At 42.8% G+C, this 288,358-nt stretch overlaps 5 protein-coding genes and 1 long non-coding RNA gene across 18 annotated transcripts; 3 read left to right on the top strand and 3 right to left on the bottom strand.

Annotated features, from left to right (window-relative positions):
- Positions 1–79,456: 79,456 nt before the first annotated feature.
- Positions 79,457–86,009, bottom strand: cyp19a1a (cytochrome P450, family 19, subfamily A, polypeptide 1a). Of its 2 annotated transcripts, none has more exons than XM_076993692.1 (10): positions 85,874–86,009; positions 83,999–84,389; positions 83,657–83,807; positions 83,281–83,435; positions 82,937–83,113; positions 82,585–82,699; positions 81,912–82,023; positions 81,312–81,474; positions 80,844–81,103; positions 79,457–80,065 (listed from the first exon to the last, which is right to left on the bottom strand). In XM_076993692.1, exons 2-10 carry the CDS (start codon positions 84,228–84,230, stop codon positions 79,820–79,822), a joined length of 1,611 nt encoding a protein of 536 aa, XP_076849807.1. In that variant the 5' UTR covers positions 84,231–84,389; positions 85,874–86,009; the 3' UTR covers positions 79,457–79,819. The 2 variants fall into 2 exon arrangements, with proteins under 2 accessions (XP_076849807.1, XP_076849808.1); XM_076993693.1 differs by having other exon boundaries at positions 80,844–81,085.
- Positions 86,010–93,069: 7,060 nt separating this feature from the next.
- Positions 93,070–134,842, top strand: gldn (gliomedin). Its single transcript, XM_076993703.1, has 10 exons — positions 93,070–93,813; positions 94,631–94,682; positions 94,805–94,822; positions 94,932–95,030; positions 97,005–97,178; positions 97,381–97,509; positions 132,780–132,854; positions 133,466–133,591; positions 133,972–134,122; positions 134,207–134,842. The coding sequence occupies exons 1-10, from the start codon at positions 93,301–93,303 to the stop codon at positions 134,697–134,699; spliced, it is 1,830 nt and encodes a 609-aa protein (XP_076849818.1). The 5' UTR covers positions 93,070–93,300; the 3' UTR covers positions 134,700–134,842.
- On the bottom strand, positions 118,304–123,278 carry LOC143498434 (uncharacterized). Of its 5 annotated transcripts, none has more exons than XR_013125959.1 (5): positions 123,139–123,278; positions 122,358–122,947; positions 121,958–122,068; positions 121,754–121,885; positions 118,304–120,794 (listed from the first exon to the last, which is right to left on the bottom strand). XR_013125959.1 is itself a non-coding variant. In XM_076993705.1 (5 exons), the coding sequence occupies exons 1-5, from the start codon at positions 123,226–123,228 to the stop codon at positions 121,673–121,675; spliced, it is 651 nt and encodes a 216-aa protein (XP_076849820.1). In that variant the 5' UTR covers positions 123,229–123,272. The 5 variants fall into 5 exon arrangements, 1 of the variants encoding a protein (XP_076849820.1); XR_013125960.1 differs by having other exon boundaries at positions 121,958–122,477; positions 122,831–122,947; XR_013125957.1 differs by having other exon boundaries at positions 121,754–122,068; positions 122,358–122,477; positions 122,831–122,947; positions 123,139–123,272.
- On the top strand, positions 123,446–131,166 carry LOC143498418 (BEN domain-containing protein 6-like). The gene is made up of 7 exons (XM_076993704.1): positions 123,446–123,662; positions 124,630–124,772; positions 128,006–128,104; positions 129,056–129,200; positions 129,644–129,795; positions 130,176–130,392; positions 130,893–131,166. Exons 1-7 carry the CDS (start codon positions 123,446–123,448, stop codon positions 131,006–131,008), a joined length of 1,089 nt encoding a protein of 362 aa, XP_076849819.1. The 3' UTR covers positions 131,009–131,166.
- Positions 134,843–135,307: 465 nt separating the features above from the next.
- On the bottom strand, positions 135,308–217,008 carry dmxl2 (Dmx-like 2). Of its 8 annotated transcripts, XM_076993694.1 has the most exons (48): positions 216,566–217,008; positions 211,427–211,552; positions 209,831–209,902; positions 209,338–209,416; positions 197,323–197,467; positions 191,771–191,837; positions 186,662–186,834; positions 185,047–185,224; positions 181,383–181,557; positions 181,046–181,252; positions 180,425–180,687; positions 177,449–178,151; positions 176,693–176,814; positions 176,047–176,136; positions 174,751–174,862; positions 174,437–174,556; positions 173,485–173,712; positions 171,681–173,357; positions 169,558–169,668; positions 168,970–169,139; positions 168,728–168,825; positions 168,331–168,496; positions 167,132–167,396; positions 164,243–165,012; positions 163,814–164,101; positions 163,214–163,405; positions 162,668–162,744; positions 162,207–162,337; positions 161,218–161,466; positions 151,326–151,478; positions 150,654–150,719; positions 147,294–147,314; positions 146,468–146,661; positions 145,664–145,794; positions 145,473–145,558; positions 145,030–145,231; positions 144,797–144,914; positions 144,091–144,156; positions 143,424–143,510; positions 142,606–142,727; positions 142,208–142,343; positions 139,473–139,533; positions 139,062–139,189; positions 138,459–138,536; positions 138,038–138,129; positions 137,896–137,948; positions 137,288–137,505; positions 135,308–137,106 (listed from the first exon to the last, which is right to left on the bottom strand). In XM_076993694.1, exons 1-48 carry the CDS (start codon positions 216,650–216,652, stop codon positions 136,897–136,899), a joined length of 9,363 nt encoding a protein of 3,120 aa, XP_076849809.1. In that variant the 5' UTR covers positions 216,653–217,008; the 3' UTR covers positions 135,308–136,896. The 8 variants fall into 8 exon arrangements, with proteins under 8 accessions (XP_076849809.1, XP_076849810.1, XP_076849811.1 ...); XM_076993695.1 differs by lacking the exon at positions 144,091–144,156 and having other exon boundaries at positions 216,566–217,007; XM_076993696.1 differs by lacking the exons at positions 150,654–150,719; positions 151,326–151,478 and having other exon boundaries at positions 216,566–217,007.
- LOC143498470 (uncharacterized) lies at positions 146,576–149,922 on the top strand. The gene is made up of 2 exons (XR_013125961.1): positions 146,576–146,723; positions 147,473–149,922. It is a non-coding gene; the product is annotated as an uncharacterized LOC143498470 (long non-coding RNA).
- Positions 217,009–288,358: the final 71,350 nt, after the last annotated feature.

The following is a 288,358-nucleotide window of genomic DNA, read 5'->3' as shown; positions in this document are numbered from 1 at the left end:
CATATGAATTCATGCAACGCAAACATGTCTTAAAAGCATTTGACACCGTTTTACACTTATTCAGTGTGGGCATATCTTTTGCTAATATTACTTTTATATTTTTTTACACTTACTGTAGTCATGCTTAAATTGCAAAGCTTTTATTTATCATTTATAAGTTTTAAAATCTGTAATTTTACTTGTTTTGAGTGCTTTTTAAAACATGTTGAACCACAGCATAGAAGCTACAAATTCAAACTACTGTGCAGCCTTTCAACACACCTTTAACCTAAATATCTAAAATGCTATGATAGCCTAAAATGGACACTTGCTGCTTATCCAACACTTCTCAGTCTTGACCATTTGCTATTTTATCAGAATAAGGGCGTGTAGCTGCCAGATTTTGGGAAGTATGCAAATACCAATTAATACTAATCAATCGCCATTGCTCATCATTCTCATGTAATAAAGTCTGTGTTATCCTAACATTACTACCTGCTTACGTACTACACTTTCCCTCTCAGTCTGTCCCTCGGTTTCTCTTTCACAAGCCTGCATCTCTGGCTGCTGCTCTCCCTGTCTGCTGCTGCTGTCTTCACCTACAGAGGACGCGGAGGCTACAGCAGCGAACATGTCCGTGATTTTTACACATTTTGTAGCATCTACATCACATATGTCAAAGTCAAGGCCCGCGGGCCAGATCCGGCCCGTGAATTGATTATCTATGGCCCCCTGGATGATATTTAATTACTATTAGAACCGGCCCGCAGGCCACAGCTGCCCGCTGGTGTTTTGCACGCACAAGCACTACATTCCCCACAATGCAACGGTAGCCCGCGAAGTCACTGCAGCGCGCACAAGCGGCGAGGGTCAGCGCGGCGAAAATAACGTAATCGCAGTGGTTTAGCTCGTGCGAGACCGTCTCGCGCGCTGTCGATTCACGAGGTCGTGCATCTCTCGAATTTTGTACTTTGCGCGCGCCGCGCCTCAGCGCAATGAACAAAGTCATGTTTGCAGGGTTCATGCACCTTTACAAGGTGGAATTCGAGCACTTGTACGTCACCTCCAAGGTCCATTTCAATATTTCCCAGCACGTTAAACTTAATTAAGTTAAATATTTATACATATACTCGAAATGATTCGAAATAATTCGCTTTTTATTCACATTATTTAATGGTGGTTTATTTTCAAAACGCCCAATCTTAACGTCTTCACGTTCTCTCATGTTTCGTCCTGGAATTACAAGAGGCTCGTATTTGTTAACGTAATAAGAGAACTGTTCAGTCAGATAGCTATTTGTTGTGAAATTAAGTAGTTACAATTTCAAGCATTTTCAAGTACTTTAGCTTAAATTCCAGCACTTTTCAAACCTTTATTACTTTATTCATGTTTGCTTGTTGAAAAATATTTTCACTTGAAATTACTGACAGATGCATAAGAAAATATTGCTTTATTCATTTAAGCATTAAATAATATACACTGTGTTAGGTCTTGATTCAGTAGGCTATGTGCAATCATTTTAATATGTTTTAATAAACATTGAACCAGTCCGGCCCTCGGCTTGTAACAAATTAGTTTTTTTGGCCCTCGGTGTATTTGACTTTGACATCCCTGATCTACATTGAGACTCTTCAATTTCTTTGCACGTAACTTCTCCGCATCCCCTTTCTGCCACTTCTGTTGCTCCATGCTGCCTCTCCTTTAACAACGTGCTCAACACTGAACGTAGCGGGAGTTACAGCGGACCACGCAGATAAAGGGTGGGGCCGCTTTCGTCCTATAGTCTGATTGGTTCAGTCCACTGTCTATATTGAAGATGGGCCAATGGGCCGCCCTCTCTAACTTGTGGGCCGGTCTATTAGAAAAAACGGAAGAAAAAAATCCATCGGCCCCTGAGGACTGTCGGCCTACCAGGCAAATGCCCGGTATGCCAGATTACCAGTCCAGCCCTGATTCCTGGTGTAAACAAATTTGTAGGTATTTGTTTTGTTTGCCAGAAATGAGAATTTGCACATTTTGGCACTTTTGCTGATACTGTCTTAAAGTAATTGAAGAAAGAATTCCGAATATGCGAATGTGAAACCAACTTTACTGCAGTCAAACCAGTCAAACAAAGCCCATGATAAATAAACAAATCAGTAACTTCCGGGGCACACAAATGGATCAAGTTAAAAAATCTAAATCAAGTTCGGCTCTTTAGCTCTGTATGGAATTATATGCAGGACAGAGGAAATTTTAACATTTCTGGAGTGTGGCAGCAACTCTGGCATTACAGTTTTGTGCAGACATCTCTTTTTGTCAAAACTTAACACACAGCAGCCAATTATCTTAAGTACATCACTGATAAGTGCTGTACTTAACACAGTTATACTTGAGTTTACTCAAGTATGCTTGGCTTATACTGACAAATATACAGAATAGTGTAAGTGTATGTGGCCTTTACTTGTACTTAAACTTTTGATCAATATAAACTTCAAGTATAATAAGTTCAAGTATAATTAAGACCCCTACTGGTCATCCCCGTCCACAGCGGCAGTTGTTTTGTTGTGTTCGTCCCTCAGGTGGGCGGGGTCTATGATCTGCCTCACCTGATGGTCATTTGTTTGTCTATATATGTCTTGTCTTTGTACCAGTTGACTGCTGGTCATTGTATCCTTCATTTGGATTGTGTCACGGGTTTTTGGTTTGCGCATTCATTAAAATCTCCCTTTTCCCTGAGACTTAGCGTTATCGCTTCCATTTTATATTGCACTTCCTGCCATACGGCAAATATGTATTTGTTTTTGAAAATATATTGAACTTGTTTTCAACATTCTGACTTGTGATTTTGTAAATGCATCACAATCTTGTGTACATACAGTAAACTTTAGGAATACTTTAAGGAGTATATTTCAAGTACATAAATAGTAAGCTACAAGTAATATGCCAAGCAAACTTAAAGTAAATTAGTGAAATAACCAATGTTTATAACAGTATTGTCACGTTGAGGACCCCGGCCCCTCCCTTTTGGGCGTGTGTAAACGTTGTTCACGTGCTCTGTCTGCGTTTTCGGAACTCCGTGGTGATAGCTTTGTTGTGTGAATAATGTGTCTCACCTGTGAATCGTCTCGTAATCACATGGGGCTAATGTGGTCTGTCTATTTAATGTGCGCTCGCGCAGTGTCCTGTGCTCGTCGTTGTCTAAAGTCTACACGTCTCAGTGTGTGTGTGTACGTGTTCCGTGTGCGCTATTGCGCAATTACTATTTGAAATAAAAGTGACGTCAGTCTAAAGGAGGATTCAGTGTCTCATCCTTCGCCACGACCCCATCGTCACATAACGACGAGCCGTGTGAGACACCATGCCGGGCTATGCCACTCGACCGAAGAGGGGCAATCGAGCCAGCAAGCGGCGCCATCGCGCCTCTTCTCCTGGCCAGCGCTGCCAAGCCACCGCCAACCCCGAGCTCATGGAGCAGGACCCGCTATGCGCCTATATGCTGCGCATGGCTCGGGAATCCTCCGTCCCCGAGATAGCGGACAACTTCCACGAGCAGGCACGGCGGATATGGCGAGAGCGACACCCCTCTCCTTCCCGCGAACCCTCGCCTCTGAGGATGGGGGCGTTCGTGCTTTGCTCGACGGAGAGCACTCCAGAGAGCGAGTTTGGGGAGGAGGATTCGCCAAGCGAGGAGGAGGAGGAAGAGGACTATCCTCCGTCTCTAGGCGAAGCCTCCACCGTCGACTACGGTGGGGAGGGGGAGGAAGCCTACCCTCCGTCGCTAGACGATGTCTCCACCGTCGACTACGGTGAAGAGGAGGAGGAGGAGTCAGAGGAAGAGGACTACCTCCCTCCGCCCGTAGTTCCCTCTCCCCCCGTCGAGGAGGGCGAGGAAGAGGGCGAGGAGCAGGAGTGTGACGAGGAGAAGTACCCCTCCCCGTCGGACTGCTCCGCATGCCCCGAGGAAGACGGTGGGGAGGAGGAGGAGAATGGGGAGTACCCTCCGTCCGAGGGCTCCTACACGGAGGAGGAGGAGAGCCCTACCGCGCTGCACCTGCCGCGTCGGCCAACCGCGCTGCGCCCGGTGGAGGGTTTGCAGCAAGGGCAGGAGGAGCACCGCCCACCGCAGCGCCTGCAGCACCAGTGGCTCCCGATCTCACTCCCCTCATCGCTATCCTTCTGGCGCGCAGCCTGGCGCCTGTTTCATGTGTGTGTGTGCCTGTGTTCGTCAGTCTTCCCGTCTGTATTCCTAACCCATTTTTCCCATTCGTTCCTCTATGTGTCAATGTGCCTGTGTGCGTGTTTGTGAATGTCCCGTGTAACGTGTCTAACGTCTTTTCCCCTATGTTCCCAGGGAGGGTATTCTAGGCGGTCCGTGGCGGACGCTTCCCCGAGGGCAGTCACCTCCCAGACGCAGGACTGAGCGCGTCGGATCCGCCCATCGTCGTGGGTTCGGGGCACTCGGTCCTGTTGGCACCCCGGGACGGGTAGTGCCCTTGGAGGGGGCGTCTGTCACGTTGAGGACCCCGGCCCCTCCCTTTTGGGCGTGTGTAAACGTTGTCCACGTGCTCTGTCTGCGTTTTCGGAACTCCGTGGTGATAGCTTTGTTGTGTGAATAATGTGTCTCACCTGTGAATCGTCTCGTAATCACATGGGGCTAATGTGGTCTGTCTATTTAATGTGCGCTCGCGCAGTGTCCTGTGCTCGTCGTTGTCTAAAGTCTACACGTCTCAGTGTGTGTGTGTACGTGTTCCGTGTGCGCTATTGCGCAATTACTATTTGAAATAAAAGTGACGTCAGTCTAAAGGAGGATTCAGTGTCTCATCCTTCGCCACGACCCCATCGTCACAAGTATACTTAAAGTATACAATAAAAATAGACTCAAAGTATATAACTAGTACAATGGCAGTATATTGATAAGTGTACTTGTGGTATACTTTAAGCATACGAGAGGGATATACCAAGTACATTGATAGCATATAGATGAGTATTGTTATGTGCATGTGCACATCTGCCAGTGTTTTTTTTTTTTAGGAGATGGTCTGTGGGCAGAGCCTTGCCTTTTTAAGATGCCACTAGAGGGCGAAAGAGAGGAGAAGACTTGAGGGAGAGAACACAGAGGAAGAAAAGCTTGGGCCATGCTGCTCTAGCCTGTAAATGTTTGCTCTAACAACCTGGAGTAAGAGTTGAGCTATGAGCCTTGTACTATAATTTCTAGCTCTATGGAATTGAGTTAGGAATTGAGTTGAAATTGATGTTCCTTTGGGATTATGTTGATTTGATGTTTTGGGGGCTGGACAGGTAAGGTTGAGCGCGCTCCTATTTTCATGTCTCACAGATACATGAAAATTCAATATTGAGGTTATTTCTGTATATTCAGCATGTTTACACCATAAAGTAAAATGCAATTACAAGGGGAAGGTTTTTTTTTTTTTGGTACAACACATGCTATATATTCTGTAAACACATGGACAACAAAAAAAAGACAAAATTATCTCAAGTTTCTTCCATCTGAGTGGATCTGCATTGGTGGGGTTGGCGACCACCTCCATGCCAAAAAGAACTCAACAGCAATAGAGAGTTTGGTGGAGGTGAAGCACAACAAATTATGTGCTGTTGTAGTTGTCGGAAACGTATGCAGTTGTTTGCTCTGACCATATTGACAAAGAATATGAATACCATTACTAAAGAAAACTGAACAAAACACAGCTGAAAAGAATAACAAGGGGCATTAACAAAACATACCACAACAAACCTAACCAACAAACAAACAAAACATAAACATAATTGACAAGGAGGGCAGAGGCAACCGTTACAGTACCCTCTTTCTATGCGTGGAACACCATGGCATGCAAAACAAAACCATCCACAGAAAGAAAATCCAAAGACAAAGGAAAATTGTCAGACACCATGAAACGCAGTAAGAAGACTAGAAATAAACACCAGTGGTACCAGAACCAAATGATTCCAACAGCGGAACAAACAGGGGGCCAAACCAAGCCCATAGATAAACAATGTCTGATGAATCAGATTCGACTATGAAAATCCTTAGTTGAATACACCCCTACTTCTAACTTAGAATTTCACCATTTATGCTCCAGGATTTGCATCGCTTATTTGAAACTAAGCATGTGCTTGTTGTACCAAGGCGTTATTCTTCTCTCACTGACTTGCTTATATTACAATGGTGCAACCTTGTCTAAAGCTGTATGAAGAGTTTCGACGTGTATGAAGTCTCGACATGCTCTGTAAAATGCTCTAGTCCTTCTGGAGCTACAGGTGGATAATTTTTAGTCAGATCTGGTAAAGTATCATTGAGCGCAGTATCAATGGCCTCGCTCTGAGGAAGTACTGCTAAACTGAATATGTTGATACCAAACGATAAGACCAAGTCTAAAGTATGACTACAATTATGCATAGGACACATCACTTTCTGAGTGATACCCATTGAATCAAGAATTGCTTTAACCTTATACTGCAGATTCGCACGCCCGGTGGCCATTTTTAACATTTTTGACATAGTTCACATTAAAACTAGATATCTCAAGTTGTACATATAGGAAAATTATCATTCATGGCTCAAACTGAAGTAGGCAGTTGGGGGAACATATTAATACACTTCAGTATCATATTCACATAATTTGGTTTATTTTAGAGCCTCTATTGCAGATGCTAATATGCCAGGAATGTCACAAATGCTGACTTGAACTTGAACATGACTGGAATGTATATTCACATAGTTATTCAAATGTGGTATCAGAAATTACAATAAATTTCGCTAGGGTCTTTTCTAACAACACAGAAAAAATGGAGCAAATCCATGCAAGCATTGAAAAGTTATTCAGCTTTATCCAAGGTATGTCAAGTGCACCACACCCATGTCTAAATATGCCACGCCCGACACACACCATTAGCCAACTAAGCTAACATGCCAACAAATTCCTTACACGAAACCGAGGAGCTACGACAAACAACAATGCTGCACATATTACAGCAAGACCAGAAAATTCCAATGACTAAATTTCATGTCCAAATATGAACGTTATGATATCATATTTATGTCCAATATAGTCCGACAGCATAAGCTAGGTTACCGTAGCCAACTCCGGTAGCATCCGACACGATACAGAGTGCTGCAGCACTCAAACGCTCTAAAACTGTTTATAATCTAACGCTTAGTTAATGTTTAGTATTAGAATATATATTTTGTACAATATCGCTTATGAAAAATTATCCATTGTTACTCACAGTACGTAGAATCGCGTCGTAGCCGGTGTACCGTCTCACTTCCGGGTTGGCGAAAATTCCGAAAATTGCTCATATATTCCACACAAAGTAATCCGTTTATGTTCAAAAGTATCCACAATCCGCATAAAAACGAACAAAATAATCCATGGCTGCTTCAGTTTCGCCGAACAGTGTGTTCTGGGGAGCTTAGCTTAGGTTAGCAAAGGGTTAGCTTATGTTGCTATGCTAGCGGCCGAAATTGGAAATGAAGCGCCAGTTTCCGAGGGCTCAATTTAAAAATATACTTGACCAATCATGTCATATGAGGGCTGGTTAGCTTCGGAAGGATGTACACCATTGGTTAGAACAGCTTTCAATCACTTCTGAGGCTCCAGCTTGTCTCTGTGGGCTTATTGGTTCACCCTCCCCCCCTCCCCTTCGCACCTCGCCGTGGGAGAGGTTGTAAAACCTGTCATTCAAAGTCACTACCCCACTTTAGACCAATAAAAACCACTCAAATCAAAGCAGAACCGCTGCAGCTTTGTAATGAGGGGTCAAATCAGCGTTAAGAATGCTTCTGTGACGCTTAGGGGGCAGATTTGTCGGAGTGTCTCATTCAGGAAGCGGATTTTGGAAAATTTTGCAGTGAGGTGAGCAAGCTTTTTAAGGTACTTAACCACAACGGATCTACGCTGTTAAGGTCTTAAATTAAAGCCTTATTAGTAAACGATTTTTAGGTGACAAAACATTAAGACATTTCACAACATAAATATGTTTTGTAAACGGATATGTCGGGAGACCCCCTCGCGGGGTGCACTTTTGTGGTCAACTTCAAAGCCGGATATCTCGCGATCGGCTGCACGTAGACGGCTGAAACTCGGTAGGCATGTAGATGGGATAGGAAATTTTGATTTAAGCGCTTTTGTTCGGAGATTCATTAATGTTTAATATGTTTTATATCGCCGTAAAGGAGCTGGGCCCGCCGGCGGGCCCACTAGGGGGCGCTTCTGCATAATAGGGTAGTTTATGCTAAAAGAGTCATGTAGATTTTCGAAATCTATGTTAAAATCACCAACTATAATCACCTTATCAGCTGATAGCACGACATAAGACAGGAAGTCCAGGGAGTATGAACCAGGGGGGTGGTAAATAGTAATTAACGTAAATGACTGCGTTGCCTTGTTGTAGAGGTCTGCACTCCCGCGGTAATCCCGCGGGTCCCACGGGACCCGACAGAATATCTTGCGGCGCGGGACAGAATTGAATTGTTATTGGCGGGAGCGGGAGTTGAATTAGTCCAGGCGATGCGGGAGCGGGACCACATATACATGTAGAAAAATCCCGCAAATTAATAGTCTAGAAAATTATAATAATAACAACGCAATGATTTCCATGCATAAGGAACGGGACGAAAACAACTAATCATTCAGTACGTAAGCAATAAACTAATTCAAAATATTGGCTAAGCAACTGATCACGTGAACATGAAGTGTGCGTCATTTTGTCATTTTGATACAGAAATGGCAGAGACTGTAGACCAGGGGTCGGCAACCTTTGAGACATGGAGTGCCAACTTTAACATGTCCAGTCAATGAGTGTGCCACTATGGCGGCAAGTTTAAATTGTTGACCGAGGAGGGGGGGGTGTAAATCGACACAAAGTATTATATCGCGATCGATCGCCAAGTTTAAACGCCTCCGCCGTTCGCGCGAGGTGTGCGTGCGGAGTCGCGCGCTACGGTCACTCGCGAAAGTATAATCCATTAATATAATAATTTATATTAAAAAATATATTTTTGCTGATGCTGGTCCAGCGTGTCGCGTGCCGGTGACTATGCCTCGATGTGCCAATGGTGGCACGCGTGCCATAGGTTGCCGACCCCTGCTGTAGACGGTCAACCAGTTTCAGCTGTGGAAAATTCTATTAAAACAGGCAAATACACCACAATTAAGCCAACTACAGGAAAGTCTGATGTATGGAAGTCATATTCCATTGTAATTAATGGAGATGGAAATCGGCTTGTTGTGATACATGTCAGAAAGTGTTGGTGTACGTCACCTAAAGGGATGTGTTTGGACTGTGATAAGAAATGGGACAGCGCGATCAATCGCTATATTGCTGTTTTAATAAATACATAAGAAAATTTCAAGTACTAAATCTAATTAATTCAATTCATATTAGGATTGTGGGCGGGGGCGACAGAAATGTGTATGTGGTGGGCGGGTGCGGGATTAAAACAAGCGATTTTTTGGCCGGTGCGGGCGGGAGCGGGATTAAAACAAGCAGGTGCGGGCGGGAGCGGGATTAAAACAAGCGATTTTTTGGCGGGAGCGGGTCTAAAACAAGCGGGAGCGGGCGGGAGCGGGATTAAAAAAGCAGTCCCGCGCAGACCTCTACCTTGTTGGTTGATAAATTTGATACAGTGAGGATGAGATGTTCAAAAGAATTAAACTTGAGGCCGAATTTTTGAGAGACACCTATATCATATATTGTGGCGACACCACCTCCGCGACCATTTGGATGGGGGTTATGAACATATCTATTGCCTGAGGAAGACACTTCCGAGTCCAGTTTTCTGTCAAGCAAAGCATGCATAGATTATGGGTGGTAATCATTTGATTAACAAGTAATGCCTTAGATGACAGGGATCTTTAGCCGTCCTAATTTCCGATTTAAATGATTCTCAGAGCATAATTAAATTTAACATTGATTAAATTTTGATACTCGAGGAACAGACACAGTTTCAATCCAGGATGACCTAGGTGACGTTTCCCTGCAGTTCGCAGACAGTTGGTTTAGCCTGTTTATCTGCTGCCTGGCCTCAGTTCTGGTTTGTCAATCCCCATTAGCTACTCCTATACTACCACTATTAAGCTTAGCAGATATGCTACTAGAAATGAGCAGGGGTGCACCCAAGAGGGGTGAATGCCATCCCGCTTCAAAAGGCCAGGCTTGCCCTCAAAACGCGTCCAGTTGTCTATATAACCCACTTTGTTTTCTGAGCACCATTTAGACATCCAGCACTGTAGCGCCCATAACCTGCTGTAGGTTTCGGCGCCACACCAAACTGGAATGGGGCCAGAGCATATTACAGCATCTGACATCATCCCCCCTAACTCACACACCTCTTTAACATTATCTTTCGTAATCTCTGACTGCCTTAACCCCACATCATTGCTGCTGATGTGTATGACTATCTTGGAGTATTTAGTCCACGGGATACACTTGACTATGGCTGCTGGTGTCTCTACAGGGGTTGCTACATTCACGTGTCGAAGTTGTGAGTCTCCTATAACAAGAGCTCTTTTAACAGGTCACTCAGCCGATGTTTCACTGAGTGGGGCAAACCTGTTTGACACATGAACCTGAGTCGAACGATGCCCAGCCCTACAGCTATGCTGCCGAGACGTCAATAATTTGCCCCATTGCGAGAAAACTCAGCTCAAGGGAGGCTCTGATCTCATCCATTATGGTTGCCCATCCTCTTCCTCATTCTCATCCTCTTCATCTTCATCTCTATGCAGTATTTGACTTAATTGATGCACAAACCAAAATTGTGGCCTCTTTTTAGGGATTAGGCTCTGATGTCTAAAGATTTGTAAAAATTAGCTACAAATGTTTTCACCTGTGAGGACTGGGTTTGGATTTTCATATGTATTTCCCAAAAGATGCACATGGTTTTCAGTTTTGAATGTTGTGTTTTATGTAAAAGACTGTGTTTAATGTTTTGTAAAATAGTGTTTTAGAATTTTCTAAATGACTGTAAGGTAGGTTTAGTGTGCCAGGTCAATAGATAGGCTACATGGGTTAGTGGTATCCAAAATGGTGCTAGTACCACAAAAAGTACCACAAGCAACTGCATACTTACGCATATTCAAAATGCAGTTGTTTTACACAGACCCAATGCGCACAGGCTCACTTGAATACAATCAATCAATCAAATTTTATTTATATAGCGCTTTTTGCAACACTTGTTGTCACAAAGCAGCTTTACAAGTGTTCGAGTCCTAGCCCCCAGTGAGCAAGCCAAGGGCGACAGTGGCAAGGAAAAACTCCCTAAGGGCACAAGGAAGAAACCTTGAGAAGAACCAAGACTCAGGGGGGGAACCCATCCTCCTCTGGCTGACACCGGTCACCATGACAACAACAACAATTTAGACAGAAAGAAAAAAAAACGAAAGGGAAAAGATGCAAGGGATATGTCCATCTTGGTGTAGGCATATCCGGTTAGGCAGGAGGTGGCCGGCCCAGGATGGATCGCTTGTCTCTCCTCATCTCATTGTTCCTCGAGTAGGCAGGCAGCCATGTGGAGAAAATAAAACATGGAAAATTAGCTCTGTATAAGGACATACAGGACAGATGAGATTATAAACATTTCTGGAGTGTGGCAGCAACTCTGGCATTAAGTTAAATTATTACAGCCTAGTAGAAAAAAGCAGAACCAGAAGATAACATAGACTTGGGAGCATTCTGAGACAATGGCATCCATCCACTGCACCGTCAACAAACTTGAGTGACCACGAGCAGTGACAGGATGACAGCACCAGCACCATCCGGACCCTTCACTGCCTTTCGTTGTTGAGGTGGATGCCTCCAGTGTTGGCGTGGGAGCCGTTCTGTCACAGAGGGATGTCCACTCCAGGCTCCGCCCCGTAGCTTTTTTTTCTCATAAGTTGTCTCTAGCGGAGCGAAATTACGGCATTGGAGAGAGGGAATTACTAGCCATTAAGTTGGCATTGGAGGAGTGGAGACATTGGCAGCAGGGGGCCAATCATCCGTTTTTAGTACTATCCGATCACAAGAACCTAGAATATTTAAAGACAGCCAAACGTCTCAATGCACGACAGTCAAGGTGGTCATTGTTTTTCTCACGTTTTCAATTTAAAATCAGTTATCTTCCAGGCTGACGTAATGCTAAGGCTGACGCTCTGTGCCGCCTATCCCAGGAGATTGGTGAGGAGGAGGAGACCATTGAAGAATTGATTCTTCCTCCGCACGTGCACTTGTCATCCATCAGGTGGGAGATAGATTAAAAAATTGAGCGACTACTCCAGGAGGTGGAGGTTCCACCTGAGTGTCCCGCAGACAGGACATTCGTCCCCATCTCCTGTAGGGTGCAGCTTATCACATGGGCTCACTCATCTCCTACGACAGGTCACCCCGGGGAGACACGAACATGACAACTGTTGTCCAGCCGGTATTGGTGAGAGTCATTGGTCACAGATGTGCACTGGTTTGTTGCATCTTGTTCTACCTGCAGTCAGAGTAAAGTCCCTAAAACCTTACCTGCAGGCAAACTCATGCCTCTCCCAGTTCCAGAGAGACCTTGGTCACACATTGCTGTGGATTTTGTGGCTGACCTGCCTTGTTCCTTAGGCAACACGGCAGTCCTAACTGTTGTGGATCGCTTTTCACGTGCTGTACGTTTTATTCCATTCGCTACTCTACCCACTGCTTTCCAGACTGCTGAAGCAGTGTTTAACCATGTCTTTCGTGTCTTTGGGATTCCAGAGGATATTCTTTCCTACAGGGGCCCCCAATTCATCTCCAGAGTATGGTCTGCATTTTTTGAACGCATAGGGGTGGCTGTCAGCTTGACTTCAGGTTACCATCCACAATCCAATGGCCAATGCGAGTGGATGAACCAGGAGCTGGGCAAATTTTTGAGATGTTTTTGTATGAACAACCCTACTGATTGGTCCAGATTTTTGCCGTGGGCGGAGATGGCACAAAACTCTCTTACCAATTCTGCTACTAGTGTTACCCCATTTGAGTGTGTTCTAGGGTTCCAACCACCCATGGCCCCCTGGTCCCCTGATATGTCCAACATACCTGCAGTGGATGACTGGATGGGACGCAGTGAAAGGGTGTAGGAGAAGACACACAAGCGGATAGAGCAGGTATTGCAACGACAGAAGAGGCCAGGCCGACTGGCGCAGAGGAGAGACCTGTATACAATCCTGGTGATCGGGTATGGGTATCTACACGCAACTTCCGCTAAACAGACTTCTGTCGGAAGTTAGGACCCAAATATACGGGCCCTTTTGAAATCGACAAACATATTAATGTCTCAAGTACCTACCGTCTCAAGTTACCTAGGCACTGTCGTATGTCACGTTCATTCCACGTGTCTCTATTGAAGCCAGTCATTCCAGGGCCCTTGGGAGTGAACCTATCTCCAGATGTTCCTTCCCTTCCCATAATGAGCGAAGAGGATCCCATCTACAGTGGGGAAAATAAGTATTTAGTCAGTCACCAACTGTGCAAGTTCTCCCACTTAAAAAGATGAGAGAGGCCTGTAATTGACATCATAGGTAGACCTCAACTATGAGAGACAAAATGTGAAAAAAATTGAGAAAATAATTTTGTCTGACTTTTAAAGAATTTATTTGCAAATAATGGTGGAAAATAAGTATTTGGTCACCTACAAACAAGCAAGATTTCTGGCTGTCACAGACCTGTAACTTCTTTTTTAAGAGGCTCCTCTTTCCCCCACTCATTACCTGTATTAATGGCACCTGTTTGAAGTCGATAACAGTATAAAAGACACCTGCCCACAACCTCAAACAGTCACACTCCAAACTCCACTATGGTGAAGATGAAAGAGCTGTCGGAGGACACCAGAAACCGAATTGTAGACCTGCACCAGGCTGGGAAGACTGAATCTGCAATAGGCAAGCAGCTTGGTGTGAAGAAATCTACTGTGGGAGCAATAATCAGAAAATGGAAGACCTACAAGACCACTACTAATCTCCCTCGATCTGGGGCTCTACGCAAGATCTCAGCCCGTGGGGTCAAAATGATCACAAGAACGGTGAGGAAAAATCCCAGAACCACAAGGGGGGATCTAGTAAATGACCTGCAGAAAGCTGGGACCAACGTTACAAAGGCTACCATCAGCAACACACTACGACGCCAGGGACTCAGATCTTGCAGTGCCAGACGTGTCCCCCTGCTTAAGCCAGTCCATATCCAGGCACGTCTGAAGTTTGCTAGAGAGCATTTGGATGTTCCAGAAGAGTATTGGGAGAATGTCATATGGTCAGATGAAACCAAACTAGAACTATTTGGTAAAAACACAACTCGTCGTGTTTGGAGGACAGTGAATGCTGAGTTGCATCCAAAGAACACCATACCAACTGTCAAGCATGGGGGTGGCAACATCATGCTTTGGGGCTGTTTCTCTGCAAAGGGACCAGGACGACTGGTCCGTGTACATGAAAGAATGAATGGGGCCATGTATTGTGAGATTTTGGGTGCACACCTCCTTCCATCAGCAAGGGCAATGAAGATGAAATGTGGTTGGGTCTTTCAGCATGACAATGATCCCAAGCACACTGCCAGGGCAACAAAAGAGTGGCTTCGTAAGAAACATTTCAAAGTCCTGGAGTGGCCTAGCCAGTCTCCCGATCTCAACCCCATCGAAAACCTTTGGAGGGAGTTAAAAGTCCGTGTTGCCCGCCGACAGCCCCAAAACATCACTGCTCTAGAGGAGATCTGCATGGAGGAATGGGCCAACATACCAGCAACAGTGTGTGCCAACCTTGTGAAGACTTACAGAAAACATTTGACCTCTGTCATTGCCAACAGAGGATATTGAGTATTGAGATGAACTTTTGTTATTGACCAAATACTTATTTTCCACCATTATTTGCAAATAAATTCTTTAAAAGTCAGACAAAATGATTTTCTCAATTTTTTTTTCACATTTTGTTTCTCATAGTTGAGGTCTACCTATGATGTCAATTACCGGCCTCTCTCATCTTTTTAAGTGGGAGAACTTGCACAATTCGTGACTGACTAAATACTTATTTTCCCCACTGTATGCTATTAACCTCATTCTGGATTCCAGAAGACGAGGGGGTAACCTGGAGTACCTCATTGATTGAGAGGGATATGGCCCAGAGGAGAGGAGGTGGGTCCGTCGGAAGGATGTACTGGCCCCGGGTCTCCTGGCGGACTTTCATGCCCGCTATCCACACAAGCCAGCCCCTCATCCCCGGGGCCGCCCCCACAAAAGATTCGTTAGTGGTGCTGTAGGAAGTGGTCGGCGTCCAGGCCGCTCTCGTTCTACTACCGTCCCGGACGCCTCGGGGGGTGGTACTGTCACATCACACATCCAACCGGACTCTAATACCCAGAATTCCTCACTCTCTCCAGCCCGAAAAGCCATAATAAGATCATAATCACCGGATTATTGATTTCACCCTTTTTGTTAGTTGCGAAGTATTGCCTCATTATTATGTGTGCATACCAAGCGTTTCCACGACTACAGTTCTGGTTCCGACTTCTGCTTCTGTCCTGGTTTTTCGTCTCTAGCCTGCTCCCACGGATTTGGTTGCCTGATTACACCTGCCTTTACTCCTGCCTGCTCCCGGAGTTCTCTGTCTTCAGCCCTTCTCTACATTTCTGTGTTCCGATTAAAGACCTTTTGATCTGCACGTGTCTCTCCGACTTTGTATTGTTACACAAGTTCTCCAACTTAGAATTCATCTTAGGTGCATGTCGACTGTGAGAGACATAAACAAAAAAAATAAAATCCAATGTATGATTTTTTAATAATTTATGTGTGCAAATAACAATTTGAACACCTGTGAATATCAATTTTAATATTTGGTACAGTAGCCTTTGTTTACATTTACAACAATTTTGGATTTTGGCCCAGTCCTCCACACAGATCTTCTCCAGATAAGCCAGATTTCTGGGCTGTCTCTGAGAAACACAGAGTTTGAGCTCCCTTCATAGATTTTATATAGGGTTTAGGTCTGGTGACTGGTTAGGCCACGCCAGAACATTGATTTGCTTCTTACGGAGCCACTGTCATGTTGAAAGACCCAGCCACGACCCATCTTCAATGCTCTAAATTAGGGAAGGTGGTTTTTCCTCAAAATCTCGCAATACATGGCCATAGTCATCCTCTTCTTATTACTGTTCAGTCGTCCTGTCTCATGTGCAGAAAAACACTCCCAAAGCATGATGCTTCCATCCCCATTCTTCACAGTAGGGATGGTGTTTTTGAGTATCATACTCATCATTTTTGTCCTCCAAACACAGCGAGTGGAATTAAGACCAAAAAGTTCTAGTTTGGTCTCATCTGAAAATGAGACCGTATCATCTCATTTCTCCCTTGACTCCTCTGGATCATCCAATGGTCATGGGCAAACTTAAGACAGGCCTGGACATGTGCTGATTTAAGCAGCGGAACCTTCCGTGCCATTCTTGACTTTAAACTAAGACGTCTTAGTGTATTACCCACAGTAACTTTAGAAACAGTGGTGCCAGCTCTCTTCAGGTCATTAACCAGCGCCTCCCATGTAGTTCTGAGCTGAACCCTCACCTTTCTTAGGATCATTGGTATGCCACGAGGTGAGATCTTGCATGGAGCCCCAGTCCGAGGGAGATTGACAGTCATGTTTAGTTTCTTCCATTTTCTAATAATTGCTCCAATAGTTTTTTTACCAAGCTGCTTGGCAAATGTCCCATCCCATAGCCCTTTCCAGCCTTGTGGAGGTCTATAATTTTGTCTCTGGTGTCTTTGGACAGCTCTTTGGTCTTAGCCATGTTAGTAGTTGGAGTCTTACTGATTATGTGGAGTGGTCAACCTCAAACAGGTGCTTCTAATTTAGATCAATAAGTGGGGTGGAGGTGGACGTTTAGAGGTGGACTAACAGGTCTTTTAGGGCACAAATAAATGATTTTTAAAATCATACATTGTGATTTCCAGATTATTTTTTTTTAGATTATGTCTCTTACAGTGGGCATGCACCTAATGCATCTTTCAGACCCCTCCATGATTTCTAATTGGGAGAACTTAGTCACATGGTGTTCAAATACTTGTTTTCCTCACTGTAGAATCAGTGGATCTAATCCAGTCTAGTGTGAAGGTGAAGCTCCCAGACCCCAGTAGGAGATGAACGTGTGTGTGGACGTGTGAATGTGTGTGTAAGAGTGTATGTGTGCATTTGTGTGTGTGTGTGTGTTATTTCATTGGGACAGGAGACTCGGATGCAGTAGATGATGAAAAATGTTTTTATCTGTTAAATTTAAACAAGCTCTGTGTGTGTGGGGGAGAGAGTTGAAGTCTTTCTCTGCTGTGTAAGTTTTGTTTTTACATGTTGTGGATTCTCTCTGCTGTAGAAGTCTTGTTTTGTGTGTTGAGGTGTTCTCTCTGTTGTGGAAGTCTTGTTTTGGCATGTTGTGGTGTTCTCTCTACTGTAGAAGACTTGTTGTGTATGTTGTGGTGTTTTCTCTCCTGTGGAAGCCTTATTTTGTGTGTTGAGATGTTTTCTCTGCTGTGAAAGTTTTGTTTTGTGTATTGTGGTGTTCTCTCTGCTGTAGAAGTCTTGTTTTTGTGTGTTGTGGTGTTCTCTCTGACACAAACTCAGGGATTATTATTAGGCCTATAGCTCGCTGATGGCACATATTTCCATGGTAACCAGAAACAAAAATTTTCCATGCTGCTTTGGAGACTGTAAAGCATCATGTTGATGCAGTGAGGTGTCAAGATGTGTGAGTGTGAAGAGGTGTGTGTGTGTGTGTGTGTTTGTGTGAGTGTATGAGTGTGAAGAGGTGTGTGAGTGTGAGTGTATGAGTGTGAAGAGGTGTGTGTGTGTGTGTGTGTCTGCATGTGTGACTTTTGTGGAAAATGAAGAATGGAGAGCCTTTGAAGTCTTGTGGGGGTCTACCTGAACATTGATATGTGTGTGCATGCATGCGTCTGTATGTGTGTGTGTGTGTGTGTGTGTGTGTGTGTGTGTGTGTGTGTGCTCCTTTTTTTCTTATATCTGCTGGCTGAGGAAGCAGAAATTCTATGCTTTGTACCTCATGCAGAAAACCTTCTAATCATTTGTAGCTTTCCTAAAGACATGCCAGTCTCTGAAAAGTCATTACTGTCACATGGCAGACGGAAGGACAGCAGCAGCAAGCACAAATGCAGCTCCACTACATTTCTTTTTCATTTTCCTTTCCTGGGAACTGATCACAAACAGGAGAGAAAAATCTTAGTGGGCCCTTTCAGCCCACATATGCTATTAGTAGCTTCAGACAGGAGTATTAAAAAGTCTATTAAAAGATTTAAAGTTAGCAACTCCATTTTGAAGCTAATGTTTGAGATAGCATTGATGAAAGCAGGATGATGTTTTGGTGGACAGTGTGTCATTAGAGTGATGACCTCACAGGTCCTGGTTCCCTTTAAGCCCCCCGCACACAGCGAGCAACTACTGAGCAAACAGGCTCAGCTAGTTGCTCGCCATTTGCGGACGCTTGAGACAAAATTCTCTGCCTCTTGTGCCTCTGAGACATTTATCTAACGTGTTTGATATTTTCAGGCACGCGTGCCCGAAATCTCACCGTGTGCGCTCGGCTGAGCAATTTGGCTCAGTAACTTTTCGTCACCAGCCAATTGGAAGCTTGCTTGAAGTCACATGACACCTCGGCGTTTACGCCGTTAACGGCCACCACTACTCAAAAGTAAAGAAAGAAGTTGAACAGAATAAATGAGATATAAGATGAGACAACAACCATGAGATATAAGATAGTTAAAATGGCTTATTACATCGAATTTGGCGATAGAATAAAAAAATAATAATTTAATCAATTCGGTGTAGGGTTGCCACCTGTCCCGGTTTTCCCGGACTGTCCCGGTTTTCCTTCTTTTTAATATTCGGTCCTGGCAAAAACATGGCTTATTACATCGAATTTGGCGATAGAATAAAAAAATAATAATTTAATCAATTTGGTGTAGGGTTGCCACCTGTCCCGGTTTTCCTTCTTTTTAATATTCGGTCCCGACAAAAAAAAATAATTTAATGTCCTGGCTTTCACTAGGTTAGTTCAAACGACTATTTAGACCAGGGGTGCTCAAATAGAAATTATGACGGGCCACGTTTTATTTTTTCAATCACTGAGGGGGCCTTCTTCATTATCCCTCAAGCAAAAGTCAGATTGGGTTCCCATGAATCAGTACACATCAGGACGTATTCACACCCTACAACCGAATTCATGAAGTGGACGGAAGGCGGGAAGACGGACAACAACCTGTGCAGAGCATATGGAGGGAGATGAGGATTGGACGGAGTATGAGGAAAGGTTGGGACATTTTTTCGATGCTAACGGAATTACTGAAGAGGCTAAGAAACGCTCGATTCTCCTGAGTATGTGCGGGATGAAGACGTATAAGCTCATACGGAACTTGGCTACGCCACGGAGACCAGGTGAAATTCCATATGCAGACTTAGTCAAACTCGTAAGTGACCACCACAATCCAAAGCCGTCTGTAATCGTTCAACGTTTTAAGTTCCACAGCCACTTCAGGAAGTCCAGTCAGACAGTAGCTAATTTTGTAGCAGAGCTTAGACCAGACCTGGGCAAACGACGGCCCGCGGGCCACATCCGGCCCGTTGTGCGTCCCTGTCCGGCCCGCGAGAGGCCAATCACAAATGAAACAAATATCTATGTCGTGCGTGCAATACAACTGTGACGCTTTTATTTAGAAAGCGCTACGTTTGTGTTAATTCCGTGTGGACGTACCCGCATGTGTGTGTGTGAGCTGTGCGAGAAACACTGTAGGTGATCAGCGACAAGGCTGAATTTATACTTTCGGGAGTGAACGTTGCACCTTGCGCGAACCTCCGCAAACGGCGGAAAATTTACGTGACGAATTTTAATAGTGCATTGTGTTTTAGGTTTGAAAAGTGCTGTAATTTAGGCTAAAGTACTTGAAAATGCTTGAAATTGTAACTGTATTTCGATTCACAACAAATAGCTGACTGAACAGGGGGGTATTCCAGAAAGTGGGTAAGTAAACTCAGAGTTAACGAAAGCTCAGGTTTTCCGTTCCAGAAACCGAGCTTAGAGAGAACCTGAGTCAGCTGGGAAATATTGAAAAGGACATTGAAAGTGCCGTAGAAGTGATTTAAAGCTAGGTTTAAGCCAAATGTTAGAGCCATAAATAAGAATTTGTATTTGTTTTATTGTTTATGAGTGTTTTTTGTAATTTTTGTATTATTTCATGAAAGACAATAATGTCAGTTTAGTTGAACAGCAAATTTACGATGGGACTCTTATTTTGATAGCCTAGAGGGGATGCTGTGGAGCTGGGGGAGTGCTAGTGGTAGGAAGAACGATCTAGAAGCACGGACACACACAGTTTTTTGACCGTGCTTACCTGTGTTGAGATTTATTGGAAGAAAACTGTAAAAAGAAGAGTTTGGAATTGCATTTTTCTTATATAAAGATTTTTTTTTTGTTAAACACACGGTTTCACGCGTCCGTTACTTACCAGAGTGCTTCTTAAATCCTGAATGACGCAGATATTGGATCTGCCGCCATAACATCAAGTTTATACTTGACGCGGCGCGAGGGTCCGCGTGGCGAAAATTATGTAATCGCGGTGGCGGAGGGCCTCAGGCGCTGTTGATTCGCAAGGTCGTGCACCTCTCGAATTTTGTAACTTCGCGCGCGCGCTGCGTTTCAGCGCAATGAACAGTCATGTTTGCAGGGTTCATACACCTTTATAAGGTGGAATTCAATCACTTGTACGTCACTTTCAAGGTCCATTTCAATATTTCCCAGCACGTTAAGCTTAATTAAGTTAAATATTTATACATATATTCGAAATGATCCGAAATAATTCGCTTTTATTATGTCACGTAGGGCAATGCCCCCTCTCGTAGCTGTCACTCTGGGTTCCCTCATGTCTGTGTTCCCTGCCTGTTTGTCCCGCCCTGCTCGTTTATTTTGATATTCCTCGTTTGTTACCACGCCCCTGTGTCATTGTCATCACCTGTCCCTAGTTTGGTTCTATGTATATAAGTCCCATCATTCCCCAGTCGTGTCATCCGTGATTTTGTCTATCAGTTGGTTTGTTCATCCTGTCGGTTCGTGCATTCGTGAGTTTACGCTGTGTTTCTGTTTTCCGTGTTTGTTCTGCCTGCTCCGTGTCTCCCGTCGTGTTTAAGTTCCCTGTCCCATTATGCCCGTGTACCTTACCTGTTCTGGCTGCCCTCCCGGTTTGACCCACGCCTGTCCTTTCGACTCTGATTTTGGTATTCCCTTTAATAAATCTCGCTCCTCTCAGCGATTGTGTCCGTCTCCTCGCTCCGTGGCGCAAGCCACGTTACATAATCACGGATCTAACGAGGACACAGTGAGAGAGCGAGACTCCGGTGAGTTTAGTCGCTGTAACGAGTTGTTGGCTGCTTCCGTGCAGTTTAACTCTCATGTGTTACAGCGCGAACGAGCCGGAGACAGGAATACCCCTGGCGCTGTGGGAACAAGGTAGTCTCGTCGCAGACCGAAGAAAGCGCAGTCTCTCACTACTGGCTTTCGCGGCGAGACTCCTTTTGAGCGCTGTGAGTCTGCCCTGCTTGACGAACGCCACAGGGGTGAGCAACCTGTGGTACAAGCAGCGGGCAGACGGAGGGAATGCACAGACGAGCTTTGGCTTACCCCTCGGTCGGCTCTCAATGGCTGCTGCGAGCTCCCGACACCTCAGAGGAGGCGGAGCCATCGCAGAGAGAGCCACCGAGGGGCGTGTGTGTCTGTGTGTTCTTCCAGGCTCAACCCGGACACTGAGGAGGAGGACCTAACACCGCTGATCCCGCCGGCTACTCCACAGGACACCCCCATGTATTTTTTGGGGGGGAGTATAAGCCACGTCGGCTTGGCGGACACGCCCCCCGATGACGTCAGTATGGTGGCTCCGCCCCCCGAGGACGTCGGCTTGGCGGACACGCCCCCCGATGACGTCAGTATGGTGGCTCCGCCCCCCGAGGACGTCGGCTTGGCGGACACGCCCCCCGATGACGTCAGTATGGTGGCTCCGCCCCCCGAGGACGTCGGCTTAGTGGCTCCGCCCCCCGAGGACGTCAGTATGGCGGTTCCGCCCCCCGAGGACGTCGGCTTGGTGGCTCCGCCCCCCGAGGACGTCGGCTTGGTGGCTCCGCCCCCCAAGTGCATCTCCTCACCTCAGATTCCTGTCCCCGCTGCCCGTAGGCAGTCCGTGCCTGTTCCTGTCCCCGCTGCCCGTAGGCAGTCCGTGCCTGTTCCTGTCCACGCTGCCCGTAGGCAGTCCGTGCCTGTTCCTGTCCCCGCTGCCCGTAGGCAGTCCATGCCTGTTCCTGTCCCCGCTGCCCGTAGGCAGTCCATGCCGGTTCCTGTCCCTGCGACCCAGGAGAGGTCGTTCACGCCGGTTCCTGTCCCCGCGACCCAGGAGAGGTCGTTCACGCCGGTTCCTGTCCCCGCTGCCCGTCGGCAGTTCGTGCCTGTTCCTGTCCCCGCGACCCTGGAGGGGTCGTCCACGCCGGTTCTTGTCCCCACGACCCTGGAGGGGTCGTCCACGCCGGTTCTTGTCCCCGCGACCCTGGAGGGGTCGTCCACGCCGGTTCCTGTCCCCGCGACCCTGGAGGGGTCGTCCACGCCGGTTCCTGTCCCCGCGACCCTGGAGGGGTCATCCACGCCGGTTCCTGTCCCCGCGACCCTGGAGAGGTCGTCCACGCCGGCTCCTGTTCCCGCTGCCCGCCAGCAGACCCTGCCTGTTCCCGCTGCCCGCCGCCCGGCCGCGCCTGTTCCCGCTGCCCGCCGCCCGGCCGCGCCTGTTCCCGCTGCCCGCCGCCCGGCCGCGCCTGTTCCCGCTGCCCGCCGCCCGGCCGCGCCTGTGTCCCCAGAGACTGTGCTGCCCTCTATTGGGCCTGGACGTTTTGTGCCCTGTGCCCCCGTCTCTTTGCCCATGTTCCCCTTGCTCCCTTGTTCTGTCCCCGGTTTTGTGTTGGTCCCAGTCCCTGTGTGTGTACCTGTTCGTGTCCTTGTGCCCGTCCCTGTGTCTGTGTCTGGTCGGTCCCTCCAGGTCCCTGTCCCTGTGTCTGTTCCCCAAGTAATCACCCACTTTGTTCCTGTCGCAGTCTCGGTTGTCCAAGCCGTGTTTGCCTCCGTGTGTGCCTCTGCCCTGTCCCCTGGCCCCACTCCCGTGTCTGTCCCCGGTCCTGTCCTGTCCAGTCCTGCTCCCGTGCCTTGCCCAGTCCCTGCCTGTATCGCCATGCCCCGGCCCAGCTCCTGGCCCGTCTCTGGTTCCCCTGTCTTTGTCCCTGCCATGCCCCAGGCCCCATGTCCTGTTCGGCCCGGTCCTGTCCCTCTGGTCTGTCCTGTGTCTGCTGTTCCTGTCCCTCGCCGTGTGCCGTAGTTCCCTGTCCTGTCCTAGTCTGTGTCCCTGTCCTGTCTGCCCTTGCGTGCCCCGGAGTGGCACGCTTTGAGGGGGGGTTCTGTCACGTAGGGCAACGCCCCCTCTCGTAGCTGTCACTCTGGGTTCCCTCATGTCTGTGTTCCCTGCCTGTTTGTCCCGCCCTGCTCGTTTATTTTGATATTCCTCGTTTGTTACCACGCCCCTGTGTCATTGTCATCACCTGTCCCTAGTTTGGTTCTATGTATATAAGTCCCATCATTCCCCAGTCGTGTCATCCGTGATTTTGTCTATCAGTTGGTTTGTTCATCCTGTCGGTTCGTGCATTCGTGAGTTTACGCTGTGTTTCTGTTTTCCGTGTTTGTTCTGCCTGCTCCGTGTCTCCCGTCGTGTTTAAGTTCCCTGTCCCATTATGCCCGTGTACCTTACCTGTTCTGGCTGCCCTCCCGGTTTGACCCACGCCTGTCCTTTCGACTCTGATTTTGGTATTCCCTTTAATAAATCTCGCTCCTCTCAGCGATTGTGTCCGTCTCCTCGCTCCGTGGCGCAAGCCACGTTACATATTAATTGTTGTTTATTTTCAAAACGCCCAATCTTAACGTCTTCACGTTCTCTCATGTTTCGTCCTGGAATTTAACGTAATACAAGAAAACTGTTCATTCAGATGGTTATTTGTTGTGAAATGAAGTAGTTACAATTTCAAACATTTTCAAGTATTTAGCCTAAATTCCAACACTTTTCAAATCTGAAACAAAAAGCAACATTAAAATTGGTCAGGTAAATGTTACTTCCCCTGTTTTTGAGGGATGTTTCTTTATATCAACACACATCGTTTCGGAGAATACTGCACAGAATGTGACGCGGCAAGTATAAAGTTTGCGTGAGGTGGGCGGAGCCACTGTGATGATGTCATTATTGTTTGTGTGGCCCTCTGACACAATTCAGGTTTCTCATGTGGCCCCTTGTAAAAATTAATTGCCCACCCCTGGCTTAGACAGATGTCAGAGCACTGTGGTTTCGGAGCGGTGCTAGATGATATGCTACGTGACCGGCTGGTATGTGGCATAAATGATGAGGCGATTCAGCGCCGTTTGCTGAGTGAGACAGCACCAACATTGACTTTCAAAAAAGCATTAGAGATTTCGCAGGGCATGGAGATGGCTGCTAGAAATGCAAAGGACATTCAAAAAGGGCATGCTGGGCCGCAACCTGTGGCAGTGCATCAGGTAAAGGAAGTTAGTTCGAGAGCAGGCAAGCCAGTTGAATGTTTTCGGTGTGGAGGGGCACACTATGCAAACGAATGCAAATTCAAGGAGTCCGTCTGCCACGGCTGCAAGAAAAAAGAACATTTAGAAAGGAAATGCCAAGGTGTTAACACTAGAAGCGCCAAAGCTCCGGTCATTTGACCGCTGTGACGTCTACTAGAAGCGCCGCCTCTGGTCGACCTAATTATACCTAGAAGCGCCGAGCACCGGTCACTTGACCGCAGTAGCACAAAAAATAATAATATCTTTGCACTGGATCCAATTTCAGAACCCTCCTTTCATGACTTTTCCCAGAATTGTCCTTTTAATAAACTAGTATTTTTACATTGTTAAAAGAAACCCTGCACATGCTAGTTTCAATCGATTTCGCTCGTATCTCTGTAATATTGTCGTCGTCGCCTACACTTCAAGACTGTGATTCTCTTTTCTGCCAGCGGGTGTCGCAAAGATTCGTATGTCATTTAATATTTAGTATAACTAAATAAAGATCAATAGTTTTCAAAACTAAATTATTCAAAGTTCAAACTGATTATTGTGTAAAGACAAAACGGAATTCGTCCGTTGAACGAAAGTGAAAGTGTTTCACTTTCCAAAGTCTTAAAATATATACTTTATTTATTAATATTATTTAATATATACTATATATAAGTTTACATCAATGGTTTTCAAACCGTGAGAGCGTCTTGCTTTGCCTAATAAATGCTTTAGTAGTTTGCAGGAATTCTGCGAATGGTAATTAGCCTACTTATCAAGTCAATATCTCAAAGAAATGATCTCTCGGGTATAATCCCTCTTCGCCAGGGCTAGCTGTTAGATACATACATTATGTATGGCTGCTTTTGACACACTGGCATTACAAAAGAATTAAGCAGAATGCAAGTTACGTATGTAAATGCATACCTTTGCGAGCGAAACTGAGATGATGGCATGGGCGGTGCTGTTATGAACACTTTATTCACAATAGCATTCATGAGGCAACGTGAGCTATAAATTCGTCAAGACGCGGCTACACAGTTTGAGTGAAAACTCTGCTTGGGCGATCGAACAGCAACACAGTTTGCTTGAAAGCTCGGTTTTGGCGTTTGAACAGCAACATAGTTTGCGTGACTCCTCGGTTTGGGCGTTTGAACAGCAACACAGTTTGCTTGAAAGCTCGGTTTGGGCGATCGAACAGCAACACAGTTTGCTTGAAAGCTCGGTTTTGGCGTTTGAACAGCAACATAGTTTGCGTGACTCCTCGGTTTGGGCGTTTGAACAGCAACACAGTTTGCTTGAAAGCTCGGTTTGGGTGATTGAACAGCAACACAGTTTGCTTGAAAGCTCGGTTTGGGTGATCGAACAGCAACACAGTTTGCGTGACTCCTCGGTTTGGGCGTTTGAAAGGTTGCATAGTGCATTATAAAAATGGCACAGAGAATCATGTACACCCCAAAGCAAGTGCTGGACATGCTGTGCAATATTGATGAGATGGAATCGGAGGGCGAACAATGTGAGGTGTCGGATGGAGAGGGCGAAAGTGAAATGGATCTGAATCTTGAATCTGATTCAGAATCGGACTCTGAAACTGAGTGTGGTGGTGACTCATTTCAGGCCAAAGACGGTACGGTGTGGTTTGAAACTGCTGGCAAACCTCGGGGTAGAGCACAAGAGTGCAATATTGTGAGAGAAACCCCAGGGCCTACGTGTTATGCCAAGGACAAAATTAAAAGTCCACTGACCAGCTTACTGTGTTTGATTGACACAGAAATGTGGGGCGCAATTCTGAAATACACAGAGGCAGAGGCTGAACGAAATAATGCTCAGTTCAAACTAACAGCTGACGAACTGAAAGCATTTGTGGGTCTCGTTTATTTGAGAGGTATTACAGCCGGTAAAAGCATGAAACTTGATGAATACTGGTCTGCTGACTTAGGAAATCCCATTTTCAAAGAGACAATGTCTAGACAGACATTCAGAGATATCATGCGCTATCTGCGCTTTGATGACAAGAGCACAAGGGCTGCCCGCCTTGCGACTGATAAATTTGCTATGATCTCGGAGATATTTGATAAATTTGTGAAAAACAGCATTGCTTCTTACACGCCCGGTGAGAACATAACTGTTGATGAGCAACTGTTCCCAACTAAAGCTCGCTGTCGTTTCACTCAGTACATGGCCAATAAACCCGATAAATTTGGGATTAAGTTCTGGGTGGCCGCTGATGTTGAAACAAAATATATGTTGAACGCCATTCCCTATCTAGGGAAAGATGAAAGCAGGCCGGCTGGTCAACGGTTGTCTGAAAATATTGTGTTGCGTTTGATGGAGCCTTTCATGGGTAAAGGAAGAAATGTAACGACTGACAATTTCTTCACTTCATTGGCACTTGCAAACACCCTTTTGGCGAACAAAACCACTATTGTTGGTACGATGAATAAAATGAGACGTGAGATGCCCCCATGTACACAGGCACAGTCTGAAAGATTTTCCACCAAGGTGTTGCGGGCTGGAAAAATAACTCTAACGATTTACCAGGCAAAACCTAAAAAAAATGTATGCATCCTGAGCTCAATGCATCAGACAGTTTCAATTGATAATGGCGCAAAGAAACTGCCTGAAACTGTTTCATATTACAACACGACTAAATGTGGCGTTGATGTTATGGATCAAATGGCACGACTGTATTCGGTGAAGGGAGGCACCCGTCGTTGGCCTGTCGCGGTTTTCTACAACCTCCTAGACCTGGCTGCAATAAATGCACATATATTGTTCAAACAGTGCATGAACGTTAACCTGAGCAGACGAAGGTTTATTCTCGAGTTGGTAAAGGAGCTGTGTGCACAGCAGAAAATGGCGAAAGCGGCTAGGGAAGTGGCACAAAAGCGAATTTTACCTGAAGCTCCTTGCCCGCCCTCAAAAAGAAAACAATGCCAAGTCGGCAGATGTTCAGGGAACAAAACGTATGACATCTGCCAGACATGTAAGCGACTGGTCTGTGGCAAATGTGCAAAGACTGCACCTAAGCTGTGTTTTGAATGTTGAGTTGTGTGAAGCTGACACACAAATCAAAACAAAGGGAACTTAATTTGAGGTGGTGAACGAAACTTATGCAATATACGCTAAAGAGAGACGGGATGCACCCGTTGTTGGCCTGTAGCTGTGTTCTACAACCTCCAAAACCTGGCTGTAATTAATAAATATTGTTCAAACAGTGCATGAACATTAACCACAGCGGTGGAGGTTTATTCTCAAGTTCACAATTCACTACATAAATGGAACTTAATTTGAGGTGGGGAACGAAACTTATGCAATATACGCTAAAGAGAGACGGGATGCACCCGTTGTTGGCCTGTAGCTGTGTTCTACAACCTCCAAAACCTGGCTGTAATTAATAAATATTGTTCAAACAGTGCATGAACATTAACCACAGCGGTGGAGGTTTATTCTCAAGTTCACAATTCACTACATAAATGTAACTTAATTTGAGGTGGGGAACGAAACTTATGCAATATACGCTAAAGAGAGACGGGATGCACCCGTTGTTGGCCTGTAGCTGTGTTCTACAACCTCCAAAACCTGGCTGTAATTAATAAATATTGTTCAAACAGTGCATGAACATTAACCACAGCGGCGGAGGTTTATTCTCAAGTTCACAATTCACTACATAAATGGAACTTAATTTGAGGTGGGGAACGAAACTTATGCAATATACGCTAAAGAGAGACGGGATGCACCCGTTGTTGGCCTGTAGCTGTGTTCTACAACCTCCAAAACCTGGCTGTAATTAATAAATATTGTTCAAACAGTGCATGAACATTAACCACAGCGGTGGAGGTTTATTCTCAAGTTCACAATTCACTACATAAATGGAACTTAATTTGAGGTGGTGAACGAAACTTATGCAATATACGCTAAAGAGAGACGGGATGCACCCGTTGTTGGCCTGTAGCTGTGTTCTACAACCTCCAAAACCTGGCTGTAATTAATAAATATTGTTCAAACAGTGCATGAACATTAACCACAGCGGCGGAGGTTTATTCTCAAGTTCACAATTCACTACATAAATGGAACTTAATTTGAGGTGGGGAACGAAACTTATGCAATATACGATACATGTAAATCACCGAATGGTGATAACGCTCGGTGATAACACGGTCGTTAGGACGTGGGATCACACATCGGCTATTCACCGATCAAACACCTCATTTGAAACGGCAACACAATACGGCAAGATAAAAAAGTGAACATTAGAGAGGACAGAGGCAACTATATTCGTGAAGCCATCCGTATCATTTTAATAATTTTGCGTTTTGTTACGCAAAGGTACATAGCCTACCTTTTATAATGATATTTTTGTAATTATTTTGCCTATTTATGCTTTTTGTTCTTTGTCTAACACAAAACATTATAGACATTTATTTGTAGATTTGTTATGTTCACCATAGCCTACAATTCACTAACATACACAACTTTTAGACATTAAAACTTGAAATGGCGTAACATTGAGTATACAAACAAACTTGCTTTAGCTCGGTCTACGGGCTTCACTTTGCTACTCTGAGTATCGAACAAGCTTTTTGTGGATGTGGGGGTGGAAGGCTGCAGCGCAGTCTGTAGCATTAGCAAGACAAAAGACGTGAACGCTTCACAGTGGGGGTGCGGGCCAGTGGGTTAGTGGTGTGGCGAACGTACATGATAATATAGTGACATATATGCCAACAGAATAACACACAGACAAATAAGCAAACTATTACACTAACCAAGCAAACTATTACACTAACCAAGAAACAAAACTGAAACTATATTTTGCATTTACGTTTTCGCACAAACCAGGAAATGCAATATGAAACTAAACAAAACTGACAATGGGAAAGCTACTGAGAACAAGGTCACAAGGCACTGATTCTAAAAGGTTTAGTCACATTAATTTGTTAACATATTGACGTTACGTGCAAATGTCACCATTACGAATATTTTGTTTGGGCGGCTCATTCTTCCTTTTGTGCAAAACGCCATCTAGCGTTAATTATGTGTCAGTACCAGCTTCCCTGTGTAAAGACTCAGCGGTCTTTTGACCGCCCGAGGCGCGCTTTAAGTAGGTGAAAACAACACGGCGCTAGTAGGAGGTGGTGAAATCGGTCAGATGACCGGCCCTCCGCGCTTCTAGGTATAAGTATGTAAATGAGGCGCGGCGCTTCTAGTGTTAAAAACAAAAAAGACTGAGAAATGGCAAGGAAAGCAAAAGCAGGCTGACACACACCATGTAGAGGAAGCAAATGAAGAGGCCATGTGCTCTTTTAACATGTTTGCAGTCAACACTGATGAGGAGCCACCTATACCATACTATGTCACAGTACAGGGACAGGATGTCAAATTTGAGATCGATTCAGGAGCGACAGCGTCAGTCATCAGTGAGGAGACCTACAAGAGGACATGGAGGTCAAACCCACCGCCCCTAACTCCATCAAAGCTCCAGCTGAGGACATATACTGGGCAAGCCATTCCCCATCTGGGAGTGCTAAAAGTAAGCATTGAAGTGGGAAATCAGACGTTGGAGGGACGGCTAGTGGTGGCCAAAGGTAGTGGGCCCAGTCTTTTGGGCCGTGACTGGCTCAGGAAAATCAGGCTGAACTGGCATGAGGTGAAGTATACAGGAACAACAGGACGTTCTGAGGTGGTACAGTGAGGTGTTCAGAGAAGAGCTGGGCACACTCAAGGGAATGACAGTGAAACTCCATATTGACCCCAATGCCACACCACATTTCTACAAGCCCAGAGTGGTACCCTATGCCATGAAACAGAAAGTGGAGCAGGAGCTGGAGTGCATACAGGCCCTGGGCATCATTGAACCTGTCCAGTTCTCAAAATGGGCAGCTCCCATTGTACCAGTCATGAAACCTGACCAAACAGTGCGGATATGTGGGGACTATAAACTTACCGTTAACCAGGTCTCAAAGCTGGAGGAGTACCCGTTGCCATGCGTAGATTACCTGTTTGCAACCCTGGCTGGAGGCGAGTCATTCACCAAATTGGACATGAGCCATGCCTATCAGCAATTGCTGCTAGACGAGGAGTCCAAGGAGCTCGTCACTATTAACACGCACAAGGGATTGTTCAAATTCATCCGCTTAGTATTTGGAGTGGCATCCAGCCTTGCCATTTTCCAGAGGACAATGGACAGTTTGTTGCAGGGCATCCCACACGTAGTCTGCTACCTGGATGACCTGCTCATTACCGGCGCTACAGAGGCCGAACATCTTAGCAATTTGGAGCAGGTGCTACAGAGACTCTCAGATGCAGGGTTGAGACTAAAAAGGGACAAATGCGTGTTCATGGCTCCAAGTGTCACATACCTAGGACACAAAATCATGGTCGAGGGCATTTGCCCGGTGGAAGACAAAGTGCAGGATGTCAAGGGAGCTCCGAGCCCCAAGAATGTCACTGAACTCAAATCCTTTCTGGGGTTGGTGAATTATTACGGCAAATTCCTGCAGGACCTCTCAAAAGTCTTGGTGCCGTTATACAAACTACTGCACAATGACATAAAATGGCAGTTGGGTGCGGAGCAAGAAAAGGCGTTCCAGAAGGTGAAAGAAAAGCTCCAGTCCGCAAAACTGCTGGTGCATTTTGATCCAGACAAGGAGGTGACCCTCTCCTGTGATGCCTCGCCATATGGGGTGGGGGCAGTGTTGTCCCATGTGATGGAAGATGGATCAGAGAAACCTATTGGCTTTGCTTCACGCACGTTGATGGCTGCAGAGAAGGGGTACTCGCAGTTAGACAAGGAAGGTCTGGCAGTCGTGTTTGCAGTTAAGCATTTCCATCAATACCTCTATGGCCGTCCTTTCAAAATTCACACAGACCATAAACCACTGATGAGTTTTTTTGGGGAGACACGCTGCATCCCACCACTTGCCTCAGCTAGACTCCAACGTTGGGCACTAATATTGTCAGCCTACCAATATACCATTGAGTACAGGGCAGGAAAAGACAATGCAAATGCCGATGTTCTCAGTCGCCTGCCATTACCTGAGACACCAGTCACCACTTATATGCCTCTGGAGACTGTGTTTTCATTGGGGAAGTTGTCAGAAACTCCAGTGACTGCAGTGCAGGTCAGGAAATGGACAGAGCGAGACCCTGTCCTGTCTAAGATAAAAACCTGCTACAAGGCTGGCCTGAGGTGATTGAGAGTGTGGAGTTGAAGCCTTATGTAATGAGGAAGTCGGAACTGAGCTTACAAGATGGGTGCATTTTCTGGGGGACGAGAGTCGTCGTGCCACCCCAAGGCAAATTGTGGAGGAAGTGCACGAGACACATCCCGGAGTGTCCAGGATAAAAAGTCTAGCAAGATCTTACATTTGGTGGCCGAGAATGGATCTAGACCTGGAAGACAAGGTAAAATTATGCTCAGTGTCAGGCCAATCAGAAAGTGTTGCCACCCGCTCCTTTGCATCCATGGGAGTGGCCAGACCATCCCTGGTCTAGATTACATCTGGACTTTGCAGGGCCTTTCATGGGCCAGATGTATCTTGTCATGATAGACGCGCACTCTAAGTGGATAGAATGCCACATTATGGGCAACATAAGAGCTCCTGCAACCATTGAGAAACTCAGACAAGTGTTTGCGGTTCATGGTCTACCTGATACCTTAGTGACTGATAATGGGACAACTTTCACAAGTGAGCTGTTTAGTGACTTTATGCAGCAGAATGGAATACGTCACATTCGTACGGCTCCTTTCCACCCAGCCTCGAATGGACTGGATGAACGTGCAGTACAGATGGTGAAGGAGGGGTTGAAGCACATGATACGTGATTCGCTGAGTAGTAGACTTTCCCGTTTCCTGTTCAAGTACCGCCTCACTCCTCAAACCAACACTGCACGTACACCAGCAGAGATGTTGATGGGCCGTAGGCCTAAATCAAGGCTGGATCTGCTTCGCCCGGACCTCAATGACAGCTACGAGAGGGGCCGGACATGAAATCCCCCTCTCGTAGCTGTCACTCTGGGTTCCCTCATGTCCGTGTTCCCTGCCTGTTTGTCCCGCCCTGCTCGTTGGTTTTGATGATTCCTCGTTTGTTACCACGCCCCTGTGTCATTGTCATCACCTGTCCCTAGTTTAGTTCTGTGTATAAAAGTCCCTGTGTCTCCCATGTCCGTATCGGTCTTTTTGTCAAACCTGTTCATTGTGAGTATTGTTTCCGCTGCAAGTATTTCTGCCTGTTCCATGTTTTCCCGTCGTGTTTGGTTTATTTGTCCGAGTATGTCTGTTGTCATTTCATGTCCTGATTGCCCACCTGTTATGACCCGTGCCTGTTATATCGACGCTGCTTCTGGAATTTCCTGTAATAAATCTCGCTCTCCTCAGCGTTTGTGTCCGCCTCCCTGTTCTGCCCCGCGCAGAACGGTACAGTTAGAGAACATTAACAAAAATATGTCACCGTCAGTGCGCACTGCGCATATCCAACTGTTAGACAGGCACTGTGCAAAATGTCAAAAATATTTTAAATAAAATATGCCTGCTTGAAAATATAAAAACAATTTGCCACACCAGAGCAAACAAATTATAAGTAAATGTTCAAGTAACGGGGTCTAAAAAGCAAACAACAACAAAAAATGTTTATAGGCCTACTTGCCGAAATGCACCGCGACGAGACGACACGACCGAAACAACAAATGGCTGAACTAGTTTTTTTTTCCGCCTTGCATGTTAAATGGTATGCCATGTTGGTTGTTGTCGTGTGAAATTAATGACGTTGATGACATAACTTGCACTTTACTTTTTTATTCATCTTTATCTTTTTCAAAATACTCCCACACGTTTGAAGTTTTTTTTAGTAGCCATTATTATCTCGGCAGATGCTGTCTATCCTGTAGCGTGTTCAGCTCCGCTCATTTGGATTGTGCAACTGGAGGGTGTGATTTATTAATGTGTAGTAAGGAAGATGCCTATTGTTAATGCGCACACATCATTATAAGATCCCAGACCCAGATCACCTTAATGGAAAATTATGTGGGATTGAAAACAGACTGAATGGACCACAAGGAACACATTTCTGAATTTGTTTTTGAGATTTTACCTTTTAGTATCAAAGATCTGTAATGTTACAAATATGTCACATCGGGTCTTTGTGGTATATTTATTCCTAGTCTGAAAATACATCAAGTTGATTTGTTGAGTTGAGTTTTTTCTTAGTAAATCAGATTTTCCCTTTAATTTGCATTTATACCAACACTGCTGGTTAAAACTAACAATATTCTTTTTCAAATGTATTTGTTAACATATAAAAACTGTGCAAACCGTATAAAATTACATCATATTGTGTGTGTGTGTGTATGTGTGTGTGTCTGACTGTGTGTGTGTGTAACTGTGTGTGTTTGTGTGCGACTGTGTATGTGTGTGTGTGTGTGTGCCTGTGTGTGAGAGAGAGAGATGCTGTGTCTGTGTGTGTGACTGTGTCTGTGTGTGGGACTGTGTGTGTGTATGACTGTGTCTGTGTGTGTGACTGTGTCTGTGTGACTGTGTGTATGTGTGACTGTCTGTGCGTGGGACTGTGTGTGTGTGACTGTGTGTGTGACTGAGTCTGTGTGTGTGTGTAACTGTGTCTGTGTGTGTGTGTGACTGTGTCTGTGAGACTGTGTGTGTGTGTGTGTGTGTGTGTGTGTGTGTGTGATGTAATTGTGGTTGTGGTTCTTCAGGGTCTTCATCTGAGCTCTCTTCACATCCCTCAAACTCACTGTCATCTCCAGTGATGATATTGAGTAAATCCTGAACACTGTATCGCTTATTGGAATTCATACTACAAATCATTAAAATTATGTTGAAATACGGTCAACATACAGTAAAAGTCTTATTTGTGTTAAATGTCACATAAAACCATGGAGCGATATACTGTTATGCAATAATTGTTTAATAATACATTTTAATACTAAATTTATCTGAAATTAATTTTATTTTAGGTTTATATTTGTTTAAATATGCCTTGAATTGAACATCAGAAAATATTGATTGAAAACAATTGAATTAATTGATTATCTTATTAGCATTTTTCTTATTGTGACATATATGTCACATGGCATTTTACATAACTCTCTGAAGGTTAAAATCCCCATGTGACATATATGTCACAAGAACCTTTTCCTAACTTCTTTTTCATAATTTTGTTCAAGAAATTGGGTCAAAACAGAATATATGTAATATAGGACATGTTATTAAAAAGATAGAATAGTTAAATGGGCTGGAACATACCTTTATAAACAAAATCAGGCATTTTTAAAATGAGCAGATTTTGTGTATTGTGCCAATCAAGCACACCATCATTTTGGAAATGAGGTCACATGTACAAACAAATTCACAACTGTCACATGACTGCATCCAGGAAGTGTCCTGTGTGTCACTTAGGGATAGTATGAGTTAAAATGAAGGATTAACTTATATAAGGAACACACCGACCATTTAAAGTGTTTGTAACATATTTGTCACCGTGGTATCTTATGGGTTAAAATATTTATTAACAGAAATTAGGATGATGTTATTTGAAAAAATGGCTATATATAATGAAAACAAAGATATTTCATGTAACATCTAATGCTTAGCAGCATCTTTGGGCACCCCCATGCAGTTAGAATGGTACATTCGACTAAGACGTTCATAAGCCCTATCCGGACGGGATTAGTTTTTCAGGGGGACGTCTGTGAAAAATATTTCACCCTTGTACTCAGTGATAAAACTCTTGCATCCGGACAGCAATTGAAAAAACAGGAGGACCCGTGAGTTTTTGGCTTTCTCGGTCACATGACATCGCCTTGTCACGTGATAGCATGTTTAATAATGTCACACTGCCAACTCTGATGATTCCTTTTTAACTTTTAACTTTACTACTGTTCAGTTCAGCATTTAAGATCTCCGTTTAAGTTAAGCTATTTTGTTAAACCAATACAGAAAACACATTATAAAAAATCGCTAATGAATGTAAATAGCTAAATAAATCCGTTAAATAAAATAAAATAAATCCATTAAAAAATCCAGTAAATCCATTTTCGCTCGCCGCTGTCTTTACGTGGATCTCCGTGAAAACGCGCGCCCAACGTGTAACTACGGTGCGTGGCAGTGGACATATAGCTGTTTTATTAAACGCGAGGTGATGTCTGCATGTATAAACTCAGACATGTGGATCCGGACGGGACTAAAATTACCAGACGACCACGGAGTACAGCGAAAAACAGTAGGTAATTCCGCCTGTAATTTTCTCTGAGGACGTCTGAGAAAAACACGGACATGCTCGTTCCGGACGGGATTAAAATCACAGAGGACCCCCCGTAAAAGAGAAAATTACCCCAGGACCCCCTGAGAAACTAATCCCGTCCGGATAGGGCTATAGTCGACTATGGGGTATAGTCGACTATAGTCGAATCAGCGACTATTGCAGGTCACCCCTAGTAAAAACCATTCGATTCGAATAATTGTAGCCCGTTTTCAGTTAATACTGCTGAGGAAGTAGATCATGTCATCAAGCTGTCAGGGCATCCAGTCGAGAGTGAAGATATCTGACATAACAGGAAGCAGGACAAAACTACCAGGTCATTTTATGTCTTACAGCCCAAACACCTCCCAACTAAGCCAAAACTTGGAAAGTTAGCCCTGGCTTAGGATTGGAAGATGCTTGTTGACACTGGCCGCAACTGATCTTCCCACCAGAGATAGCAGCCACAACACTCAGACCAGACTTGGTACACTGGTCTCCCTCACTCAAAGCTGTTAACATCATTGAGCTTACGGTCCCATGGGAGGACTCAACAGAAAAGGCCTACAAGTGCAAGAGGCTGCGCTACACAGAGCTGGCTGCAGACGCAAGACAACGAAAGTGGAATGCGCAAGTCTACTCAGTGGAAGTAGGATGCCGAGGTTTTATGGCCACTTCTACCATCAGGCTTTTGAAAGACCTTGGTATTCAAGGACAGGCACTGTGACAGACAATCAAATCCATGTCTGAAGTAGCCAAAAGAAGCAGCCGTTGGATCTGGGTGAAGCGGAAGGACCCCTGCTGGGCTCAGAAAACTACTGGACCCAATCACTAGCGAATAGCCACCCCACACCCTTTCTCCAAATCCAGGAGTTGGGGGACCAAGGTATGCGGTCAGTTCCAAGCCTGACTTAGGGGAGTGGACGCCCCTGCCGTGCATAGTCCCTTGGACTTGTGATTGGGTATGGGACACAAGCTCATGCTTGATCACCCTGTAGCTGGCCACCTTTGATGAGGGTGTCTAGTGTTGAAAGGCCGAAACACCCCCTGTTGCAAAGGAACACTACTGATGATGTGTCTTATATACCATCTCGTCCAGTGTTTATGAATCTACTATGTTATCAAAACTATTATTATAAATGTCAGTTACGGAAGCAGTGGTGGATAAGGTAATTGTAATGACAATATAGCCATTATTTTACTTTATTATTATAATTTACTATTTTATTATATTTTACCATTGCATGTACCCTATGCGTTGGCAATATAAATGTACATATTTCTCATGCCAATAAAGCACCATTGAATGAAATTGAGAATGAGAATGAATGAGAATGAGAGAGTGGGTTGCTTTTGGTAACACGTGTTTTCCTTCCCACTAGCTGCCCCAAATCTGCCCCATCCATTTAAATGTCTGGTAGTGTTGAAAGGCCGAAACACCCCTTGTTGCAAAGGAACACTACTGATGATGTGTCCTAAATTGACAGAGACAATCCCCACGTCTCTCTTACCATCAAGGAAACTCATGTGGCACAATGGATAGTAATACCATCTCCTCCCGTGTTTATGAATCTTAAATCACCTTCGCTTATGGATGAGAAAGCAAGGCAGGTAACTTAACTCTGTTAAATATAGTTTAAATATAAACTTAAATATAGTTTAGCTAGGCATAGAGAGCTTCTGGGGTCTCCTAGAGAAACAAGTAGTTCACTGCTTGATTTGAGGGTCCCAAGAGAGGGACATGAATAAACATCCTAGCCAGTTTTGTTTGAGCACTTGTCTTCATATTCACATCATTCCTACAGTTGTCCTACTCAGCTGCCTGTTTACAGACTTCACAGATTAGATTTTTCAGACTGATGTATGCTAGACCACCCACCCTCCCCTCTATGCCTAGAAGCACCAGCCATTAATAAAGTGTGAAGCGGAAGATCTCTAACTGCGTCCACCGTCTAGCACAAGATGGATGCTTGTATCACCATGGCCAAAGGCAGGTTAGATAGAGTCCTTGTTGTCTCACAGCAATGCAGTACAGATCAAAACAGCTACATGTAGCCACTCTCCTCTCCTCATAAGACCCATTTGTTTGCTGAAAAACACAAGTATTGTACAGAGGTATTTTTATCTGCCACTATGCCCTGATATGGAAATTATCTGTTACCCAGGTTCCAAGCACCTGTAACAAGTGAAGCCCGTGCCTGGCTACGAGTGGGTTGTGAGTCTTGACAGCAACCGTAGTCAAGGTGATGTGTTGTCCCCCTTCCTTTCCCCTCTCCCCCCTCCCTTTACATAAGCGCCAGGTGGATACAATTAAGAGTGAGCGTTAGCTTTAGCATATATATAGGCACGGTGGTGCTGGGGGTAGGCATATCCTCACTCTGTTGTGGTCTGTTGTGACTGGGCTGACAGTTATTGAACGGTAGGTTGCTCCTAAAGGTGGTGTTACTTTGGGGTTGCGGTTTAACATTAATGGGTTATGTCCCTGTGAAGGTGTGCTGGTCTATGCAAGCTTCTGTCCTCCACTCTGTGTCGACGGTCCGTGCAGTGCAGAGTGCAGAGCTCTCTAAAACAGCTTACGCATTGTAGCCGTTTGTTGTGGCTTCACTGCGGTTTATCACTTCTGTAACCTGGTTGTGCTGGAGAAGCACCTATACATAGGTAGGTACGCGGTATTCCGCATAGTCTGGTGGTTATTGGTGGTTTATGTAGCTAATGCCTGTTCATTGTAGGTGTAACGTGGATTGGTGCAACAGCTAACAAGGTGTGAGCTGTGTATAGCCAGTCCCACCAGGATTTCGCGAGCCTTTTTTGTGATGCGGGCTAAAATGTTTGATGTTGCGGGTGTTTTTCAAAAAAATTGTGATGGAAGTTGCGGTGTGTTTTTGCTTTTTTGTGAGTACATTGCAATAGGGAGTAAATGTTGTATGGTTTCCTCTATTTAGTAGTCCATTTTAATTATCTATTTACCTATTTATTCAGGGTTGCCAACTTTTCAAGATCGCTTGGAGTGAGATTTGAGTCCTGGAGAGGGTGGAGAACATTAATTGTTGACGGGGGGGGGGGGGGGGGGGGGCGGGGTTAGCGAACGTAAGTTGTTACCGGACGGCCTGTAAAATGGACACAAATTAAGTATTATATCGAGATCGATCGCCAGTGGTTGGCGCCAGAGCGAACTAGTAACTCATAGATATGGATCAGAGATAAATAAACTTTATCTCTGACTTTAAACTTTATCTCAGTTTAAAGTTTAAACTTATAAACTTTATCTCAGACCCTCGCCGCTTGCGTACGCTGCAGTGACTTTGCGGGCTAATGTTGCATTGTAGGGAATGTAGTGTTTGTGCGTGCAAAACTCCATCGGGCGGCTATGGCCTGCGGGCCGGTTCTAATAGTAATTAAATATCATCCAGGGGCCATAGATAATCAATTCGCGGGTCGGATCTGGCCCGCGGGCCTTAACTTTGACATATGTACTCTATAGTTTGGACAGGAATGATCCCTCTCAAGATTTTGAATGCCCCGCCCCCTGAAACACAGGTCTTGGGACAGAGAATGCACAATGATCCCTCTCACTTTCTTGAAATGATCCCTCGAAGTGCAACAGCTCGGTGGCAGAAATAGACTTTCCGTCTCTTAAAAGACTATGAAAAATCACTTGGAGTGGATGGGCTGGTGCTAGAAATGTTAAACTTGTTGGAAACACAAGTATGAACCCATCGTTGTGAAACAATACAACACTGAAAACAAAAAAAAAAAAACAGTTTATCCCCACTTTCATGTAGTGTACCGGGATAATGCTTTTCCCGATCTTTTTGCCGTTACTTTCGTCGGTCATGCTGCTTTTAGTCTGGTCCTCTTGAATGTATATACGGAAGTAAGGCGGGAGTTTGTCGACGTCACATCAAGACGACATCAGCGATTGGTCAAATTTGCAGGAAAGTTGCAGTGATTGGCTGAAGTTGCAACACTGCCCTGAATTCGCGGGGTTTGCTTGAAGTTGCGTTGAAGTTGCAAATCGCAACATCGCGACTCTCTGGAGGGTCTGTATAGCAGCGGCCGAAGGTCCTGTGTGAGCGTCGCCAGTGACTAGTCTGGGTTGCGCCTGGCGATTGGAACGTGCAGGCCTGGAAGCAGCTATTCACCAATTCTTGTTTTAATAAGAAATATTGGTAACACTTTCTATGAATCTGGTATCTATAATGCATTATATGGGCATTTATAAACATCTATAAAGCATTCATAAGGCTTTATAATGTTTGACATAAGCAGTTGTAACTGTACATAAGTGTTCATAATTACACACATAACATGTTATAAGAGTATATTATAAGGCTTTATAGCACTATGTTATTAAGTGCTATAATCCCCTATAATATATGTATGTTCCTGTTCTCTTAAATATTGGTGAAACCAGCATCATAAAGCTTAATAATAAATGCTGTTTATTCTCACAATTCTTTATAAAGATTCACAATGATAATCCCATTCTTACTGGCATACTCTATAATTTTCATCAGTATATTTAAAATAAAAATGACTCTGTAAGTGCACATAACATTTAATGAACATTTATAAGCACTCCTTACAGACTGTAGGTAAAGTGATGTTATTGATCAGCTCTATATTAATTTCTAACTACTTATGAATCACTATAAGTGCTCTTCACAGACTTTAAGTAAAGTAGGATTGCCATATGTATAAGAATGCCTAAACAGAGGAGTACAGGAATCACAAGTTTGGGCATTGAACATGGGTTTATTTATTGTCAAATGTACAGTTAATAAAAAACAGCATGTATGTATAAACATGCAACTTTGATGAAGCAACTTAAAAAACATACTACATGCCAATATCAAGACATGTGAATATACACAGTGAATATACAGTTTCTCTACATTTTATTTTATCAGTAAAAAAAGCTAAACAGACGTCAGGTGTCCAGTACTGCAAAATTCTGAATGCTGAAATCTATTTATCTGTCACGCCCAGCTCCGCCCTCCTCCCTTGTCCCGCCTTGTTTCCTTAGTCCTTTCTGTCTGTCACACCCACGTCTTTAGGATTTCCACCTGTGACTCGTTTCTCCTCCCTGTTTTCTGTGTATTTAGGTTCCCCTGCCCCATTCCTCCTTGTCGGTCATTGTTTGTATGTTCTCCAGGTCTCTTTGCTTCTTTGCCTTGCTCTCCCCCCGTTGCTACTTTATGTTCCATGTGCTTTGCAGTCCCGGTTGTTTTGTTTTTTGGTGGTATGTTTTCTGTGTGTTTTAGCTCCTTTGTTTCTCTGTGTTCAAGCATTGTGTTCCGCTATTTCTTGTCTAGTTAATACCCTAGTTCCTGTCTTGGTTTGTGTTTTACATTGTAGCCTGCTCATGTCCTTAGCTCTGTAGCCCTCCTTGTTACGTATGTGTGCACTGGGTTCGTTTTCCATTGTTTATCTATTGTAGTATTGGTTCTTGTTAGGTATTCCCCGTATGAGTCTGGTTGGCTATGGTTTGGTTCCTTCTGTTTTGCATTTCTAGTTCTCTCCCTGGGTTCTGTGTATTGTAGGTAGTTTTGGTTATCTTTTGAATAAATTAGTTAAATTCCTGCGTTTGCGTCATGCCTGCCCGTCGAAATCATTACATTATCAAAACTATTTCATTACCTTTGACTTTTATACCGTTTTCTAATGTCATGGAGCAGTCTTCCGAGTATGCCCCATTTGTGCTTTTTGGCCAACCAGTGTTCCCACTCTATAATTTTTAGGTATTCTTTCAAAAGTTTTGTGTTTCGGTTTGCTCGGTGTCACCACACATCAACCTTGAATTTTTGCCAAGCCTGCTCCAGGTGCTGGGTGTGGGCCCTGGTAAGTGGATTCACAAAATGTCTCTTGTGGCAAACTGTATGGTGATCATAGCCTAAATCTGACAGACCTCTATAAGCTCGTCAGTAATAATACTGGTTCCTCTTCTCACATAGCACCTCACAATAGGTAGCAGCTGCTCGCTTGACCTGCTGGAGATGATTTTCAGTATGGGCTTCCTGGTGGTAGCACTCACTTTCAGAATTCCTAGTACCCACTTCTTGCTCCGTCGCCAGGCAGGGCCTACACGTCCACGGTTATACTTTAAAAAGTATGGAAAATAAATGGTAAACATGTTTAATATGCACTGCTATGAGTTGTTATCCTGCATTACACAATACCACACTTTGAACAAAGGATGAATATTAATGGTGTCAACTGAGTAAAAAAGAATCTGATTAACAACATTCATACATTAATCGCTATTAATCACAACTATCATCATCTCTGATGATCATCTCTGACTCTGACAAGCAAGGTAAAAGTGGTTAGAGTGAACTTTGAGTGTATGCAGTTTTTAAATATTCCAGCAACACTGGTATATCTGATCCATTGGGCCCTGTGGGGGTCCTGAACATTGAACAACAAGGTAATACAGAAAATCAGATGTACAGTCTGTAATTGTACATCTAAAAAGTACACCTATACGATAAGCAGAACTAATGAAATAGACACTGAGTGTAGAAACAAGGAGGTGTACACACAAGGTGGGTGTAACTACATTCTTTGTAGAGAATGTGTTAATTTTATTTGGGAAATCAATATGACCAAGTTGATCAAACATTACACACAGAAATATTTAAGGTTACAAACCTTTCTTTTGTGTGAGAATTTACTTTCATCTATCATCACAAAATGGTGTGGGCCACCAACACACAGTCTTCCACGCTGACGAAGTTTTGTCATCCCTGAGATGCACACCTTGAGCACAGACATGTTGCCATGGTAAGAACATTGTTATTATTACTACTTAATTCAACTTTAATTGGAAAATCATTTGAAGTGAGTGTCGGACTGTAAACATTCTTACTTTTCTCAGTGTGGATGTCATCTTGGTGAGAGTTCTGCTACTGCCTGCAACTCCATCCTCAATAAGATCCATCTGTCTCAGTCTTAGTCCCTGAGAAAATCTTTACATTTTATATTGTTATTTGTAGCCATACTGTAATTATAGCTGCTGTTCACTAAATAATTTCTTAGTGACCCTTAAATTACAAAATATATTTTCTATATTTTATACAAAGGAAATACAGTAGCTTACCTGTAGATGAACTCTAAGTGCTGTCGAAGAGATAACCGGGAACGAAAAAACATAGACCCTTTTCGGACAGAAGAGGTAACATCGGTACGATGATGCACATTTCTTGTGCAGCACCTAACCATACCTGTCAAGTGTCCCGTTTTGGCCGGGACAGTCCCGTATTTTACGGCTCTGTCCCGGCGTCGTCCCATATTTTTATTTTCCCGTATTTGTCCCGTATTTTCAGTTTTCAATTTTTTTTTTTTAAAGCATTCATGTGCCGCTCCAAACAGAATTCTGTCACTAGCCTCGCGAGAACTGCCACCCAGACTACTGCAGATGACAGTTCTCGCGAGGCTAGTGACAGAATTCTGTTTGGAGCGACACATGAATGCTTTAAAAAAAATAAAAAATTAAAACTCGCGGGTTTAGTGTCGACAGTGGGAGCAAACCTGGAACAACAAATCAGAGATGGATTTAACGAGAGAAGGCAGTCCTGCCTAAAAAGCTAAGCGTACATGTGAGTACCTTGACGAATGGGACAGGGAATTTACTTTCCTAAAGTGGAGCATGAAGGGGCATAGCTACTCATTCTGTAAGATATGTAGCTGTGATTTTAGTGCCTCTCATGGGGGAAGGAACGATGTCCGTCAGCACGAACAATCTGCCAAACACAAACGCGAGATGTCCCCATTTGTAGCTAGAAATACCACTAGAAAATTATTATTTTTTATTCATTTGTAGTGCAAAACATATTTGGGGTGTTTTTTCTTCAATTTTTGCCACTCCAAAGATGTTTTCGTTTCTCCTACAGCCTCGATTGCAGCTATATGCAAATAACTGATTATGCAAATTATATGACGTCATATACGAGAAATGTCCCGTATTTTTAAATACAAAACTTGACAGGTATGCACCTAACAATATTTGTTTGGATAACCAAAGCAACAAATCTTATGTGAAGTAGTTTACATTGAATGCATCTAACACACTGCAACGCATTTAACGGCCATGTTTTAAAAACAACCATCATAATCTCACCATTGATATCCGTCTCCCTGGGACCGTTTGTGTAATTTCATTTTTTTCTTGCATGATTTGCATCTCATTGCTCTGTGCAAAATCTCTTTTTTCTGCATCCATCGCACAATTTTGCATCTGTTTCGAAGGTTATCCTGCCCTCGTATCAACCCAAGAATTTTTCTTTGAATTAATGACATCTTCCAAGCCACTATGAGCTGTTCAGAAAGCCTGTTCAAATTTTATCCGGAAATCGCTCCGTTCCCACGTTTGACCTGAACGGACGATCTGGAGTCACGTGATACAGCGACGTACTGTACAAAATAATTTCAGACAGGGAGAGTAAAGAAGACCTTTTCGCTGATACAAAGGGGTAAGTACAGGTAACAATGTTAACGAGGTAACACTATAACGATGTTTGGCATTTTATTGTGGCATGTAAACTATGTAAACGTAAAAATCTTGTTCTTTAATCTTAACTGTAGCCGAGAAAACATTAGCAGCTGTAAGTGCTAGTTCATTAGCATACACCATTGCGCTGCTAGTTCAACGATTAGCATAGCCAGAACGCACTGATCTTAGCTAGGCAGATAGCAATAGGTAGCATAACTTTGGTTAGTTGAATACATGGAAATGTAGCTGTCTATAAAATAGACCAACACAACATGCATCGAAATGTATTTAATAATGGAACAACCAAAACAGCCGTTTTATTACCTACTAATTGCAGAGTTTAGTGTTACCTTATGATTTAACTTTATTCTCATAGATGGATACTCGTGGACGGAAATTAAAAAAAGCCTATCTCTGAAACATGTGATACAAAGTCATTTACTTCTGACGTGAGTTCATGCAAAGGATCTGGTATTCAGCCACCACAGCAGTGTAAAGCAGGTAATGTCGATTATATTATATCATAAGCTCATTAAGATGTGTGCTCACCTTGATACATATCTGTTCCTTTTTGACCTCATCTTGAAATGCTATGTGATGTGATTTTCAGTTAAACCATATAAACCAGTGTAGTGGTAAGTTATCTGTAATATGACATTTTTTAACCACACACAACGTTTCAGGTTCTAATAAAATAACTAATAAACATGTGTTTCCATACTGCAGTTAGTATCTGTAATATTATTGATTGTAACTGTATATTGCAAGCCAGTAGCTGTTGTTGCAGTGCCTGTCATAACATGTACATTTGCTGTTTTTACAAAACTGAAAATGACACAATGTAATTGGGTAAACCATGTAATATAGATAGGGTGCTAAAATAAGCATAGGTCTAACAAATCCTTTGTCTTGGTGTAATCCACTGGATTACTATGCAGTAAGTACATACTTTGCATGATACAGTACAGTACATAAAAATCAACAGATGTTATACATTAACATATAGATTATTTTGTTGAACAAATAACAGGTTGTGGTGAATGCTTAAAACTTTATTATTGTTTGTCATTTATTATAGTATCACCAACTGGTTTGCATGATTTACAAGTTGCAAAGATGCTTCTTGAAGCTGAAAAGGAGAAAGTTAAAAGTCTTCAGGAAACAATAAAACATCTTCAAGCAGACAAAGAATTCCTAAAGGATCAACTTTCCCAAATGACAGGTAAATGGAACGGTTAGTTAAACAAGTTAAGGGACATTTGATCATAAAGTGTAATGTGTTAAAAATCAGTTTCCATATAATCATGATGTTCACATAACTGAATATGCTTAACTGCATGGCATCAAATGTGTATTTACTGTGTAAATGTGTATTTTTTTTCTGTTCTTTCATAGCTTCATCTTCAAGCCATTCAAGGTCCTCAAGCATTTCAGGATCATATAAAGGTGTTCCAAAAGGAAAAGGTAACTAGTTAACCCATTTCCTCCAAAATCTTTACCTTTTGCATTCATTAACGTGTGTATAATACACCGAACAAGTCACTTGACAGTCATAAAACTGTTGATTCCCATGAGCACCCTGGCCAGTGTTCAGCCTCACTTATAACATAATACCTTAGAGTTTTTATAAAGGTATGGGCCTTCCCAAGCTGTCACCTGATACCACTGCAGTATAACTTTCAGTTTTTCAATGTATTCCAGAAAAATGACACAAATGTACTACCAGTTTTAATGTGATGTTCAGTTTTGCCAAAGATCTGACTGTGACGGGCAGGGGTGAGCAACAAAAAGGAAGCGATCACGCCAAGTCTCAGGGAAAAAGGATGGTTTAATAGAAAGTGTGCAAACCAAAAACCCGTGCAATATCTCCAAATTAAGGATATAATGACCAGCGGTCAACTAGTACAAAGACAAGACATATATAGGCAAAAAAACGACCCTCAGGTGAGACGGATCACGGGCTCCGCCCACCTGAGGGACGCACATGACGTCACCAAACAACAACAACAGCCGCTGTGGACAGAGGCGGCCGGTAGGGGGCCGCCTCACCGTGACAGACCCCCCCCACCAAGCCGCACTCCCCTCCACTGGGTGTGTGGCACACAGCGGCTGAACACAAAACACGAAGGGGCAGGAAGGCAGGGACAGGCAGGAACACAACTCCTGCAGTCCAGGAGCTGGAACATAAAACACACATTAAACAGCTCACCTCCCTGGGCGGGACCCTGGACCGACCGGGCCGTTAACAACACAAAACCACGCCCCAGTTGGTCACAGGGCCCTCACGCCCTAACCGGCGTTTAGCCAGAGAGCCCCAAGGGTGTGCGGACGAGGAGCTACGACTCCTCAGGTGTAGCACTGAGGTGAAAAAGGGTACAGCAGTAAAAACATTCAGATGTTTGTACTTTTGGAATGTTCGTTTGATCTTTTTGCAGTTTTTCTAGATTTGCTTAAATTCTTGAAAACCTTTTCTTTAAGTAAGTGGCACTGAGCTTGTTTAATATTGATTTGAATGACAAAGCTTTTGTTGTATTACAGTGTAAGAAAATATTTGCATTAAGAAAATATTACATATCAGAAATTGTTATATTTATTTATATACTTGAAAACCTGAATTTAATTTGGTAAACAAAATTGATGGATAAAAGCTATTATATCCATGTATAAAAGTCAGTGCCTGTTTGATGTAAATCATGTTTAATGTAAATCTTCAATAAATGATGACCTGTTCAACGTACAAACTTGTGATTCTTGTACTCTTCTGTTCAGAAGAGTAAAGACGTAGTCTGTGAAGAGCACTTATAGTGATTCATAAGTAGTTAGAAGTTAATATAGAGCTGATCAATAACATCACTTTACTTACAGTCTGTAAGGAGTGCTTATAAATGTTCATTAAATGTTATGTGCACTTACAAAGTCATTTTTATTTTAAAAATACTGATGAACATTATAGACAGGGATGCACATAACTGGTACGCAGATATGCATGCGTGACAAAAATTAGCAACGCGTACTGCCACGTGGGTCACTACCGCGCTCTTGCGTACTGACGATCCCTCCTGAAATATTTCACATGACTGCTCAAGTCACCAGTGTACATCGGTAAATGTTGGTAATTATAGTCAAACATGTCTAAGAAGAAACAGACAACAGTAAGCAGCTTCTTTGGAGTTTCGCCCCCAACTAAGAAACAGCAACTGGAGCCAGAAAAAGAAAAGACTTTTTTCTGAGAAGTGGCTGCAAGAAGTGCCGTGGCTTGAGGCTAATGATGAGCGAACAGAAATGTGGTGCAAGATTTGCCGTGCCCATCCACAGCTAGCAGACAAAACAGGTGCATTTTATAAAGGGTCGAAGAATTTCAATCATCCGTTATTTAACAAACACGAAAAGAGCAAGGAACATGCCACTGTGGCGCAAGCCATTGCTAATAAACAAGCTAGCCGAGAAGACATAGCAAGTCGTCCACTTTGCAGATGGCGAGACAAGCTTACTGATCAACAAAGGCAACCCCTTTTAAACGTTTTTCTCCTTGCTTTCCATAAAGCGAAACACACCCGTCCCATGTCGTCATTTGCAGAGGATATTCCGTTGCTGAAGCGGCTAGGAGTTAATGTTGGGACTGCTTATCATTCACGTGAAGGGGGCACAAGGATTATGCAGAGCATAGCGCATACCATCAGCAGGGAGCTACGAGCAAAGTTGCAGGCTGCTCAGTTTTGGGGACTGCTTTTTGACGGGTCCGAAGACATCACAAAAACTGAGCAGGAAATTGTGTACATTGTGTCAGTATCCACCAATGGAGAGTTTTCGTCAGACTTTCTCGGATTGGCCGAATTGGGTGCCGACCGCACCGCACAGGCAATAACAGTCGGGCTTGTAAAACTTTTTCAGGACGCATGCTTGGACGACTGGAGAACAAAGTTGGTCGCTGTGTGCACAGACGGCGCAGCTGTTAATGTCGGGGTGTACAACGGCGTTGTGCCAAAACTAAAGGGACTAGTTGCGATTGGAGACAATCTTGTGCACATTCTGTGCACTGCACACACGCTGGAGAATTGCGCAAAATCAGCTGACCGCAAGGTTCCGTACTGCAACACCTTCAATCAGTCTGTGGTCAGGCTGCTGCAGTTTTATTTACAGAAAGGTGGTGCGAAAAAAACGGCTGCATTGCAGAAGCTATGTGAAGAAAATGGGATCTCCTTTGTGAAATTGGGAAAGCAGTCCCACCAGGATTTCGCAGGCCTTTTTTGTGATTGTTGTGGGCTAAAATGTTTGATGTTGCGGGTGTTTTTCAAAAAAATTGCGATGGAAGTTGCGGTGTGTTTTTGCTTTTTTGTGAGTACATTACAATAGGGAGTAAATGTTGTATGGTTTCCTCTATTTAGTAGTCCATTTTAATTATCTATTTACCTATTTATTCAGGGTTGCCAACTTTTCAAGATCGCTTGAAGTGAGATTTGAACCTGGGGGGGAGGGAGGGGTGGGGTTAGCGAACGTAAGTTGTTACCGGGCGGCCTGTAAAATGGACACAAATTAAGTATTATATCGAGATTGATCGCCAGTGGTTGGCGCCAGAGCGAACTAGTAACTCATAGATATGGATCAGAGATAAATAAACTTTATCTCTGACTTTAAACTTTATCTCAGTTCAAAGTTTAAACTTCTAAACTTTATCTCAGACCCTCGCCGCTTGTGTGAGCTGCAGTGACTTTGCGGGCTACCGTTGCATTGTGGGGAATGTAGTGTTTGTGCGTGCAAAACACCATCGGGCGGCTGTGGCCTGCGGGCCAGTTCTAATAGTAATTAAATATCATCCAGGGGGCCATAGATAATCAATTCGCGGGTCGGATCTGGACAGTTTATCCCCGCTTTCATGTAGTGTACCGGGATACTGCTTTTGCCTTTTTTTCGTCGCTCATGCTGCTTTCAGTCTGCTCCTCTTGAACGTATATACGGAGGTAAGGCGGGAGTTTGTCGACGTCACATCAAGACGACATCAGTGATTGGTCAAATTTGCGGGAAAGTTGCGGTGATTGGCTGAAGTCGCCCTGAATTCGCGGGGTTTTCTTGAAATTGCGTTGAAGTTGCAAATCGCAACATCGCGACTTTCTGGAGGGTCTGGGAAAGTTTCATAATATTAGGTGGTCTGCATGGCGGCACGAAGTACTGTTAAAAATATAAAGACTATTGCCAGCCATTAAAATGCAATTGGCTACAAGTGATAACCCTGACTTGCAGCATATCTGCACAGAGCGTTTTCAATGCTTTCTAACACACTTGGTTGACATTGGTAACATTTTGAAGACCACATCAATCAGATTTCAGAAAGAAAAGCTGACCATAGGGGAATGTAAGGACGAACTCATGGTGGCCATTGGGCAATTCAAACTTATGCTTGATGCTGGAGACCATAGTGCACAGACTGTTTCTAATGCTGAGGCTGACATAGACAAGACAGACTTACTCAGTGTGTTAATTGAAGAGTTTGAAACTAGATATGACTCCCTTAAGTCATGTGATCACTTCTTAGTATTTGACCCTTCAACCTGGCCTCAGGAAATGCAAGGCCTCCACAGTTTTGGAAACACAACAATTTGCAACATTCTCCAAAAATACGAGGCCATCTTGCAGCTCAATAAAGACATCACTCTGACAGAATGGATGCGCTTAAAGCAGGCAGCAAAATGGCTGGGAGCATCTTCTGTGTATGACCTAGTCCAAATAGTAAATAATCCAAGTAACCCGGATGCTTACTCCTACATCAAAGAGCTGGTTAAGCTGTCTCTTGCACTGCCTTTGAGCAGTGCAGCTTGTGAGAGAGGTTTTTCACATCTTAACATAATCAAAAACAAATACAGATCCCGCCTGTCACATCCTCGTCTCTCAGCCCATATGCACATCCACCTGTCAAAGGAGACCACAGAGACATTTAACCCAAAGCCAGCTGTTGACCTGTGGATGGAGACAGCCAACCGGAGGCTCAACCAACGGCAAGGAAGTACATCTACAGCAGCAGCATCATCTGCCACACAGGATGCTGAAGCAGAGGACAATGAGGGCGACACTGAGGAGGACAATGGGGGCGACAGTGCGGTGGATAGTGAGGAGGACTTTTAAGACTTATCATGGATGAGGTGAGTACCAAACACTATTTGCTGGTACTCACATGAGTAACTCACTAAAAAAGTTATGTGCACCCCTGATTATAGAGTATGCCAGTGAGAATGGGATTATCACTGAATCTTTATAAAGAATTGTGAGAATAAACAGCTTTTGTTATTAAGCTTTATGTTGCTGGTTTCACCAATATTCAAGAGAACAGGAACATACATATATTATAGGGGTTTATAGCACTTAATAACATTATAGTGCAATAAAGCCTTATAATATACTCTTATAACATGTTATGTATGTAATTATGAACACTTATTGTAACGTTTCAACCAGGAAGACACGGATCCAGATGCGGAGTACTGATGTTTTTATTTCTTGAATGAATACGGAGTACTCGCACAGGTGAATAACTCCGTGTGGTGTGTGCAGTGTGTGAGTGCGGTTGTCGTGGTCAGGACGGTCCGAGTTCACGCCGGGTAGACAGATGGCTGGAGGTACAAAAGGGCTAGGCTGGGGACGAGGTCTGGAATGAGAGCAGAGGTCAAAACACAGGAGAGCAATCAGGAGATAACGCTTGGTAGATGGCATGCCAACAATACTTCGCAACCCGGAAGATAGAGGAGGAAGCTTAAATAGTGCGAAAGGGGAGGGGCGATGAGCGGCAGGTGAAACGCATCACACGGCGATCATGTGCTGTTCCTGACAGTACCCCCCCCTCCGACGAGCGGCTCCAGCCGCAACAGACCGGTTAGAAGGGGGCCGGCCACGACGCCTGGGAGCAGGGAAGTGAGGATGAGCAGCGTGGAATTCGGCGAGAAGAGGGGGGTCCAACACATCCCGCGCGGGGATCCATGCACGCTCCTCGGGACCGTAGCCCTCCCACTCGATAAGATACTGAAGCCCACCCCAACGCCGACGGGACTCCAGAATGGCATGGATAAGGTAAGCGGGGTGCCCGTCGAGCTCCAGCGATTCAGGTGGCTTGGCAAGACCAATCAATCAATCAATCAAAGTTTATTTGTTTAGCGCTTTTCACAACACATGTTGTCACAAAGCGCCTTACAGGATTTAAAAGGTTAACAATACTACGGGTCCAGAACCCTAATGAGCAAGCCAAGGGCGACAGTGGCGAGGAAAAACTCCCTAAGATAGTGGGGAATAGGAAGAAACCTCGGGAGAACCAAGACTCAAAAGGGAACCCATCCTCCATTGGGCGGCCCGTTAACACACAGATTACACAAAATACAGACAAATACACAAGTCACACACAAATCACACAATCAGACTAAGTAAAGGTAAAAATGAAAGTTCTGGGTTATGATATTGTCACTGTAAATGTCTGTTGATGAACGCCAGGCTTTCATTCCGTGTCGGAGCAGCGATGCTGGTATTGTAGGCTCCGACTGCAATGTTACTCTCCAGGTGAACCTCGGAGAAAAGATACGAGATGTAGTAAATATGTAACAGATTAATCAAAGGACAAACTAAACAGATGAGTCTTTAATCGAGTTTTAAACATTGAGACTGTGTCTGAGTCCCGAATAGAGGCAGGAAGATTATTCCACAATTGTGGAGCTTTAAAAGAAAAGGCTCTTCCACCTGCTGTGATCTTTTTGATCCTAGGAACAGTTAATAACCCTGCGTCCTGCGAGCGAAGTGAACGCGCTGGGTTATATTGTTCAATAAGTTCACTAAGATAGTCTGGAGCTAAGCCATGCAGCGTTTTATATGTTAATAAAAGTATTTTATAGTCAATACGGAATCTAATTGGCAGCCAGTGTAATGACGATAGTACGGGACTAATGTGATCAAACTTTTTAGTTTTTGTTAAAACTCGTGCTGCTGCGTTCTGAACCAGCTGGAGTTTGTTTATCGATTTACCAGAACATCCAGCTAGGAGACTGTTGCAATAATCTAAACGAGAGGATATGAATGCATGGATTAGTTTTTCTGCATCACTAATATTTAATATGTTTCTAATTTTGGCAATGTTGCGCAAGTGAAAGAACGCTACCCTAGTTATATTATTAATATGTGTATCGAACGAGAGATCTGGGTCTATTGTGACGCCCAAGTTCTTTACCTCTGCGCTGGGGGTTATAGTAAAAGAATGTAGATTCAATGCTGCATTATGTATCTTGTCTCTCGCAGCCCTAGACCCAACTATTATCAATTCTGTTTTATCGGCATTTAGTGCTAGAAAGTTACAAGGCAAGAGACGGCGCCGCAGACATAGGACTGTAGAACACTGGTTTTAAGCAGAGAAACGTGGAAAACCGGATGGACGCGATACTGAGGGGGCAGTTGAAGTTCATACGAGACGGCGTTGACTCGCCGCAGGACCTTGAATGGACCGACGTATTTAGGGCTGAGTTTCTTGCATCGTTGCCGCAGGTTCAAGTCTCGCGCGGACAGCCACACCCTCTGCCCCGGGTGGTAGACCAGTGTGGGTAACCGGCGACGGTCTGCGTGGAGTCTCCGGGTGTGAAGAGCGCGTCGCAGGTGTACGTGGGCCCGTTCCCAAGTGCGCGCACTGTTCTCGAACCAGTTGTCCAGCGCCGGAATGTTTGACGGACTTTCGTCCCAGGGGAAGAAGGCCGGTTGATACCCGTACACACATTGAAAGGGGGTCATTTTGGTGGAGGAATGCATTAGCGAGTTCCGGGCATATTCCGCCCAAGGTAGGTATTTACTCCAGCCCACCTGGGAAACGCAATATTGCCTCAAAAACCTCCCTATCTCCTGATTTACCCGTTCCACTTCCCCGTTAGCCTGAGGATGGTAGCCGGAGGTGAGACTAACCGTGACCCCGAGCAGTTTGCAGAATTGTTTCCACAATTGTGACGTGAATTGGACACCCCTATCAGAAACAATATCCTCGGGCAACCCGAAGACTCGGAAAACGAAAGTGAAAACGGCCAGGGCGGTTTCCATGGCAGTGGGTAACTTGGGGAAAGGAATTAAGCGACACATCTTGGAGAACCTATCGACTACAACGAGAATGACAGTGTTGCCCTCGGACTTCGGTAAATTGGTGATGAAATCCATCGCGATATGGGACCAGGGTCGGCGAGGAATAGCGAGTGGAAGCAACTTTCCTACAGGGAGAGTTCGGGGAGTGCGACTCGTCGCGCAGATGCTGCAAGCTAATATATAATCGCGAACGTCATCTTTCAGAGATGCCCACCAATAGAGCCGTGATATGAGATGTATGGTGCGTGTAATCCCCGGGTGACCTGTACCCGCCGTATCGTGAGCTAGTTGTAAGAGTCGCCCTCTCATAGACACGGGGACGTACTGTTTTCCTGCCGGGCAATCGTCTGGACTGGGATCTGTGCGTAGTGCTTCCTCCATCTCGCCTTGCAAATTCGACCGAACGGCAGCTAAGAAACAGGTGCGTGGCAATATGTACTCCGGTTCCTTTTCTACGGGGTCTTTATTGTGGATGCGTGAGAGGGCATCGGCTTTTGTGTTCTTTGAGCCGGGTCTATAGGAGACAGAAAAACGGAACCGGGAGAAGAACAACGCCCATCTGGCTTGGCGAGGGTTAAGTCGCCTGGCTTCCTTTAAGTACTCCAAATTTTTGTGGTCGGTGTAAACAATAAAAGGATGTTCCGCCCCCTCTAACCAGTGTCTCCACTGTTCTAAGGCGAGTTTCACTGCCAGGAGTTCACGGTTGCCTACATCATAATTTTGCTCTGCTGGTTGCAATTTTCTCGAGTAAAACGCACAAGGGACCAATTTAGGGGGGGTTTCCTTGACGCTGGGAGAGAACCGCTCCCACTCCCACCTCAGAGGCGTCGACTTCGACCACGAAGGGAACATGGGGGTCAGGGAGGTGAAGGATGGGTGCGGAGGAGAACGCTCTCTTGAGCAACGAAAACACCCGGTCAGCCTCAGCCGTCCAGTCAAGGCGCAGACGCTGCCCGCCCCGTAGGAGATTCGTCAGCGGAGCGGCCACGGAACCAAAGCCCCTGATAAAGCGACGGTAAAAGTTCGCAAATCCCTGGAATCGCTGGAGTTCCTTCCTCGTTTGAGGCACTGGCCACAGCGCGACTGCAGACGCCTTGTCCATATTCATGGAGATTCCCCCCGGAGACAGAGTACATCCCAGGAATTCTACAGAAGTCCGGTGAAACTCGCATTTCTCAGCTTTTGCGTAGAGGTGATGCTGCCGTAGGCGGGCTAGTACAGCGGAGACGTGCCGGACGTGGTCGGCCTCTGATGAGGAATATATAAGAATGTCATCTATGTAAACGATGACGTACTGTCCTATCATGTCTCGGAATATCTCATCCATAAACGCCTGGAAGACTGAGGGGCTGTTAGCTAACCCATACGGCATGACTAGATACTCATAATGACCTCGAGCAGTGACGAAAGCAGTTTTCCACTCGTCCCCCTCTCGAATACGAACGAGATTGTAAGCACTTCGCAAGTCCAACTTCGTAAAGATGCATGCTCCTCTAAGACGCTCCTGAGAAGCGGAGATGAACGGAAGGGGATAAACGAACTTGGACGTGACGGCGTTGAGTGCGTGATAGTCTATACAAGGACGCAGTCCTCCCCCTTTCTTCTCTATAAAGAAGAACCCTGCCGCTACGGGTGATGTGGACGGACGAATGAAACCTTTCTGGAGGGCCTCGTAGACGTACTGTTCCATAGCTGCATCCTCAGGACCGGTAAGGGTAAGGCTTAGCACGACACGGAAGAGGAGACCCGGGCAGCAGCTCAATCACACAATCCCATGGTCTATGTGGTGGCAGATGACTGGCATTGTCCTTACTGAAGACGTCGGCATACGCCTGGTATTGCATGGGATAGGCGGTTTCGAGGGGAGAGTCGGGACTTTCTACAGACGTGGATCGGAGAGGTAACTGCATACAACCCCCGAGACAGTGAGAACCCCATTTCGTGATTTCTCTAGCTTTCCAGGAAATAGTGGGGTCGTGTAATGACAGCCAAGGAAACCCGAGAACTACCGGATCGCGGGGTGACGGCAGGAGAAAGAACTGGATATGTTCGGTATGGAACAGCCCCACCTTGAGTACAACAGGTACAGTACACTGAGTGATAAGCCCTTCACCAATAGGCTGGCCGTTTAGGGCATTAACACGCAACGGAGGATTGACGGATGTCGTGGGGATGTGCAACCGGTGCGCCAGGTCAACATCAATGATGTTTCCTGCAGCCCCCGAGTCTAACAGTGCAGAAAGGTGAGTGGATATGCCTCCCCACGTGACCTGTACAGGCAAGTTAAGCTGGTTCTTACGGTTCAAACAAAACACTGGGTTGCTTACTCGTTTGTTCGTGGTATCTTCCCCAGCGCGAGTAGGGTGAACTGGGCAGCGATCGCGGAAGTGACCTCTCTCACCGCAGTACAGGCACAAGCCCTCTCGCAGACGCCGAGACCTCTCGTGTAGAGACAGGGGTGTTCTGCCCAGTTGCATGGGTTCTGCACTTTCACGCGTAGTATCAGACGTCGGTTGATTCGGACGACTCGAAGCAGCGAAGGCAGGACCTCTCCCCGATGTCGGAAGGCGGGTGAGCAGCAGCTTGTCTACATTGACAGCCGTTTGGATGAACTCCGACAGCGATTTTCCTTCACCCCGGCAGGCGAGCTCTACCTGAAGGTCTTGTCTTAGCCCTCTACGGAACACTGTCGTCAAGGCGGGTTCGCTCCATCCGCTACCGGCAGCCAAGGTACGGAACTCTCGTGTGTAATCGGCTGCACTGCGTTGTCCTTGGTGTATCTCACATAACATAGTGCCCACGTCTCTTCCTGCAGCCGGGTGATCAAACACGAACTTGAATAACATGGAGAACTGAGCTTCGGATTCGAGTGCCGGGTCTTTACTATTCCACAGGGCAGTACCCCAGGCACCAGCTTCCCCGGTAAGGTGCGTCAGGATGAAGTGGATCTTTTGTTTCTCCGTTTGGAACTGGACTGGGTGATAGTCGAAGTACATGGAACATTGCATGAGAAAGTTCTGACACCGCTCTGGAGAACCGTCGTACCGCTCCGGCACTGCAACGGGAATACAAGGAGGAAAACCAGGAGGAGCGACGGCGGCAGCAGCCTGGTTTTGAGAAGCCTGCTGTTGGAATACCTGCTGCTGTATCGCCTGGTGTTGTGCCACCTGTTGTTGGGCCGTCTACAGCTGAGCGGCTTGAGCTTGCATGGTCTCCGTGAGTCGTCGGACGTCTTCCTGGAGTGCGGCGATGGTGTTCTCTTGTTGGGCCAGGAGTGCAGGTACGTCCGCTGGATCCATTTTGCGAGGCGAAGTATTATGTAACGTTTCAACCAGGAAGACATGGATCCAGATGCGGAGTACTGATGTTTTTATTTCTTGAATGAATACGGAGTACTCGCACAGGTGAATAACTCCATGTGGTGTGTGCAGTGTGTGAGTGCGGTTGTCGTGGTCAGGACGGTCCGAGGTCACGCCGGGTAGACAGATGGCTGGAGGTACAAAAGGGCTAGGCTGGGGACGAGGTCTGGAACGAGAGCAGAGGTCAAAACACAGGAGAGCAATCAGGAGATAACGCTTGGTAGATGGCATGCCAACAATACTTCGCAACCCGGAAGATAGAGGAGGAAGCTTAAATAGTGCGAAAGGGGAGGGGCGATGAGCGGCAGGTGAAACGCATCACACGGCGATCATGTGCTGTTCCTGACACTTATGTACAATTAAAAATGCTTATGTCAAACATAAAGCCTTATGAATGCTTTATAGACGTTTATAAATGCCCATATAATGCATTATAGATACCAGATTCATAGAAAGTGTTACAGAATTATTTTAATACCTACGTAGTGAAATTGAAGTTGCTGCAGTTTTGCTGCGTTTGATACGCCATTGGTTGGGTTTCTTGCTTTTGCATTTGGTTTTCTACTTTACTTATTTTTATCTATTGTTTTGTGTAATTTGTTTCTTTGTTATTTTGTTCTAGTTGACGTGATTATATTTTGCATTTGATAATTAACTGATGGCTTGATGTGTTTTTCTGTTTAACTAACTTACTGTTTTATTTACTTTGGCAGCAGTTTTTGGTTTAGTGTGGGATTGTTTTTAAAAGCATTAATTTTATTTGTCATTTTCTGGAAAGTATTGTTGGCTGTGGGGTGTCCCGTGGGTCTAGTGGTCAGAGCAATTGTAAATTCTAATTGTGTCTCCTTTCACGTTCACGTGCACTGCACTTTTGCGTGTGTAGGTGTGTGTATTGGAGACTTTAGAATATAGACACGGCTAGACCGCTTGCACTTGGACACCCACGGCCAGTAGGCCAGTTAGTTGGAGCTTTCTTATATTTCTTTACTATATTATTTTATGGTTTTTTCTGCATTGTGTTTTGTTAATTTTGCTTTTAAATAATATTAATAAATGAAGTGATTTTATGGATGGGTTGTGAATAAACAAATCAAAATCAAATCAAATTTTATTTATATAGCGCATTTTACAACAGTTGTTGTCACAAAGCAGCTTTACAAGTGCCGAGTCCTAGCCCCCAGTGAGCAAGCCAAAGGCGACAGTGGCAAGGAAAAACTCCCTAGTTTTTTGCATGAGGAAGAAACCTTGAGAGGAACCAAGACTCAGGGGGGGAGCCCATCCTCCTCTGGCCGACACCGGTCACCATGACAACAACAACAATATAGACAGAATGTAGACAGAATGTAAAAGATGCAATAATGTCCATTTAGACAGAATATAAAAGATGTAATAATGTCCATCATGGTGTAGGCATCCGGTTAGGCAGGAGGTGGCCGGCCCAGGATGGATCGCTTGTCTCTCCTCATCTCATTATTCCTCAAGCAGGCGGGCAGCCATGTGGAGAAATGAAACGGAAAATTAGCTCTGTATGAGGACATGTACAGGACAGGTAAAATTGTAAACATTTCTGGAGTGTGGCAGCAACTCCGGCACTAAGTTAAATTATTACAGCCTAGCTAAAAAAGGCAGAACCAGAAGGTAACATAGGCTTGGGGGCATTCTGAGACAATGGCATCCGTCCACTGCACTGTCAACAAACTTGAGTGGCCACGAGCAGTGACAGGATGACAGCACCAGCACCCCAGTCTACCATAAAACCCTTCGTCTATGAACCCCTGGATCTGTACCTTTATCTAAGGGGGATATTAATTATCAAACGCTATACTAAATAAGTGGGTTTTCAACCTAGATTTAAAGATTGTGACTGTGTCAGAGTCCCGGACACATTTAGGAAGATTATTCCAAAGCTGGGGGGCCTTATAAGAAAAGGCTCTTCCCCCTGCTGTTACCTTGTTAATTTGTGGAACTAATAACAGACCAGCACCCTGTGATCTTAGTTGACGTGGGGGTTCATAGTAGGAAATAAGTTCCTGGAGGTATTCAGGAGCAAGCCCGTGTAGTGCTTTATATGCTAATAATAGAATTTTAAAATCAATACGAAATTTAACTGGGAGCCAATGCAGGGCTGATAGGACTGGTCTAATATGCTGACATTTTCTAGTTCTGGTCAGAACTCTAGCTGCGGCATTTTGAACTATTTTAAGTTTATTTAGATTCCTATTTGAACATCCTGACAGTAGTGAATTGCAGTAGTCTAGTCTAGAGCTAACAAAGGCGTGCACCAATTTTTCTGCATCATCCTGTGATAATGCATTTCTTAATTTGGCAATATTGCGGAGATGTAGAAAAGCTATCCTAGTAGTATTATCTATATATTTATCAAATGATAGGTCAGAGTCGAGTATGATGCCTAGGTTTTTGGCTACTGTGCCAGGTGTAATGGGATAGTCTGCAAGATTAAGCATTAAATTTGGAATTTTCTGTCTTGCGGCCTTAGGGCCCACAAGGAGAACTTCTGTTTTGTCCTCATTTAATTGTAGGAAGTTTAGAGACATCCAGCATTTAATATCTCTTACACAGGCCTCAATTTTTCCTAAACTGAGTTTGTCATCGGGTTTGGCTGATATGTAAAGTTGAGTGTCATCCACATAGCAGTGAAAATTGACACCATGTTTGTTTATAACTGTGCCCAATGGTAGCATATATAATGTAAATAATAGTGGTCCTAAGATGGAGCCTTGCGGGACCCCATATTTAACCATTGTACGTTTGGATGAAATATTATTGAGCTCTACAAACTGATAGCGATTTGTTAAGTAAGACTGAAACCATGAAAGGGCTGTGCCTGAGACTCCAACCCAGCGTTCTAACCTTTCTAGCAAGATCCTATGATCAATTGTGTCGAAAGCTGCACTAAGATCAAGAAGCACTAACAGTGATACATAGCCTTGATCTGATGCAAGGAGGAGATCATTTGTTACTTTAACTAATGCTGTTTCAGTACTGTGATGGGGCCTAAAACCAGATTGGAACTTTTCAAATATGTTATTCCTATGCAGATATAGGCATAATTGCTGGGCAACAACTTTTTCTATGATCTTAGATATAAATGATGTGTTTGAAATGGGTCTATAATTAGATAGCACAGTCGGATCAAGATTTGGTTTCTTGATCAGAGGTTTGATAATTGCTAACTTACATGATTTGGGCATGTGACCTATTGTAATGGATGAGTTAACTATAGTTAGAAGAGGTTCAGTTACAGCTGGTAATACCTCTTTTAATAACTTTGAGGGAACTGAGTCTAGTGTGCAGGTAGTACAATTTAAGGAAGAAATTATTTTCTCTAATTCTGATTTTGGGAGTGGATGAAAAGCATCAAGTTTTTCTCCCGGTATGTAATTTAAATCAATATCAACCAAACCAGATGACATACCAGTTGTATTGCTAATAAAGGGTTTTATATTTTGTCTAATATTCTCTATTTTATTATCAAAGAAATCTATAAATACATTACTAGTGAGGTTTACTGGAATCTGAGGTTCTGTGCCTGCTTGATTTTTTGTAAGTTTAGAAATAGTATTAAAAAGAAATCTAGGATTGTTTTTATTTTTCTCTATCAGTGAGGCTAAGTATGCTGAGCGTGCTTTAGTGAGTGCCCGTTTGTAGTCAATAATGCTATCCTTCCAGGCACAGTAGAATACTTCCAACTTAGTAGATCGCCATTTCCGCTCTAATTTACGTGCTATTTGTTTTAAGTTTCTAGTTTGGTCAGTGTACCACGGGGCGAGCTTTTTGGATCTAGCTTTTTTATATTTTAGTGGAGCTACTATATCTAGAGCTGATCTGCAGGTATTCTCTAAGTAGTCGGTTAGACTATCTAACTCTCCTGGATCGGATGGCGAGTGGGCTAAAGCAGTTAAGTCAGGGAGGGTTTCAATAAACTGTGTTGCTGTTGATGAATTTATCGAGCGCTTTATACACTGCCAAGGAGACGGGCGGGTATTTATGTTAAGGTGAAAATCGAATTTGACTAAATAGTGATCGGAGATTGCTACGGTTTGCGGGAGTATGTTTATATTATCTACATCGATACCCAGCGTTAATATTAGATCTAGGGTATGATTTCGATAATGTGTAGGTCCTACTACGTTTTGTTTAATGCCGACAGAGTTCAATATAGAAGTAATAATAATAATAATAATATAATAATAATCTTTATTTGTATAGCACCTTTCATACATACATGTAACTCAAAGTGCTTTACAGTATAAATAAAAGAAACATTAAAAGGAGATAAGACAAAGACAAAAAAAATGTTAAAAGAAATTAAAGATAAAAATATTAAAATAACATAAAAAGTAAAAAGTGAAGTAAGTAAGATAATAAAAAGTAAAGTAAATAAGATAAAACTATTAAGATAGAGTTTCTTAACTAAAAGCGGATCTAAACAGGAATGTTTTGAGACTGCTCTTAAAACTATGCAAGGATGAAATGCCTCTGAGCTCTTCAGAAAGAGAATTCCAGAGCTTTGGGCCATAGTGGCTAAAAGCACCCTCGCCAATCTTTAATCGGCTTTTAGGAATCACCAGTAGATTACTGTTTGAAGACCTGAGAGACCTGACTGGAACAAAAGTACATTTAAAGTAAAAGCCCTTGTCAGTGGATCCTCCGCATTATCAAAGTGTATGTTAAAGTCTCCTACCATTATTATTTTGTCACTACATACTGCTAAATTTGCTGCAAAATCGGTGAAATCATTTAAGAAATCTGAGTAAGGCCCTGGTGGTCTGTATACATTGGTTAGGGAAAATGTACTTTTATTTTCAGATGGACTAATTACATTAATAGACTGCATCTCAAATGAGTTTGAGATATCTAAGTATTTCTGATGAATTTCTAAACAATCACGATAGATTATACATATTCCACCTCCTCTGCCTGACAGTCTAGGTCTATGTATATAACTATATCCCACAGGAGTGGCTTTGTTTAGAGTTAAATAATCACCAGATTGAACCCACGTTTCAGTTAGACATAGAATATCAATTTTCTGGTCTGTTATAAGTTCATTTACAAAAACTGCTTTTGAGTTGAGCGATCAAATATTGATTATTCCAATTTTCAGATTGGTCATATAGGTTGTAATAATTTGATGTGAGGTCTGAATATTAGTTAAAAACTTAGGGCGGACTATTTTCTTATGATTTAATTTAACCCGGGGCACAGACACAGTCTCAATCCTATGGGATCTTGGTGACGCCTCTAAGCAGCTTGCAGACAGACGGTTTAGCCCGTTAGTCTGCGGCCTGGTCGCGACTCTGGTTAGTCAGCAGCTCCTAGTGCTACTCTGCTGACTAACTAACAGACTACGGGCTATGCTGCAAGATAACAGGGCAGCGCCATCCCGGGTGGGGTGGACACCGTCCCTGCCTAAAAGACCAGGCTTGCCCTCGAACTCTTCCCAATTATTAATAAAGCCCACTTGATTTTCTGAACACCACTTGGACATCCAGCGGTTTAGCGACGTGAGCCTGCTGTACTGCTCATCACCGCGCCGCATTGGGATGGGGCCAGAGCAGATTACGGCATCGGACATCGTCTGGGCTAATTTACCCACCTCTTTAACATTAGCCTTAGTCACTTCTGACTGCCGCAGACGTATATCGTTGGCCCCTATGTGTATAACTATCCTAGAGAATGGTTTATGGGCTAACAGTCTAAGGTTGCCACTAATGTCCGGCGCTCTGGCTCCCGGTAAACAGCTGACTGTAACCGCTGGAGCCCCTACAGGATTAGCGACTTTCACGTGTCGGACTATAGAGTCTCCTATGACCAGAGTCTCCTCAGCGGGTGTAGCACTGAGCGGGGCAAACCTGTTGGACACGTGAACCGGGGAGTGGTGCTCTGGTGGGCTAGCGCTGGCGTTAGCGGTAGCTGCAGCCCTCGCTCTCCGACTACGCCGCTACCCATTCGCCCCGCTGTGAGGGCTCTATCGCCGGAGTCGCGGAGGCGCTAGTTCTCCCTGGCGCGTCCACACCTACTACAGACCCTGTCTCTCTATCCCTCAATAATGAGTGGACGCGGCGCTCTAAACTTTCCACTTTCGCCACGAGAGAATTTACTAGTTTGCACCTCTCACAAATACTATCACTATTACTGTCGGTGGCGAAAGGGTCTAGACTGAACATGCCACACTCCGAACACGGGAACAAACCAACACCAGCCATGAATAAATCAAAACACTTACCGTGTCTAGCCGAAATATAAACTTACGCTAGCTGATTTGTGAAGGCAGAAAGTTGGTCAGCGGCCGGAATAAAACCTGTAAAATTTATCTAGGAAGGCAAAAGGTAAAGATTAGCACGTAAATAGATTATTATACTTTAGAAAACAATTTCAAAATTCGCTCCGCAACAGCGTCGGCAGGAAGCAGCGTCACACAGGAAGCAGCCTCACACAGGAAGCAGCCTGAAACGAAAGTAATCAAACCTTTCTGATTACCTCAATCCACATCTCTGAATATTTATTCAGGTTTACCTGTGTGTCTAGGTGCCTTTATTTGCTTATATTAATAGATGTCCTGGGGTGAAATTCCCCAGGTGGCGTAGTCGGCTTTGCTATATTGCTATGGGTAACACACCACATGTTGGCACATATGTGTTGAGTGACGAGTGAGGTATTGCTTGTTTGGTCTTCTGCATGATTTTGTATGCACGTGTGTGTGTGTGTGTGTGTGTGTGTGTGTGTGTGTGTGTGTGTGTCTGTGTGTGTGTGTGTGTGTGTGTGATGATTTGTTTATTTTATGCTGTACATTTATTCTAAAGCACAGCTGTGGTGAGCCTGAAGGTCATATTCATTTCCTTTATTAGTCTGAGAAAGGAGGATGAGAGGAAGAGGACATCAAAAACAACAGTGATGCAAGTAGCTGCAAAGCTCCTGACTGTTGCAGAGCAGGTTGCAGGGCAGTCCTCAGGTTGGGGCAATGCTATGCAAATGTTCAAATATGATAATAAATAATAATAATAATAATAATAATAATAATAATAATAATAATATGTTTATTTTATATAGCGCCTTTCTCAAACCCAAGGTTGCTGTACACAAATGAAAGGGGAAAAATACAAGGCTTAGAAAGAGCGGAAATATTGAGAAAAGAGGAAAGTCTTGAGTTGAGTTTTGAAAGTAGAGAGAGAGTCAGAGGAGCGAATAGAGGGAGGTAACGAATTCCAGAGGGTGGGGGCAGCAACACTGAATGATCTGCCACCCATAGTAGAGAGTCTGTGTCGTGGGACGGAGAGCAAACCTAGGTTAGAGGAACTGAGCTGACGTGATGAGGTATGAAGGTGGAGAAGGTTGGAGAGATAGGAGGGTGCAAGACCATGCAGAGATTTGAATGTTAGGAGTAGGATTTTATAGTGGATGCATTCAGAGATAGGAAGCCAGTGTAACTGATGGAGGATAGGAGTGATGTGTGCAGATTTCTTTGTGGACATTAGAACTCTGGCTGCAGAATTTTGTATCTGTTGTAGGGGGCGAAGTGATTTAGCAGGTAGACCATAAAGCAGGGAGTTACAGTAATCTAGTCTGGAAGTGATAAATGCATGTACCAGGGTTTCGGCATCTTTTAGTGAAAGTATGGGGCGGAGCCTGGCAATTTTGCGGAGATGGAAAAAAGCAGATTTACGGATAGAGTTTATGTGTGGGATGAAAGTGAGAGAGGAGTCGAATGAAACGCCTAGGTTACGCACAACAGAAGACTGGGCAACCTGGATATTATCAACAGATAGACTACAGTTGGAGAGGGCAGAGATGGCTGACTTGGTGCCGATGATCATGAACTCAGTTTTAGTAGGATTTAGTTTGAGGAAGTTATTGTTTAACCAGTGAGTTATCTCCTGGATGCAGGACAGCAGTGTGGTAGGAGGGAAAGAGTCAGAAGGGTGGAGATCCAGATACAGCTGTGTGTCATCCGCGTAAAAGTGATAGTTGATGTTGAAGGAGTGAATAATGTTACCAAGAGGAAGTAAGTATGTAATGAATAGTAGGGGACCAAGAACGGAACCCTGTGGTACTCCCTGGGTGACTGGGACAGAAATGGATTTGTGCTTTCCTATACTGACAAACTGAGATCTGTTAGTAAGGTAGGATGAAAACCAAGAGAGCACAGTGCCAGACAGACCAAAACTGGAGAGACGTGAGAGGAGTATTTTGTGATTAACTGTATCAAAAGCAGCAGTTAAATCAAGGAGAAGAATGACAGATGCACGGCCAGAGTCAGAGGACAGGAGCAGGTTATTCAAAACACTGAGAAGAGCAGTCTCAGTGCTGTGTAAGGGACGAAATCCAGACTGGAATGTCTCAAAGAGATTGTTGGTGGTGAGAAAAGCCTGTAACTGTATGGCGACAGCTCTCTCAAGAACTTTAGAAATAAAAGGTAGATTGGAAATCGGTCTGTAGGATTGTACGTCAGAACTATCAAGAGAAGGTTTTTTAATAACAGGAGTAATGGCAGCCGTTTTAAGAGAACAGGGAACATAACCAGTGGAGAGAGAGAGATTAATGATATGTGTTATAGGAGTACTTATGTCCGAGAGACAGAGCTTTAGGAGTGAAGTTGGGGCGGGGTCAAGTTGACTGGATGAGGATTTGGACTTAGAAATTATTTCGGCAGTGTTGCTTCTCTAAATATGAGCTCATTATGTTAGGAAACTGAGAGGGTATACGTTGATCATTGGAGATGATCGTTGGAGATTGAGGAGTGTGTGTGTGTGTGTGAGAGAGAGAGAGAATGACGCACTGTGTTATTCTGTTCCATCAACACTTCACTTTGACACCTGAACCAATAGCCTGTTAAAACCGCAACTCACACTCCCTCAGCATCTAAGAGAAAGACAGAGAGATGTTGAGAGACAGTGATAGATACAGTGGTAGAGAAAATGTTATTGATGATAGAGACAGTAATAGAGACAGTGATGGAGACGGTCCAATCCAGTCTCACTTTGCTTCATGATACCGGCTTGGTGGTATCATGTGATATAGCCAAACACGCATGCCATCGGTCCATAGGATTCTATGGACGTGTGACCACAACGTAAGGACTGTAGAAGCTGAATTGAATGGCTACTAAAGGTAATATCCTCACCTGTGACCTGTTTGCTTGTAATCAGTGTGTGTGCATAAAAGCTGAGTGAGTTTCTGGGATCCAGACAGACTCTTGCATCTTTCATCCAGCCACTGACGTTTCTGGATTGTGAGTCATGGGGAAAGCAAAAGAATTGTCAATGGATCTACAGGAAAAGGTAGTTGAACTGTATAAAATAGGAAAGGGATACAAAAAGATATCCAATGAATTGATAATGCCAGTCAGCAGTGTTCAAACTGATAAACAAATGGAAAATCAGGGGCTCTGTAAAAACCAAACCACGGTCAGGTAGACCAACAAAAATTTCAGCCACAACTGCCAGGAAAATTGTTCGGGATGCAAAGAAAAACCCACAAATAACATCCGCTGAAATTCAGGACTCTCTGAAAACTAGCGGTGTGGCTGTTTCAAGATGCACAGTAAGGAGGCACCTGAAGAAAAATGGTCTGCATGGTCGAGTGGCCAGAAGAAAGCCATTACTGCACAAATTCCACAAAGTGTCTCGTCTACAATACGCCAAACAACACAGAGACAAGCCCCAAAACTTCTGGAACAATGTAATTTGGAGTGATGAGACCAAAATTGAACTTTTTGGCCACAACCATAAACGTTACATTTAGAGAGGTGTCAACAAGGCTTATGATGAAAGGAACACCATTCCTACTGTAAAATATGGAGGTGGATCGCTGATGTTTTGGGGATGTGTGAGCTACAAAGGCACAGGAAACTTGGTCAAAGTTCAAGGAAAGATGAATGCAGCACGTTATCAGCAAATACCGGAAGCAAATTTGCATTCATCAGCCCGGAAGCTGCGCACGGGACGCACTTGGACGTTCCAACATGACAACGATCCAAAACACAAGGCCAAGTCGACGTGTCATTGGCTACAGCAGAACAAAGTGAAGGTTCTGGAGTGGCCATCTCAGTCTCCTGACCTCAACATCATTGAGTCACTCTGGGGAGATCTCAAGCATGCAGTTCATGCAAGACAGCCCAGGAATTTACTGGAACTGGAGGCTTTTTGCCAAGAAGAATGGGCAGCGTTGCCATCTGAGAAAATAAAGAGCCTCATCCACAACTACCACAAAAGACTTCAAGCTTTCATTGATGTTAGAGGGGGCAATACACGGTATTAAGAACTGGGGTATGTAAACTTTTTTCTGGAGAGAAGTGGCGTATTTGCTGCAGATGCACTCACACCTGCCTGCTGACATTTCTGAGCAAGCTCTGCACTGCTGGTAGCCCGATCCCGCAGCTGAAACACTTTTAAGAGATGGTCCTGGCACTTGCTGGTCTTTCTTGGGCGTCCTGGAGCTTTTTTGGCAACAATGGAACCTTTCTCCTTGAAGTTCTTGATGATGTGATAAATTGTTGACTGAGGTGCAATCTTTGTAGCTGCAATAATCTTCCCTGTTAGGCCATTTTTGTGCAGTGCAATGATGACTGCATGTGTTTCTTTATAGATAACCATGGTTAACAGAAGAGAAACAATCATGCCAAGCACCAGCCTCCTTTTAAAATGTCCAGTGGTGTAATTCTTACTTAATCATGACAGATTGATCTCCAGCCCTGTCCTCATCAACATCCACACCTGTGTTAATGGAGCAATTACTGAAACGATGTTAGCTGGATCTTTTAAGGCAGGGCTGCTATGAAGTTGAAATGTGTTTTGGGGATAAAGTTCATTTTCTAGGCAAATATTGATTTTACAATTAATTGCTGTTAAGCTGATCACTCTTTATAACATTCTGGAGTATATGCAAATTGCCATTATAAAAACTGAAGCAATACAGCAATATAAAAATTTATATTTGTATCATTCTCAAAACCTTTGGCCATGACTGTACTACCCAATGTCACGGTGAGGGGGCCGGGTCGCCACCAGAGGGCGAGGAGTTAAGCTTCGCTGGACAGAGAGATCTACGAGAGCGTTCGACCAGCTGAAGCAAGCGTTTGTCGACGCGCCGGTTCTGCACCAACCGGATCCTAACCGTCCCTTTATAGTGGAGGTAGACGCGTCGAACGTGGGAGTAGGCGCGGTGCTGTCACAGCGACCGAAAAGCATAGCTCTCTCCGTCCCATAGCCTTCTACTCGAGGAAGCTCACCGCCGCCGAGCGTAACTACGGGGTGGGAGACCGTGAGTTGTTGGCCATGCGCAAGGCGTTCGGTGAGTGGAGACACTGGCTGGAGGGAGCTAAGCATCCATTCACCGTGCTTACTGACCACAAAAACCTGGAATATATCAGGACCACGAAACGGATGAACGCCCGTCAAGCCAGGTGGTCTCTGTATTTCTCTCGTTTCAAGTTCCAGGTGACATACCGGCCAGGAGAGAAGAACCAGCGTGCGGATGCGCTATCTAGGTCCTTTCCTGGCAGTACGGAGTCGACAAGCGAGGAGCCGGTGCTTACGCCTGAGTGCGTCGTGGGAGCTTTGGAGTGGCAGATCGATCGGGAGATCGAGGCATCAGTGGGGACGGGGCACCCAGGGGTGTCAAAAACGGCTCAGTTGTTGGGGGCTCGCTACTGGTGGCCGGGGTCGCACCGGGACGTACTGCAGCAGGTGGCGTCCTGCGCGGTGTGTGCGCGGTCAAGGTGCCACACACTCCTCCTGCGGGTAAGCTCCTCCCTCTCCCTGCACCCAAGCAACCATGGACGCACATCGCTTTGGACTTCGTCACGGACCTCCCCCCGTCCGAGGAGAACACGGTCATCATGGTGGTAATAGACCGGTTCTCGAAGATGGTTCGCTTCCTTCCCCTGCGGGGCCTGCCCACCGCTTGGGAGACTGCGGATCTCTTGTTTCGGCACATATTCCGGCAGTTCGGTCTGCCTGAGGATATCGTGTCGGACAGGGGACCGCAGTTCACCTCGCGTGTGTGGCGGGAGTTCCTATCCAAGCTCAACATTACGGTTAGCCTAACCTCTGGTTACCATCCGCAGGCTAACGGACAGGTGGAGCGAGCGAACCAGGAGGTGGGAAAGTTCCTGCGCGCGTACTGCAGCGAGCACGCGGACACATGGTGCGCCCTTCTGCCCTGGGCCGAGTACGCACAGAACTCCCTCACACATTCCAGCACGGGGATGACACCGTTCGAGTGCGTGCTCGGTCGCCAGCCGCCGCTCTACCCTTGGAACGCCGCGTCCTCAGACCAGCCCATCGTCGAGGAGTGGTGCAAAAGGAGCGAGCGGGTGTGGGAGGACACCCATCAGCGGCTGAGAGAGGCGATCCGGCGATTCAAGCGGAAAGCCGACCGTCTGAGGGGAGAGACCCCATCTTATCAGGTAGGGGACAAGGTGTGGGTCTCCACCGAAGATGGACGCCTGGGCAGGAGAGGTAAACTGGGGGAGAGATATGCCGGCCCGTACGTCATCTTGAGGCGGCTTAACCCAGTTACTTATCGCATCAGTCTGCCCGAAGACTGTGTCGCGTGCGTTTCATGTGTCCGCTCTCAAGCCATACAGAGCAGGTGCATTGGAGGAGGCCTCGACGTCACGGCCGCCCTCGCCGCTGCAGTTGTCGGACGGACCCGCGTACCTCGTGGAGAGGTTACTGGACTCGAGGCGCAGAAAAGGTGGCTTACAGTACCTGGTGGACTGGGTCAGATAAGGACCGGAGGTGCGCTCCTGGATACCGGCCTCTCAAGTGGTAGGCCCCTCCCTTATCGCCAACTTCCACAGGGCACATCCAGACCGGCCAGCTCCACGGCGACGGGGAAGACCGCGTGGGAGTCGACGGGAGGGGTCCTTGGGGGAGAGCTCTGTCACGGTGAGGGGGCCGGGTCGCCACCAGAGGGCGCGTAACCCGGCCAGCAGCCGATCCCAGCACACACCCCCGCGCACGCAGCCACTCCCACAGTCGCAATCACCGTCATACTGAGCACCTGTTTCTTGTTTACTTTGCACTTCTTAAGCCCACAGGTCGTCTGGTCCAGTGCTGCACATTGCCGCTACACGAGCGTCTCTGGTTGACAGCATGTCCCTACCGTGTGTGTACGAGCGTCACCTTGCATCCACAGTGTATGCGCTACGAGCTTTACCTTGCATCTCCAGTGTATGTGTTACGAGCTTTACCTTGCGTCTACAGTGTATGCGCTACGAGCTTTACCTTGCATCCACAGTGTATGCGCTACGAGCTTTACCTTGCATCTACAGTGTATGCGCTACGAGCTTTACCGTGCAGTATGTGCTACGAGTGTTACTGGTTGACATGGATAATAAACCACCTTCTGTCCAACCCACGTCTCCGGCTGCCTCTGTCCCGACGCCCCCGGCGTCACACCCAAGAGCTAATGGAGAAATTGAGAGGTTCAATAGAAGCGTTATGGAGTGCTTACAGACTGAATCCATTCAAGGAGAACCATGGCAGTTATTCCTGAGAACCATGGCAGTAAGCTTTTCCCACTAACAGATAAGAAAGCTATGCTAAGCATACACTGATCAGCAAAGACTTGCCAAGTCCTCCAACTTCCAGCCCAATGACAAAGTGAGGGTGAGGAAACCATGGAGAGTAAAGAAATGTGAACTGAAGTTTTCTAAACCTAGAACTGGAACTTTAAAAACCTGGAACTTCTCACATCTGTCCATACTTCCCAACTTCTCAACGACTCAGATAGCCAGTCCAGACCTGTAAGGATTAGAAATGCACCTAACTGGACTAAAGATTTTGTTATAGAATGATGATATGACAAGTGGCTTACAATGTTCAGGTTTTGTTTAAATTGCTACTGATACATTACTAATACTGTCAGGTTCATCTAGGTTACAAGAAGTATTCATTGTTCAAAGAGGGAAGATGTTTGATACATATATTAAATTATGCATTGTTAGGAATCCAGAACACTTGGGGCACTAGTGAAATGTTTGATATGTAAAAAAAAATGAAGATAATGATTAAGTCAAAGTATGTCCTCTGTCCCGTATACTCGTGTGGTCTCATGTTTTACTCTGAAGAGCAACCGACACTCTTGACTTGACTTGACTTGAGGTTTTGGTGCCATTATCAATTGCTTATGTCATGTTTATGTGTTCTACAGATTTTCTGTTGAACTGTCTTACTTTAGGTCATTGCCGGTGTAACCCAGGTTATTCACCTATTTCGCCACGCCCACTTTCAAGTGTGTGTTTCTTCCGCCTTTGTGTTAGAACTTCCGGTCAGCTATTTTTGCATTAGTGTACACTACTACATTTTAATTATTTTTTTCATAAAATAGGCATTCTTGTCTATTTACTTCTTTACTTAATTACTTAAAATTACAAAATGAATGCAAGGAAAAGATGTGGCCACTGATAAAATAGTTACTTATCTGATAGCCTCACAAGCACCCAACGCGTTTGCTTCATCGGAGCTTCATAACTGAGCCATTTCTCGGGATAAGGATGATCTGGTGTTGGTTTCCCCTCCACAAAATGATAAGAGCAGACGTATGGACGTTTGGGTGGATGTTTTAAATTTAGCGCCTTCAGCCTTAGACGCAGGTCCTCTTCTTTGGAAGGCGGTGGATATAAGTTATAAGGTGCCCCGCAACACTCAGATCTTTTCGAGCTGTGTTCGTAACACTGTTGGTCAAGCACTGCTACATCTTCGTGCTGCGCGGTTTGTTTACAAGCCCAGCGAGCCGCTAATACTTTTAAAACCGGCGTAGTGGAAAACTGGAGACTAGCGGTATGAAGTATCTGTGATATTGTGATTGTGATTTGAGTCTCGTTGGTGAGACGCGGTTCTTCTGTCACACGTTTGGAATAAACGACATACGAGGTTCAGCAAAGGCACCGCACACGACTGAGGGAGGTTTAAAAACTACTGACACTGTCTGTTATTTTCTTCCTAAAAGTGAGCGCAGGTCAGTGGCGTTGTAACGAGTGTTGATAACGGAGTTTATCCACTTTTTACCTAGAAAACAACAGTTGTGTACATAACAGAGCTCGTAGTGTGCTCCAAACGTGACAAAGTCCTGAAGCATATCACGACTTATGTTTATATCGAAGTTTGTGCTTGTTTTTTTACTTAATACTTAATTTGTGTTCATTTTACATCCCCCCCGCGCTCGCCATCCCCCCTCTTGTGGCTCTTGGTCTCTGACGGGTTGGCCACCTCTGCTCTAACTGAACATATTATGCTAGTCATTTTGTGTTTTTGTCGTTTTTCTTGTAATCAGTGTATCCGTAGCACCGGAAGTTCCAACACAAAGTCAACCAAGATGGCCCTGCCCAGCATTGTCATGGAAAATAGCGTGAATAAACGCTTAAAGTATTCTTATTTTTAAAATTAAATAAGCTGAGAAAATATAAATAAGTAAAGACACAAAAGTATGAGAAAAATAAACTTTATTTAGTTGATAAATAATAATAATTTAATACTAATTATTAGTTTAAATTTGAGCATATTTCATATCCCATACATAGTACGTCACACGCTACAGCCAATAAGGTGGTTATATCATATCGATAGGCGCGGGATATACTGCCGACCTGGACCCAGTTCTTTCTTTTGGTTCGAGCATCGTGAGCAGAAGGCATTTCTGTAAGAAAGCTAAACAGAAATTGGATTTGTGATTAAAAACTACCGTGCTGGCAAGTAAAGCCTCTTTAATGTAAAACGCTGGTGGACCCAAGAAGCGCTTTATGGTGAACGGGGAGTGTTAATTGCTGAGATACACGGAGTTTTGCATCGTTGAGTGACTTTAGTAATTACTAGCCAACTATACTAGCGCTAGCCAACTATGCTAAGCTAACTATATAATTTCAATGGGATTTTCGTGATGTCGGCGCTAAAATGTGTCAGCATAACCTCCTAAAATTATTTATGACCTGTCTAACTAAGACAAGGCTAAGAGTGGCATCTGTAGAGGCTGGAAGTGTGTATTTGTATGTTTTATTAGAGATTTTTAGGCCTGTGTAACCACAAGCTAGCCTGTGTGTGCCCGCTAGAAGTTTGCACCATACATTCGCGCGCAGAATTGTAACCCTTTGTTTGCCAACCGTTACATTTATTTTAATTTTTGCTGTAAAGTAATTTAAATATGTTCAGTTAATTGTTAAAGGAAGTCAAGATGTTGTGAATATGTGAAGTTAAGTGTGAATTGTAATGTTTAGAGCTGATGTGTGTTCATATAAGGCTAAACTGTGATATTGACGGAGTTATATGACCTATTATAGGTCAGGTTTTTTTTGCTAGAGTTCAGATTAGACCCCTTTTTTTCGTTTGATGGCGAGCCTCCCTGGATTTCGACCCTGGAAGCAGTCTGCAAGTACTGTGGATAACTGTGATTAGTGAAAGTGAAACTATTCGTTTGCTGTTGCTGAACTTTCATTCATCTTCAGAGCGGTAGGAGAAACACGTACCATTCCACAGACTGGATATTCCAACTGCCACCTGTGAAACAAATTACATTAATTACACCTACACACACAGATCACAAGGGAAATTATATTGTATAACTATTTGAAACATATATAGATATTTTATTGCTGATTGTAATTGACACCAACTAGTGATATATATAATTATTATATATATATATATATATATATATATATATATATATATATATAATCTACCTAGAGGTATTATTCATATTGGATGTTATGATTGTTTTGTTTATTTTTTTATTTTAACACTAGAAGCGCCGCGCCTCATTTACATACTTATACCTAGAAGCGCGGAGGGCCGGTCATCTGACCGATTTCACCACCTCCTACTAGCGCCGTGTTGTTTTCACCTACTTAAAGCGCGCCTCGGGCGGTCAAAAGACCGCTGAGTCTTTACACAGGGGAGCTGGTACTGACACATAATTAACGCTAGATGGCGTTTTGCACAAAAGGAAGAATGAGCCGCCCAAACAAAATATTCGTAATGGTGACATTTGCACGTAACGCATGGGTTAAAGCAAGAAATTTTCATTTGACTGAAAATTTTTCTTGGCAAAAGACAATGCCAGCAATTACTGAAAATGTGGTGTAGCCTCTTTTGTCTAATTCTACACAATAAACACATTTATAAAGTATATTTATCTAAACAGCCTGTGTAATGAGAGAAGAGAGAATCTATGAAGCGACAAAATGCAACACCTGAGCTATAAATGTACAGAAATGTTTTTATAATGGAGTTATCTGGGGGTCCTCTTCCAGAACATTGTTTAAAGATCAAGTCAAATTTAGTGAATCCTGGTGAGTTTTAAAATGGTATGAAGCTCTCTTGTTTTTATCAGATTCACTATCGCAAAAACATAAGCAGTAAGATTACCTGGTTTATCTTACAAAAAAATGTAATGTCCAAAAATGGCAAATTAAATCGCACCACTGGATGGAGCTTTTAAATACAAACAGAACAACACCATCCATGTTAAACTGGCTTAGAAATAAAAAAGTTGACATTTCAAATGGAAGAAATGTGCCTTTTTTCTTCGACTATTAAAGCTAAACGAAGAAAAGTCTGTGATCGGTGGAGAGATTCTTCAGTATAAATAACCATAACTTCTATATTTCACTACAAATTCAAATAAAATTTGAAATGTAGTCACTTTATAGTATGGACATGACAGTATAATATTCAAAATGAATGAACAAATGAATATTTAATGATTAATCTTTAAATTAATTAATAAATAAGTCAGGTAATCATTATGGTGAAATAAAAAAAAACTACATTTCTATTAATATTCTGAGAAAACGCTGTAACCTAAAGATTCTGTTAACACAATTAAGACACAATATGATAAAAACAGGCGTGTAGGCATGATTAATTCATTATTTATTTATTTATTACTGTTATTAAAATTATCTGATACAAGACAACTCAAAGAAATTATGTCAATAAAGTTTAAAAGTATTGCAACTATTATGATTATAGTTAGTTTAAATATATAAAATATTTTATAAATATTTCGTGTTGGTTTATTAGGACATAAATTATGTGATTTTGTATTACGCCTTACGGTCTGACCACCTGTACCAGCTCAAAAAAAAACACTCTTATATTTCTGATAAAAATTTAACTTTATCAGAATAAGGATAAAATACTGAATTTATCTTACATCTACCTCTGAAGCTCTTCGGATGTCTGAAATACAGGCGGTCCCCGGGTTATTACGACGTCGTGCGTCGTACACGGAACTTGGTGTTTGGTGTGCGCGGCGGAAGAATACACAGTTATGCGGCTCGTGACCGAGCAGGACGGCGTCAGGATAGGATAACTGCGTGCAGTACGTTATTCGCGTACAGTATGTACCTTTGGTCCGACAAAGCCTGGTTAAAGCAAACACCCACACTACGCAAAGTAAAGCCTGTATACTTGACGAGTCGCCCTCGCGCCGAAAATGGCGTAATCGCGGTGGCTCCACCCGTGCGCGAGAGCCTCACGCGCTGGCGATTCGCGAGGTCGTGCACCCCTCGAATTTTGTAACTTCACTTCGCCCGCGCCGCGCTTCAGCGCAATGAACTAAGTCATGTTTGCAGGGTTCATACACCTTTACAAGGTGGAATTAAAACACTTGTACGTCACTTTCAAGGTCCATTTCAATATTTCCCAGCACGTTAAACTTAATAAAGTTAAATATTTATACATATACTCGAAACGATTCGAAATAATTCGCGTTTTATTCACATTATTTAGGGGTTGTTTATTTTCAAAACGCCCGATCTTAACGTCTTCTCTCATGTTTCGTCCTGGAATTACAAGAGGCTCGTATTTGTTAACGTAATACAAGAGAATTGTTCAGTCAGATAGCTATTTGTTGTGAAACGAAGTAGATACAATTTCAAGCATGTTCATTTAGCCTAAATTCCAGCACTTTTTTTCCTGAAACACAAAGCAACATTAAAATTGGTAAGGTGAATGTTCCCTCCCCAGTTTTTGAGGGCTGTTTCTTTATACTACCACATATCGTTTCGGACAACACTGCAAAGAATGTGACGCGCCAAGTAGCCTCCGCCGTTTGCTCAGGTGTGCGTAGTCGCGCGCTACGGTCACTCGCGAAAGTATAATCACCCAGGCAGGAGGTAGGTAACTTTTCTACGTAATGTCCGAAAATCAGAAGGCGGGAAGTCAATCAAATGACACCGCCGTCATCCATCCAGCGCTGACGATCCAGTGAGAGGATCATATTTCGGACACAAAACAGATAGCACGCCTGTGTGGTTTATTATGATTTGACGGATTTTTTCCCCAAAAAATTCAAATGACGGAAATCCGTCGTAGTGACGGAGAACTTTAACCCATGACGTAACGTCAATATGTTAACAAATTAATGTGACTAAACCTTTTAGAATCAGTGCCTTGTGACCTTGTTCTCAGTAGCTTTCCCATTGTCAGTTTTGTTTAGTTTCATATTGCATTTCCTGGTTTGTGCGAAAACGTAAATGCAAAATATAGTTTCAGTTTTGTTTCTTGGTTAGTGTAATAGTTTGCTTGGTTAGTGTAATAGTTTGCTTATTTGTCTGTGTGTTATTCTGTTGGCATATATGTCACTATATTATCATGTACGTTCGCCACACCACTAACCCACTGGCCCGCACCCCCACTGTGAAGCGTTCACGTCTTTTGTCTTGCTAATGAAACAGACTGCGCTGCAGCCTTCCACCCCCACATCCACAAAAAGCTTGTTCGATACTCAGAGTAGCAAAGTGAAGCCCGTAGACCGAGCTAAAGCAAGTTTGTTTGTATACTCAATGTTACGCCATTTCAAGTTTTAATGTCTAAAAGTTGTGTATGTTAGTGAATTGTAGGCTATGGTGAACATAACAAATCTACAAATAAATGTCTATAATGTTTTGTGTTAGACAAAGAACAAAAAGCATAAATAGGCAAAATAATTACAAAAATATCATTATAAAAGGTAGGCTATGTACCTTTGCGTAACAAAACGCAAAATTATTAAAATGATACGGATGGCTTCACGAATATAGTTGCCTCTGTCCTCTCTAATGTTCACTTTTTTATCTCGCCGTATTGTGTTGCCGTTTCAAATGAGGTGTTTGATCGGTGAATAGCCGATGTGTGATCCCACGTCCTAACGACCATGTTATCACCGAGCGTTATCACCATTCGGTGATTTACATGTAGCGTATATTGCATAAGTTTCGTTCCCCACCTCAAATTAAGTTCCATTTATGTAGTGAATTGTGAACTTGAGAATAAACCTCCGCCACTGTGGTTAATGTTCATGCACTGTTTGAACAATATTTATTAATTACAGCCAGGTTTTGGAGGTTGTAGAACAGCTACAGGCCAACAACGGGTGCATCCCGTCTCTCTTTAGCATATATTGCATAAGTTTCGTTCCCCACCTCAAATTAAGTTCCATTTATGTAGTGAATTGTGAACTTGAGAATAAACCTCCACCGCTGTGGTTAATGTTCATGCACTGTTTGAACAATATTTATTAATTACAGCCAGGTTTTGGAGGTTGTAGAACACAGCTACAGGCCAACAACGGGTGCATCCCGTCTCTCTTTAGCGTATATTGCATAAGTTTCGTTCCCCACCTCAAATTAAGTTCCATTTATGTAGTGAATTGTGAACTTGAGAATAAACCTCCACCGCTGTGGTTAATGTTCATGCACTGTTTGAACAATATTTATTAATTACAGCCAGGTTTTGGAGGTTGTAGAACACAGCTACAGGCCAACAACGGGTGCATCCCGTCTCTCTTTAGCGTATATTGCATAAGTTTCGTTCACCACCTCAAATTAAGTTCCCTTTGTTTTGATTTGTGTGTCAGCTTCACACAACTCAACATTCAAAACACAGCTTAGGTGCAGTCTTTGCACATTTGCCACAGACCAGTCGCTTACATGTCTGGCAGATGTCATACGTTTTGTTCCCTGAACATCTGCCGACTTGGCATTGTTTTCTTTTTGAGGGCGGGCAAGGAGCTTCAGGTAAAATTCGCTTTTGTGCCACTGCCATAGCCGCTTTCGCCATTTTCTGCTGTGCACACAGCTCCTTTACCAACTCGAGAATAAACCTTCGTCTGCTCAGGTTAACATTCATGCACTGTTTGAACAATATATGTGCATTTATTGCAGCCAGGTCTAGGAGGTTGTAGAAAACCGCGACAGGCCAACGACGGGTGCCTCCCTTCACCGAATGCAGTCGTGCCATTTGATCCATAACATCAACGCCACATTTAGTCGTGTTGTAATATGAAACAGTTTCAGGCAGTTTCTTTGCGCCATTATCAATTGAAACTGTCTGATGCATTGAGCTCAGGATGCATACATTTTTTTTAGGTTTTGCCTGGTAAACCGGTCTTCTGATTGGCCCACAGTATTCCCATTATATTTTTACTAATTAACCTCAAACACTTTCCTTTGGTATTCAGCACTGGTATTTAAATATTGGAAACTAGTTAACTTATTGCAACTTTCTAGTCAGTCCGTTACACCTAGGTCATTACATGCAAAAGTGCTGAACATGTCATAATCTCTCAGGGATCATTTTACATTTCTTTTTTTTTTTTTGTTACATTTTGGTAATTTATCCTAGCTTGATTAAATTGTTTGCAGGTGAATCTTGGCATTGAGTTACAGTCAGAAAGGGAATTGTGAAGGTTTAGATCATCCAGTGGTCTCAACCATAGGTCAGACATGCATCTCTTGAACCTTTACTGTAATTGGCAAACATTTATAGATGCTAAACACTGCAGTATCACAAACTCATAATGGAAAGACAAGGCCGTGAACAGCCAAGAAGAGGGGTAAGACTGTGTGGTGTAAGGCTGAGGTGACAAAACAGAGGAAGAGGTATCAGGGCAACAATTGTTCAATTTCTTGCTATCAGTTTCCCAAAGTCATGTTATACAGACATTTGTAACTTTGTGTTCTGTGTAAGTTTGTATTTTGTGTGTAACATGTTTCATTTGATATACTACAGAATGTGCAGCATTCTTAAAATCAAAAGCTTAACTAGTTTCCATCAGAATATACTTACAGTGTGCACCCTTGGTCCTTATGTATGAAAGCTCTGAGACTTTTTTCTTTCATGTTTTCCATGAAAATACATTATATTAAAAGTCTTTGAGAGAGACAACAGATGTTTAGTTTTGGTCCAGTTCTTCTGAAACGTCACAGTGTTCATGGTGGTTAACCCTAGTTCCTACTGTTATAGTCATAAAACGCCCACAGCCCCAGCAGGGACAGGAGGCTTTCTGTTTATGTAACACAACTAATAGTGACACAAATGGAAATGAGGTTTGCGACCAGCCATGTTCGTCCCACATGTGTATTCAGGACCAGAAACACTGGGGTTTCACCAGGAAGCCAGAAGTCCTCCGAGATTAGCAAAACATGTCTTGATCATTACTTGATCATTTGCATCAGAAGAAGTGGATGTTCCAGAGGAATTAATTATTGTGTGCAACAAGTCTGTTTAGTATGTCCTAATTCCCAGATTCTCAGCAGTTGTGTTTCCTCAGTTGGCCAATGGTGCCCCCTGCTGATTAAAACATCACAAGCACCAAAATATACCTATATCAAAGTGATTTGTTTTAATATAAAAATGCTTATAGTGTTCATTTAAAACATAGTTAAACCCCCAAACATTTCATAATAATTTACCTTTATTTTACAACACTTTTCATAGCAACAATTTTAAATGAACTGCTCTCATGAGACGAAGGTGCATGGGTTACAATGTAAAACACTGAGTGAGCACCATGTGCAGGTGGAGCATGCACAGGTGGAGTATTTGCAGATGGACATGCACAGGTGGATTATGCGCAGGTGGATGGCAACCTTGAGGGCAACAGGTAAACCAAGCAGCAAGCATGTCTGCGCTGCAGTTAGAGATGGAGGCTAGTCAAGGGCAGCTGGTGGTGCTGCTATAGGATGAGCCAGGGCTGGGTTAAGACATATGGGTGGTGGTGCTTCAGGGAGAGATGGGGGTGAGTCAGGAGCAGCAGGTGGTGGAGGTGCGGGGCACAAACTGGACGGTGAGCATGCTCTTGTCCTCCACAGGCTGCTGTGAAAGGTTGTTGGTTTGCGGGACACTCTCTAGTGTGCAGTCCCATCCAGGACACACAGAGTAGCGGGACAGCAATGTCACCAGAACAGCTTTCATCATCACCATGGCAATGTGCTTCCCCACACAGGAACGAGGGCCCGATCCAAATGGCTGGAAGAATCGGTTTGGGACCTGGAGGAGAGAGAGAGAGGTATAAAGGGATGAGAAAGATATTATTTTGTTTCTGCTTTCTCTCAACCAGATCCTTATTTTTTTGACAATTTTGAATATTTTTGTCAGAGACATTATAAAACATTCAGTAAACATGCAGGAGATAACACCAACCAATGCCGATAAACATATAACAGCAACCAAAACCAATAAAGGGATAACACCAAACAACACCAGTAAGGAAATAACACCAACCAACACCAATAAAGAGATGACACCAACCAACACCAATAAGGAGATAACACCAACCAACACTAATAAAGAGATAGATAGCAGCAACCAAAACCAATAAAGGGATAACACCAAACAACACCAATAAATAGATAACACCAACCAACACCAATAAGGAGGTAATCCCAGTGAATAAAAATAAAGAGATAACACTGGTGAAGTATCCTCACATCAGAAATCATGGTCCAGGCAAAGCCATATAACCCCTACTACTGATTCCCCCATTCACAATCCATAGCACTTAGCAACATTTACAAATGGAGCCTTTGTTTAGCTCACTGTATGGTGAAAAAATTTATTTAAAAATACTCAGAAATAGTCAAATTAAATGTTAAATATAAAAATTTTAAATTGAAATATGCTGTTTTACAACAGACATTGTCACAAAGTAGCTTTACATATTCTGTATCCTTAGCAAGCTTTACATCCCTGTATAATACTTAATTACAGTATGTATGGGATCTGTTGTACGATAGTATGTAAGAGAAGGAGCTGTTTAGCTACTAACCGCTTTTTCAAAGTTGCTCAGGCTGAACTGGTCAGGCTTGCTGTAGAACTCTGACCTGTGCATGCGGCCCACATTCAGAATGATGTTTGTGCCCCGGGACACCTGGTAGCCCTCAATGATGTCATCAGCGAGTGCCCGGCGCATGGTGAAGTCCACGACTGGATGGTAGCGCAGCGACTCATTAATGAAGCGCTCAAGGACACGTAGCTGGGGCAGATGAGAATGCTGCAGTCTGCCATCACCTAGGAGAGGAGCACAACCTAGCAGGAGGAGACGCGGCTCACGGTCTTTAATGATATTCAGAGTCGTGTCAGTTTGTAATGAGAGTGAGTTATGACTGCCTTACAGGAAAGCCACTGGATAGATTTGGTTATGTGTGGGGGTAAGATGTTGTTTGGAATTGTGTATGCATATCTGATTGTGGGTGGTTGGTGTGTGTGTGTGTGTGTGTGCTTACAGAAGCCTCACCTAAAACTGACTGGATCTCATGCAGGATTCTCAGCTCAACGGCAGGGTTCTGTTTCAGTAATAAAAGCATGAAGAACACACTGATGGAGAGTGTGTCTGGAGCAGCAATCACCATCTCCAACACACATTGTCTCACGTTGTCGGCTGTCAGTTCACCATGGCTCTACACACACACACACACGCACATACATGCACATTCAGTCACATACAGAAAAGGAACAACCTTTCACTGTGGTTCAAATAACTCTACTTTGCAGCTAAGTAGAGATTTGTAAACATTTTTTGTTTTCATGCACATGTCTGTGCAAGCGTGTGTGTTTGAGCATGTCTGTGCAGACATCTGCAGGAGAGTTATCTGTGTGCATGTGTGCAGACATCTGCAGGAGAGAATTACCTGTGTGCATGTGTGTGTGCAGACATGCAGGAGAAAGTTACCTGTGTGCATTTGTGTTTATGTGTTTCTGCAGGAGGGAGTTACTTGTATGCACGTGTGTGCAGACATGCAGAAGAGTTATGTGTGTGTGTGTGTGTGTGTGTGTGTGTGTGTGTGTGTGTGTGTGTGTGTGTGTGTGTGCGCGTGCTTGTACAGGAGAGAGTTACCTGTGCGAATAAGAGTTCTGCAGTGAAGTTCAGGTCACCAAGTTTCTCAGCCTGCAGCAGCTGAGTTCGTTTCTGTTCTATCAGATCTTCAATGGCATCTTGCAGTTCCTGACTGTGCACACACATACACACACCAGACAACATTAGAGATGCAACAAGCAATTCAGTTATCAGATGATATTTTTTCTTGTTATTGGTTAAAGCACAAATGTGGTATGTGTTTACTTCACATTAAACTTACTAAATCACACTCCACAGGCTACAGTTGCCCAACTACCAGACTACCCAAATTCAAAGGAGAAATATTAACTGAATTGTTCAAATACTCCCTGATCCACCCAAAACCTCTCAAAAGAAACAATGAAAAGATCAGGATTAAGCCATTTATCCTACACCTACACAACTATGCAACTACATGTCATATGGGAATGCGGCAGAAGCAGTTAGTGTGGTCACATCTCACTCACACCAGCCAGCAACTGAGAGCTAGGATTCAACTGAGAGCTAGGAGCTAGCATTTGCTATAAGATGCACAGAAACAACTGGCTTTCTGCACCAATATACTTGATGCAGAACACAGATTACAGATTACACAAAGCCATATACACACACACATACACACACACACACACACTTCTATTGTATGAGTGCATGTGAAGTCACCATCACTTACGCTGCACTTTTGTGCTTATCGTGCAGCCACTTCAATCTGAAGTAAATGTCTGGTTTGATTAATACTGTCTGCCAGGTGTCGAAATATTTATGAATTTTAGATAACAGACTCTGTTCTGTAACATAAAAAAGCAAAGTATTAAGTTTATAATAAAGTACATATTCATTTATTAATATATAATTACAATAAAACATTTAATACATTGTTTTTTTGTGGATGACACTACAGTATGAAGGTCTCATCTTACACATGAGAAACAAAACCAGTAACACTGATTTACATGTATACCTAGAAAATTTTGAACAGATGTATTAGTGGTATGACATGGAAGTGTTTGACAGGTGCTGCTGACCATTGAGAGGCACATCAAGGAACAGCCGGTTGGAGATGTCCACCACAATGCAGCGCAGGAGGTTCATAATGTCCACCTGTCCCCGAGTGGTTATCAGGTGAGACAGGTCATCCAGGTGCAGGTTTGTGGAAGAAGTGCAAATCTCCAGTGTCTTTTGCAGCCCTGGACCTGTAAGAGCTGACACACACACACACACACACACACACACACACATCAAAGGTCACAAAGACCAAAATAATACTAACACTCACAGCAGAATAACACACTGAAATAAGTCACATATTTAAGAGGATACAGATTTGGCATAGAGGATATTATTAGACTGAAACTAGTGGGTTGATTACCTTTGGCAAAGAAAGTGCGGACCTTCTTCCAGAGGACAACATTGGAGTTGAAGATGATTCCCTGCTCATGCATGCCCAGGCACTGAAGTCCCTGCCTGCTGCCGAATCGGGACGTATAGTTGCCGTGCTTCAGGACGTGGTGAACTGCAGAGGGCCTACGAGACATTTACCATCTAAAACACTGATGCAGGATGCTCTTACAGCTGTGCTCACATGGTACTGTCACATTGTCACACTGCACTGCTATATCCAGCTTCCAGGTACCAGTCAAGGAAGGGCTCATTGACCTCTGAACTTGAAGGTTTTTTGTTCCTTCAAACAAAACACTAATCTGGTCAGTGGTACTATAACTGAATATCAGGTGTCTGCCTCATACCTGCTCAGGATGAGAGTCTCCTCTCCGTCGATCCAGACACGCACAATGTCCCCATATTTCTGGTTGTAGTAGTTGCTGGCTGTGCCTATCCCAGTCCAGATAAATCGACAGTATGAGAGCAAAGGTCCCACTCCCAGCCAAAAGGAAGGCCCTATGAAATGCAATAACTTATAATATAGTGGATATAGCAGGAATGCCCAATCCTGAGCTTCAGTCCCACATAGTTGAAACACTATAAACCTGAAAGAAGATAGCTCTTCATTAACAGTGTTGGAGATATTTGCTATATTGATTTCAAAATAACGATGTTAAGAAAATCTGCTGTGAATCAGTTTTACTGACCTGGAACAGAACATTTTTTCTCTGACCGATTCCAGATGGCGAGCAGCAGGCAGAGGAAAAGCAGTAGTGTGGCGGTTGCCCCTCTCGCGTTCTCATGCAGCACATCTGTGCCGTTACGCGCCTCATGGTGTAACAGCCCCATTGTTGTCTCGCTGAGCCGCATTGGTTTCACCGTACACTCACAACTTGGAAAAAGATTGCCTGCCATAGGAGCTGTCAGTTGTTCACGCATCTGCCACGCTAAGTGATCCTGCAGTGTGCTTTTATACTCGTGTGAAGAAGTTTACTTAGGTCATGGTAAGTCCAACGTCAAAACAAATGTGAAGAGTTTCAAACAAATCCTGAGTAACCTTGTGTCTTGAGTCGATGCCAATTTGCTCTGTCCTTGGGGCTAAAAGCAGACAGAGAGAACCAGCACATTGCTGTGGAATCTTTCCAAAACACAACAGCTTCAGAACACAAGTGTTTTCTCTTACAACGTAAAACAACTGTGAAAATCTCACTTTATTGTATTTGAGAGCTAATGTTAGGCAGAAGTTTAAACAAAGCAATTTTGTGCATTAAAAGAAGTATATTGTCCGTAGGAGGGAATAGCGTTAAGTTATAAAACTCCTCAAGGCACGTGGAGGGCCACACCTGGTAGTCTGCAGTGAGAAATTCCTATATGCCTGAGATTGATGCTTTTTGAGTGTAAACCTTTTTGATGAAAATCATAAAAAAGGGTCTTCTAGAACTAGTGAATGTACATTTATTTTAGATCAAAACATGCAAGTGCTAAAGACTTTAATCACATTTTATGCATAAAATAAATAAATGCATATCTTTCTTTAATTTTAAATTATATATAGCATAAAATGTTATGGTTATGAAGGCCTTAATGAGGGTTTTGAAGGCCTTTATGAGGAGTTTTCATCATCACCAGGCCCTTTGTGTTCCCTCATCAGAATGAGGCACTTTGTGAATTCACAGAACGCCCACATATTTCAGGAAAGTATTCAGAGGAATCAAACAGACATCTTTGTGCATGTTTTGGGGCAGTCGCTCAAACACAAGGGGTGGATTCTTCATGACCGGCAGGACACAGTCTGTGGGGGTCTGTGTTTGGTGTGTGCACATGCAGTCTCTCCGTTCTTCTCACTCCCACTCCTATCAGCAGTGGCTTAATGGCTTAAACATTTTCATCATATTCAGTAAATATATGCAAATATGGCCTGTAAACCCCATCATTTGGTCCAGTATGTATAGTGCTTACATGTTTCTCTTGTGGTCTTATTTTTACCAGAAATTGGGACAGCTTCTGAACTGCTTAACAGAAGTATTTGATGAAAATGCTTTATGATGCTGTGCCAGTGTGACTAATCATGGCTGTAATTAATAATTAATACTGGACTCCTTGTCTTTACTGCATCTTATGTCGTTTGATAGTCCTTCAAAACCATGGGCTTTATGGCTTACTGGAGAAAGGGAACATGGAAATTGAAATGCTGTGTTTTTTGTTTGTTTTTGTCATGCTAAAATTCAGTATCTGTAAATGCATTCAGAGGTAGATCAAATCCTCATCTACTGCCAGTTATTAACCACTGTGTGAAAAAGTTATCATTATTTATCATTACTCAGTAGTTCAAAAGCAAACCGTGTCATGCAGTGCCTGTGATAAAACAGGATAGATGCAACGTTCTACAAAATAGAATAACTATCACTGAATACGTCACTGCTCCTGTGTTCTTTGTTCTTATCCAGTGCTATCTTGTTCAACTTTACAACAGGCCACAGCCCTTTCTACTACTGCCTCCACTTCGCCACGCACCCTCATGCGCTCAAGTTCCCTCATATTGTCACACACCCTCACACTCTCAGCTGCCCCCACACACTCACCTGCCTCCACATTCTCACCGACAACCTCTGTCTACTTCAGATTTCCACTCTCTTCTGCTGAAGAGCCTTGCTGCATAGGATGTATGGATCTCTGCGACTAAGCGCATGAGAGGACCACCCCTCTGCTCCACTGCAGATAAACCACAGAGGAAGAGTGAAATACACAACTTCCTCAAACACAACGATCGCACTGCGCGCGTGACAGAGCCCGACGTGGCATGCCATGGCAGCAACTCAATGCATTTAATGCATGTGATTTTCATGCACAATCATCTCTAGGGTTTACAGAGAAAGGTCCAAAAAAGAGAAAATTTCCAGTGTGCGGTAGTTCTGTGGGTGCAAATGCCTTGTTCATGCCAGAGATCAGAGGAGAATAGCCAGATTTGTTTGAGCTGATAGAACGGCAACAGTAACTCAAATAACTATTCGTTATAGCCGAGGCATGCAGAAGAGCATCTCTGAAGGCACAACAAGTCAAACTTTGAAGCGGATGGGCTACAGCAGCAGAAGACCACACTGGGTGCCACTCCTGTCATGCCTCTGTGAATTGTAGCTTCAGTTTCCTGTTCTTAGCTGACAGGAGCGGCACCCAGTGCGGTCTTCTGCTGTTGTAGCCCATCTGCCTTAAGGCTGAAATGAATTTTGGTTTCCAACCCTAATGAAACACTTGATAAGACACTTTATATTTCAGTAGAGCTAGATGAAAGAGGTTGACGGATGAAGAATATCTTCATATCTTCATCTAATCATCTAATCTTAAATGCTTAACAGTTCATTTCAAAATGTTTATATTACTAAAGGTGCCACAATCCTTTTTAAAAATCTGCTAATGTGACGCCGGAGGCGTCGTAACAGAGGCAGCCGGAGACGCAGGTGGAATGAACGGGGGTTTATTCTCCATAATAGAATATCAACAGAAAGCAAGGCAAACGCAGAGACTCTGAATGAGTAAACAGGTAGGAGGACTCTTAGACAGCGCTTGACGGTCCAGTAAGGCTCGTAGCGTGAATGTGCAGCACTGGACCGGACGACCTGCGGGCTTAAAAAGAGCAACGTAACAAGAAACAGGTGCATCAGTATTCTGGTGATTGTGATGGTAGGAGTGGCTGCGTGCTCGGGGGTGTGTGCTGGGATCGGCTGCTGACCGGGATGCGCGCCCTCTGGTGGCGACCCGGCCCCCTCACCGTGACAGAGCCCTCCCCCAAGGACCCCTCCCGTCGACTCCCACGCGGTCTTCCCCGTCGCCGCGGAGCTGGCCGGTCTGGATGTGCCCTGTGGAAGTCGGCGATAAGGGAGGGGCCTACCACTTGAGAGGCCGGTATCCAGGAGCGCTCCTCCGGTCCGTATCCGACCCAGTCCACCAGGTACTGTAAGCCACCTCTTCTGCGCCTCGAGTCCAGTAACCTCTCCACGAGGTACGCGGGTCCATCCGATAACTGCAGCGGCGAGGGCGGCCGTGACGTAGAGGCCTCCTCCAATGCACCTGCTATGTATGGCTTGAGAGCGGACACATGAAACGCATGCGACACACGTCTGTCTTCGGGCAGACTGATGCGGTATGTAACTGGGTTAAGCCGCCTCAAAATGACGTACGGGCCGGCATATCTCTCCCGCAGTTTACCTCTCCTGCCCAGGCGTCCATCTTCGGTGGAGACCCACACCTTATCCCCTACCTGATAAGATGGGGCCTCTCCCCTCCAACGGTCGGCTTTCTTCTTGAAACGCCGGATCGCCTCCTTCAGCCGCTGATGGGTGCCCTCCCACACCAGCTCGCTCCTCTTACACCACTCCTCGACGATGGGTTGGTCTGAGGAAGCGGCGTTCCAAGGATAGAGCGGCGGCTGGCGACCGAGCACGCACTCGAACGGCGTCATCCCCGTGCTGGAATGTGTGAGGGAGTTCTGTGCGTACTCGGCCCAGGGCAGAAGGGCACACCATGTGTCCACGTGCTCGCTGCTGTAAGCGCGCAGGAACTCTCCCACCTCCTGGTTCGCGCGTTCCACCTGTCCGTTAGCCTGCGGATGGTAACCAGAGGTTAGGCTCACCTTGATGTTCAGCTTGGACAGGAATTCCCACCACAAATGCGAGGTGAACTGCGGTCCCCTGTCCAACACGATATCCTCAGGCAGACCGAACTGCCGGAATACGTGTCGAAACAGAAGATCCACAGTCTCCCACGCGGTGGGCAGGCCCCGCAAGGGGAGGAAGCGAACCATCTTCGAGAACCGGTCTATCACCACCATGATGACCGTGTTCTCCTTGGACGGGGGGAGGTCCGTGACGAAGTCCAGAGCGATGTGCGTCCATGGCTGCTTGGGTGCAGGGAGAGGGAGGAGCTTACCCGCAGGAGTGTGTGGCACCTTGCACCGCGCACACACCGCGCAGGACGCCACCTGCTGCAGTACGTCCCGGTGCAGCCCTGGCCACCAGTAGCGGGCCCCCAACAACTGAGCCGTCTTAGACACCCCTGGATGCCCCGTCCCCACTGACGTATGAGCCCAGCTGATGAGGGCACTACGGTGCGCGGGGGAATGTACTTACGGTGCGGCGGGCAACCTGGATGCGGGTTCGCTGCCTCGATCTCCCGATCGATCTGCCACTCCAAAGCTCCCACGACGCACTCAGGCGTAAGCACCGGCTCCTCGCTCGTAGACTCCGTACTGCCAGGAAAGGACCTAGACAGCGCATCCGCACGCTGGTTCTTCTCTCCTGGCCGGTATGTCACCTGGAACTTGAAACGAGAGAAATACAGAGACCACCTGACTTGACGGGCATTCATCCGTTTCATGGTCCTGATGTATTCCAGGTTTTTGTGATCAGTAAGCATGGTGAACGGATGCTTAGCTCCCTCTAGCCAATGTCTCCACTCACCGAATGCCTTACGCATAGCCAACAACTCACGGTGAAATGAAATGAGCCGAGCCATATTTTTGTCAATTGTGATTTTTACACCCCAATTGAAATTTGTCCTCCGCTTTTAACCCATCTGTGCAGTCAGAACACACACACACACACACACACACTAGTGATTACTAGGGGGCTGTGGATCACACGTGCCCAGAGTGGTGGGCAGCCCTAGCCCGGCGCCCGGGGAGCAGTTGGGGTTAGGTGCCTTGCTCAAGGGCACCTCAGTCATGGCCTGTCTGGGAATCGAACCCACGACCCTCCGGTCACAAGACCAGTTCCCTAACCGCCAGGCCATGACTGCCCCATGACGGTCACCCACCACGTAGTTGCGCTCAGCGGCGGTGAGCTTCTTAGAGTAGAAGGCTATGGGATGGAGGGAGCTATGCTTTTTCGGCCGCTGTGACAGCACCGCGCCTACTCCCACGTTCGGCGCGTCTACCTCCACTATAAAGGGACGGTTAGGATCCGGTTGGTGCAGAACCAGCGCGTCGACAAACGCTTGCTTCAGCTGGTTGAACGCTCTCGTAGATCTCTCTGTCCAGCGAAGCTTAACTCCTCCCCCTCTCAGCATGTCAGTAAGGGGCTCTGCGATCTGGATATATGCGTGAATGAACCACCTATAGAAATTCGCGAAGCCCAGAAACCTCTGTAGCTCGCGCCGTGTGTGAGGCTGCATCCATTTCACGACCGCCTCCACCTTCCTGTGCTACATGTGCACGGAGCCTGGCCTAATGGTGTAACCTAGGAAGTTCACCTCACTGAGATAGAACTCGCACTTCTCTAGCTTGCAATACAAACGATTGCGCAAGAGCGTGCCCAGAACTGCCCGTACATCACGCACATGTTGGTCGTAGGAGGGAGAATAGATCAGAATGTCATCGATGTAAGCGACAACGCATCTATTCAGATACTCCCTTAAGACCTCATTAATGAACGCCTGGAAGAACGTCGGAGCAGACGCCAAGCCATAAGGCAAGACGCGATACTCGTAGTGACCCGTAGCGGTACTAAACGCCATCTTCCATTCATCACCCTCGCGCACGCGAATAAGGTTGTAGGCGCTGCGTAGATCCAGTTTAGTGAAGACTTTAGCCTTCCTTAACTGCTCCAGTGCCGACGGCACTAAAGGCAGTGGGTAGGCAAAGTTCACTAAGAGGGAATTGAGCCCTCGGTAATCTACGCATGGCCTCAGACCGCCGTCTTTCTTCTTTACGAAGAAGACGCTGGCTGAGGCAGGAGAGGTGGAGGGAGTAATATAGCCCTGAGCGAGAGCCTCCTTAACATACTGAGCCATGACCCGCTCCTCTTCCTGAGAAAGTGGATAGACTCGACCGCGCGGTGGCGTAGTACCTGCCTTGAGGGTGATGTGACAGTCCCAGGGTCGGCGGGGTGGCAACTGGGTGGCCTTGGCAGCGCTAAACACCTCCGCTAGATCCTGATATGGAGCGGGAATGACCGGAGTGGTGCTGATGTTAGGGCTCTCTACGCTGGTGGATTGCGCGAACACACGGGAGGGCGACTGAGTGCCTTGGAGAGGCGCTACCCACTTCAGCAGCCTACCCATGGACCAGTCGATAACGGGGTTGTGAAGCTTAAACCAAGGGAGACCTAACGTGAGGGGATAACGTGTGGAAGGGAGGACATAAAAACTAATATGTTCTCTTCTACCCTGAACGGTTAACATGACTGGTGCAGTGCGGTGATAAATAAAACGCCCGCCCACAGGCCACCCGTCCAGTGCTTGCACGCGGCGTGGCTCCTCTAGTCTTCTCAAGGGCACCCCCAGTTCCTCCGTGACGCTCTTCCTCATGAGGTTCCCCGAGGCTCCCGAGTCCACTAGGGCAAAGGTATTAAGAGAGACCACCCCGTAAGAGACCGAAGCATCCCAAGTCAACAAACTTCCCATTACGGACGTACTCACCCTGGGCCGCCCCCTCCTCGGTTCAGCGCTCCTCATGGGTTGGGCGGTAGCACCCATCTCCATGGGTTCTGCTGTGGGAGTCTCCTGGGGTGGTGTGGACACGGAAGCCTGCGGGGTACCGACGAGCGCCACTCTTCTTCTCTCCTGCAACAGCCTATCGTAGGTGATAGCCTGATGCACTACCTGATTAAACCCGAGCTCCTCGGGCTGACAGCTCAACTCCGCTCTCAGGTCAGGCTTCAACCCCGCCAAGAACACGTCGATGAGGGCGGCCTCGTTCCACCCCGTCCTGGCGGCCAGGGTACAGAACTCCAAAGCATGCTCGGCAGCGCTTCGGTTTCCCTGCCGCAACTGCAACAGGCTCTGGCCGCAGGACCTCCCTCGGCGAGGGTGGTTAAAGACCGCCTTTAACTCGCTGACGAAGTCCTCATAATCTGTTTCGATTAGCTTTTAAATTGTAATTTTATTGTTTTATTTTTATTGAGATTTTGTGGCCTTAGTCCTAGCAATTATACTGTTGTTGTTGTTGATGGTGTCTGTTTTATGCTTTTATGTTACTGTGAATACTATTTTAATGTAAAGTGTCTTTGAGGTCTCTAAAAGCGCTATAGAAATAAAATGTATTATTATTATAATTCCGCGAGCAGAGAGCCTCACTCGAGAGCTGCGCCGCTCCCCAGTCCAGAGCCTGGCCCTTCAGGCGGGATACGAGGGTCGCGACTTTCTGAGCGTCCCCGAGAGATGGCAAGCTCGCAAAGTACAGTTTGCACTGCAATAGGAACCCCTTGCATCCCTCGGGGTCTCCCTCGTAGTACTCGGGCTGCGATATCGGGGATCGAGCTGACATGGTCGATGCAGGCACCTGTACGGACAACGTCTGCATGCATGTCGTCAGACCTGTCATCAGCGCGCAGAACTCCTGGAGCTCTTGTTGTTGTTTCCCCAGCAGGAGACCCTGGTGAGCTAGGACCTCCAGTGGAGAAGCCCCCATGTCTCCGGCTGCTTCAGGCTGCACATTCTGTGACGCCGGAGGCGTCGTAACAGAGGCAGCCGGAGACGCAGGTGGAATGAACGGGGGTTTATTCTCCATAATAGAATATCAACAGAAAGCAAGGCAAATGCAGAGACTCTGAACGAGTAAACAGGTAGGAGGACTCTTAGACAGCGCTTGACGGTCCAGTAAGGCTTGTAGCGTGAATGTGCAGCACTAGACCGGACGACCTGCAGGCTTAAAAAGAGCAACGTAACAAGAAACAGGTGCATCAGTATTCTGGTGATTGTGATGGTAGGAGTGGCTGCGTGCTCGGGGGTGTGTGCTGGGATCGGCTGCTGACCGGGATGCGCGCCCTCTGGTGGCGACCCGGCCCCCTCACCGTGACAGCTAAAAGGTATTTCATTTTTTTATGAACTTTTCATGATATTGGAAAGGTGTGCAGCATGTAAAGCTCACACAAGCACACGGCATCACTCCGCTTGTGTTCTGACAGACATACAAACGGAGCTTCATTCAGAGTGACACACAGCTTCAGGACACAGGGCTGCAGATTTAAGTATTTAAGTTAAAACAGCACGCTTCCTGTTGTTAGAATGTCAGTGCTTTTTCAGCAGTGTTTCAAACACCAGATGTGTTGTTTGTAAGTTGATACAATAAAAAGCTCAAAATTACATAATAAGTCATTGTTATAAGTCATTGTTATAAACCCACATTTCTGAGATGTAGGGTCCTGTAGAGTGCAGTTTTTGAGACCATAATTTATGGTCTGATGAGACCATAAATAAGACCATAAATCCTTATTCAAATGTACAGAAATAGGTCATTTTGCAGGATATGAGGGAATCTTTGTGTTAAAGGTCACAGCAGAGTGAGCTGTCTGCATTTTTTTCCCCTGGGGCAAAGATTCAGCCATAGCTGTGTATCTTTATACGTTAGCAATCTGTAGATATTTGGGTCCAATTTTGACTGGGACTTTGCGGCCACGTGTGGGCTGGATACCTATGGTCATTGTCATGTGTGCTTGGCAGCCAGATTTCAAATTTGGCCATTTTATTTTTTGGTAAAAATAATTTTTAGTTACATCTACTTACATTATATATCGGTAAAGCGTGATATGTGTTATAAAGTCAAACAAAATACAAGATAACATTCCTTCACATTATCCCCAAGAATGACGTGAATGACTAATGAAAACGAATGCAAAACGAAAACAAAAAAACAGTGAAAGAATAGACGTGATCATTCTTTTCCACGTCAGAGGCTGCTGCAATGATATGAATTATGTCAGTCAGCCCCCCGGCAGGCTAATGGGCACTGCTGCATATAAATCAGGTGACTACACCAGCATGGCTTTTTCCTAGAACATTAGGCCCAGCGACTGCCAGCTTTCACAGACAGTACAAAACAAGGGAGTCATTTGTGTCGACTTCACAAACGCCTAAACTCACTTGCGCTGCAGTTGTTTTCAAGTTTCTAGGATTCTTTTTACATAAAAAACTCTAGTTATATTGTCAAAAAAGTATCAGATTAATTATATTTACTGCAGCTATTATTAATTAATAATTTTAAAGTTTGTGAAACATTTTGGCATCTCTGGAGTTCTTGATGAAGATGCTGGACCCGCTGATGGAGGCACGTCGGACTGGGACCTTGCGGCAGTGTGCGGGTCGGGTGCCGTGGTCGCTGCGCTGGGCACTTGGCAGTGTGTGTGTGCTTACTTTGATAAACTCAGCCACCGTCCTGCTACTTCTGCTCCAGAACAGAGACCTGGGAGAGCGCATGGCTCAGGCAGAGGCCCGGGTGGAGGAGATCTCCCAGAGCTCCGTGGTGGAGTTCATGACTGAGATGAGCAGAGGTCAGGAGGATATCCAGAAGGAGCTGTATCAGTCCTCGCGGAATAAAAGGAGTCAAGAGGTAAGGCAAGCTCAGACGCTGTCCCTGGAGGCAAACGAGGGATCGGCAGAGGAGTTCGGAGAGGAGGAGATCAAAGACCTTCACCAAGAACCCAGCCACAACAAGAACTTGAAGGAGCACCAGTATTTTCCTCAGCCTCCCGTCCATCACAGGACAGAGATACACGAGAATATGATGATGATGATGACTTACTCCATGGTGCCGGTAAGAAGGAACACTACAAATAATTTAAATTAAATGTAAAAAATGCATGAGATTATTTATATTTAAATAAATAAATAAAAACATTCTCAGGCAATAACCAGTTAGACCAGTTAAATAATAAGAAATAATAAAAACTACACATCTAACAGAATAGTTATTTTACTGAGAGTGAAAAAGATGATTTATTAATATTTTCTTTACAGGTCTGTAGCCAATGGGGAAATAATAAAGTAAATGAAAATAAAGGATATAATGTTTTTAAATATTTGGAGAAGACTTGTGGTCCTAAATTTGAAAAATATCTTCATGCTGCACTTACAGCAGAAATGTATCTCACTACAGAATCAACAAAATTATCAGTATGATAAAAAGTCTGTCATCATCAGATTGATAATTTTGTGCTTGTGCTTGATATGAGGGTGGAGAATTGCCTCCATTGGATTTGGAGTGTTACTGTATTATAATATTAATTGGGTTTTCTATGTGATAAAGTCCATGCATGTTTATTCTTCGTATGTGCTCAGTTTGAATCATCTGTGTAAATATTTCCTATAGTGAATAATATGTGCATTATTATTTTAATAATTCTAAATAGTACCAAAATAATTTAATCAAACTGAATTGATTTCATGATACACTGATTTGCTTCCTAAAAATTGTAATCAAGCTGAACTGTTGTACTGTCAGAGATTCACACCCTGATCTCCAGTATGAAGACACATTCATGATTTCCCTAAGAATCAAAAGTAATAAATCACATTGATTGAGTCTGTCATCATCACCAACAACACAGACTGCTGCTGTTTTTACACTTTAGGTTAAAATCCTACTAGACATCTGTAACAGCACAAATGGAGTCTGTCTCACTGGTGAGTGTGAGTCATTTTAAACTGGTTTTCATGAGGTAGCATGATAAATAAATTTTGACATTCTTAACTATCCAGAATCACCTTTTTTTGCTAATTGTTTTACTACATCTGTTTTCAAATAGGACCTCCAGGACCCCCAGGTAAGCAATAGACTATCAAATTACCTATTAAATCAATGAATGTCATGTCAATTCATGTGATAGATGTCAGTGAATATTCAGTCAGTTACATTAATTCTGGTAATGTCAGGTTTGCCAGGTATTGATGGGATGCCAGGATATAACGGAACAGACGGAATTCCTGGTCTGCCAGGGGAGCCTGGAGGCACAGGGAAGCGAGGGAAACGAGGTCAGCTTCATCACAGGAAACTCTGACCTTTACGCTCTTCTCTCACCTCAATTACACACAGGGCCGGCCCTTCCATTAGGCGACATAGGCAAATGCTAGGGGCACCGGCTGTCCAGGGGGGCGCTCGCATGCATGCGGTTTTTTTTTTTTTTTTTTTAACAAATTAACAATTAATAAATGTGAAAACAAGCAAAGTCCACATAATCATAATTTTATTGTTTAATAATATTAGTCAAATTAATAATTCTTATAATAACAACACACGACACCTATCACCCGCGCGCCAACCCGCCCTCCCCCACGCGCTCTGCGCACCTCGTTACTGTTTCTCTGTACACCGCAGAGTGAGTGACATCTCCCTGTAAAGACCTCAAAAAGGCAGAAAAACAGGTAATATAATGGTAATATGTGGTGAATTAACACTATACCATTGGCGAATCGTCAGGGACTTCAACTCCTTCTCTGAAGGTTAATTGATCTTAAAAAGGATGCTTTATCTATTATATGTAATATATGTTAATAACGCTTCACCAATAATTTGTATTTTTCCTATAAATCGGCTTTCAAATCCACTTTTCGTATTTGTGCTGGAAAAAAACCTCAGTGGTGAAATAAAAAATCAACCAATCAGAATATTTCACACCGTTGTTTCTAGGTAAAAGAGAGAAAGGCCCTTTTACATTGAGAGCTTTTATTATAGATTGGCAGTTTTATCAACCAATCATATTATCGAATTAAAATCGTGGGGGGGTGCTCCAATGGTCTCCTTTTTATTTGAAACAAATCCAAAATGTTGCCAATCTGTAGCTGTTGTGTTTTTCTTTGAAACCAGCTCGCTTGACTCACAACACTCAATCGTCATTGTGGCTTTTTCCCCTCTGTATGATCTTAGTGAAAAGAGTCATCATACTGTCCAATCCTAGTAGGTGCTATGATTAGCTTAGCTTAAAGTAAATATATACTAAAACATACATATGCTCCTCTGTTCATTGCGAATGCACTTTTGAAATAATAATGTTGCAGTAGGCAAATTGCCCTGATTTGCACTGGTGGTAGTTGTTGTTTTTTTATTTTTATTTATTATTAATATATAAAAGTTGTTCTCTGCACTACGTTATGTAAAATAGTTTTAAAATATTTTTTGTGCAACACCTTTATATTTATTGCTTGTTATATGGTAATATTTAAGTCATTTGCTTTTTATTTGTTTCTTTAATAGTGACACAATCAACACAATGATTGATGATGCAGGGGGCACCAACCAAAATCTCGCCTAGGGCACCACATTGGTCAGGGCCGGCTCTGATTACACATAGTCGATGTGGAGGCATGTGAAGCAGCTAGAAAAGCAGCTCTTTAGAGAGTCCCAAAAATCCAGTCATTACTGTCATACAACTGGAGGCTTCTTCAGTCACTTAAGTGAATAAAAATGGTTTTCTGCCTCAATCACAAAGAAGTATGAATATGCCTGTGAGAAGCCTGTGGCAAGAAGTGGGGGCAGGTGTGGGGGCAGTCATAGCTGTGGTCTTGAGCCATGGTCTGCCTATTGTTTGTGAATGGGAATCCACTGGCATTGCTCTTGTACGAGGTCAGTGAGTCACAGATGACATGAACAAAATTCTTTATTCCATGGCTGGGTAGATTCTGGAAAATATTTGAATTGATTACAAAAATGATGACTGGTTGTCTTAACCACAGTGTTAATAAATACCCTTTCAAGAATGGTTTCAAGAAAGTATTAAGAAAGGTTACATTTTGACATTTGACATTTTCTTACATCACAATTGACTGTATTCTCTTTCTGTACTCTTCATGCAGGCTATTCAACCAAGATGTCATATATTACACAAATTCACAGTTTCATCTGAATAAATGAAATCAAGTACGGTCAAATCAAGTTGACGCCTCTGAAGCACTTTTTTGGGTGAACTTGAGGCAGGCGCAGAATCAGGTTTACATGCTCTTCTCTGTTAGGTCCTCCTGGGGACAAAGGAGACACAGGTGATCCAGGGGAGCGAGGTGATCCAGGCGAGAGAGGTGATCCAGGAGAGAAAGGTGAATCAGGGGAGAGAGGTGCTCCAGGGGAGAGAGGTGATCCAGGACCACCAGGCTTACAGGGAGAACCGTCTAATGATGTAATTGTACAGGGTGAGTGCCTCCAAAGTTAATAGTTGGAGTCAGGATTTGTCCACCACATATTATGTTAATATTAAATATTCAGTTTTTTATAGATTTAGTAGTCTAGTCTACTTAAACTTAATTTACTATAGTAAATATCAGAAGAGTTGACATTTTCTACAAATGTTAGTATAAAAATATAAAATACTTTATACTACTGGATACCTTGTAGGACCACCTGGTCCAGCAGGGCCACCTGGGGTCCCAGGTCCCATGGGTCCACCTGGACCACCTGGACCACCCAGGCTTGTGAGGAACAGAAGCTACCGAGCACACCTGTACAATGGCCAGACAACTGAAGGTTTGTGAGCAACCTCAGCTGTTATATTTGTCAATTGTGATTTTCACCCCAATTTAAATTTGTCCTCCGCATTTACCCATCTGTGCAGTTAGAACAAACACACACACACACACACACTAGTAATTACTTGGAGGCTGTGGTGCATACATGCCCAGAGTGGGGGGCAGACCTAGCCCAGCGCCCAGGGAGCAGTTTGGGTTAAGTGCCTTGCTCAAGAGCACCTCAGTCATGGACTTAAGCTTGGAATACATATCCATGACCCTCCGGTCACAAGACCAGTTCCCTACTACCAGGCCATGACTGCCCCGATTTATAGAACACTGCTAACATGGCTAAGAAAGGCCTTTAAGCTAATATGGAGAGGTGGCATAAGGTGGCACAGGCTAATGAATGCATGGATCCTGCTGGTCTTCATTCTGTTAGCTGCTATATACTGCACCATTAACACCAGACTAAATATTATTTGGTACAGAAACCTTTGTTTGCAATTACAGAGGTCAGACGTTTCTTGTAGGGATTTTAGCCCAGTCTTCCATATAGATCTTTCTCACATCTTTCAGGTTTCAGGCTGTCACTGGGCAACACTGGGTTTCAGCTCCCTCCAAAGATTGTCTATTGAGTTCAGGTCTGGAGACTGGCTAGGCTACTCCAGGACTTGAAATGCTCCTTAAACAGCTATGTTACTAATTGTAAACTTTGAGACTATGGTCCCAGCTCTCTTCATGTTATTGATAAGGTACTCCTGTGTAGTTCTGGGCTGATTGATGACATTTCTCAGAATCCCCACGAGGCAAGATCGGGCATGGAGCCTCAGACCGAAGAAAACTGACAGTGATCTTGTGTTTCTTCCATTTTCTAATAATTGTGTCAACAGTTGTTGCCATCTCACCAAGCTGCTTACCTATTGTCCTGTAGCCTAGCCTTGGTCAGATCTACACTTTTGCCCCTAAATAAAATAACACATCCTAGATCTCAATAAAATATTCCAGTTGAAAATCTTTATTTATTACATAGTGGACAGACGCCGGTCACCATAACAACAATGAACAAAGAACAAAGAAACTATGGTGAAGGATAATTAAATATCATCTTTGCGTGTATGAGAGCAGCCATTTGGAAAAAGAAAAGAGGGACTTTTAGCTCTGTATGGGAGTATATGTGGGACAGATGAAATATAAACATTTCTGGAGTGTGGCAGCAACTCTAGCATTAAATTATTACAGCCTAGCTAAAAAGGCAGAACAAGAAGTAACTTGGGAGGATTCTGGAGACACTGGCATCCATCCGTCCACTACATTGGCATCAGTAGCGAACCGTGACCATTAAACCTGGGCCCAACCCCCACCCCCCGGAAAAATGTTTTCTTCTCCTAATAAACTGCAAAAAAAAAGTAAAATTTGAGACGACAGTTCAGCTTTAGAAACACAATAATCAATAACATCTGAACTAGATAACTTATTTTTCCAAACAAAATAAGGTTCCACAGCTCTGTGTTCCTCGGAGGCGGAATATGTAAACAACGCGCACGAGGGCATCAAAGGAATGAATCGAAACTAGCTAGCAGTGGTACACTAACGACAGCTAGAGTCGCCACAGCGGGCGGAAATGATCATATAGTTAAACCCGCCCACTAAGAGGGAATATATCAATTTTACTGTCATTTGAAACTGGTATTGCGCTGAATTATAACTGCAAGGCCCTCTGTAAATGAACAGCGGGACCACCAATCACCACCATTCTACGGAGGCATCACAGTGCTGATAAGGGGGAGACACAGGCTCACAGGCTTCCACTTAACTTAACCCCTCACCTTCCAACACAGATTGAATAGACACGGTTGAATAATTTATTTGCTTATATTTTTGTAATTGTTTAGATGTCGATTGTCAAACTGTAAGTAGATCAAATAAAATTGGATAAATTATATTGGTAACACTTTACAACAAAAATAAGTACTTAAACAATAATTAAGGAACCGTATTGTAAAGTGTTACTGTATTGTAAAGTGTGTGTCGATTGTTGGCCGGGGGAGGCTGTAGGTGACGACGGCAATTGCGACGACATCTCACTCAAGCGAACCGAATCACCCAAATGCCTAACTAACTTAAGTTAGTCTTAAGTTAGTCTGACTAACTTAATATACTACTAATTAACTGCATCAATTGTGTTAAATATTGAAATTACATCTGGTGACTTGACTAGGACTTGAAGTTTAAGACTTGGGACTTGACTCGAGACTCGCTTGTAGTGACTTGGGACTTGACTCGAGACTTGATTGTGAAGACTTGAGACTTACTTGTTACTTGCAACTTAGTGACTTGTTCACATGTCTGCCATTTTGTTACCATTAAGTTGGAGGAAGTTTAGCGACATTCAGCATTTAACATCTCTTTCTCAAGCCTCGATTTTTCCTAACCGGAATTTGTCATCAGGTTTGGCTAATATGTAATGTTGGATGTCATCTGCATAGCAGTGAAAGTTGACACCATGTTTGTTTATATCTTTGCCCAATGGTAGCATGTATAATGTAATTAATAGTGGTTCTAAGATGGAGCATTGCTGCACTCCATATTTCACTTTTGTGTGTTTGGAAAAAAAAATTGAGTTCTACAAACTGATTGCAATTAGTTATGTAAGAATTAAACCAGGAAATGGCTGTGCCTGAGATTCTGACACAGTTTTCTAACCATTCTAACAAGATACTCTGATCTATTGTGTCGAAAGCTGCACTAAGATCCAGAAGCACTAGCAGAGATACATAGCCTTGATCTGAGGCAAGGAGGAGATCATTTGTTACTTTAACTAGGGCTGTTTCAGTACTGTGGTGGGGCCTAAATCCAGATTGGAACTTTTCAAATGTGATTCCTATGCAGATATAAGTATAATTTCTATGATCTTGGATATAAATGATATGTTTGAAATGGGTCTATAATTAGATCAAGATTTGGATTCTTGATCAAAGGTTAATACCCGCTAATTTACAGGATTTGGGCATGTGACCTATTGTAATGGATGAGTTAACTACTGTTAGAAGAGGTTCAGCCACAACTGGTAATACCTCTTCTAGTAATTTTGAAGGAACTGAATCTTGTGTGCAAGTAGTACAATTTAATGATGAAATTATTTTCTCCAATTCTAATTGTGGGAGTGGATGAAAAGTTTCAAGCGTTTGTCCTAATGCAAAACTTAGTTCAATATCAACCAAAACAGATGACAGACCAGTTGGATTACCTATAAAATGTTTTATATTTTGTCTAATATTCTCTATTTTATTATTAAAGAAATCTATAAAGACATTACTAGTTACTGTAGGTTTCCTGGAATCTGAGGTTCAGTGCCTGCTTGATTTTTTATAAGTTTAGGAATAGTACTAAAAAGAAATCTAAGATTGTTTTTCATTATCCTCAGTTATCTCAATCAGTGAGGCTAAGTAAGCTTTAGTGAGTGCCCTTTTGTATTCAATAACGCTATCCTTCCAGGCACAGTGGAATACTTCCAGATTAGTCAATCGCCATTTCCGCTTTAATTTACGTGCTATTTGTTTTAAGTTTCGAGTTTGGTCGGTATATCACGGGGCAAGCTTTTTAGATATATCCTTTTTATATTTGAGTGGAGCTACTATATCTGGAGCTGATCTGCAGGTGTTCTCTAAGCAGTCAGTAAGACTAACTCCTCTGGATCTGATGGCAAGTAGGCTTGTGGTGTTGTAGGGATCACACGCACGAGAGTCATGTCTATTTTATCATGGTTTTTTAATTAATACATTCAACACGGCACACATACATATTCATCATGGCTACCTCACTATCCTTCTAGTCTCGTTAGCGATCTCGTGTTCGTCACTACTCTAATCTCGTGATATGTTACTTTATTATAAGAACACTACATCTTCCCTCTAATAATGAAATTCCTGGAGGTAAAATTGAAACATCCAGGTTGCCAACTATCACGCATTGAGCGTGAGACACACGCATTTGACCGTTTTCACACGCTCTCACGCCACACTTCCGATATCTCACGCCGAAAAAAAAAATCCAGTTTATTTACCTCCGATCCACATCTATGATTCAATGAGTTACTAGTTTGCTCTGGCGCCAACCACCGGTGTAATACTTAATTTGTGTCCATTTTACGTTCGCCACCCCCCCCCCCACGCTCAACAATTTACACTCGCCACCTCCTCCAGGTTAAAATCTCACTCCAAGCGAACGTTGGCAACCCTGAAACATATCTACTCTAATGTAGCTATACTATGTTGAACTTAACTTGTATGACATCAGCTCTGCATTCTGAACTAATCCCATTTTGACATGTTAACATAAGTGTTCTTTCCTTTACATCAGAATTAAAAAATAAACATCCGTTTTTAAACTAAACTTAAAAGTAATTCTCCCTTCCCTTCGTTGTAAACAACTAAACCATTCTCCTTTCTCTTTCCATTCGTTTTAAGGTCAGAGGTTAGGCAGACATCACAAAGTCCTTCTGCCACCCAGGTGGAGACCGGACACGAGTCGACTTCACAGGGACATCAGGTGTCAGTACTGCTGTCATGGGCTCTGGATCTATGGAAGGGGGGGAATAGGTGGGTGTGGGAATGGTGACTGGGACAGACTCAGCTGGTGTGGTAACTGGATTTGGAATGGAGGGGGCGCTGAGACTGACATTGTTGAACTTCTTCACATGAGCGGCATTTCTCATTTTGGGTGGGCTGTTGGGTTGTTGAATGATGACTGCATTTCCTTGTTTACTGATGACTTCATATGGCTGTCTCAAAATCGAGGTCTAGCTTATTGGACTTGTGTAGGTTCTTGCAAAGAACAGTGTCTCCTGGTTTTATTTCCTGATCCTTGGCTCCTCTTCGCTTATTAGCAGTGATGTTTCGTTTCAGCTTGTGCAAAGCACCCTTGTCTTCTGAAACAGCAGCATGGGGTTCATCACTGTCAGCAGGCATATCGGTGAAGTTTGGCAGTTTGTCGCGGAGATCTCTGTTCATCAACAGCTTTGCCGGGGACACTCCCATGACTGCATGAGGAGTGGTCCGGTAGTGGAACAGAAAACTTTTCAGTGCAACTTTCCAATCTTTCTTTTCAGTTCTGGCTATCTTCACTGATTTCAGAATTGTTCTGTTAAATCTTTCCACTTCTCCGTTCGACTGAGGCCAGTATGGTACTTCTTTCAGCTGCATGATGCCATGCGCGGTGAGGTAATCATGGAACTCTTTGGATGCAAACTGTTGTCCATTGTCACTTCTCAGATACTTGGGATAGCCATGAATTTGAAACATCCTTTCGAGAGCATTAATCACATTAATGGCATTGGTGACCTTCATGTAGGCAACTTCGGGCCAACTGGAGTAGTAGTCAACTACAGCCAGCAGGTAGCAGGGGCGGACTGGCATACATTGCTACCGGGGATTTCCCTGGTGGGCCGATGGGTTAGTGGGCCGGTGGGCCGCCGGGCCGCTGGCCGCCGGTGGTTTAACTCAGCCCGTGGAGGAGCCACTGCGGCCCCGGCCCGTAGTCACGCTGCTGTTTAACGGTGTTAATACCTCCCCCGCTCCAGTCAGACTAACCTGCTCAGCGCGGCCGCGGTCTGAGCCTGTAAACATGAACGAGTTGGACCGCGGCCGCGGACTGGGCCAGCTGGTGCGGGCTGACAGTATGCAGCGGAGATCAGAAAAAAACTAACTTGTCCCAGAAAATACGGGCCGGACTACGAAAACATACAGCAGTTTAAATTGTAGATAACATGTTGTTTTAAATGTACTGCTGTCGCCTCTGCAACGTCTAAGGCAAATTACCTTAACACGGTTAACACGGACGCAAGTGGCGGTCTTCAAGGCAGAGCACTGTGCACTGTTTTTTTAAAGCTATTGAAATTCTTAGATTAAAACTAACCACCACAAATAGGTAAGAGGAAGAAATACCCACGTTAGAGTTGTAGGTTGTTCTTTAGGATGCACTTTGCGTAAAACAACTTGTTTGGTTGTCTTATGGTGGACTATTTAACAACTTGTTTGGTGGTCTTATGGTGGACTATTTAAAAGCCACTATGTGGCTTTGTAATCATATTATTGCTGGAATTAATATTGTCCATATGACAATAAACGCCGTCATATACACTACATGCCATGTATAGATTCATATACAGTATACACACACATATACATATATACATATGTATACATACACATATATATATAGTGGGCCAGTCTGTCGGGAACTCCCGGGCCACTTTTTCTCCCCAGTCCGCCCCTGGCAGGTAGTTACCTTCAAAGATGCTCAGCAGGTCAACTGCCAGGTATGTCCAGGCAATGGCACACGCTCTAACTCTTCTGGTGGAGCGTTCTTGCCGATCACTTGACATGGGTAGCATCGCTTTATTTGTTCTCCCACCATTTTGTCAATTTCAGGCCACCAGACTTTAGTTTGCAGTCAGTTTTTTGTTCGTACAATCCCCTGATGTCATTAATATCCTAACTGTACTACATGCTCTTACAGGACTTCGGGAATCACGATCCTGTTTCCTTGCATGACCATCTGTCCAGCCGTCTAAAGTTAATCTTTGACCGCCTAGAATGTTGTGCCCAGAGGCGGTCTTTGCATAGAGGCGTGGCTAGGCAACTGCCTTGGGCCCCTCCCACTGCAGCCCACTGTAGGGGCCCCCTGATTAGCTGACTTATTTCTCGCATATTAATGTTGATGGGCCCCCTAGCTAAATTCGCCTTGAGCCCCCAAATTGCTAAGTCTGCCACTGGTTGTGCCTTTGAAGTAGGTCCATTCGTTTTTTTATGGCTTGGCATAGCTTGGAGATGGTCAGATCCTCCTTTGAGACCTGCTCGATCTCACGGTGGATGACCTCAGCTTTGTTGCGATGACCAACGGGTTGACGACTCAGGGGGTCGGCCTTGTTGGTTTTGCCGGGGATGTGGACTACTTGGTAGGTGAACTGTTGCAGGTACAGCAGCCACCGTTCCACTCTGGCTGATGGAGGGATTGAGTTAGGTGACAACACTTTCACAAGTGCCTTGTGATCTGTGAGGATCTTGAATTCACATCCGATGAGATAAAAGGTGAATTTTTTACAGGCCCAGAATACTCAGAGAGCTTCTCTTTCAAACTGAGAGTAGCATGTCTCAGTGGGTGTGAGCTTCCTGCTGGCGTAATACACTGGCTTCCAGACTCTGTCTGTCTGTTGTTGCTCTAACATGGCACATACCCTGATGGGGGAAGCATCACAGGTGATTCTGGTTGGTCTTCCAACTGAGTAGTATGCCATGACGGGGGCGTCGATCAAAGCGTATTTGGGCTGGTCGAACGCACGCAGTTCCTCTTTCTCCCATCTCCACTCAGCATCTTGCTTAGTGAGTTCCCAGAGAGGCGCAGTTATTGTGGCGAACAGTGGGATGAACTTTGCACAGAACTGGGCCAATCCGAGGAAGCTATGCATTTGTGATGCATCTGTTGGTGGGGGAGCATGTGCAATGGCTTTGACCTTTTCATCTGACACTTTAAGACCTTCTTGTGATAGGACATGACCCATGTATTTGATGGATGTCAATTTGATCTGGCATTTCTTTTCATTGACTGTCAGTCCTCTTTCAGCTAGCCATTGCACCATGGTAGCCAGCCTTGCGTCATGTTCAGCTCCTGTGCTGCCAACTACAACTATGTTGTTGGACATGTTGTATGCACCTGGGCATTCCTTGATAACTTGGCTGATTATCTATTGGAATTTTTCTGAGGCCATGTTCACTCCGAATAAGAACCATTTATACCTGTAGAGTCCTCCTGGTGCAGCGAATGTTGTGATTTCTCTGGATTCGGGTGGAGCTCTACTTTGTGATACACCACGTTGAGGTCGATTTAGGAAAAGTATTTCCCTCCGGCTATTTCCTGGATTGTCTCATCAATGGTAGGCACAAGATGATGCTCACGGACGATGGCCACATTGGCTCTACGCATGTCAATGCAGATTCTCACATCTCTGTTTGTGGTCATTTTCTGGCCTTTTTTCCACAGTTACTAGTGGATTCACCCAATGAGCTGGTTCTGACACACAATGACGTCTAGGTCCACTAGCTCTTGTAACTTTTCGATGACGCGCTGCCTCCGGTTAAAGGGAATCCTCCGCACGGGCTGAATGCCTGGAGTGACATCTGGATAAATTTTTAGTCTGAGCTGGTAGCTCTTGAGTTTCTCCAGCCCAGTGAAGACTTGTGGGTACCTATTGCATAGACTTGACCATACGTCAGCTCCAGAGCAGCTCAGGATGTTTGCATTGATGCCAACTCTCAACAATCCTAGCTCTTCCTAGCAATCCTAGTTCAGGAGTGACGCCTGTGCTCGTGGCACCACAATGAATGAAGCAGTAGCACACCGTGTTGTGTTTGGGACTTCAACTTCAAGTGGACATTTGCCTAAGAGCGTGAGGGCTTGCTTGCTGGCATAACAATACAGTTTTGTGGAGGCAAGTTGCAGACTGACTTCGGGCCTGGCCTTCTGTAATCTTTTAAAATCATGCTCGGACAACATGTTGTGGTGAGCACCAGAGGTAATGGGTAAGGTGAAACCATTCAGGTGCAGATCTAGGATGTCCTCTGCTTTAGATATTCTGAATAGATAGAGCTCTTCAGAATCACTCTGTGAGTCATTGTTTTCTCTCTCTTCTATCCTATGTTGGTTTTTTTGTTTCGACCTTTGCTTTGCTTTGGATCATCCCTGCTGTGACCTGAAGCTCTGCTACGACCCTGTGGACTCAGTGTGTCATCTTGGTTTGACTTGTATTTATCTTTGTGAAAGCAGAGATCATCAAAGTTTCAAGTTTCAAGTTTATTTAATTTATATAGCACTTTAAAACACAAGGGTTACCCAAAGTGCTTCACATGAAACATCAATAAAAAGAACTAATAAAACAGAATAAAATAGACAGTGTGCGCGCATATATATATATATATATATATATATATATATATATATATATATATATATATATATATATATATATATATATACACACATACACATACATACACACACACACACACACACACATGTATCTAACAATAATAAAGTAAAAAATGCCATATCACATCCACACAACATAACAATTTAGATAGCTCAGCTACAATCATAAGCCACAGAGTAAAAATATGTCTTCAATTTAGTTTTAAAACAAGTGACTGATGATGCTCCTCTAATATCAACCGGCAGACTGTTCCACAATTTTGGTGCTGTGCTGCAATAGAAAAGGCTCGATCCCCTTTCCGCTTAAGTCTAGACCGAGGAACAGACAGCAGCAACTGTGATGATGATCTTAGAGCTCTAGGGGTCTCGTAATAACAGAGCATATCTTTAATGTAAGAGGGGGCCAGGTCGTTTAAGCCTTTAAAAACCGACAATAAAACCTTGTACTGTATCCTAAGTTGGACAGGCAACCAATGTAAAGATGCTAAAATTGGAGACATGTGATTTCTTAGCACCCACAAGGAGACGCGCAGCAGCATTCTGAACCATTTGCAGATGGCCAACAGATTCGTGACTTAAACCCAAATATAAAGCGTTACAATAATCAAGCCGGGAGGAAATAAAAGCATGAATAAGCTTCTCTAAATCAGAAAATGTAAGAAATTATTTAGCTTTAGCAATTGCCCTCAGCTGGAAATAGCTCCCCCTGACAACAGCACTAATTTGCTTGTCGAATTTTAGTTCAGGATCAAAAATAACACCTAGATTTTTTACATGGGATTTTACATAATGTTTAAAAATTCCCAGGTCTGATGCAAAGGCCTGTGTTAACTTTGGTGGACCAAACAAGATAACCTCTGTTTTACTATCATTTATTTGTAAAAAATTTATTGACATCCATTTTTTTATATCGGAGACACAATCTATTAGTCTTGCTAAAGAACCCAGTTTTCCAATTTGTAAGGGAATATATAACTGTAGGTCATCTGCATAACAATGGAAAGCAATACCATGTTTACGAATAATTTGACCCAAAGGCAGAAGATATAAGGAGAATAATAATGGCCCTAGGATTGACCCCTGAGGAACACCCCAGTTTAAAACTGATGAGGAAGAAAAATAACTAGACAGATTTACTGAAAATGTTCTATCAGTAAAGTATGACACAAACCAGTTCAGCGCCTTTTCTGTTATACCTACGCAATTCTCCAATCTCTCAATTAAAATTGCATGATCGACAGTATCAAAAGCAGAAGATAAATCCAATAAAATCAGCACAGAACAATTTCCCTGATCGCCGGCCAATAATAAATCATTTGTCACTTTAAGTAATGCAGTCTACGTACTATGCAATGCTCTAAAACCAGACTGGAATATTTCATATATGTGATTTTCGTTTAAAAAATCTGTAAGCTGATTATAAACTACCTTTTCTAAAACTTTAGATAAAAATGGTAGTTTTGATATCGGACGATAATTGCTAAAATGATTTGGATCTAAACTGTGATTCTTTAATAGTGGCTGAACTATAGCATGCTTAAACGACTCAGGGATAGTAGCTGTATCAAGACAAGTATTTATAATTCTTAGTAGATTGCAGGCTAACACATCAAATGATTCCTTCAGAAGCCAAGTAGGGATAACGTCACAAGGGGATGTAGTGGTCTTCATGTGGGATACAATTTTCTTCAACTGAGAAAGTGATACTAATTCAAATCTGTCAAATGTGCAATTATGTGATTCAAAAGCAACTTTATCATTTTGCGTGGGTGTAAAATTTCCCCTAATTGATTCAATCTTGCTTGTAAAATGTTTTAAAAATCTCTCACATAAATCTACAGATGCATTGGGGTTTGGAGATATAGAAGGGGTGAGCACAGAATTTATCACCTTAAACAAGACCTTAGGCTTATGGAGGTTTTTTTCAATCAGTTTTGAAAAATATTCGGCTCTGATTTGGCTCTGATATACAGCCTCTTGAAACTTCTCCAGACTGGCTCTAAAAATCTCCAATGATATTTGTAGCTGATCTCTTTTCCATCTACGCTTGGCTCTCCTACACTCCTTCCTAATATCACGAATTTTGGCGTTTAGCCATGGTTGTGACCTTATTTAAAACATTTATCTTTTAAAGGGGCTAAAGGGGGTGAATCTTTTTCCCACAGTGGCTGCACTTGTGGTTCTTGGATCAGATGCATTTGCGACCTATGTGTCCATTGTGCACCACACTTGTAACACCCTGACTGTGGTGGTGCCTTGGGCTTTGTTTTGGACCTTGCTCTACCAGAGACATGGTTTGTATTTGCGGGAGATCTAAAGATTAGCACCTCGTTGTAGTGGTATGAGCCAATTACTTGGATAAGGTGATCCAGTGTGAGATTATCTTCTCTGTATATTTTGCCTTTTAACTCAGAATTTTTAATGTGCAATAGTACTTTATCACTTACATGGTTATCAGCTTCAGCATCGAAGTTGCATGTTTTCACTAGTACTTTGAGGCGAATGATAAAATTATTTATTGTCTCATCAGCATTGGGCTGTTTCCCAGAATTTTGTATGGGCTTTTGGTATGTTCTCCCTTAAAGGTGTTGTCAAGGAGTCGGATGGCTACTGTCACGTCCAGCCCCTCCCTCCTCCCTGGTCCTGCCTAGTTTCCCCGTTCCCATGGTTTCTCCTTCTGTCTGCCACGCCCCGTCCTCATTGTTCCCACCTGCGTCTTGTTTCACCGTCATGTTTTCTGTGGATATAATCCCCGTGGTGTTACACTCCTGTGTCGGTCATTGTTTGTAGTGTGAGTACTCCCTAGCGTTGCCTTGTCCTGCTCTGCCTTATTCTCTCCGTATCATGTCAATTTTGATCTCCTTTCTTTGTTTCCCTGCATTTATGTGTATGTGAGTACCTCCCTGTTTTCCTGCTCGTTATTTGAAATCCCTGCTAATCGTGTTTCATGTTCTTGTTATCTGCCTCCTCTCTAGTTATCGTGATTATACGTTGTTCTCCTTGTTGCCCTGCCTCCCAGCTTCGCGTAGTCTGTCCAGGTTTAAGGTTGTATTGTTTGTTAGTTTCCCTGTCCTAATGCATATCCCTAGTTTTGTTTGTGTAGTCTGGTTTAGTTATTCGTCTGTATCCTTGCCCTGTTATTTATATCTCTTTCCCCATTAGTCACTGTTTCCCTCGTCATTACTTCCTTGCTTTTCATAGTGTGTTGTGTATGTGTCTTCCTAGCTGTTTTTCACTCTCCAGTTTCAGTGTTTTATGGTCTTCTCCCTGGCTCATATTAGTTCAGTTTCCTTGTGGTTCTGTCAGCTGTTTAGTCTATTGTATTTTTTTCCTTGTCTACTTACCGCCTTACTTGTTAGCTCTCCTGTGTTTAGTGTTTTGTTTCCTTTTTTAAAATAATTAATTTAAATACTTGTTTGCGTCACACCCACCCCTTGAATCGTTACAGCTACTTAATATACATCTCGTTCAGGTTGCTGATCAGTAGCGGGTTGGTAGGGTTTCTGCTCGTCAGTGAAATGTTTCCATATCTCATGCAGTCCTTCTCCCCCTGTTAATAATAACACAGCTCGCTTTTGTGCAGCATTTACAACTCCTGATGCTACAATGTATATTTCAAGTTCTCTCTTCCACATTTCCCATTGTTGATGTAAAGTTTCAGGCTCGCCAACAGTGCCCAATGGTTTCGGGGGTGCGAGCCCACCGAGCGGGACATCAAAATCCAGAATCGTAGCACAGACATTTGTAGATTCTTTTTTTTTCGGCTCCGGGTCTGTTAACAGCTGAGGGCATTTCTTTCGTCCTGCTATGCTGTCAGGATGATCCTCGTCGCCAGTTTTAGAGATCACATGCACGAGAGTAGTGTCCGTTTTATCGTGGTTTTTTAATTAACACATTCAACATGTCACACATACATATTCATCATGGCTACCTCTCTATCCTTCTAGTCTCATTAGTGATCTCGCTTTGTCACTACTCTAATCTCGCGATATGTTACTTTATTATAAGAACACTACAAGGCTAAAGTAGTTAAATCTGGGAGGCTTTAAATAAACTGTGTTGCGGTTTATTAATTTATCAAGCGCTTTATACAATGTCAAGGAGACGAGCGATTATTCAGGTTAAGAGGAAACTCGAATGAGGCTAGATAGTGGTCAAAGATTGATGTGGTTTGCAGGAGCGTATTTGTTATTTACGTCGATGTCCAGCGTTAAAATTAAATCTAGGGTATGATTACGATAATGAGTAGGTCCTGTTACATTTTATGTAATGCTGACAAAGTTCAATATTGAAGTAAAAATCCCTTTTCAGCTGATCCTCAGCATTATCAAAATTTATGAAAGTCTCCTACCATTATTATTTTGTCACTGCATACTTGCTGCAAAATCACTGAAATCGTTTAGAAAGTCTAGGACCTGACGGTCTGTACACATTAGTCAGTGAGAATGCGTTCTTATTTGTAGATGGATTAACCCATGGAGGTCAGGATTTGGAATCAAAATCAAAGTGGAAAATCAAATGACAGGGTGATTCAACTTCAGTGGAAATTCCTCAAGACAAGTTAAAATGAGGCTCAGTAGTGTGTGTGTGGCCTTCACTTGCCTGTATGACCTCTCTACAACGCCTGGGCATGCTCCTGAGGAGGTGGTGGATTTTTATTCCTGAGGAATCTCCTCCCAGACCAGGATTAAAGCGTCAGTCAATTCCTGGACAGTCTGTGGAGCAACATGCCGTTGGTGGATGATGTCCCAGATGTGCTCGATTGGATTCAGGTCTGGGGAATGGACAGGCCAGTCCATAGCATCAATGCCTTCATCATGCAGGAGCTGCTGAAACACTTCAGCCACATGAGGCCTAGCAATGCAGAAGGAACTCAAGGTCCAATGCACCAGTATATGGTCTCACAATGGGTCTGAGGATCTCATCCCGGTACCTAATGGCAGCCAGGGTACCTCTGGCTAGCATATGGAGGTCTGTATGGCCCTTCAAAGAAATGCCTCCCCACACCACTGACCCACTGCCAAATACGGTCATGCTGGAGGATGTTGCAGGCAGCAGAACGTTCTCCACGACGTCTACAGACTCTGTCACGTCTGTAGCGATATACTGATTGATTATGAATAATTTTATGGGGCACCACCCTGCAATTTCAAGGGAATATGTATTTGGTAACTGGAACAGATGAAATTATATATAAGTCTCATTACCATAGGTGAAGCTCAGAGTTTGCACAGTGTCTCAATACCACTGGTTGAAATATATTTGCCACAGTAATTGGTTTAATTAACAAATGTAAATTTTATTGATCAATAGATATAAACAATTTAACGTTAGAATGCATGCGACGCATAAGGTCGAAAACTTGGTTTAGGTTCAGAAAGTTATTAACTTTATCAGAGGAAGGACAAACCAACTGAAGTTAAGCCAACTATGAAACAGAAAACTCTGCAGACCATTTAAACCAATGTTAACCAACCCACAAGCTACAATGAAAATGAAATGTAAATGAAAATTGAAGAAAATGCCTTATGGAGGAAACTATTAACTGGAATATACTGGCGTGCCTTACATCTATGCTAAAATTAGATGCTAGGTTTGAAATGCAAGCTAAAATGGACTAGCTAAAATGTATGTATCACACTACTTTGGTCTGAGAAGCTAATAGTGAGAATAGATAGCAGCAAACAAGACTGGCATCAAAGCGGCATGATGAATGAATGCGCTTTACTCAGGGCAAGAGTCTTCCAGGCTCGGATGGCTGTCCACTGGTGCCGGCAGGAATACGCGGTATTTTGAGGTCCAAAATAAACATATGCGTACTTTCCAATGTTATACCAAGCACTCACAGTGACCCAGCTGTTCGGTGAAGTTGAGCGACGATGTATGTGCGGTGTACACTTGGTTGAGTAATCAAGGCCTTTGATGACTTGGACAGGTATGCTAGCTCGCCAGTCTATGCACTACTGTAGAATTTGTCTTTTTTTGTAATCAAAGTTTTTATTACACACTTCCTTCATACAATTTACAAAACACAACGCAAATCAACAAGCACATTGTAAGAAAATAACATTCACGATATAAGAGCATAGGCATATTTGTCAGCATATTTTTACTGTTAGGTGCGACAGGTAGCACAAATATAGTAAGAGAGAGAAGAAATCAAAAGAGATAAAAAGTAATAAAAAATAAATAATAGCGTACAATAATAAATTATGAAGTAAGTCTGATACTTCAAGAGGTGACATGGTAGAAGATAAGAGGGGGTGTGGACTTCTTTATTCTTGTAGTTTTACTTGTTGCCATAAGTTTTGCCAAGCCGTGTTTCTTTGTGAGGTTTGACCAGACATTCCAGCTAACATATTTTCATATGAAGCAGTTTCTGTCATTGAATTCAACCATTCTTTTAACTCTGGAGACATAGTTGATTTCCAGTGTTTTAGAATTATTCTTGATGCAGTAATTAAGCCCGTAGTCAAAATTCCAAATTCGACCTTATTTATGTCTCTTACTGAGTTTCTATTGCCTAGCAAGCATAACTGTGGGTAGACTGGTAGGTTCCCCCCATCCAATCACCCAGCACTTTTAACACCCCCTTCCAGAACAATTGTAATAAATCACATTCCCAGATACAGTGGAAAAAGGTACCCTTCTCTTTCTGACACCTCCAACAGCAGTCCTTATTTATAAGACCCATCCTATATAGTCGACATGGTGTCCAATAATATCTATGTAATATTTTATATTGGACAAGTTTACCCCTGGACTCCCTAATACAGGGGTGCCCACAGTTTTCAGCTTGCGAGCTACTTATAAGATAACCAAGTCAGAAAGATCTACCGGGGTAGCGGCGAACGTAATTTGTTGAGTGGATTGCAGATTGGCTACCGTGAATGTCAATCAAAACATACAGCAAACTTTAAGAATTCTTTAAGCATACAAGAGGGATATACCAAGTACATTGATAGTGTGACGGGCAGGGTGAGCAACTAAAAAGGAAGTGATCACGCCAAGTCTCAGGGAAAGAGGATGGCTTAATAGAAAGTGCGCAAACCAAAAACCTGTGACATAGTTCCGAATGAAGGAAATAATAACCAGCAGTCAACTGGTACAAAGACAAGACATATATAGACGAACAAACGACCCTCAGGTGAGACGGATCACGGATCCCGCCCACCAGGGGCGGACTGGCATACATTGCTACCGGGGATTTCCCCGGTGGGCCGATGGGTTAGTGGGCCGGTGGGCCGCCGGTGGTTTAACTCAGCCCGTGGAGGAGCCACTGCCGCGCACTGCAGCCCCGGCCCGTAGTCACGCTGCTGTTTAACGGTGTTAATACCTCCCCCGCTCCAGTCAGACTAACCTGCTCAGCGCGGCCGCGGTCTGAGCCTGTAAACACATGAACGAGTTGGACCGCGGCCGCGGACTGGGCCAGCTGGTGCGGGCTGACAGTATGCAGCGGAGATCAGAAAAAAAAACTTGTCCCAGAAAATACGGGCCGGACTACGAAAACATACAGCAGTTTAAATTGTAGATAACATGTTATTTTAAATGTACTGCTGTCGCCTCTGCAACGTCTAAGGCAAATTACCTTAACACGGTTAACACGGACGCAAGTGGCGGTCTTCAATGCAGAGCACTGTGCACTGTTTTTTTAAAGCTATTGAAATTCTTAGATTAAAACTAACCACCACAAATAGGTAAGAGGAAGAAATACCCACGTTAGAGTTGTAGGTTGTTCTTTAGGATGCACTTTGCGTAAAACAACTTGTTTGGTTGTCTTATGGACTATTTAACAACTTGTTTGGTGGTCTTATGGTGGACTATTTAAAAGCCACTATGTGGCTTTGTAATCATATTATTGCTGGAATTAATATTGTCCATATGACAATAAACGCCGTCATATACACTACGTGCCATGTATAGATTCATATACAGTATACACACACATATACATATATATATACACACATATATATATATATATAGTGGGCCAGTCTGTCAGGAACTCCCGGGCCACTTTTTCTCCCCAGTCCGCCCCTGCCGCCCACCTGAGGGACGAACATCACGTGACCAAAACAGGACAGCTGCCGCTGTAACCGGGGGCGACCGGCAGGCCCCCCGCCACCCCACAACGTGACAGACCCCCCCCCCCCCCCACCAAAGCCGCACTCCCCTCCGGATGTGCGGCTTACAGCGGCAGCACACAAAACACAACAAAGGGGAGGGCGGGGACAAGACAGGGACCCGTTCCCTGCCGTCCTGGAGCTAAAACACAAAACACACATGCTCCTCGTCACAGGACGCAGACAAGGCAGGGACCCGTTCCCTGCAGTCCTGGAGCTGAAACATAAAAACAGACACACAGGTTAGCTCGCCTCCTGGGCGGGACCCTGGACCATCAACAAGATGATAACCACGCCCCGGTCGGTCACAGGGCCCTCACGCCCTAACCGGCCTTAGGCCGCTTAAGCCCCACCGCTGTGTGCGGACCGGGAGCACATGGCCCAACACACGTCACAGGTGTGGATGTGTGCAGGCCGCCACACTGGGGTGCGACCACGGCTTCCACCGACCACCTCCCAAACCTACCTCTTTGCTCGGAGCTGACCCCTGCCCTTTTCGCTAGGGGTCACCCCAGACTCCTGGGGAGTGAACCCCTCACAGGGCCCCTCATCTCAAGGTGGACTCCTACACCCAACCCAGGAGCGCCAGAGACCAGGGCCCTGGCCATGCACAACAGGGGCACGCTGGTCACCCCGAGCTCGAAGGGGAGGGTCTCCTCCTGGAGACCCCACTAGGTCCGGGAGTGCCGCAGTCCACCACCAGGAGCAACCTGCAACACATCACACACACACGCACACAGACAACACACAACACATAACATAAAGCGCATTTTCCCTTTACCCAGGGGGGAGGAGACCCCTTCTTAGCCTGAGGAGACACCCTGCCGCTAACACCCCAGGCATCCTCTGCCTACTTAAAGGGGTACAGGGGCTCCTACCTGCTCAGGGGTCCCTCCCAACAGGGCAGGTCTCCCAACGGAGCAGCGCCTTCTGAGCCACATTTCGTGGCTCAGGAACCCCATAGCTCCCCCCCAAAAACATATTTAGGGGGGGCCCTCCGGGGAATAACAAAAGTAAATACACAAACATGACATATAACATATACGCGCCTTAGACGCCCTCCGTACCACATCCAGTGGCACGGGACCTCAAATGGACCCCTCCCAACACACAGTAAAGAGGGGTGCAAGCGAAGAATGACATAAAACAAATCACGCTACACGCTAGGACAAAACGAACACGCAAAGACAGAAAACACAAACAAACGGACAGGACCCACCGATGCGGACGCTCTGTAGAGCGTGACGCACCTACTCCAGCTCAGAGAGAGAGCTATCCACGAGTGGATTATGCGTCACGCCCACAGTGACACGTCTCCTCGGCTCGCGGTCGCTCACCCCCGTCGAGGCGAAAGAGCCGAGAGACTCTCGCGTCACACGCAGTTGAGCGTGCAGCACGCATCGGTGGACCCGTCCACACACACACACCACGGCACACTCGCTCACGTCCGCGTCGTTATTTATACAAAACACTACAACGTACACACACACACACACACACACACACACACACACACACACACACACACACACACACAGACAGACGATAACCAACGCAAGCGCAAACCAAAAACCCGTGACATAGTTCCGAATGAAGGAAATAATAACCAGCAGTCAACTGGTACAAAGACAAGACATATATAGACGAACAAACAACCCTCAGGTGAGACGGATCACGGGTCCCGCCCACCTGAGGGACGAACATCATATATATATATATATATATATATATATATATATATGATATATATATATATATATATCACATATATATATATATATATATATATATATATATATATATATATATATATATATATATATATATATTAGGGGTGGGACGCGATCAAAAAAATTAATCGAATTAATCGGAAGCTTTGTAATTAATTAATCGAAATTAATCGCATTTTAATCGCATTTCAGTATTTAACATGAGAAATATTAATTTAAGTTTGAATGATGAATGAATCAATGAACATAATCATAAACTTCAACATCTTGTTTATTTTTCCACCAGTCTACTACATAGACCAATAGATGAGTGCAAAAAACAGTTCAGAACACTGGAAATTTTGACCAAAAATGTTGTTTAATTTTGGAAGTTTTGCTCAGGATATTGGAAGAATTGAAGTAAATCAGAAGATGTTTTTCAATACCATTTTAGATGGTATATTTTTCTTTAATTTCCCAGGCCTCTGCCACAGGGATCTCCATAGTGCCTATAAGTGGTCTTCTGCATGCTCAAAGCAAATGACTGGATCTTCATCATCTATAATATGAGCTGTCACAGACACCAAGATAATTCTTGTTGCTAACAGAGGTCCAGTGATCCCCAGTCAGAGCCACATTTGTTTCTTCACAATAACCTGTTTTACTTCCCTTTCCTCATCATACAGCTGCTGGATTTTCTTCGACATTGTCTTTCTGGACGGCAGTTCTTAACTTGCATCAGTTGACACAATTTGCAGTGCTTCTTGTAAGCCTTTAGCTTCGACCACAGAGAGCGAACAACACTGTAAATAATATGACGCGTCACGTATAAACGCGTGCAGAGTCGCGCGCGACGGTCACTCGCGAAAGTTTAATCCAGTCTTAATGGTCCAATGAAGGTAATTTAAAAACCAGGGGTGAGTTTCCCAAAACATTCTTAGCGCTAAGTACATCTTAACCTCGTACGTATGAACGAGGTTACGAAGTACTTAGCGCTAAGAACGTTTTGGGAAACTCACCCCAGGACATTTCCTCACTTAAAAAAAAACCGCGACGCCCGGGACAGGATGTGAAATACGGACATGTCCCGGAAAATACGGACGTTTGTTCACCATATCGTACTAGGAATACAATTAGCAGCTAAGTGGCTAAGTGATCATTACTGACCTGCGCGTTAGCCCCAACATGTTTTGCGTTGGTGTGGTAACGAAGGGTGGAAGTGCTCCTGTGATAAGCGAACTCCTTCCTACATAAAGTGCAAATAACACTATTTTTGTTTGTACTTCCATCTGGAAGTTTCTTATATTTAAATTTCCCATCCACCAGCGTAGCCTCTTCAGTCATCTGCATCATGCTCACCCTTACCAAAAAGAAGTTTATTCAAGTGTACTATGAGTATACTTATTTTGTACTAAAACTGAGGAAGTATACTTGAAGTTTACTTTTTATAAACTATATTTTAGATACTTAAGAAAAGTATACTGAAGTATACTTGGCTTATACTGAAAAGTATAAACAGAAGTCTAAAACTAAGTACATTCATAGTTAGTCTTAGAATAGTATACTGAAGTATACTTGGCTTATCCTGAAAAGTATAAACAGAAGTCTAAAACTAAGTACATTCATAGTTAGTCTTAGAATAGTATACTGAAGTATACTTGGCTTATACTGAAAAGTATAAACAGAAGTCTAAAACTAAGTACATTCATAGTCTTAGAATAGTATAGTGAAGTATACTTGGCTTATACTGAAAAGTATAAACAGAAGTCTAAAACTAAGTACATTCATAGTTAGTCTTAGAATAGTATAGTGAAGTATACTTGGCTTATACTGACAAGTATACAGAATAGTTTAAGTATATGTGGCCTTTACTTGTACTTAAACCTTTGATCAATATATACTTAAGAAAAGTATAATTAAGTATTCTTGCCTTATACAGAAGTATACTTGACTTGTAGTTTGGGGTGGAATAGCTTAGAGTAAATAGTACATGGGCGGAAGTGAATCAGATCTTTATGTACACAGAGTTATTAAACAGTACAGAAACAGATAAACAATTGGCTAATTCTATTGACAGTAGTTTTCCAAGGTTTGAGAGGATTTTAACAAGCTTGATTCATATTATAATACATAACATTATACACATGCACACACATATATAAAACATATTTTTGTAAGCTCATCACAAAACATTAAGCCAAACAGCAGTAAGTATCTTAAAGTAATACAGTGGCTACAACACTCAATTTTTGATTAAACTCATGACTGCTCTTTTAGTCCCGTTCATGGCGATTTGGCAAAGGTGTAACGTACAATTTGTCAACTGTTTCAACAACAACACATTTCATTGCTATCATGTCTGGCCATATAGCACTGACATTTCCAGTCTTCCTCACCTCATGTGTAAAAGTACACTGTACATTTATTTGTGAATCTTTACACAATGGCCTGCTAGATGTAGCAAGTACCTCAACTAATACACAGCAATGTTTGGTACATGCACAATTTGCAGGGCTTTGATGTGCACAGTGTTGTTTAAAAACAACTAAGTCATTAATTAAACACAATGTACCATCTTTCAAGTATACAACACTGTTATACCTTTTCTTTAGCCTCTCATATTTTTGACTGTGATACAAAACTCCATCAACCAAAAAACGGCTGAAAGACCAGAAGCAATTACTTAGATTTCCACATAACTTGGTGATGGCAAGCCTATACGAAGCTGTGATGTTTTCTTGCAATGGGGGATGTCCAAAACCCTTGACACTTTCATTTAATATTTCACATTTTTCAGTTTTTCGCTTATTAAAGTGAAGTTCTTCCACAAATGACCGAACCTTTGCATTTGTGATAGTATGCTTGGTCTTTTCTGGCAATTCTCTCCACAGCAGAAATTTTCTAGCTATTTGTGAAGGGATATACTGTGTTCCATGACAATACTTAAGTAGAGTGCCCATATTGGATTCAAACACGAATGTTGACGTAGCCCATAATGGCCCCCAGTTTTTTACACTTTGAGTAACATGTGTGAGTAAGTGTATGTTGAAAGTCATGTGATGTTTCCCGTACAATCTTTGAAATTCAATGACAAATTTTTTAAGAGCCAGTTCTGACATCAAGATGCTTCTAGTTTTGATCTTATCCTGAAGCAATGTATATATACCAAACACCAAAAGGAACAAATGATTCCAAAATCTGGCAGGGAGTATACCTTTCAAGACAGGCAGAGCATAGAAAAGAAGAAATGCTCGCCATTCTGAAGCTTTCCAGAACTTCCGTTCACTCATTGACCTTGGTGTCCTGGTTATCTCAACAGGAGGTTTTATTTTTATAAGTCGCAAATTAACCTCTTCGATCTGTTTGCCAATGTACCAGGCAGCTTCACTGTTTGCTGTATCAAACCACAGTGTGGACAGTTGCCGAGTGACTCCAAGACACACATTGTGTTGATATTCAGGAATAAAACCATTTATCATTTGGAAGTGGCAAAGCTTCATTAACGGAGATGGCCCTTTGACGCCAAACACTGGCTCATTATCTGAAGCTGACATCGCATGACTAAAATGATCTCTCTCATTTCGAAGCGGGGGTTCAGGTCGATCATATGGATAGGATTTACCACCTTTATGATAACAAAAATCACATCCATAAAAACCATTGAACTGCTTTGTGTTACGAAGCAATGGACGAGCCATCGAATCAGAGCTACAAACCAGCACAAACACTCTAGAAACATGAGAGTTCCCCTGTATGTCTTGCCACTCGATACCTGCAGTCTCTAATAAAGAGGCTTCTTTAACAAAGGGTGTTAGTAATGTTAACATGGACGGTTTACTTGGTCCAAACCATAACGCTGACATCAAAATGTGCTTTTTTCTCACTTCTGGTTTCAGTTCAATTACCTGACACTGAATAGGCCAAATGCTGCATTTAGAACTTTTGAACACTGGTGCGCCATCAAAATTCCAAATTAGTGACAAGTCATCTTTTCCAAGAACTCCACTGTCATGTAACTTTTGATACTCTTTGCCAGACTGTATGTCAGAGAGAACCCCAGAGGTTCTAGTTTTTTCATTAAGACTGACCATGTGTTCTTGCAGAAGTTGCTGAATTTGTGCATACAGGGGCAACACAAGAAAATAGAAGCCATTCTTTAGATTTGCACTGGCGTCAAATACCGTGTTGCAAGAGTCACACTGAAAGGGACACTCTGCTCTAATGCCAAGGTATTTTGAACAGCTTTCACAGTAAAAGTGAACTTCAAAATTGGATGAACTTCCAAATTCTTTGTGGAAAAGGTAATGTGAAGATGGGATAAGACCTGGAAACATTATGTTAAACATTTCCAATAAGTGAGTAAACGCTTCACCGGTTAAATTATGCCGCAACAAATAGGACATCAGCATCAATATACTTTCTCCTTTAGAAAGAGGTGCCCCAGGATACAAGGGCTTGTCACCAGCATCAGCTCTATCTTCGTTGCCCTAAAGAGAAAGAAAGGGAGACAAAAGATGTAAAAATGTGAGCAGCTACAGAACAAAGCAGGAATATTAGTCCAGCATGTTTTCTTCTATTTTATCAAATGTAATTTTCTAGAAATGCTTACCTTAGGCTATCACAAAATTAATGATAATTTCATCATATTATAAAAAGCTACAAACCCAATAGAAAGAGTAGCGACCTGTATGTGTACCTGTATGCTCAACTTTAGTAGAGTCTTCGTTTATATAATTACTCAGGCATACTATGAGTCCTAAAATATCCTTCGTAGTTTATTTGTGAAAAGTGGATCATGCAAATATAAATAATAAGTCACGTTTACTTTTTATTGTGTAATTACAATTATTTTGCTATCACCTCTGCTGAATGGTGGCATAAGGCTGCTATTTTGGCATAATCCATATTGCTGTCTTTTATTGTCCATTATGTTCATATGCTAAAAGTGTTACTTTGAGACTGTGCAATGAAAGTGAATAAACAGAAACACTGCAGTGATAAAACAATTAATTGATATTTCACAATTATGTAGACTCAAATTGCGACCAAACCCAAAACACTACCAAAATTCAATTCTGTTCGATTCTGATCTACACAAGCAATTATCTACAAGCCCACACAGTGCAGGAGTGATGCCACATTGCTGTATAGATATGGAACAATTTAACTCATGACTCTGTAACACCTTAAGCAAGTTTTATTTTGTCTCTATTTTGAAATAGTCTGATATTCAGAATGCCTTGCACTACTACCTGCCTCAACTCCACCTCACACAACTTAAAAATAAAGCATCATGTCAGGACAAAAACTCCAAAAAACAGCTGCTACAGTCAGTCATAGCTATTTTATATTGTCTACATTACACTCATTTTACAAAATGATCTTCTTTACGTGAGTTATTAAACTTAATTACTAGCACTTTGTCATTCAACCATTTACTACATACCACTGAAAATTCTGAGGTGCTTCCTCCACCAATATTGTCCTCCATCAAATCTTCACTGTCCCCATCATTTCCAGCTTCACTCCTGGTAGCATGAAGCATGCTTCCTTCAGAATCTGACAGGTCTTCCCCATACTACAGGTTAAAGAATATCAATATAAATGTCTAAAAGGTATAAAACTGTGTGATGTATAATTATTTATGTACCTCTTGAATGTCAGCACCAAACAGGCTACTTGTGGAGGAGTTTTCATTGTCCACTTCACCATCATCATCTTCACTGCTGGATGCATTGCTCATGTCATCTTCAATGTTGTTCTAAAGATTAACAAGGGAAAAAGAATAAACAACTGAATTAATGGCAAAATATCATTGAATTTATGAAGGCCCTCTGCTGCCTTCATAAATGGAGTTTGTCATTTGGCCATAATAAAGTGGAATCTTTCTGTAAGGGGGATAAATGCTCTCACCAACTATCACAGCAATCCACTAACTACAAGTAATATCTTGTGTGGAGTTAGCCCAGCATATTTTAAGATTTGTTGTTGGAGCAATGAGTTGGATGAAAAGAAATAACAATGCCAGTAGACAAAACTTGTGTATGTACCTCTTGAATGTCAGTACCCATAAGGCTAGTTGTGGAGGAGTTTTCATTGTCCACTTCACTGCTGGATACAGTACTCATATCATCTTCTGGGTTTACTCCGTCATACTCAATGTCTAAAGGCTAACAAGGGAAAAACATTAAAAGTAAACATAAAAAAACACCAGACCTTTATTGTACCACAAATAATCGATACTAGAACTGGGCCGTGTTTGTTAATCACTAATGGGTGACAGATACTGTTTATGAGAAGGACAAACAGAAGTAAGGTAAAAGTTTATTTGACAACTCAAAGACATATAAAGTGGAAGTCATGAAAACAAATCATGTAGTACAGTATGAATAACATTATTACTGCTGTAAAAAGAGATGCTCTCCATGGGCAATATGGACAAAATTAACTATCACAGTATGTCTGACTGAACACCTTAGTATCGATATTATAATAACACTGTAGGGAATAATAGTGTTAATACCTCTTGAATGTTAATACCTCTCTTCTCAAAGTGCTCATTTCCAATTTTTTCATCTTCACTGTTGGAAGTGTTACTACTGTCACCTCCAGTATTTCTTGGACCATTTTTATTGTAGTTCTACTTGTAGACAAGGAAAGATAGAATGTTTAAAAGTTAGGGGAAAAAAGATAGTAATTTCTTTCTCCAAGGTTAATATTATTGATTAAATCATAAACTTATGCATGTCATAAATAACACATTTTAATTCATTACGTCTGTCTAAAGGCATGTGTGTAGTATTTTAATGTCTTATAATAAACGTTACTTACTTTTGCATTCCATCTGAACTTGGTTCGCCTTGGGATTCTTTCTGTGTCGTTCTCCAAGTATCGTTTGTAAGGTCCTGAACGTTTCGCCATTTTGTCGCTTGTTGCACAGAAGCTAGAGAACACGCAGAGATATGTGTTCGGAGAATCTCCTGCTTCCCGCAATTCTTTTCGTCGCAGTCACGCATATCTCGCGAGAGCAGGCCATTTGATCTGTTCGCGCGCTGATTAGACCGTTGAGCATCTTCTGCCGTTAGCATATACGAACAATATAAAACAGACGACCGCAGTATAACAGTATTGTGTCACAATGGCATTTGCCATATATTACTTTAAGGACAAGACCGTGGAAGTTGGGAAAACTGATTGGATGAGTACTGAAGACCAGCAATGTACATCTTCAGAAATGATCACACAGTGCCCCAGACTCGATGATGAAGATGGATGGATAAATGTAAAGTGGAACAAAGGCAGAAAAAAGAAAGATGGTTCAGCCTTTTTTCCTGCAAAGGTGTTAATGCTCAGTGGTAAGTAACTTTCTAAGTTCTGTATTTGAATTGGGCTACGTCGACAGAGACTTTTACAGAGACTTTTGGCGCCGTAAGGTTTGAAAACTCCGGTGTTCCGGTCAACAGTGAGAAACAGATTTTAAAAACGCTCGTCCTCAAAGTTAAACATTATCAGACGTTACATATCCAACATTGTACGTTGCTTTTGGCCAGTTGACGTTTTATTATTTGTAAGGACAGCAAATTCATATTTACTAACCAGTTTTCTATGTGGAGGTCGCTAATGTAGTGTAGTCACATAGTGCTGGGTGTGGTATGCTAGCTTAAGAGTTTCACCCTGAGCAAAGCTCTCTTTAAAAACCTTCACAGTAAAAATAAGAATAAAACTGGAAAGTTATGTTCTAAGTGCTACTGAAGTAGAGATTTCTGACTCAGTGTATGAGAAAAGACAAAGTAGATAAAGTGTAGTAAAATAAACACTTAAATGTGTGCTTTCAACGTTTTCTTTCACATAGTCTGAAAGAGTCCATGTTATTGAAGCAAAAATAATCCTAAATCTCAAAATTGACCAGTGCACGAAACAAACGTTGCTACAATATTGTCAAAAGGTGGTGCTTTTTTATATTGTCCGAACAAGGTTGTCACAATGTCTTATGGTATTATGACTACTTACTGGCAACTTAGAGTTCCATGCAGATATGGTACGTATGAAGAATTCTATAAGGTTATGATAGCGTAGTGACAGCATTACCACTACGTTGTTACAACATTGTGACAACTTTCTGAGAAATGACATTTCAACATTGTGGGCACTAAAGCAATAGATTGTTACAATGTTGTCACATCATAACTGTGTTTGCAGGGAAGTGTAGTGTGTTAGGTTGCCACCAATGAGTATGTTAGGGAGAGTGCAGAGATCACACATAGCTTGATGACCCATTTGGCATTTTATTTTGCTCAGTGTACACAAAACTTTTTCACACAGACAACTACAGTGACCTTTGCCATAAGAGAGAGGAATTCATAAAGGGTGTGGACATCTGGAACCAGTCACTCAAGAGGAAGACCAAGCCAAACAGCAGGTGGATGAGGGATGTGGAAGAGGCAGACGAAATACCAGTAAAACAGGTAATTACATTCATACAGTTAAGGAACAGTAGAATTAAATGCCATCTAGGGGTGGGCGATATAATATCGTTCACAAAAATACCAGTACATTTCTTTATTCGATAGGATTTCGCTATATCGCGACATTATGACGCAAGGACGCAGGTTGTGCGTGCAGCGCGCAAAATAAACATGGCCAACAGCGGAGAGAGCAGCAGTGCTCACACTGTGAATGATTTAGTTCCTAAACGAGGAGCTACATCAGTAGTGAACTGATGAACTGTAGTGAACATGAACTGAAAACCTAAAACACTACGAACCTGAAAATGGAACAGAGACTTTAACCATACACAAACACGAAGCTAATCAAAACCACGAATCACAGATAAGGCGTGAATACCGTGCACATCCAACTAGGAAATAAAGAAACGACAATGATCCCCGAAGGTATAGTCTGGACATAGGCAATATACACACACACACTTGTAAAACTAAGACGAGCTAACACGGAACAGCTGAAACAGAGTGGCGTGACAAGAACAAGGAAAACATAAAAACAATGAGACTAGAAGGGGGCGGAGCCAGACATGACAACTACAAGCTAGAAATCACTATACGTTCTTATATGTGCTATGCCTACCCCGCTCTGCTGCAATTCATCACGGGTAACGTCGTGCGGAAGCCAGTATGTTATTAACTAGCCAGTATGTTAACTATTCTCATGCGGACACTACGTTGCCCACAATGCATTGCGCACACAACGTCAAAACCATTTCTGTCTGGTGATGCATGATTTAACCCATCCGTGCAGTGAAACACACACATACACACCAGTGAACGAACACTAGGGGGGCTGTGAGTACACACGTGCCCAAAGCGGTGGGCAGCCTTAGCCCTGGCACCCAGGGAGCAGTAGGGGTTAAGTGCCTTGCTCAAGGGCACTTCAGTCATGGCCTAGCTGGGAATCAAACCCACAAACCCAGGGAGCAGGGTTCCTTACCACTACACCATGACTGCCCTTTAGGGGAGTTTAGGTCATTTATTTAAATTTAAATCAATTTAACCAAGATACCACAATGAACAGTGACCTGTCACATCACCCACAAATCAACTGTTCACTATACAATACTCACTCCTACCGACCACACGAGGGTGAAGCAGCTCATACACCAGTTTTCCTGTTCCACCTTAAATAGTGCAGCAGAAGCCAAAATTTTGGCTAACTGCCACAATATTTAAGGTGGAAAGGAACAACAGGAATAAAAAGCTGACTTCACCCTCATGCGATAAAAGTGAGTATTGAACAGTGAACTGTTGATCTGTGGGTGAACACTGGTGATAGATTTAAAACCGTAACGTTAATGACGAAAGGGGCGGAGTTGAGTTTGTGTTGCTGGTTAATCCACAGGACAGTAAAAGAAAACCAAACCACAGACGTTGTGGAGCTCCTCGGATTCGAGGTCCACCAACCGCCAACACACAAGTTGTAGCTCAACACTTCTGTATGTTGTGGTTTGTTTTCTTGGAGGTCCTTATATCTGCTGCTCAATAGCAGCTCATTTTTCAGTTCAGTTCAAATCTCTCTTCATCACACCAACATCACGTCTAACATCTACTGTGATGTTCTGATTGTATCTTTCTCTCCTGATATCCTCTAAACTAGTGCAGCACAGACTCCTCACCTCCATCTCCTCCACTGTGTTCTTCACTTACTGCCTCTGTCTGGATTTAAATGTTGTTGGATAGACATAAGGGAAAAGATGGCATTAAGGCTGGGCGATATGGAGCAAAAATAATATCTCGATATTTTTTAGCTGAATGGCGATATACGATATATATCTCGATATTTTTTCTTCCCAAAAGGTAATAACAAAGAGGCAGTAATAAGTCAAATCTACGTCCCAAATGAGTTGCGCGAAGAAGAGAGGCAGGACAGGGCGGAAGTTGTTAAAAGAGAAACTCGAGTAAATTCACTATTCACAGTGTTGTGCGTGAACGAGTTCAAAAGAACGCGTTCATTGAATCATTCATTTTTTCGTGAATGTTGAACTGAACGCAACACATTTTTTAATAACTTGAACGTGAATTAGTGCACATTGTGTCATGAACGGTAGACATCACTGTAAATGAACGTTGGAATTTGTTTCCATTGAAAACTGAGTGACATCTGTTTTCTCTTTTGAAACGCAACGAGAGAAAGTTCCTCCCTCCTGTATTCTCGCTGGTGCCGCTTAAATGCGGAGGACAATTTTCAATGTGATGAAAAGTCACATTGACAAAAAATAAGCACATTTTACATTTTTTTTTTGAACCATAGATGTGGAAAATCACTTCCGTCCCTCAGTCTGCAGTTCGCACCATAGCGATGTGGTGGGGTGACATCAATGACTGACAATCCATACTGTTTATTTATGTGTGAAAAACCAAAACTGAAAAGCAAATTATCTTTCCACACATTTTTGTGACTACACTTAATCTCTTCGCCACAAAATGGAATTGTTTTTTAAGAAATAAATCCTGAATTTTTGTCAGACATGAATGTAGCCCACTTAGAAAAGCAGTCCACATTGCCTCAATGTTTAAAATTTGCACTAATTCATATTACTTCAAATTGTTTCACTTTTTTCCATTAAGAGTGGGACAGAACTGTTCATCATTAAATTGTAATCACTGTCAAACATCTTAAAAATTTGACTGTTTTTCAATAAAGAAATCAAGTGATTATCTGCCTATACCATAACTCCAGCAATCATGTCAGTGGTATGGAAATATTTCACAATTTCAGACAAAGACACATTTTGCATCATCAAAACCTTTTAAACCTTCACTGATGAGTGTCATTGCTGGCATGGCTGTTTGAGTACTTGGTGGTTTCCTTATTTTTATTTTTTGTTTTGCCCAAACATTTTCACTTAGGTACTTCCCTAAGCTGATGTTTAGTAAAAATGTTATTGTTTTTGTAAATCCTGTACTGATCATTTAACAATATCTTTGTCTCACTATCAGGGCCAATTTGGGTAAATGGTATGTGATTGTCTTTCGCTGAGTGTCTGAAAGCCTGGTGAATAGGAACATACACTGCATATTATTTTTTGGGAGACCAAAGTGACTAAAGATAGTTACGTAAAGACAAAGTTCCCTGATTGCAAACTGATTATTTTGGTAAACTGTAGAAATCAGACCTATCTGTAGTATAGCTGATTCTAATAATACACCCATGCTATTGAAAAACTTTAAATGTTTTTTTTTTACAGCAAAAGAGCAAAAAGGCACCCAGCACTTCAAAAGAGGCATCAGATCAAATAATTGAAAAACTGAAGAAGGAGTTGATGGCAAAGCAAGCATATTTAGAGGTAAATTATTTACACAGTTTGGAGTTTAAGTTATGTGTTTAAAGGAGCAGTGTGTGACCCATAGCAAAACCCCACTTACCCACCCCTCCCTTTCCAATCACCTGTCCTGATTTCATTTCACTTTTACATGTTTTCGCTTGTTTTGGTGGCAAGCATTCACCCTTTCTTGATTTTTCTTGTACTAAATAAAAAGTATAATCCTTCTTTTATGTTGTAACCTCCATCACCTGTCTTCTAACAATGTATCCTACTGAGCATGCTCATATCATAGTACACCGTAGTAACTCAGTGTTTTACACATTTAATTGTGTTTTTAATGTTAATTTAGGTTAGACTTAGTTTAATAATCACTGCTACCTCACTGATAAACTGGCTTACACCAGCAAACATCCTAATTATTCTTTTAATGCTGGTACTTTCTTTTAATTTCCTGATAAGAAAATAAGCTTCCTAATAAGCTTCTTTAAGGTGGAAGAGGAAAATTCAGAGATTTGGGGATAAGGAGATTTAAGCTATCAAGATATGCCACCAGCAATTTTATGTGAACTCGTACCTATAAATATGCACTACAGTCTGAAATTCTGAGAAGGATTCTGTATTTGCCACATCTTCCAGCCGGTGCTATAGCGCGACAAATTCCAGCTTCCACTTCAACATAAAAGCACGAAAGGCACTCTTTACAGCCAGTGTGTGGTTTGTCCGTTCTGGGCTACTGTAGAAACATAGTGGTGCTACACTGTTGGAAAATGAGCCGCTCCTAATATTGGTTCCGAACCCATTTAAAGCCAGAGAGCTGAATGTCTGTAGAACAGATCTTATGCATACAATACAACATTGCATCCCATCACTATATATATATATATATATAAAGGCTCATTCTAAACACAACACTCCCTAATGACTTTATAATTATATGCTAATGAAAATGATGATGATTTTCTTTTGGTGTAGTTATCTACCGAAAAAGAGGACTCATCAGATGAGGACTTAACGCCTAGGAACTGGAGTAAGGCGCAGCAGAAAATAAAGGAGCTTAAAAGGGAGAACAAGAGGCTGAAAGAAGGCAACGCTAAAGAGATACTAGATGCCTTGAGAGGTGATATTTTTTATTTGAAATAATTAAATTAAATCAGTACCCCATTTGTATGCAACATCACAATGTAGCAAAATAAATCAACATAAATGAATGTCGCAACCCTTACCAGATCACACTGAAACGATGTGGACTCATAAACTGCAGTACAGAAACATGAAAAATATATAAGCCTCGCTGGAAGGCAGAGCGTAAGAATGGCAGTTTCGGTTGGTCCTTCTGTCCATCAACACTTAACTTCAATACATTAACTTCAGGGTTCATAGAGGTCCCCCTAAGTTTCACGAGAATCTAAAAAATCCATCTGTTCTCACTCGCCTTATCTTTTGAATGTTTATTTCTTCTTTTAAAGTGACTGTCCTGATGTTTGGAAATTGCCTCAACATGCAGTCATGAGACTTGAACTTTCACCTTTATAATGATTTATATGTTCATTCTCTTAACAGAGCTTCCTGTGGTAGTTGCAAATTTAAAAGACATAACTGAAAAACTTGCAGTTCAACCCTCAACTCCTGCATCCATCTGCTCAACACCCACAACATCTGTAAACTCAGCAGTTTCTGGATGTGTTTCTACCCAAGCAGTGTCTGATGATATGGTATGTACCCAGAGTGTAGTGTCTTCATCAGGTTGTCCCCTGCATGGCACAGTAGCATTTTGCACCCCCTATTGCTTTGTGGTGGTGCAGTGGGGGTCCTGACCACTGAAGAACCATGAGGGGTGAAAGGGTCTAACAGTATACAGAGAAACAGATGAACTACAGTCTGTAATTGGAGAACTACAAAGTACTCCTATATGGTCACTACTGCTGATAAAATGGACAATGAGATACAAGGAGGTGTATCTAATAAAGTGGCAGCTGGGTTTACATACTGCATAGATTTCTCAGAGAATATGTTGTTATTTTATCATTACTTTGGTGTGTAACAACTATGTATGACCAATTGCAAACTAACTGATCACTCAATTGTTCTGCAGGTCTTTCTTTTGCCAGGCTCTGATGTCAAAGTCCCTAGACGACAGCTTAACTCTCTGCGTACTACGAATCCGTCAGTCTACATCGGTGACCTTGCTGTGCTTGTCTATGGCAGGGAAACACTGTCTCATTCTAGTTTGACAGGGAGACAATCAGGGGCACACAAGGACATGGAATCAAAGCCACAACTTGATAACACAAAACTTGATGCTATAATAGGTAACTGCATTTAAATAAAATTACATTTTATTCTAAAATAAATTTCTACACATTATGTTTGTATAGTTTTTAACAAAATGACTGGAATGTTTCATTTTGGAAGTGACCATGATTTAGTTACTGTCACCTCGCACATGGAACAAAAATGGAAAGTTCCAAACAATGATTCAATGTTGAGTTAAATCTCTCTGTATGTAACTGTAATCTGGGATCATCAGTTTATATTTGTGAATGTGGCAAAAAACATTGCTGCAAACAAAAGAACCTAAAAATGAACTTTAATTTATGTGAAGGAAGACCTTTAAAGGACATTTTCAATTATTTGTAGGTAAACGTAGTAATTTTGCCAATTGCATTAGTCCTCATACTTGCCTGATAAAACTGAATTTCACATTGTAGAGACATACTGCTTTGACTGTTTTATTATGTTAACTCTGGATGTTGATCATGGTGTGATAGAAAGTAATGAGGTTTTTTTGTTTTGTTTCTGTGTGTCCCAGGCCATGCCCTGTCAAAGTTTCCTGACATCAGCGTCCAAGATGTGAGACGCATTATAAGAAAAAAATGCAACAACGAAAGCTATACAAGTCAAGTCACTGCAAAGAAGACCATGTGAAAATTTTTTTGGTTGGATTTGTGGTTCCTCTGCCTCTGTGGTTCCTTCTGTCTTGTCCTAAACTGGTGTTAATTTGAATTATGTTCTTAATTTGGCATCCATTGTTATTTGTTATATTTATTTGTTACATTTTGATATATAAAGAAATATGTTCTTAATCATGAGTATGTCTTGTTTATTTTTATGTATGTAATCCACTGGTAAGTCTACTTAAAGTACAGTTAAAGGTATATTTAAAGTGTAAAAAATTGAAACTAAATTGAAATTATTGTATACTTAAAACATATAAGTAGTAAACTATAATTATTATGTTAAGTTCAAAAGTAAGCTTATTTGTATACTGTTAGTTTACTAGTTATATACTTATATCCCACTTTTAAGTGTATGAAAGTACACTTTTAAGAATACTCTTAGTAAACTAGCAGTATACAAATAAGCTTACTTTTAGTATATTAACAGTACAAAATAAAACCTAAATGTAAACTAGTTGTGTACTCAAAGTTTACTATTCTTACACTTAAAGTATACTTAACAGTGTACTTTCATAAACTAAAAACTAGACTAGAAGTATATAACTAGTAAACTAACAGTATACCTGTAAGTTTACTTTTAGTATAGTTGTAGTACAAAATAAAACCTAAATGTAAACTAGTTGTGTACTCAAAGTTTACTATTCTTACACTTAAAGTATACTTAAAAGTATACTTTTATAAACTAAAAAGTGGGCCAATTTAGTCCCAAGAAGTATTGAATTAGTAAACTTACCAGTATACTATTAGTACATTGATATTAGTATACTTACTACATAAGTATATTTCCCAAGTATACTTTAAGTTTACTTAAAAAATAAACTTTAAGTATACTTTTTTTTGGTAAGGGCATCTTATTGTGCGTCCATATAATCTGTATGTCTGGAACTCGTGCACGGAGAAACATTCCATGGTGCAAAAGTGTCTCATGCGTTAAAATGCGTTAATATTTTTAGTGCGTTAATTTTCCTGTAATTAATTAATTGAAATTAACGCGTTAAAGTCCCACCACTAATATATATATATATATATATATATATATATGTGATAAGAAGGGAGGACAAGCTGTCATGAATATTCAGTTAATGCATTATACACAGACACTGGAGTCTGCGTCTGACACAGGGATTCATCATTACTATCAAACATAATCATGATGAATTGCTGTACAGGATGCAGACTCCAGTGTGAACAAGTGTGAACTTGTGTCCCAAAACAGATGTAATGGTGCTTGGATTATTGTCAGATAGAGCAGGAGTGACATTTTAATGGTGCTATGACCTGTCTAACAGAGCATGTGTAACAATGGTGCTAATTTAAGTGTATATGTTATGTTACATCTAGCAGGAGTAACATGCTTTGACTTTTGTTGCTTTGACAGAGCAAGCATAATCTTAGATTACTTTTGTCCTATTGCATTTTATTGAAAATATTTAGAAAACATGGGGTAAAATTGCCATTATTTAAAATGTTTTTATTCATTGGATCAGTTGAATGCTGTGATAGCAGTAGATAACAGTAGTTATGTTTGATCTCAGATTGGTCAGAATTCTCACAGGTCATATATAAAATGTGGATTTGTAGAAGGGCTTATCTATAGGACCATTTAGTCATACATATCAGATTCTTTGATTCGACTTCCACTGTATTAAATGTGGATTTGTTGAAGGGCTTATCTATAGGGCCATTTAGTCATACATATAAGATTCTTTGATTAGCAGCTGACTCATACTCTCCTCAAGGCTTCCCAGATGCTCCTCCAAATGATGACACCACTAGACCACAAGCAGGAAGCATTGGAAAGACCTCAAAGAATGGTACAATCCTGAGTCTTCTGGCTCACATCACATGACTTTTTAACACACAAAGGTTTTTCTGGTAACGCTTTACATTAAGTGTTTACTTACTAACGTGAAGTAATGCATTAATTAGCATAAACAACACATGAAGTAACACATTAACAATAATTAACTAAAGATAAGTAAACATGTAACAGTTGCGGCTCCTGTTTCGACTCTTTGTTGCTTGCACATTTTTTGGTGCAACCTTAAAGAAATATATTACATTGTACTGATTTACCTACATAAGTAATGGGTAACTTGGAAATATCCAGAATCTATCAGCATAGGAACTGAAGTGTGTCCATACTGTTTTTAGCTCTTTAGTCTCTTTAACTCCAAACTAAAACACTAAAGTTCTAAATAGGTGCGAGCAACAAATAACCAAAACAGGAGCTGCAGCTGTTACATGTTTACTACTTCTTCTTTCGGCTATTCCCGTTTAGGGAATTCTAATTACTTAACATTAGTTAATTATTGTTAATGTGTTCCTTCATGTGTTGTTCATGTTAACTAATGCATGACTTCATGTTAGTAAGTAAACTTAATGTAAAGTGTTACCGTTTTTCTTGTTCCTCTGCATGTGGCAGACTGTATCATCAGGTCAGTAGAGAACCCAAGAAATCTGGCCAAAATGACCAACACATTTGGTGCATGGATGGAAGACCCAGCAGCCCCACATGACCAAAGGATCTGGGTGGCAGAACACTTCTCAGGTCTCAATCATAGAGATTAATTTGCCATTATGTTCTATACAACATCTTCACTTACTTTATTTTAGAATCAGATATTAGATAACTGACAAGTTTTGATAAAGACCTACTTCAACAGTCACCAATGATGTTGAATTGAATTAGCTTGTCTGGTAGATAAGGTTATGGCTATGCAGAATTTAGCATGAGAAGATCAGGAAGACATTTATTTATCAAAATTTCTGCTTCCATTAAATTTCATATTAACTATAGATGACGTTTAAAGCAATTTCAAGTACATGGCGATTTCGTCAAGAGAACACTGCAATTCTACTAGCGTTGCTGCCTCTAATGCTCAGCGTGACACGTGTATCCATGGTTATTCTGGACTTTGTCTGCTGTAGGTCGTATTGTGAAGGAGTATAAAGACATGGCTGCATTCCAGAACAGCTCGGGTCATTCCATTGATGTGAAGAAGGTCTACTTGGGCTGCGGTCATGTGGTCCACAATGGCTCCTTTTACTACCACATCGCCGGAACATTCAGTATTGCCAAGTAAGTGAGGATAGTTAAAAATAATTTAGCATTTTGTTTAGTTGTAAAAAAGACTGAAAGCAAACTAGAAATCAACTTTTCCAGATTTCATCTTCACACCAAGACTTTGGACATGCTGCCTGTAGAGAGTGCACTCTACCACAACCTGTCCTACCCGTTCAGGAACTCAAAGACCTACTTTAAAATGGCAGCAGATGAAAGTGGTCTCTGGCTTATCTTTGCCTCCAGCAGCCATGAAAACGTCATGGTGGCACAACTTGATGAGAAGACCTTCTCCATCATAAGATACATAAACACCACCTATCCCACGAGGAAGGTTGGGAATGGCTTTATTGTCTGTGGCATACTCTATATCACTGACACCAAAGACACGAAAGTCACCAATGCTTTTGACCTGGTGAAAGAAAAACCACTCAATGTGAACTTTGCCCTGTGGTCCCCAGCAAGCATCTTAGCAATGCTGTCTTATAACCCCAAAGACAAGCGCTTGTACGTTTGGGACAGTGGATACATTAGGTCATATGAACTGCGTTTCCTTGTTGATGACAGAGTTGGGCAAATGTCCCAATTTGAATAACTACTGGCTGATTCCAGCACTCTTTAAAAGCAGCCTGGCTGGATCATCTTGGTCCTCTTTTTGGGGAGACCAGAGCAATGCATATGCAGGTGTTAGGTTACAGTCAAATATTGCTGCTTAAAATAGACTAAGTTTATTTTTTATTTTGTGGAGAAAAAAAAATATATCAAATTCAATAATCAGATTTCTCACTAACTATTAGTTTGAGCAAATAATAGAAAACAAATAAAGACGATCAGCTTAGAGGGCCTTGCAGGGTGGGTTGATGAAGGATCTATATATATATATATATATATATATATATATATATATATATATATATAGAATCTCCCTTTGTGTACAAAATATACCAAATGTTATGGTTGTATGTTGATGTGACTTATCTATTTTCTAATGATTAACAGCTGAGATTCTTCACATCCTCCAACTTTTTTTGTAACACTCTATATCCTCTGTTTAATATTATATATATTTCTTTTATGAACATATGCATTTAAATAAATAAACATACAAATGAACAAATAAATACATTGAATGACATTGAATTTGCTAAATACTTCAAGACCAGTTAATCTTCTGGTAGTAAAATGGGCTTTAAAATGGTCCTCTTGAGATAAAAGGAATTTATTCAACTTACTTACAAAGGTAAAACTCTGACCATGACAGAACAATTCTGTTCTCCCAGAAAATTCCACCAGAGCTTTTAACTGTGTACGTCCTCACACAGACAGCATAACCTTTTCAATAAATACTTGACAGACAAGAAGCAAACAGACTGTTAGTTCAACAGACAGTGGGCATGGTGGTCAGCGGACCAGACACAAACACAAACAGATTTTAATAAACACCACACACATCCAACCAAATATACAACTATTTCAGCAGTATGATAAAAACAAAATGACAAAGTAATAATACGTTTTGCTGTATTCATACAAGCTATGATTAATAGTTCATATATATATGAACTATTATATATGTATGTATGTATTGTTGTGCATATTCATACATAAATATTTAGTTAAAACTATTTCAAATTTGATACTACTCGGCCACGCATAGCCAGACATTCATTTGTATACAGGTTTTCTCTATAATAATTTTAAACTTTATAGTGTCTTCAGATGTAAGTGCAAATATTAATCTATGGATTGAACATTTAACAAAACAAAATGACCAACCATACAATCCTAATTTAAAGGCAATAAGTTACAATATACAGTAGTCTGCAACGGAACAGTCAAATCAAACAAACAAGAAAACAAATAGAAGGTTAAAAAGAACAACGGTACCAAATAAATAAACATTGTGCAACACTTGAAACTGTCTCTGGTCTAAAATAAAGAGAGTAGAGTAAACATGTGTGACCAAAGTGGGAGGGACATTCCCTCCTCACTATGGAATGTGGCTTGAGTGCAGCAGGCGTTTCCTAACAGGACAGTGAGACAGACTAATGAGTAGGCATTAGTACCGCAGGGAAACAGCTTGCAGGGGCACGGGGTAATGGGGGGATTGATTCAGGGCTAACTGCAGGTAATAGTTGACAAATTGTGTTAACCAAAGCTAGGTAGAAGAACTAGATGCATTTGACTGCAGGAAGGGGGGGGGGGGGGGTTTGTTAGTACCTACGGGGGAACACAGAGACATGTTTAACAGCAGCTATGGAGAGTGAAACAGGTCTGCAGCCAGCGGCCAGAGCAAGCCCCGTGTCAAACACTAAAAGGCTTGAGCAGCTGACGAGTCTACAGTAGTAACTTAAAGTCCGAGCCAACAACCTGACTCACACCAGAGATCACCACAAGTGCTGTTAGGTAAAGATGTAAAACCGATCAGCTGTGGGCACATGACAACAGATACACACTTAAAGATGTCTGCGTTGAGCACTTTTACAGAGCACAGTCAACAACCTTGTGAAAGTACTGCAATGACAAGTTCACACATGCATAGCTTTCCTATGAACAACACCTGAAACACTGAATCTGGGCCTGCGCTCGCTCAGTTACATTACCTAAGGATCTGAAGGGTCACGTGCGTGACCTCACATACACTTTCACACTTTGTTCAATGAAAAAAAGAAAAACCAAAGTTGTCCCCAGGCAGTCACTCTGCCACGGTTCCCAGCGGAAGAGGCGGGCGGCTGCGCTGCTCCAGAGCTTTGGCTGTGTCTCCTGGACATGAGGGTGTGCATACACCGTGACTACAGGATGTCGAATATACTGGCGGGGATGCTGTAGCGGTCAGGCAGCACCCTCATCTTCAGCGTGCCGTCGGCGCCGCAGGTGAAGATGCGGTTGCCGGGGTGCGTCTCGATTTTCATCACGCCTGCTCCAATGTTGCGGAAGATGGACTGCTTTGCATGCTCGTTGCTGAAGGAGTGCATGAGGCAGTGGCCTTGTAAGTTCCAGACCTGCACAAGCACAGGAGGTCAAGCCATTAACGTCTGCAGCGACAGCACACCAGAGAGCTTTTAATGCTGTGACAGTTCACAGCCAGGACCCGTTGATTCTCTATAATATAAAATGTATCTGTAAGTATAAAATGGATCTGGGTGTGGGATCAAGGTACAGTGCAGATGATGCCGTAAGCACCTTCACGTTGCCCTCAGCTGAGCCTGTGATGAAGAAGTCTTCATTGGCATCCAGAGTGAGAGCTTTAATGGTGGAGTCATGCGCCTGGAAGGTGTGGAGCAGCTGCCTCTGACGGATATCGAAGATGCAGACGAAGCCCTTTCTCCCTCCGGAAATGATCAGCTGCTGCTTGGGAGCGTACTGCAGGACGGTGGCGCCATTCTCATGGCAGGGGAAGGCTGCACACACACACACACACACACACACACACACACACACACACACACACACACACACACACACACACACACACACACAGCCATACGCCATAACAGTTTAAAGTTTAATATCTCCATTACTGGCAATTTGTTTAATTTTTTATTCCCCCCATTTCATTTACTTTTCTCCTATTTTTATTCTGTTTTTATTATTTTCTCATCTGCACTTTGAGTGCACTGCAGTGTACAAATAAATTATAAATCAATTTGTCTTCCCTAAGGTTAGACATCGAAAGTGGCCGCTGTTAAATCAATTACTGGATTATTGACTGTCAGTCCACACCAACCAATGGGCATTCAACAATTACTGTGGATATGACGCATGGTACGGGGGTGAAGATTGTAGCTTACCATACACCATGCTGTTACTTGGGGAAATCAGGGTATCCCAAAGGCAGACGTTCCTGTGGAAGAAAGGTTCAAACACTTGAGATGAGAACATGACCCATAGGATGAGAATGCTACTGAATGCTCTCTAGACGAGGGGTGGCACCTGCTGTCATTGGAGTGACCCGCAGTGGCAATGAGGCTGGAGGATGTGATGAACGCAAAATCCCCGCATGCTTTACTGTGACACTGCCAGCTCTGAGAGTGAGAGAGAGAGAGAGAGAGAGAGAGAGAGTGTGCATGAGTAAGACAAAGGGCAAATGAAAAGTCTAGGAAGAGAGATCAGAGGCATCAGCGCTAACCCCCACACCACCATGTGATAAAATGAGAGAATCATAGTAAAACAACATAAAAATTAAACTAAACTACCCAAAGAGTTCATAAACTTTCAATCAGCACGGTATGTTTGTGTGTGTGTGTGTGTGTGTGTGTGTATGTGTAAATTATGCTAAAGTTTTTCTCAGAATCTTAATATGGCTGATTGAACAGGAGCATCCACACAGAGTCCATCATGGCTGTAAACTTACCAGATATGGCTTGGGGTTCGATGAGGCTTGATTGACTTGCCACAAGCTCAAAAAGCCTTCACCATCTGCCACCCCACACTGCAGACACAGAGGTATGGAGAAGAGTAAGCCACAGTCAACCCACAGTCAGGAGAAGCTATCGTCAGACCACAGTCAGGAGAAGCCACAGTCAGGTGAAGATAAGATGTTCCATCACAATGGGCTCATTGCAGGAGCCAGAGTTCTCCTCCACAAGCTGTTAAATTGATCACAGCAGGTACAGCCGGGCTGTGTTTTCTCCTGGGCCTGCAGGCACTTAAACTGGAACTCTCTAAACTTTTAAGCTGCACATTATAGAAATTACATTAGAAATTATACTGGAATGCTGAGCCAATTACCTGTGCTGTGCCCTTGTGAATATGGCATGTGAAGCCTGTTCATATCATGCATTTCCTATTCTGAGTGTGTGTGTGTGTGGTTTTGCACGTGTGTGTAGGCTAACCCCAATGAGATCGTGCTGGCCTCCACTCATTATGTCCAGATGTCATGATGTGAATATAGCATGTGAAGCCTGTCCATATCATGCATTTCCTATTCTGAGTGTGTGTGTGTGTGTGTGTGTACCTTGTTGCCCTGTGAGTTGAAATAGACGCGTGTGACTCTGGCGTTTCCTGCCTGTCGGAAACAGATGAGCTGCTGCGGGCGATTCCACTCAAACATCCTCACACTCCCATCCTGAGCTCCAGTCATATCTACATGCACACACACAGAGACACAGACACGCAAACACACACAGATACACAAAGACACAAACCCACAGCAAAACACTAAGCATGCAGTACATGAATATTCAGTGACAGTACTTTTCATCATTTGTAAAGGACTCATTCAAATGCAAGAAAATTAACATGTTTTGGATAATATGGTTTCACATAGTGCACGTGAAAGAAACTCAAACTCAATTCAATTCCACCAGTTCTGGACACCTGCTAAACTCCTTGTGGTGTATGAAAAGTTCTCATTAAGTATACTCACAGTACTGGTATATGGGATGGGAGGTCATTCTCTTCACATTGTTCAAGTTTCTTTTCACAATCTGAGGGACATAAACAATCACTTGATATCAGTAACATACTTGCTGTACACACACTGAGTGCAGAGGCAGTGTTGATGTAAATTCAAGCAGGGGTCTACACAGATATGAGTAGGGCACACACTGGTCCTGCTACCTTGCCTGACTGGCCAAATGACCATTGCAACTCAGACATAAGGAAAGGAGTGTTTCTTCTGTTTATCTAAACATTGCAGTTCTTCTGGGGTATGCCGTCAGCTTTTGGTCTTTTCGAGAAAGCCCATGCTGATGAGAGCTCGAGCGTGTGTGTGTGTGTGTACACGTTTGTGTATGTGTCGTTTATCTGTGGTGGATTAAGGCCAGACAGGAGTGCGGCCCGGGATCCAGTGATGACGCAGGAGGCCACCTTGGTCTGTCTGGTAGTTCCTGTTCCCTTTTTCTATCCTAACGACACTCTGGGCTTATCTCTGCTTAAATAGACTCATCACAGAGGCTGTTTAGACCATCCAGCACCGTTTATGTTATGGTGATAAGGATGGAAATAAACTATACAAACTACTCTGATTGTCTCCCCGTGCCTTGTTCGCACTCACTTGTTCTCTCGGTCTAGTGTGAGTTCCCAGAGGACTTTGACATGCTTTACTTTGGTCTAGTGTGAGTCCCCAGAGGTGTTTTACATGCTTTACTTTGGTCTAGTGCGAGTCCCCAGAGGTGTTTTACATGCTTTACTTTGGTCTAGTGTGAGTCCCCAGAGGTCCACTTTTATACTTTCACATGCTTTACTTCTTTGATTTAAGAGAATTAACTACAAAAAGACAAAGCACATTCAAAGCAGTGAGATGCCTATTCCTAGAATGGAGTTGCCATTCTGCCATGCTCATTTCTTCTGGTAGAGAGTACGCTGTGCGCAATTGGCTGCCGCTTCTCGCCGGTGTGTGTGTGATTGGTTGTCTGTGACTTGTACCTGTGTTAAATTGTAAAGCGCCTTGGGAATTTGGAAAGGCGCTATATAAATCGAAACATTCATTGATTCATTCATTTCATTAGAAATTTTACTCAGACATTTCATCATTTTCTGGGTAAAATCAATATGTCTAAATATGTCTCAGATTAGATAACAAAATAAGAGTAAGCAAAATAAAGTTTGACCATGCAGTGTGGTATGGTTACACATATCAATAAGAATAAATGAGATGTGACCAGCCAGTATAGATAAACAGACCAGTAAAAACCAATGGAAATTTAAGCCTGTTCAAATGTAGACATGTACAGTGAGGAAAATAAGTATTTGAACACACTGCGACTTTGCAAGTTCTCCCACTTGCAAAGTCGCAGTGTCTGAAATTTTTTATCTTGGGTGCATGTCCACTGTGAGAGACATAATAAAAAAAATCCAGAATTCACAATGTATGATTTTTTAAATTATTTATTTGTGTGTTACTGCTGCAAATAAGTATTTGAACACCTGTGAAAATCAAATGTTAATATTTGGTACAGTAGCCTTTGTTTGCAATTAAAGAGGTCAAACAATTCCTGTAGTTTTTCACCAGGTTTGCACACACTGCAGCAGGGATTTTGGCCCATTCCTCCACATGGATATTCTCCAGATCAGTCAGGTTTCTGGATTGTCGCTGAGAAACACTGAGTTTGAGCTCCCTTCAAAGATTTTCTATAGGGTTTAGGTCTGGAGCAATTACCTATCTTCAATGCTCTAACTGAGGGAAGGAGGTTGTTCTCCAAAATCTTGCAATACATGGCCACGGTCATCCTTTCCTTAATACAGTGCAGTCGTCCTGTCCCATGTGCAGAAAAACACCCCCAAAGCATGATGCTTCCACCCCCATGCTTCACAGTAGGGATGGTGTTTTTGGGATGGTACTCGACATTCTTTGTCCTCCAAACATGGCAAGTAGAATTCAAAAAGTTCTATTTTGGTCTCATCTGACCACAGAACTTTCTCCCATAACTCTTCTGAATCATCCAAATGGTCATGGGCAAACTTAAGATGGGCCTGGACATGCGCTGATTTAAGCAGGGGAACCTTACGTGCCATGCATGACTTTAAACTATGACGTCTTAATGTATTACCCACAGTCACCTTGGAAACAGTGGTGCCAGCTTTCTTCAGGTCATTGACCAGCTCCTCCCATGTAGTTCTTGGCTGATTCCTCATCTTTCTTAGGATCATTGCTATGCCACGTGAGATCTTGCATGGAGCCCCAGTCCAAGGGAGACTGACAGTCATATTTAGCTTTTTCCATTTTCTAATAATTGCACAAACAGTTGATCTTTTTTCACCAAGCTGCTTGGCAATTGCCCCGTAGCTCTTTCCAGCCTTGTGGAGGTCTACAATGTTGTATCTGGTGTCCTTGGCAGCTCTTTGGTCTTAGCCATGTTAGTAGTTGGACTATTACTGATTGTGTGAAGTGGACAGGTGTCTTTATGCAACTAATGACCTCAAACAGGTGCTTCTGATTTAGATTAATAAGTGGAGTGGAGGTGAACTTTTTAGAGGTAGACTAATAGGTCTTTGAGGGCCAGAATTTTTGCTGATTGGCAGGTGTTAAAATACTTATTTGCAGCAGAAACACACACATAAATAATTAAAAAAATCATACATTGTGATTTCCGGATTTCTTTTTTTAGATTATGTCTCACAGTGGACAGGCACCTAAAATGCACACACACTCATACGTACCACACTAGCGCCCAGGCTGGTCTGTCCACTGCCGAGCCAGGGCATGGAGGCAGAGACTGGCATTGGGGGCGGGGCAAACGGCGCACTGCTGGCTTGGGCGATGTTGGTATGGGAGGAGCGATAATCATCATCTGAGCTAAAAAGGAATTTAAAAAATATTTTAGTTTGGAAAATTAAAAGCAACATTTTTACAAGAAACATCTTAAGCACGTTTCAGTAAAATCCCAGACAAAATCTCCTAACATTCCTAACATTTCCTAACATCTGGCCTGGCAGAGCTGTTGTTTAAAAAGCTGCAGGGTTCATAGCTGAACCCATGCTGTATCTCTCCACTCAAAAATAATCTTTTAAGTCACAATCACACAGACATACACACACACACACACACACGTCCACACCTTCGTGACTCCTTGTCAAACTCTTCGCCAATCCAGGTATATGGCTGCGCAGCAAGCAGAGTAGACACATCCACCTCCTGGACATCATGAGTGGAGGCCAGCACGATCTCATTGGGGTTAGCCTACACACAGGCGCAAAACCACACACACACACACACACACACACACCCACACCCATACACACACACACACCCATACACACACACATCCATACACACACACGCACGCACAACCACGTAAACACACACACACACACACACACACACACACACACACACACACACACACACACACACACACAAGCATGCACTCGCGCACACACACATGCCATCAAGAAGTGAGAATCACACTCAACACACTTGCTAAACATAAAAAATATATGAACGGCGGAGGGGATTATACTTGGCGTGTCAAATTATTTGCAGTGTTCTCTGAAACGATATGTGGTAGTATAAAGAAACACCCCTCAAAAACAGGGGAATTAACATTTACCTGATGAATTTTAATGTTGCTTTGTGTTCCAGGTTTCAAAAGTGCTGGAATTTAGGCTAAAGTACTTGAAAATGCTTGAAATTGTAACTACTTCGTTTCACTATTTGACTGAACAGTTCTCTTTCCAGCATGTATGAACCCTGCAAACATTACTTTGTTCATTGCGCTGAAGTGCAGAGCGCGAAGTTACAAAATTTGAGAGGTGCAGGACCTCACGCAGGTGCGAAGCCACCGCGATTATGTCATTTTCAGCATGCGGACCCTCGCGCTGCTCGCGATGCGCCAAGTATAAACCTAGCTTAAAGTAGACAGACTATGTCCTTCACCTTATTGATGGCAAACGCCATGATGATGTCTGACTCCTTGTGGATAATTTTAGCCTTGCTGCCGGGATATCCAAGATCAGCCTCCACCTACACAGAAAAACACACATCCACCACACACACACACACACACACAGGCACACACACAGGCACACACACAGGCACACACACAGGCACACACACAGGCACACACACACATTTGTCTCACCTGGTTATGTTGGAGTTCTAGGTGTTTTATACAAGTTGGTCGCTAGCATGCCAGAGATCACCATACAGCTGACTGGTTATTTGGTTAATTGCTGTGGAACTGGATTAATGATGTGTGGTAGCTCCAGCGTTTGGCACCACTCACTAGATCAGTGTCTGGGCGCACGGCTTTTAGTGTAGACATGGGTTAGTGGAGAATACAGAACAGAGAGGGGTATTGTGCTCAGGAGCCAAGAGGAAAGAGAGCCGTGTGTTAGCAAAAGTCTGTGCACCTGCCTGCTCACATCTGCTTGTGACTGTGTGTGTGTGTGTGTGTGTGTGTGTGTGTGCACGCATGGATATGTGTATGTATTTGTGTACATATGTGTGCGAGCGTGAGATCACAGCAGGTTCACTAGAGGAGAGAAGCCCACAGCCTGAAGGAGAAAGTCATGGAGTCAGTTACACACACTCTCAGTACTACCTTGCTGGCTTTACGAATCCCTGCTATGCGGTTTTGTGTGAGGTAATCCATATGGCCCTCTAAACACTGTACAATGCACATCACAACACAAAAATGCATCACAGCAGAACACACCAAAACACCACTAATGAAACAACGATTGGGAAAAAAAAATAGATAACCCCCCCCTCCAAGACAAGGAACACCCTGATTGGTTATCTGACGTCATGATTACACTAGCAGTCCAAATGCTTTGAATTATTACCACTACAGTCCAGTGATCTAGATGACTGGGAAAAAGTGTTTTTCTACAATAACCACTATAATCTTTATTATTTATTTTTACTTTTATAACATGTTTTTTTGCTTTTATAACACGTTTTTAACCAGATCTCTATATCTTCACCTAAACTCTTATCTACTGGTGGATGTTATAGACAGTTCAGGCACTGCAGGAACTGATTCGAAGTGAAGGCCATTTGAGAATGTGAACTCTTAATATGGTATTATTATGAAATTAGTAGTGTGTGTGTGTGTGTGTGTGTGTGTACACGAGAGAATGAAGCTAAATGGAATGCCTTGGCTGAAAAAATTTAAAGATCTATTAAAATCTAAATGTGTTTTTTGACACATTTTTTGTGTCAAATTTGACACAAATTTTGATGCTGTGTTTTGGGCTGACTAGGAGTCTGACCCGAGGAAGGGTGACCACGCCCACAGCGATTACCTCACTCTGCTTCCTCTTCTTGGTGAAGATGTAGCGAATGAGAGTCTCCTGCAGAACTTCCTGCTTCACCAAGAAATGCCACAGACGTCGGGTGGGGAAGGAGAGGTGGTGCTTTGCTCTGCAGGAAAGTAGCCAAAGACACACGGTAGAGGTCACAAACCACCGCCGCCTTTCAACACACAAGCTCCATACTTGCCGGGGCTGGGTCAATCCCAGCCTGCCCCAGCACAGACCTGAATGGCGTGTTGTCTGGTTCCAGCATGGCCTTCAGGCGCAGGGTGGCGGGGTTGGTGCCCACAGTGCCATCAGTAGGATAGGTGTTGATGTAGTTGGGTGGTGGACCGTCGAAGCCGCCCATCTTGTCGAGGAGCAGCTGCTCCCAGTTCTCCAGAGACTTCAGCACGGCATTACACAGGGGTGAGGTCACAGGCAGGTCTAGGCAGCACACATAGGATTAGAGGAGATGAGGACAAGGGCTGGAAGTGATGTTAGATTGCAATCAAAACATATATGACCCAAAAGGGCAGGAAACTGAGCCAGCACATGTGAGAAGCCAGAGGTGGGAACTAAAGCCCATGGCACCTGTTGATCTGGCAGATGTATCAAAAGGTGTGTGTCTGAGTGTGTGATTGTGAGTGTGTGCGCGCATGTGCATGTGTCTGTGTTCCATCAGTACCTGTAAAGTCCAGTCCTGCGATGGGTAGGAAGGTCTTAACATTGTGAAGAGCCAGTTTGACCATGACCAGACGGATCAGACACCAGCTACAGATGGTGGGGAGGGAGACAGGCAAAGACATTGACACATATTTATTGCCTTACTCATCTTTCTCCTTCATCAAGTTTCTCAAAAGATGTTGCCACGGATACCTATACGAGTTAGGATCGCTGTGCTCTGTTATCTGAGTATTAGAGAGGAAGGCATCTTCATCCTCATCATCACTTGCACCACTTTCATCTGAGTCGTAGAGTGCTCCACTGTCTGACAGAGGCAGGAAAGGCTGCAGGACACACACACACACACACACACACACACACACACACACACACACGCACCCACACACACACGTGTACACATGCACACAGATGTGTACGCATGCACGCGCGCACACATCCACACACGTGCATGCATGGGCACACACATGGCAACAGTTGCATTGTAAAAAATAATTAAACTTGTTCATGCACGTGTGCACATGCAAATACACAAAGAAGCAGGTGGTTGTAACAATAAACCAATTTCTAAACTAAATTTCAAAAACAGGACTTGAAATGGATAATATATTTCTATTAATCCAGGTGTATGCTTGGGTCACTAGTGGACACCTCCACGTGGTGAAAAGGTAGTTTGCTAAAACAGTGTGCCCCAATCTGCCAGGTTCTGGATTACACCACCCACACACTAGACACTGACAAACACCCTATGAGAATCACTAAAAAAGCTAAAGATGTATGAATCATTAAAACTGTCTAACATTAGAATTAAAATAGAAAAAGAATGAATAGAAGATCAAAGTGAAAAAAAAAGTTGTTAATGCCCTGGATCATCAATAGAGCAAATTAGCAAAAGAGTGAATCACAAAAGACTGAATCAGCAAAAGAGCTTATTTACTAACTGAAATATCTTGACTGACTCCTTTCAGCCTGATTCATCCAGAAGGTATGGGGTCTTACTTTGGCCACAAAATAATCCCACATGCTGAGCTCTGGAGGGATGAATTTTTCCTTGTAGGTGGGGCGCTCGGTCGGGATGGGAGGGGGTGTGGATTGCGTCTCCTTAACGGGCCTGCCGGGCACCAGCATGCGCATGTTGAACCGTCGTCGCTGTCGGTCCACGTCTTCGGCAGGAGGCGTCGGGGGAGGTGCTGCTGCAGGGAGGCCGTGGTGAGGAGAGGAGAGTTAACCTTCCACAATTGGACTTACTGAGTTTGTGAGTATCTAAATCCTGAAAGGAGAAGAAAGACGTTAGGCTAGCTGGAGAGAGGCCTACAGTGTTAGTGGCCTGCAGAAGAGAGAATCAGGTATCATAAGAACCACAAGCATCACGGCAGTCTCCAATGGACTAGAAGATCAATTTCTCATTCTCTTCATTCATTTGAGGAATTTGTAGAGAGAGAAAGAGAAAGAGAGAGAGAGAGAGAGAGATGGTCGAATGGTTTAACACATTTCTGTTTTCTTTCTCTCTCCACCCAAAACACAGAAGCACACACAAGGATTGTGAAGATTTTTTAGCTGAACACGGTTTTTAGCTGTGTTTAGCCAAGTGTTGCCAGCTGCTTTTTAGAATGGCTTGAGATTAGAATGCTGCTGAAATGTTGCGCTCAGTATTTTAAAAAGTGCAACTTTTAGCATATTTGCAGTACGTTGGGTTAGATAAGTTTTTGGACCATAGTATAGATAGCATAGATGCTTTTTAATCTTAATTAAGCTGCAGATTTTTATATGCCAATCACAGAAACAGGCACTTGCAAGGGTGTTGGTCACACCAGAAAGCACAAACCTTCACCGTTGTCCGTTTTTACTTGATCAGGGGTAGCAGAGTCCAACAATCACAAATAACAACAACAAAGAGCATCGACTTAGTAACAGACAGACATTCATGTCAAAAGACAACAGTCATGATGTAAAATATACAGGACGATTAATAAGGAACGTTTCCCCTTGTTTCTATGACTACAGAGGTCTCTGCCCATTTCTACGCCCACAGACGTCTCCACCCATTTCTACACCCGCAGACGTCTCAGCCCATTTCTACACCCACAGATGTCTCCTCCCATTTGCACGCCTACAGACACCTCTGCCAGTTTTTGTGCCCGCAGATTGTGGAAAGTGGCAGAAGCGTGGTTTCTGCTGGAGTGTCGCACCACTGCAGACGCCATTAACTTTTCAAAGGAATGTCTGGACTCGGCTGTGGCATTTGGCCATCAGCTCATCATCTTGCCTTCTTCAAAGAGGAGGTCTGCATGGCTCCAGCTAACCCTGCTGAAACCCAGCAGCATATCTCTCTGCAACCTCAGAGGACCCGTGTTTGGACCCCTTCCTAATCACCAGAAGACAGGGACTTCGAAATTTCAGATCTCTGTATGACAAGAGTGAGAGAGAGGCAGACCAGGAGCAGCTGCTCAGCAGAAGCAGGGCAGTTTATCCATGTGACCATGCAGAGCCCTGAAAACTATAAACCAAACTGAGTCCACACAAGAGCTACCAGCTCTCAGTATATACACATATGTATATGTGAAATACTTCGGCGGAGTTGAAATATGAATTTCATATGTCATGACGGTACCATTGTGATGCATATGGAAAAATATTAATTTGCGGAAATCTTACGGGTGTGTAGACCAACATACCATATGAGTTTCATGTGAATTCACATATGATAAGCTTGTTAAAATGGACGCAAATTAAGTATTATATCGCAATCTATCGATCGCCGGTGGTTTGCGCCAGAGCGAACTAGTAACTCATTGAATCATAGATGTGGATCAGAGGTAAATAACTTACAGTCAGTGGGAAACCTGCGTAATCACGTGCTGACCTTGGTAAGGGTCATATGCAGGTCGTATGCGATTTCACACGCTCTCACGCCACACATCGAATTTCTCACGCTTGAATATTATTATTATTTATTTATTTTTAAATAATCTAATTGCCGCACACTCAGCCAATCCATCGCATATTCAGCCAATCCATCGGTTGTACATTATAACAGGTTGATCCGATCAGAATATAGATTGCGCTGTTGCTTGGTAGACTTTAGCCAGCCCGCTCCCCAACCACACACACACACACACACACACACACACACACACACACACACACACACACACACACACACACACACACACACACACACACACACACACACACACACAGCCGCTACACTAACCATCGCGACAGATTCCAATCCCCCCCGCCTGAAAAAAGCTCACGCCCACCAAACTTGAGAGATCTGGTCGTATGAAATAAATTTGAATGATTTTTAAAGCATATAATAACTTCAATTTTTAAAACTATAGTTTTTTATTCCACATCAGAATATTTTGACGGCACCCCCGATGAAGACAGACGGCACCCTGCTTGAGAAACGCTAATATAGTCGATCTGTGTGCATCTTCCCCCACTCTTATACGTTACCCTGTGCTCTTCCTTTTTCTTAAAGTAAGTGTTAACTACAGCCATCTTTATCCTTTTAGCAAAATCTACCACTATTTGTCCTTTTGTATTCCTTTCATTAACACCATATCTACCCAACACCCCCTCATCACCACTGTTCCCTCCACCAACATGTCCATTTAAATTTGCTCCAATAACCACTTTCTCTTCTTTAGGAACCTGCAAAACAACGTCATCTAACTCTCTCCAGAATTCTTCTTTCTCCTCCACAACCTACCTGAGGAGCATAAGCACTGATGACATTCATCATCACCCCATCAATCTCTAACTTTACACAGAACACCCTGTCACTTACTCTCTTTACCTCCACTACACTCTTACTAAACTCATCCTTCAGGATTACCCCTACTCCATTTCTCTTCCTGTCTACACCATGATAGAAGAGTTTGAAGCCACCACCAATGCTCCTGGCCTTGCTCCCCTTCCACCTGGTCTCCTGTACACACAGTATATCTATCTTGCTCCTCTCCATCGCATCAGCTAGCTCTCTCCCTTTACCTGTCATAGAGCCCACATTCAACGTACCAACTCTAACCTCCACCTTCCTGCTCTGCCCCCTCTCCTTCAGCTTCAGAAACCTCTTCCCCCCTCTCCTCCTCATCCCAACAGTAGTCCAATTTCCGCTAATGCCCTGTTGGACAACAGCACCAGTGGCGGTTGTTGTTAACCCGGGTCTCGACCAATCCGGTATGGAATTGCTATTTTTGATCTGCATCAATTGATTTGGCGCATTTTTTACACCGGATGCCCTTCCTGACGCAACCCTCTCTATTTATCCGGGCTTGGGACCTGTACTAAAATACACTGGTGTGTGCACCTTAGTGGCTAGGTTGTGTATGTACCTATGATAAGCCTGTCAAATGGCCAAAACCAATTAATTGGCGAATGGCGGCAATGTTTTTTGAGTGATGACGTTATCATTGTGTGCCTTGATACCACTTGAGACCATGATGCGTTTTATATCAAAAAATGGGACAAGGAAGGAAAAGAAGGAGAAGGAGGACAAGGAGAAGAAGAAAAATCCTAACAATTACAATATGTTTCTCACACTATGTGTGTGAACCCTAATAATAGGCCTCACCAATGTATTTAATGATAAATACTGAAAGCAAAAAAGCTCATTTTGGATGTTTCAATAAATTATGTTACATCAAATCAACAATAAATGATGTGTTCCTTTATATTTTGTATGGGGAAGGAGAAGTATAACTATTGTGCACATTTGCATAACAGAAGATTTAAATGGCTTGCTAGCTATTTTGTGTGTTGAAAGTAACGCTACATTTAATAACATTTAAAAATACACAGGAAATAGTCATTTAGCCATTCACTCGTAAGCCATTCACTTATAACATGTAATAGCTCTAACTAGGAAGCTAGTTACATTCCTAACATTACAGACAGCAGAAAAGTTAATTCCTTTTTCATCCCTATTTCCTTACTACAGTGTTGCTCTTTTAAAGTCTCTATCCAATTAAACCAAGTCTACCCTATTACCCCATGTCTCTATCTCTAACTAACATTGCCTTGCCAGAGATGGGTTTTGTTAACTAGATTCCTAGCTAGATGGTCAGTAGAGCTGGGTTTAAACAGTCACAAAAATATAAATGATAGTTACCATAACTCACATTCTTCTAAGAAAATGAACTACTGAATCACAGAGTAGAGGTGATTATGGGTGTACCTGTATTTGACTTACTGTCCCCCTTCTGCTCTGTGGTCTTCACTGAGTCCACATTAGTGTTAGCTGCTGTGCACATACATACACCACATCATGTAGACAAGAGTGTGCACGTACGCAGGCACGCACGCACGCACACACACACACACACACACACACACACACACCTCACATAAATGTGCCAACATCAAGACAAATTATTCAAAACAAAACTAAAAAAAAAAATCAAACACACAAAAGCAGCACACTCTCTCACATGCACATTTAACTCAATGCAGATCCATGCAGTTACATAAACGATACACGAGAAAATGAGAGCATAAGGAAAGCACAACACACAACTTTCCTCTTAATCAGTACGTCAATAGATTCTTTATCAACACAAAAAGAATGACAGCAAAAGTCTCAGCAGTTCAGCAAGCACACACTGTACACACTGCACACACCCGATAGAACTATAGAGCGCTGGCTATACAAGTTGAAATCTCCCTAATCCCTTTTTACAAAATCAAACTGCAAACATCTGAAGTTAGGTTTAACAGTACAGGGCAGTGTGAATCCACATTTTCTGCTCGGCAGAAGAAAAGTAGCCTCTTAGTGCCTTTTATTGTCTGTACCAACCATTCCGCTCTTAGCTCATTTCCTGTTGGAGCATGGGGGTGTGCTTTTACTCACAATTTTCCAGCTGTGCTGCTGTTGACATGGTGATGTTACTCTCACTACCAAAAGAGGTGTCATGGGATGATGGTGTGAAAATGACTATAGGAGGGTGTGCTGGCTCCAGGGCTCCACTGACAGTGCTGAACAGAGGGGCTGCCTCGAAAGCAGCTGGCAGAGATCACAATGGGACAGTCACAAACACACTCCACACACACACACACACACATTCCCAACTCACACACCTACCTGCTGCTAGTTGGGACACACAGAATCACAGAGTCAGGAGCTGAACACCAGCAGCTATGTGAAATACCATCACCATCAAGATGATGAATCATCATCAATGGTGAGCACTAATACATAAATCATCAGAGACTCTGCAGAGGCTAGACACCCTCACTCAGCCACTATGGAATAGCCTTCCTGTTAATGTCTGCCACTCAGACAGTCTCAATATTGAAGGCTATGCTGTGAGCCTATTTGTATAGCCAGGTGTTTTATTAAATACCTCTTCTGGGATGTTATGGTGCCGTTACTTCACCTCTTTGTTGTGACTCAAGATTGTTGACTGAGATTGGTGGATTGCTGGTGTTCCAGAGAGACATATGTCTTGAGTTTCTGGCTCTACCCCTTCAGCTGTGCTGCTATAGCTGGATCTGCCAGAGTCCATCCTTGCCCATTATAGTTCCCCAATTTACACACTTCAGTATTTGGACATGCCGAATAATCCATCTTCAGTACTAATAATGCATTTTAGTATTAAAAATATATTAATAATTTATCTTCAGTACTAATAATCTCTCTTCAGTATTAATAATTTATCATCAGTATTAATAATCTGACATTCCTAATAATCTGTCCTGCCTTTCTGCTCCAGTCATGCTGTTGCTGAACCTCAAGTTGTCTAAGCTGCTCTGGTTATCTGTGGTAATTGGTAACTTTGGTTAACTGTGGTTTGGTAACAATATGATTGCTTTGGAGCCTAAATGAGTGCATGGTGTTCACAAGACTCCATCCTGAGCCAGTTAGGGTTTTGTATTCACAGAATCTTTGTGGAAATGTCTTTTGCTAACATAATGTTCACTTTTGTGTTTGTAGTCATAATACAGTTACAGTTACAATCTTACATATTTAAGTTTGGTTGATCAGAATTTCTATATCCTGATAAATCAACAATAATTATTAACCTGAACATTATTATTTAAGAAACTATATTCTAATAGTACATAACACAAAAAACAAAGAAAGAACTCCAGCACATTCTATGCCAACTGTTGGATTAGACTACAGCAGCACATTACAGTGAGATGGTAGTGCGATCTCCTTCATTACGCTGCAGCTAACCCTAACGCTGACTCCAATCCTAACCCTCCTTCATTACGCTGCAGATAACCCTAACCTTGTACCTGAATCTGGTTTATCCCCCACCTGCTGCTCCACATTTATAGATATTAGATTATAAGATATTAGATGTGTTCTTATGCACACACATGCATGCATAAATGCACATACCAGATAAGCGTAATCCCAGATTTTTGTTTGCTATCATTGACCGACTGATGAATGGGGCCCGTTTTAATAGTTCAGCTTCTAATATTGACTGTGGGAAATTTTTTGATTTTTTTGTAAATAAGGTTAGGGATCTAAAAGCTAGTATTGTTCTGCCATCCAATAGTCCAGTGCTCTTTTCTCCTCCTTCTAATTTGGTTCTTTTTACCAGTACAGAGAAATGAAAACAAAGGATATAAAGGAAGAGACTCAAGAGGTAACAATTTTTGACTTTGACCTTGCACAAATGTTTCACTTTTAGGGCACCAAAGCACCTCCAGGCCATCATGGTGCCTCTCCCGGGCTGGGTTGATGGACTGCTGACAGTAATATTCTCAGGAATGTGTAGAAAGCTCTGAACAAAACGGGAACGGCAGTTGTAGGCAGTCCTGGTGTTTACTCTGAAACCACTCTGGCTGTAGGACTTTGTAAAGAGCACCATCACTCTGAGTGAATACAATGCCAAGTACAGTAAGTGCTGGCAGGTGGTCAGCACCACTTGTTAAAACAGCTGCTTTCTTCTATGTCTCCTTCTTTGGACCAAACAAATTAGAACAGATGAACATGCAGGGTGAATGCTCTGTGCCGCCCTCTGGTGGAGGTCTGGAGTTTCAAGGTTCAATTGAAAACAATGTTGCCAGCTAATGTTGGCAGACAATCTACCTAAAAGCCTAACATACCATTCAATTTTAAAGACTTTCATTTTTAGAATAACAGTTCATCCAATACACGAACACACGCGCTTCAATTAAAATAACCACTGAGATTGAAACAGACGTTGGAATCATATCAATAATGTGTAATAAATGCCATTAACTCTTCTAATTAAAGTCTAATTAAAGTTTGATGTGACCATATGAGGTGATGAAATTAAACATACATACAGTGACGGGCACATGGCGTTCTACAGGGACCGTTAGCTACATAAACTATATTGCCAAAAGTATTTGCTCTTCCACCCAAATTATCAGAATCAGGTGTTCAAATCGCCTACATGGTGAGAGCTGTATAAAATTAAGCACCTAGGGATGCAGACTGTTTTTTCAAACATTTGCTCTGGAGCTCAGTGAATTCCAGCGTGGAACTGGGATAGGATGCCACATGTGTAACAAATCCTGTCATAAATTTCCTTGCTCCTATTTCAGTCAACTGTCAGCAGTATTTTAAGAAAATGGAAGTGTTTGGGAATGACAGCAACCAAACAAGTGGTAGGCCACCTGACGGAATGGGGTCAGCGGATGCTGAGGGGCATTAGTGCAAAGAGGTCGCCAACTTTCTGCAGAGTCTATCAAAACGTACATCCAAACTTCATGTGGCCTTCAGATTAGCTCAAGAACAGTGCACAGTGAGCTTCATGGAATGGTTTTCCATGGTCGAGCAGCTGCATCCAAGCCATACATCACTAAGTGCAATGCAAAGCGTTGGATGCAATGTAGTAAAAAACTGGATATTTTGGATGCAATGTTCACAAAAACTGGATATTTTATTTCTCACGGAAACTTGGCTTAAAGCAGGAGAAAATATCCAGCTTATTGAACTATGTCCTCAGGATTACCGGTATTTAAGCCTGCCGAGGAGCGGTGGTCGGGGAGGCGGTGTGGCTGCAGTGTACAGAGACAGCATAAAATGCTCGTTGGTCAGTTTTGGACAATATTCGAGTTTTGAAATCCTAGCATTTAAAGTTATGTGTGCAGACCCAGTGTTGTGTGTTATTGTTTACCGCCCTCCTAAAGCAAACAGTGCACTCTTACATGAGTTAGCTGACTTACTGTCAGAGATTGTTTGATCGGGTTCTAATTGTTGGTGATTTTAATATACATGTTGACGATGATGCTAATGTGCTTGCCTCTCAATTTTTAAGCCTTACAGAATCCTTTAATTTTGGCCAGCATGTTGTGGGCCCCACCCACGCTAAAGGCCACACGTTAGATCTGGTGTTGACTTTGGATCTGCCTGTGTACTCTGTATGCGTGGAAGACTTTGTAATGTCAGACCACAGTAGTGTTCTGTTTCATACAGAGCTTCAGGCTCCTGCTGCAAAACCTAAGCGTACTATCTGCTCTCGCTTCCTAAATAATGATGCTGTGCATACTTTTACAAGCCTTTTTTCCGATGCATATAATTCCATGACTCATTGTGAACAGGTGAATGATCTGGTCAGCTGTTTTAATGATTTGTGCACCACAGTGCTAGATGAGATTGCCCCTATTCGAACCAGAGTTAAATCTATGATTAATTCTTCTCCTTGGTTAAATGAGGAACTTATAGCTCTGAAGAAAAAACGCAGGCAAGCTGAGCGTAGATGGAAGCAATCGAAATTGCAGGTTGATTATCTTTATTTAAAAGACCTACTAACTGTTTAATACACGCATTAGAGACGCAAGAGGAGATTATTTAAAAAATTTAATTGATGATAATAAGCGTAATCCCAGATTTTTGTTTGCTACCATTGACCGACTGATGAATGGGGCCCATTTTAATAGTTCAGCTTCTAATATTGACTGTGGGAAATTTTTAGATTTTTTTGTAAATAAGGTTAGGGATCTAAAAGCTAGTATTGTTCTGCCATCCAATAGTCCAGTGCTCTTTTCTCCTCCTTCTAATTTGGTTCTTTTTAATCATTTGAACCAATTTCTTTGAAGGTTTTAGTTTCAATTGTGCACAGCCTTCGTCCAGCCTCCTCTCCTTTTGATATTATGCCATCTCACTTTTTTAAAAAGGTTTTGCTGACTATTGCTCCATGTTTACTGCAGATTACAAATGCATCTCTTATTTCAGGCTGTTTTCCTGATTCTTTTAAACAAGCTTGTGTTGTACCTTTTCTTAAGAAACCAAACCTTGATTCATCAGTTGTTATTAATTATAGGCCAATTTCTAAATTACCTTTTATTTCCAAGAGTTTAGAGAAGAGCCTCAATTCAACTTATGCAGTTTTTTAAGGATAATGCCATCCTGGAAAAATTTCAGTCTGGGTTTCGCCCAAAGCATAGTACTGAGACTGCTCTTTTAAGAGTTTTAAATGACCTCTTAATGCATGCTGACTCTGGTGAGGTATCACTCCTAATTCTTTTGGATATTAGTGCAGCCTTTGATACCATTGATCATGGTATTTTATTGGAAATGTTAAATCAGTGGGCCGGAATTTCCGGGACAGCATTAAAATGGTTTGGTTCTTATTTAACTAAAAGGTCATTTGTGGTGTCTGTGGGCGACATGGTGTCTGATCCTGCACCCCTTAGCAGTGGGGTCCCTCAAGGGTCTATCTTGGGCCCTCTTTTATTTTCTTTATACATGCTGCCTTTAGGAAACCTGATTCAAAGTTTTAATGTTTCTTTTCATTTTTATGCCGACGACACACAGATCTATTTATCTGTCAAGCGAAATGATACTGGAAGATTGGCTAATCTTACCAATTGTATGGCAGCTATAAAAATCTGGATGTCTCAAAATTTTCTTAAACTTAATGATGAAAAGACAGAGGTTTTAATAGTGGGTTCAGAGGTAATGTGCAAGAAGGTACAGTCATCTCTTGACTGTATTGGCTTAAAGGCAACGCCCGTTGTGAGAAATCTCTGTGTGATTTTCGACTCCCAGCTTAGTTTCTCACTACACGTTAAGAGACTTCTTCAAACTTGCTTTTTCCATCTAAGAAACATCAGTAAAGCTAGGAATTTCTTGCCATTTTCTGAAATGGAGAAAATTATTCATTCTTTTGTCTCTACCCGCTTGGATTACTGTAATGCCTTATTTACTTGTTTGAGTAAGAGAGAGGTGGCTCGTCTTCAGCTGGTTCAGAATGCAGCTGCCCGTCTCCTCACTAGGACTAAGCGGCAGGAACATATTACACCCATATTGGCTTCCTTACACTGGTTACCGGTAGGCTACAGAATAGATTTAAAAATTTTAATGCTTACTTATCAGGCCGTCCATAATGAGACTCCATCTTACATTACTGAGCTCTTACATCCTTTTAATAGTGCAAGAAATCTCAGGTCTTCAGATCAGGGGTTGCTAACTGTCCCCCGTACAAAATTAACATCTAAGGGGGACCGGGCTTTTGCAGTTTATGCCCCGAAACTGTGGAACAATCTCCCTGTTAATGTCAGACTTTCCGAGTCGGTTCTGATTTTTAAAAAACGTTTAAAAACACATTTTTACTCTCTTGCGTTTAACAGTATTTGATCGATGTTTTCAGTATTGTATTTTTGAGTATTTTATTTAATTTCTACCTTAAGTAGGATTTTATTGTATTATTATGATCGTGTTGTATTTTATTGCTATCTACCTTTGTAAAGCACTTTGTGATAAAATCTAGATAAGTGCTATATAAATAAAGTTTTACTTACTTACTTAGTAAAGCATGCTGCCACTGAACTGTAGATCAGTGGAGGCGCGATCTCTGGAGTGACTGATCGCGCTCCATCTGGCAATCTGATGGACAAATCTGGGCTTAGTGGTTGCCAGGAGAACGGTACTTGTCTGACTGCATTGTGCCAAGTATAAAGTTGGGTGGAGGGGGGGTTATGGTGTAGGGTTGTTTTTCAGAAGCTGGGCTTTGCTAGTGAAAAGGAACTCCAAATGCTTCAGCATACCAAGTCATTTTGGACAATTCCATACTCTCAACTTTGTGGGAACAGTTTGGAGCTGTCCCCTTCCTCTTCCAACAAGACTGCACCGGTGTATAAAGCAAGGTGCATAAAGACATGGATGGCAGAGTCTGGTGTGGATGAACTTGACTGGCTTGCACAGTCCTGACCCTGAACCTGATAGACCACCTTTGGGATGAATTAGAGCGGAGACTGAGAGCCAGGCCTTCTCGTCCAATATCAGTATGTGACCTCACAAATGTGCTTCTGGAAGAATGGTCATAAATACCCATAACACACTCCTAAACCTTGTGAACAGCCTTCTCAGAAGAGTTGAAGCTGTTCTAGCTGTAAAGGGTGGACCAACATCATATCAAACCCTATGGATTAGACATGGGATGTCACTTAAGCTCATATGTGAGTCAAGGAAGTTGAGTGAATACTTTTGGCAATATAATGTATCATTACGGTAATTATATCGTAATGATGATATATTAGCACGTGGGATCAACTATTAGTTTTTCTCAGTCAATTTCGTTCATTTCTCAGATCAGAATTGTCTGTTTTTTACAATATCAATTGCTTATGTCATGTTTATCAAAATGTGTTGTACGGATTGTCTGTTGAATTGTCTTACCCTCCAAAACATTTAGTCTTTAGGTCATCGCCTACGTCAGGGGTTGGCAACCTATGGCACGTGTGCCACCGTTGGCACGCCGAGGCATAATCACTGGAACGCGACACGCTGGACCAGCATCAGCAAAAAAAATTAAGATTAATTGGAGGAGCACAATCCTCCAATCGAAATAGCTCCTCAATGCTCTGCTCGGCGAAGGCGTTTATACTTGGCGATCGATCGCGATATAGTACTTAATTTGTGTCCATTTACACCTCCCCTCCGCAAAAAATTTACACTCGCCAGCTCGTACATATTTGATTCCAGTCCAATTTCTTTCTATCAGTCTCCCACATACAGTGATGTGTAACTTTTGTTCTGTGTAAGTTTGTATTTTGTGTGTAACATGTTTCATTTGATATACCACAGAATGTGCAGCATTTTTTAAATCAAAAGCTTAGCTAGTTTCTATCAGATTATACTTACAGTCTGCTCTGACCGTGACTTATAGCTGCACTGACAACATGACAAAGTATTTTGACTGCCTTGTTCATAGGCAATGGCACACAGACTAGATATTCTGATGGCACTGACAAATTGATTGACCTAAATATTTGCTTTTGAGGCAAAAACAAATAATTTTGAGTGAAGTATGTGCTTTTGCAGGTATTTCATTGAGTTTTGCTGTTTGCACTAACTGTTTTTAGTAATGCACTTGTGTAATGTAAACCACGATGTGAGAAATGTACCAAATCGACTGAGAAAAACTAACAATGAAGTGCTTATGAACCACAGGAGAGAAAAGGAAGAGGTGAGAAAAGGATAAGAGGCTGGGGAGAGAGAAGTCAGACAGCTGGAGGGTGTATTTTATTTATTTGACACCTGGTACTCTTTCTGTTTCTGCTGGTGATACTGTACAAGCATGCAACACATATAAGAGAGAGGATACACACCGACCCACACAGAAGGTACAGCCACACACTAGGACTCTTCGTTTCCAGTCCACACATCCACCCCCCCCCCCCAAACACACACACACACACACACACACACACACACACACACACACACACACACACACACACACACACACACACACACACACACACACACACCCCCACCCACCCCCACACACCCTCCTTTGATAGAGATATGGAAAGTTCAAAAACACCTCATATCTCCACAGAGCTCAAACCTGGCAGTGTGCCTGGGCAGGCTGGCCAGGGAGACACACCCACACAGGCATGAGGAGAGACACTCAGGGTCCGCTGGCTACATACGCATGATGAGACACAACATCCACTGCTGTTCGTTGGGTGGCGGAGCACAGGTACTCAATACTCTTTTGCCCATAAAAGGTGACTATAGTTATTCTATTAACAATTTAAATAAGTGGTTATATGCGAGGATTACATCCAGAATAATTACTTTCAGTAAGCTTAGCCACTGCATTTGTTGTGGCCTAAACACTTGTGCACAGTGAAAATAAATTATTTGGACATTATATATATATATATATATATATATATATATATATATATATATATATATATATTTGCAATTACTAAACTAAATGTATTTCTTCCTTCGCACATTGAGCTATATGTTGTTCAGTTCTGGTGAACATTTGCCCTTATACCTTTTAGGTCATGAAATGTCCTGCACATACATACAGGTACATTTACATTTACGGCATTTAATAGATGCTCTTATCCAGAGCGACTTACAAAGTGCTTTGCATCTGATCACAGAATTCATCCTAGGTAATAGTACGGATAGGCCAGAATTCAAGATACCAGAGTCAGACTACTACTGAGTAGTAGAGTCAGACTACTACTGAACTACAGGAGTCAATGTCAGTACCTAATGTTTTGCAGGTTAAACGTTTACCAAGAAACACAAATAAGGTACATATCGACAAGGGCGCGCGCACACATGCACACATGCATGTACACAAATGTGCAAACATGGAGCCTCAGCTTTAATCAAACATATAACAGCATGCACCATAGCACAAAGCCACACTAACAGCAACATAAGTGCAGATGTATAAAATACTCAGGGAGTATAAAAGAGCGCACACACACACACACACACGCATGCGCACACACACACACACTTCACTTGAACAGGTTCTTAAGCTCACACTCAGCTCTTAAGTTACAGCAAAACTTTCACCAGCTCAGTACATCTCTCTGCACACACTGCAATACCTTCATCTGACGGAGCTACAGAGCGCTGGGATCCCCACCGCTATCACACCTCCTCACTCATGAGACATGAAATTTGAACCTTACATTATACATGGTGTGAGCTAGACCAGTGTCAGACACATCACTGTCTACAATATCTACCATTCCGCTCTGAGCTCACTTCCTGTTCTGGCGAAGGGGCACAGCCCACATGCTTTTACTCACAGCTCTCAGACTGTGTCTCCACTGTGACATCACCCTGGTGTCCCAACGGGGTTGTGGGTGATGAGGAGATGATAGTGAGTGCTGGGAGCTCAGCTGGTCCCAGAGCTTCACTCTCAGCACCCTCTGGAGGAGCTGTTTTAAATGCAGCTAGCAGACAATGTTGCATAACATTACAGTCACACACGGTACATTCACATGCGACTCACACACACACTGGCCTGCCTCACTCCAGTCCACACACAGACAACCCCTGAGCAGTTTCATGACAGCTGAAGAGGCAGTGCACCATCATAAACCCAGGGAGAATCAGCTTCGGAGAGCTGATCAGAGAAGAGCAGAATAAGTTCTGTCCTGCTGGAGACAGTAGTCTAGTAGTGTACTGGATGTTTAAACAATTCTGCGTATTAGTGCTTATTGATAGATTACTGTTGAATCATCCTGATATGAGGATTGCACAACCTTGCTTCTTTGCAATGTTCCTTGCTAAGGCACGCTAAGCCTGCTGCATCATGTGGCTGTGTGTATTTCACAGTTGAACCGAGAGCAGGCGCAGTGATTGGGCAATCTGCATCAAGCATTATAGTCTAAACAGACAGACATACAGATTAGCCTGCCCATTCACTGAAGCCTTAGTCCCCAAACACACTTTTCTTAGTAACACGGTGTTCACCATTTTAAACCATTGATGTTTTAATATGTGATGCATTTGGAGCAGCTGCATGAGGGCCAGAGCATCTCACCTGGGGAGATGTCAGTCGGCCGTTTTGGCTTGACGATGAGCTTGGCGCCGCCACCGAACACGGCCGCCCACATGCGGGTGTTGAGGGGATGTGCAGCCAGCCTGAATAGCTCGTTGCTGGAGTGTGTGCCGAGGCCGTGCAGGAGCAGGCTAAGGTAGACGGCCACCACGGCCTCACACAGCATCACGCTCAGGCGGGGGTGGTCCTCGCCCTGGGCACACGCCAGCAGGCTGATGAGAGACACCACGCCTGCAGACAGACGAGAAACATGCACGTCTGCTAAGAAACTGTGAAGAGAGTGAGTCCAAACAGGAGCAATGCTAGGTGCCTGACTACTATAAGGAAATATTTACAATCCCTAGACATATATGTGGTATTTAATATTAGACGTGATTCAGATGCCAGAGTTAAGTCTCCCTCTCCGACTACATGCGGCAGCTAAGTTTCATCAGACACTTATTCTTCTGCTCAGGGCCGGAGTGGGCCACTTTATCAGTCCGGGAGTTTCATGCCCAAATCCGGCCCAAAATTATTTTTCCCTCCCAATCGGCCCAAACTAGAGATTGACATGAGCCGGCCCATCGGGAATCCTCACGAATCTTCCGATCTGCTTCTGCTGCAGTAAACTACATCTCATTAACCAATTAAAGTGAACTGCGTGTCCAAGCCACCATGAAATGACCTCTCACTACCTCCTAATTACCCGGCCCATACCCCTTCAGTCCTCTGCTCTCTCTTCAACATTGCAGTGGGTCTTAAAATTGCTCCAGGAATTCTTCATTCTTTTTTAATGAAAATTTTATTTTTTCCAAATAATTGGAGCATAAAATATTGCTATTCTATTAACTGTGTAACTGCCCATGTGCAGTGGTGCAGGTGGGTGTGTAACTGCCCTGTGCAGTAGTGCAGGTGGGCGTGTACCTGCCCCTGTGCAGTGGTGCAGGTGGGTGTGTACCTGCCCCTGTGCATAGGTGCAGGTGGGCGTGTACCTGGCCATTGTGCAGGGGCGGAGGAAGGTGTGGCGTGTTCCTCAATGCTCTCTGTACGAAGTCTTCGTCTGTCACTAAGGAGCAGCCCCTGATACACCATCCCTGTGAACTGATTCGCCTCCGTTTGGCTACTGTAGACAGAGATGTATGGACATGTGCATCCAAGCGTATGTGTATTAATGAATGTCAGAAATGGTGTGTATGTGTGTGTTAACACTAGAAGCGCTGCGCCTCATTTACATACTTAGAGTGTGTGCGTGTGTTTATAAGTAAAATGGTTGTGAGAAAGTGTATTATTTAAAATGATTATGCAGAGTAAATGAACAAGTCATCTAGTATATTCACATCAGTACACATCAGAGAGAGAGAGAGAGAGAGAGAGAGAGAGAGAGAGAGAGAGAGAGAGAGAGAGAGAGAGAGAGAGAGAGAGAGAGTGTATGTGTGTAAGTCTTTAGGAGTACCTGTAGCTGTGGCTGTCACACAGCGCTTGATAAATGCAGGCAGAGAGTGAAGCAGCCAAAGTGTGGAGAGCATTCACCTGCAACACACAGAAAACATTACAAAAAAAACAGAGAGGGAGAGAGATCGACACACACACACACACACACACACACACACACACACACACACACCCTTCATAATCACATTATTTCAGACCCATAATTGAAAGCTTTTGTGTGAATGTCTATGTGCATGTCTGAATGTGTGTGTGTTCGAGCGTGTGTGTATATCCCAGGCCTGCTCCGTCTGTCTGATATAGCAGACAGAGGGAGAGTAGCATCTGCTCCATGTTGAAGGACATGGACTGTGGGAGTGTGTGCATTATATCTCTCTACTCAGACCAAATATGATTAGAAAAATTATTATTATTAGAAAAATTAAAGAGCAAGCAATTTCAGCGTGCAATGCATGGATCAACAGAAGTACCCCACAAATACATTAATACAATAGTGTGTGAACAATTTTGCATGTGTGAGATTTTGTGTGTGAGCGCACTTATCACTCACCCTGTCATCTAGCACATCAGGGTGTGGAGGAGCCTCCATCTGTACTATTGTGTAGAGGACGTCATGAATATGGTTGCACAGGTGCAGCACGGGGTTGGCTATGACCGTCCTGGTGGGGGCGATACTCGCTGACAGGAGGGGCAGTGTGGTTGGGAGTGGCAGGGGAGACTGCAGCTGCTTCACCGTCGTCTCCTAGGGGTCAGAGACATTATGGAAAACCTTTCATTTTATATAGTCCTTCAAAGTCACATCGAATGCACATTTCCCTTTTTAAGAAGAATTAAAGTATAAACTACATACTACTACAACAAACCAGATCAAACATGGCAGTTCATTTTTAATCTCAGAATCAATGCCTGTATTGGAATATGGATTAATAAATCTTTATTTTTTTACTATTAATGGATTCTCCGATGGTGTGTTCACCAAAGGGGACCTGACATGATCTAAAGAGACACAATGTTAAGGACTCTTAAAGCTTGGGGAGTCTTGTGGGGCAAGGGGACAACTCTTGTTGTCTTCACCCATTCCCCGCCACAAACCAGCACAGTAACCCACACTGACCCCCTCACCTGCATATACCCACCCTGACCCCCTCACCTGCTGGGACTCCTGCAGTAGGAAGAGCAACTCCATCCTGACCGAGGTCACCCCTCCACCTTTGGCTCCATGGAGGCTGCAGTAACTGAGGAAGACTCGGAGCAGGGCCTGATTCTTCCTCAGCCAGGCCTTGCGCCTCTCAGCATGCAGCTGTTTTGCCTGCAGTCTACGTCTCTCCAGCTGGTGGCGCTCATATGTGCCTGCGTCACATCTCTCCTGTGATTCATCCAGATCAAATGAGCCATCATCCCATTTCTCCAGCTCTGCTGCAGGCCCCTTGCCTTCCACCTGACACACACACACAGACCCACACACACATACAAAGACAGACACAAAAACAACTTTAATTTGTTTTTTTTTTCTTCCTGTCGTGAACACAATATGAGTCCGTAAGAAGGATCGTGAGAGGAAGGTACAGGGGCCACTAGCCTTGTAGTTACAGATGCGGTGCATTGCCTCAATCTCCTTCTCCAGCCAGTTGTAGAGCTGAAAGCGGAGTTTCCCGCCATCCACCTCATAGCCTGTGGCCAGTGTACGCAGCTCCGTCATCAGGATCTTCAGGCAGGCGCGGAACTTCAGCTGCTCTGCAATCACATCCACCTCCGCCTCTCCTGCAGACTCCTCCCTACGCAGGCTGCCCGCATCCCTCTGCTCCACCTCCTCACCCTTTGGCTCCGCCCCTGGCTTCTTCATCGTCAGCCCTCCCTCCTCTTCCTCCTCATCCTCTCCGTCCTTGTCGTCACCCCAGTCGAGCTGGAGGCCCTCGTCTTCACTCATTTTCATGGGCTGGCTCCAGTCCAGTCCTGAGGCGGAGTCCCCGCAGGTCTGGTGGGACGTTGGCATGTCCCAGACCAGGTCAGCGGTGCGACGAGAGCCATTCTGTGCCTGTGGCGTGCTCCCGTTGCCGGGAGAAGAGCCCCTGCTGATGAAGGAGGTCTTTTTGGTCACTTTGGGGATCTTGGATAGCACCTCAAGGGCCAACACGGGGCAGCCCACCTTGAAATGGGCATTGGCCGTGGTGAAGAACAGCTTGCGTTCCATCAGGTTGATCTCATCGGCGCTACCACGCTCTGACGTCAGCCCTACTGTGGCCACAGAACCGTCAGGCCCTGCAAAGTGTCTGCGTATGAGGAGCGGGTGCGTGCGCAGGTAGTTGTAGAAACTGAACACCATGGGGTTGCAAGATTTCACCATCACCTCTAAAATAAAGACAGATAAAAGCTGCATCAGATTAATGAGAGTTGGAGGTTTGCCTGATTCACAGAGCTTGTCAATATTGTCCCTGTTCCAAACTCCAGGTGCTTAGTAAAAATGTCCATCAGCAGACCATCTGAACAGTGAAGACTCTGGGTTATCATACAGAAGAGGGATTTTTACCCACACTGTGTGGGAAGAGTCCTTCATACACTACGGCCAGTGAGACCATGCCCAGTCAGTGCTTTCTTACGTTGTCCTGCACAATTCCTGTATAATTCAATGTATTGATTATTTTGAACATTTTATATTTTCTAGAAGGTGTCTACAATTTGGTTGCTATAACTAAGAAACAACATGGGTGTCGTGTCATTCATTCTTCACTCCTCCACTTTTATTCATCATTAATAATATTTATTAAAGCCAGATGTATAAAGGGAAAGTGGACATTCTCTGTGGTGCCCTTGCATCCCAGCCAGTTCTATTGCAGGAGCCCTGCTGAAGCCCTAGAGTGGCGCATCATAACACCACCCACCTGCTACAATCATCTTATATACCCAGACTTTATGGTGATATGTGCTGCAAGAAACACACGCTTTCCACACACTGACTATTATGGTGGCCACGATAGCAACATTAGCCGCCTCATATCGAGTTGGGCAGAATCTTATTTCCTTGTAGACCTATGCACAGCACATTGATTTGCTCCTTGCTCCCACCACACACACAAATTCATGTCTCTCAATACACAAGAAGAAACAAAGTAGCAGAGAGAGAACACAAGCAGAATCAAGTTTACATTTACTGCTTACATTTTCCAACATGGATGTGTTCAAGTTAACTTGTTCAGTAGTCAGAGTATTAGACTTGATATCAGAAGGCTAATGGTTCAAGCCCCACCATTGCCACAGGTTAACCACTGTTGGGCGCCTGAGCAAGGCCCCTATTGTACTTGGTAACAATAGTAAATTGCTACAGATAAAAGCACCTGCTAAATGCCATAAATGTTAAGTTTATGTTTTTAAAGGGGACCTATTATGCTTTTCTGTATTTCTCCTTTAGTGTGTCACGTAGCCTTTCTGAATATAAATTGGCTGCACATTTACAATGCCCAAATTATATGAGTGAGCCACAGAAATCTCAGTTGGCTCATTGAAATGTCAGCCATTTATAACACGAAAACTTGTTATAATCTCCCACAATGCAAAGCAAGTATTTAAACCCTGTGTCCTGTGTTGTGAGGGAAAAATCTCCTTCACATGCCTTCTACTCTTCCACTCATGTTAGTGTGTTCCAGGCATTACATGGAGGACAGTGTTTAAAATGCACATGCATCTCTAGATGTTTATATCTCTTACACCGGAGGGACGGGATAAACTTTGTGTGGACAAACAGTGAATCCACCTTCACAACCTAGACACATGCATTATAATTTGTGGATCTGTGATGTTTAAACCCAACAAGGTAACTGGGAGTGTTCAACTGTGAAGGGCCTGAAAGCCAAGCTGTTGATCCTGTGCTCAGCTGTAGACCTCTCAGCTAATGAGAAGTTATGATGGTTTTGCTAATCAGTTCAAGGCCCAATTTTACCTACAATTATGCAAATATGGTGAGTTTTTTAAATCCCTAAGCTTCAAACTATGTTCAAGTACGGAGGAAGATTTATGATTATAAGTAATGCCAGTCCGATTATGTAATGCCAGTCCCCTGTTGAGAACCATAAACAGTTTAGAAACAAAGAGACACTAACAATTTCTAAGGCAAAGTACAGCTTGAAAATTAATTGTGCATAAAAAGAAATAACACAAAAGAGTTTGTGTACAGAAAAGCATGGCACAAATCACACAATCAGACATAAACATTGGATCATTTATCATCACTGACAAACCTAACAAACAATTCTGCATTCTTTAGAGCAGAGGCAGTAGTATTCTTGAGTATTCTGGCTCTTCAAATAAGTTATTACCAACATGGAAAGCACCTAACTACCTAAGCCACTTATTTATCAAAGTAAATGAGATACATTTGGTGCTGTTTGATCCCTAATTAAATCAGCAAGCACCCCACACCACCCCACCCCATCAGATACCATATACCAATGTACTGACGGGCTCTAGTGCTCACCTGGGTTCTCGTCGTGCTCTTTGGGAGTCTGCTCCAGCAGCGTGTCCAGGGCCTGGGTGTAGTCCTTCATGATCCAGAAGGCAATGCTCCTCAGGAAGGGATCAGGGTGCAGCCTGGTGCAGGAGAAGCCCCGTCCGTCTCGGTCGCAGCCCAGGACCTTCTCGTTCAGGATTCCCTGGCAGGTCGACGAGCTCTCGAAGTCAGCCTCGTATAGGCGGGCCACTATCATGGCCAGCTGAATGTCCTCCATCTTCTCCAAACACACCTGACCGCAAAATATAATGTATAAATGTGACCACTATATATTTAACCCCCTGTCAATTCTTCTCCTCAGAGCGCTTTCGCCAAGTCTTTCAGATGCTTTTCGCACAGGTAATTTTCAGGTCATGTTGAATTCTATTTTTTTATTCTGTTCAGCATTGCTACTGCCTACACAGCTGTACCATGCACTCTACTTTTTATTGAATGATCTTATGTATGTGTCTGATATGTACTGTGAGCCACCGTGTTACCTGGATCTCCAAACATACTTAAACAGCCTGAATCTGATTATGCATTTTCAACTGTTAGAACTTGCTGCTAAGTTTTATTCTATAAAAATGTTGTCGTCATACACTTTTTGAACTGTTACACATTCACATTTCCATTGCCATATGACAATATGTTGCCGATTGAGTCATGAGAGCAATCAGCAACTGTCCTGACTTCATATCAGGACTAAGAACAGTGTGAACTAGACAGGCCTGGGTGAGAACCAGAACCATGAACACATGAAATAATTTAATGTAATACAGCAGAGGCTGTATGTGCGCTAATGTGCAGGACTGACCTTAACTCCCACCGAGGACATCCCAGCCAAGCAGAGTGTGTGTGTACATGTGTGTGATGGGGGGGTTTCTATGCTACAGTGATGTCTTTATCTGTGTGTTTTGACTAAGTGCAAGTGCATATCCAGCCCAAGGTAAACTAAAGCACTCGTAATTGTAGTGAGGGGAGTTTATCTGCTGGTTTAGACGTGGACAGGACAGGCCAGGGCTATGCAGACGGACCTTATAAGACACACACTCACACCCACCCACATCCCCATGTCCACACTCACACACACTTAGCCCCACTCTGACATCCTTGAGATCATGACTAGTGGACAAGATCACAACGTCTCTATAGATTTGGACAGGCACGCATGCACGCACACACACCTCAATGGCATCTTTCAGAGAACCAGCGAGCAGGAAGAAGCCTGCCGACTGCTCAAAGCGCTGTTTCCCCAGCAACGAGAAGGCGTTCTTTAGCGCCGCTTTCCTCCAGCGGTCCTCGCTGAAGTTATGGCTGAAGAACTGGGTCATCTTCTCATCATGCTGAGACCTGCAGAAACAAACAAGGCACTGTGTCCTTCCAGTCTCCACGATGAAGAATATTTTTCCTTTTGCTCAACAAACACAACTCAGCACACAGTCCTAATCTACAAAATGCATTATTTCAAAATTCATTCATTCATTAATTTATTGCTTTCTAGGAGCTGCAGCAGGAGATCAGTGGGAAACCAAGGACCACGGCACATGGTAAGAAGCTGCTAGGGGGCAAGAGGAGGGGCACCTGAAAAGACCCCAGAGGACGGCCTTCTTCTTCATGGCCAAATAGAAGAGAGATGCATCCAGAGGGTTATTATTCCGCTGGAATGCAGCTTTGGCAACCTGCTCGGGGGGGAACAACATGTATGACGCATTATCACCTACTAAATATAAAAGCATTGATTGATGAAAAAGGAGCTGAAAAAATCCAGTATTCAGCAGCAGAGAGATCTGATCCAAGATCTAGTGTTCAGTAAACAGTGTCACCTTCTCCACCATCCGCCTGAGTGTGTTGATGTTTCGGATCCACCATCCAACGCCAACAGCGCGGAGCTCGGACCACTGCGGGTCGCCTCTCTGCATGGCCGGGATCATGTTCAGCATCTCCTCCTCAGCTTCCGAATGGAACGCCCACGCAAAGTGACACGTAGAGACCCCTGAGGAGTTGATCCATAACACACATGAAACACACGCGCATGCACACACGCATGCACGCACACACGCAGGGAAAATCTTACTTCACTGTCAAGCCGCACACAGCACATTGACTGCGCATCCCCTCCTTGCTCCTCTCTCTTTCTTTTTCTCTTCCTCTCGGGAGCAGTGTAAGGGTGTAGATAGGAGTGAGAAGGTGGGAGTGAGTGTGAGGGTGGGGTTGAGCAAGTGAAGGAGGGAGTAAGACTGAGGTGGTGAGTGGCAGTGAAAGAGTGAGATTGAGCAGGTAAAGGTGGGTTGAGAGGGTGGTAGTCGGGTGACTGACAATGTGAGGGTGAGATTGAGCAGGTGAAGGTGGGAGTGAGAGGGTAGGAGAGTGGTGAGTGGGTGAGGGTGGGAGTGAGAGGGTAAAGATGTTACCTTGATGCAGTAGCTGGATCCTGTAGAGCGGGGGCAAGGAGGTAAGCAGACAGGTATGCAGTCGCATTGCTAGCAGGTACCTTAGACCACACTCATCAAGAGCCTCCCCACCTGCAGAACACACACACACACACACACACACACGTACAGACACACACATACAGACACACATTGAGAGAGAGTGCTCATACCAACTGAATAATAAGCTTAGTACATCTGATAGTATTGCTGATAGTACTGCTGATAGTCCTGCTCATGGTACTGATGATGAGTTAAATAAACAGTATATTCTTGCCCAGCACTGTCTGCCATTTTCACTCCAAAAAAATAGCATTAATCTAGGCAAACAATTAAGGCAGAGAATCAAAGTACTCTGCATGGTAGCCTAGAGAAGACTGGCCATCATCACCAGATGTTCAATTTTAGAAAGCAGGGTGGTAATAAACTGAAAGAAAGCTGATATTAGATTGTACGTTAATACAATACAGTAAAGACAGTACCAGGAGTTCCCCAACACTAAAACTGTAAATGTTCCAAATGAATCAATTTACACACTCAACTGTTTCTAACATTCTCTGAAAAGAAAAGAATAAATGAAAAAGATCTAAAGCATTCCAACAAAGGGCTTATCTGTCATTTCAATGAAATAGTAAAACCAACTATAAAAATCCATTGTTTGACTTTTTTTAGAACCATCCCACATGACTAAAAGCAAGAGCCCTGTTGTACTTTATATGTACACAGTAGGATTTAGATGATTACACACACAATAATTTCTCTTGGACACATTACCAGCTAGGATCCAACAATTTCAATTTCAATGCCAATTTCTTTGACACCATTATGAAAATGTAAGTAGCTGTAGTGTGTTAGTTACAGCTAACCTTAATGCTAAACACCACAAGCCTAATGTTAAACACCACAAGCCTAAGCAGTTTGTCATGAGTGATATGCAGGACAGAACAGTGAACGCTCAAAGACTTTACCTGCAGCTGGCAAAACTAAGGAGTACAGTTAAACACTGCAATTCACAAGACAACCTCACAGACTAGACAACCAGTGTATTTTTCCCCACTATTTTGACAAGTAAACACAAAGCACTGATCACCCTCCAGTCCTTCGGGTAGACAGTACTAGGGATCGAATACAGCACAGCAATTGTCAGTTTTAATCAGGACCGTGTGTGTGCAAGTGGCAGACGCAGGCCAACACCAGCCCCAAATTTTGCCCTTCTGATGTTTTGATCTGTTTTACCTACTGAATAGTGTGGAAGCATGTGTTGGAGAGGGCGGAGCTTGTTTCAGGGGATTCTAGCTATCTGTCACCATTATGAGTTTCATGGTTGCTCTTGGCTTGCTCATTAGGGATCTGGACCCATACAATTGTAAAGCTGCTTTGTGACAACGCGTGTTGTGAAAAGCGCTATATAAATAAATTTGACTTTGACTGTTGGACACCTTTCGACTTTTCGCTCACGTCTTTAAGACCAGTACAACATCCCGTGTGCTTCTGCACATGTCAAGAAGGCTACGAACAGGCGTAGTAAAGCGTACATGCTCGCTGTAACCCTGAACCTCCCCAGCCTGCTTCATCTGCATCTAGAACGTTCTGATCTGCTGTTTACCTTTGCCAAAAGATTAAATAAACATGATCTGAGCTCCCCTGCTGTAGGTAGAAGTGGAGAATGCGATAAAGGCCTGCATTGTTTAATTAGTCTAGTGGCAATGGTACCATGTCTAGCATAAACAATGCAGTCAGATAACCATGGTGATACTTGGGCATTAAGGCCATTCAAGACAATACATGAAAAGTCATATACAGAAGAATGGAGAGAGAGGAACAGAGCTAAGAGGAAAGAGAGGAAGACTACTACATCAAATGCTGAAGTCACCACTGAATTATCTGTTCCATTAATTTATGCATTTATCCTTTGGAGGGCTGCACAATATAAACAGAATGCTAAGCAGTTCTGTCACTGAGGCCTCGATAAGACATTGGCCTACAATTTTGTTTTTCGACATACTGGTTAGTAGAGTCATGTAAATGAGAGCACTGTAAGCACTCTGGACTGTCCCCATGCAGTGGTTTTAATATCATGGAACAGGTCCAGCTGACACACTCACCTGCGTACTGCTTACCAGTGCCTCCGCGCACCTCAGCGCTGGTGGTCGCCACGGTATCAGCGAGGGCCACAAGAAACATCTGTTCAAGGCGTGTGAGTCCAGGCAGGCTGGAATGCATAAGGTGTGAGGAGAGGACCTGGGCGTGTTCGGAGCCGAAGTGGGTGGGGCCGTACTGCGAGAGATTGATCACCCTCGTCTTCTTCTCTGGCTTCTCTGACGCAAAACTCATAAAGTCGTCAGTGGTGACGGCAGGCACCTGGAACAGGTCGGCGTACTGATCGTCTGAGGACTTGTGGACCTCTCGCTCCTGACCTTTGACCCCTTTCCCCACCTCCTCTGCTGCCTTGTAAGAGGTGTCCAGGTCGGCAGTGAGGAGAGCATAGAGTGGGAGTGGAGGGATGGAGTTGATTTCAGTGTAGTCACGGCCGCCGTCCCGTCCTGCTACAATGGTGTCCTTGGCGGTGCTTCCCGTCACGCTGATGGTGCGCGACAGGTGTCTCCGAGCACCACCCTCGCCCGCCTCCACATCCCGGACCACGGCTACCTCCCCAGCGATGCACTTGACCAGGTGTGAGAGAATGGCCTTGGCCCACCGCACCTTGCCCAGGTCCATGAGCTCCAGCAGCTGGGTGGGATGGTACTGGGGAAGGGTTGGCGAGAGCGAGTGGGCTGCCTCAAACAGCCCGCCGTCTTGGATCACCGCCGGCACTCGCAACACGTCGTCCACGCCACTGCCGCCGCTCTCCAACATGCTCTTGGACCGCATGCGTGCCTCAGCGGGCAACAAGGCGCAGCGTCCGGTCAGGCCTTCGTCCGGAGAGTACGGACCGCCATCGTTGATGTCACTGGGCTTTTTGTCCTGATACCACTGTGCATAAACGTGCATCTCGCAGTCCATCCCCACCACGAGGATTCCATCCCGCACCCAGGACAAGGAGACAGGCAGGGATGGGGTCCCATCCACCGAGGAGACCAAGTCTACTGCCCGCAGCAAGATCCAGCGCGAACGTACACCCTGTTTTACGCTGCCCCCTAGTGGAAGGGTGATTACAGCCATGCCATCCTTACCACCAGTCTGCTCAGAGACGATGCCAGAGACGCGTCCATACATAAGGATGTTGGAGCCCACTCCCACAGTCAAGATGTGTGACCCGTCCTCCTTGGACAGCCAGTCAAGGTGCACAAAATGCTTGATGTTGGGGCTGTCCTTGTTCACAAACAGGTCGCACTTGCTGTACACCACCAGGTTGCTGTCCACACTTACTCTTGGGTCCAAGGTGTTCACAGGCTTGCTAAAGTCGTCCAGGTGGATGGTCTGCTCCAGAACCCACTCAGAGCCACCTGTCGACTCGCACTCGTAGATGGACACATGCATGGAGAAGTCTCTAGAGGCTCTGCCCTCATCGCCAAGCGCCAACTGCTTGAATGCCACGGCGAGGCGACCCGTGTAGGAGCAGCTGACGGCGACGGGACGCCCAGAAACTGTCAGAGCGCTGTTGTTGTCCTCCTCGTCGTTAAGAAGACACCATGGCTCCCAGCAGTACGTGCGTGCCTCTTCCGAGCTCGACTCAGTCTCCACGGCACAATGCCAGAATCGAACGCGCCCATCCGAGCAGGTGGTGACGATCAGGTAGGGCGCCAGGCAGACAGGATAGATGGAGGAGGAGCTCAGGTGACCTAGAGGGTGAAAAAAACCATGAGATAAACTGCATCACAACATAAGAGTGTAAAAGACGACAGGCCTGTCTAACCCTAACCCTAATCCTAATCTGTCCCACGTGCCCCGTGAGGGTGTGGCCTGTACCTGCAGAAGGTGTGGCGCGGATGACTTCCACATTTGGGGGCAGATCCAGCCTGTGGCTGTAGACAAGTCTGGAGCTGAGGATGAGTTTACTGGCGGACTGCAGATTAGCTGAGGAAGAGGAACGAGGAAGAGGACTCTGACCCGGAGTGTCTGGAGAAGAGTCTGGATTACTGAGAGCGTTTGGGACGGTCAGCTGGTTCTGAAAGAACCGCTCCTGCATTGGTTCCTCTATAGAAATACAGAGAGAGAACTTAATACAACCAAAACTGAGTGAATGACATGCAACAGTAAACATTAACACATTTCAGACTAAACAAAACCATCATCAATGCACTCTGACAATAGACTAATTGAAATGGTCATTAATACGTGCCAACCCTAAAAATGTTTAATCTACCATTAACCCGCTCCAGGACTAATCAAAACATTAATCTAATGTCTAGACAATGTCTAATCTAGACATTAAACTGAAGCATCATTACAACATGCCAACGTTAAACTACACTTTTATTAACATGTCGACACTAAAACCATCATTAACTCAGACATGTTACTAAACCAAACAAAATGAACCATCATTAACACAGTCTGACTTGTTACTAACTAAATTAACCATCATTAACCAAAACCATTAAGTCCATTCTCAATAAATTAGCTTGTGCTCTTTAAAAGAAACACATGTACATAATGTGCATAAACACAATGTCTCCTAAGGAACAGCTACAGTCATGCCATTGGTTCCATCTCCACCTACTACACCATTAACTAAGGAAACACCTTCCACCTCCAGAACAGCTCTGCAGAAATAATGAAACTTCACTATGTTTGGAGTTCAACCCCTCCAAGATGGAAAATGACGTACTATATTTCAAACTGAAAACAAAACAAAACGATCTGGTTTTGAGCCAGGCATGCAGTGTTACTAAGGCAACTGAGCACATGGTCCACTCACCCACATACGCCTGCACCGACTTCAGATGCAAATGCCACATCTGCAGCACAGAGCTGCGATTTTGATCCTTTTCAATCACGACCAGGAAGAACTTCTCAGAGAATGGAGCGGAGCGGTACTCTGTCAGACAGAAACATCAGTGAGGAGAGGAGAGGAGAGAGGAGGAGAGGAGAGGGGAGAGGGGAGGAGAGACAAGGAGAGGAGAGGGGAGAGGGGATAAGAGGAGAGGAGAGACAAGGAGAGGAGAGGGGAGGGGAGGGGAGGGGAGAAGGAACAAGGAGGAGAGGAGAGGGGAGGGGAGGAGAGGAGTGTACCTCCAGCAGAAGGGAAGCTAGAGTTATTTATCTCACTGCTGTCATCTTGAGGTTTGTATCCTAAAATGAAATCCTCCTGGAAAACATGGAGCAGCTGTGTGGTTGAACCACACTAGAAAAAGAGAAAACAAAGTCATGAGTGGACACCAGATCTATACATACATACATTCATATGCGCACACACGTGCGCACACAGTGTGTCCTTATTAATCCCTACCACACTAATACTACAGGGACTTCACAAGCTGCTAAAACATTCTTTAAGAGGCAGATATGATAACATGCCAATTTTTCCCATTCCTACTACAATTTACTACAAAAATTTGCACATTCCTACTACAAACATCCCGTTTTACTACATCCCAATGGTGCTGCATTGCGACCTGCTGGCTGGAATGATGATGGTTTCTCAGCCGAATTACTTGCACTTTGAGTCATTATCATGCAGTCACATGACAATAAACTGTGGACCAAAATTGCTGAACGTGGCCAGTAAAAATACACTAAAACACAGCAAACGCCCTGGGTCTCTGCCCAAACTCCATTACACCACCACCAGCCTCCACTGAAGTCCAGGCAGGCTGGATCAATGGATTCCTGTTCTTTATGCCAAATTCAGATCCTACCACCTGCATGCTGCAGCAGAAGTCAGACTCATGAGAACATGGAACTATATATCAGCCTTCAGCTGTTTGCGTTCACTGTAGTGTTGGATTCCTATTCGGTGAACCTGGCGTGACCCGCTGCTGCTGTAGTCCATCCAGGTTTGATGTTGAACGTGATTATTTAAACTTTCAGAACCTTTCTGTCAGCTCAAACAAAGCTGGCCTTTCTCCTTTGATCTTTCTAATAAAGTCTTTCTGTGTACACTCTACAGATGGTACTGCATGAAAATACCCTAATCCTTGAAATTCTTAAATACTCAAACCAGACATTCTGGCAACAATCATTCTGCCAAGATCACTCGCATTTCTGTGTCAGAGTGATCTGACATAGGTGGAGTTCTGTGGATGGTGGGGCACAGCTGTACCTCCTATTTGTGTTTCTGTATATAACGCTTTTGTCATGCTGAAAGATTGTATGAAAGTCAAACACTGAGGAAACCGATCTTATGTTCTTTAATCCTACAAAATGTCTATAATTTGTTGAAAAAAAGTCAGAGTCAGTGGGTCTCTGTATTATGTAATCATTTGTATGCAAAATACACTTGCTGTCTACATAACACTCAAGAAAAACTTAACACTTTCTCATACACACACACACACACACACTTACACTTACACTTACACTTCTTACCTGGTTAGTGATTGCGTCCAATTCAATGATGCAGCCGGGTCGAGCAGTAGACTGCTGACTAACAATGTTGAACACCTCGCCCACCAATTTCTGCACATACACACGCACACACACACAAACATGCTTTTGGAGACTACACTTTTCTGTTCACCTCTGAAATTATTATTGCCTGAAAGCTATTACAATGGATGATGGACCAAACATAGAATATCTTGATACTGGATGATAGGTATTCACCAGTTCTACTACAGTCTTCTGATACATGAATAGAGGGCAATGGCCAATACGACAGCCCTTTTGATGTGCTCTGTAGAAAATCTATACACTCACTGGACAGTACTGAATGGAACTACTCTTGTGTAAAATGAGCCTACATTAAATAAACCACTAAAGTGGTTGAAACTAATTCATTAAAACAAATACATGGTTTATAAGTTAATTCTCATTTATATTTTTATATAATTTAATTTATAGGTACATATAAAGCACCAACATTTTTTTAAAGGCTATGAAAACGTAAAAGCTATTTGATCAGCATATTTAAACTATGCAATTTAAATATGATAGTGTAACAGTGCACCAGTTTTAAGTTTGAAGGGAGAGACACATAATGATTTCAGTAGCCATGGACTTGTGGGACACTCACAGAGGTCTCGGGGTCAGACAGTTCATCTAGCAGCTTCCGAGCATCCACCACGGCCTGGTACAACCGCAGGTTCATCCCGTCCGATGCAACAAAACAGGCACTCGCCGAGTTACAGTATGTCCCTTAAAGACGGAGGGGGAGGGAACAAGAGATACAGGCCAAAACAAAAGGGAAAGAAGGGAAAAAGAGAGGTATAGAATAGAAAGAAAAAGAAGAGAGAGAGGGAAAGAAGTGAAAGGGAAGGAAAGAAGAGAAAGATAGAGAGGGAAAGAAAAGAGTAGAGAGAAAGGGAAAGAGAGAGGTCTTCAACAAGATTCACTATGAGGCTATTACATCGAGGCCTTCACATACAATGTGAATCCAACCTAGCAACTACCAATAGTAAGAGTCAGTTCCAACAGTGAGAGTCATTTCCGTGTGTGTGTTAATATGTGTTAGTGCATGTATGAGTGTGAGCATACGTGTGATTGTGTGTGTGTGTGTTAGTTTGTGTGCGTGTGTGTGCATGCCTGTGTGTTCAGAATTGCCTCCAGCAGTGACAGTAGGTGGCTGAGCAGGACTGGTGTTATCAGTGTTTCCTTTTCAAACAACAGATTGTAATGTTAGGCTGCATTCGGTTTAAACTGCTTTATGACTGGCAGACATGTGAAGCCTAAGCAGCCCCTTGTCTGGTCCGTATCTGACCCTGACTTTATTTTGCAAGCACGCAAAGGAACAAACAAACAAACAAACAAACAACAACAACATGTCCCTCACCAAGCACAGAGCTGGGCACGAGGGTGGGCAGCCAGGCGACGTTGGAGAACGCAGAGGTGTGAAGAGAGTTGATGCGGGCAAGCTCGGACACACCCCCTGTACAGGACAGTGGGCCAATGTGGTCCACACGCCACAGGATCAGCTCGCTGTAGATCGCCTTCGGGTCATGGAATGTGCGAGTGGCAACATTACGCATCTGCTTGGGAGGAAAGCCCCTAATTGGCCGAAGGGGTCGAAAGGTCCCACCATCCTGGTCTATGCCGCTGCTGTCAGGGCCTGAGGGCGGAGTCAGTAGGGCGTTGTGGTGAGATGATGTCAAAAGGAGGGGCAGGACCGTGTGGCAGGCCAGGTCGTTGAGATGGAAACGGTGTCCACAGTAACGGAACTTGTGCGAGACAGTCAGCACATTGGAGAAGCCGGACTTCTCGGCAAAAGTGACGGCCCATTGGTTGAGCGAGCCATCCATGTGTTTGGACACCATCATCACGGCAGGGCCAATGACAGCAGCGAGGGAGTGGCCGAGGGAGCTGAGGTTGGCAGAAGCTGACGCACTCTGTGGAACCTCAAACTCTTTCCCATCCTTCTCTGCAGCACCCTCACTGCCCCTTTCATAGAATGTGCAGGCGTACATCATTATGTTCTTGCTCAGAGAATTGGCGTCACCAGTGGGGAACGCAACAGGGATCCGTGAGGAGAATGCCACCTGGGACAGGGCAGATATGACAGAGAAATTATACAAGATCCCTCACAGAAAGGACAGCCATCTTGTTTTATATCATTGTTGGCCTTGACAAGCAACATGCTGAATCTTCATTAAGTCTATAAACTGAAGTCCTCTGCAAATAAGCAGAAAACGCAAACACTCATTTTAAGTTAATAAGCATTTATTTATTTATTCACTCAATTTATTTATTCAAAATGCCGCAGACAGAGTTCTAACTAGAGCTAGAAAATTTGATCGTATCTGCAGAGTCTTATCAGCCCTGCACTGGCTCCCAGTTAAATTCGGTATGGATTTTTAAATCCTTCTATTAACCTATAAAGCACTACATGGGCTTGCTCCTGAAAACCACCAAGAAATTATATCCTATTATGAATCTCCACGTCTACTAAGATCACAGAATGCTGGCTTCTTATTAGTTCCAATAATTAATAAGGTAACATCAAGGGGAAGAGCCTTTTCTTATAAGCCCCCCGAACTATGGAATAACCTTGTCTCTGACACAGTCTCAATCCTTAAGTCTAGGTTGAAAACTTACTTATTTAGTTTAGCGTTTGGTAATTAATATGCCCACTTAGAGAAAGGTGCAGATCCAGGGGTTCATGGGTAAAGGGTTTTATGGTAAACTGGGATGCTAGTGCTGTCATCCTGTCACTGCACGTGATCACTCAAGTTTGTTGATAGGATAGTGGGTGGATGCCAACGTCTCACGATGCATCCAAGTCTGTGTTACTTTCTGATTCTGGCCTTTTAGTTAGGCTGTAATAATTTAATAACACAGTTGGTGCCACACTCCAGAAAAATTTAAATTTCCTCTGTCCCACATATAGTCCCATACAGAGCTAATTGTTCCTCTCTTCCCATATGGCTGCCCTCCTACCTGAGAAATACTGAGGCATGGAGAAACAAGCCTTTCCTGCCATCCACCCTGGGCCAACCACCTCCTAGCCTCAATTATTATGAAGGATCACTGCCCTGGCCTTTCTCACCACCATGAATTTCTCCCTACTATGGCTGTATCTCCACAGCCCTGGATTACTATTACTGACCATCAAGAAGTCTAGGACTCTTAAGAATAAGAATTATATAGAGAACACATGTATATAAATATACACAAAGATTAGAATAATTTATCATTCCCATAACTTCTTTGTTTATGTAACTCAATTATTGTTATCATGATGTCATTACAATTATTTTAACTATTGTTGTCATGGTGACTGGCGTTGGTCAGAGGAGGATGGGTTCCCCCACTGAGTCTTGGTCCATCTCAAGGTTTCTTCCTCATGCTCTTATGGAGTTTGCTCACTGGGGGCTTGGACTCGGACACTTCTAAAGCTGCTTTGTGACAACAACTGTTGTAAAAAGCGCTATATAAATACATTTAGATCTATTTATTTTAGCATGGGCAGACAGTGGCTTTTCAATAGGTGGCAGACGTGAATATGGCTAGTTTGAAGAGGAAATCAAACTTTTTGAATACTGGTGGTTGCAATAGTCAACAAACTATTACACTTCCAGGAATAAAGGGACTTGTGTGATATGCATAGCTGGGTTGGGAGACCTTTCATCCTCCTGTCCAACTCAAACTGAAAATCCCTTATTGGTTTATTTGAATATATTTGCCCAAGTCTGTAAGCTGAGAGATCTCTGCATCTGAATCAGGTGTGAGATTCAGCTGTATTGTCTTCCTGTAGTCATTCAAGTCTATCTTGTGCCTTTAAATAATAGCCTATTGTTTGACATTACCTTCCTAAATGTTCCTTCATTCAAGTTTCATTAATCAGATCCCTCAATGGTTAACCTGCAGCTATGACAACGTTGTTGTAATTCAACCTGCTCAAGGACCACAAAACTAAAAAAGTAGTGAGTCCTACACCATGGAGCCTATTTATATGTCACAGGCATGTCATCATGCTCTTTAATTACTTGGCTTCCTGTTGATTGCAGCTGCACTGTATTGCTATGGTTTCATGAAATTTCCTGTGGCTTTATATTTGGACTGATGCTGTATATTCTTATTTGCCTCTGTAAAGGCAGGACTTAAATATTGTTAGCACACCAAATGATCTTTTTAAATACTGTACCAGTTCCCTACTACATCTCAACTCCTTGTAAACATTCTAGGATTACAGGAGCAGAGACATGGGGCTCCAGGACACTCCAGCTTCATGCTTGTCTCTCCCAAATTGTCTTCATGAACTTGTCTCCCCATGACCCTGAGAGCCCGTGTCTCATGTCCCCGCCGCCCTCACCTGGACTTGGCGAAAGATTCCAGGAATATACTCGTCTAGGTACTTGACATGCCAGACAAGGAAGGAGCCGTCGGCAGGGTGGATGGTGAACAACATGTCAGGATTCTTGTTCCACTCCAGCGTGAGTGCCTCCATCTTGCGGTCCAAGAGGATGGAGGGGGGGGGCAGACTGCCACTGGAGCCTGGAGACGAGGCCTTCGTGCTGCTCTCCAGCTCAGCTTCCTCGTGCTCTGACGACGCCTTGTCAGACATCTCATCCAGATCTGAAGTAGGACAGACAGCCTTACTAACACACTCTAGTGCGATGGTCAGGTTGTGAAGTTACGGTCACGGGGTCCTATGGCAAACTGTCCCAAACAATGGGTTGTAATGCTGTAAAAGTTTTAGAATGTGTGATATACCATCTGAATCAGATACTGTATTATTAGAGCTAGTAGCTACTAATACAAAAAAATGTATAATTAAAATATGAGGCAAGTTATTAGTAATAGTTCTCAAAAAGATTATTTATAATTTTGAGCAACAATGTCCTGACGTTAATCATGGGGATACCCATTTACCTGAGTGTGGCCCTATATGCTGTGCTGGTGTAAGTGTAGGTGAATGTGTGTTTGCGTATACCGAAGTCAAACTTGGCTGGGCCATCCTGTCTGAGGTCTTCGGTGGTGTGCTCCAGGGGCTGCTCAGAGAGCTTGCGCAGCTGCTGCATGAACTGGTCCATGGAGGAAGTGAAGCTCAGGTCTTTATTGTTCAGCCAGTGCACCACAAAACCCCCGCTGCCATCGCCAGAGGAGAAGAGGCCTGACCCTGCCAGGGCTGCTGGGATGTCTGACGCGAGGAAAGGAAACATGCTACTGATAATGACGGGTGTGTGTGTGTGTGTACCTGAACTGGGGCTGATACTGACTGAGAAGTGCAAATGACACAGGGCACTGGTATGGTGAGGGTGTGTGTGTACCTGTACTGGGGTTGATACTGGCAGAGATGTGAAAGTGACACAGGGCATTGGCATGGTGTGTGATGTGCCGGTGTGTGTCATGTGAGCCGAGTTGATTGGGCAGTAGCTCCGTGTGGGCCACCAGAGCGGACGATCTCCTTCGACCCCGCCTTAGCTGTTTCAGGTGGTGAATGGACTGCACACAAATGTACACACAAAATGTTGTTCCACAGTAATCGATGTAAAATATGTATATATATTAGGGGTGGGCATAGATTAATTTTTTTTAATCTAGATTAATCTCACTGAAATCTTGAAATTAATCTAGAATAATCTAGATTAAAATGGCTCATTCAGAATGTGTGTGCTACCCAAGTAATGACTAAAAGTCAGTCATTGAGATAGGGTTTCTTAATACAGAGGGTGCATTAGACCAGGGGCTCATCTCCTGTTTCCAAAATGCATCAATGAGAAAGCGGTTCTTTGATACTTGAAGAAAAAAAACATGCTCAATAAAATGTAGGCTACGTGTTCAACGGTTTTTTCAGTTAAACATGAAAATAGTACTGTATGCCTACATACTTTAAGAGGGCATATTCAGTCAAACATGAATTTGTAAGCCTACATACTGTACATTAAAAGGGGCTGATAACATGTTTATTCAGTTAAACATGAGATTTGAAATGTAAACCAACATTTAGTACCCAGCGTCAGCAGCATTAGCAAATGGGTGCTTTGTGTTTAAATGGTACTTCAGACTGGTAGAACTCCTACAATAAACTAATTCCGCATTGCATAAGGTGCAAACAACTTTAGTCTTGTCAATGTCTCCATTAGGAAGCTTCTTAAAAATGAATTTTCCATGAAGCAAAACTGGCCGCTTCATGGCTGCATTCATGTAAGCACACGTGTGATTTGTTGTGGGTGGTAATTCACAGGTTTGAAAACTCGTTCTCGCCCCCTACTGTGCAATTTGGTTAGGAATACAGCCGAGCTAAAGTATCAAGGTGAAAGTCATCATAGTTTGCTTACCTATTTTGACCTAGCTTCCAACCCAACTTTAAGAATAGATTAATGGCGATAATTTTTATATCGCCCGATAACAGTATCACATATATATATATATATATATATATATATATATATATATATATATATATATATATATATATATATATATATATATATATATAGGCCTGTGTTGAAAAAATCGATTTTCCGATTCAGAATCGATTCGCATATGATGATCTGATAATCGATTCGTACGTCCAAAGATCGATTTTTTTGTGAACTTTTACCCCTGCCTCGTCACTGAATTCACGCAGGCGCGCTCGGTCTAACTAACTGTAAAACAACATGGCGTCGGACAGTGACGGTAACGACGATAGTCAAATCGGCAATCTAAAAACAGAAGGACAGTTTATCCAGTGTCAGTGACTATTTACAGTTAGTCCATGTCACTGACAGTTTACCCAGTGTTTTTACAGTTTAAAAAAGTTGGAAATGTTCTTGTAACGTTGGGCGCAAGGCGATGGACACAGAATCCTTTGGACTTTCCAAATCGTTACGTTTATTACATTTACCGAAGCGCAGACAGCACACATAAAACACGTTTACATAGAACATGTGTGACTCAAACAAGACGAGCACAGGACGCTGCGCGAACGCACATTAAATAGACAAACCACACAAACCCCCAGTGATGACGAGACGAGCCACAGGTGAGACCAGTGACTGTATATACGGTCTCTGGGTGAGACTTATCACAAGACGCACCCGCACCCACGGAGACGACAGACGATTAGACGCAGACAACGTTAACACACGCCCAAAAGGGAGGGGTCGGGGACTGTAACGTGACAGTTCTGTTCTTATATTCGCACTTTAAAGAAAAATACACGTTTACATTTTATACTTTCAATTTATTAAGTGTGAGCACTTTTAAAATAAAAATGCATTTGGTAGCAACAGCTTTTGGGTGAATTCTTAATTATTTCAATCATAATAATAATGCACTGGTTAGTGTCCCAGTAGGAGTCCACTGTTGCAGATATAGACACCTCAAAGATGTCCTCTGTTCTTTGTCCTGGATTACCTTTCTTGAAGGTAGATTTATGATGACCCTTTTCACCAGTCTTCCAGCCATCAGTAACTACCAACTACCAGTAACTATTTGCTGATTAATATCGATATAATATATATGTAGGATATATGTTGCTTCTGTACATAGTCAGGAAACAGCTCAAATACATTTTTAATAACACTAAACCCCGAATTGGATCGAATCGGATTAAATCAAAATAAATCGATTCTTAATCTTCAGAATCGGATCGATTCTTGGAATTTGAATCGATACCCAGCCATATATATATATATATATATATATATATATATATATATATATATATATATATATATATATATATATATATATATATATATATATAAATAAGTGGTGGGACTTTAATGCGTTAATTTCGATTAATTAATTACAGGAAAATTAACGCATTTTAACGCATTTAACACATGAGACACTTTTGCACTGTGGAATGTTTCTCAGTGCACGAGTTCCAGACATACAGATTATATGGACGCACAATAAGATGAGCATGAGGAGGTGACTGAAAAGGCTACGCTTGTGGATGGGAAATTTAAATATAAGAAACTTCCAAATGGAAGTACAAACACAAATAGTGTTATTTGCACTTTATGCAGGAAGGAGTTCGCTTATCACAGGAGCACTTCCACCCTTCGTTACCACCTCAACGCAAAACATGTTGGGGCTAACGCGCAGGTCAGTAATGATAACTTAGCTGCTAAATGTATTTCTAGCACGATAGGGTGACCAAACGTCCGTATTTCCCGGGACATGTCCGTATTTTACATCCTGTCCCTTCACATGTCCGTATGTACACCTGTCCAACTGCTCATTCATTAACCCAAATGTTGAATCAGCAACTCAATGCATTTAGGCATGTAGACATGGCCAAAACGATCCGCTGCAATTCAAACCGAGCATCAGAATGGGAAAGAAAGGAGATTTAAGTGACTTTGAATATAAAATGGCTGGTGATGCCAGAAGGGCAGGTCTGAGTATTTCACAAACTGTAAATCTAAATTGTGCATGAAAATCCCAGTAGATCTGTAGTATTTACAGAGTTTATAGAGAATGGTCTGAAAAAGAGAAAATTTCCAGTGAGCAGCAGTTCTGTGGGTGCAAATGCCTTGTTGATGCCAGAGGTCAGAGGAGAATCATCAGACTGATTCGAGCTGATAGAACGGCAACAGTAATAATAACCAGTTGTTACAACTGAGGCATGCAGAACACAAAACATGTCGAACCTTGAGGCAGATGGGCTACAGGCAGCAGAAGACCACACCAGGTGTCACTCCTGTCAGCTAAGAACAGGAAACTGAAGCTACAATTGCTGCTTTTGAGACGGTACTCTTATAGTGTTGAATTATGTCAATCTATAACTGTCTAAGAAATCAGTCTTCCAAATTGAACCAAACTAATGAGATGTCTCATTAATTGGAGAGCCATGATCTCAGGAACATGACAAGGCCACCCAGAAATGCTGCCTTCCCACTGGAATGCATGGTATGTCTTGAGGAAGTATCTGTCTGTGTGTGTGTGTGTGTGTGTGTGTGTGTGTGTGCGCAGAAGGAGGCTCTGCACCCTCACCTCCAGGGCATGCTGGATCTTGTCCTTCTGGCTGCTGCAGGGCAGAGAGGAGCTGAAGCTGGTGCTGTTCTCTGTGATCTGTCCCCCTAGCAGGCTGTCTTCAGGCAAAAGGGTCTCGCTCCACAAGCGACAGATTCCGTCCACACATGAGGTCAGCAACACGTTACACACTGAGCCCCTGCAAGCGCACACACCCACACATTCAGTTAAATTCACAGGTCCAGCATGCAAAAGTACAAAAACACAAACACAACAAAGACAAGGATAAATATCCTTGCAAACCACCCATACTGAGACCCACAAACACAACCATACTGAGACCCACAAACACAGCCATACTGAGACCAACAAAAGCACCCATACTGAGACCCACAAACACAACCACAGTAAGACCCACAAAAGCACCCTTACTGAGCCACACAAGTCCAAAAAATATACAAAAACAAGCAAACAATATAGCAGCAAGCGACGATAGGGGGCTAGACGATAGTGTTTTGATGTCATTCTGTGGGAAGTACGATCGCCCTCTACTGGGCTGGCATGTTAATTGCAGCGTTTCACGGCTGCATATCAGCTGCGTATCCATGCTGAACAAGCTGAGCGAATGTAAACAAAAAAAGACATGCGCAGACTCACTATGTGACGTCAGCGTTTTCCTAAACATGCGTTTTCCCCGTCCACACGAATACGCCGAGACCGGAGTTTTCAAAAGTCTCCACCTTGGAAGGCGTTTTCAAAAACCTCCGTTTTCGTGTGGACGGGAGGCTAAAACAGAGACAAAACCTCCGTTTTTTAAAAACCTCCGGTGTCGTGTGGACGGAGATATTTTTGAAAACGGAGACAAAAACCTCCGTTTTTAAAAACCTCCGGCGTCGTGTGGACGGTAGGCTAAAACGGAGACAAAAACCTCCGTTTTTAAAAACCTCCGGCGTCATGTGGACGGGGCCTAAGTGGGCTGAGCTTATGGGTTCTATTTTCTTTTTTGTAGAATGGAAGATGCCTGATCAGATGAATTTGGAATTTTTTGTTTATGACATACGGTGCACAGTCATGGCCAAAAGTTTTGAGAATGACACAAATATTATATTTTCACATGATCTGCTGCCCTCTGGTTTTTATGTGTGTTTATCAGATGTATTTTCACATACAGAAATATAATTGCAAATCATATTATGAGTAACAACAGCTTTTATTGACAGTTAGAATGAGTTAATGCAGCAAGTCAATATTTGCAGTGTTTTGGCCATGACTGTAGGTATGCGCTATAGCGGAGAAAAATAATAAGAATCAGAACAATTACAATAGGGTTTCAGCACCTCTGGTGCTTGGAACCCTAATAAGAAACATTTAGCAATTACAACAGGTTTCCCACACTGTGTGTGTGAACCCTAAATGTCCTAAGAATTACATAGGTTTCCCACACTGTGTGTGAACCCTAAAGATCTGAGCAATTACAATAGGTTTCTCACACTACATGTGTGAACCCTAAGAAACAATTTCCATTTTTGTTTGTTAGACAATTAATGCAAACTAATGCAAGTCTCTGAATAAAAACATGAAAGACAATGGTGAGAGAGCAATGCCATGATAGAGGGCAGCAATGAGCCATACGCACCTGGGCATGTATTTGCTGGTCTTCCTCCAGGAAAAGCCTGTAACAGTGCGAGGGTGGGCCAGGTACACAAAGGAGAAATGTACCAGGGGAGCTCTCCTCTCCAGCACTTCAGAGACAACCATCGCAGACTTCCATCCTGTGGTTGGGTACCACACCTTCAACAAACAGTCGTCCTGAGAAAGGAACGTGAAATAACACAGAAAAAAAATGAAACGGATGAGGAGATAGAGAAAAAACAATGAGAAGAAATATATAGAGAAAGGTCTCAATGGTCTAAATGTATGTCCATGAAGGTCTGTGGCGGTCATATAGGTTTACACCATGTATAAAGACAGAATTGTTTCTTTTCCAATTAAATTAATGGATGGCTTTGTGTCTCAGGACTCTTTGGATCACTGAAATTAATCTCAGAGACCTGTGATAATTAGTTTGCCAGGTGAGCCAAATGAAAGGTAAGGATGTTCCACATTATTAAACAGGTCACAGGTTTCAAGCAATGTGCATAAATCTACTATGTGGCCCCCTAACCAGTGCTCACAAGCAGAAATGGTTACAGTTGGCACAGATATACATGAAAACTAATTTTCAAACAGTTTTGTTCACTGATGAATGCTGTGCAGTGGATGGTTGGTGAATAGCCCAACAAGGCTGCATCCCAACAAGGCTGTGACATCAGCAAGGAGGTGGCAGAATCATGTGGGCTGGAATCCTTTAGGGTCCCGGAAGATGTGAAAATTACCTCGGCAAAGTATATAGACTTTCTGACTGATCACTTTCCTCCATGGTACAAAAGAAGAGCCGTGCCTTCCGTAGTAAAATCATCTTCCTGCATGAAAATGCATCATCTCATGCTGCAAAGAATACCTCTGTGTCATTGGCTGCTATGGGCATAAAAGGAGAGAAACTCTCATGGTTTAGCCACCATCCTCCCCTGAATGAAAACCTCAACCCTATTGAGAACAGTTGGAGTATCCTCAAGCAAAAGATCTATGAGGGTGGGACACAGTTCACATCAAAACATCTCTGGGAGGCTATTCTGGGAGTCTGGGTGTCGTCCTTGATAGCACTCTGTCTTTCCAAACCCATATAAATAACATCAATCGGTCTGCATACTTTTATCTCTGTCACATTAACCGTCTCCGTCCCTCTCTCACTCCTGACAATACTGCCATCTTGGTTAATTCCCTGGTCACTTCCCGCCTGGACTATTGTAATTCTCTTTTGTTCGGTCTCCCCCTCAAATCCCTCTATAAGCTTCAACTGGTTCAGAATGCTGCTGCCCGTGTCATATCTAGAACACCATCCTTTCATCACATTAGTCCTGTTCTTCAGCAGCTTCAGTGGCTCCCTGTTAAATCTCGCATTGATTATAAACTTCTACTTCTCACATTTAAGGCTATCCATCACCTTGCCCCTCCATATCTCACTGAGCTCCTACACATTAACAGACCCAGCCGCACTCTCAGATCCTCCTTGTCTATCAGTCTCACTGTTCCCCTGGCCCGTTTGAGCACCATGGGGCTAAGAGCTTTCAGTCGCTCAGCTCCCCGTCTCTGGAACTATCTTCCACCGGACATCCGAAATATTGATTCCTTGGACGTTTTTAAATCACGCCTCAAAACACACCTGTTTAGGACTGCATATAGTCTCTATTCTGCTCCCTGCTTTTTCTAGTTTGTTTGTTGTTGTTTATGTTCTTTGCTTTGATTTTATTCTTTTATGTACGGTGACCTTGAGAGTCGTGAAAGGCGCCTATAAATAAAATGTATTATTATTATTACTATTATTATTATTCTGACATCTTGCAAAGAAATTCAAACAGAAACTCTCCAAAAACTCAAGTTCAATGAATGCAATAATTGTGAAGGTGATATCACAGAAAGGGTCCTATGTTAACATGTAACTTGGCCTGTTAAGATGTTTTTGATTGAGATAGCTTTTAATTGTAGTAAATGTGACCACTTAATGCTGCAAATTCAAAGAATTACCATTTGCAGTTCTTTACAATGTTTTGAAACTCTGTTGTGCATCATCTGGAACAGTGCATTTTGAGTTTTTGAAAACGTTATCTTTGGGAGGTTTGTTCAATAAAATCGTATTTATATTTTATTGGTTCATGACATAAAAATTATACTGACCATCATTTGCATTGACCTTTTAGGAAAATCTGAGAAAAATATCACTTGCAAAATAATTTGGAACATGGTTTAAATGTACTCTTCACAAATGTTTAACCTATTTTTGAATTTGTGCAATAGAAATAAATAAAAGTGAAAACATTTGAGCTGATATAAAAAGAGTATGTACTGAGGTCCCATGACAGCCAGTTCATAGGTTGCCATCACTGGCCATGTCAGCATCTATTGTGCGCAGAGTGCTTAGAAGACGTGAGGACAGGAGCTGCAGAGTTCTGGATGAATTGCAGTAATCGAGATGTTAACAGATGAAGTCGTGAACGAGCATTTTGGCATCGTCATCACTAAGGATGGGGCGAAGGCGAGCAATATTGCGCAGGTGGCGGAACGCTATTTTAGTTACGAATTTAATGTGAGCTTCAAAACTAAGTGTTGATTCGAATAGACAATTAAGGTTCTTTGAGAAGAAGTATGAGTATGAGAAGGCTTAATGGAAGCACCATCGACATTGACGGTGATGTTAGGGATATCAGGAAGTAGTGATTTTGAGCCTACCAAGCCCTCAGTTTTATCGGCATTGAGTTTGAGGTAGTTTTGGTGCAGCCACAGTTTAAGATCAGAGATGCAAGTACTCAGTGTCTGGGCAGAAGCAGAAGAGGAAACAAGGGGGTTTTCATTTTAACATCCTATTTTTCTTCAAATGTTTTAGCTGCCCTAACAAGGACATGCAATTTCTTATGAATCAGTAAATCAATAAAAAAGTTCACCTTTTCTGAATAAGAGACCACATTAATTCCAAGTTTTGGAAATCTCAGTATATGCGAGAAAGTGGCATATAGTTTTGGTGTTATGAGACAAGAATTGAGGTTTTTGGCCAAATTTCAAAAAGCTGTGTGTGGTGCAGATGTAATGCTGCTCATTCCTCCACAAACACGATCCCAACAGTGAAGTGATGGTGTAGGGAACACTGCTGGGATACTTTTCCTCAGAGGAACTGGGCTTCAAACTGAAGTACAGATGGGTGGTGCAAAATACAGGGAGACAGCAAAACAGTCGACTTTAGTCTATAAAAAAACTAATGTTTGGGACAAACTCCACATTTCAAGAGGACAATGATTCCAAGTACAAAGCAATACAGAACTCACTGACTTAACATAAATGTTCTACAGTGACAGAGTCATTACAAGTTGCAGCACTATTTGAAAATTGCAGTCCCGAATCATCATTAAACAAATCTGAACCTGGAGAAAATTTGCCAGAAAGGATGTGCAAACAAAATCACTTCCAAATGAGCTTACCATATTTCATTGCTTCAATGTAATGCAATTACTACAGGAAAACATAGTTCCATCAAGCACTAACCAAAAGGGATTGAAGATTTAATTAAACAGCATTATTATTTTTACATTTTCAAATGCTCCAAATGCTCTTACAAAATGTATCAGTATTAAAGTGTGTGTGCGTGTGTGTGTGTGCGCGCGCGCGCACCCATGCTCTCTGAAAAGCAAAGACCCTGGTGCCGATAGCACCTTGACCTACCTGCTCTACCAGGTTGAGCTACAGGAGTAGATTTCTTTTAAGATCTACTGCCAAAGAGATTTTATTTTGACTTTGAAAACTCCCAAGAGCGCAAGAGTGTGCGTCATCCAGACGAATCACTACTCTGCACATGGCCCTGCAGCATTCCCAGTTCCCACAGCCAAATTATTCTTAATCTTCTTTGCACAGCTCATGCGCATGCATTGTGCATGTGTCTTGCTAATAGGCCTGTGTTGAAAAAATCGATTTTCCGATTCAGAATCGATTCGCATATGATGATCTGATAATCGATTCGTACGTCCAAAGATCGATTTTTTAGTGAACTTTTACCCCCGCCTTGTCACTGAATTCACGCAGGCGTGCTCGGTCTAACTAACTGTAAAACAACATGGCGTCGGACAGTGCCGGTAACGACGATAGTCAAATCGGCAATGTAAAAGCAGAAGGACAGTTTATCCAGTGTCAGTGACTATTTACAGTTAGTCCATGTCACTGACAGTTTACCCAGTGTTTTTACAGTTTAAAAAAGTTAAAAATGTTCTTGTAACGTTGGGCGCAAGGCGATGGACGAGACAGAATCCTTTGCACTTTCCAAATCGTTACGTTTATTACATTTACCTAAGCGCAGACAGCGCACATAAAACACGTTTACATAGAACGTGTGCGACTCAAACAACGACGAGCACCGGACGTTGTGCGAACACACAAACCCCACGAGGTGAGACGGATCATCACAAGACGCACCCGCACCCACGGAGATCTACAGACGCAGACAACGTTAACACACGCCCAAATTGGAGGGGTCGGGGACCGTAACATGACAGTTCTGTTCTTATATTCGCACTTTAAAGAAAAATACACGTTTACATTTTATACTTTCAGTTTATTAAGTGTGAGCACTTTTAAAATAAAAATGCATTTGGTAGCAACAGCTTTTGGGTGAATTCTTAATTATTTCAATCATAATAATAATGCACTGGTTAGTGTCCCAGTAGGAGTCCACTGTTGCAGACACCTCAAAGATGTCCTCTGTTTATTGTCCTGGATTACCTTTCTTGAAGGTAGATTTATGATGACCCTTTTCACCAGTCTTCCAGCCATCAGTAACTACCAACTACCAGTAACTATTTGCTGATTAATATCGATATAATACTAGTTTTAACATGTTGCTTCTGTACATAGTCAGGAAACAGCTCAAATACATTTTTAATAACACTAAACCTCGAATTGGATCGAATCGGATCGAAACGATTAAATCGGATTAAATCGAAATAAATCGATTCTTAATCTTTAGAATCGGAATCGGATCGATTCTTGGAATTTGAATCGATACCCAGCCCTACTTGCTAATCATAATTATCAGACCTGAGCGATATGATAAGAAGTTTTACTGCAGTACTAATACAAGAGGTGTGTGTTTGTGTGCAGGCATTACCTTCCCCACTGTGGCGAAGTACTCCCCATCAGGAGACCATTTGATTATGTGTATGGCAGCAGCAGTCCTGAGAGGCAGCAACAAGAATAGGTTCTCTTATTTACATTTCACACACAGGCAGTCGCACTAAAACATACACTCCTATGATCATGCATGGGACGAAAAATCACCTAGGACTAGAATCAGTAAAAATCTAAAATCTCACAGTTACACAGAGACAACATTAATGAACTTACTACAAAATGAAATTGAAACCCCTTTGTGCAGTGGCCATTTTTAGATTATTTTTAAACAATTTGTATTAATACACTTTAACACTAGTTGTTATCTCAAGTTGTTCATATAGGAAAATGATTATTCAGGACTCAAGGAGACAGTTGGCCAACATATTGATTCACCTGCAGGCTTATATTTCCATAATTGTGGCTCCATGAGAGACTCTAATACAGAAAAAAAGTGTATTTAAAAAATAATTTTGAGGGATTTTGGGGTTTTAAACTGTAATTGTACACTGGTGATGTAAAATCTGCCATGCTCTGCTTTTTCTCATTTAACAGGGTGTTGTATGACAAAATAAACAATATTGAGCATATACATGGAAGTACTGAAGAGCTCCACAGTATTGTCTACTAGGTGTCCAAGGCCTCTCCAAAGTGCCACACCAAGATGTTGGCCACTATACATCGGTACATACTAGTGTTGTCACGATACTAAGAATTACAACTTCGATACGATACTTTAAAAAGTATTGAAATTCGATACGATTTTCGATACCAAAGTCAGATACTGTGCTCATTTCCGTTTTAAAGGCTTTTTATTTATTTTTATAAACAAACAAATGAATATTGTATTTTGTTTCACAAATGTCAAATAAATAAAAGGTGTAGTCCCTATTACATTAAAACAGAAAAATTAATAATTGCACATTAATATAAATTAACATAAATAATAGTAGTGCACTCTGGAATTCACATTTAGAAGTTAAAAAAGGCTAGTGCAAAAAGTGTATTTTAAGTATACTTTAAACAACTTTAACTCTTTAAGTAACTAAAACTTCAGTATTAGAGTTCAGTATTCATAGATGATTGATCCATTGTAGTACGATCACTCTTTTTTTCTCCCAGTATGCTGTCGCACTTAACGGCTCTTAAACCAAGAATATGACATTTGCTAGGATACCATAATCGGACACATAATTTTGTATGCTATAATACTAGAAATGGGAATAATCACCAACCTCTTGGAATGTTTTGTACAAATATGCGTGCCTTCAGGTGTTTGGCCAGATTTGTTGTGTTAAGCTAGGTTTAAGCTTTCGCGAGTAACCGTAGCGCGCGAGTCAGCACACCTTGTCCGCGTGCTTGAAAATGCTTGAAACAAATAGCTGTCTGACTGAACCGTTCTCTTGTATTACGTTAACAAATACGAGCCTCTTGTAATTCCAGGACGAAACATGAGAGAACGTGAAGACTTTAAAATTGGGCGTTTTGAAAATAAACAACCATTAAATAATGTGATAAAAAAGCGAATAATTTCGAGTATATGTATAAATATTTAACTAAAGTTTAACGTGCTGGGAAATATTGAAATGGACCTTGAAAGTGACGTGCTTTAATTCCACATTGTTGGTGTATGAACCCTACAAACATGACTGTTCATTGCGCTGCGGCGCACTTAGTCCTATAGCACCGATACTAAGCAAACTGGGTATAGTACCGTTTTTAATGACGAAGTATCGCGATACTACTCTAGTATCGGTATACCGTGCAACACTAGTACATACAGTAAATCAATAAAAAGTTCACCTTTTCTGAATAAGAGACCACATTAATTCCAAGTTTTGGAAATCTTGGTGAGCAATATTGGATCAATTGTGGGGAAATAGAAGCTGCATCATATCACCAACACACTGCCCAGAAAGTGGCATATAGTTTTAGTGTTATGAGACAAGAATTGAGGTCTTTGTCCAAATTTCAAAAATCAGTTAAGACACTGCTGGGAAGCCTTTCCTTAGATGAACTGGGCTTCAAACTGAAGTACACATGGATGTTGCAAAATACAGGGTGACACCAAATGTGCCACATCCTTATACAAGATGGTCACAATACATCAAGACCATGCAACATTTAATTTTTTACTATAACAAAATAATAATGTTGGATATCTTACAGAAAGTCCAGCAAGTTCATTACCTATAGCTTCATTATTAATTGGCCAAAAGATGATATAGCTTCCAAGAGGCTTGCTAAGCTAACCATGCCAAGAGGGTAAACGACGCTGAGGATACTACTTAAATGAGGATACTTACTTAAAAAGTACTTAAATGTTCTAATACTGCTTATATTCTAATATTTAGTATGCACTCTCTTATTCACAACTGTTTATTCATGCTCACAAATGCAACTGCGTCCTTCGTAGCTCCCTTAGCTAACTTCCGGTTTAGCATTCTGCCCAAACAACTCACCAAACTCCAGCTAAACTAAACCTTTTCTATTTCTAGAAAGTCTAAAATTATATGCAACCAAAATATTCACTACCAAAATAATCTACGACTGCTTCAGTTTAGCCAAACAGAGTCTAACATGGACTGCACTTCCATCAGCTGAGGATATCCAAAAGAAACGCTCTCTGCGATGAGCTAAAAGTATTCTTAAGGACTCCTCTCACCCTGCTCACACGCTTTTTGCTCTCTTGCCCTCGGGCAGGCGCTTCAGGAGCCTCCGGACCAGGACAACCAGAATGAGGAACAGCTTTTTCCCCAGAGCTGTCTCGTTACTGAACTCTGCTCACAACTAACATACACACACATCAATATTCTATATGGACTATTACACTCCCAAGTATACATGCACACACATCTGGTTGCTGAATTTGCTTGCACTACTCCTCTGTACTTGATGCACCTTTTACAACATTGTAATAATTGTATTTTATTCATAATTCTTATATTCTGTACATACATGTAATATACATATACATATTCCTGTAATTATTCCATCTGTATATCATGTCTATATTGTTAAATACCCATCTATATTATGTCTATAGAACCTCAACACATTCACACCAAATTCTGTTTTCAAAATAGTTTATATAATATATACCAAATTCTATAATCTGTAAATCTATGTAGATTATATATATTGTACATTTTGCACTTGCTACTTTATTGCACTTCTGGTTAGATGCTAAACTACATTTCGTTGCATTGTACTTGTACATGTGTAATGACAATAAAGTTGAATCTAATCTAATCTAATCTAGTTTAGCTTACCTTAGATTAGTATGTTTACAACTGATATGGCTTGTGGTGTTGCATATGTCATTCCCTTTCCCTTTACACATAGTCAGGCAGAGGTGTGAAGAGCTGTCTTTCAAAACCACCACCACCACCCTCCAGACCAATAAAAACTACAGAATTCAAAAGTAAACAGATGTAGCTTTGCAATTCGAGAACAGATTACGTAAAACGACACTGCAATGTCATTGCTAGGTCGAGCATTGTCGTTCTCAGCAAAGGAGGGGATTACGCATTTTTATAAGATGTTGTGAGCAAGCAAATAAAGGTATTTACCAACATTCCATATGCTGTTTGAAAGTGTGATACTGATGCTTTGATAGTAAATGAATTTTAGGTGACAAAGCATGGTCATCTTACTTTGTAGACTTTTTAAAAGGACAATTTTAAGGGGGAGTCAAGCTGCACGTGTAAACTACATGGTGTAAACACGGTGTGTTCAGAACAGGATTTCTAGTGAACAGTTGCGTGTAGATGGCTGAAAATCGGTATGCAGTTATACTAGTTCTAAAAATAAATTTTGTGTAATGAGCTTGTGTTTTAAGAATTTTCAATATTATTAGTTATTTTTTATTCAGAAAAACAGATTTGTACCGGAGACAGGACGCAGCTACACAAAAAGGTTAAAAATGAAAAAAATTTAATATTATTTTTAAAAACTCACTTAAAACAGTATATAGGTTAAAAACAGTATATTAATTCAATTGCAAAATGTTCAAAATTAGTTATGTATGAAAATCACCATGGTGATTAAAAATCACCATTCCAAATTTTGATTCATTGTCAATCTGTAGTTACAGGTAATACAGGTAGTTAATGTAGCTTAGGTACTAATGTTCAAAACAAACAAAATTTGAAAATTTATTGCATTTACAATTAATTCAAATGTAGCTATCTACATATATGAATGAAAACACTGCATAACGACAGCTACAGTTAAGCTGCATCTTAAACTTTGTTTCTGATGTTTTGCTAATTTCAGGCCTGCCGCACCCACCTAGGATCGTTAAGTAGCTAATGTCATAGCTAGCAGACTCCAGTTTATCAAAATGAAACTATGCTGATATGTACATGATATGTTTCTCTTAGTTTAGGGTGTGGTAAAAACAACCAACTTGTCTCACGCATGTGCAAGACTGGTGGCCATAAGCGTTTAGCATCTGCTGTCAGTTTTCGGAAACTGCATTCAATTATTAATTAATAATCTAGACGGCTAGCAAACCTAACCAAACAACTTACTGGTTCAGCAATAAAAAAGGAAACTCAGCATTACTCCTGAACCCTTTCAGGTAATGGAGATGTCTATTTTGGTATTATTGCTTATATTTTACCACTTGGTTTCTCATTGGATGATTGGGTTTGTCATTCCATATCCCCATATTTAGTAGTCTGGAAAAACTCAAAACTAAATCCAACCTGACTGCTCTGACTTTTAAAATTAATACTTTGTGGTTTACTTTGGTGACTTGCAGCAGAATGACCATATTTTATGAGATAGTTTTCATATTTACTCTTTCAATTAACCCTAGACTCTTTCAATTTTCATAAATCTGTAACAGTGTAACAAAATACAGGATTGTGAAAAGGAAATAAAAAATGTGAATGACTTCTGCTCAGTGAGGAAATAATGGTACCAACAACACTTGGACTGCCGCTACAGGTCACATTACATGCTTCACAGAAGTGAAACCTTTGATGGTTGTACATTTGTGTTTTCTGTCTATTACTGGTTGGGAAAGACTTGCATTGCACCACTCTTGCCCCACTCTTGCACTCCTTCAGCCCCTCAGAGGAAACTGCCCCCCCCAGTTTCCTCTATTTTCAAAGCCAACATGTCTCTTGAGCTGCATTCACATGCACATTAGCATCACATGCATTGCAGCTTGCATTCCAGTCAACCCTGTATATGTATTAGTGCTGTCAATTCCAGGTGCCGCGATTAAAAGTCCTCACCAGGATTTTGCTCAGGATTGTGTTGATTCCACTAATTTTACCTGGATTGTTAATTAGAAAATCTAGCAAGCTTGAGCAAAATCCTGGTGAGGACTTTTTTTACAATTGACTGCCTGTTTGTCTGATATGCTTATGAAGAAAAAAAAGCTTATTTTATATCTTTGCATGCAGCTCACTGTTACAACCAAAATTCTTGTTACTTTTATGCTGGGTAAGAAAGTGAGTAGAACCTTATACTTCTAATCTCAAAATTACTATCCAGGTTACATTGATGATGTATTTGTGTGCTCTCAGGACTCACTTGCACTGCCACACACACTTCCAGTCATTGAGAACGGGGTGCGGCTGATCTTCAGTGAGCTGACCGGCCTCTTCCTCCAGTAGTGTGTCAGTGGTGGGTGGAGCCCACAGCTGCAGTCGATCTGTTGCCGCCAGGATGCGGTCACCTATGGAGACAGAGGAACCATTGCACACGCACACACACACACACACACACACACACACACACACACACACACACACACACACACACACACACGAAAGCAAAGATAAACAAATGCACAACCTATTACTCAAAAATAACAAATCAACATAATATACACAAGCTTATTTTTCAGAGCACGCAAAAAAAAACCAAATGTACCTAGCGTGCACACAGCAGGGTGTCCATTAAAAATAGTACTAAAGACTTCCGGTGATGGCGGGGAGCTGAGAGGCTGCGTGACACCTACCCTCCTGATTATAAATCCTTGAAAACGTATAAATTCTACTCATTATCGAAATTTTGTTCTGATTTCAACAAATTAGAGACAATGTCACAAAGGAGAAGACAGACAGTTGCTCAAAAACAGCAAAAGCAAGAAAAAGACACCGAAAGACGAGAGTTTTCTGAAGCTGAACACGAGGACATTGAAGATGGCGAAAGCGAAAGTGAAACCCATCATGACGGGGGCTCCACTAACAGCCCCAGCACTTCGGATGTCATGAATGCAATAAAACGAATGGAAAAGCGAATTACTGAAAAGATAGATGGAGTACTGGAAAAAGTAAAAGAAATAAACGAAAGAGTTGAAGAGGCAGAAGAACGCATTTCGGGTGTAGAGGATGAAGTAACCCAACTTAAAACTCGTGTCAACACTTTAGAACCCCAAGTCAAGTCGTTGTTAGAGAAAATGGACGAGATGGAAAATCGCAGTCGGAGAAATAATATGAGAATAGTGGGCTTGCCAGAGAACGAGGAAGGACGGGATGCGAGTAGATTCCTAGAAAATTGGATTCCCTCAATACTAGAGATGAAGGACGCCGCGCTGGCACTGGAACGCGCGCACAGAATCGGCCCGCGACACCAGGCAAAGGACGGAGCTGATGCCAATGCCCCTCCACCCCGACCGAGAACTCTCATTATAAAGTTTCTCAACTACAGACAGAAGGAAGAGGTGTTGCGGGCGGCCAGGGATAAAGGGACAGTGGAATATAAAGATCAAGCAATCCGATTCTTTCCCGATGTCACCGCTGAAACACACAGGAAGCAGAGGGCTTATGATGGAGTGAGAAAGAAGCTACGACAGAGGGGAATCGACAAGCATCGCATCGTCTTCCCTGCACGATTGCTTCTCACATACAATGGGAAAACAGAGCTGTATAATACCCCAACCGAGGTGGAGCAATTCATGGAAGGACTGGGTAACTGAGAAAAGAGGTAGCCTTTCATTAAAACTGGTTTTTGCTAGGCTATATCCTGATTTTTGTCTGCAGATGCACAATAGGTTACTTATGTTAATCGCTTGAAATATGCTCAACTAATGCAGACGGACTCACATTTGTTGGCTGAGGATGTTATAGTTCAGTTTATTATTATTATTATTATTATTTCTTTGATAGGCTATTATTATTATTATTTTCATGTTGTGGTCTTCGAAAAGGGGGATAATAAGACTAAGGCCTGGTCTGATTAACAGTGTACTATTCTGAACAAAGTTTTGAGTTATTCTAAGATATAGAAAATCTAAGTTAAATGAAGTCTCAGTTATGTGCATTTTACGACAGGTGTAACCTAGTTTGAGGTTGAATTTACTTTAAAAATTGAGTAGATTATTAGAAGGTAAAGGGTTGTGTCAAAGTAGGTGAGTGAAAGAGCCAAACAGTAGTTAGCTCCTCACATATGTGTGGATCTAACGTTCCCATACAGGGAGTAAACATAAAGGGGGGAGGGGGGTTAGACCAACATAAGAGGGTTTGTGTGAAGGAGGTTGCAATGTTCAGTTCTAAAGTTTTGGTATGTGTGGCGCCTATTGCGCTGTTGTATGTGTTTTTCGCTTTTTGCTTTAGCTTCTCAGTGGTAAGTCTGTCTCATGATCTGAAAGGGGTACATAAGGTGATTAAGTACAGTAAAAAATGTAATGTCAGAAACTGAAAAGGTGGAATTCATAACTTGGAATTGTAGGGGAATGGGTAGTCTTAAAAAAGTGAAACAAGTAATGGACAGAATCAAATTACTTAAGGCAAAGATAATATTTTTGCAGGAAACGCACATGACAACAGGGGAAACTGTTAGAATTCAGAGGAGATGGCGGGGTCGGGTTTTCTCATGCTGTTACGCCTCAAATGCCAGAGGAGTGATGACACTCGTTCATAAATCCATTCCCTTACAAGTGGAAAACATAGTAAAAGACCCAGCTGGAAGATTTATTATAATAGAAGGGTTTTTGTTTGGAGATAAAATTAATTTAATTAATGTTTACGGCCCTAATGATGATAATCCTGCCTTTTTCAGCGATCTGTTCCTTTCAATATCAGGTTTGAAAGGCCAAAATATTGTGGCAGGTGATATGAACTGCACAATGGACCCAGTAAAAGATCGCTCAACAGGCTTAGATGCTACACATGCCAAATCTAGGAAAATAATAAAACAATTCATGACAGATTTAAATATAGTGGATATATGGCGACAGCTTAACCCTAGCTCTTTGGTTTACTCATGTTATTCTGGGACTCATAAAACATACTCACGTATTGACTACTTTTTGGTATCAGCAACATTGCTTTCAAAGATAACAGATTGTACATATCACACAGTGGTAGTCTCTGACCATGCTGCGGTATCATTAACGTATACAGATAAAAGGATAGCCAGTACTCCTCCTAAATGGCGCCTGCAAGCAGGATGGTTACAAGATCCCTCATTTGTAGATTTTTTGGGCAAACAAATTGACATTTACTTTGAAATGAATACATCTGAAACATCAGCTTGTATAAGATGGGAGGCTTTTAAAGCCTACATTAGGGGTCAAATTATTGGATATTGTAGCTCTAAATCCAAACAGTCTAGAAAAGACCTAAGACAGTTGGAGAGACAGATCTGTGAATTGGAAAGGACTATATATCAGAATAGAGTAGCAAATAAAGATGAACATGATAAATTACTTCTGTTAAGGGCACAATATAATGAAAAATCAGCAGTAAAAGCGGCAGTAAAAATAAGTAAACTAAAACAGAATTTCTACGAGCATGGAGACAAAGCTGGAAAACTACTTGCTTGGCAAATTAAAAAAAGACAAGAGGAACGGGCTATTGTTACAATAGAAGCACCATCTGGAAACATTATAGATCCAATAAAGATAAATGAAGCTTTCAGAGATTATTACAGTGATCTATATAGTCCAGAGATCTCTCCTCATGATGAGATCCGAATACAATTTGTAGCAGATCTAGATTTGCCTCAAATCTCAGAGGAGGATCATTTGAATCTGGAGGAGGGGATAACTGTTGAAGAGATAACGCTAGCTATTGATGCAATGACACCAGGAAAAACACCAGGCCCGGATGGTCTTCCCATAGATATTTATAAGAAATATAAAGAAAAACTGATACATCCACTGTTAGATATGGCAGTAGAGGCATTTGAATCTGGTCTTCTTCCAACATCAATGAGAGAAGCATTAATCACACTATTACCAAAACCAGGAAAAAGTAATACAAAATGTGAAAACATGCGCCCAATAAGTCTTCTTAATTCAGACACTAAAATTATATGTAAACTGTTAGCACGGAGATTGGAAGCAGTACTACCTAATTTAATAGGAGAGGACCAAAATGGTTTTATACAACGCAGACAAGGATTTCATAATGTAAGAAGGCTTCTCAACATCCTTCATAGCCAGCGGAATATGCCAGACACTGCCATCTTGTCGCTGGATGCAGAGAAGGCGTTTGACCGTTTAACATGGCCCTACTTATTTGATCTTTTGACTAAATTTGGTTTTGGGGAGAATTTTTGTAAATGGGTTAAAATTCTTTGTAATGACCTAGTAGCTGAGGTGCTTACGAACAACACAGTGTCAAAACCTTTCAACATAGGGCGTGGATGCCAGCAGGGGTCGCCTCTTTCCCCTCTCCTCTTTGTAATTTCTATAGAACCCTTTGCCATTGCAGTTAGAAAACACATGAACATTACTGGAGTCAATGTTGGCCAGATGGAACACAAAATTGCTTTGTTTGCTGACGACGTTCTCCTTTTTCTTAAAAATTTAAGTCAATCTATTCCAGCTCTTTTAGAGCTTATAGGGACATTTGGGAAGATATCAGGATACAAAATAAATCACTCGAAAAGTATGTTAATGTTATTAGACGATAAAGACAAGGTACATTTCCAGAACAACCCTACAAATTTTCACTTAACAGATAGCTTTACATATCTGGGAATACGAGTTGTACCAAAACTAGAGAACATAGTTTCTGTAAATTACGAACCATTATTTGAAAATATTTCTAATACTATTGATAGTTGGACATTATTACCCATATCCTTAATCGGTCGTGTAAATGTTCTGAAAATGAATATTTTACCCAAAATACTGTACTTATTTCAGAATATCCCTTTGTCACCTTCAAAACACCTTTTTATGAGACTTACTTCATTATTCAATAACTTTATTTGGAACAACAGGCGTCCAAGGCTCCGCCTTTCACTTTTGTACTTGCCCTATGACAGAGGGGGGCTTAATTGTCCTAATGTGCAATGGTATTACTGGGCAGCTCAGCTCAGAACCATAATGTATTATTTTTCCACAGAAAGCCCCCCATCATGGGTTAATATGGAATCAGCGGAAGTCAAACAGGGTCTTACCTTAAAAAGGTATATATACTCAGCTAATCTCAAACAACACCGGAAAAACTGTTCAAACCCAATTGTTCTCAATATGATCAATGTATGGTATGTGGTGAAGAAACATTTTGGTATTCCTAATAGAATGTCTTGTTATAGCCCTATTTGGGGTAATACAGACTTCAAACCAGGCAAGTTGGATGCAGGCTTTAAAAGTTGGGCAGATAAAGGGATAAAATCTATTAAAGATTTGTATTCTTCAAACAAACTTAAGTCTTTTGAGGAATTAGTTAATACATTTAATATACCAAAAAACCATTTCTTTAAGTATTTACAAATAAGGAACTTTATTTTTGTAGCTCAGAATAATTCTTTAGACATGCCAGTACCGAACAGTTTAGAGACAGAAATGATAAAAGATTGCTATGCAAGAGGTTTAGTATCACATCTATACGGACTTATAACATCAGAATCAAAAGAATCGTCAATTAATAAATTAGAGGCCTGGAGGAAAGATTTAAAGGAAGATTTGTGTGAGAGGGAGTGGACAGAGGCATGTATGGACGCTCAGACACAAACAATAAGTGTAGGATTGAAATTGTTACAATATAAATGGTTGATGCGGACTTATATAACTCCAGCTATTCTACACAAATATAATGAAAATATTCCTGATACCTGCACAAAGTGCAATACATTTAAAGGTGATTTTTATCATTGCATATGGGAGTGTGAACATATAAAGTCTTTTTGGAAAGGTGTTGGGGATATGATTAATAAAATGACAAGTATTAGTCTACCATTAACAGTAAAAGTATTTGTTCTGCACTTATACCCTCCTGAAATGACTTTGAGAAAAAAGGAATATGTTTTTCTTGACATGTGTTTGTTACAAGCTAAACGTTTAATAGCTTTGTTTTGGAAAAAAGTCCAAGCACCTCATGTAAATGACTGGCTGAAAGAAATGGCGACTAACATGGTCATGGAGAAAATAACTTATATAGTGAAAGGTAAACGCAAAAAATTTGAGGAGATATGGTACCCATTCATATCCTTTCTGGAAGAGGGTGGAGGTAATGGGATGTCTAATGTAAGGGATACTGATACCATTTGAGAAGCATTTTATTTTTATTTTTATTTTCATTTTTATTTTTATTGTTATTTATTTTTATTGTTATTTATTTTATTGATGTATTTTAATTTGGTACGTGTGTGATATGTGTTTATTTCTATATACTGTGCTATTCTTTAATTTACGTGTTTGATGAATGAATGTAAGAATGTTTGAAAAGTTAATAAAAAAAACATTTGGGAAAAAAAAAAAAAAATAGTACTAAATGTTTAGCTTCCAAAAATAATTTGAATTGATAAATCAATTGATTCCCAACAAATGCTGGCAAGAGCTGTAGTCTCTGCTCCCCCAGCTCTCTGCTTTATATGCTTTTGTAACTAGATTACATCAGTCAGCTTTCTCTTTTAAGAAGTTATATTACCTAAAAATTTGTTTTTATTTGTACTGCATTGTTTTTACACCAGCCAATTTTAAATACCTCTATATGTGTAGGACAGTTTTACTGGCTGAATGTCTATAATTAGAGAATTTTTCAAATAATAATAATCACAAATCACTAAAATGTCCACATGTCCACTTCATTAAAAAGTAATTGTTTAAAAACATATGCAATATGAAACATAATATAAAATACACATTATCAACAGATGGCACAAACACAGAGTCACATGTACACACAGCCACAGACATACACATACACACACCAAGAGAGCTAAGTTTGATGGAGCACTGGAGTAGCCTTGACTCCAACAGAACAGCAGAGCATCTGGTCATCTCACTAGAGAACTGATGAAGTGATCCTGACCTGCATGGGTTGCTGCCATTGTGCTCAGAAAGCTTTAACTTTAACTAACAAGGTTTGAAATTACTCAGTACTGAAATAATACATTAGAACTATATATAGAAGGTATAGGAATAACAGGGCGATATGTTTTATTTAATTTATTTAGATTTTTAATCAACATGAAGTGAGTAGCAATGTTAAACTAAGACTAGGACTTCTAAACATTAGATTGATTGCATCAAAAGCTATAATAGTAAACAAAATAATCTCAGATAACAGACTAAATGCACTCTGTTTAACAGAGACATGTGCTAGAGTAGACGAATATGTAGGTTTTAATGGAGCAGATCTTCCGGGGTACAGTTATGTACATCAGCCCCATATCACTAGGCATGGAGGTGGAGTAGCCACAATATATGACAGATATAGGTCTTAAGGCTGGAACATACTTGCTGTTTGCCCATGCGTTCGCGTACACAACCGGCTGCGTTGTGAACGTTACTGAGAACATACTAGCCTATGTGCAACGCGTGAAACTGGAGGCATCCACTAGAGGGCAGAACGTAGATAGGGCTTCGGTATTTTAACGATGCAAACATGGCAACACTCGAGGAGATTAGCCTTTGGGTAATTTTACGGTCACGGCAGAAAAAACGACGACAGCGATCCCTTCGTAGGTGGTATGTAAGGCCGTTAAATCAAAGACGTGGTGAGAATGGCGAATTTGTGTCGTTGGATATCGTTGTGTCCATTTTGATGCTGGTTAGCGGCTACACTGCCCCTAGCGGTTTTGTGTGTATTGCACCTCGCGTACGCGTCGCGTTAACTTTTGGAGGACGTGCAAGACGCGCCAAACCGACGCAGGATACGCGAAGCAGCCATGATGCGTACGCGTAGTTAACAGCAAGTATGTTTTAGCCTTTACTGTAAACCCAACCGCTCTGATAGGTGGAATGGGCAATAATCTCATAGGCATTAAAGCAAAGCTTAAATTAGTGACCATCTATCGACTCCTTACTCAGAATTTCTTCAGGAATTTGCCAAGTTTCTTTCAGAATTAATCTTAACCATTGAAAGGTTTGTAATTGTGGGGGATTTCAACATTCACTATGAAAATGAATCAGACCCACTGAAAACCGCGTTTGATTCCATCCTAGACTCAGTAGGTATAACCCAAAATGTAACAGGGCCTACTCAACGCTGTAAACACACCTTAGACTTGGGGGGATTTCAACATTCACTATGAAAATGAATCAGACCCACTGAAAACCGCGTTTGATTCCATCCTAGACTCAGTAGGTATAACCCAAAATGTAACAGGGCCTACTCAACGCTGTAAACACACCTTAGACTTGATACTTACTTATGGGTTAAACATAGAACATCTGGTAATCATCCCCCAAAATTATGCCATTTCAGATCATTCGCTACTGATATATGAAATACAATGTTCATCAGATGCGCCATATAAAAACCACATGCGCTATCACATCCGACACCGCAGCAGCATTTATAAACATACTGCTGGGGTGATAGTGGGAAAAATTCCTGAGCCTGAAATTTTTCTGAGCAGGGGGGGGGGGGGGGGGGGGCACATCTGGCTCGCGAGCCATAGGTTCCCGACCCCTGACTTAGACAGTGTAGCTCCAGTTAAAACAAAATTAATTAGGGAGAAAAAGCTTGCACCATGGTATAACGACCACACTCGTCTTCTAAAACAGGCAGCTCGAACAGTGGAGCGCAAATGGAGATCCACCTCACTAGAAGTGTTTAGAATTGCATGGAAAGACGCCGTAGTCAAATATAAACATGCCCTAATAAAAGCCAGAGCCTCATATTATCCGACACTAATCGAAAACAACAAAAATAACCCTAAATTTCGCTTTGCGGCCGTGTCAAAACAAGAAATATCAACGACACTAGTTCTTAACACTTAAACACACTAGTGAGGAATTTAAAAATTTTTCAATAATAAAATAGATAATATTCGACTACAGAGTCATAAAACATCTCAGCCTAACCTCCAATCCAACTCCCGTAGTATAAGTAATAGTAACTACGCATTGATCAAAAACAAAATCTCGATCCAAAGATTCTAGCCAACTATAGGCCAATTTCTAATCTCCCATTTACCTCACTTTCCAATCAGTTACGTTATTATCTCCAATCAAATAGTATACATGAAAAATTCCAATCAGGATTTAGACCGAACCACAGCACTGAAACAGCTTTAATCTGGGTAGTGAATGATTTACTAATGTCGTCCGATAATGGGTGTCTCGTTCCTTATACTGTTAGATCTTAGTGCAGCTTTTGATACTGTGGATCACAACATTTTGCTGGATAGGCTAGAAAACACAGTAGGTATTAAAGAGTGGCACTCTCCTGGTTTGGATCTTATTTGACCAACCGCTTCCAGTGTGTAAGTGTTAATAATAAAACCTCTAAATCCGTGCACATTAAATATGGTATCCCACAAGGGACAGCCCTAGAACCACTTCTATTTACACTGTACATGTTACCCTTAGGCGAGATTATGCATAAGCATGACATCAGTTTCCACTTCTATGCAGATGATACTAAAATATATTTATCAGCAAAACCCGATGATTTAAGCGTAAACAGCAAAATCGAGATAAAAAAAAAACTAACTTTCTAGCACTAAATCTGAATAAAACAGAGTTAATAATAGTTGGATCTAGGGTAGTGAGAGACAAGACACAATGTAGCATTGAATCTAAATTCTTTCACTATAACCCCCAGCGCAGAGGTAAAGAACCTAGGAGTCACAATAGACTCAGATCTCTCGGTCGATACACACATTAATAATATAACTAGGGTAGCGTTCTTTCACATACGCAACATTGGTAAAATTAGAAACATATTAAATACTAATGATGCGGAAAAACTTATCCATGCATTCATAACCTCTCGTCTAGATTATTGCAACAGTCTTCTAGCTGGATGTTCTGGTAGATCGATAAACAAACTCCAGCTGGGTTAGAACGCAGCAGCGCAAGTTTTAACGAAAACTAAAAAGTTTAATCACATTAGTGCCATACTATCGTCATTACACTGGCTGCCAATTAGATTCCGTATTAACTATAAAATACTTTTATTAACATATAAAACACTGCATGGCTTAGCTCCAGAGTATCTTAGTGAACTTATTGAACATTACAACCCAGCATGTTCACTTCGTTCGCAGGACACAGGATTCTATTCCTAGAATCAAAAAGATCACAGCAGGTGGAAGAGCTTTTTCTTATAAAGCTCCACAACTGTGGAATAATTTTCCTGCCTCTATTCGGGACTCAGACACGGTCTCAATGTTTAAACCTGTTCTGTTCTCAATGACTACAGACCGGTCGCCCTAACCTCACACATCATGAAGGTTCTGGAGAGGCTGATCTTAGCTCACCTCAGACCTCTGGTGAACACCTGTCTGGATCCACTACAATTCGCCTACTGCCCTGAGATTGGCGTAGATCAGGGGTAATCAATTAAATCTTTCCGCGGTCCATTTTTGGCAGATAGCTCAGACCTTAGGTCCGGGTCCGCGGTGGCGAACGAAAGTTGTTGAGCGGGGGGGGGGGGGGGTGGGGGGGGGGGGGGGGTGTTGGCGAACGAAAGTTGTTGAGCGGGGGGGGGGGGGGGGGGGGGGGGGGGGGGGGGGGGGGGGGTGGCGAACGAAAGTTGTTGAGCGGGGGCGAACGTAACACTCGTCTGAAAATAAATTCTCCGGTTTAAAATATAGTCTCCCGTTAAAATTTTTTTGGCATTTGGGTCCGTATCAGGAATGTGATTGGGTCCGGACAGGACGGCGTTCGGGTCCGGATCCGGACCGCGGTCCGCCATTTGGTGATACCTGGCGTAGATGATGCCATCATGTACCTGCTACAGCGAGCTCACTCCCACTTGGATAAATCTGGAGACATTGTACGGATAATGTTTTTTGATTTTTCAAGTGCATTCAATACAATCCAGCCTTCTATGCTGAAGGAGAAGCTCCATTATAGAGAGAGAGAGAAGGATGCAACAGAAACTGCTAAACATAATGGACAACACAACACACCCATTACACAATCTACTGGACAAACAGAGGAGTGTTTTCAGTAAAAGGCTCCTACAGCTCCGCTGTAGTAAAGACAGATCCAGGAAATCATTCTTGCTCACTGCAATAACCCTGTATAATAAGTCACCACTGTCCCGATAGTAGTATTTACACGCCACGCCATGTATGTAAATACACAACAATTGTACAATACAACAACAACAACAACAACTGCACATACGGAGCTATTTTTTATTACTGTACTTTTTGTAACATACTTAATATTTTAAGATTTTAAATTATTCTTTGTAATTATATTAGTGTTCTTGGTTATCTGTACGGCTGCTTCAACATTGCAATTCCCCCTTGGGGAGGAATAAAGTACTCTATCTAAAGACTTATCTGTTTACTTTGGCCTTTGATTAGTCTGTTACATGTTTACCACATCACATGTCTTTCTTCTCCGAGGTTCAGCTGGGGAATAATACTGCAGTCGGAGTTTACAGTACCAATATTACTGCTCTGACACGGAATGGAAACCTGGCATTCATCACAAGACATTTACATTGACAATATCAACACCCAGAATTTTCATTCTAGTTACCTTACACTTAGTCTGATTGTGTGATTTGTGTGTTTTGTGTGATTTGTGTATTCGTCTGTATAATTTGACTTTGTGTAAATTGTGTTTTTGTGTGATTTGTGTATTTAACCAGGCCACCCAAAGGGGATGGGTCCCTGCTGAGTCAGACAATTGCATACAAGCACCTGGAAGATGGTCTGGCTTGCCGGTGGATGTATGTACTGATGCCGGGGTTAGAGGTGCCATTTCCGCAAGAGAACGTGCTGATGCTAGCCCCTACCTGAGCCTCACCATCTACACCGAAAGGACTGTGACTTGGCCGGGGACTTGGCCGGGGAACAAGGACCTTAACTTTATCTGTTGAATGATCCTGCGCACCACGGACTTGCGCTAACGGGCCGCCCAATGGAGGATGGGTTCCCTTTTGAGTCTTGGTCCTCCCGAGGTTTCTTCCTAATCCCCACAATCATAGGGAGTATTTCCACGCCACAGTCACCTTTGGCTTGCTCATTAGGGATCTGTACCCATACGATTGTAAAGCTGCTTTGTGACAACATGTGTTGTGAAAAGCGCTATATAAATAATTTTGATTTGATTTGAACTGGTATAAACGTGAAAGGAACTAAATGAGTTTTGGCATATTCTTAGCATGGGGAGCTTTTAAACTGAGGGCTCCACACAGGGACTGCCACTCCCTCTCTCGGCAAGCTTCTTCTCACCTTGGGGGTCCCAGGCCAGGTTGTAGGTCATGGCACTGAGCAAAAAGTGTCCCGTTTTCTGCCACTGGTAGTTGAGTTGCTGAAATTCAGAAAAAACACGCACAAATTAGTAAATTAACAACAATCAACAATGAGTAAGTCAACTTCGAGATGACCTGAACAAACACATCTGCACATAACTGCAGTTTAACAAACCGCTGCCGAATAACAAGGCAGAAAGGACCGGGTTGTCTGGATTTAAAGGGAAATAGCAGCACTGAGTATTATAAACCCATTGCCCTGATCAGAAGAGCAGGCCCCCACAGGTCCTGTCTTTTAACTCTGGACATTCAATATGCAGAAACGTTCTTTGGACAGACAGCAGCTGATGAGGTCTAATTTGGAAAGAATGAAGCATGTCTGTACATGATTCCCATAATAACAGCAATCATCACTGCCACCTCCTTATCTGCAACATGGTCATAATCATATTACTGTTGATGTAGACACTCACCTTGTGTCTCTTGTTTAGGTTCGTAGAGATGGGTTCAAAAATGCAAACAGTGTTTCCATAGGATGCAGCGATCTGAAACCAAGCATCTGCAGTTCAGGATGTGGCTGGTTATATAAGCCAGGCTTTCAGTACTGCATTCAGTACCATACAGAAACATACTGGTTATATAAGCTAGGCTTTCAATACTGCATATAGTACCATACAGTAACATACTGGTTATATAAGCTAGGCTTTCAGTACTGCATATGGTACCATGCAATAACATATTGGTTATACAAGCCAGGCTTTCGGTATTGCATATAGTACCATACAATAACATACTATTTATATAAGCCAGGCGTTCAGTACTGTATACAGAACATAGTGAGCATACATAGAGTAATGTATGTTTTACAGTGACGAGGTGGTTCAGGTATAAGTGCTGTAATAGGAAAGTTCCATTGCTTTAGATCTTTTTTTGCAGAAATTCCCAGTGTGTGGGGAATGAGTGAGTGAGTTTTAGCCAGTGTATGGACAGTGAGTATGGACAGTGAGTGATTCTTAACTGGTGAATGGAAAACAAGTGAGTGAGTTTTACATAGTGTGTGGGGAGCTAGTGAGTCTTACCCAGTGTGTTGGGAATGAGTGAGTGTGTCTTATGCAGTGTGTGGAGAGAGAGTGAGTCTTATCCAGTATGTGGAGAGTGAGTCTTATCCAGTGTGTGGAGAGTGAGTGGTACCCAGTATAGGGATGTCCCAATCCAGCTTTTTGAACTTCCGATCCGATACCAATATTTATTTGTACTTGCGATCCAATACAGATATCGGCCACCAATACGGGCCTATCCGAGCATGTATTTTGTTGTCAAACTCATGTTGAAAACTTTTACTCTTGATAACAAGTAGCCAGCAGAATTAGGTGTGTTTGAATAATACACAATGGTTGGTAAGGAGAAACTGACCTGTTTATTTACCAATGAATAAACTCAAAATAGACAAAATGATAAATAACAAACAGAAATGGCATCAGTAAACCAAGGCTTAAAAAGCCATACGTGCAAATAATATTGTAAATTGTATTAAAAAAGCAAAACACACAACCTGAGTAGAAAATAGTGTGCTAGAAAATGCGGACTGGATTTTACTCTCACTGGCGAAAGCAAATACAGACACAGCAAAAACTGGAATGGACTATCTAAATGGGTGCGGATCGGACTTTCAAAACTGGATCGGGAGTCTGGATCAGCATTTTCTCGTGCCTGCCGATCCGATACTGATACGCATTTTTTGCAAATATCGGCAGCCGATCCGATCCAAATATCAGATCAGGACAAGCCTAACCCAGTATGTGGAGAGTGAGTAGATTGAGTCTCACCCAATGTGTGGGGAGAGTGAGAGAGTCTTACCTGGTGTGTGCAGAATGAGTCTTACCCAGTATGTGGAGAGTGAGTGGAGTGAGTCTTACCCAGTGTGTGGGGAATGAGTGAGTGAGTCTTACCCAATGTGTGGGGAGAGTGAGTCTTACCCAGTGTGTGGGGAATGAGTGAGTCTTACTCAGTGTGTGGGGAGTGTGAATGAGTCTTACCCAGCGTGTGTGGAGCAAGTGTGATAATCTTACCCGGCCGAGTTGGTGAGAGCACTCCACACATCCCACCTGGATATTTCCATGCTGAGCTCCAGGGATGATTTGCACACACTCGAAATCACTGGCCAAGATCACTATATCACAGCCCGAACCATATGCCTGCAAACACACAGAATACACAAAAGCACCCATCAGAACAGCTACACAACACGCTGAACATGCAGAGGAATTTCACAGATGCACACACACAGCCCGTGGGTCACAACTCTAAGCTCCAGCCATGAACTCCTGCAGGTAGACCCCCTCCCCCCCACTCCACTGTCCCTGTGTTATCTCCAAGTCCATTTCTGTCTCTTCTTATGCAGGGAGGGGCAATCGCATGCACGCACGCACACACACATAGTTGCTAGGAGCAACTAATGAGTCCAGACTGAAAAGCTGAATAGAGCACCTGCTGTTCAGGACATTGAGAGTGGTGTGTGCTCTCAGGCATGTGTGTGTGCTGTGTACCTCACTCCTGACTTATTCATGGAAACAGAGAAGAAGGGAGCTTAGGAACGCAAACAGCTCACACAGATGCTCACCTAGCAGACAGTGGTCAAGTCCAGAACACACACACATCATACCCATACCTGCCACAAAACGGTCACAATAAGCTTAAGCACAGAGACAGGAGGACACTGGCATAAAGGGAATGAGAGAAAGAGGAGGCAAATGGAAAGAGACGAGACAGCCCACAGGAGAGATGTAAACCTGAAGCAGAGATGGGGAGAAAGAAAGAGACAAACTTAAATACAGAGGGGGGGGGTACCTGCAGCAAAGATACATTACAGTGGGAATTAAGGGCAGTCACCGTCACAGACTGGTCGTACTCAAAATATCTCCTACACATTATATCCAACACACACACACACACACACACACACACACACACACACACACAGAGCTGCACAGTCTGTGCACATTCCATTCAACCAGTTTAGCACCCCCCCTTCCCCTCAGCTCTCATTTCAGCACAGTAGCAAACTGTATAATAAACCATCAGGCTGCAACTAGTTGTTGCTACCATTCCCATAAACATCAAACAACATTCTTGAAAACACCACAGTTGTGCCTTTGTTAACCTGGACACCCCAGCAGGGGGCCCTGGTGGGCTGTTTTGGGGAAGGTCGAGACTGCAGCATCCCTGCAACACCTTACCCACAGACAAACAGTGGTGCATTAGGTCAATGTAGCTGCTCACCATTCACCGTTAGCATCTTCGAGCTATGCATTTATGCATGTCCTTGGTCTCACCTGAGTTTCACTGCATGAATAACAGCTACATTTTTAAATCTTGCAGCAGTGCTCCTTCGTGCGGCGAATGGCAGGTGGGATCCTGAGGGGCACGGCCATGGTGCAGACACCCTACCTTTCACCACCATCAGTCAGAGGCATTCTGTTATCTCATCCCAAAGCCAGGTATCATTCATCGCTCCTTGAGAACATGATCAGCTCACTGACGAAAGCTCAACTCGACACCGGTGTGTGCGCATGCCTGTGTCTGTCTGGTAGGACATACATGCTCTTTGTAAAACCAGCAGGCCAGGTGAGAGCATCTTTGTAGAGTCGACATGGTCCTGCTCATGTACATCTAGATTCCGACCACAGATGCATGCTGGCAGCTCCCACGGCAGAACAGGAGGGGCCTCTTCTCCATTCAGAGCCTGGAGTACCGCAGCAGATTCAATGACGTATCTTGCAATGTCATGGTGGCATCCCCAGAACCCAGAACCCAAGCTCACCATTTACACAAGCGATGGGACTCAAATGGGACTCAACCACCAGCACCAGGCCTTTGACAGCAGCCTCCTCAAAAGCACAGCTTAGCCGCTGACACATGTGTGCGAGCATTATCTGTATTGGGGGTATTTTTGAGCTATGTGTTTTGAGCTATGTGCCATGTTTGTTTGTGTGTGTGTGTGTGTGTGTGTGTGTGTGGGACAGGCCTTAGAAATGGAATGTTGCATATGTGGGCCAGCACGAGTGTGAGTGTTTCAGACACGCTGTGCTTGGGTGCCTTTTTTTCAGCTCCTGAGCATGCCATCCCTCCATGCCAAGGGCTCTGACAGCCTACACACACCTGAAAACATGCTCTCTTCCCTGGCCAGAGAACATGCCCTCTTCCCTGGCTGGAGAAGGCTGATCCGGCAGCATGTGGGTTTGATGCATATGTGGAGTGGGCTGCTATGTTGCTCCAGAGTCAACATCCACCCACTGACAGCAAGAGCCACAGCCACAAACATCTGCACCAAACAGAACCTGAAGGATTCTCCAGTCCAACAATCTAAATGACAGCACAGCATTCAAGCTCCACAACTTGAATCTAAATTTAGTGGTTTGGTAATTGAGTTCAAGAATGTGATGAAATATTCAGTTAAAACATGGTGAAAATTAATATTATTTGGTAAGAAGTTATGGCATGGCTCATAGTAAACAGCAGTGAAAAACCTCCAATTCTTATGGAATTTTTTATTTCATACAAGGGGATTTATGCACAGGTGGAAAAAGGTCACACAAGTGTATTGTATTTCAGGAAAGCCTTGCTGGACAGGGACTATGTCCGGGTTTATCTGTCTGGTAAAATCTGTACCTGTCAGTGCAGAGCAGTCATATGGCCTCTCTGACATTTCCTGCTCTTTCCAAGGGTGTTTAGGGAGGAGCAACATGCAGAGCGGTGGGGTATGTAGAAGGGGGTGGAGACACAGCCAGAAGGGGAATGCTGCGGTGTGTGCTGAAGGGGGCGGAGACACAGCCATAAGTGGAAAGAAGAGGAAAGCACAGAAGGGGGCGGAGAGACAGCCTGCAACAGGACGGCGAGTCGACAAGCCAGCGTGAAAAAGCAACCTTCACACTGCTTCCCACAGCCTTGTACAGATCTCTGTGAAATACTTACTCATCAGCTTAAAAAGCGCCATGGAGTTGGCTCCCCCTGATTAAGCTCACACAGTGCATAATAAGCTCTGTCATCTGGCAGTCTACCTAACGCACTGACAACACACTGATAAGCAGTCAGACTGAACCTGAAGACAAATCTAATCAAGTCCACTGAAGCACAGGCAGCTAGTTTAATAGCTATTAGTGTAGAATATTTTAGAGCTGAACATAACTGATAACATTACACTCAATTACAAGGCGTTAATATAAGGGATAGAGTCACAAAGGACAGGGTACAGATCAGATGAAAGTTAACTACATCAAAATACAAAAAGCTTAAGATAACCAGAGACAGGTCAATGATGGCATTTTGGCTTGGGGGTCACAGGGTTATTCCAAAGGTGAAAACAGAGGGTGACAGTTAATAGCTATTGTGTAGAATATTTTTGAACTGAACATAACTGATAACATTACGCTCAATTACAAGGCGTTAATATAAGGGATAGAGTCACAAAGGACAGGGTACAGATCAGATGAAAGTTAACTACATCAAAATACAAAAAGCTTAAGATAACCAGAGACAGGTCAATGATGGCATTTTGGCTTGGGGGTCACAGGGTTATTCCAAAGGTGAAAACAGAGGGTGACAGAAAACAAAAGAAAGGTCCCCGATTCAGCACACACACACACACACACACACACACACACACACACACACACACACAAACACATTTAAAGAACCTGAAAAAAGCTTCTGCTCTTTCACAAATGTGTGTGTTAGTCCATGACAGTCTAATGATGCAGTATAAAGAGCTTCTACAGCCCAACTGATGGCAAACACACAGACCATGAGGCAACTAATTATAGCCTGACCAATGCACCTTGCACATCCATAGATTTATGAGAATCTGATACTGCATCTGTGGGTGACTCATGGGAAAATAAAAACTCTAGACACGAAGTTAACATTGTGTCATGGATGAATATTCCAATCTGTACTACAAAGGTTTCGCTTCTTCATTCTAAGATAATAAATCACTGTCTCACAATTCAAGGACCCTTATTACAAAAGACAGAAATTATTAACTTCCTTTTCTGTGTAATTCAGACAACACAGATACATGAAGTGGCTTTCAAATGACACAGAGATTAAAAGAATCTTTTAATCTATAATTTCATGACTGACACTGGCAATACAGTCTGTCGTGTGTGTATATTTTCTCATGACAGTTGACAATATTGCCATAAATCAACACTTAACATTAACTCGCGCACCAAGAGAAACATTGCACCGACGATTACGGAAACATACAAAAACGACAAACGCAAAAAACGAAGCAATTATACGTAGTTGACTAGCTACATTCAGCACGCAGTGTCCACGGTGTCAGCGGTTTCGACACAGGCCGCGGTTTGCACGAAATTGTCACGCTGTCTGCAAAAGAGTGAAGGATCAGTGTCGTCTGCTGCGCAGTTGCTCAGTCAGTGAGTACCGCTGTACTCCACGGTCAGCGAGAACCGCTGTACTCCACTTGGCGGTCCGCACAACTGACGCCAGTACCGCCAGCGCTCTATGTCTGGAGCGTAGACCAAGCGCTGCTAGACTCGTCTAAACCTCCATCGTGTAGATTAGGTCTCCTAGCTAACGTTGAAAACATCTAGCAGGAATAGTAGCTAGGTAACTAACGACTTAACCCTCGGAGGTCCACGGGCCTTTTTTCTGTTTAAGCGTGTTTTCCTAAATTTGTCTCTAAACACTTATTCATAACATTACACCCATATACTGCATATCAAAATGATAATTTTCATCACATCTGTTGGCTTGAAATACGAATCAGAACTCTTCAGTGAACATATAACTTAACTAGCTAATTATCCAAGAGCGTCCATTTGCCTTTAATCTCGTAATACTGTAAAACCCCAGTGAAGTAGCTTTCTTAGTTTTACACTACACAAGACGACACGTCAAATAACCTTGACTCAAGCATCCCCGTAGCTAGTCAGCTAACAGATGTCCTTCTGAACAAATGAATGACGGAATTAACGTTGGCAGGGGAAACTCGCGTTAGGTTATGTCAGCATTCACACAAACCACGAACATCACCGGTTTGTTGTCACGTCGTGTCGAGGAGAAACTGGCTTACAGGCTAGTAATTAAAGCTAGCCTGCTAGGCAGAGCATCCTAGCCAAGTAGATAAATGGCCAGCTAGCAAGCTAGCTAGTCTGGCATCAAAATATGCGTGGCTGGGCACCTACCGTGAATGGAATGAAATTAACACTTCCCACCGAATAACAGCAGTCCCCCGGATTCACAGCTCCTGTTAGCACCTGGTGGAGATGCATTTTTGCTGATTTAAGAGTACAATATTTAATAATTTACAACATCAACACTCTTCCACCCTCTCGGTTTCTCCATCTAGCTAACAACCGGGAATTCCATCCGTATGTCTTCTTCGTCTTGTCAGTCTTCCTCTCTTTTCTTACTGTCGGAATATATGATCTATGTAGTTTTGATAAGTGACACAGACATGGGAGGAGTACTGGACAGTACAGAGCGGTTTTCAGTTCCTCTCACGGTGCTGTTACATCAATCGTCTCACGTCGCTGTCAACATTAACGCCCGATTATCCCCCCTGCGAGTCAGCGGTAGGATAACCGCAGCTGCGCTAGCAGTGCGCGCTCCCTGTACTCACAGGCACGACCGCATCAGTATAGATCTAAACAAAATAGAGGTCAGCGGTTGTAAATCAATTCGTTTTTCATTGACTTTCGTTATTATTATATTACATTGTCCGAAAATCAGCAAGTGTTTATGTTCATTCATTGTATACTCTCTCTTCAACAAGTATTAAAATGTTTTTCTATTGTATTTAATCTATGTGTTCTACATCTGCGATATTGGAAAAAACGTTCGATGCACGGAGCGCGCACGACTGTGACGACAATGTACGCGTTCATTGACCATTAAGCATCGAGGGGTTTAAAGCTCAATGATGAGAGATGGGATGTGACCGGTTAATAGAGGAACATATATTTTTAGAGCAAATAATACTGATAGGATTCCCAGTGATTTGTACTGCATAATAAATGCAAACCGGTGATCATGTTCCTATTTTTGTTATTTTAGGAATTTCCTGGGGGATCCCTACTCCCTTCATGGCTAACTTGGTTCATTCGACCGAAATCGTGTTCCATGTGTTGACGTACGTTCTAAAATTATGGGAGTTTTCTACCGAATTATTAGGAAGGGCAAGAATCAAAACATGTCCTAGATAAGATGACTTTAGGTTATAATAACCATAATAATGCACACGACAGTGAAGTATTCTATTATGAAAAGCATTATATCTATCACTGTCATGTCCTTGTGAAAAAAATATTGTCCTTTATTTAGGTCATACAGATGCAAATTATATCATAACAAGGGTGTGTTTGTGTGTGTGTGTGTGTGGAGAGAGAGAGAGCAAGACAGGATTTTAGGAGGTCCACAGACTATGAAAAGTGAATATTCAAGAAATACAGTTGCAATCAAAATCTATAAATGTTATAATGTTTTTATAAAGTATATCTTAAGCACACATAAAATATGATTTGTGTATGAAATTTGCAGTTAATTAACTCTACCTAGCAGTCAACAGGTATTACCGGCTTACTAAACACAACAGGCTTTTTTTAACAAGACGTGTAGTGCCGTGACATGTCAGTCATCTGGGGTGGCAGATGAGATGTCCAATCAGATTTCAGGGAGGACCAGTGTTACCCCGACCCCTGCTTTGGCTTCATCTATGCCAACAGACAGAGGTTTACAGACAGACACTGACATAATTACATAATACAATTACCCCAGAATCACAGCTGTATTTATTTATTTTTTCTAAATGACACCTGTGTGCATCAAGTCTATGCGTATCAACTAATCTGAAATTTGAAATATATGTGCCTGTTGATATACAGTATATGACACCTCATGGGAAGACCCTCAAACATGTTGTTCTGACAGAGGCAAGGAGCACAACATAGGCAAAAGGGTTCTGTGACTTCCCTACTAAACCCTAACCCTAGTTCAAGGTTTGTGTCAAGGTAGGCTGGTCCGACTCCACAGGGGATCCGCCCACTTCACAACGCTCCACCTCCCATTCACTCCCTAGGTCTCAATCTCCCTCCTACTCATTCACTCTAATAATTACACGCACCTGTTCCTCATTCTGTTCACCTCTTTATAAGCCCACAGGTCCCGCTTCACGTTGCTGTGCATTTCTTGCGCCTACCCAGACCTGCTGCTGTTTGCTGATGTCACACGGTACCCCTAGGCTAAGATAGAAGTGACTCTCGTCAGAGTTTTGTGCACGCTACGATCTTCTGAGTTCGCATATCGTTATTTGTTTTGAGCTGTGCTGGGTCTATGATGGAAGTGGACATTAAAGTCGACCCAGCACAACCTTCTGTGTCTGCTGCTTCTTTCACCCTGTTACACTTTGAATTACAAGGTTACTGTAATTATGTATGTGGTAGAACCTTGCTATGATAACCTTGCTAAGTCTCCTCCCAGACTTTCTCACTACGCGTAATCCAGTCGTCGACTGCGGGGATAGCGTTGCTGTCCATGGTGCCATGTTAGGCTGGTAACCTAGACAATACTCAAATGGCGTAAGACCTGTTGTGGAGCTTGTTAGTGAATTCTGAGCCATCTCTGCCCACGGGAGAAACCTAGACCAATCAGTAGGATTATTTAGACAGAATATCTGTAAAAACTTCCTGAGTTCTTGATTGATTCACTCACACTGACCGTTAGACTGAGGGTGGTATCCGGAAGTGAGGCTCACTGCGATTCCGAGTAGTTTGAGAAAGGCTGACCATACTTGAGAGGTGAATTGCGGTCCCCGGTCAGACACTATATCCTCTGAGATTCCTTAATTCTGAAAGTGAAATATGGCTTCTGCAGTCTGAAAGGCACTTGGGATATTGGGGAAAAGGAATTAAACACACTCCTCGCGAAAACCTATCAATAACCGTAAGTACGATGGTATAGGCCTCTGAGTCCGGAAGGTCAGTCACAAAGTCCAGTGCCATGTGGGTCCAGGGTCTCACTGGTACTGGCAGGGGGTGGAGTTTACCTGCTGGAAGCGATTTCAGGGTTTTACACTGAGAACATTTTGAACATGAGGCGACGTACCTGTGCACATCCGCGGTAACGCTTTCCCACCAATACCTTCAGGTGATGAGTTGATGGGTGCGAGTCTCCCCTGAGTGACCTGTAGTGGGAGAGGTGTGGGCGCATGCTAAAAGCCGGTCACGGCATGCCAGAGGGACTGTTACGATTCACGAGGACGGGTGTGACGCAATTGCAGCAATGATTATAATTTATTAAACAACACAGGCAACAAACCACACAAAGGAAAGCAATGAGACAAAGGGGTAAATAAACCAAGGGGAACATGCGAAAAGCAAAACAGAACCCACGAAAACAACTAGCCAACAGAGTACAAACATGCCACAACAAACCTCAACAATGCAAAAACACTAAAGCGCAAACTTGATGACATAGAACACGAACATACACTAAAGCACAGACTAATAAACAGATGCATGAAACACCGCCGCTGGAGGCTATATATAACACACGTAGAATAAGGACAACCTACACAAGCGAATACAGAGACAAACAAAATGGCATACAACCGAATCTAAGAATAGGGGAGACACTACTAACAACTGAACCTATGGGAAGGTAACAGAAGGAGGAGAGTTTGAATGAGTAACTGAACAATAAAACAACAAGAGACAAGACCAAACCAGGGACGACAAACCAGAACAAACTCAAAACAACCATGAGGGAGAAGAGAAGGGAAGGCTCAGGCTACTTGACGCTGGATGCAGATAAGCAAGGCATGACGAGGAACAGGGACAGAGAGCACACAAACGCAAACGCAACAACCGACACGGGAGTGACACACTAGGGGGTTTTTATACACAGAACTGGATGGTGAAACGAGACTCAGGTGTGGGTGTGCTAACGAGGAGGGCTTGACAGACAGAGGGAGGAACGAATGGGAGCGGGGAGCTAGGCGGGACCAGGGAGGAGGGAGGGGCTGAACGTGACAGGGACATAGATTTTCAATATGATGTCCAATAATTAAGATCAGTGTCTTAATCTGAATAGACACTGCTGTTCATGTTGATGCCTTTGGGAGGTGTACAAATCTACGGAGAAAATCAGACCTCCCAGAGCACTCTTTAAATTCATCCACTTTAGGAGCTTTATACACTCTACAATCGAAAAACTCAATGCCCTGCGAGATGTAGTGTACAAGATGGGCAATTGTGTTTTAACTATTTAACATGTGCAATTATATACAGATAATTGTGTAGAGTAACAGCAGTGTAGTGTGGTTAAAGATGTAGAGGTAGCAAAAATCTATAGTACACAAGGCTACTAAAAGAATCTAAATAAAGAGCACACTTCACACATTTCTTCATCAGATGTGTGAGCAAAATGAAACAACCAGATTTTATTATTCTTTTTGGTTTAATTACCTTTATCGACTGTGGTTTTAATTAGTCTTAAGTAATAGTCTTAATTACTGTAGCAAATTCCTGACTGAAGATCAGGAGTTTAACTGTGCCAATTCAATGACATGTGCCCTCATCCAGGTTGTTTTAACCATGTGTGTTACTTTGACCTTCTGCTTGGGATCATTGTCCTTCAGATAGGTGAAGTACTTCCCAAGCTGTAGTTTCTTAGCATACTGATGCAGGTTGTATTGCAGGACCTCTCCATACTTTGCTCAATCCATCTGTCATTCAGTTTGAAGAAGATGCCTAGCCCCCACTGGAGACAAGCATCATCACAACATGCTATTGCCACCCCCACAATTTACTTAACTGTTTGACAGTGTTACATCTGCAGTGTTTTGAATTTTAGCCAAGCTGAGGTTGTATGCCTTTCACTGGTGCACCTTCAGTCTCAACCATTAAATGCTTTTTTTCATTCATAAATTGCATTGTGACGCTGAAAACATGACGCAACACAGACCCCTGCAGACTTTGAATAAAGAAAGGTTTTAATGCTTGAAAGGAAAATCCAAAGAGAGGTCGAGGGCAGTCCAGGTTTGTACACAATAATCACCACATCTCAAAGATTAACTTCTAATACAGCCAACATTGTTCAATTTGTAGTTTTTCTCACAGAATATATTGGATATAAGTATATCCAATATTGTTATACAATGTTATACAAAGTTGAGTCTGTTGACTGTCACTTGGACTTTGCAATTGTGGTTTTGTGGATTAGGGGCTAGAATTGTGTGCCACTGGAGGCTTCCGGTTGGAAATGGAGCGCGTTGGCCGCATTTGATTTGCATGTAGCTCTAGGTGGTCGTGACATATTTCTTTAAACTGGCATGCCTAACTATACTTTTTTCAAAATGGACTTTATGGTAAACTTCTGCTACTTCTAAGCAGCTACTACATTATCTAAAACACAGTCATTCTGAGCTAAAATGTCTACTGTTCGAACCAGAAGGGGGAAGTCTCCGTCCAAAAAGGCCACTAACCCTGAAACGACAGCTAGCACAGACTCTGAGAAATTGAGCTTCGCTGCCTTCACGAATGCCATTACTACCCTCAAAGAGGACATTTGTACAAAAATTGACGTAGTGCCGACAAATCTAAAGGTTGAAATTTCTGCTGTTCACAAAGAAATTAGGACTAGCACCGACTCGCTGCAAGCAGTCTTGGATAAACATTGCACCCAGCTGGCGGAGCTGTAGAAGTCAGCTGGATTTAGTGGCGATATCCTTTCAAACTGCAAGTCAAAGTCACCAACTGACCTACTCAATCTCGAGCCTGCAAGATAAATGTGAGGACTTGGAATCCAGGTTGCGGAGGAACAACATACGACTGGTCAATATTCCAGAAGGTCTGGAAGGTAACCGGGCGACCGAATTAATCTCCGAGCTGATCAGAGATCTGCTTCAGCTCGACGAAACACCCCTGATTGGCCGAGCCCACCGCACCTTACGAGCTAAACCTAAAGATGACGAACCCCCTTGCCTCATTTCTGCTTATCTGTTGTTATAGTTTCGTTAACTTGTCAATTAGTATTTACTTCCTGCATATTTTGGAAGCACAAGTTGCTGTGTTATGTATGTATAATGTGTTATCAATAGAGGTGTATTCAACTAAGGATTTTCATAGTTGAATCTGATTAATCAGATTCCAGCCTTAACTGATACACGGCTGAACGGTTCATGTTTCAGTTTAGTTCACAGCCTCAGGGACCAGGGGCCTCATGTACGAACGGTGCATAAGCACAAAAACATTGCGTACGCTATGGTTCACGCAAACAGTCAGATGTACAAAATGTGATTTGAACGTGAGAAAGTGCGTACACCCACGACACCTTCACCTCTGGCGTACGCATGTTTCTAATGTGTTTTCGTCAATTAGTGACTCTTAGAGGTGAGGCATTGAAATTACAACTATTAAGATATCCTTCACGCACACATTGTAGTAAGCCCTTATTGGGTAAAATAAAGTAAATTAATCAGAAAATTAAACAGTAAATTAATTTCACTGCCTTACTGAAATAATCATTCAACGTGTTTCCACTTAGCCATTATTGTATAAACATGCATTAAATGTTGCACTGGAGTTCTTGGGAGATGGCAGCGTTGGCATTACTGGAAGATATTGCTAATGGCCGAATTCGCAAAGAGCGCGTTTTCCGTGATCATTATGATTTTTTGGCCCATGATGATGAGTGGCTTATAAGCCATTTCAGATTTCCAAGCACTGTCCTCTTGTGTTGAGTTGGGTCCAGTTTTGGAGAGAGAAACGCGAGGAGTTGTGCATTACCAGTGACAATGCTCGGCTTCCTGGCAACTGGCTCGTTTCAAAGAGAACTGGTAGACCGGTCGGGGATATCCCAGTCATCTTTGAGCCAGGCCATGCCAGCTGTTTTGGATGGGATCATCTGAATGTCAGCTAGGTATATAAAGTTCCCATATCAAGCGGTTGACAAGGCAAACATTAATGCGCAATTTGCAGCAATAGCCGGTTTCCTTAATGTAATCGGAGTGATCGACTGCACACACATTTCTATAAAGGCACCATCTGAGGAGGAATTCAGCTTAACACATAGATTTGCAAACTCTACCTTAATTATTTGTATGTGGTCGTCCTCACGTTATCTATCATTGATTTGGGCTAGAGCGACTAGTTTATTAGGTGCGTATCTGGTGTGACAAAGGAAGAGAGAGGTCGAGTGTGTGCGAGGTGGTGGCGCATTTTAGGGCATTGTTTTTAATCGCTCAGGTTTTCAAAAGATCATTTCAAACCGACCTCAGTAAAATGATTAAAAAAACCCCAAAAAAAAACGAAGTTTCAAAAGGGCACTTTCGTTGATAAAGGGCAGAGTTGGTGGTGCTTTAGCACCACCCAGTGCCGTTTCAAGGTATTTGGGGGCCCCAAGCAAAGACACCAACCGGGCCCCCCCCAACCTCCACACCAGAAATCTCATGCCCAAACCCCCCTCCGGCCAAAAAAAAAAAACATATCTGGCCGCAGTCCACCTTCAAGAACCACAGCATATACACCTCAAACTAACTACTTTACAAATTTACTACTTGTAGCTGAACATAGCAGATTTAAGTATGGGATTACCCGGGACGTATATATTGTTTTTAGCCTACCTGCTGCTAAATTACACCATTTGTACAGGTAGGCCTAATTTATCCAGTGTAAATCATCACTTACCACTGTCTTGTGTTTTTTTTAGGGGTGGGCATAGATTAATTTTTTAAATCTAGATTAATCTCACTGAAATCTTGAAATTAATCTAGATTAATCTATATTTAAATAGCGACGAATCTAGCGCTAGGACCATGCAGAAAACGACCGCTCCGAGCTCCGCTCCGGTAATATTTTACGTTCCTAAAAATGAATTTTCCATGAAGCAAACCTGGCGACTTCGTGGCTCCATCCATGTAAACACACGTACGATTTTTAATTCACAGGTTTGAAAACTCGTTCTCGCCCCTACTGTGCAATTTGGTTAGGAATACAGCCGAGCTAAACTGTCAAGTTGAAAGTCATCATAGTTTGCTTACCCATTTAGTAGATATATTAACGGCGATAATTTTTATATCACCCGATAAGAGTATCAAATTAACGAACGCCGTTACGCTGTTAACGGCCCACCACTAGTTTTTTTGTGTTCCTCTTCCTTCTTTTGTTTTCTCTTTTGGCTTCCTGATGGATAAATTCGCTTCATGGTTAAGTTTCATATTTGCCGGCGTCTAAAACTTGGCTGTCTGCCAGGACAGTGTCTGCCTGCCTTAAGCAGCTGGTGGGAGGGGCCCCCTTGAGGGGGATTCTGAGAACAGTGTCATTGCTCATGACTTTGAGAATGTAAAGGGGGGCTCACACAGTTTGTCGCTGCATTTAATTCTTAACCTGTTGTTGTCTGGGGGCCCCAGGCCAGCTTGGGGCCCCAAGCAATTGCCTGGTTTGCCTGCCCCATCGCGACGGGCCTGGCACCACCTGATGTCTATGTGTGCACGCCACTGTTCTGGAGTGAAAGTGTGCGCACGCACAAAAAACAGGAAATGGCGTACGCTTGTCTCACAGTTTTAAAATATAAAGGTGCTATTCATCATTATTATTATTATTATTATTATTGCAACACATTATACTGTATAATAAAGAGAGAGGAAAGATGTTAAGGGCTGGTAATAGTTGCATATAATTACGAGCATAAACAGCTGTACGTAATGGCATAAAATAGCAGCTCCTAGCCAACCGACAAATACGGCGACAACGTGTTTTCAGAGATCAAGAAGATTTTTTTGCGAATGATGATGACTGGTTAATGAGCCAATTTAGGTTTCCAAGAGCCATTCCCATGGAACTGTGTGCTGAGTTGGGGACAGACTTACAGAGACCCAAGCTCCATAATGCCAGCTGTATTAGTTGGCATAATCAGATTGACAAGTCGGTACATCAGATTTCCTTACAATGCAAATGAACAGGCTCAAATCAAAGCGCAATTTGCAGCAGTGGCCAGTTTCCCCAATGTAATCGGAGCAATTGACTGCACTCATGTTGCTATAAGAGCGCCGAGCCAGAATGAAGCTGCTTTCATCAACCGAAAGCAGTTTCATTCTATAAACGTACAGGTTATTTGTGATGCGACCAAGGTTTTAACCAATGTGGTTGCTCGATGGCCTGGAACAACACATCCTTCCTTGCCTCTACCTCTGAAACAAGGGCCTCTACTTCACATTCTTCGAAATTCCGCTTCTTTGGCTTGCGTGCCTCCATTATCCCACTCAGAATGAATGGGGAATCCCACATTTAAATATTCATTGTGTGATTTGCATGAACCTTTTATGGGTAAATGTGGGCGGTGTGGAGGCGGAACGCGAGGCTGGGTCACCTGTGCACACTTACAAGCAGGTTGTGATTTATAAAGAGGAAACAGCGTTTACGTGTGCGTACGCACGCTTTTTTAAATCTGAATTTTTTTGGGCGTACGCCATTTCCTGTTTTTTGTGCGTGCGCACACTTTCACTCCAGAAAAGAGTTTTATAAATGAGGCCCCTGATCTTCAGTCAGGAATTTGCTACAGTAATTAAGACTATTACTTAAGACTAAAACTACAGTTGACTACAATTGGTTTATCTGTTTAGTTTGGCCTTTAAATAATCTGTTACATATTTACCACATCACATATCTTTCTTCTCTGAGGTTTACCTGGGAAGTAACACTGCAGTCGGAGCCTACAATACAAGTGTCATTGCACCGACACAGAATGAAAACCTGGCGTTCATCACAAGACATTTACATTGACAATATCAACACCCAGAACTTTCATTCTAGTTACCTTACACTTAGCCTGATTGTGTGATTTATTTGTGACTTTTATGTGTATTCATCTGTATAATTTTTTTTTTTTTTTTTTTTTTTGTGTGTTAACGGGCCGCCCAATGGAGGATGGGTTCCCTTTTGAGTCTTGGTCCTCGCAAGGATTCTTCCTATTCCCCACCATCTAGGGAGTTTTTCCTTGCCACTGACGCCTTTGGCTTGCTCATTAGGGATTTGGACCCTGTTGGGAAATTTATTTTTGCTATATGATAATCAACTGCTAGGCATAAGGTTAAAGAACTTTGCTATAATAATCGACTGTTAGGCATAAGGTTAACTATTAAACTGCACATCATGATCAAAAAAAGAGTTGGCAAATATACATTCTGAGATAAGGTAGGATTGGCAAAAACACCTTTAGAGAATGTGGGCGTCCGGTGTAGACAGAAGAACACCGCAGCCGACAGGCCCACACTTGACCTTTCGACACACCCGAGGTGATGTTTGTAATACGCCTGTGGGCAAGATTATCTTGGGCGCACACTGGGGAAGTGAGGAGTCACGGCACGCTGATATCAGGGAGAGGTGAGCAATAAGGCGCGACGAGTGCACTCAGCCGTTCAGCAAACAAGAATGTTACAAGAACTGATACAGGAGAAAGCAGATGTGAAAAATACCGGTGACCTCTGCACAAACTTATGCCTTTGAAGCAAGGAACAAACAAAAAGCTTAAGAAGGATATAAAAGAGGATGGTTTGCCCAGCTCGAGGCTTCTGGCTCAAACTCTGTTAATTGACATACTTGGCTTTAGCAGACTTAGAGAGTTAGCCCTAGTGCACTAGATACTTGATGCATTGTAACACGTATACTCGTATATTCATATATTCTGATTAACCTGCATTTAATCTTATACAATACAAATTGAATACAAAAGAACTTTTTGGTGTCAAGACTTTATTTGGGTCGTCCACTCAACAACCTGTCGGTCCGTCGGGGCGCTGTTGGGGCCCGTCTGGGTCTACAGAAGATATCAATATTTTTTTTTTCCCCAACATATTTGGTAGCAGAGGATGGTTGTTGACTGGCATTAAAGTCTACAAATAAGACGAGAGGGGAGTCCATTCATCCGTGACGTGACTGAACTGAAAACCGCGGTGAACCTCTAAAAGGTAAGGAGTCTTTCGCTCCTATTGGCTGATATTATATAGTAATCTAAATTAAAGTCCAGTCACTGAATGGTTGAGGCGGATTACTCTCTGTAAATTTAATATTAAGATTGTATACGTGATACAATGGTAATATAAATAGAATTAGAAGTGTTTAAAAGGTTTTAAACGGGGGACGCCCTGTAACTGTATACAGCGTATACAGTATAGTTTGTTGAGACGATATATTCAATATCTAAAATACTGGAGTTCTGTCCGAGGTTATTTCGCGTAGGACAAATAATTCATTGTTCAATAGAACTTTGGAAGACGTGTCTGAGTTGCTACTTATTCTCCACGCGTAAGACAATTTCAGTGTCCGGGACACATTGCACAGGTTGTCCGAGTTTGTAAGACAAATAATTCATTGTCCAGGGGACTTTGGAGGATGTGTCCAAGTTTGCTTGTAATTCTTTGTTCGCGTAAGATAACATATTCAATACTTGGGAAGTATTGGAGTGGTTGTCCGAGGTTGGTAAGGTAGACCATTCATCGTTCAGGGAACTTTTGAAAAACATACCGAGGTTGCTTTGGGTCCTATCCCCGCGTAAGGCAATAATATCTGGTATAATGTTGGAGAGTTTGCCCGAGTCTTTGTAAGTCAAATAATTCGTTGTTCGAAAGAACTTTGAAGGACGTGGCCGAGAAAACGGATCCTTTATCCGTGTAAGACAGAATTTTGGTGTTGGAAAATATTGGAAAATTGTCCGAGTTGAGTTTGTCTGTTACATATCTGGAAACAAATGATTAACCTACTTGTTGTGGAAATTTTGAAGATTAGGTCTGTATAATTTGACAAAAGAAAAATACTTGTATGTGCGTAATAATATTAATATTGTGTTCGTTGTATGAACCAATAGTGGTGGAAAATTCGGTTCATTTGGAAAATTCGTGGGTGTATTTGGCGGACTTTCAACCGTGCGAGTGTGAATTCAGGAATTTTGGAATGATGTTTATTGATTATTTTATGTGTATGTTGAATAATAATCTGTGGTAGTTGTATGTGTATTTGTGGGCTTTGCGGTGTTTGACTGTGTTTTGTGAATCACGCCATTCCATGAATCACGTCATTTCATGTTGAATAATCGTCTATACATGTTAATAATTGGACACATGTAATACAATTGATCCTTTGAAAAACTTTCTGGTCAGTTAGAATAAATTTTCTCCCGAAGAACAGAATTATAATCCTGATAAACCACATAAGCCTTAGGAAAGAGGTATTTGATACATTAAAGTAAAACTCATGAGCCTCAGATTGGGGACATAGGTTAAAAATAAATATATATATAAACCTCTTCCCAGGGACTTTGTTAAAAATCAATGAGCCTTTCAGGAGAGGACTTTTGGAAACTTTGTTAAAAATCAATGAGCCTCCCAGGAGAGGACTTTTGGAAGATTTGTTAAAATCAATGAGCCTCCCATGAAAGGACTTTTGGACATCTGAATAAATCACACAAATTCCAGAGACATTGATTAATTAAGATGCAAATCAGGAAAGACCAGTAATACACACAAGCACAAGAAACATTTTGATCCGTGTTCCTACAAGTAAAATAAAAGTAGAAAGTCTTTTAATGTAAAAATCACAATTAGCTCAGGATATTTTGTGACTGCAGGATAAACAAACCAGTGGCGTTGTGTTGTTTGAAGTAGTGGTCTTTTGGTTCGAATTAAGTTGTCGCTGTCAAGGTTCGCGCTTTTGGTCTATAGTCAGTTTGTCGTTGGTCGAGTGTGGATTAAGACACTAAAGGCGCCAACCAGTGCGTATACAATTGTTTACCTCGGAGTGGTGAGGTCAACTGATTTTGCTGCCAATTAAAAAAAAAAAAAAGAAGAAAATAACAACAACAAAAAAATAATAATAATAAATAAAATAAAAATAAATAAATAAATAAATATATCTACATACATAACAATAATAGCGATAATAATAATAATCGTCATCGTCGTCATTAATAGAAATAATATATGTGAATTAATAATAGTATTAATAGGGGTTAGAAATTTAGAGGTGAACAATGGGAAATATTAAGGAATTGGAAGAGTTCTTGATTGATGTAATGGAGAAACGTGCTGTCCCGAGAATGAGATCGGAAGTGGTAATAGAGGTCAAGAAGTGGTTTGAAAAGATGCGGTCGGAAGGATTGTGGCCAAATCTGAACGATCGCGATACGAAGGAAGTGGATTGGGAGCACATTGAGAAATACTGGATCACTCAAGTCAGTAAAGAAAAAAGACGGTTAGAGACCAGTGGAGTTCTGACAAAACCAAAGCGTAAACATCAGCTCCAAAAAGCTGAAACTTACTTGTCTTATGTGAAAACGTTCAGGAGGATCTGCCACAAAGCAAAGCCTAAAGGGGAGTCAACCATTAAAAAGGAGGATAAATCCTTAATAACTATTCCCTGTAACTCGCCGTTAGTGAATACTCATTGCGATCACCCTAAGCCTCCGCCTTACGTGGAGAACATGAATAATGCCAGCGCTCCTATTTACCCCAGTTTAAAACTGATGCCACTCGTGTCACAGGGAGAACTTATTGATCTGAACAGCACCGAAGCGGATGGGATTTATGAACGTTTAGAACCAGGCAGAGAACACAATCGCGAGGAAGGGAGACAGGTGGTAATGGAAGTTGTTAAAGATGAGATTATGGATAAAGTAATGATGAGACTGGCAACGCTTGAAGAGAGCGTGCGGGAGGGGGCTCAGGAAACCGAGTTGAACAACATGTTGCGGAGAATCGAACGACAGAGAGAAGCTGAGTTGAGTAACTCATTGCAAAGAATTGAGCAGCGAATGGCTGAGAGTATGAGTCTGGGTGGTCTTGCGCGGATCGAGCAAGCCGTGAATGAGTCAAAAAGGGAAACTGAGTTGGAAAAAATCCAAGGCAATCAGCTGGAGAGTGAAGGCGCGTCTGGTTACAGGGAGAAGCTGATCGTAACAGGGGAAAATCTAGACTGGGAAATAAAAAGTAACAGGAGAGCCGTAAATGAGCGAGCGAGAACTCCCCATCAGGAAGAGGGAGAAGAGTATGACGATTGTCAACCTACGACTGACTCAAGCCTATGGCTGAGAGAACCACCATGCCATGGAAGGCATGGAATGGTGACGCGATCGATAGCTAGAAGTGTGTCAACCCCCGTTAGCCACTATCCCCTGATAGCTGTGCCAGGAAGTAAGCATGTACACACATACGTGCCGTGGACACATAGAGACCTACACACCATGATAGATAAATTACCTGATCCTAAGAAAGGCGTTCAGTATTTCCTGTCTAAATTCGAACAGTACACAGCTGGAGACATGTTGTGTTTAGGAGACATAAGAACGTTGTTTAAAGGAATGGGAGTTTTGAACATGTTGTCTACAGCAGAACAGGCGGCTAGAACAAAGGATTTGGCAGATGACACGCCATTCGGTGGAATAAGAAGTGAATTGTGGGGACAACTGAAATTACAGAACCAAGACACATTTGACACAGCAGCCCTGTCTGGTGTAAAACCTAAAGAGGAAGAAGACCCAATGTCATACTTGGATAGATGCAAGGAGACTTGGCAGGCTAAAACTGGCATTAGACATGATAAATCAATTCCAATAAGAGCAATGTACAGAGCTGCGGTTGTGGCAAGTCTGTCTGAGGGAGTGCAAGCGAAACTGAAGGATGTGGTCGCATTAGCTCAAAAAGGGGAAGATGAGTGGGAAGCTATAATTACACATCACATGAAGCGTGAAATGGAGAAGGGGCAAAGCACAGACAAGCTGATGAGAGATGCATTGTTAAAGCTACTAAAAGAGAAAGATAATACAAAACCTAAAAAGCAATTGGTGTCGGTGGAAGACACCTCAGTGCAAGCGGTGGCCATGCAACCGCATGGACAAACAGTAATGCAGCCCACTCAACCAGTGATGCAACCAATAATGTCACCTGTCCCAAATATGTTGCAATCTTATGTTATGCCACAACAGGCCAACAACTGGGTGATGCAGCCACAGCCCGGGTACTACGCCCAGACATATCCCCATCGAGGCAGGGGGTAGGACCAATGATAGGTCCACGAAGAGCTGGGGGCTTCCCACCTCATCAGGGAGCTGGGAATCACCAGCCAATTCAAACCAGCAACTGCTTTCGTTGTGGCCAGGAAGGCCACTGGGCGAGGGACTGCAATCAAATAAGACAGCAACAACAGCCCACACAGGGTCAGGCATTTCCACAGGGTCAGGCATTTCCGCAGGGTCAGGCGTATCCACAGGGACTAGCCCCCTATCAGGGACCACAGGTTGGGCTCCCTGGCATGCAAAGCGTGCCAGTGCCACCTAGTGGCCACTGAAGCTGCCCGACATCCAGTTCCCCCACATGCAGTGAACCAGTTGTGAGCCTACTGGTGGAGGGGGAGCCAGTGAAGTTTCTGGTTGACACGGGAGCCACCACATCGGTCTTAAAAGACAGGAAATGGAAAGGCTACTTGTCTAAAAATGTCACTATCCACAACTGGATTTCTGGGAAAAACTACACTGCAGCCATTGACCGTGCCTTTAAAGGTGTCAGTGGGCTCAGGCCCACAGGTCGAGCATACATTTTTATTTTCAGAACAATGCCCAATTAACTTACTAGGGAGAGATTTGTTGTGTCACTTCTCAACTGTTATTGAATGCACGCCGGATGACAATAAATTAGCTGTTTTTGTCACCAATCATGACAAGCACCTTAGAATTTTGAATCAAGAAACAGCTGATGACCCAGCTCACATTTACTGGGCCATAATACAACACCCTGAGGAACAGGCGACTGTTAAGAATTTGATGTACACATTCAATTTATGGAAACCGTGGTTCATGTCAATTCAGAGCATGACACCACCCGCAGACAGCGCACATTGCACCTTTAATTATGTCAGAGGAGTGGAAGGAAATTACGAGAGATTGTGGAATCAAATTGAAGGCCAGGTACAAAACATATCCTGTGAATCAATGATTATTGGACCTGAAGGTGTTGCTGCTGTAGTTGTGTTGACAGGAGAGCAGATGGCGTACTGGAGAAACCCGGACCAGCAGGATTCTCAACCACATGTCTCGCTACTGGTGTCGGCCGGCCACGAACCTCGTGAACTGGGCCCCATGGTAGCCGTAGCAATGAAACAACAGTTTCACCCCACCGGTATGCCAGGAGTAGAAGGCACGTTAGACGGCAAGTACTGGAGAGTTGCATGTGACACCAGTGACCTGGCGTACTTCTGCAATCAGCCCCTGTCAAGCACACATGGTAGGAAACTGCTAGATCATCCCCAAGCCAAGGAGCAGTTGGAAGCAATTCCAACCAACTTGTGGACTACTGCAAAGGTAGATGTGGGATGTGTGTCACATCATGTAGCTCCTATTAAGTTGAAACCAGGCGAAGTGCCCATTAATCAGCCACAATACCCGATTAAGCCTGAGGCCATGGCAGGCATTACAGAAACCATTTCAGATTTAATCAAGGTTGGAGTCCTGAAACCCACAACGTCTCCATGGAACACACCCATTCTGCCTGTTAAGAAACCTGGAAAAGATGAGTACCGAATGGTACATGATTTGAGACGCATTAATTGCGTCACAGTAACCGAAATCATACCGGTGCCGGACCCCTACCGGTCATTACAGAACCTGTCGTCCGAGCATTGTAGCTTCTCATGCATTGACCTGGCTAATGCCTTTTTCTCAATACCAATAGATGAGGAAGTGCAAGACATTTTTGCATTTACTTTTAAAGGACAACAATACACCTACAACAGGCTGCCTCAAGGCTACAAGGATTCACCAGGCATTTTTAATCAATATCTACTAAAAGACCTGTCTAGATTAACTGATAATAATTTGATTGACACAGACACCGTACTGATTCAGTACGTTGATGATTTACTGATTGCTAGTTCGTCCCCTGACCGGTGTCTCAGGGACACCATGACAATTTTAACATTATTGGCCGAATTAGGTTATAAGGTGAATAAGTCCAAACTTCAGGTGGCAAGGCCTATGGTCACCTTTTTGGGGAGAAACATCTCCCACAAGGGTCACACCCTGACCCCAACTCAGAGACAGTCCATACTGTCATTCCCAAAGCCCACTACGGTATCAGAAATGATGTCTTTTCTAGGCCTGACGGGATACTGTCGGAACTACATATCAAATTACAGCGATTTAGCTCACAGTCTTAGAAAACTAGCGGTGTCCAAAGGCTTGACCAATGGAAAGGCAGCATTGGACTGGACAGTCGAAGCAGAAAGGGATTTAATAACTTTGAAACAAGCGCTAGCTAGTGCTATTGAATTAGCCGCGCCAGATTACAACCAACCATTTCATCTTGATGTTTCTGTAAGAGACAACTTTGTTAATGCTTGTCTCTTTCAGAAAAAGGGGGAGGAAATATATAGTCCGGGAATTGTTGGAGTCCCGACGCCGACGCGGAGGTCTCCAATACCTGGTTGACTGGGAAGGATATGGCCCCGAGGAGCGTGCCTGGATCCCTGCGAGGGATGTTCTCTGCCCCACTATGATCGCGGACTTCCATGCTGCGCACCCTAACTTTCCGGCACCCCGACGCCGTGGTCGACCCCCGGCTCGTCGTAGAGCGTCAAGAGACGCTCCTTTGAGGGGGGGTACTGTAAGGAATGCCGTCTGATATGTCCCTCCCAGCTACACCTGCTACTAATTACCACGCCCCCTTTTCAGTCACATATATACACCTTCCCACCACTTCCTCGTCGCGAAGTATTGCCGTTCCCATGCAGCATACCAAGCGTTTCCATTGCCTGTTCGATCTCCTGTGCTTTGACCCTTGCTTTCTCTCCAGACCTCGCCTCCTGTACCTCCCGGATTCTGCCCCCCCGTTATGACCCTGGACCGTCCTGACCATCCCATGAAAACGCTGCTGTTATTACTGCACCTAACGCTAGTGATACTCGTGCCGTTTCTTGTAAACGTAACTCATTTGAATAAAAGCGGTGTACTTCCGCAGTTGGATCCCTCTCTGTCTGGTCAATACGTTACAATTGCCATTTCCGCTCTAATTTATGTGCTATTTACTTTAAGTTACGAGTTTGGTCAGTGTACCATGGAGCGAGCTTTTTAAATCTGGCCTTTTTATATTTGAGGGGAGCTACTATATCTAGAGTTGATATGCAGGTATTCTCTAAGCCAGGGGTCTCAAAGCGCCGGCCACATCTGGCCCATGACACAGTTTCATACGGCCCCTCACGGTTTAACAAATAAATCTGGCCTGCAATTAAATTACATTTTTTTATTCTTAATTTTTATATATTATTTTTACTTGTACTTGTGGGTGTGTGTGTTTTCTTTTCTGTTTGTTTTAAGCTTAAACAGTTGTGTGTTGCTAGTAAAAAAAAAAAAAAAGTTCTCTGGGAAGTATTTGAATGTATGTATTTGAATTACTGTATGTGTACATTCAAGCAGAGCCGGCCCTGACCAATGTGGTGCCCTAGGCGAGATTTTGGTTGGTGCCCCCTGCATAATCAATCATTGGGTTGATTGTGTCACTATTAAAGAAACAAATAAAAATCAAATGACTTGAATATTACCATATAACAAGCAATAAATATAAAGGTGTTGCACAAAAATTTTTTTTTTAACTATTTTACATAACGTAATGCAGAGAACAACTTTTAAATATTAATAATAAATAAAAATAAATAAAAAACAACAGCTACCACCAGTGCAAATCAGGGCAATTTGCCTACAGCAACATTATTATTTCAAAAGTGCATCTGCAATGAACAAAGGAGTTTTAACATATATTTTATTTTAAAACTTGCTGATCTAAGCTAATCATAGCACCTACTAGGATTGGGCAGTATGATGACAGTGGCGGTTTTCACTAAAATCATACAGAGGGGAAAAGCCACAATGATGATTGAGTGTTAGTTGTGAGTCAAGCAAGCTGGTTTCAAAGAAAAACACAACAGCTACAAATTGGCAACATTTTGGATTTGTTTCAAATAAAAATGAGAGACCATTGGAGCACGCCCCCACGATTCTAATTCGATAATATGATGAAACTGCCAAACTAGCTCTCAATGTAAAAGGTCCTTTCTCTCTTTTACCTAGAAACAACGGTGTGAAATATTCTGATTGGTTGATTTTTTTGTTTCACCGCTGAAGTACGAAAAGTGGATTTGAAAGCCGACTTATAGGAAAGATACAAATTATTGGTGAAGCGTTATTAACATATATTACATATAATAGATAAAGCATCCTTTTTAAGATCAATTAACCTTCAGAGAAGGCGTTGAAGTCCCTGACAGTTTGCCAATGGTATAGTGTTAATCCACCACATATTACCATTATATTACCTGTTTTTTGCCTCCTTTCTTCCTCCACTTTTCTCCTTTTACTACCCTGGGCACCAGATAACTTCTGCCTTTTTGACATCTTTACGGGGAGATGTCACTTACTCTGTGGTGTCTATTCCCCCTACAGAGAAACAGTAACGAGGTGCGCAGAGCGCGCGGGGGAGGGCGGGTTGGCGTGCGGGTGATAGGTGTGTGTTGTTATTATAAGAATTATTAATTTGACTAATATTATTAAACAATGAAATTATGATTATGTGGACTTTGCTTGTTTTCACATTTATTAATTGTTCATTTGTAAAAAAAAAAAAAAACACGCATGCACGGGAGCGCCCCCCTGGACAGACGGCGCCCCTAGCATTTGCCTATGTCGCCTAATGGAAGGGCCGGCCCTGCATTCAAGCACTGAGCAAACAAAGCAAGCACTGAGCAAACCCTGAACTAAATGTATTTGAAATACTGTATGTGTACATAGTTTTTATATATTAAAATAGTTGTTTTTCCCTTTTTCCACTGCTGTTTGTCACGATCCTTTAATCTTGGCCCTCATCGAAAACACAGCCTGGTTAGTTACTGTAATGAAGTAGAATCAGAAGGCGGACACAATTGCTGCAGAGAACCATATTTATTCCAATCAGAGGCGGAACCAATTCCTACAACCTTGACCTTTCCAACATGCATGTTTCGAGATCGGTGCGGCATAATAATCACACATACAAATACAACCTACACAGAAACACACACTGATGTAAAGACAGAGATTACCACTCGGACAACAATAATAAACAAATCACACATGATCAAATCACAATGTCTAACAACAGTAACGAACAATTCACACCAGATCAAATCCTAATATTTAACCGAACTGACAACCGAGACATACGAAAACCCTCGCAATACTTAACTAAGTACGAATGCACAGCGGGAACAACCAAATAGTACAAGCAAGACCAAGACACATTACAACCAGATCAAAAGGACAGTTACATATGACAACAATGGAAACTCAACAAACAACCTAAACGAAACAAAGACGACAGAATTCTAACCAGAACCTCAACGAATCTTGACGCCCCAATACCAGACTGATCACAGAAACCCTAGAATGACACAGAGGCTTGAGACCGCGACAAAGAACATTAACAACTTGAACCAACCTACGAACATAGACCCACCAGGAAAACATGAACTCAGACTATATACAAACCAATGAACCCAAATAATCCAAAACAGCTGATGAGGTTAACATTGGGCAGGGATAACAAAAAGGGGCGTGACGAATCAGAACAAAATCAACGAAGGAAAACAGAGGGAGGGAACAAAGGCAAGATACGCACAAACGGAGTTAAACGTTACAGTTACAAGCAGAGTTGTATAGTAACGAAGTAGTACTACTTCACTGTACTTAAGTACTAAAATGCTGTATCTGTACTTTACTGGAGTATTATTTTTGCCTCCTACTTCCACTTTTACTTCACTACATATAATAAAAAAAAATTTTAATCAGTTTACTTTTACTCCGATACATTTTTTACATGCTGTATAGTTACTCATTACAATTATAAACATGTTAGCTGGCGCTGTCACCGGGTCAAGCGATCAGGCTGTCTTATGAGAAAACTGCGCATGCTCCGGTCGCGTCTCGTTTACTCTGCTGCTGCCTTCACTGAATACTTGAGCTTCGTAATCTAGGTTCACTTGACACATCGTGACTGCCGCAAGGGTCCGACCCAATCGCAGTGGCTCCGCCCATGCGCATTGGCCATGCGTGCAGCTGCGTCGTGAGGTTGTGCACCTCTCGATTTTTGTGCGTGCGAAGTTACAAGGTGGAATTCATGCACTTGTATGGCACTTTGAAGGTCCATTTTCAGTATTTTCCAGCACCTTCAGCTTAATTTACATATTTATACAAATACACATATACTCGAAATTATTCCAAATAGTTCGCTTTTTATCTCATTAAAAGAGATGGTACCGTGTTTGGTAACAGCAGAAGAGCAGAATAAGTGCTGCATAATAAGCTTGTTGGCATTTTAATGTACATATATTAGCACCTTCCACAACTTCAACATCGAGTGATCATGGCAGTGAGGAAGGAGACCACCCTGGCCCTACCTAGAGACAGTGTTTGTGTTTGCTGGAGTGAAAGTAAATTCCTATATGATGAAGTGCCATCTCTGCCTCCCTAAAGAGGGTGAAATATTGGCCTTCAAAAATTCACCTTCGAACTTGAAGAAACAAATCAATGTAAGTTATAAATATAACGCACAGAAGACACACCAGCTTGAGCTGTCAGTAAGCGCTAGTTAGGTTAGATATCTTAGCTAACTAACCTAATTATGTTCATGACGTGCTGTAGTATTCATTTAACATTAGCTGGCAATCATAAAGGCGATGTCACGCTGAGTTGTGTTTTAGCAACAGTAAGCCGTGTCTCTTTTCGTGCTGACTAATCATTTTTATAGTGTAGTGTTTTTTAGGGGTGACTTGCAATAGTCGCTGATTCGACTATAGTCTACTATACCCCCTAGTCGACTATGAACGTCATAGTCGAATGTACCATTCTAACTGCATGGGGGTGCCCAAGGATGCAGCTAAGCATTAGTTGTTACATGAAATGTCTTTGTTTTCATTATATATAGCCTTTTGTCAAATAAAATCATCCTAATTTCTGTTAATAAATATTTTTAAATGATGTTTGTGCATTAACAATAGGCATCTTCCTTACTACACATTAATAAATCGCACCCTGCTGTTGCACAATCCAAACGAGCGGAGCTGAACACGCTACACAATACGTGCAGCATCTGCCGAGATTATAATGGCTACTAAAAAAGTTCAAAAATATTTTGAAAAACATAAAGATGAATCAAACAAAGTAAAGTGAAAGTTATGTCATCAACGTCTTTTATTTCGCACGACAACAACCAACATGGCATACCATTTAAAAAGCGTAAGGCGAAAAAAAATGTTTGTTGTTTCGGTCGTGTTGTTTCGGTCGTGTCGTCTCGTTTCGTCACGGTGCATCTCGGCAAGTAGGCCTATAAACATTTTTTTGTTGTTGTTTGCTTTTAAACCCCGTTACTTGAACCTTTACTTGTATTTTTTTGCTGTTTGGCAATTTTTTTTATATTTTCAGGCAGGCACATTTTATTTAAAATATTTTTGACATTTTGCACAGTGCCTGTCTGACAGTTCAATATGCGCAATGCGCACTGACGGTTAATGTTCTCTAACGTTTCATAAAAAATAAATAAGTAAATAAATAAAAGCTGAATAAAGCCAACCTACCGTGTTCATTCACTTATCTGAGTGTTTTAGGTTTTTACTTTGAAGAGGAAAAAAGTCCTGAATGAGAACGGGATCCCGTTTAAGGTGCTCTAAATAATAAAAATAAACCAGATTCGACTATTAGTCGACTAAAGGGAAAAGCTGACGAATCAGATTCGACTATGAAAATCCTTAGTTGAATACACCCCTAGTGTTTTTATAGGGTAAGGGCATTTATTGAGGTTAAACACAGGGCAGTAGGCTCACCCTTAGAATCCGATGGACGGATTTTACGTCCAAAATACACCTCTTTTCCCAGCTAAATTAAGGTGAACTTGTACTTCTCCATCAAACCTATGACGTAGCGGGACTTAGGTTATCTGTTTTTTGTGTACAAAGTGTTAAGCCCAGTTTTTTAAGTTGCTACTTGTTTGTACATGCAGAACACTTGTATTTGTGGTCTTTGACATCTTTGATTTGTAAGTGATATATAAAAACAAATGATAATCAAATGTTGACGGCTTTCTTTAATTAATTAAAAAAACACAATACTTGTACTTTTTACTTTCAGTTCTTGAGTAATAAATTTTAGAATAAACTATTGCAAACTACTTGCAATACTTAAGTACAAAAAATGCTGAATACTTCTGTACTTCTACTTAAGTAAAGTTTTTAAAGAACACTTCAACTTCTGCTCAAGTCATTTTTTTGATAGTGTGCTTAAACTTGTAGTTGTGACGCTGTGGTGCTGGAGGAAGTAGGAGGCACGACTAGCGTCTTGTGGTGAACACAGAACATTTATTTCCACTCAATAACGTGAAGCTCCGGGTGGAGCGCGAGCAGCATACACCCAACACTCGCGCAGACACGGAACTTTGGACAAAGACGAGCACACGACACTGCGCGAACGCACATTAAATAGGTGAATTACACAGACCCATGTGAACTCGAGACAAGGCACAGGTGTAACAAACGAACACGCTCACAAACGACCCACACCCACGGAAGTACAAACATGGACATAACTGCACGCAGACAACGTAACGGCACGCCCACAGGGACGGGTCCGGAGCTGTTCCGTAAAAGTAGTAAATAAACTGTGTTGTGGTTGATGAATTTATCGATCGTTTTAAAGAATGCCGAGGAGACAAGCGGGTATTCAGGTTTAGCCATAACTATAACTCTCGGAAGCTATCAAGAAATGGCCTTGCCACATGCTTAATCTTCTGCAAACACATTCACACAAAACCGGCAAACCCCTCTAGTGCTTCAAGTGCTATCCTCTTCAGACATCTGCTTAGCTCTGTTCATCTTTTCAGATTCCCTGAGCTCTAACCCATAATGGTACCTGGCCCTTTCTGCATTATTTCTTAACTCTCTATCTCTCTTTGATCACTAACTCTATCCATCTTTCACTGTTGCTCTTTAAGCAGTGAGAGATAAAAACAAAGATAAAAAAGGGAAGGCTCCGTTGTTCTCCCATCTCTATATGCCTTATAAAAATTCAAGCTCATTCTGGCTGTAGCCATGAGAGGAGGGAGATATCTCACATTCATTCAACAATCTGTCACACTAATTACACACAGTGGTAATACACATACACTATCAGAGTTATAAATCACCTTTAACTGCTTTACCTCTGAACTGAGCAGGCCTGTATTGCTTTGGGTCTTTGTCACCCAACAGAATTGTGAATGATATAAAGATCAGTGGGCCTAATTCTCATGCTGCTGCTACAGCTCTGTAATCGTTTCTCTTCCACTGATGGGAAGTCTCCAAGCTACCAATATCCTTGAGTTGTGTGGTGTCATCACTGGAGACTCTCTCTGAATGAGAACAGATGGTGGAAGAGAGGATTCTGAGAAACACACCTCCAGTCTTGTGTGTGCAATGCTCATTTGTTTGTGTGTGTGAGTGCTTGCATGTGTGTGTGAGAGATATCATATGTTGATCAAAGGCTTGGCATATCGCCATTTGGCCACAGCTCTCCTAATCCATATAATTGATAGATCAGTGAATTCAGAGGCCTAAGATTAGATTAGAGACTGCTCTCAAAAGGAACAGTGAAATCTTTTGACTGGTCAAAATCAAATCAAGTATATTTGTATAGCACTTTTCACAACATATGTTGTCATATGTTGACTGGTGTGTGTGTGTGTGTGTGTGTGTGTGTGTGTGTGTGTGTGTGTGTGCATGTGGATACACACTTGTATGAGTCTATATGAGAGATTTTGTTCGCTTGTGAAAGTCATGAACCATGAGTCAGAAATCCGCATTAAAAAGTCAGCACAGTTTCTTCATGTTCATCACTCTCTCTGGTTCCTTCCTCCCTGCAATGCTCCTATGCATTGAAGGGCTTCAGTTTCATTTGCGCAGAGCAAAGATTATGTATGTAACTCATAACATTTTCCCTGTGAGAACCCTCAGTCAGTCTAGCTGGTATAGTTGCCTGGAAACAGGAACATGCCCTTTGCTCATCTCCTTCCCTGGGATCTTTGCCCCAGATGATCATGCCTGGGCTTGGGGAATACATGTGATGTTACCTGCACATACATTATATTGCCAAAAGTATTCGCTCACCCATCCAAATTATTGGAATCAGGTGTTCCAATCACTTCCATGGCCACAAGTGTATAAAATTAAGCATGTAGGCATGCAGACTGTTTTTACAAACATCTGTGAAAGAATGGGTTGCTCTCAGGAGCTCAGTGAATTTCAGCATGGAACTGTGATAGGATGCCACCTGTGCAGTTGTGAAATTTCCCTGCTCCTATATTTTCCACAGTCAACTGTCAGCTGTAATATAAGAAAACGGAAGTGTTTTGAGAACAACAGCAACTCAGCCACGAAGTGGTAGGCCACATAAACTGACCGAGCAGGATCAGCGGATGCTGAAGCGCATAAAGCGAAGAGGTCGCAAACTTTCTACATTCGATCACGCCCCCCTATAATTATGCAAATTTATTTAAATTTGCCCGGCACCGGAGAAGTTTCCTCTCTGATCTATCACAAACCATGTCTAAACGGGGAAAGAAGAGGAACTTCGCCGAATGTGAAAGTGAAGATGCTCCTGAATGAGGTAGAGGCGTGGAAAAAATGTTTGTTTGGCACGTTGTGACATTACGGCAAAGGGCAAAAGGTCTGAGTGGGACAGCGTGTGTGAAGCTTTAAATGTTGTGGGGTCAGAACAATGCACACTGGCAGAATTATATAATACACCTAAAAAATATCAGTGATGCGCTCACTAGCATCAGCGACTCAATAAAATAATTGGTTAAAATTTGATTGCTGTCTCTTACCTTTTTATATTGTAGCTATGATTTGTTGCTTTGCTTGTATGGAACCGGGGTTAGGGTGTGCATTAATTTGTCCTGGCTCTGGGTCCGCTGGTTGCTCCACCACCTGTAACAATGGCACGGCATACCTGTGCGCAACATTGTGCAGGACTCCACATGCCCTCACAATATGACACACCTTCTATGGCCGATACAGGAGCATCCCCCGGTCCTGTCCAGGCAGTGCCACCAGCTTTTCAGCTACCCAGTTGCCCTCTCCACAACTGACGAGGTGTGAGAATGGAGAGATTTGTATATCCGCTCCCGGTCAGTCTGTGGATTACAAAGGGTCATCAGCCACGTCTTGAGTGCATAGCCGCTGTCTCCTAAGTAATTTAACAAATACCATGTTTTAAATTAATTATTCTTTATTTATATGCTTTAAATTTGTTGCTTACCATGAAGCCACCCATCACGCACTCTGCTAGCTTGTAATCTTATCCCTACCATGTTGTTTGTAAGGATGTACGAATCATTGGGTTGATCCAGGCCAACGTGCCAGTACATTAGTAAGGCACATTTTTGCATCACAGGTTATTTGCACGTTTATGGAATTAAAGTGCTTTCTATTCACATAAGCAAATTCCTCCTCAGATGGTGCCTTTATAGAAATGTGTGTGCAGTCAATCGCTCCAATTACATTAGGGAAACCGGCTATCGCTGGTCAAACGCTGAACCATTGCCTGGTCAAGCGTTTCATATGTGAACTTTATATACCTAGCTGACATGCAGTTGATCCCATCCAAAACAGCTGGCATGGCATGGCTCAAATATGACTGGGATAACCTCGACTGGTCTGCTAGTTCTCTTTGAAACTAGCCAGGAAGCCGAGCGTTGTCAGCACCTGTAAAGGAACTGGCAATGCGCGACTCCAAAACTGGACCCAACTCAGTACAAAAGGGCAGCTCTTGGAAATCAGAAACAGCTTATAAGCCAGTCATCATCATGGGCAAAAAAATCATAATGGTCATGGAAAATGCGCTCTTGGCGAATTCGGCCATTAGCAATATCTTCCAGTAATGCCAACGCTGCCATCTCCCAAGAACTCCAGCGCAACATTTCATGCATGTTTATATAATCTAGACTAAGTGGAAACACGTTGAATGATTATTTCAGTAAGGCAATGCAAAGTAAATTGTTGAGGGTTGGGGGTGTAAAATGGACACAAGTTAAGTATTATATCGCGATCGATCGCCAGTGGTTGGCGCCAGAGCGAACTAGTAACTCATTGAATCATAGATATGGATCAGAGGTAAATAAACTATATTTTTTTTTTCGGCGTAAGAAATCGGATGCGTGGCGTGTGAAGACAGTCAAATGCATGTGTCTCCCGCTCAATGCGTGAGAGTTGGCAACCCTGTGATTGTGCAGGCTATGGTAGATGTTCAACTTCACTTTCATGTTCATAAAACCAATATTTCACCAGTCTTGCTGTGTGTATTGGTGCATTGTCATCCTGATACATGACACTGCTTTCAGGATAAAATTTTTGAACCCTTGGATGCACATGATCCTCCAAAATGGTTCGGTAGTCCTTGGCAGTGACGCGCTCATATAGCACAAGTATTGGGCCAAGGGAATGCCATGATATGGCAGCCCAAACCATCACTGATCCACCCCTATGCTTCACTCTGGCTGGTACGCTTCTTTGGGGCTTCTCCACACCGTAACTCTCCTGGATGTGGGGAAAACAGTAAAGGTGGACTCATCTGAGAACAATACTTGTTTCACATTGTCCACAGCCAAGATTTCAATGCTCGTTGCACCATTGAAACCGACATTTGGCATTGGCACGAGTGACCAAAGGTTTGGCTATAGCAGCCCGGCCGTGTATATCGACCCTGTGGAGCTCCCGATTGACAGTTTTGGTGGAAACAGGAGAGTTAAGGTGCACATTTAATTCTGCCGTGATTTGGGCAGACGTAGTTTTATGTTTTTTAGATACAATCCAGGTTAGCACCTGAACATCCATTTCAGACAGATTCCTCTTATGTCCACAGTTAATCCTGTTGGATTATCTTTGGTTCATCCTTCTTGGTGGTATGCTGACATTACCCTAGATACCATGGCTCTTGATATATCACAAAGACTTGCTATCTTGGTCACTGATGCACCAGCAAGATGTGCACCAACAATTCCTCCTCCTTTGAACTCTGGTATGTCAAGCATAATGTTGTGTACATTGCAATATTTTGAGCAAAATTGTGCTCTTACCCTGCTAATTGAACCTTCATACTCTGCTCTTACTGGTGCAATATGCAATTAATGAAGATTGTCGACCAGGCTGGTCCAAATTAGCCATGAAACTTCCTGCACTAAAATGACAGTTCCATTGTCCAACTCCTGTAAAACAAAACAACAACATTGGACATCTTACAGAAAGACCAGAAAATTTCAAATGAAGTTAATATATAACATAAAATTAATTAATGTTATGTTAATAATAGGACAGAGATGTCAAAGATTTGAAGAGGCTAGCTAAGCTAACGATGCTAGCTAAGTCCCTACACGATGCTGAGGAAGTACTGCAGTACTTAAAAGCTCTAATACTGTTTATCATCTAATATTTCAGTAATATTTAGTATGAATTGTCGTATTCACAATTGTTTATTTGTACTCACAAACAGGCCCGTTGACAGTCTTGCCCGGGACAAGAAAGTTTCACTTTCAAGAGGAAGTACTGCAGTACTTAAAAGCTCTAATACTGTTTATCATCTAATATTTCAGTAATATTTAGTATGAATTGTCGTATTCACAATTGTTTATTTGTACTCACAAACAGGCCCGTTGACAGTCTTGCCCGGGACAAGAAAGTTTCATGTGCCCCCCCCCGCTTACCTCATTTGAATTTCCTCTGTAGCAGACAATCCTTGTGTTAGGTTATATGGTATATAATATAGCCACACATCAAAGCTGTTTCTGACAGCTGACTGGTTGAAGCCTGGTTTATACATGACTCGTCGCGAGTGGCGCGAGGGTTCGCGCAGTGAAAATGACATAATCGCAGTGGCACCGCCCGTGCGTGAGGGCCTCACGCGCTGTCGATTCACGAGGTCGTGCACCTCTCGAGTTTTGTAACTTTGCGTGCGCCGCGCCTCAGCGCAATGAACAAAGTCATGTTTGCAGAGTTCATACACCTATACAATGTGGAATTAAAGCATTTGTACGTCACTTTCAAGGTCCATTTCAATATTTCCCAGCACGATAAACTTAAATAAGTTAAACATTTATACATATAGCTGTCACGGTACGGCGGCCCCCTACTGGTCGCCCCCGTCTACAGCAGCAGCTTGTCCTGTGGGTGTGGCGTTGTGTTCGTCCCTCAGGTGGGCGGAGCCCGCGATCCGTCTCACCTGAGGGTCGTTTGTTCGTCTATATATGTCTTGTCTTTGTACCAGTTGACTGCTGGTTATTATATCCTTAATTCGGATCAGTTCACGGGTTTTGGTTTGCGCACTTTACATATTAAACCATCCTATTTCCCTGAGACTTGGCGTGATCGCTTCCATTTATTTTCGCTCACCCTGCCCGTCACAGAATAACCAGCCACCTTCGGAAGCCGCCAGTCTCTTTTGCTTTTTCCTTCGTTCGTGGTCATGTCTCGTGGTAAGTGTTTGTCTGCGTGGTGTTTTGTGTGAAGAGCTTCGCCGTGCCTATGTGTTTTGTGTATGTGTGTAGCACGGCGAGGACCAGGGCAGTCTGCCCTGGGAGAGCTCTTCCTGTACATTGTTTGTCTGTCTGAAGAGTTTCGCCGTGCATTAGTGTTGTGAGTGGCACGGCGAGGACCGGGGCGTCTTCCCCGGGAAACTCTTCGTGTTGTGTGAGTGTAAAGTGTGTACGTGTGAACGGGCGTCTGGATCAGTGTGCGTGCTCGTGGTGTTGAATGTTTAATGTTTTGTGTAAAGCGCGGAAGCCGCTCCTCACTGTCGCCTCGCTCCCCGTTGTGTTGTGTTTCATGTGGGGAGTGACCGCGAACACGAGCGGCGCGTCGCTGTTATGTGTTTAAACCGAGCGCGCATGTGTGGGTCTCGTCCGTTCGTCGTCTGTACACCGTTTTTGTCTAGTCTTTCCGTGTGTGTTCTTGCGTGCCCGTGATTATGTTGAATGTAATTCCACACATGCTCCTCCCCCTTGAGTGTGTGTTGGGGGTGGACCAGTGATGGTCCCGTGCCACGGGGAGTGGCACGGAGGGCGTCGCTCCTAAGGGAGGCCCTGACCAGGGATTCGAGGGTGTTCTCCGGAGCCGGTAGGGGCCCCTCTCCTGATGCATCAGGTGAGTTGTTTGGTGTCCCCTCCTGCTGAGATGGAGACCCCTCCCCCCGGATGCGGGGTGCCGAGATGGTCAGGGTAAGTGCGCATATGTGTTTTGTGTTGGTGTGTGTGGGTGTGTGTGTGCATTTTGTGCTTTATGTGCAGGTGCTTCTCCCTGGCGGTGGATCGTGGCAGTCCTGGACCTTGTGGGGGTCTCCAGCTGGCAGGAGCCCCCTTATGTTGTAGGGTGACCGGAGCCCGGTCGGAAAGAGCCCCTCCCTAGAGGGCTGGGGCCCCCGGATGTTTGGGGACGATAGGGCTCTGGTCCGAAGAGCTCCTGCTGAGGATGGAGATCCTCCCTCCTGCTCGGGGTGACCAGGAGGCCCTTGGGGGCTGTTCCCCAGCTCGCGATAAGGGTGCTCTGGGCCTCGGTCTCTGGCGCTCCTGGGTTTGGTGGAGGAGTCCACCTCGTAAAGTCAGGCTCCGGCTGGGGCTGACTCCCCAGGAGGCTGGGGTGGCCCCTAGCAGAAGGCAGGGGCCAGCTCCGGGAGGAGGTAGGTCCAGGAGGTGACTTAGCCACGCCCCAGGGAGGTAACCTGCACACACCCCGGACGGACACGGAGCTGTGGCCCGCCGTCCTCGCACCTGTGGGGCTATGCGGCTTAAGGCCGGTTAGGGCGTGAGGGCCCTGTGACCGACCGGGGCGTGGTTTTGTCTTGTGGACGGCCCAGTCGGTCCAGGGTCCCGCCCAGGTAGGTGAGCTAACCTGTGTTTGTTTTGTGTTTCAGCTCCGGGACTACAGGGGGTGTGTCCCTTGTCCCTGCCTGCCTGCCCCTTTGTTTTGTGTGCTGCTGCTGTAGGCCGCACAGCCGGTGGAGGGGAGTGCGGCTTGGAGGGGGGATCTGTCACGGTACGGCGGCCCCCTACTGGTCGCCCCCGTCTACAGCAGCAGCTTGTCCTGTGGGTGTGGCGTTGTGTTCGTCCCTCAGGTGGGCGGAGCCCGCGATCCGTCTCACCTGAGGGTCGTTTGTTCGTCTATATATGTCTTGTCTTTGTACCAGTTGACTGCTGGTTATTATATCCTTAATTCGGATCAGTTCACGGGTTTTGGTTTGCGCACTTTACATATTAAACCATCCTATTTCCCTGAGACTTGGCGTGATCGCTTCCATTTATTTTCGCTCACCCTGCCCGTAACAATAGCATTTATACATAAACATTTATACCTACTCTAAATGATTCGAAATAATTCGCTTTTTATCACATATTTAATGGTTGTTTATTTTCAAAACGCCCAATCTTAACGTCTTCACGTTCTCTCATGTTACGTCCTGGAATTACAAGAGGCTCGTATTTGTTAGAGTAATACAAGAAAACTGTTCAGTAAGACAGATATTTGTTGTGAAACGAAGTAGTTACAATTTCAACCATTTTCAAATACTTTAGCCTAAAAAAGCACTTTTCAAACCTGGAACACAAAGCAACATTAAAATTAGTCAGGTAAATGTTTTTCCTTTCTTTTCTGCGCTCCAGATTTCTGTATTTTCTTTAACTATCCACCACTGTATTTCCCGCTGTTGGGCGGGTACCAGCCGGCTACAGTCGGTGCTGGATCAAATAATTTTTCAGTGGGAGGCAGGGGTGTATGCACTTAATGGAAAATATGCAGATAGGTAAAAAACAAATATTTTAGCCACTGAGCTTATTTTGAGTACAGAATTTTATATTAATGAAAGATTTCAAGATTATATTTAAAATTATAGACTTTAAATAAAAAATAAATTGCTGGGCTCTTTGATGGGCCCCCCTGGCCCTGGGGCCCGGGACAACAGACCCCGTTGTCCCCCCCTGTCGACACAAACGAGTCCTTCGTAGATCTTTGTAGCTGTTGTTCATGCTAACTTCCGGTTCAACGCTGTACCCAAACAACTCAACATAAACTCCAGTCAAAGTAAGCCTTTTCTTTTCTGTGATGAGAGGTGGAAAGAGTACTGAAAAATTGTAATTGAGTAAAAGTATCATTACTTTGCCTAAAATCTACTCAGAGTAAAAGTAAAATTACCCATCTCAAAATTTACTCGAGTAAAAGTACAAAATTACTTCATTTAAAATGTAATTTGAGTAAAAGTTACTTCAGTTTCAGTTATTTAATGCATGGATGAATCATAAACCAAATTCAACACAAGTTGTTTTAATCGATTTCAAAGTGTATTTAAGTCCACATCCACGCTTGCAAAAAGGTCAGCTGGGCTCAGGAACATACTTACTCACAGCACAAGGACAGTCACAACCTGTACCATAAAGTGCAAACAATTTTCAGTCCTATTGTCCAATGGACAACACTATGATAAGAATAAAGAAATTTAAATTACAAATTATTCAAAAAACAAAATGCACACCAAATTAAGTGCCCACAAGATGCCACAAATCAAACTAAAATGCAACAGGATTCCACTACTCACAATAAAATGCCCACAGGATCCCACATCAAAAATTTAAAAATGCTCATAGGATCCCACAATTTAAAAGTAAGTGCTCACAGGATCCAACTATTCAAAATACAGTGCCCACCGGATCCCACTATTCACAATAAAATGCCCACAGGTTGCCACAACTCAAAATAAAATATAAAATGACCACAGGATCCCACATCTCAAAATAAAACAAAATGCGCACAGGATTCCACTATTTAAAATGCTCACAGGATCCAACTATTCAAAATACAGTGCCCACAGGATTCCACTTTTCACAATAAAATGTCCACAGGATCCCACAGAACCTGATAGATAGAAGATTAAAGATAGAACAATCTCATCCTTTTGGAAAAAAGTGCACCAGATTACGACCTGATTATGAGACAATGGAAAGGGCGCGCGCAAGGCAAGGCCATGCAATTGGCCTTCAGTTCTGGGACTCGAAGTTTAAATTTCTGCCCGCATTTAATTTTTCACCATCAATATTTTTTTACTCAGTAATTTGAGGCCGTTCAAATGTAGTGAAGTAAAACTACTTGAGTCAAAATGTACTCAAGTAAAAGTAAAAATTACATATTTCAAAAACTACTCAGAAAATTACAAATTACTCATAAAAAGTACTCAATTACAGTAATGTGAGTAAATGTAATTAGTTACTTTCCACCCCTGTCTGTGATGACCACCAGATGCTCACCAAGGAGGTTTTTGGATCTCTCTTTGTCTGGACCAACACCGACAACCTAGCTCCTAGGATCATATAGGCATGCAAACTCCTCCACCACAATAAGGTGGTGATCCATGGAGGAGCTGTTGTCGTACCTATACCTAAAAAGTCAGCAGCAACCTGCCTTCATTCCTTTGTGCAGAAGCACCCCCTGCAGCATGATTTCAATGTCAAATCATGTATTAAACATCAACAAAATTCAAAGTAAACCAGATAAATAAAAAGTGTCCTATCCCATCTACATGCATACTGATTTTCAGGCATCTACATGCAGCCATTTGCAAGAATTCTGGCATGTTAATTCTTGTAATTCATTTACTATCAAAGCATCAGAATCACAATTTTGTTGATATTTAATATGCAGGGGGCACTTCTGCACAAAGAAGTTGTACAATAATCCCTCATAAACTGGTAGCTAAACTCTGTAATCTAGGACTGTCCCACTCATTGTGCTCATGGATCAGAGACTTTCTTCAGAATCAGAAAAAGTTTTATTGCCATTGTCAATGAACAGGGTTCGCAGACTAGGAATTTGTTTCGGTATTAAGGTGCAACAAAAAACAAGTAATGATAAGGGAATATAAATAGAATGAATAAAGTGAATAAAAGATTAATAAAAATACGAAGGGCATACAAATACAGGGGCAGAATGTGCAACAACAGTACTATGTACAGCAGTGCATGTGGAATAGTGCATTTCAAGTAAAGTGACGAAGGCAGGTTGTGCGGGATAAGTAACATGATTATGTGCTGTTCTTGAGTCCAATGGCAGAGGGAAAGAAACTGTTCTTGTTGCAGGAGGTTCTGGTCCGAATGGACCGAAGCCTCCTGCCCGAGGGGAGTGGATCGAATAGTCCGTGTGCGGGGTGAGAAGGATCTGCTATGATCCGATCCACTCTCCCCACAGTCCTGGAGACATACAGTTCTTGGAGAGGTGGGAGGCTGCAGCCTATCACCTTCTCCGCGGAGCGCACAATGCGCTGCAGCCTTTGTCTGTCCCTGGCTGTGGCCCCGGTGTACCACACCGTGATGGAGGAGCTGAGGATGGACTCAATGATGGCCGTGTAGAACTGTACCATCAGCTGGGCCGGCAGTTTGGCTTTCCTCAGCTGCCGCAGAAAGTACATTCTCTGCTGGGCCTTCTTGATGAGGGAGCTGATGTTCGGCTCCCACTTGAGGTCCTGGGTGATGGTGGTACCAAGGAACCGGTAATAGTCCACAGTGGTGATGGGGGTGTTGGTGAGGATGAGTGGGGACAGGGGGCTTGTGGCTTTCCTGAAGTCCACAATCATCTCCACTGTCTTCTGGGCGTTGAGCACCAAGTTGCTGTTGCTGCACCAGGTCATCAGCCGATCCACCTCCATCCTGTAGGCAGACTCATCACCATCGGAGATGAGTGCAATGAGGGTGGTGTCGTCCGCAAACTTAATCAGTTTGACAGAGTCATGGATGGAGGTGCAGCAGTTTGTATACAGGGTGAAGAGCAGAGGGGAAAGTACACAGCCCTGGGGAGATCCTCGAGACAGTCTTCCCCAGCCGTACTCGCTGACTGCGGAGCAGAGCTGCAGAGCTGAAATCCACAAACAGGATCCTAACGTAGGTTCCTGGGGAGTCCAGCTGCTGCAGGATGAAGTGGAGGGCCAGGTTTATGGCATCATTGACGGACCTGTTGGCCCTGTAGGCAAACTGCAGGGGGTCCAGAAGAGGGTTGGTGATGGACTTGAGGTGGGATAATACCAGACGTTCAAAGGACTTCATGACTACGGACGTCAGGGCCACAGGCCTGTAGTCATTAAGTCCTGTGGCGCGTGGTTTCTTGGGGACAGGGACGATGATGGAGGACTTGAAACAGGCTGGGACATGGCATGACTCCAGGGAAGAGTTGAAGATTCCCGTGAAGACTGGAGCCAGCTCATCAGCACAGTATCTCAAGGTGGCAGAGGACACGGAGTCAGGGCCCGAAGCCTTGTGTGGATTAAGCCTCCTAAACAGCTTGTTCACATCCCCCTCCTGGACTGAGAGGGCAGCAGGGGCAGGTGGGCAATCCAGAGTGATTGAGTGTATTGTGGTGTGGGGGAAGGAGGATGGAGGGTGTGAATCCATGACTTCAAAACGTGAATAGAAGTCGTTGAGGTCGTTAGCCAGCTTGAAATCTTCTGAACATTGAGGTGCTCTGGGCCTATAGTTAGTGATCTCTTTCAGCCCCCTCCATACGGTGGCAGAGTCGTTAGCACAGAACTGCTGCCTCAGACGAGCATTGTACTTGGCTTTAGCTTTTAACACCTCCCTGCTAAATTCATACTTTGCACCTCTGTAGCTGGTTCTGTCTCCCTCTCTGAAAGCAATCTCTTTCTGCTGGCGAAGCTGTCTAAGTTTTGGTGTGAACCAGGGTTTATCATTATTAAAGGTGATTCTGGGGCGTGATGGAATGATGGAGTCTTCACAGAAATGTATATATGATGTCACTGTATCTGTGTATTCATCTAGGCTGTCTGTAGAAGCCTTGAACATGTCCCAGTCTGTGGTGTCCAAACACGTGCGTAGCTCCTCCACAGCTTCACTGGTCCACTTTTTATATGTCCTCACAACAGGTTTAGAGAGTTTTAGTCTCTGCCTGTACGCAGGGATCAGGTGAACCATGATATGATCTGAGAGTCCTAGAGCCGCACGGGGCACAGCACGGTAAGCACCACTCACTGTAGTGTAACAGTGATCCAACGTGTTCCCCTCTCTGGTCGGACATGTAACAAACTGCTTGTATTTTGGTAGATCATGACTAAGTTTCCCTTTGTTAAAATCTCCGAGGACTATAACAAGGGAGTCCGGTAAAAACCGCTCCACGTTCATAATCTGGTCCGCCAGAGCACGCTCAGCCTCGCGCACATCGGCGCTCGGTGAAATATAAATAGCGGCCAGAATGAATGAGGAAAACTCACGTGGAGAGTAAAACGGTTTACAGTTGATGAAGAAGTATTCCAGGGAAGGAGAGCAGTGTTGGGAAATCACCGTCACATCGGAGCACCAGGCGTTGTTGATATAGAAGCAGTTCCCGTTGTCTGTCCGCGCGGAGGAGCTGGAATCCCTCAAGATGGAGCGCACAGTCCGGCCACGTCTTGGTGAAGCACAACACTAGAGGAGGAAAAGTCGCTATTCCTTCTCATCAGCAACGCGATCTCGTCCATTTTATTGGAGAGCAAGCGGACGTTGGAGAGGAAAATCCCTGGTAGGGGCGTACGCGTCCCCCGTGTGCAAAGGCGTACAAGTATGCCAGCTCGCTTCCCTCTTCGGTGGCGTCTCACTTTTCTGTTAATAAAGTGCGCAAAAACTGCAGCAGGCACTAAAAAACTGGTGGAATGCCTGTAGGGGTTGTTGTTCTGATGTTTAGTAGCTCCTCGCGACTGTAGGAGCACGAAGACACACGAATAACGCACAAAAACAAACAAAACAAAGAGCACCCGAACGCCAGGGCAGCCGTACGTGGCGCCATCTTGGCAGATGACTTCTTACCAACAGACCACAAGTGGTGAGAATAGGGAACCACATATCATAAACCCTGGCACACCACAGGGCTGTGTGTTCAGTCCAGTCCTCTTCACATTATTTACGTTTGACTGTACTGACCCCGTGGTCATAGACTGCATTTAGGACAATAATGAGATTCACTAAAAGGAGGAGGATCTCCACTTGTTGCAGTGGTGCTCAGACAACAACTTAGTACTGAATGCCATTATTGACTACAGAACAATTTAAATTACTGCACATACCCCCCTACACATACATGGATACGAAGTAGAGCGGGTGAGCAATATCAAGTACCTCAGGCTCTACATTACAGCCGATCTCTCTTGGACTCTTAATACCTCACACATTTTAAAGAAGGCCCATCAAAGACTTTTCTTTCTGAGAAAAAGTCTGAGAAAAGCAGTCTGGGCTCCTCCTAGAACTACTAGTGAACTTTTATAAGAGCACAGTCAAAAGTATTCTCTGTCTCTGCATGATTGTATGGTATTCTAGCTGTATAGTACAAGAAAAGAAGGGCCTGACCCGGGTGGTGAGAACAGCGCAAAGGATCAAAGGATGTCCACTCCCGAATCTTGACGCAGTGTATGCTGGCCGCCTGCAGAGGAAAGCCAGCAACATTACAAAAGATCCTTCCCACCAAGGACACAATCTTTTTGTTCCTCTGCCTTCAGGACAGAGATAAAGGACAATAAAAAACAGACTAAAAGGCTCCATCTGCATACCCCAAATCTTAAAAACCCATTTACTTTTATCGTGCATTACAATAAATAAATATAAAACTGATTCAGGTCATGGTCAGGCACGGACGTAATTTGGGGGGGGGTCATGTTTTTCAAAAGCCGGTTTTGGTCCCCTGCAGTTCTTATGGTTAAAAACAAATATTTAACCTCCACCTCCAACCCCCCCCCCCCCCCCCCCCCCAACCCCCCATCAACAATTGACACACACACCCCGCACCCCAGTTCTCAAGCCATTTGTGTCCCCCCCACCTATGAAATCAAAATTACGTCCATGTGGTCAGGTGTGAATACCGTACATGTCAAATGGTTTGGCAAAATGTTAAAAAACATAAATCATCTTAAAATATTCAAGTTAACATGAAACATAGTTTGAAATATTCAAAAACCGAGGTCAGGTGTTTACATAGTCATCCACAATAATACATGCAAAATTTGATTTCAATTTGAAATGTCCTGTGGAGTAATCCGTTTACACCAGTGCACCTTTTCCTTTATAACACAATTTAAAATCAATTTATGGACAATATGTGAAGAGTTTGGTTCCAAAATGCGATAAATGCCGTTTAAAAAAAAAATGAGACAGAATCAGAATGGTATGTGACCACTCTTAAAAAGCCACTATTCAATTTTTATCAAAATGCCACATCCACCATGTAATACTGCCCTGCTTTCTCTCTTTCCTTCCAAATGCAACAAACGCCAATCTTGATTTCCCGCAGTACGCCACATCTCCACTCATCCAATCACAGTGCACCACCAGATATGGAATGTAAACATCATAGCACGCGACCTGTTGAGCCGCCCGGCATTTCTTGTAGCCTACTTTGTTAAAATATATCTCATTTTTCACTCTCAAAGTCCACAAAAATGAACGGTTTTGATGGTATAGAGCAGGGGTGGCCAACCCGCGGCTCTTTGCCTGGTTTCGTGCGGCTCCCCAGCCGGTCCGCGGGCTCACCTGCACTAACGGGGCGACACACTGCTACATTTTCGTGGTGCGCGGTTTGTTTACAAGCCTAGCGAGCCGCTAATACTTTTAAAATCGCTGTAGTGGAAAATACGCATTTGACTGTCTTCACAGCTAATAATTTAACACCCCCCCGCTCAACAACTTACACTCGCCAATGCATGATGTGGCTCTTTGCCGTTACACAGTACCAGGGCCGGAGTGGGACACTTTTTCAGCCCGGGAGTTTTATGACCAAATCCGGCCCAAAATTATTTTTCCCTCCCAATCGGCCCAAACTAGAGATTAACATGAACCGGCCCATCGGGAATCCTCCCGAATCTCCCGATTAGCCACTCCGGCTTTGCACAGTACAAAAAATGGCTCTAGGTCTCTGGCGGGTTGGCCACCCCTGGTATAGAGCAGAGGTCACTAACAGGCGGGCCGCGGTTCGGATCCGGACCCGAACGCAGTCCTGTCCGGACCCAATCTCATTCCTGATTAACTCTGCAAATTTCTATTTTCGTGGTCCGCAACCAACAGACCTCGGTCCGGATACGGACTCAAATGCCATCCCATCTGGACCCAGAATAAATATTTTTTTAATTTTGACGGGAGAATTAATTTTAAACCGGAGCATTTATTTCAGGGCTATTGAAAAAACACTCCATCACGAGTGTTACATTGTTTTGCGAAAAAAAACGAATTGTTTTTTTAAATAAATCTTTAAATATTAAAATCTTGATTTGATTTGTTTGTGTTTTTTTAACCTTAGTATGGTATTTGATAGTTGGAAACAGAAAACATTGGTTTTCAGCCTACCACTTTCTTGCTAAAGAAAACACATTTTTACTCAAATAGATAAAAATGGATTTATAGCGTTTTGGAACCAAACTCTTCATGTCTACTTTTGTAGTTTTAATAATAATAATAATAATAATAATAATAAGAAGAATAATAATAATAATAATAAGAAGAAGAAGAAGAAGAAGAAGAAGAAGAAGAAGAAGAAGAAAATTATTATAAATTATTGTTATTATTAAGTCAGTTATGTAGGTCTCCTAAAAAGGTAGGTTTTTTAAGTCAAAATGGAAGACAATTTAAGGCCCTGGACATTACACTCACAGTTTCAGTCAACTATATCAGATTCTGTAGTCTTTAGCTATCAAAGAGAAAGAGACAGGGGAATATCACAAACATCCAGTCACAGATCTGCCCAGGGAAACGACTGTAGCAGGTAGGGACCTGTGGCCATGTCTAATTGGTCGCAAAAAGTAATTGGCTGAGTTTCCTGTGGTTGTTTTGTCCTAATTAGCAATAGCCAAGCTAGCGTCCATGCATGGTAGTCGCAACTTCAGCGGCAGTGGGAAAGAAAATAAAGCAGGATATTTGATTGGAATTGAGACCCTGTGCGGATCCGTGTGGTCGGCGTGAGAATGATCCCTCCGGGATGTTGAGAACGCAGCCGTTATTGAATGTTAGTGTGACAAAGTGGATTGGACGAACGGTGGAGAAGTACTGCCTGAGATTTGGGGTACAAAAACTGCTGCTAGTTGCTGTTTTGGGGTTTTCTTTTGGTTAGGTCTGTGTTTTTTTTATTTTTATTTTTTTTATTAGGATTTTAGACAAACTTTACTCTGCTCTCTCATATTTCATATTGTTGTGGCGGCGAAGAAAGGAGTCTCACGAGAGGAGCTCATTTCAACAAGGGATGTTTTATTTAGAACCTCATAGGATGTTTAACATTCTCCTTACTGCTCTTTATGGCAGTAACTACCCCACTCAGCTGCACTCACTCCACGGTGAGGGTGTTCCTATGTTTTCCCCACGGAACAAGCACATATTCGTCCCCAACCACCATAACTAAAAACATCAAAATAACTATCACATATCTATCACTTATTTTAACCTGACTATTTACAATTCCCAGTCTCTCTCTCTCATTTCCCAGCCTCCTCTGCTGATGTGTGGGCGGGCTTGTCAGTCCGTGTGCCCGGCGCCGTCACAATATTGTGAGCTTTTTTGTTTGTTTTTGTTTTATTAAACTTTTGTGTGGTAGAATGACTGCTGGGATGTTCCTTGAAGCTGTCTGAGCTTGGGGGGATTTGGGAGGTTGCTTTTGTAGTGATTTGAGGTGTGTAGCGTCCAATTAAGGGTGGGTTTGCAGTGACATGATTACCAGTATTAATTTTGTGTATTTCTTTTTTTTTCTTTCTTCAGGGTGTCCGCGGGGTTGTAAAAAGTGTATTAAAAGGTAGTAAATTCAGTTGGCCAAAATTAAGGCCATTAACAAGTAATAAACTTCATCTGACGAAGTATTACATTTTCGAACGCTCATCCAACTGCCTAGACGTTTTTGAATTTGTGTTATGTACAGGCCTTTCTTCTAAAATTCCTTAAATTAGATTTATTTATATGTTGCTAGCGGTGATATGACATGACCTGATGTTTGTTCGCGCACGCACCAGTCACCTAAATTACCGGCTGGTTTGCTGCCAAACGTGTTTGCGAAACACTATGAGATTTAAACAGGCATGAAAATCTGTCACCTTTCGGCGAAATTTGCCGTTTTGAAGTTGAAAGGGGGGATATATATATATATATATATATATATATATATATATATATATATATATCAGTAGCGAACCGTAACCATTAAACCAGGGCCCGCTCCCATCCCTCCTGAAAAAAATTGTTTCCTCTCCTAATTAACTGCATTAAAGAAAAAAAAAATGAGATGACAGTACAGCTTTAGATACGCAATAAACAATAACTAGATAACTATCTGTAGGCCTACTGGATAACTTCTTAAGCAAAATAAGGTTCCACAGATCCGTGTTCCTCGGGAGCGGAATATGTAAACAACACGCACAAGCGTGCATGAGGGCATCAAAGGAATTAATTGAAACTAAAGCATATGTTAAGCACCTGTTCGCGTTAGCGTACCACCGCTAGCTAGCATTAATGTACCACCGCTAGCTAGTTTCAATTCATTCCTTTGATGCCCTCGTGCGCGTTGTTTACATATTCCGCTCCCGAGGAACACGGATAATGTGTATTATAAGGACATCAGAATCAAATTAACATGTGCATTAAAATGTGCATTAAAGCATTGTTAGAAATTCGGCCTTCAGGAATCAGATTCAGGAGTCAGGAGACTGGACGGATTCAGTGTTGACAAGTTTATTGACACACAGAGCATGTAACATAAGGTGGTGCATGACCAGATCTACTGGGGTCTATGTGGGAAGCCTTTTATACATTGTGGAGGAAGACGAGGAATTTAAGGGGGGGGGGGGGGGGGGTGGGGGGGTAAGTTGGCGATGAAGGTGCAATCTACATTTGGTTGGGTAGTTGCACCTTAGGGTTAAGACATCAAAGGATATACAACAAAGGACAGAGGATATACAAACAAAGGACAGAGGTGTTGGGCATGCAAATGTGGGCAACCATCACACTGGTTGCCCCACCAGGGGTTGACAGACAGGAGTCGATTAAGACAAAGGGGTGAGATCTGAAAGAAGCATAATTTCTCTCAGCATTATAGTGAATTATCCACCTCTTAATAAGCAGATTTAGGGAACTAAATCTATGCCGAATACGGTTAGCGAGATTTCACATTAACGACTGACAGCCTATTAATTGTAAATTCCTCTCTTAATGCCATTTTACCTAAACGCGGGTTTTTGCGGGATAGCTAAGTATTGGTTAAATATAACATTTGAGTGTGATTGTAGAGTGTGTTGGGTCGAGGAGGTGAAATGAGGATATCCATTTTGGAGTACCAGCTAACGTTAAGCTAACGCACAATAAGGAGGAGAGCCATTCTTGTGATACATCACTGCTGATATTGATTAGAATGCATATTTAAGACTACTAAATAGTACACAACAGTGTAATTTATAGATTATAAGTGTTTGTAGGTTTTGTTATTCTGTTGACTATTATCTGTATTATGCTCAGCAGACTTTGGATTGATGGCAAAGGGAGAGAGAAGTTCATCAAGAGACATTGAAAAAACAAGGTAAGTTGAAACTAGGGTGGCAGTTTTGATCAATGAATCTTACAAGACTAAAGAGGAATACAACATACTAAAATGTTATAGTACAGTATGATATATGTAATCATATGTAACCATACTAGACTTGTATTCTATTGTATTATTTATGTTGTATTTAATTTATCTTGTTAGTATATATTAGTTGCCTGCTGTGCAATAATTGGGTGCTGACCATGATGAGATTGAAAACACAACAAGGTAAATTTCAAATAGCAATAAGGAATCAATATTTATTACACTGCCGTATGTTGACTGTAGGAGTGTAGGAGTAGTGATGTTGGCTGGGGGCTGGAGCACTTGTAGGAGCAATGATTAGTCCAAATGTTTCTGTTGGAGTGACTAATGGGCTTGATGGCACATTTGGAGCTGTTTGGGGGTTGCTGGATTTTGAAGCTTGGCTACGGGAGTTGTTTTTCACCTTTCTGGATTGGCTCTTGCTTCCAAGATGACCATCTTTTAGCTGTTTCTTCTTTCTGTCATTTTGTATTGTGCAGGGGGCTTCCTCTTTCTGAGTGCGGGGCGATGCACAAAAATGGTGGGAACAGCATCTGCTCTCAGCTTAGTCTTGCCCTGTTTGGTTTTGATGAACTGGTCTGCCTCAAAATGTGTTTGCAGAGTGATGTGAGTTTACTCCTCACACATGACAACTCAGTTTTGTCTACCCATATACATATCCCATAATGGGTGAATACACAGTATTAGAGAACACATACTGGATATGTATACACTCATTACACGTATAAAAACAACCAAGAATGTGCAACAAGTTCAAATTCATATCACATCAATACTCATAATAATCATTTTCTCCTGTCTTTTTCTCCTCTCTCTTTAAGCCAAAGAACCATAGGGGATTCAATGGAGCCTGCAACTAGATAGCACCCTCACCCTGCACCCGAGTCTGTCTGGAGTCTTTGATTTTTTTTGTTCACTATTCTGTATTTGAATAAATCAGGCATTAAGCTTTCCAATAGTGTGTTTATTGTGAAAAGTGCAAATGCAGTGTTTGATGATTACCTCATATATATTTGCTGTTGTAATCTTTAGTGAGGGTAAGATTGCTCCTGCTTGTAATGTATTGACCAGACAGAGAGGGATCCAACTGTGGAAGTATACCGCTTTTATTCAAATGAGTCACGTGTACAGAAAACGGCACAAGTATCACTAGCGCTAGATGTAGTAGCAACAATAGAGTTTTCTTGGGGTGGTCAGGATGGTCCAGGGTCATAACGAGAGGGCAGAATCCGGGAGGTACAGGAGGGCTAGGCAGGAGGCGAGGTCTGATGAGAAAGCAAGGGTCAGAGCACAGGAGATCAGGCAATGGAAACGCTTGGTATGTTGCATGGAAACGGCAATACTTCACGACGAGGAAGTGGTAGTCATGGCCTGGTGGTTAGGGAACTGGTCTTGGTACCGAAGGGTCCCGGGTTTGATTCCCAGACCTGAGGCTATGACTGAGGTGCCCTTGAGCAAGGCCCTTAACCCTCAATTGCTCACTTGTATGAAAAAAAAAATGAGATAAAAATGTAAGTCGCTCTGGATAAGGGCGTCTGCCAAATGCCGTAAATGTAATGTAATGTAATGGTAGGAAGGTGTATATATGTGACTGAAAAGGGGGTGTGGTGATTAGTAGCAGGTGAAGCTGGGAGGGACATATCAGATGGCATTCCTTACACTGCTCAGTTGAGACAACCTCTCAGTATCAGTGGGGAAACCATACATTTTTGCTCCTTTCTCTGATCGATTGGGGCATCCCCATGCAGCTCCCCACTGATTGAAATTGCCGATTTCGGAAGTGCTCTAAGTGCTGACTTAATAAGTGCTTATTAAGTCAATATGATAATGCTTAGGTCAGTGGTTAGCAACAACCGAGAGGCCACTTCAGTAGCCTCTTTAAGTCATGCTGGTATTAAAAAAATATTTTGTAGGTATTAAAAAGGTATTAAATTCAACTTAAGAATCTCTGTATATACCCTGTTTTTTTAGTCTGGGCACTGGACTTTTCCCTGGTGTGAGATTTTTGTAGTTCAGTATACACCCCACCCCCAGAGCTCAGTCTAGGGCAGGCGTACTCAACTAAATTTGTCCGCGGTCCAAATTTGGCAGATACCTGTGACCTGAGGTCCGGTGCGGCGGAGGTGGCGAACGTAAGTTGTTGAGCGGGGGTGGGGGGGTGTGGCGAACGTAAGTTGTTGAGCAGGGGTGGCAAACGTAACACTCGTGACGGAGTGTTTTTTCATCAGCCCTGAAATAAATGCTCCGGGTTTTTTTTTTTGGTCCGTATCCAGTTAATCGGGAATGAGTTTGGGTCCGGACAGGACTGCGTTCGGGTCCGGATCCGGACCGCGGTCCGCCAGTTGAGTACCCCTGGTCTAGGGTTTGTTTTGAAGACCGTAGTTATATTTATATTCTTTTTATAAAGTTGTGGTATTCCTTGGCTATCATACTTATTAAAGAGAATTGTGTTTTTAAATGAGCCAAGTTTTAATAGTGACCAAGGGTTAATAAAGAACTTGTATATTTTCTAAAGAAGTAACCTGTGTGCTTGTACTCATTCAGAGCTCCTCTTTGCTCTTGGAGTAAACCAAGGGGTGGCATAGTCCACTTTAGAATTGGGCAATCGGGGTGCCGGTGCCACAATTTGGCACACAGATGAAGGTGATGAAGATGATTTTAAAAAGCTCGCGCTGGTGAGCATGCTTAATGTAGTTATTATGTACATTTGCAATATCTACAGACCATTTAGCAATTAACTAAAACCTTTGTATAAACTTTAATGGTAAAACTCAGTTTACATGCTACTGTGAAACAGAACCCCCGCGTTCCGCCATGTTTGAAAACGCTGGGAAGCTGGTGGGGTGGGCGTGGCTTGGTCTCAGAGCTCTGTGTCAGTCCAGAATCAGTGACCAATGGAGATTGCAGAGGAACGCCTTCATCTAAGACCCTCCCACACGTGAAATGTGTTCCAAAAGTCAGAAGCAAAACACGAAGCAGAAGCAAAGAGAGATTCCAGAAGCAAAAGACCTTATTGGGAAAATCCAAAAAAATAAAAACAATGGAACAAAAAATTGTCAAAATGCAAACGAAAATAAGTTTCAAATAACCAATTATATTTAAAATATATACTTTTAATATATTTTTTTCTGTTTTGCATTCATAACATACAAAACAATTCATTTCTGCTCTTGGATTTACTTTTGCTTTTGTGGAACTATTGAAACAAAAATCACACCATAGGAACCACTCAGAATTTCGTTGAACCATGTGCAATAACAAAAAAGTATTCTATTCTATTCTCCATATCTATGCTCTAGACTCAGAGGTGGGTAGAGTATTCAACAATTTTACTCAAGTAAAAGTACAGTTACTTGAACCAAATGTTACTCAAGTAAAAGTAAAAGTATGCATCCCAAAAATTTACTTGGGTAAAAGTAAAAAAGTACTTTGATTAAAAGCTACTCAAGTAGTGAGTAAATGCATGAGTACTGTCTCGTGTCAGTAAATTACATCATGGGAAATTGAATTACGGGAAACAATGACTTTTAATGATAAAAATAATTTATTATAAATAAATATTATATATATATAAATTATTTATTATAAATAATGTGTATTTTTGTTTGTTCCTAATTATTAGGCCTGTGTAACTTTAATGCAGAGGTGGGGACTCGAGTCACATGACTTGGACTCGAGTCAGACTCGAATCATTAATATTAAGACTTTTGACTTGACTTGAAAAAATATTCAGAGTATTCATTTACAATATTCATTTACACCAATAACTTGGGACTTGAATTGGACTTGAACCTGTTTACTTGCAAAGACTTGATTTTTTTACCCCAAATCTAAATTTTAAAACGCATATTAATATTTATAAAGTGCGCCCCATTCATTTCATTTCCGTCCTTCTGACGCAGACCGGTCCTCTGCTTTTCCACACTATGTACGTTGTGTGTGTGTGTGTGCATAAGCTGCAGCATAACCAATCAAATGGGGGGGTCAGCGAACGTGAATTGTAACCGGGCAGGGTGAAAAATGGACACAAATTAAGTATTATATCGTGATCGATCGATCGCCAGTGGTTGGTGCCAGAGCGAACTAGTAACTCATGGAATCATAGATAAGGATCAGAGGTAAATAAACTAGATTTTTTTTTTTTGGCGTGAGAAATCGGAAGTGTGGCATGTGAGCGTGTGAAGACGGTCAAATGCGTGTGTCCACTCATTATTGAGGGATAGAGAGACAGGGACAGGGTCTGTAGTAGGTGTGGACGCGCCAGGGAGAACTAGCGCCTCCGCGACTCCGGCGATAGAGCCCTCACAGCGGGGCGAATGGGTGACGTCTCGGCGGCGTAGTCGGAGAGCGAGGGCTGCAGCTACCGCTAACGCCAGCGCTAGCCCACCAGAGCACCACTCCCCGGTTCACGTGTCAAACAGGTTTGCCCCGCTCAGTGCTACACCCTCTGAGGAGACTCTGGTCATAGGAGACTCTATAGTCTGACACGTGAAAGTAGCTGTAGCTATAGGGGCACCAGCGGTTACAGTTAGCTGTTTACCGGGAGCCAGAGCGCTGGACATTAGTGGCAACCTTAGATTGTTAGCTCATAGGAGGTTTTCTAGGATAGTGATTCATGTAGGGGCCAATGATATACGTCTGCGGCAGTCAGAGGTGACTAAGAGTAATGTTAAAGAGGTGGTTAAATTAGCCCAGATGATGTCCGATGCCGTAATCTGCTCTGGCCCCATCCCAATGCGGCGCGGTGATGAGCAGGCTCACGTCGCTAAACCGCTGGATGTCCAAGTGGTGTTCAGAAAATCAAGTGGGCTTTATTAATAATTGGGAAGAGTTAGAGGGCAAGCCTGGTCTTTTAGGCAGGGACGGTGTCCACCCCACCCGGGATGGCGCTGCCCTGTTATCTTGCAGCATAGCCCATAGCCTGTTAGCTAGTCGGCAGAGTAGCACTAGGAGCTGCTGACTGTCCAGGGTCGCGACCAGGCCGCAGACTAACGGGTTAAACCTGTCTGCGAGCTGCTTAGAGGCGTCACCAAGATCCCATAGGATTGAGACTGTGTCTGTGCCCTGGGTTAAACTAAATCATAAGAAAATAGTCCGCCCTAAGTTTCTAACTAATATTCAGACTTCACATCAAATTATTACAACCTATATGACCGATCTGAAAATTGGATTAATCAATATTCGATCGCTCAACTCAAAAGCAGTTTTTGTAAATGAACTTATAACAGACCAGAAAATTGATATTCTATGTCTAACTGAAACGTGGGTTCAATCTGGTGATTATTTAACTCTAAACGAGGCCACTCCTGTGGGATATAGTTATATACATAGACCTAGACTGTCAGGCAGAGGAGGTGGAATATGTATAATCTATCGTGATTGTTTAGAAATTCATCAGAAATACTTAGATATCTCAAACTCATTTGAGATGCAGTCTATTAATGTAATTAGTCCATCTGAAAATAAAAGTACATTCTCCCTAACTAATGTATACAGACCACCAGGGCCTTACTCAGATTTCTTAAACGATTTCACCGATTTTGCAGCAAATTTAGCAGTATGTAGTGACAAAATAATAATGGTAGGAGACTTTAACATACACTTTGATAATGCGGAGGATCCACTGACAAGGGCTTTTACTTCTATATTGAAGTCTGTCGGCATTAAACAAAACGTAGTAGGACCTACACATTATCGAAATCATACCCTAGATCTAATATTAACGCTGGGTATCGACGTAGATAATATAAACATACTCCCGCAAACCGTAGCAATCTCCGATCACTATTTAGTCCAATTCGATTTTCACCTTAACATAAATACCCGCCCGTCTCCTCGGCAGTGTATAAAGCGCTCGATAAATTCATCAACAGCAACACAGTTTATTGAAACCCTCCCTGACTTAACTGCTTTAGCCCACTCGCCATCCGATCCAGGAGAGTTAGATAGTCTAACCGACTACTAAAATATACCGCTCCACTAAAATATAAAAAAGCTAGATCCAAAAAGCTCGCCCCGTGGTACACTGACCAAACTAGAAACTTAAAACAAATAGCACGTAAATTAGAGCGGAAATGGCGATCTACTAAATTGGAAGTATTCCACTGTGCCTGGAAGGATAGCATTATTGACTACAAACGGGCACTCACTAAAGCACGCTCAGCATACTTAGCTCCAAACAATCCTAGATTTCTTTTTAATACTATTTCTAAACTTACAAAAAATCAAGCAGGCACAGAACCTCAGATTCCAGTAAACCTCACTAGTAATGTATTTATAGATTTCATTGATAATAAAATAGAGAATATTAGACAAAATATAAAACCCTTTATTAGCAATACAACTGGTATGTCATCTGGTTTGGTTGATATTGATTTAATTTACATACCGGGAGAAAAACTTGATGCTTTTCATCCACTCCCAAAATCAGAATTAGAGAAAATAATTTCTTCCTTAAATTGTACTACCTGCACACTAGACTCAGTTCCCTCAAAGTTATTAAAAGAGGTATTACCAGCTGTAACTGAACCTCTTCTAACTATAGTTAACTCATCCATTACAATAGGTCACATGCCCAAATCATGTAAATTAGCAATTATCAAACCTCTGATCAAGAAACCAAATCTTGATCCGACTGTGCTATCTAATTATAGACCCATTTCAAACATCATTTATATCTAAGATCATAGAAAAAGCTGTTGCCCAGCAATTATGCCTATATCTGCATAGGAATAACATATTTGAAAAGTTCCAATCTGGTTTTAGGCCCCATCACAGTACTGAAACAGCATTAGTTAAAGTAACAAATGATCTCCTCCTTGCATCAGATCAAGGCTATGTATCACTGTTAGTGCTTCTTGGTCTTAGTGCAGCTTTTGACACAATTGATCATAGGATCTTGCTAGAAAGGTTAGAACGCTGGGTTGGAGTCTCAGGCACAGCCCTTTCATGGTTTCAGTCTTACTTAACAAATCGCTATCAGTTTGTAGAGCTCAATATTTCATCCAAACGTACAATGGTTAAATATGGGGTCCCGCAAGGCTCCATCTTAGGACCACTATTATTTACATTATATATGCTACCATTGGGCACAGTTATAAACAAACATGGTGTCAATTTTCACTGCTATGCGGATGACACTCAACTTTACATATCAGCCAAACCCGATGACAAACTCAGTTTAGGAAAAATTGAGGCCTGTGTAAGAGATATTAAATGCTGGATGTCTCTAAACTTCCTACAATTAAATGAGGACAAAACAGAAGTTCTCCTTGTGGGCCCTAAGGCCGCAAGACAGAAAATTCCAAATTTAATGCTTAGTCTTGCAGACTATCCCATTACACCTGGCACAGTAGCCAAAAACCTAGGCGTCATACTCGACTTCGACCTATCATTTGATAAATATATAGATAATACTACTAGGATAGCTTTTCTACATCTCCGCAACATTGCCAAATTAAGAAATGCATTATCACAGGGTGATGCAGAAAAATTGGTGCACGCCTTTGTTAGCTCTAGACTAGACTACTGCAATTCACTACTGTCAGGATGTTCAAATAGGAATCTAAATAAACTTCAAATAGTTCAAAATGCCGCAGCTAGAGTTCTGACCAGAACTAGAAAATTTCAGCATATTAGACCAGTCCTATCAGCCCTGCATTGGCTCCCAGTTAAATTTCGTATTGATTTAAAAATTCTATTATTAGCATATAAAGCACTACACGGGCTTGCTCCTGAATACCTCCAGGAACTTATTTCCTACTATGAACCCCCACGTCAACTAAGATCACAGGGTGCTGGTCTGTTATTAGTTCCACAAATTAACAAGGTAACAGCAGGGGGAAGAGCCCCCCAGCTTTGGAATAATCTTCCTAAATGTGTCCGGGACTCTGACACAGTCACAATCTTTAAATCTAGGTTGAAAACCCACTTATTTAGTCTAGCGTTTGATAATTAATATCCCCCTTAGATCCAGGGGTTTATAGACGAAGGGTTTTATGGTAGACTGGGGTGCTGGTGCTGTCATCCTGTCACTGCTCGTGGTCACTCAAGTTTGTTGACAGTGCAGTGGACGGATGCCATTGTCTCAGAATGCCCCCAAGCCTATGTTACCTTCTGGTTCTGCCTTTTTTAGCTAGGCTGTAATAATTTAACTTAGTGCCGGAGTTGCTGCCACACTCCAGAAATGTTTATAATCTTACCTGTCCTGTATATGTCCTCATACAGAGCTAATTTTCCGTGTTTCATTTCTCCACATGGCTGCCCGCCTGCTTGAGGAATAATGAGATGAGGAGAGACAAGCGATCCATCCTGGGCCGGCCACCTCCTGCCTAACCGGATGCCTACACCATGATGGACATTATTACATCTTTTATATTCTGTCTAAATGGACATTATTGCATCTTTTACATTCTGTCTACATTCTGTCTATATTGTTGTTGTTGTCATGGTGACCGGTGTCGGCCAGAGGAGGATGGGCTCCCCCCCTGAGTCTTGGTTCCTCTCAAGGTTTCTTCCTCATGCAAAAAACTAGGGAGTTTTTCCTTGCCACAGTCGCCTTTGGCTTGCTCACTGGGGGCTAGGACTCGGCACTTGTAAAGCTGCTTTGTGACAACAACTGTTGTAAAAAGCGCTATATAAATAAAATTTGATTGATTGATTGATTGATGTGTGTCTCACGCTCAATGCGTGAGGGTTGGCAACCCTGGGTTCTGTATCTGAACTCAGGGAAGAGAGCCTCTCTCTGTCACCATCATATCCAGTTTTATCTCAGCATGGATTGTGTATTTGAAGACATCTACGTCGAGAAAAAAAATATATTGACAAAAGTGGAGCGAGTTTTCAGCTATGGGGATATCATTCTACGGCCTCATCATGCACAAATGACATACAGACTTTTGGCCAGTTTGGTCTTTTGCAAATGCAATGCAGAATAGTTTACTGAAATGTCTAAAGTTGCATTCCTGATTCCTGTTAATTGTTCAGTTCTTATATTTGTTTGTCTTGTGTCACTCACACATGGACACACATGTTCTCCAAGAAACCAGATAAGAAAAGAGAGGGAAAAATGCCGTTATGGTTCTTTGTATTGTACTGTGAAAATATCAGCACTTTTTATTTGAACGTGGAGTTCTACTTATGACTTTTTCACAGAATATTTATTTCTGGAAAATTGTAGTTTAAAGTATGAATATTTTTGCAGCTAATTTTAACAAATTGAACTGTGCAATAAAGAGGTTTAATAATTTTTTTTATATACTTCGTGTTTTCAGTTGCACATGTTTTATCAAGATTTGAGGAGAATACAGATTTAAAAAAGAACACATATCTATTATTTACATTTAAAATATACCTGCAACATTGGTAATCGAAAGAACTTGAAATTTCAAGTTTCAGACTTGGGACTTGACTTGACTGTTGCCTGTCTTGACTCGAGACTTGACTTGATTTGACTGTCTTTGCTTGAGACTTGACTCGGGACTTGAGGATAAAGACTTGGACTTACTTGAGACTTGCAAAACACTGACTTGGTCCCTTTAATGTGTTCCACAAAGGCACTAACTGATGAGACTGTCAGCCAATACGTGTAGCTACAACTTGACACCAACTGAATCAATTTGTAGCAGACTTAATAATCCTATATTGCTAGTGTGTACAATCAGTGTGAGAACTGGTTTTTTATTGCACTGCGTTACATTTAATAATTACATCATACAAACGTTATGCCTCAGATATATAGCATTACACAAAATTATACATACAGCAAACTTATCGCATCGTGTTTCCTCATATTTGATGTTGAGTTCTTGTAGGCTGAAATGTCCACACGTTTGCAGACACAATTGGCAACGCCAAGGTTGCAAACTCTCACGCATTGAGTGTAAGACACGCATTGAGTGTAAGACACGCATTTGACTGTCTTCACACGCTTACACGCCACACATCCGATTTCTCACGCCGAAAAAAATCTAGTTTATTTACCTCTGATCCACATCTATGATTCAATGAGTTACTAGTTCGCTCTGCCTCCAACCACTCGATCGATCGCGATATAACACTTAATTTGTGTCCATTTTACACCCCCCCCCCCGTCAACAATTTACGTTCACCACCCAAACCTCCACCCCCCCCACCCCGGTTTAAATCTCACTAAAAGTGATCTTGAAAACTTGGCAACCCTGCAGCGCATTATATAGCTGTCCTTTTACACGTTTGTAATGTAAACATTGGCTGTACGTGGTCAGGGATGCTCGGTAGGTTTTTCTGTCACTTTCTTGCTACGGTGGAGAAAGTTTGCGTATGTGATCACGTGACTGACCGGCTTCATTTGATTGGTCACTCATACTCAGGTGACGAGACGTTGGTCAGTCTTCTCACTGAAAAGATGAATTATTTACAAAACGAAAGTAACGGTAGCGCGCGGCGCAAATCCGATTGTAACGGAGTAAAAGTCGCGTTTTTCTCACCACATATTTACTCAAGTAAAAGTAGAAGTCTTTCATATTAAAACTACTCCTACAAATACATTTTTGTCCAAAAAGCTACTTGGGTAAATGTAACGGAGTAAATGTAACGCGTTCCTACCCACCTCTGCTCTAGACACCACAAAGGTGACCACATCCTTTTATTATTGTTCAATTCTGGGCATCTCTTCCTTTAGGTCCTCTGTCGCCAGGGGGTGATAGAAGGCTGTTATGGGCTCTATAGCTATTGGCACTGTCATGAATTATATCTGACACAAAAGTCACTCTAAACTCCAAAAGTCATGGACGTGACACACACACACACACACACACACACACACACACACACACACACACACACACACACACACACATCATGTGACAGAACATTTTGTCTTGAATGTTCTCAGATAGTTTTTCTAACAATCATCCAGGTAGTTTGCACATCAAGTGCTTCATGTGTGAGTTCAGATATTACAGCAGAAGAGTGTTGCAATACTTTAAAAATTACACTAGATGCTGATTTGAGTGTTTACTGTTTAGTGCTTGTATGTTATCTATGGTATAGTGCCTAGCAGTCATGTTCAGTGTAAGATGCAATGTACCTGGCAGCCCAGCAGAGGGCAATCTAATTCCAGGTCTTACGAACTCACACTTAAAGCTTAATGTCTTCATAACTATTATGGAACAAGAATGTAGCTTTATTTTGCAATTTTATACAAGAGAGAGACACATGAAACACTTCAGCAGATATACAAGGATAAAAAGTGCATATTAGTAAGAGGCCAACAGTACATAATGTAATAATTCCAGTGTATTCCTGGCCATCTGTCCTTCTTCAGAGGATAGTTTTAGGTTGATATTAAACTCTGCAGGCCAGTAGATGACCAGTAGTAGATATACACTGTATTTGTATTGTCAACATCTTCCATGACAAAGATGTATGAATAATACCCAAAACAAAAAAGGCCATGTACAGAGGACTCCATGCAGGATGAGTGAAATTTAAAAATGAACTCATTAAACAATACACAGTTTTTAGTGAAGAAGTGCAGGTTAATATAACTCACATTGGCACTGGGGTGGGTGCTGTGTCTCCACCAGGCTGACAGCTTGGAGAAAGAAGCTGTTAGAGGCCCTGGCATCCTGTGCCAGGATGCTGTGGTACCTTCTGCCACACAGTGAGGGGCCAAAGACCCTGTGGGCCTGCAGGAGGGTTGGGGCATGGAGGGGGCCAAAGACCCTATGGGCCAGCAGGAGTTGCAGAACATGAAGGTTGTGGTCATCCCCTGTTCCAGAGGCTCATTGTGGTCAGACTCCTGAGACGGGGATGACTGGTCATTTTCCCTGGTCAATCTGCTGCAGTAGGGAAATGATGCAATTGCCATGGCAATCGGTGGCACTGCTGTTGAGAATGCTGTCAGCGGTGCCTCTGTAGGGACAGGCAGGGGTGACTCTCCTCAGCTTCAACAGGAAATGTAGAGGTGTTGCTGAGAGCACCAGGTGGGTGAGGGGATGTGAAATGCAATATTACATCCTAAGGAATTGTTTTTGTTCCAGCACTATCTATTCAAATCATGTAGTCTCCTGGATTTGGAAGCATGAGTATCCAGCACAATGCAATTTGAGAAATACAATATCCTACAAAAAAAATCCTGTGGAACAGGCCAGGCAGAGCCATGAGGAAGCCACCTTGCACTGTTCCAATGACCAATAATTCTCTGATACACACACACACAGACACACACACACACACACACACACCTTCTTCAGCTTGACTTCTCAGTGGAGTTTTTATTTTTTATTATTATTATTGTTGTTGTTGTTGTTCCCATTTCTACATTATTAGTATGTAACTATGTCAGTCTACGTAAAAGCAGTCTCTATAAAAACAACTCATGTGGAGGAGGTTGTGGTGTGGAGATGTGAGACAGAGAGGAGTAGGCAGCCCATCTGACAAGCCTCAGACTGTGGACTGCAGTGCTGCAGATGCCTCCTGCATTTACACACTGGCCTGGGACCAGTAGTGGGCTGGACCCAGACTGTGGACGGCAGTGCTGCAGATGCCTCATGCATTTACACAATGGCCTCGGACCAGTAGTGGGCTGGACCCAGACTGTGGACGGCAGTGCTGCAGATGCCTAATGTATCTACACACTGGCCTGGGACCAGTACTGGGCTGGACCCAGACTGTGGACTGCAGTGCTGCAGATGCCTAATGCATCTACACACTGGCCTGGGACCAGTACTGGGCTGGCCCCAGACTGTGGACTGCAGTACTGCAGATGCCTCAAGCATCTCCACACTGGCCTGGGACCAGTACTGGGCTGGACCCAGACTGTGGACTGCAGTGCTGCAGATGCCTAATGCATCTACACACTGGCCTGGGACCAGTACTGTGCTGGCCCCAGACCCCAGACTGTGGACTGCAGTGCTGCAGATGCCTCATGCATCTATACACTGGCCTGGGACCAGTATTGGGCTGGCCCCAGACTGTGGACAGCAGTGCTGCAGATGCCTCAAGCATCTACACATTGGCCTGGGACCAGTACTGGGCTGGACCCAGACTGTGGACTGCAGTGCTGCAGATGCTTCATGCACCTACACACTGGCCTGGGACCAGTACAAGGCTGGCCCAAGACTGTGGACTGTAATGCTGGAGAGCCCATGTGCATCTACGTGCATCACTGATAAGGTCATTTTTATTTTTTGGGCATGGGTCTGCCTCAGTGAGATGCCATTCACAAACACACATACATAAGGCTCCATCAGCTCTGACACAGTGTGTGTGTGTGTATGTGTGTGTGTGTGCGTGTGTGTGTGTGTGTGTGTGTGTGTGTGTGTGTGTGTGTGTGTGTGTGTGTGTGTGTGTGTGTGTGTGTGTGTGTGTGTGTGTGATTTTAGAGAGGTCTGCTGGCCTGGACAGAACATACACCACATGAACATACACATGCACACACAGAGGGAGAGAGGAAATGAGTCGACCATATGCTACCGGGCATCTCTGCCCTTCGCATATGCTGCTTCACACACACACACACACACACACACACACACACACACACACACACACACACTTTAACATATGTGCATACACCTCAGGCTTCTTCTGAAGGGATGACAATTGTTTTACAGTTTGTACAGAAAACTGTCTCCAGTTGAAATGTATATCTGTACTTTGTCCAAAGCAACCTTGCGATACTGTCACAAAGAAGAGCTATAATATACAGGCAAAGATTAACTTATTGACATTTGTCAGTGGAGAGCGAAGAGATGAGACATCTTGTGTGTGTTTGTGTGTATGTGTGTGTGATAGCCCAATTTTGATAGCTGGGTTGTGTAATATGTTAACAGGGCTGTGTAATGTGTGAGGTTGGCTGATCTAACTAAAGTAAAGGCAATTGTACTCCTGGCTAGATAGAATACAGACTAGGATGGGAGAGGTAATGGAAGAGAATTGTGTTAGCTGGAGTGCATGTTTTATTGGGGGTGTGGTTTATTGAATGAAGTGCAGAGATTTACATTTACATTTACATTTTACATTTTTAGCTGGCTTGTGAGCAATGTTAGCTGGATCTTTAATTTTTGGCCAGGTTGTGGGGGTTGTTAACTGAGTCAGGCAGTAGGCGACTGGCCAGGTTTCAGGTTGTCATGAATAGTTCACTGGGCAGTTTAATCACTGGTTGCAAAGTGCTGAGAGCATCTTCCAGACACTCAGACCCCGCTGTAAATCCTCCAGACAGTGCAGCAGAGATGACTTATCTCAGTCACACACAATACACTTCACACAGAGACGGCAGATAAAGGAATGGAAGGGAGACAAATTCTCCGCAGCCCGCCAGCTGCCTACATTAGAGTTAAATGGGTGATGTAGCACAGTGAAGACACTGAACACTGCAACACTGGAATGTGTTTGGAGAAGGGAAATGCTCGGACAGAGTAATATAGGCAGAGATGGATTTACAGACCTAAAAGCTGTTTTCTTTTTAAAGGAGAAAGCAATGGGCTTGAAATAACTCTGCTTATCAATCAGTGTATTCATGGAATGAATAAAATGCTGTAGAACTTCTGCAAAGTTACTTTTAACTAGACTTTCTGTCCCAATGGACATACAATAAATACAGTACCTACCTATAACCAATAGGGGGAGGCAGAGAACAGCTAAAAGCAAAGAAAAACCTAAGAGCCATTTTGGTTGCTCTTTATTTTCTGTGAAACTCACTTTTAGTTTCTGCCATCTACACATAATATGCGCAGGATGTTAATATTTCTACATCTGTGGGAGTAGAGCCGCCCAATGGAGGATGGGTTCCCTTTTGAGTCTTGGTCCTCCTGAGGTTTCTTCCTAATCCCCACCCTATAGGGAGTTTTTCCTCGCCACTGTCGCTTTTGGCTTGCTCATTAGGGATCTGGACCCATATGATTGTAAAGCTGCTTTGTGACAATGTGTGTTGTGAAAAGCACTATATAAATACATTTGACTTTGACTTATTTGACTGTCAGTGGCTTAATAACAGCATATGTGTTTAAAGCGTGGCAGCACAATGGATACTGTAGACATACGTACTTGTTTTTTCACCCAACTTTGTTTTCCCCAAGCAAGTTTCTCTTTTTAATCAGTAATGGTTTTACAGCTTCTCCTAAAAAATCACATATGAAAGCATGCACACACACACAAACACACACACACACACACACATCCTTTTGCACAAACTCCTTCTGTCATTTGTCCTGATACATGAGCCATGTAGCTGTTAAACATCTGTAACACACACTGACACACTAGGCAGAAGTAAGACTGCACGCTAAAGTCACAAATACACACACACACACCCTGAGTCACAGACACACAAAGACACACACATATAGAGTAACAGACACACACATACTCTCATAGAATCACTCGATAAAACTAGCACTGGATTATAATTGCAGAAATGCTGTCTGATTCCTTATCTATTCATTATTGCTTTCACTATCTATAAAAAATGCTTATTTGCATTCTGTCAAATCCTGTGCCTTTTCATCAGCTTTTCATCCTGTGCCTTTTCATCGTTCTGCAAAGAAAACACACAGCACTTACTAGACCTATTGTACTCAGCCCTATTAGTCCCTTAAATCTGACTCCTCACCTTCATGAGAAACAGAGAGACAGAGACAGACAGACAGACAGAGAGAGAGAGAGAGCAAGCATGTGTGCATGAAAGAGAAAGAGAGAGAAAAAGATAGGGACAGAGAGGAAATTATGTTCAAGGACAAAACTTAAATGCAATATGCAATTAGATGGAAAAAGAGCAAAAATCAAAGGCGCACACACACATTTGCATGCATGCACACACACACACACACACACACACACACACACACACACGCACACACACACACACAAATGGAGAGAAAGACTATGAAATAAGAGCTCATAAAGGAAGCACAGACACTTTATGTCTCTCATTCACCTTAGTCTGTGTGTCTGTCTCACTGAACACTGAACCTTCTGGAACAGACAAGCACAAAATCAATTCCCCTATATGTGAATCTGAGTAGAGAATCCAAGGGAGCATTATTCCCACTCATATTTATTTATCAGAAGTGACGTGTGTTTGTAAACAGTAAATTGAATCACACAGACACTGAATCATTTATTAGTTATTCTGTCTTATTCCTTTGTTCTTTTTTTCTCTGTTGGTTGGACTTAGAATGACAACACACACACACACACACACACACACAAACACACACTGTGTCAGGCTTACAGACCATGTGACCATATCTGCATCAAATCTGTTAAGATTACAGAGCTCTAGTTGAGGGTGTTCATGGTACATATTTACAAATGCAAAATAAGAGTGTCTTGTTACTATGAGGCATACATACATGAATGCAGAGAGAGATGGAGAAGGGAGATAGAGAAGGGAGGAAGAGAGAGAGAGAGGCAGACAAAGAGATAGACAGACAAAAGAAAGGCAGACTGACAGTGACAGACAGACAAAGACAGACAAAGAGAGAGGCAGACAAACAAATAGATAGAGAGACAGACAAAAGAAATGCAGACAGACAGAGAGAGAGCATTTTCCCCCATCAGACCTCTTCCTGCTCTTCACTGGCTGATTCCTTTTAAATTCACCGAAGTTTTCAAAGGTTCCATAGCATCAGCCTCAACCTAGCTGTAGGCTACAGGTTATACTGCATGTGTAGGAAATATATAGAGTCCTTTGGTTGCGTGAGCAATCTGTAAGACGCGTTGGAGAAGATACTGTTACGGTTAGGGGTTTGTGTTCTCTTTGTTGTCTGTTGTGGGTTTTTTGTGTTCAAGTTCTCCAGAAGAGGGCGCAAACACCGTGATTAACATCAGGTGCCGGTGTTTGAGGAAGATTGGAGGACGGGTCCTTAAAAGCTCGTTTGGACCCAGAAGCCGCACCTTGTGGTGTCTTGGGCAGTAGACTCCACCTGGTCATCGGGAACACTGAGCTGGGTTTTGCTTATTGTGGGTGACCGTTTTGAGATCGTTCGGACCGATGGTTATCTTCGGGTTATCCTTCGGGTTTAGTACCTACATCGCAACGCGATTTGAGACTTACTGTTAACAGACATATCTGTTCGCTACGCGATACATGACGTGTTGCTAATATACACCGCTACGCGGTTTGAGACTTACTGCTGTTTAGCTTTGTAGTATTGGATGTGTGTGCTGTAGAAATCTGTGTGGGTTGTATTGAGTGGGGAGGAAGTTTTGTTTTGTTTGTATTAGTAGGGCTGGGCTGCTGATTTGTTTGGGGTTTGTTTCTCCTGTTTATGTTTAGGGAGGTAGGTTACGTTATTGTCTTTTGGTTTGTTATTTCTTTGCTAAGGTTATCTAAGTTGAGTTGTGGGAGGTAGTTGTTATGTTTGTTATTTTGGCCTTGGCCCAGCCTGAAGTTATTGTTACCGTTTTGTTAAACTATATACATTATATGATGTCTATTGTTATTAATATATACCTTAATATGTTGGAAAAGCACCACAAATAAATCCATGGCGAATAGCCAGTGAAACGCGGTTCAGTGTTGCCGGATATTTTTCTTTCTTTTTGCTTCATTTAAGCTTATTTTATGTTGCGGTCTGATTAGCGGGCCAGGGTCATTCAGGGCCGTAACAATACACTGTATACTACTTCACCAGTATAGTATAGTGTACCTTAGCAAAATGTTTTCCTACAGTTGAGCACTACAGTAGATGCAAAATGCAATTACTCTGATGTTCCTGTGTTTCAGGACAAAGGATTCAGCTGAGGCTCTTTACACACACAGACCAAACCAGGTCTTGAGTCAAAGTTCTTCATATAAGGGAGCTGGCCAGGATTGTGCAAGAGAGGAAAAAAAAAAACAATTAAAAAATCTTAAATGAAGATAAGGTCATAGACAGAGCACAAAAGAGAGAGCAAAGGAACTAATGCACTGTTAATTATTGTGGTGCTCATCTGTACTGTGTAAAACATGCTGATAACGAACACAAACGATGCCCGGCAATGCTGAAACTCTCCTGCTGACAAACCAACGGCTACTTTTACAATATATTTGTGTGTGTGTGTGTGTGTATCATACACACACACACACACACGTAACTTGTATATAGGCTGCAGTGGTATTTAGTTTGACCTTACTTTACACTTGAGCAGTAGCAGGAAAAGAAATGCTTTGTGAAGTGCTGAAAGAAGATTACTTCAGAAATCTTCCACACAGTCTCCCCAGAAGAGTTCAGGACTGTCTCCCCAGAAGAGTGCTTAGTGCCAAGGGAGATCACATTATTATGTTTTTTGTGTACATTTTTTGTATTTTCTGTTTGTATCTTATTAAAGAGAAACAATTACATTTGGTCATTATACCATTGCTAAAACAACAAATCTAATGGTGGCCTGTATATTAATATATATAGTACCAGACAAAATAAATAACTTTGTTTAAGTCATTGTAACCTTCCTGTACAGTAATGTCATATTTGGCTTCACCCTCCACCTGTCTCGTATGTTTTGTTCCACCCTCGTTTTTTGGTTTCCCTGCATTTTCCTCTGCTTGTCACACTCCTATTCTCTGTGCCCCCACCTTTGTTATAGTCATCAGCTGTGCCTTGTTTGTACTCGTTTATCAGAGTATTTAATCCCTGAAGTGCTGAATCTTAGATGTCGATGATTGTTTGTGTAAGTTACACTGTGGCTGTGTAGTGTGATATATACCGGTGGTTCTGTTCCGGTATCTGCTCTCTGTATATGCTAACCGTTAAGCTTCTATCTGTTTATATGCTCTTGTTGTATGACCTAGAAAATCCAACTACCCTGGTAATCTGTTGAATCCACTGAACCTCTGTAAATCCAATATCTTCTGTGTACTCTTGAGTAGCTCTAGTATCCTTTGCATTTAGTTTCTGCCTGTTGTTAGCTGTTCATTGTTTATTGCCTGTAACTCCAGTGTCTAGTCCAAGCCCTGTCTGTCCTTGTTTTCCCTGTCTGTTAGTTCACATGTTTAGCATTATCCTATTGTGAGTTTTCATGTCTAGAGTTTCCAGTGTTTCCATATCCTTACTCCTAGCTTTGCTGTGTAGTAGTGTCTGTGTATTCACACTAGTTTTGTTTTATGTTTTGTTTTTATGTTTTGGTATATGTTAGTTTTGTCCTAGGGATCATCTTCTCTGACATTTCCAGCCGCACAGGCTAAAGCCCATGCCTTTCTTCCTCAGGCTCTTCATCATTATTCCTGTGTGTTTGTGTGTATGAATACAGAGATGATGGGTACCATGTGGAAGCAGAATGATTATTGAGTTAAAGTCAAACTGATTTGTTTAGTGTTTTTTACAACAGCCATTGTCACAAAACAGCTTTACAGATGTCAGAGTCCAAACTTCCAGTGAGCAAGACAAAGACAGCAGGAAAAGAAAAAACTCCCCATAGCATGAGAAATAAACCTTGATAGGAACCAAGACTCCAAGGAGGGGCCCATCCTCTTCTGGCTGACAATGGACACCATAATAGCAACAATATAAACAATACAGACCAAAATAATAATGAGTAATGAAATCAAATATGTAATGAATCATTCTAAATATGCAAAAACATTTAGTCTGGCTTCCAATAATGGTGTTCCACAATTAGGTTCTGTTTGAATGAATGTGGTTAGAGTCTAGTGTAGGTTGTATGTTTGGGTGAGTGTGGGTGGCACAGATTATGTGTGTATATGTATAGATACACAGACACATATGCAGAGGATTGTTTGTAAAATCAGAGTGTATTCTGTATTTTATATTTATACTTATTTATACTTAAATATTTTATATATTTTTTAAACTTTAAACTTCCAAACTGACAAGAGAGAAACGGTATCTCAATTCCTCTGTAAAGTAGCTTTAGAAACGTCAGGGGTGACTGTGGCAAGGAAAAACTCCCTAGGCAGGATTTACGAAGAAACCTTGGGAGGACCAAGATTCAGGCCCCGTCCACACGACACCGGAGATTTTTAAAAACTGAGGTTTTTGTCTCCGTTGTAAAAAATATCTCCGTCCACACGATCAGCGTTTTCAAAAATATCTACGTCCACACGACACCGGAGATTTTTAAAAATGGAGGTTTTTGTCTCCGTTTTCAAAAAAATCTACGTTCACACGACGCCGGAGATTTTTAAAAACGGAGGTTTTTGTCTCCGTTTTCAAAAATATCTCCATCCATACGGCTGCGTATCAGCTGGGTATCCATGCTAAACAAGCAGAGCGAATGTAAACAAAAAAAAGACATGAGCAGACTCACTATGTGACGTCAGCGTTTTCCTAAACATGCGTTTTCCCCGTCCACACGAATACGCCGAGACCGGAGTTTTCAAAAGTCTCCACCTTGGAAGGCGTTTTCAAAAACCTCTGTTTTCGGTGACCTAAAACGCAGTTTTCGTGTGGACGGGAGGCTGAAACGGAGACAAAAACCTCTGTTTTTAAAAATCTCCGGCGTCGTGTGGACGGGGCCTCAGAAGGGAACCTATCCTCTATTGGGTGGCCCAACTAGTAGAAGTGGTGTTGAAGGTGCTGCACCCCTGTGTAATTAGGGATTTGTTCTGGGCATGATAGGTATGAAGATTTTGCCATATGGAGGGCATCCTTATATTCAATAAGGTTTTTTGATGTCTGTTGTTGTATGATTATTGCGATGTACATATAGCACAAGGTGTGTGGGTGTATATGTGTGTGGGTGTACATATGGGATGAATGTGTGTGGGTGTGTACGTGCGTGAGAGAGAATATGTGTTTAGGTGTATGTGGATGTCTGGACTGGCTACTCTCTGCGGCGGGGGTGGTGGGGGTCTGGGCTTGGATGCGGTGGTGGAGTGGGGTGTCCCCCTGGTCTCCCTGGGGCGACCACTCCCTGCCTTGAGCGGGGGGGCAGCGAAGCTCGGTGCCCAATGAGCCAGCTAGCAAGCTGGCTCTCCTCTTCCAGAGGACCATTTCCTCTGGACCTAAGCATTCCCACTCCCCCCCCCCCCCCCCCCCCCACACACACACACACACACACACACATGCACACAGACCTTTTACATTTAGGATCCTGGGGACAGGCAAGTACCCAGAGGTTGACGAGGTGGGCCTGCTACCATGGTTCACCCGTCTCCTCACCACAGTCTGTCCCTCAGTTTTTATTGCACTTTAGACATTGAGGGCCTTTGAGGGGACGGTGTGGACAAACACTGGCCAGTGGCCCAGGGCTTTGTCCACGTCTGTCCTAGCACCTGTCCCCTCAATTTTAACTGCACCATAATATCACACACTACCACACATGCATATACACCAACACCTATACACAACACTGCACTGGGGGTGGAGGGGTGGGAAGGCCTTCCTTCACCCGTTTCCTGCTCCCTGCTTCCGTTTCCTTGTCCTCCAAAGATGGGGGGGTGGAGGTGGGCCAATAAAAAAAGGCTGTTTTTCCATGACAGTCTATACCCCCCATACTCAAATAGCAGCCCGCGGGCTATTTCTGGCCCGCGAGCTGTTTTGAAAATTGTTTTTTTTTTAGGAATCTTTTTTTTCAATAACACTATCCGCTCTTATTTTGAAATCGCGCACCGCGATCTCAAGACGATGCCGGGGATTGCCTTAATGACAAAAACAAACAGGTAGAAGATGCCCAAATATGCGTTCGTGTGTTTATTTTGAATTCAGGGCGGCCGATGGATACTATAATTCAAGCACAACTCATACGTTATAAGGCAGTGGTCAGAAACGGCCTCACTTTGAAGAAGTACTACTAAACTGTTTGTCAGTATCAAACGTAGACCAAGCCTAAAGTATGATTACAACTATGAGTAGGACCCACCACATTCTGTGTGATACCCATTTAAGTTCTTCAAAAAAATCATAAAAATACATTTTCAAATTTTCAAGTGAATATTAAAATCTAATAATAATCTATAAGCTGATAGCACTATACAGTGAGTCCCCGCTTAACAACGGATCTGCTTAACAACGGACCGGAATTACGACTGACTTTTTAAAAATTTTGCACGGTGCGCAGAGGAGCAGTGGCAGCACACTGGAGTGTTGTGGAGTGTTGTGTACGATAAGCTGAGGCAGCGTAGCCTCCACCGCAGCTCATCTCAGCAACACGATCGCTCTTTCTCACGCTGTATACACCCACCAGAACATTTTTAGTTTATTCTATACTGTATTTAAGATCAAAGCATATCTAAATCTAGGGTAACGCTTAACACTAGAAGCGCCAAAGCTCCGGTCATTTGACCGCTGTGACGTCTACTAGAAGCGCCGCCTCTGGTCGACCTAATTATACCTAGAAGCGCCGAGCACCGGTCACTTGACCGCAGCAGCACAAAAAATAATAATATCTTTGCACTGGATCCAATTTCAGAACCCTCCTTTCATGACTTTTCCCAGAATTGTCCTTTTAATAAACTAGTATTTTTACATTGTTAAAAGAAACCCTGCACATGCTAGTTTCAATCGATTTCGCTCGTATCTCTGTAATATTGTCGTCGTCGCCTACACTTCAAGACTGTGATTCTCTTTTCTGCCAGCGGGTGTCGCAAAGATTCGTATGTCATTTAATATTTAGTATAACTAAATAAAGATCAATAGTTTTCAAAACTAAATTATTCAAAGTTCAAACTGATTATTGTGTAAAGACAAAACGGAATTCGTCCGTTGAACGAAAGTGAAAGTGTTTCACTTTCCAAAGTCTTAAAATATATACTTTATTTATTAATATTATTTAATATATACTATATATAAGTTTACATCAATGGTTTTCAAACCGTGAGAGCGTCTTGCTTTGCCTAATAAATGCTTTAGTAGTTTGCAGGAATTCTGCGAATGGTAATTAGCCTACTTATCAAGTCAATATCTCAAATAAATGATCTCTCGGGTATAATCCCTCTTCGCCAGGGCTAGCTGTTAGATACATACATTATGTATGGCTGCTTTTGACACACTGGCATTACAAAAGAATTAAGCAGAATGCAAGTTACGTATGTAAATGCATACCTTTGCGAGCGAAACTGAGATGATGGCATGGGCGGTGCTGTTATGAACACTTTATTCACAATAGCATTCATGAGGCAACGTGAGCTATAAATTCGTCGGGACGCGGCTACACAGTTTGAGTGAAAACTCTGCTTGGGCGATCGAACAGCAACACAGTTTGCTTGAAAGCTCGGTTTTGGCGTTTGAACAGCAACATAGTTTGCGTGACTCCTCGGTTTGGGCGTTTGAACAGCAACACAGTTTGCTTGAAAGCTCGGTTTGGGCGATCGAACAGCAACACAGTTTGCTTGAAAGCTCGGTTTTGGCGTTTGAACAGCAACACAGTTTGCTTGAAAGCTCGGTTTGGGTGATCGAATTTTACCTGAAGCTCCTTGCCCGCCCTCAAAAAGAAAACAATGCCAAGTCGGCAGATGTTCAGGGAACAAAACGTATGACATCTGCCAGACATGTAAGCGACTGGTCTGTGGCAAATGTGCAAAGACTGCACCTAAGCTGTGTTTTGAATGTGAAGCTGACACACAAATCAAAACAAAGGGAACTTAATTTGAGGTGGTGAACGAAACTTATGCAATATACGCTAAAGAGAGACGGGATGCATCCGTTGTTGGCCTGTAGCTGTGTTCTACAACCTCCAAAACCTGGCTGTAATTAATAAATATTGTTCAAACAGTGCATGAACATTAACCACAGCGGTGGAGGTTTATTCTCAAGTTCACAATTCACTACATAAATGTAACCTAATTTGAGGTGGGGAACGAAACTTATTCAATATACGCTAAAGAGAGACGGGATGCACCCGTTGTTGGCCTGTAGCTGTGTTCTACAACCTCCAAAACCTGGCTGTAATTAATAAATATTGTTCAAACAGTGCATGAACATTAACCACAGCGGCGGAGGTTTATTCTCAAGTTCACAATTCACTACATAAATGGAACTTAATTTGAGGTGGGGAACGAAACTTATGCAATATACGATACATGTAAATCACCGAATGGTGATAACGCTTGGTGATAACACGGTCGTTAGGACGTGGGATCACACATCGGCTATTCACCGATCAAACACCTCATTTGAAACGGCAACACAATACGGCAAGATAAAAAAGTGAACATTAGAGAGGACAGAGGCAACTATATTCGTGAAGCCATCCGTATCATTTTAATAATTTTGCGTTTTGTTACGCAAAGGTACATAGCCTACCTTTTATAATGATATTTTTGTAATTATTTTGCCTATTTATGCTTTTTGTTCTTTGTCTAACACAAAACATTATAGACATTTATTTGTAGATTTGTTATGTTCACCATAGCCTACAATTCACTAACATACACAACTTTTAGACATTAAAACTTGAAATGGCGTAACATTGAACAAAGTATACAAACAAACTTGCTTTAGCTCGGTCTACGGGCTTCACTTTGCTACTCTGAGTATCGAACAAGCTTTTTGTGGATGTGGGGGTGGAAGGCTGCAGCGCAGTCTGTTTCATTAGCAAGACAAAAGACGTGAACGCTTCACAGTGGGGGTGCGGGCCAGTGGGTTAGTGGTGTGGCGAACGTACATGATAATATAGTGACATATATGCCAACAGAATAACACACAGACAAATAAGCAAACTATTACACTAACCAAGCAAACTATTACACTAACCAAGAAACAAAACTGAAACTATATTTTGCATTTACGTTTTCGCACAAACCAGGAAATGCAATATGAAACTAAACAAAACTGACAATGGGAAAGCTACTGAGAACGAGGTCACAAGGCACTGATTCTAAAAGGTTTAGTCACATTAATTTGTTAACATATTGACGTTACGTGCAAATGTCACCATTACGAATATTTTGTTTGGGCGGCTCATTCTTCCTTTTGTGCAAAACGCCATCTAGCGTTAATTATGTGTCAGTACCAGCTCCCCTGTGTAAAGACTCAGCGGTCTTTTGACCGCCCGAGGCGCGCTTTAAGTAGGTGAAAACAACACGGCGCTAGTAGGAGGTGGTGAAATCGGTCAGATGACCGGCCCTCCGCGCTTCTAGGTATAAGTATGTAAATGAGGCGCGGCGCTTCTAGTGTTAATGACAATAACTGCTTTAGCGTCGTTCAGCGGGGACTCACTGTATTAGACAGAAAGTCCGAAAACATGGTAGGGCGATAAAGAATAATTAACAAATGACTGTGGCGCTTTCTTAGTTGAAAACGAATTTGACACAGTGAGAATGAGGTATTCAAAATAATAAAACTTGAAGTCTGATTTCTCAGAGACACCTATATCTGAGTCATATAGTGTGAAGATCCTACCGCCACGCCCATTTGGACGGGGGTTAATAATCTGGTCGCGGTGGTAAATACATATTTTGGTCGATGGTATTAGGTCATTTCATGGATTCAGAACTTAACCCTTTGGTAATGAGACTTATTCAACAATATTCCACCTGTTCCTGTTATCAAAACATTGCCTCCTGAGCTATCAGGACGGTGCCCCAATTTATAATAATCAGTATTTCCGCCACATACTGCTTTCGTGTACTGAATAGGAGGGAAGTATGGCATTTTAGACGGAGCCAGTGTATTTAAGTCCTGTGTTTCGTATCTTGTTTTGTGACTTATTATAAGTATTATGAGTTTGAATATAAGGATGAGGAGAAACTTTATTGATCCCATGAGTGGGAAATTCAGGTTCTCCGCGGCCATGGTGTAAAGCACTGCAAACCCAGAACGGCCCTGCAGCATCAGAGACGCGTCACCGTTCACAGATTGGGGGAGAAACATAGAGAGATAAACATTAGGAAGAGACAAAAAATATGAGCAGATTATTCTCCAAACTCATCAAGATTGGACTACTATAATGGTCTTTTAATTGGATGTTCTAAAAAGTCCCTAAAGAAATTCGAACTCGTACAAAATGCAGCAGCCAAAGTCCTAACAAGGGCTAGAAAATTTTATCACATTAGTCTTACTCTCTCTGTGTTGCACTGGCTTCTGGTTAAATATAAAATTATCTTCTAAATGGTCTTGCTCCACAATATCTGAGTGAACTCATACTCCTTCTCACCTGCTGTACTCTCAAAATACAGGATTTCTATTTTTCCAAAAAGTTCCAAAAAATTAGCAAGACTCTGACTCTGCGACCATTTACTCTGTGGTCACCTCCAGGCCCCTCCCTTTTGTTATGTTGCTATAAATAAGGCCACCTGCTAATCACTGGCATGTGTGCTATACATATCGTTGTTTAAATTGATGTTCACATACTTAACCTGTTTTTTAACCTGTGCTTCTACCAAAGACAATTCCATACAAGCACCTAGGAGATGGTCTGGCATGCCAGTGGATGTGCTGATGCCGAGGATGGATATGCCATTGCCGCAAGCGGACGTGCCGATGTCTACTTCTACCTGAGGCTCAACATCTACATTAGATGGACTGTGACGATTGTAAAGCTGCTTTGTGACAACATGTGTTGTAAAAAGCACTATTGACTTTTATTTTGATAACAGGGCTACCAATGAACACCATTGTTCAAATGCAACTCGTATGTTTTGAGGTCAGAAATGGTCTCACTTTGAGGAAGTACTACTAATCTGGCTATGTCAATACCAAACGATAAGACCAAGTAGGGTTATGTGTAGGCCCCATCACATTATGAGTGATACACACTGAATCAAGAATTGCTTGAAAGTAAATTTTAAAAGAATCTCATGTATTTTGAAAGTGGATATTAAACTATTAACTATAATTAGCTCACCATCTGGTAGCACTAAATTAGATAGAAAGTCTGAAAACTCCTGTAAAAACTCAGAGTAGGGACGTGGAGGGCAATAAAGAGTAATTACCATAAACAACTAGACAAATTGGACACAGGGAGAATGAGGTGTTCAAAAGAATTGTTGAGATATGCTTATATCTGAGTCATAGTATGGTGACACCATCTCTGTGACGATTTGGACATGGGTTATGAACATAGCTATAGAAGGAGATGCTTAGTTTACGGCTGTATAGTCATCTGGCCAGGTTTCTGTTAAGCAAAGCATGCATAGGTTATGGTCTGTAATTATTTCATTAACAACTAGTGCTTTAGTTGTAGAAAGGGAGACATAATTAATGTAAACTAGTAAGGGTGAGGCAGAAAGTCGAGACGACATGTAGTAAAATATAAGCATATCTATTTAATTAGCAAAACAGCACATTAACACTAGTAGAAACATTTAACATGCAAGGCCGTCAAAAACACCGAAACATACAAACAAGAACTGACAAAGTTGTAGACTAACACACACACACACACACACAAATACAAACAAGACATGACATTGACGAGACAAGGAACAGGTTATACGAATAAACACAGATTCACACACACACATAAGTAGATACAGTATATGGGCAAAGGTGGACGCAACAATGAACACACAGACATGCCCGAAGGGAGGAGTGAGTGGCTGCACTGTGACAATTAGGCATGTCCAAATACTGAAGATATATTATTCAGCATGTCCAAATACTGAAGTGTGTAAATTAGAGAATGTGCAAGGATGGACTCTGGCAGATCCAGTTATAGCAGCACAGCTGAAGGGGTAGAGCCAGAAACTCAGACATATGTCTCTCTGGAACACCAGCAATCCACCAATCTCAGTCAACAACCTTGAGCCACATCAAAGAGGTGAATTGACGGCAACATCAATCAATCAATCAATCAAATTTTATTTATATAGCGCTTTTTACAACAGTTGTTGTCACAAAGCAGCTTTACAAGTGCCGAGTCCTAGCCCCCAGTGAGCAAGCCAAAGGCGACAGTGGCAAGGAAAAACTCCCTAGTTTTTTTGCATGAGGAAGAAACCTTGAGAGGAACCAAGAATCAGGGGCGGAACCCATCCTCCTCTGGCCGACACCGGTCACCATGACAACAACAACAATTTAGACAGAAAGAAGAGAAAGAAAAGGAAAAATATGTAATAATGTCCATCATGATGTATGCATCCGGTTAGGCAGGAGGTGGCTGGCCCAGGATGGATCGCTGGTCTCCTCATCTCATTATTCCTCAAGCAGGCGTGCAGCCATGTGGAGAAATGAAACAGGGAAAATTAGCTCTGTATGAGGACATATAGGTGAAATTATAAACATTTCCGGAGTGTGGCAGCAACTCCGGCATTAAGTTAAATTATTACAGCCTAGCTAAAAAGGCAGAACCAGAAGGTAACATAGGCTTGGGGGCATTCTGAGACAATGGCATCCGTCCACTGCACTGTCAACAAACTTGAGTGACCACGAGCAGTGACAGGACGACAGCACCAGCGCCCCAGTCTACCATAAAACCCTTCGCCTGTGAACCCCTGGATCTGTACCTTAATCTAAGGGGGGGTATTAATTATCAAACGCTAAACTAAATAAGTGGGTTTTCAACCTAGACTTAAAGATTGTGACTGTGTCGGAGTCCTGGACGCATTTAGGAAGATTATTCCAAAGCTGGGGGGCCTTACAATAAAAGGCTCTTCCCCCTGCTGTTACCTTGTTAATTTTTGGAACTAATAAAAGACCAGCACCCTGTGATCTTAATGGGCGTGGGGGTTTGTAATAGGAAATAAGTTCCTGAAGGTACTCAGGAGCAAGCCCGTGCAATGCTTTATATGCTAATAAAAGAATTTTAAAGTCAATACGGAATTTAACTGGGAGCCAATGCAGGGCTGATAGGACTGGACTGATATGCTGAAATTTTCTAGTTCTGGTCAGAACCCTGGCTGCGGCATTTTGAACTATTTGAAGTTTATTTAGATTCCTATTTGAACATCCTGACAGTAGTGCATTGCAGTAGTCTAATCTAGAGCTAAAAAAGGTGTGCACCAATTTTTCTGCATCATCCTGTGATAATGCATTTCTTAATTTAGCAATGTTACGGAGATGTAGAAAAGCTATCCTAGTAGTATTATCTATGTATTTATCAAATGATAGGTCAGAGTCGAGTATGACGCCTAGGTTTTTGGCTACTGTGCCAGGTGTAATGAGGTAGCCTGCGAGATTAAGCATTAGATCTGGAATTTTCTGTTTTGAGGCCTTAGGGCCCAGAAGGAGAACTTCTGTTTTGTCCTCATTAAGTTGGAGGAAGTTTAGAGACATCCAGCATTTAATATCTCTTACACAGGCCTCAATTTTTCTTAAACTGAGTTTGTCATCAGGTTTGGCTGATATGTAAAGTTGAGTGTCATCTGCATAGCAGTGAAAATTTACACCATGTTTGTTTATAACTGTGCCCAATGGTAGCATATATAATGTAAATAATAGTGGTCCTAGAATGGAGCCTTGCGGGACCCCATATTTAACTTTTGTACGTTTGGAT

The sequence above is a fragment of the Brachyhypopomus gauderio genome, chromosome 2 (genome assembly GCF_052324685.1).
Source record: "Brachyhypopomus gauderio isolate BG-103 chromosome 2, BGAUD_0.2, whole genome shotgun sequence".
Classification (NCBI taxonomy): domain Eukaryota; kingdom Metazoa; phylum Chordata; class Actinopteri; order Gymnotiformes; family Hypopomidae; genus Brachyhypopomus; species Brachyhypopomus gauderio.
The sequence above is the reverse complement of the archived record's forward strand: the minus strand, read 5'-3'. Positions and strand labels throughout refer to the sequence as shown.

Bases quoted from the DNA above. Each gene is read 5' to 3' on its own strand.
- cyp19a1a (XM_076993692.1), bottom strand. From the start codon at position 84,230: ATGCGTGAACAACTGACAGCTCCTATGGCAGGCAATCTTTTTCCAAGT. The intron at 82,700-82,936 runs GTCAGCAGCACC...TTTATGTTACAG, and splicing joins CCTTGATGTGCCTCTCAATG to AACAGAGTCTGTTATCTAAA. The intron at 82,024-82,584 runs GTAAGTGATGGT...GTGTGTGCACAG, and splicing joins GATAAGCACAAAAGTGCAGC to TCAGGAACTGCAAGATGCCA.
- gldn (XM_076993703.1), top strand. From the start codon at position 93,301: ATGAAGATGCTGGACCCGCTGATGGAGGCACGTCGGACTGGGACCTTG. The intron at 95,031-97,004 runs GTCAGCTTCATC...CTTCTCTGTTAG, and splicing joins AGGGAAGCGAGGGAAACGAG to GTCCTCCTGGGGACAAAGGA. The intron at 97,510-132,779 runs GTTTGTGAGCAA...ACTCTCCTCAAG, and splicing joins CAATGGCCAGACAACTGAAG to GCTTCCCAGATGCTCCTCCA.
- LOC143498434 (XM_076993705.1), bottom strand. From the start codon at position 123,228: ATGGCGAAACGTTCAGGACCTTACAAACGATACTTGGAGAACGACACA. The intron at 122,478-122,830 runs GTATTAACACTA...TTCCCTTGTTAG, and splicing joins GAGGTATTAACATTCAAGAG to CCTTTAGACATTGAGTATGA. The intron at 122,069-122,357 runs GTACATACACAA...GTTAATCTTTAG, and splicing joins TGGGTACTGACATTCAAGAG to AACAACATTGAAGATGACAT.
- LOC143498418 (XM_076993704.1), top strand. From the start codon at position 123,446: ATGGCATTTGCCATATATTACTTTAAGGACAAGACCGTGGAAGTTGGG. The intron at 128,105-129,055 runs GTAAATTATTTA...CTTTTGGTGTAG, and splicing joins CAAAGCAAGCATATTTAGAG to TTATCTACCGAAAAAGAGGA. The intron at 130,393-130,892 runs GTAACTGCATTT...TGTGTGTCCCAG, and splicing joins AAAACTTGATGCTATAATAG to GCCATGCCCTGTCAAAGTTT.
- dmxl2 (XM_076993694.1), bottom strand. From the start codon at position 216,652: ATGCATCTCCACCAGGTGCTAACAGGAGCTGTGAATCCGGGGGACTGC. The intron at 164,102-164,242 runs GCTAGTGGCCCC...TGTGTGTGTCAG, and splicing joins ACCGCATCTGTAACTACAAG to GTGGAAGGCAAGGGGCCTGC. The intron at 143,511-144,090 runs GTAGTACTGAGA...TTTTCTGTGTAG, and splicing joins GGATTCGTAAAGCCAGCAAG to GTGGAGGCTGATCTTGGATA.